Raw genomic sequence first — 273,892 nt, forward strand, 5'->3', positions numbered from 1 at the left:
TAGCAACCAGAAACAGCCCCAGACACACGCTGGCCCTGCCTCTGAGGAGGGAGCGGGCAACTTGTGTTCTTGAAACACCCACGGCCAAAAAGGACTCATCCAAAATAGCCCACTTTCACATCACCAAACATCAGCAACGCCTCACAGGGCATCTGCCACTCTGCAGCACAGCAACCAACGGGGAGTGGCAGAAAGTTACCATGACTTACCAGGAGTTTTCTTCCTCTCACTGGCGTATTAGGAAGAGGACAACTGGCTGAATGAAAAATATTTGGTGTATCAAGCACAAATTTGTTCCCCAATACTCAGGTAAAAGAAATGTCCATTTGGGCAGTTTCCCTAAATCAAGTAAAATGTGATTATAAGCTGCCCTTTGCCAAGAAAGTAGGAAATTCAACTTCAGGCATATGGGGAGGGGCGTCTTCCCCCTCAGTAGAATCACTATTATTATTATTATTATTATTATTATTATTATTATTATTATTTGAGATGGAGTCGTCCAGGCTGGAGGGCACAATCTTTGCTCACTGTAACCTCCACCTCCCAGGTTCAAGCAACTCTCCTGCCTCAGCCTCTGGAGTAGCTGGGATTACAGGCGCCCACCACCATGCTCGGCTAATTTTTATATTTTTAGTAGAGACAGGGTTTCACCATGTTGGCCAGGCTGGTCTCGAACTCCTGACTGCAAGTGATTGGCCCACCTTGGCCTCCCAAAGTGCTGGGATTACAGGCAAGAGCCACTATACCTGGCATTATATGGTGATTCCATAGTGCCCAGGGGATGGGAGAGCTTTCTCCCCCGCACCAACTCTGTTGCTCAGGCTGGAGTGCAGTGGCACTATCTCAGCTCACTGCAACCTCTGCCTCCTGGGTTCAAGTGATTCTCCTGCCTCAGCCTCCTGTGTAGCTGGGATTACAGGTGTGCACCACCACGCCCAGCTAATTTTCGTATTTTTAGTACAGATGGGGTTTCACCGTGTTGGCCAGGCTGGTCTCGAACTCCTGGCCTCAAGTGATCTGCCCACTTTGGCCTCCCAAGTGCTGGAATTACAGGCATGAGCCACGCCACTGGGGCCACAGATAGGAGAGCTTCTACTATGTTCTCTACGGGGTCTGCTGCTCAGATGCCCACCATCCGAGTCCAAGGGCTTCTATTTTTTATTTTTATTTTTGAGACAGAGTCTCACTCTGTCGCCCAGGCTGGAGTGCAGTGGCACAATCTCGGCTCACCGCAACCTCCACCTCCAAGGTTCAAGCGATTCTCCCACCTCAGCCTCCTGAGTAGCTGGGATTACAGACATGCGCCACCACTCCCGGGAGCTAATTTTATACTGTTTAGTAGAGACGAGGTTTCTCCATGTTGGTCAGGCTGGTCTTGAACTCCTGACCTCAGGTAATCCACCCGCCTCAGCCTCCCAAAGTGCTGGGAATTACAGGTGTGAGCTACCACACCCGGCTCCAAGTTCTTCTAGCTGCAGCTGAGGCCCTACTCCCCTGGGCCAAGCACAGTTTGGGGATGATGCCAAATTCTTGACTCTCAGCTCCAAACCCACTGTATTAATGTGCTAGGGCTGTCGTAACAAGATACCACAAACTAGGTGGCTTAAGCAATCAAAATGTATCATCTCAGTGCTGGAGACTGAATCAAGGTGTGGGCAGGGTCAACTCCTTCTGAGACTGTGAGAGTGAAACCCTCCCCTGCTGCTCTCCTTGCTTCCGGTGGTTTGTTGACAATATGTAGCGATCCGTGTGGCAATCCTGGTAGCTCTCTGCCTCCCTCTTTTCACCGCCTTCTCCCTGGTGTGTCTGTGTCCAAGTTTTCCCTTCTTACAAGGGCACCAGTCACGTTGGATTTAGGGCCCACCCTAATGATCTCATCTTAACTAATGATGTCTTCAACAACCCTATTTCCAAATAAGGTCACTTTCTGAGGTAGTGCAGGTCAGGACTTCAACATGTGAATTTGGGGGGAGACAGAACTCAACGCATAACACCCACCCACCCACCCAACTCAGCTTCATGGTCTGGCTGGGAGTCAGAGACACGTTTTTGTTTTCTTAATTTTATTTTTTATTATTACTTTTTGAGATGGAGTCTTGCTCCGTCGCCCAGGCTGGAGTGCAGTAGTATGATCTTGGCTCACTGCAACCTCCGCCTCCTGGGTTCCAGCGATTTTCTTGCCTCAGCCTCCCAAGTAGCTGGGATTACAGGCACGCACCACCATGCCCAGATAATTTTCGTATTTTTAGTGGAGACGGGGTTTCATCATGTTGCCCAGGCTGGCCTCGAACGCCTGACCTCAGGTGATCCACCTGCCTGGGCCTCCCAAACTGCTGTGATTACAGGCCTGAGCCAACACACCCAGAGCCACGTTTCTCCATTGCCCACTGCTCCCTGCCAGACTCTGCCAAGAGGGGGCGCTAGAGAGACCTGCAGGGCTGGAGAAGGCCCCAGCTTCCCATCTGCTCACTATTTTTGCCTGTGTTTTACCCAGGAAAGCTGCTTCATCAGGGCAGCTGCAGTTCTTTAGCAGCAGCTGAATCCAATTTCTACTTTTTCCAACCCTTGCAGAATCAGCTGCCTCGAGCTCCCTTCAGAGGCACCAGCACCAGCACCAGCTGGCCCATGCCCCCTCCTCAGAGGGCTGGGTTTTAGTGCCCTGGGGCTCCTCTTTCAATCCTCTATATTATTGTTGTTGGTTTTGGTGTTTTGTTTTGTTTTTTGAGATGAGGTCTCACTCTGTCACCCAGGCTGGAGTGCAATGGTGCAAACTCAGCTCACTGAAACCTCTGCCTCCTGGTCTGAAGAGCAATCCTCCCACCTCTGCCTCCTGAGTAGCTGGGACTACAGGTGTGCTCCACCACGCCCGGCTAATTTTTTGTATTTTTAGTAGAGATGGGGGTTTGAGAGGGAGTCTTGCTCTGTTGCCCAGGCTGGAGTGCAGTAGTGTGATCTTGGCTCACTGCAACCTCCGCCTCCTGGGTTCCAGCGATTTTCTTGCCTCAGCCTCCCGAGTAGCTGGGATTACAGGCACGCTACTATGTTGCACGCTATTATGTTGGCCAGGCTGGTCTCAAACTCCTGACTTCAAGTGTCCGCCGTGAGCCACCATGCCAGCAGCATGTTTTTTTGTTTGTTTTTTGGTTTTTGGGGTTTTTTTTTTTTTGAGTTTTGCTCTTTTTGCCCAGGCTGGAGTGTAATGGCACCATCTCTGTTCACTACAACCTCTACCTTCCAGATTCCAGCAATTCTCCTGCCTCAGCCTCCTATGTAGTTGGGATTACAGGCTTGTGCCACCATGCCCGGCTAATTTTGTAGTTTTAGTAGAGACGGGGTTTCACCATGTTGGCCAGGCTAGTCTTGAACTCCTGACTCAGGTGATCTGCCTGCCTTGGCTTCCGAAAGTGCTGGGATTACAGGTGCAAGCCACCGAGCCCAGCCCTTGCAGCAATTTTTTTTTTTTTGAGACAGAGTTTCGTTCGCTCTTGTTGCCCAGGCTGGAGTGTAATGGTGCGATCTCAGCTCACCGCAACCTCCACCTCCTGGGGTCAAGCGATTCTCCTACCTCAGCCTCCCGAGTAGCTGGAATTACAGGCATGTGCCACCACGCCTGGCTAATTTTGTCTTTTTTTTTTTTTTTTTTTTTTTTTAGTAGAGACGGGGTTTCACCATGTTTTCCAGGCTGGTCTTGAACTCCCGACCTCAGATGATGTGCCCACCTCAGCCTCCTGAAGTGCTGGGATTACAGGCGTGAGCCACCGTGCCCAGCCCCCTTGCAGCAATTTTTTAAGATGACAAAATAAAACAGAAAATTTCAGAATATATCCCACTACAAAATACAAATTAAGCAGCATGTGGTGGTGGCAGGGCCTGTACTCTCAGCTACTTGGGAGGCTGAGGCAGGACCACTGGCTTGATGCCAGGAGTTCAAGACCAGCCTGGGCAACATAACAGGACCCCATCTCTACCAAAAAAATTTTAAAACTAGCCAGGCATGGTGATGTGCCCCTGTAGTCCCAGCTACTCAGGAGGCTGAGGTAAAAAGATTGCTTGAGCTCAGGAGGTTGAAGGTACAGTGAGCCATGATTGCACCACTCCAGCCTGACTGACAGTGTAAGACAGGCTCTCGTTCTGTCACCCAGGCTATTGTCAAACTCCTGGGCTCAAGCCCTATATATTTTTATGGTGGGTCAAGGTAAGGAAAAATAGCCACCATTTGGTAAATGCTGCCAACCTTTTTTTTTTTTTTTTTTTTTTTTTAATTTTTAGAGGGAGGATCTCACTATGTTGCCCAGGCTGGTCTCAAACTCCTGGGCTGAAGCAATCCTTCTGCCTCAGTCTTCCAAAATGCTGGGATTACAGGCATGAGCCAACTCTACAGGCCTGCCAACCTCTTTTATGTCATGGCACACACAGAAAATGATTTGGTCAACGAAATGGTATTTATTTGGCTCACTGGGACAAATAGATTACTCTTATTGGGGGTCAAGAGGCGACTACGGGTGGGGTGGGGGGGTGGTGGCTCACACCTGTAATCCTAACACTTTTGGGAGTGTTAGGTGGGCGCATTACTTGAGGTCAGGAATTTGAGACCAGCCTGGCCAACATGGTGAAAACCCATCTCTACTAAAAATACAAAGCTTAGCTGGGTGTGGTGGCCTGCATCTGTAGTCCCAGCTACTTCGGAGGCTGAGGCCCGAGAATTGCTTGAACCCAGGAGGCGGAGGCTGCAGTGAGCAGAGATCGTGTCACTGTACTCCACCCCAGGAGACAGACAAGACCCTGTATCAAAAATAAATAAATAGGCCAGGAACGGTGGCTCACGCCTGTAATCCCAGCACTTTGGGAGGCCGGGGCGGGCGAATCATGAGGTCAGGAGATCGAGACCATCCTGGCTACGGTGAAACCCCGTCTCTACTAAAAATACAAAAAATTAGCCGGGCATGGTGGGAGGCACCTGTAGTCCCAGCTACTTGGGAGGCTGAGGCAAGAGAATGGCGTGAACCCGGGAAGCGGAGCTTGCAGTGAGGGGAGATCACACCACTGCTCTCTAGCTTGGGCAACAGAGCGAGACTCCGTCTCAAAATAAATAAGTAAATAAAATAAATAAATAAAATTATAAACAGAAAAACAGGTGACCAGTTCAGCGGCTCAGCTGCCCCAGACCCTGCCTGCTGGTATCTGGGGTAGACCTGCACCCTTTCTTAGCACATCACTAAGATGTGCTCCGGTGTGGAGAATACGAGCAATCATACTGCAGTGAAAAAGAGAGCTGGAGACAGGCAGACAGGGGTAAAAGACCAGAGGAGAGGTCTGAGTACTGAGACCTGGGCCTGGGGGGCCTGCAGCTGCTCACCTGGTTCCGCAATAAACGATTGTTGAATCCTTCGGTTTGAGTTTTGAGTTCTGGTACCTTCCAGCCCCAAAGTCATGGGAGCTGTCCAAGAAGTGTGTTCACATGGTCATATATTTTTATAAAACTTAGAAATTCTGGACATTGTAGCCGAAGCTGGTCAAGCTCGTTATCTCTCCACTGCAACTTCCTCTTCTTGTCATTTCCCCTGTCAGGAGGCCTCATTGTGGCCACAGTATTGTGAATGAATAATCGTGGGGTTTTTTGTTTGTTTCTGAGATAAGAGTTTTGTTCTTGTTGCCCAGGCTGGAGTGCAGTGGCTTGATCTCAGCTCACTGCAACCTCCGTCTCCGGGGTTCAAGTGATTCTCCTGCGTCAGCCTCCTGAGTAGCTGGGATTACAGGTGACCACCACCACACCCAGCTAATTTTTTGTATTTTTAGTAGAGATGGGGTTTCACCATGTTGCCCAGGCTGGTCTCAAACTCCTGACCTCAGGTGATCCACCCGCCTTGGCCTCCCAAAGTGCTGGAATTACAGGCATGTGCCACAAACTCCGACCTACTTTTGTTTTTTAAATTTATATTTTAAATGCACATAGAAAAAAAAAACTAAACAGTACCAAAAAGTACAATGCATACCGACATACTGAGCCACCAATCCACCCCAAATTCCCAGACCCACACCTCAAACCTGCCACAGACATTTTCTGGTGGATCTTTGCAAAAAATTTCTATCTAGATCCTATTTTTTAATACAAATAGAACTATATGTATACAGCATTCTATGCTTAATAACCCTTGACAATCTTTCCACATCAGCACATAGTCTTTTTTTTTTTTTTTTTTTTTTTTTTTTTTTGAGACAGAGTCTCACTCTGTCTCCCAGGCTGGAGTGCAGTGGCGCGATCCCGGATCACTGCAAGCTCCGCCTCCTGGGTTCACGTCATTCTCCTGCCTCAGCCTCCGGAGTAGCTGGGACTACAGGCGCCCGCCACCACGCCCGGCTAATTTTTTGTATTTTTTAGTAGAGACGGGGTTTCACCGTGTTAGCCAGGATGGTCTCGATCTTCTGACCTCACCATCCACCCGCCTCGGCCTCCCAAAGTGCTGGGATTACAGGCGTGAGCCACCGCGCCCGGCCGACTTAATTCTTTTTAAAGACGGCAGAGATTGCTGACGCCAAAATACATCTAACCATTGGGGCAGATTTCATTATGACCATCCTTAATCCACTGTACTTGTCCTGCAAGGTCCAACCTGGTATTGCACCGGACCTCACAGAACGCTGCTGTTTCCTGATCTTTTCTAGTGAGGCAGCTTTATTTCTTCACATAGGAGACCTCCCTGCTAAGCGAAGTCGAACAGGTGAATCTAGAGGTTGACCACCACGGTCAGGAAAGCAGCTGTCTACTGAAAAGCAAACTCTAATTCCTTAAGATTAACGAGTTAATCTTTAAGATTAATTAATCTTAACGAATTAATCCTTAAGATTAACCCCTGCACCACCAAGTGGGGAGTGCAGCGCCCTCTCTCCGCCTCACGGATTCAGCTCGGAGGTGCAGGGGTTTGGTGGAGGGCGGTTAGGGAATGACAGCTGCCCCGTGGAGGACGCCCAGGGCTGGGTCACGAGCTGGCATGAGTCAGTCTTATTTTGTAAGTCCTAGTTATCAGGCTGCCAGTCTCGCGCCGTGCCCAGTCTCACTCAGCCTTCAGTCTTCCGGCCGGGACCCCGCTGGGCGCTCCGGAGGGATCGGCGCCACCGCGAGGCCGGCGAGGAGGCTGCAAGGGGCGCCCGGCCGGCCTGCGAAAGTGGTGGGAGCCAGGCGGGGCACACAGCCTCCCCTCCCCAGGCGGGACTCTCCCCGCCCCCCGGGCTCAGGGCTTGGGGTGGTGAGATGGGTGGCGGGGTGATCTGACGCCGCCAGCCCACCGCGTCCTCAAGAGCCGGGGTCTCGGGCTCAGCTAAACGCCCCGGAGTCACACAAGCGCCCCATACACGTCTGCAGAGTGAACGAAGGCTGCCCATCCACCAGGGGACTGCTCGGCCCTCCCACGCCATGTCCAGGTCGCATTCGGCCAGCGGGACTTCCCTTAACGCTCGGCCGGGGTCCCCAGGCTCGCGCCCCTGACAGCAGCAGAACTGTTTATTTCCGTCCGGCTGAAGAGGCGGGGTGGAGATGGCACAAGCCGATTGGTTATGTAAATTGTGGAGCCAATTTCGGCCTATGAGGCAGGAGACTACAAGTTCCAGAATGCATCCTTCCTCCAGCACAGAGAGAGGCCGAGGCTGCGGGAGCGTTGCCTGCTGGGAATTGTAGTCTTCATCTTGTTTGTTACGCAGGCGGAACTGGGGGGAGGGAGTAAACTATTACCACGTGACGTTCGGGTCAGGTGGTTGGGCCAGCCTCCGCGCTCGAGCTGTGACTGGCTGACTCTAATAAGAAGACGCCACTAGGGGCGGGGCGAAGAGGGGCGCAAGCTCACTGCGTTTTGAGTCTCGGGACCCCTGTCGGAGAGACTATGGCGCTCAACAAGAATCACTCGGAGGGCGGCGGAGTGATCGTCAACAACACCGAGAGGTGAAAACACTGCGGAAGGATCCTAGAGGACCAAAGTTCGGGTGTCGAGGGAGTGGGCGGTGGGCGATGGGCGGTGGGGAATAAGCCCCTGAAGGGGGAGCATTGATGGAGTAGGGTTGGGGGGGAATGCCTGGGGGCGGGGTTGGAGGAAGGTGGGTGGGCCGTGGGGGAGGGCCCGGGAGGTTGTGATCAGCTGGGAGGTGGGAGTGGGACGTCTGCATGGGGACCTGGCATGGGGCGACCGGTGGGGCCTAGGGGTGATTCTTGAACCCCTTCCCAGAGTTTTGACTTCAGTAACTGGGAGGAGCCCCAAACAAAAATAATTGTCACTTATTGGATGTCTACGACGTTACTACGTGTCAGGCTCTGCGCCTTTTCTACCTTATTTAATAAATTCTGTGCAGTACAATTTACTACTGTCCACGTTTCACAGGTAAGGAAAGTGGGGGGCAGAAAGGTTAAGTAACTTGCTCGAGATTGCAACTCTGTAAGTAACAGAGATGGAATTCCAGGAAAGGAGTCTTGACTCCAAAGTTAATAGGATTAACCACCAGCATACAGGCTTCCGGTATGTTCCAGAACTGTTCAGGTTCCAGGTAAGAAACTGAGGTCCCAGGAGTGAAATTAAACAGATGACGTTTGTCAGATGTCTGACAGTTCCTGGCATTGTGTGGATCCGTAAAGTCATTCCCTTGCCTCTCTCTTGAATGCCTGTTTGTTTGAGTCTCCTCCGAAGGCACAGGTCTCCTAATTCAAGGTTCTTTCCACTCCACCCTCCCCACCCCTTGCTCATTGCATCCTGTCTCTCCTCCAGTCTCTGCCAAGAGAAGCCCTGAATGGCCTCTCTCTCCTTTTGTTCCTTGGGTATTGAAAATCAGAGCAGCCAGCTCTGGGTTGAACTATGCCGACCCTGAATTGCCTCTTGAAGGCAGAAGGAGCTTAGGAGGCACCTGAGTCCCCAAAGGAGACATTGTGGAGTCAGATCCCTGTATCCAGCTAAGGCCAGCATCCAGTTGCCCTGTGACTTGGGAATGTTATGATGAGTCAGAGGAAAATGCCTAGAGTGACCCAGCAGGCTCACTTTCCCTCTATCTTACCTACTCAGAGTCTGATGGGTAATTCCTTCTTTTCTCTGAGCGGTACTTCTCTTTTTTTTTTTGAGATGGAGGCTTGCTCTGTCACCCAGGCTGGAGTGCAGTGGCACGATCTCAGTTCACTCAGTTCACCGCCTCCTGGGTTCAAGCAATTATCCTGCCTCAGCCTCCCCGGTAACTGGGATTACAGGCACTTGCCACTACACCCAGCTAATTTTTTGTATTTTTACTAGAAACAGGAGTTCACCATGTTGGCCAGGCTGGTCTCGAACTCCTGACCCCGTGATCCGCCCTCCTTGGCCTCCAAAAGTATTGGGATTACAGGAATGAGTCACCGTGCCCGACCACTTCTCTTTTCTTAGACCAGTTGTCTCCCATTTACCTTTCCCCAGTCTGAGAAAGTTGTGATATATGGGGGGAGGCAGAAGACAAACAGAACCATGTGAACCTTTTTATCATGTGATCAGAGACACCTCACACTGTCTTGTTGCATCTCTGTGTGTGAGTCAGTTCCCAGGCCTGGCCAGCTTTTCATGCCATTTGGCAACATCTCTGGGGACTGTTTTTCTTTCTGTCTCTGTGGAACTTTCTGAGACAAGAATGTATCTGTCCTGCTGGGCCTTCTACCTGGCTTAGGGCTCAGTCCTGCTAAGTAAGGTGTGCCTTGTTTTAGAAAGTGCTTCAGCCTCCTGTCTGAATAAGTTGTGTCTGTAACAATTGAAGTATAAGTCCAGTGTTCAAAATTTGATAATTAGGCTCACGCCTATAATCCTAGCACTTTGGGTGGCCGAGGTAAGTGGATCACTTGAGGTCAGGAGTTTGAAACCCGCCTGACCAACATGGTGAAACCCCGTCTCTACTAAACACAAAAAATCAGCCGGGCGTGGTGACGCATGCCTGTAACCCCAGCTACGTGGGAGGCTGAGGCGGGAGAATTGCTTGAACCCAGGAGGTAGAGGTTGCAGTAAGCCGAGATCATGCCACAGCACTCCAGCCTGGGCAACAAGAGTGAAACTCCATCTCATAAAAAAGAAAAAAAACATTGATAATTAAAATAGTGAACATTACTTTTCCAGTAGTGAAGTCCTTTGAGAATGATGGAAGCTGTGGACTCTCCTCTCAGAAAAATGCACATATGACGTACATGATCATCTCAAGGGCTTCATGGACTTTCCTGCAAACCCAGCTTAAGAACCCAAGTTTAAGACGGGTGGATCACGAGGTCAGGAGATCGAGACCATCCTGGCTAACACGGTGAAACCCCGTCTCTACTAAAAAATACAAAAACCTAGCCGGGCGAGGTGGCGGGCGCCTGTAGTCCCAGCTACTCGGGAGGCTGAGGCAGGAGAATGGCGTGAACCCGGGAGGCGGAGCTTGCAGTGAGCTGAGATCCGGCCACTGCACTCCAGCCTGGGAGACAGGGTGAGACTCTGTCTCAAAAAAAAAAAAAAAAAAAAAAAAAAAGAACCCAAGTTTAAAAGAACCTTGAAGGAGGTCCTCTTGTGATCTGTACAGTCATCTCTTAGACATGTTTATATGTTAGGGTTGAAAAACCAGCAAAAACAGAACATCTGTCAAAAGGATTTAAAAGAGAATAGAAAAGTTAAGCCAGATCACCTCACCTACTTGAGGGATGGCGGCCTCTCTAGAGCCCTGTAACTCTGCTACCATGTTGATCATTTGGGGGCTGTATAAGCGGGGTTTGGGAAATTTTACAGAACCCCAACCTGCTCGTTTCTTCCATGGCTGCATTAATGGGGTTTTTTGTTGTTGTTGTTGTTGTTGGTTTTTAGTTTTTTTGTAGAGATGGGGTCTCGCCACGTAACCTAGGCTGTTCTCAAACTCCTGGGCTCAAGCGATCCACCGGCCTCAACCTCCCAAAGTGCTGGGATTACAGGTGTGGGCCACCGCTCCTAGCCCTATGAATGGCTTTATTAATTTATTTGTTTTTGAGACAGAGCTTCTCTCTCTCTTTTTTTCTTTTTTTGAGATGGAGTTTCGCTCTCGTTGCCCAGGCTGGAGTGCAATGGCGCGATCTCGGCTCACCGCAACCTCTGCCTCCCGGTTTCAAGCGATTCTCCTGCCTCATCCTCCCTAGTAGCTGGGATTACAGACGCCCACCACCACGCCCAGCTAATTTTGTACTTTTTTAGTAGAGACAGGGTTTCTCCATGTTGGTCAGGCTGGTCTCGAACTCCTGACCTCAGGTGATCCGCCCGCTTCAGCCTCTCAAAGTGCTGGGATTACAGGCATGAGCCACCGTGCCCGGCTGGAGCTTCTCTCTTGTTGCCCAGGCTGGAGTGCAATGGTGCCATCTTGGCTCACTGCAACCTCTGCCTCCTGGGTTCAAGCGATTCTCCCTCCTCAGCCTCCTGAGTAGCTGGGATTACGGGGGCCCGCCACGACTAATTTTTTGGTATTTTTAGTAGAGATGGGGTTTCACCGTGTTGGCCAGGCTGTTCTCAAACTGTTGACCTTGTGATCCACCTGCCTCGGCCTCCCAAAGTGCTAGGATACAGGTGTGAGCCACCGTGCCCGGCCCTATGAATGGTTTTAATGCAGCACTGTTGAGAGGTTATGAGAGCTAATGTGCCGGGCAGCTGCTTGGGAGAAAGGCCCAGTGTCTGGGTGACATCACATCTCCATACTGTCTCATCAAGGCTTTTCCTCTTTTCTCATCACAGCATCCTAATGTCCTATGATCATGTGGAACTCACATTCAATGACATGAAGAACGTGCCAGAAGCCTTCAAAGGGACCAAGAAAGGCACCGTCTACCTTACCCCTTACCGGGTGAGTTGCCCAGCAGGACAGTTGGTTGAGAGGCTTGTTGCTGTTGGAGGTGACGTGAGTCTTAGTGAGTCAAGTGGCCTCTGAACCCTGGTGAATGTTAGTGCCTCACTCTGCCTGTTCTCCGTCACATGCTCCTGGATTCCAGAACCACCAGGCTCTTTGTGTAACTGACCTGACCACTGGGCAGTGAACCCATGTAAATTCCAGAGCCGCTGCTGCAAAACCTCTATAGAGTTGGATGCAGCCGCTGGCATGACTTGGCCCTGGAGGCCGGAGACTATTATTATTAACATTTTGTTTTCTGTGAGAGTAGCCCATGAAGCTCTGTGCACATCCGGGGTGAGAAATCTGGTAAATAGGGCACAGTTGTGTGGCACAGCCTCTGGACTGGGCAGAGAGCCCGGTACTACCCCACAGAATGACAAATGCCAGGCTGCAGAATGGGCCTTGCCTGAGAGTTACCCACGTGGACTCTGAGAGGTTGAGAAATACAAATGGACGTTCTTGGAAAATTGCTGCTTGTAGCCACTCAAGGCTTAGACTCAAAGACAGGCTGATGCAGTGGCTTATGCCTGTAATCCCAGCACTTTGGGAGGCCAAGGCAGGAGGACCACTTGAGCTCAGGATTTCGAGACCAGCCTGCGTAATATGGCGAAACCCCATCTTTACAAAAAATATAAACATAAGCTGGGTGTGGTAGCACATGCCTGTAGTCCCAGCTATCCAAGAGGCTGAGGTGGAGAATAACTGGAGCCGGGAGAGGTTGAGGCTGCAGTGAGCTGGGATCATGCCACTGCACTCCAGCCTGGGCAACAGAGTGAGACCCTGCCTCAGAAAAACAAAAGCCGGGCACGGTGGCTCACACCTGTAATCCCAGCACTTTGAGAGGCCAAGGCGGGCAGATCACGAGGTCAGGAGATCGAGACCATCCTAGCTAACATGGTGAAACCGTGTCTCTACTAAAAGTACAAAAAATTAGCCGGGTGTAGTGGCGGGTGCCTGTAGTCCCAGCTACTTGGGAGGCTGAGGCAGGAGAATGGCGTGAACCCGAGAGGCGGAGCTTGCAGTGAGCTGAGATGAGCCACTGCACTCCAGTCTGGGCGACAGAACGAGACTCTATCTCAAAAAAAAAAAAAAAAAAAAAAAAAAAAAAGACTTAGACCCAAAGACAGCTGGAAGAAGAGGAGCACATTTTCAAGTTTTAATCTCCATGACTTAGCAAAGACAGCGGAGCCTCAAGACCCCATCTCTGGAGGCTCAAGTTGGCATTTTCAGTCACAGATTAAAGTCATGGATTTAAAACCCGGGCCTGGCCAGTCCTGGTGGCTCACGCCTGTAATCCCAGCACTTTGGGAGGCCAAGGCTGGTGGATCACCTGAGGTCAGGAATTCGAGACCAGCCTGGCCAACATGGCGAAACCCTGTCTCTACTAAAAATACAAAAATTGGCCAGGCGTGGTGGCACTTACCCGTAATCCCAGCTACTCGGGAGGCTGAGCTGAAAGAATCACTTGAACCGGGAGGCGGAGGCTGCAGTGAGCCAAGATTGGTCCACTGTACTCCAGCCTGGGTTACAGAGTCAGACTCCGTCTCAAAAAAAATAAAAAGGCTGGGTGCGGTGGCTCATGCCTGTAATCCCAGCACTTTGGGAGGCCAAGGCAGGCAGATCACGAGATCAGGAGATCGAGACCATCCTGGTTAACACAGTGAAACCCCATCTCTACTAAAAATACAAAAAATTAGCGGGGCATAGTGGCAGACGCCTGTAGTCCCAGCTGCTCGGGAGGCTGAGGCAGGAGAATGGCATGAACCCGGGAGGCAGAGCTTGCAGTGAACCAAGATCGCACCACTGCACTCCAGCCTGGGCGACAGAGCAAGACTCCGTCTCAAAAAATAAATAAATAAAATTTTAAAAAAAGGAAAAAAGAAAACCCAGGGCGTTCTCCAGGCACAGGCTCCAGGAGAGCTCTTGTTACTGTTTATAGTCCGCCTCAATGGTAACTAGCAACCACTGCACCATCATGCTCGGTTCTGGAGCTCAGGCTGGAGTCCCCCCCTTTCAGGAACCCGTCCCTGCCTTGCCTCTGCCTGTCCTTCCTCCTTTGTAGGCCCCTTCACTTAGGCACCACCACCACCACCTCCCCACCACCATGTCAGTGACAGAGCAGTCTGCCCTGCTCATAGATGCTGTCTGTGACCAGTACATTTTTCTCCCATGTACATGAGCTTGGCCTCTCCAGGCCGCAGTGAACCCTTTCCCTTTCCACAGCTCTCTCCAGGAGTGTCTGGCACAGAGAGAGCTGTGGGGCTGCTGGACCCTGGCACTGAGAGCAGACTCGTCACTCCCAGGAAGCAGGTGGGAAGCATGGCAGTGTGGGCGGTGCTTCCAGTGCTGATGGCCTCACCCTCTCTCCCTGCAGGTCATCTTTCTGTCCAAGGGCAAGGATGCCATGCAGTCCTTCATGATGCCATTTTATCTCATGAAAGACTGTGAGATCAAGCAGCCTGTATTTGGTGCAAACTACATCAAGGGAACAGTGAAGGCGGAAGCGGGAGGTAGGTGATGGGAACTCAGGGACACGGATGGGGCTTCCAGGGAGGTGCCCTGGGAGCCTCTGACTGCCGCCCTTGGGGGTGTCCCCTTCAGACCCTTATCGCCCTAGCCATGACCTCTTCCCAGCTCTGGGCTGCCAGCTGGTGGGGTCTGATTGCCAAGAGCTGGGGAAAATGCTGTCATTAAAGACGGCAGCTCAGGTCAGCTTTTCAGAGCGTGAAGTCTGCAGAAGCTTGCGGACTGAGTGAAGATGCTTAGTGTGCCTTGGCGAGTGCATACAAATTTTAGACTCAGGAAGGAGCTGCATCAGTTCTTGAGAGGGGCCTTTTCATGAGAGCCAGGAAGAGGCAACTGCCTCTGGGAAGCCAGAGTCACCCTGCTTTGGGGCTGGCTTTTTGGCAGGCCCCAGAGACCTCTGCATTGAACTTGCCTTCCCCTTGACACGCAGCCAGGCCCGCCCTTGCTATTGAGGCGCTCTTGGTCCCTCTTTGGGCAGAAGCCAGGCTAGAAGGGCTGGAGTCTGTCCTTGGACCCTCTTAGGATGAGAGGTCTGCTCTGAATTCCAGGGTCGGTTGTTGCCGAGTGGGCTTGTTCCTGTGCGGCTGCCGAGTGCTTGACTGGGGGTGGAAAGAAACCTTGATGTTAGCTCTAAAACCACACCACGGTGGCCTTGACACCTGTGTACATATTGGGCCAGTGGTGGGAGGACAGGCTTGTTCCAGGAAGGAGAGGCCCTTGTTCCAAAGCGGGAAGCGAGTATAGCAGGGCCTGGCCAGGCTGCAGTGCCGGCTCCTATGCAGGCAGCAGGCTGGAAACCATGGCACCGGGAAGTCCCCGTCATAGTGCAGGCCCAGCTTCCCGCAAGCCTCCCGGGCGTCAGATGAAGCCCTGGAGAGGAAAACAGCCATCTCTTTGGGCATCAGTTTTCTTTTTCTGTGGTGTTTATTCGGTGTCCTTCCCCTCTCAGGTGGCTGGGAAGGCTCTGCTTCCTACAAGTTGACTTTCACGGCAGGGGGCGCCATTGAGTTTGGACAGCGGATGCTCCAGGTGGCATCTCAAGGTATCCAGACTCCGAAGATTAGGGGTTGAGGACACACTGAACATGTAGGGGTTTGGTTTGAGTTTGCTTCCTTTTTGTTTTGCTTTTTTAAACACTCAAGAGGTAAGTGTCTGGGCACTAGGCTGAGCAGGCCTAGGAGTTGGGAAGGAAAGCTGTCATTGGCGTGAGCTCTGTCCCGTACCTCAGAGGCTGCGTTTCCCTGCCTGGAGCAGGTGGATCACGTTTTGACAAAGCTGTTTGGACTCAAGGACACTTTACTATGGCCTCATAAAACAAACACCAAACCAACCATTAAACTGCGGTTTTGCAGCCATTGAAAATGACCGAGGGATGGGCCCAGCAGACATCCTCCGCCAGCTCACTCGTACCCCAGCCCTGAGCCTCCCTCCCGGCCTCCGTCCACCCTCCACCCTTGTCCTTGACCTCCCTTGCCTTCCCCTGGCTCTGACCTCTCCTGTCCTCTCTCATCACCCCATCCCTGACCAAGGCAGCCCCGAGTGTGGGTGGAGAGTGGAGTGGGGTGGACAGAGCATGTCTGCTGGGCACACTCCTGGGACCCAATAGCTCCCCTCTGTAGGCAGCGGGACCGCCCTCTCCCCGCCCCAAGGCAGGCCACACTCATTTCTCTTTCCCCTTGTACTTGTAGCCTCCAGAGGTGAAGCCCCCAATGGAGCCTATGGCTACTCTTACATGCCCAGCGGGGCCTATGTCTATCCCCCGCCAGTCGCCAATGGAATGTACCCCTGCCCTCCTGGCTACCCCTATCCACCGCCCCCGCCTGGTGAGTGTCCTTTGCTGCCCACCCTCCCCTCATGAGCCCACCTATCCAGGCTCCCCCCAGGCCAGGGAGACTTCATTCCTTGAGCTGCTTCAGGACTAACAAAGGATCTGGAGAGGCCCCCCTCAGAGGGGGCCACAGCCGGGTGCTCACCGGGTCCCTGTTGCTCTCTTGCCGAGCAGAGTTCTATCCAGGACCCCCCATGATGGACGGGGCCATGGGATACGTGCAGCCCCCACCACCGCCCTACCCTGGACCCATGGAACCTCCGGTCAGCGGCCCCGATGTCCCCTCCACTCCTGCAGGTGAGGGCCCTTGGGTGCTGGCAGCCCTTCGGGACCAGCCCTCTCCTCCCCAAGGTTGCACAGAGAGCCTCAGAATGGCCAGAGACTGCTGAGGGCCGCAGATGATGGATGACCCCTGGACTACCCCAGGGGCCCAGCAGGGCCGTGGCCTGTGGTGCGGAGCTAGATTCTGGCCCCACCCCCATCCCTTAGCTACCCACATGGCCTGGGCAGGGAAGGTCACCCTGTGTGCCTCGGTCCTCTCATCTACACTCAGTTGGTCGGTCACAGTGGCACCTGGGGGGTTGGCTCAAGGATTAGATGAGGTGAGACATGCGATGGGCCTGGAAAGGACCATGCCAGCACGTGGCCCATGCTCAGGAAGCCTCACCTGCTGCTGTATTGGCGGAACTGGACCCCCAGCACCAGCTGCCCCGAGCCATGGGGGCCCAGGGTCTCTGGGCTAAGCTCAGGGGGATGAGAACTTGTCACTGACGCTGGGTGTGTTTGCTCTCACAGCCGAAGCCAAGGCCGCAGAAGCAGCTGCCAGCGCCTACTACAACCCAGGCAACCCTCACAACGTCTACATGCCCACGGTGAGAGAGCGTGGCAGTGCCAGTGCAGCCACAGATGCTGGGAGCTGCAGGGGGAAGACTGCGCCATGTTTTAAACCTTCTAACGCGAATTTTCCCTTTCTCCCTTCTTTAGAGCCAGCCGCCACCACCTCCCTACTACCCACCGGAAGATAAGAAGACCCAGTAGGCCCTCCTGCCTCCCTGCCTCCCACCCTTATCTCTGTACCCTACCCCTCCCATCGGGGCTGCACTGGGGCTAGGGGAGGGGGCGCCTTGTTCTCCCTCCAGGTCTGATCATAAACAATTACTAGGAACTAGCATTGTGGGACATTAGGGCCCCCGGCCTCAGGAGAGGTGCCGCCCAGCTTCCCATGCCAGCCCAGAGCCCACAACGCTGCCCAGTGTGCCTCACTCACTGTCTGGGGCTCTCCTGGGAGCACGGGGCATCCCCTGTTCCTGTTTCACTCTCAGCTTCTCCCCTCGAAGGGACTCTCTGGCCACCTCCTCCACCGCAGTCCAGCTCCCTCAGTCTGGCAGCCACTGCTACACTCAGCCTCATGAGCCACTTCAGACCAGCCAGGTGTCTTCCCCGGCCCTGCCAGGCCCTGCTCACATTCCCTCCGCTGGTCTATGCTGGTCTCAGAAGGCCACCGTGTCCGCATTCCACTCAGCCAGGGTCCAGCTGCAGCCCTGCCACTGTCCTTCCCTTCCTTGTCCTGGGTCATGCTGTTGCCACCCCGTGTGACTTTTGAAGCTGTAAAATGAGCTTCCAGGGCTTGGGTGGCATCGGGGCAGGGCCGCCGAGGCTGGGAGGAAGTGCTTCTGCCTTTCGCTGGTGTTTCTGGAATTTGCTTTCCCTCACCTCTCACTTCCCTTTAGAAGGAGCTTCCTGACTGGAACCAGAGAATGCATGTCTGTCCACTTTTGGGCTGCTGGGTGGGGCTGGAAACAAGGGCCGCTGACCCTTCGTGCCAGCCGGGACCTGCCACTAGCCCCCCAGCCTGCTGCTTCCCCTTAAGCTTCGTGCCCCTGGATGCGCTAACATTCGCTCTTGTTTGTTCCTGGACTGGCCATGAAGTGAGGAGATGGTTATCTAAAGAGAATTCCCTATTTATTTGACAAAAAATCCAGTTAATATATTAATGTGAAATAAACCCTGTTTGCACCTTGATTTGTTTGCTGAAAATGTGAAATAGTAAAAATGAAATAACTGGACCCTTTCTGGCTCTGCGTGTGGTGACCCAGGCGGTCTCTTCCGGAAGGAGAGCCGTCTGGCTGCCGAGGGCCCTGGAGGCTCCCGGGACGGTTCCCTCCCACGGGAGGATCCCCGTTCTCACGGCCCAGCTGTCTGGTCCCCAGGACAGCTCTGGCCTCTGGAGCCGGTTCCTATGGTCGTCGCTCAGCAGCTGTGTCCCTCCCCCACCGAGTGCCCCAGACCTGGCTGGGACAGAGGTGGATTCGGCCCATCGTCAGCCTGGATGGGAGGGGTTGGGGTCACCACCTTGTCCCCTGCTGGCTCCTCGAGGAATGGCAGCCCTGGCCCAAGTCCTGGTTGCTGGAGGGAGGAGGCTGAGTCAGCCCTGGAGCATGTCAGGACCTGTGACAGGGACACTGGGGTAGCCGAGCTGGCTCACCACCACCCACGTCACGTGCCCTGCTGTGAACTTGAAGGGACAGGAGCGTGGGAAATGGCCAAAGGCCGTGGCCAGGCCCACGTGCCCCCGAGTCCCCCAGCCCAGCACTGGGCACAGAGTTCTGGGAAAGCCCCGTGCTGAGGTGCATTTTCCCGTCCCCCGGGAGCCAAGTCTATCCTCGGGAGAGATCAGGCAACGGCCACTCTGCCTTCTCCTCCTGGCCACCCTGGCCCGGAGCTCTCTGGGACTTGGCTAAGCCCCCTTCAAGGGCGTTTGAAGAGAGCACCCTCCTGACCGCCAAGGTGGGGACAAAGGCACAGGGCCGTCCCTGCCGAGCACAGCTTGGCCCCGTCATCTCCATGGAATGTCACCTGTGGGGCCAGGCAGGCTGAGCAACTGGCTGTCCTCCAGGGAGGCGCCTCTTGGAGCCCTCACCTTGAGCCCCACCCCACGTTTGGATGCACTCGAGGAAGTGGGGCGAGAACCCCCTGGGGCGCAGGTCAGCTTCCCGCAGGGTCCTGCCCAGCCTGGGCGCAGCACATGGATGGGGCAGGATGCTGCCTGCCTGTTCTGGACCCCCGGCCCCCTGCTGAGAGCGTTGGCCCCTTCCTAGGGCCTCTGTGGGAGGGTGGGGCGGGGCCAGGCCTGCCCACAGGGTCCACCTTCTGTTCCAGCCAGAGGAGGGTCCTGTAGGGATCCAGGCTGGGGAAGGTGCAGGGGGCCTGGGAGACTGCCTCTCCGAAGTGGTGAAACCCTCACCCTTCCGTCCCCACTACCACCCTCCCTACACCCTCCCCTGACAGAGGGTGGCAGCCCCAGGCTCTTTGCATAATCCTGTGGCTTCGCTGTCTTCAGCCAGCACCAACGGACAGGGAAGGGCAGAGAAGGCCACCATGGCGACACTCCTCTCCCATCTGCAGCAGCGCCCTCCCCTCTTGCGCCAGGCCATCAAGATAAGGCGCCGCAGAGTCAGAGATCTACAGGATCCCCTGCCCCAAACGGCCCCGGAGGTAGGAGTGACCTCACTGGGGAGAGAGCTGGCCTTGGGGAGCACTGCGGTCTCGGGTGTTGGTGCCCTGCTGTCTGGCCCCACCTCTCGAAGGCTGGGACTGGGGACCAGGGACCCTCCCCTGTCTACCCCACCCTGGGGAGAGCCTCCTGGGTCAGCAGAGCAGGGGCTGCCAGGTGTACTCTGGGCCACTGTGAGCCTCAGGCCCTGCAGTCTGAGCCTCTCTGAACCCCTACCTCTGGTGGGCCTGACTTCCCATCCCCTGCTCCTCCAGCTCCAGAGGAGCCGACTCCATTAGGTAGGGGTGTCCCTGCTGTGGGGTGAGCTGTTCGGGGAGCAGCAGACCCCTAGGCCGGCGTGGCACCCCCCTCACCTCAGCTGCTGAGCCTCACTTCCGCTGCTGGGTGAGGAGCAGCCGCCACCGATAAGCAGAGCTGTTTCCTCTGGGGAAGGGAGGGAGGTGGGGTACGGGTGTGGAGGGCTCGCGTTGCTGGGCACCCATGGACCTCAGCCACGGCAGGCCAGGGGACGGACCTCCAGGAGGCCTGCTGGGGGAACAGGTGCGGGGCATCAGTGGGGCTGGAGGCCGGGGTGCTGGGGCCCCCATACCCTTGGCCTGGTTCAGGCCTTGGAGGAGCTGTTCCTGTCCATCTGAGCCTGCTCTGGGCCTCCGGGGACACTCTACCTTTCCACTTTATTCTGCAGATCCAGCCTCCGTCCCACCACTTCTCCCCCGAGCAGGTAAGAGTCAGAGTGTTGGGGTGCAGAGAGGTGGGGAGGGCGGCTGTGCATCCTCCTGCTGGCCGACGCTGATGGCAGCAAGCAACTTGCGGTGGGGAGGGGACTCCTGGGTCTCAACTCCCTCCGCTGCACAAGCCGCCCCTTGTCTTGCCCTTAGCGAGAGGTGTTGGTGCCAGGGGTGGCTGGTGGGGTCCCCAAGGTGACCCCGTGTGTCTCAGCGGGCCCTGCTCTATGAGGACGCACTCTACACTGTCCTGCACCGCCTGGGTCAGCCTGAGCCCAACCATGTGACGGACGCCTCTGAGCTGCTGCGGTACCTGCAGGAGGTGAGCCCAGCCCCCACCCCACCCCCCTTCCTGCAGCTACCCTGTCTCGTGCCCCCAGCCACCCACCCGCCTGCCTCCCCACCAGGCCTTCCACGTGGAGCCCGAGGAGCACCAGCAGGCGCTGCAGAGGGTCAGGGAGCTCGAGGTAACTTGGGGCCAGGGCTGCCCCGCGCAAGGAGGGGCCTGGGAAGCCCAGTCCCCTCAGGGACTCAGGCCGTCCCTCCTGTCCCTCCAGAAGCCAATATTTTGTCTGAAGGCAACCGTGAAACAGGCCAAGGGCATTCTGGGCAAAGATGTCAGTGGTGAGCATGGGGTGGGGTCCCCGAGGGGCTTCTTCCTGGCTCCTTCCTCTCCCATCACAGCCTGGTGCAGGACTCTTGGTGGGAGCACCCACCTCCCAGAAGCTCTGCAGTGCTGGCCCCCATGCTGCTGGTCCTCTTCCCTCTCCCCAGGAGGAGGCTCAGCCCCGGGTGAGGGTGATGAGGGCCTTTCCCAGGGACCCAGCCGACTCCCTGGCTGCTTCGTCTTCCCCACTCCTCCCCAGGGTTCAGCGACCCCTACTGCCTGCTGGGCATTGAGCAGGGGGTCGGTGTGCCGGGAGGCAGCCCTGGGTCCCGGCATCGGCAGAAGGCTGTGGTGAGGCACACCATCCCCGAGGAGCAGACCCACCGCACGCAGGTCATCACCCAGACACTCAACCCCGTCTGGGACGAGACCTTCATCCTGTACGTGGCCACACTCCAGCCCCTACTCTGTCCAGGTCTCCTCTGGGTAGCAGGGTCTCCCCCAGATAATGAGATGAGTAGGTTGTCCTGGCTCAGGGGAGGGGGTTTGGCTCTGGACAAAGACTGGAGAAAAAGTCCGTCTCTAGGCACGTTAAATGGACAGTAGATCAGATGGGACAGAACGATATCAATGCCACATGTGCTAATGGGGCAAGGAGGGTCGGGCCCTTGTGAGTGAGTCTGGGGGTGCCTGAAGCCATACCTGAAAGGAGGCAGGGACAGGTGCGGTGGCTCACGCCTGTAATCCCAGCACTTTGGGAGGCTGAAGTGGGCAGAGCACTTGAGGCCAGGAGTTCGAGACCAGCCTGGCCAACATGGCAAAATTTTGTATTTTTTTCTACTAAAAATACAAAAAGGCCGGGCGCGGTGGCTCACACCTATAATCCCAGCACTTTGGGAGGCCGAGGCAGGCAGATCACGAGGTCAGGAGATCGAGACCATCCTGGCTAACACAGTGAAACCCTGTCTTTCCTAAAATACAAAAAATTAGCCGGGCATGGTAGCAGGCACCTGTAGTAGCCCCTGCTATTTGAGAGGCTGAGGCAAGGGAATTGCTTGAACCTGGAAGGCAGAAGTTGCAGTGAGCTGAGATCCAACCTGGTGACAGAGCAAGACTCTGTCTCAAAAAAAAAAAAAATTAGTGGGGTCCGGGCGCAGTGGCTCATGCCTGTAATCCCAGCACTTTTGGGAGGCTGAGGCAGGTGGATCACCTGAGGTCAGAAGTTCGAGACCAGCCTGGCCAACATGGTGAAAACCCCCGCTCTCCTAAAAGTACAAAAATTAGCCGGGCATGGTGGTACATGCCTGTAATCCCAGCTACATAGGAGGCTGAGGCAGGAGAATCGCTTGAACCAGGGAGGTGGAGGTTGCGGTGAGCCGAGATCGTGCCACTGCACTCCAGCCTCGGTGACAGGGTGAGACTCTGTCTCAAAAAAAAAAAAAAAGGGCATGCTTGTAATCCCAGCACTTTGGGAGGCCTAGGTGGGCGGATCACAAGGTCAGAAGCTCAAGATCAGCCTGGCCAACACAGTGAAACCCTGTCTTTACTAAAATTACAAAAATTAGCTGGGCGTGGTGGTAGGCACCTGTAATCCCAGCTACTTGGAAGGCTCAGGCAGGAAAATCATTTGAACCCGGGAGGCGGAGGTTGCAGTGAGCTGAGATCCTGCCACTGCACTCCTCCAGCCTGGGGACAGAACTAGACTCCATCTCAAAAAAAAAAAAAAAAAAAAAAAAGGCCGGGCGCAGTGGCTCAAGCCTGTAATCCCAGCACTTTGGGAGGCCGAGACGGGTGGATCACAAGGTCAGGAGATCGAGACCATCCTGGCTAGCATGGTGAAACCCCGTCTCTACTAAAAAAATACAAAAAACGGCCGGGCGCGGTGGCTCAAGCCTGTAATCCCAGCACTTTGGGAGGCCGAGACGGGCGGATCACAAGGTCAGGAGATCGAGACCATCCTGGCTAACCCGGTGAAACCCCGTCTCTACTAAAAGAATACAAAAAAAAACTAGCCGGGCGAGGTGGCAGACGCCTGTAGTCCCAGCTACTCGGGAGGCTGAGGCAGGAGAATGGCGTGAACCCGGGAGGCGGAGCTTGCAGTGAGCAGAGATCCGGCCACTGCACTCCAGCCTGGGCGACAGAGCGAGACTCCGTCTCAAAAAAAAAAAAAAAAATACAAAAAACTAGCCGGGCGCCGTGGCGGGCGCCTGTGATCCCAGCTACTCAGGAGGCTGAGGCAGGAGAATGGCGTGAACCCGGGAGGCGGAGCTTGCAGTGAGCTGAGATCCGGCCACAGCACTCCAACCTGGGCGACAGAGCGAGACTCCGTCTCAAAAAAAAAAAAAAGGCAGTGATGTGGGTATGAGGAGAGGAGTTTGGCAGGGATAGGCTACAACTCCATAGCTCTGGGCTGTGGTCACTTATGGCTTTGTCTGGGGGCATCCATCCTCCAGGGCCCTCAAGCACGCCCTTTTCTCCATATAGGGAGTTTGAGGACATCACCAATGCGAGCTTTCATCTGGACATGTGGTGAGTGACCGGGCCTGCACCTAGGGATGGGAAGGGAAGGGATCTGGGGTGAGAGAGGTGGAACCTCTTCCTGGAAGAGGTCCTAGGCGCTCTCTCTGCTTCCTTCTCAAACCTCTGTCCTGCCAGGGACCTGGACACTGTGGAGTCTGTCCGACAGAAGCTTGGGGAGCTCACAGATCTGCATGGGCTTCGCAGGTGCGTGTTGCAGGGCTCACAGGGAAGGAGTGGGGGCTCCTTCTGCCCTCCATCCCCCGACATGCACACTGGATGCTGGGGTGCAGGCTCCTTTGGGGTCCAGGTGGCTGCGGCGGGGGGTAGATTCCAGCCTGATCCCTTCTGACGCTTGCTGCATCCCCCTCATGGGACCCTGCCTGACGAAGGATCTTTAAGGAGGCCCGGAAGGACAAAGGCCAGGATGACTTTCTAGGGAACGTGGTTCTGAGGCTGCAGGTGAGAAGGAGGAAAGGGGCCCAGGAGCGAGGCAGAGGGAGGGGGTTGGGAGGGGTTCTGGGGAGAGGCTCCATGTCCTCACCAAGCTGAGCCTGGAGTCCACCTCCTGTTGTCTCCACTGCGCCTGCCTCTGTGAGGTTCTGACGCTCACGGGCTGGGCATCCCCGCCTGCCAGGACCTGCACTGCAGAGAGGACCAGTGGTACCCCTTGGAACCCCGCACTGAGACCTACCCAGACCGCGGCCAGTGCCACCTCCAGTTCCAACTCATCCACAAGCGGGTAGGTTGGGTCCTGGGCCAGTGGCTGTGCCCAGCTCCTGCGGTGGTCTGCTGGGTTGGGGGCCTGGCTGCACCCGGTGTGGGGCCCTGTCTGCTCACAGAGGCCTCATTGCAGAGAGCCACCTCAGCCAGCCGCTCGCAGCCCAGCTACACGGTGCACCTCCACCTTCTGCAGCAGCTCGTGTCCCACGAGGTCACCCAGCACCAGGTACTGCCCTCCCAGGACTGGGCGCAGCCGGAGCTGCCCTTCAGGTCCTGATACTCCTCCACCTGCTCCACTCAGGCAGGCAGCACCTCCTGGGACGGGTCGTTGAGTCCCCAGGCTGCCACCGTCCTCTTTCTGCATGCCACACAGAAGGACCTGTCCGACTTCCACCAGTCCATGGCGTGAGTGCACAGCCCTGGGCAGAACCCCTGAGCCACTAGCCCCCCATGCCCCCTGCCCCCCTCCAAGCTGGTAGCCCAGAGTGTAATTCTCAGCGGAGTTCCCTTTGGCCCAAAATGTGTGTTTTAAGTTTTGAATCAGTTGCCAACTTTAAAAAGTCTAGAGATTTGGCTAATGTGGTAGCTCATTCCTGTAATCCCTGGACTTTGGGAGGCTGAGGCAAGAGGATCACCTGAGCCCAGGAGTTCAAGGCTGCAGTGAGCTACGATCATAGCAACAGTCCTGCCTGGATCACAGAGTGAGATCTCATTTCAAAAAAATATTAGAAAAAGTAATCTGGAGATTTCACATACCATCCAGATCTCCAGCTTCTCGTGAAACACAAGTGTTGGAACTTCAGGGTCATCATTTTGCTGCTTTTTTTTCTTTTGAAACAGAGTTTCACCCTTGTTGCCCAGGCTGGAGTGCAATGGCGTGATCTTGGCTCACTGCAACCTCCGCCTTCCAGGTTCAAGTGATTCTCCTGCCTCAGCCTGTTGAGTAGCTGGGATTATAGGCGTGCTCCACCACGCGCAGCTAACTTTGCATTTTTAGTAGAAACAGAGTTTCTCCATGTTGGTCAGGCTGGTCTCGAACTCCCGACCTCAGGTGATCTGCCTGCCTCGGCCTCCCAAAGTGCTGGGATTATAGGCGTGAGCCACTGCGCCCAGCCATTTTGCTGCTTTTTTGAGTGGCCAGAGCAGTGATGTGTCTGCCTCTGCCCGTCACAGCTGCCACTGGGCCCACTTCAGTTGCTTTCATCTCCTGAGTCCTTCTGGGCATTTGAATTTGGACCCCGTCCCTAACCCCAGCCCCATTTCCCAATGCCATAGCCTTCAACTCAGCAAAACTATGCGCTGATAAGGACAGATCTATGTTGAGGGCCACTCACGTGAAGTCCTAGGAATGCCGGGGAGGTCACAGGGGGTCACAGTCATTCCAGTGCATTTGAGAAGGGCAGAGATGGGACACAGCCGGCCGGGCACAGTGGCTCGCACCTGGAATCCCAGCACTTTGGAAGGCCGAGGCGGACAGATCACTTGAAGTTAGGAGTTTGAGACCAGCCTGGCCAGCATGGTGAAACCCAGTCTCTACAAAATATACAAAAATTAGTCAGACGTGGTGGCGCACGTCTGTAGTCCCAGCTACTCGGGAGGGTGAGGCACAGGAATCACTTGAACCCAGGAGGTGGAGGTTGCAGTGAACTGAGATCACATCACTGCACTCCAGCCTGGGTGACACAACGAGACTCTGTCTCAAAAAAAAAAAGAGATGGGACACAGCCAGGTGCTGGCCAGGGGAGGAACAGGAGCAGGATACTGCCTCAGGCCTGGGCTGCGACTTGGAGTCTGAGCAGGAGGCGGAGGGAGCCCAGGGGAGTGCATTTCTGGGTCGGGGTCAGCACGTACTGCTAGGACCTCAGGCAGGTGGGTGATCCGTAGACGAGGGTGGAATGGCGGTGAGGCTGGAGACTGGAGCAGGCACAAGATGGGGAGGGGCCTGGTTTGCCTGCAGGGCCCAAGCACAGTAATACAAGTGGCTGCAGTGTCCAATAGGGACCTCGGCCTGTCCCCAGGCTGCTCCTCTCCCCCATCCTCTGCCCTCCCACTGGACCTCTGTGTGTGACATCCCTCCAAACCATCTGAAAGGAGGTTCTCGCTGATGCTTGCCACATGTGCACGAAGGCTCAGGTCCTTAGATCCTATTTTTCTTTTTTTTTTTTTAGCTGGAGTTTCCCTCTTGTTGCCCAGGCTGGAGTGCCATGGCACAGTCTCAGCTCACTGCAACTTCTGCCTCCCGGGTTCAAGTGATTCTCCTGTCTCAGCCTCCCAAGTAGCTGGGACTACAGGTGCCCGCCATCACGCCCGGCTAAATTTTGTATTTTTGGTAGAGATGGGGTTTCACCATGTTGGCCAGGCTGGTCTTGAACTCCTGACCTCAGGTGATCCGCCCTCGTTGGCCTCCCAAAGTGTTGCGATTACAGGTGTGAGCCACCGCACCTAGCTGATCCAATTTTTCAAAAACAGCAAGAAATCCTGAAATTTTAAAATCACAAATATCTCAATCTGGGCAATTTGAAAAGCATCTATGGAAACAAACAAAAAAAATCCTGGCTGGGCACGGTGGCTCACGCCTGTAATCCCAGCACTTTGGGAGGCCGAGACGGGTGGATCACTTGAGGTCAGGTGTTCAAGACCAGCCTGGCCAACATGGTGAAACCCCATCTCTACTAAAAATATAAAATTTAGCTGGGCATGGTGGTACATGCCTGTAGTCCCAGCTACTTGGGAGGCTGAGGCTGGAGAATCGCTTGAACCCAGGAGGCACAGGTTGCAGTGAGCCGAGGTTGCACCACTGCACTCCAGCCTGGGTGACAGGGTGAAACTACATCTGAAAAAAAAAAAATCCTGCATGTCCTATCGAGACACTAGTTTTCAGCCTGTGCTGGTGGATGGTTCTCCACCAGGGGCCCTGGAGGAGGGAGATGATTCCCTCCACCTGAGGCCAGGTGAACAGGGGAAGGTGACTCCCTCCTCCCTGCCCAGCTGAGGGCTTCCTGTCCCCTGCAGGCAGTGGCTGGCCTACAGCCGCCTCTACCAGAGCCTGGAGTTCCCCAGCAGCTGCCTCCTGCACCCCATCACCAGCATCGAGTACCAGTGGATCCAGGGTCGGCTCAAGGCAGAACAGGTAGGCATGCAGTGGGCAAAGGGTACTGGGCACGCAGGGCTCAGGGAAGGGGCAGGGGAGCAGCAGAGGCTGTCCAGGCTTCTAAAGCATCTCCTGGCTCTGCAGCAGGAGGAGCTGGCCACCTCATTCAGCTCCCTGCTGGCCTATGGCCTCTCCCTCATTCGGAGGTTCCGCTCTGTCTTCCCCCTCTCTGTCTCGGACTCCCCAGCCCGGCTGCAGTCTCTTCTCAGGTCAGTGACTGCTCTCCCCTTCCTCGGTGAGGTCAGGGATGAGGGAGCAGCTGGGGTGCCTGCAGGAGTGGGAGAAGCCTGTTGGAGGAGTGAGTGCTGTGTGGGGCAGCAGGGACTTTGGACACAGCTCTTTCCGTCTTGCAGGGTCCTGGTACAGATGTGCAAGATGAAGGCCTTCGGAGAACTGTGCCCCAACACTGCCCCATTGCCCCAGCTGGTGACTGAGGCCCTGCAGGTATGGTACTCATGCTGGGGATGTGGGAGACCAGTGTCTGGGCCTGGCAATCCCTCCCTGCTCACTGCCTCTTTGTCGACAGACTGGCACCACTGAATGGTTCCACCTGAAGCAGCAGCACCATCAGCCCATGATGCAGGTGAGGGGCTGGGCAAGGGGGAGGGTGGGGGGGCACAGGGGATGGTGCCTGCCTCTGGCAGCCCTGCCCAGCCCACCTCTGTCTCTGCAGGGCATCCTGGAGGCAGGCAAGGCCTTGCTGGGCCTGGTACAGGATGTCATCGGCGACCTGCACCAGTGCCAGCGCACGTGGGACAAGATCTTCCACAAGTGAGCAGATAGCCAGGTCGGGAGGTAGTGGGGCATTGGCTCAGAGCCGGAACCACAGGGACCCTGGTGTATGCCACTGGGTGACACCTGCTGCCTTTCCTCCAGTACCCTCAAGATCCACCTCTTCTCCATGGCTTTCCGGGAGCTGCAGTGGCTGGTGAGTCCCTCCCCTGTCTCTAGGGCATGCTCTCTGACAGGGCTGTGGACCCCAACCCTCCACACCTTCCCTTTGCAGGTGGCCAAGCGGGTGCAGGACCACACGACAGCTGTGGGTGATGCAGTGTCCCCAGAGATGGGCGAGAGTCTGTTCCAGCTCTACATCAGCCTCAAGGAGCTCTGCCAGCTGCGTCCAAGCTCCTCAGAGAGGTGGGCAACAGGCCAATTGCAGGTGGCCACAGGGGCACAGGGGAGGGGAGGGTGGACAAGGCCCCAGGGCCCACGGTGGCCCCAGCCTTCCCGATGCTGAGCCCCGGCAATCCCCAGGGATGGAGTCCTGGCCCTGGATAATTTCCACCGCTGGTTCCAGCCGGCCATCCCCTCCTGGCTGCAGAAGACGTACAACGTGGCCCTGGCGCGGGTGCAGCGCGCTGTGCAAATGGATGAGGTGGGGGCGTGGCCAGGGTGGGGGATGGGGCCCCGGTTTGGGGGTGAGGCTTGGGTTCTGCCTGGACCTCCAAAGTGTAGTGAAAGCTGGTAACCCTCTCTGAACGTCCCTTTTGGGTGCACTTGAGGCCAGTTGTGTGCAAAACGCTGCCTCTGGATATCCTTGGGGCTGTGGCTTCACTTCGCCTGAGATCCTGCAGCCTGTACGTCTGGGCGGAGCCGTGCTTGTCTCATGTGAAGCTCCCTGCCCAGCTCTGTGCCTGGTGGTGGTAGCCGCTCTATGGATGAAGGAAGGAGGGGAGGGGGTGGATTTGGCAGTATCCTCAGTCCTCCTTTCTTCCCCCAGCTGGTACCCCTGGGTGAACTGACCAAGCACAGCACATCAGCGGTGGATCTATCCACCTGCTTTGCCCAGATCAGCCACACTGCCCGGCAGCTGGACTGGCCAGACCCAGAGGAGGCCTTCATGATTACTGTCAAGTTTGTGGAGGTGTGGTATCTTCCACGTGTTCTTCCCCCTCTTTCTAGACCACCCCCCACCATTTCTCCCGAGCTCTCACCCAGGCAGTCTCTCAAGGCCTGTGTCCTAAATCCCCCAAGTCGCTGAAATTTCCATGCCCTTCCCACCTGCCCTTCTTGGATGCCCCACCCATGGATCCGTTCCCTCTGTCCAACCCCACCCTAGGACACCTGTCGCCTGGCCCTGGTGTACTGCAGTCTTATAAAGGCCCGGGCCCGCGAGCTCTCTTCAGGTCAGAAGGACCAAGGCCAGGCAGCCAACATGGTAAGGCCAGAGCTGGGGCTGGGAGTCTGGCTGGGTGTGGGGACCAGCCCGGATGCAGTTCAGGAAGCTCTGCATCTCTGTCCCAGCTGTGTGTGGTGGTGAATGACATGGAGCAGCTGCGGCTAGTGATCGGCAAGTTGCCCACCCAGCTGGCATGGGAGGCCCTGGAGCAGCGGGTAGGGGCCGTGCTGGAGCAGGGGCAGCTGCAGAACACGCTGCATGCCCAGCTGCAGAGCGCGCTGGCCGGGCTGGGCCATGAGATCCGCACTGGCGTCCGAACCCTGGCCGAGCAGGTACCTTGTCCGACTGCACAGTTACCCCATCCGCTCCCATCCTCAGCCTGCCTGGTTCCAGCAGGACCTGAGCCCGTGTCCAGCCCTGACCCCTTCCTGCGTCTAAACTTTCCCATCCCCAACTCATGCCCTGACCTCCCTCCTTCTTCCGTTTTGTGTCTCCAGTTGGAGGTGGGCATCGCCAAGCACATCCAGAAACTGGTGGGTGTCAGGGAGTCTGTCCTGCCTGAGGATGTAAGTGGCCCTTCTGCCTGCTGGCCTTCACCACCCTGCCAGCTCTGTAGATCTAGGGTCACTGAAGGCCTTGGTGTCAAAGATAAGTCTCCCAGACCAGGCAAGGCATGTTCTCTCCCTGGGCCTCAGTTTCCTCCTGGGATGCTCACAGGAATGGGTTGGGTCACCCCACCAGCTGTCCCAGCACTGACAGTCAATGAGGGGGCTGCAGCTAGGGAGGGCTTAGGCTTTGCAGCCCAACAGGCCAGGGTGCACATCCTTCTCAGCTGCCTCCTAGCTTTGCTGTCCTGTTCACACAAGCCAGCTGGCCTGTAAGTGGGGGCATATCATGACACACACCTTTGACTGCTGGGTGGAAGGATATTCATCAACTATTTATCAGGTGCCCACTTTGTCCTATGCATTGATTTAAGCACTGGGGATAGGTCAGTGAACAATATGACAAAATACCCGCTTTCCTGGAGCTGACATTCTAGTAGTGGAGGTGAGAGAAGAGCTATCCATAACTACAGTGATCATTATAGCTATTCATTCTATGCACAGACGTGTATGCGCGTGCACACATGCAGTGTGCTAGATAATGATAAATGCTACAGAGAAAAGACAGAGAAGGGGGTGGGAAGTGTCAGAGAGTGGTATTTTTAGATGGTGACCAGGGAAGGCCGTGACAACTGAGTGAAGACCTACGGGAAGCAAGGGGAGGAGCCATGAGAAGTTCTAGGGGAAGAGCATTCCAGGCAGGCAGAACTGGCAAGGGCAGAGACCCTGAGGCAGGACCATGCCTGGAAGGTTCCAGGGCTGTAGAGGGGGCCAGTGTGGCTGGGACAGGCTAAGCAATGGAGAGGGGAAGGCAGAGAGGTGGGCAGTCTGGCCTCTTACAGACATTACAAACTGCTCTCACAGAAAGGCCCTGTTTCCTCCCTCCAGGTCAGGGGAAGGGGATGGGGGTGGGGCCAACATGAGCTGGAGCCACACCTGCTTCCCTTCTCCCTCCCCAGGCCATTCTGCCCCTGATGAAGTTCCTGGAGGTGGAGCTTTGCTACATGAACACCAACTTGGTACAGGAGAACTTCAGCAGGTCTGTAGCAGCCCCTGCCCTGGGCGTGCTCACCACCTCCCCCTCTCCTCCCACGGTCCCTCCTTCCTGGGCCCCAGCATCCGTTCTGAGGGGTGTAGCAGCCCCTGCCCTGGGCGTGCTCACCACCTCCCCCTCTCCTCCCACGGCCCCTCCTTCCTGGACCTCAGCATCCGTTCTGAGGGGTGGAGGTGAATCCCTTTGGTGACCTCCCTTACAGGGTGGTCAGGCTCTGCTAATGCTCGCTACAGGGACAGGGAGCTTGCCACTTTGCAGGCCTCCCCATTTCCTGCTGCCTAACTCTGAGTGCTTTGAGTTCTTCCTTAGGCGGCCGGGCGCGGTGGCTCACGCCTGTAATCCCAGCACTTTGGGAGGCCGAGGCGGGCGGATCACGAGGTCAGGAGATCGAGACCATCCTGGCTAACACGGTGAAACCCCGTCTCTACTAAAAATGCAAAAAATTAGCCGGGCGAGGTGGCGGGCGCCTGTAGTCCCGGCTACCCGGGAGGCTGAGGCAGGAGAATGGCGTGAACCCGGGAGGCGGAGCTTGCAGTGAGCCGAGATCGCGCCACTGCACTCCAGCCTGGGCGACTGAGCCAGACTCCGTCTCAAAAAAAAAAAAAAAAAAAAAAAGAGTTCTTCCTTAGGCTGAGCCAAAATCTGCCTGTCCTTTCTCCTTTAGTCCCAGGCCTGTCTTCAGGGCCTCCCTGACTGCTCCTCTGCCCCCATTAGGTTACAGGTGGTCCCCACCCATGGTGCAGGGAGAACTTCTAGTTAGGGGGTCTTATAGCAGGGACCCAGGATGCCAGGCAACAGGCGGTGGAGTCCAGCACGTGGGCTCTGGACCACCTGGGTTCAGACTCCAGCTTCATCACTGCTTAGCAGCCTTGGGCAAGTTCCTGGTGCAGATGAGAATAGTTCTGGCTTCTGCTGAGGATTAAATGGGTCATGTGAGGTGCTGAGCGTGGTGTCAGTACAAAGGAAGTGGTCAGTGATTATTAACTGTAGTGACGATGACGATGACAGTGCCCACCTCCCTGTGGAATCTGGGTGCTGAAGAGGCCGCCTGCCCTCCTAGAGTTCTGTTCCACCCCCACAGGTATAGTCAGGGCCCCTTGGAGCCCAGCCGTTTTTATTTCTTAAACCATGTATATATGTTTTTTATTTTTTTGAGATGGAGTCTTGCTCTGTCGCCAGGCTGGAGTGCAGTGGCGCCATCTCAGCTCACTGCAACCTCCGCCACCGGGTTCAAGTGATTCCCTGCCTCAGCCTCCCAAGTAGCTGGGACTACAGGCTTGTGCCACCACGCCCAGCTAATTTGGTATTTTTAGTAGCGACGGGGTTTCTCCTTGTTGGTCAGGCTGGTCTCGAACTCCTGACTTCATGATCCACCCACCTTGGCCTCCCAAAGTGCTGGGATTACAGGCATGAGCCACCACGCCCAGACTGTTTTTAACATTTTATTTATTTTTTTCACCTTTAAGCTCTGTTGAACTTGATCTTAGACCATATTTTTCACATAAACCAGAGTTAAATATCCACCAAGAGGGAAGTTTTGCTCAGTGCTATCTCAGGAGCCTTTAGAACACCACCAGGCATGGTGGCTCACGCCTGTAATCCCAGCACTTTGGGAAGCCAAGGTGAGCGGATCACTTGAGCCCAGGGGTTCAAGACCAGCGTGGGCAACCTGGCAAAACCCGGTCTCTACAAAATTATACCAAAAAATATATATATATATATTTATATTTATATTTATTTGTGTGTATTACACAAAAATTAGCCAGGCATGGTGGAGTCTACCTGTAGTCCCAGCTACCTGGGAGGCTGAGTTGGGAGGATCCCTTGAACGCAGAAGATGGAGAGGATCCCTTGAACACAGAAGGTGGAAGATGCAGTGAGCCGTGATGGCACTGCTGCACTCAGCCTGGGTGACAGAGTGAGACCCTATTTGAAAAAAACTTTGGAAAGAACAGTGCCTGGTACATAATGGGCACTTAAATGTGTTGCACAAATTAATTAATTAACTACTTTTTTGGCGGGGGGACGGAGTCTCTCGTTCCTGACCTCAGGTGGTCACCCCACCTTGGGCTTCCCAAAGTGCTGGGATTATAGGCGTGAGCCACTGCGCCTGGCCATGCTTTTTTTTTTTTTTTTTTTTTTTTGAGATGGAGTTTCGCTCTTGCTGCCCAGACTAGAGTGCAACGGCATGCATGATCTGGGCTCACCGCAACCTGCACCTCCCAGTTCAAGTGATTCTCCTGCCTCAGCCTCCTGAGTAGCTGGGACTACAGGCATGCGCCACCACGCCCGGCTAATTTTGTATTTTTAGTAGAGATGGGGTTTCTCCATGTTGGTCAGGCTGGTCTCCAACTCCCGACCTCAGTGATCCGCCTGCCTCAGCCTCTCAAAGTGCTTGGATTACAGGCATGAGCCACTGCGCCCAGCCGATTTTTTGTTTGTTTGTTTGTTTTGTTTTTTTGAGATGGAGTCTCACTCTGTTGCCCAGGCTGGAGTGCAGTGGCGTGATCTCAGCTCACTGCAAGCTCCACCTCCTGGGTTCACACCATTCTCCTGCCTCAGCCTCCCCAGTAGCTGGGACTACAGGCACATGCCGCCACGCCCGGCTAATTTTTGTATTTTTAGTAGAGACAGGGTTTCACCATGTTAGCCAGGATGATCTCGATCTCCTGACCTTGTGATCCGCCTGCCTCAGCCTCCCAAAGTGCTGGGATTACAGGCATGAGCCACCGCGCCCGGCCTGCTTTTTTTTTTTTGAGACAGCATCTCATTCTTGTGACTCAGGCTGGAGTGCAGTGGCATGATCTCGGCTCACTGCAGCCTCATCTTCGTGGGCTCAAGCGATCCCTCCCACCTCAGCCTGCTGAATAGCTGGTGCTACAGGTGCATGCCATTATGCCTGGCTAATTTTTTTATTTTTATTTTTTGAGCTGGAGTCTTGTTCTGTTGCCAGGCCGGAGTGCAGTGGTGCAATCTTGGCTCACTGCAACCTCCGCCTCCCGGGTTCAAGCGATTCTCCTGCCTGAGCCTCCCAAGTAGCTGGGACTACAGGCACGCGCCACCACGCCCAGCTAATTTTTGTATTTTTAGTAGAGACGGGGTTTCACTATGTTGGCCAGCATGGTCTCAATCTCTTGATCTCCTGATCTATCTGCCTCGACCTCCCAAAGTGCTGGGATTACAGGCATGAGCTACCGCGCCTGGCCTGCTCCTGTCTTAAATCAAGTTCTGTCACTGGGGGCCTGGCCTCCTCCCTGTCTCCAGCCTTGTTTGTGGGTTCCATTAGCCTGCTGTGGAGGGTTCTTCACTGAGGTTGAGAGGTGTGTTGGATAGGACTGACCCCACCTGCCCCTTGCTGGTCCTGTACCCGCCCTCTCCCCAGCCTCACCTGGGGTGGGAGGAGCTGGGGTGTGGCTGGGTCCCTGAGGCCTCCCCTTTCTCAAGAGCGTCTTTGCTTCCTCCTCCACCACTGCCCTGCTGTGCTGTGTCCACATCCCTCCGGCCCCCGCCCCAGCCTCCTGACCCTGCTCTGGACCCACATGCTCACAGTGCTGGTAGAGGCGGCCGCCTCCCAACGCAGCTCGTCCCTGGCTTCCAACAGGCTGAAGATTGCCCTGCAGGTAACAGAACCAGTCACAGCAATGATAACCCTGGTGGGAGGGTGCCTGGGGTCAACTCTGATATCTCCCTCAGAACTTGGAGATCTGCTTCCACGCTGAGGGCTGTGGCCTGCCGCCCGAGGCTCTGCACACTGCCACCTTCCAGGTAGGGGCTTTGGGTGAGCTTGCCCGCAGGAGGTCCAGGGAGCCTGCCTTTTGGCACTCACCTATGTCCAGGGCCAGCTACATAATTTATGGGGCCCAGTACAAAATGAAAAGCTGGGCCCCTTATTCAAAAGTTATTCAAATTTTAAAACGGTGACAACAGAACCTGAAACCAAGCCTGGGTCCTCCTAAGCAGGGCGGTGGGGTCAGGGAAGCACACCCGTGAAGCCAGCCCTGTCTGTGCCTCTCCTGCTGTCTGCCTGGCCTGAGGGTGGCTCCTGCCCGTGGCCCCATGACCCAATACTTTCCATTTCAAACAGGCGTCTTACCCTTGACCGCGTCCTGGGGGGTGGGCCCTGGCTGTGGTTGGGCATGCGGTCCATTTGGATTCTCAGCTGTATGTGTTCCCAGGCTCTGCAGAGGGACCTGGAGCTGCAGGCGGCCTCCAGCCGGGAGCTCATCCGGAAGTACTTCTGCAGCCGCATCCAGCAGCAGGTGAGGTCCCTCCCTCGTGCTGTGCCCTCTGCAGCCTCTGGAGCACCTCGCTCCCGCTGTGTCCCTGCTGACCCTGCCCCTGCTCCCCACCCCAGGCAGAAACCACCTCTGAGGAGCTGGGGGCTGTGACAGTCAAGGCCTGCTACCGTGCCTCTGAGCAGAAGCTGCGTGTGGAGCTGCTCAGCGCCTCCAGCCTGCTGCCCCTGGACTCCAACGGTGAGTGGAGGCTGCCCTTTGGGCACTCCCTGTGGTCCCGTCCTGGCCCTCCTGTCTCAGCGACCCTTGGGGCTCTGCTCACCCTGCAGGAGCTCTGGGTGCATTTCCTCCAGTTACCAGGAGGGGTCAGTGCTGCTGAGCAGAGCATAGCTGTGGGGGTGGGGTACCTGGGAGACCCTCAACTAATGCACACGCCTCCACCACTTGCCAGGCTCCAGCGACCCCTTTGTCCAGCTGACCTTGGAGCCCAGGCATGAGTTCCCTGAGCTGGCTGCCCGGGAGACCCAGAAGCACAAGAAGGACCTTCACCCACTGTTTGATGAGACCTTTGAATTGTGAGTGGGTCCCGTTCTTCTCCCAGTCCCCCGCCTCATTTCCCCCAGGTGGGCTCCCTCAGGCCTGCTGCTCCTGGCTGGGGCCAAGGGGCTCCCCTGAGATGGCCACATTTGGGCCCAAGGGATGGGGCACCTGGGACAAGAGTGCAGCTGGACGTGGTGGCTCACGCCTGTAATCCCAGCACTTTGGGAGGCCGAGGCAGGCAGATCACTTGAGGTCAGAAGTTCAAGACCAGCCTGGCCAACATGGTGAAACCCCGTCTCTACTAAAAATACAAAATTAGCCAGGTGTGATGGTGGGCACCTGTAATCTGAGCTACTCAGAAAGCTGAGACAGGAGAATTGCTTAACCCAGGAGGCAGAGGCTGCTGAGATGGTACCACTGCACTCCAGCCTGGGCAACAGAGTGAGACTCTATCTCCAAAAAACAAAAGAGGGCCGGGTATGGTGGCTCACGCCTGTAATCCCAGCACTTTGGGAGGTTGAGGCGGGCAGATCACAAGGTCAGGAGATCGAGACCATCCTGGCTAACACGGTGAAACCCTGTCTCTACTAAAAATACAAAAAATTAGCCGGGTGTGGTGGGATGCGCCTGCAGTCCCAGCTACTCGGGAGGCTAAGGCAGGAGAACTGCTTGAACCTGGGAGGCGGAGGTTATGGTGAGTCGAGATCACGCCACTGTACTCCAGCCTGGGTGACAGAGCAAGACTCCATCTCAAAAAAAAAAAAAAGCTTGCTTCCCCTGGGGGGAGGGGTGGACTCCCACATGTTGAACTTAGGGACTTCCAGGGAAGGGTCCTGTCTCTGAGGTTCTCAGTAACCTGCTCCCAGTTCCTCAGGACAGGTGAGCGGGGAACATAGGACCCCTGGTTTAAAGCATCAGCTCACAGTCAGAGCAGGCATTGCACACATGGCCAAGAGGTACCAGGCTGAGAGCTGGCTTTGCAATCCTAACCCTGGCTGGTTCCCAACACCAAGCGGGTGAACCCATGTGTCGGTGCTGGGGGTGGCCGTGCTGGGGCTGGCAGCAGAGCCCTGACTCTCCCCACAGCCTGGTGCCTGCCGAGCCGTGCCGCAAGGCTGGGGCATGCCTCCTGCTCACCGTGCTGGACTACGACACGCTGGGGGCCGACGACCTGGAAGGCGAGGCCTTCCTGCCGCTGTGTGAGGTGCCCGGGCTGAGTGGCTCTGAGGAGCCTGGTGAGGTGCCTCAGACCCGCCTGCCCCTCACATACCCCGCACCCAACGGTAGGCCTGAGCCCAGGGCAGGGTGGTACAGGGACGGGAGCCTGTAAAGCTGAGGCAGGGGCCCCAGAGAGGTGACACCAGGGTCAGAGAACAGCTTCCCTGGAGGTGGGAGCCAGTGGGACAACCATGGCCCATCTCTCGGTCTAATCAACAGACCAGTGAACTTTAAGCTAAGTGTAACGTGACTCTTCCTGCATGGGGGAGTCACCAAGAAGTTTAACTGGGGAGAAGGGCCTGGATCTCACTCAGCGGGGCCACATCCCTGCAGAGCATTTCTGATTCCAGCAACAGTCTGGTGCTTGTGCACTTAAGAGCAAGTGCTAAGCACTTTACGCATGCCAGCCAATGAAGCAGATATTAGCTCTCTTTTACAGATGAGTAAACCGAGGCATGAAGAGGTTAACTTGCTAGCTTTAGGTTCTCATATAAAAAGGTAATAATAGCAAGCCGGGTGTGGTGGCTCAAGCCTGTAATCCCAGCACTTTGGGAGGCCGAGACGGGCGGATCAGGAGGTCAGGAGATCGAGACCATCCTGGCTAACACGGTGAAACTCCGTCTCTACTAAAAAATACAAAAAACTAGCCGGGCGAGGTGGCGGGCGCCTGTCGTCCCAGCTACTCGGGAGGCTGAGGCAGGAGAATGGCGTGAACCTGGGAGGCGGAGCTTGCAGTGAGCTGAGATCCGGCCACTGCACTCCAGCCTGGGCGACAGAGTGAGACTCTGTCTCAAAAAAAAAAAAAAAAAAAGGTAATAGCCAAACCGTAGGTACATCTCAGCCCCTCGCTGCAGTCAGGTCAGTGTCCCAGCAGCACTCTGTCTGTTACACGACCGGATGCGTCTGTCAGACCACCTCCTGAGCTGGGCTGGCGAGGGTCTGTCACTGGTTTCCTTCCAGGTTGTTGGGGGGATGGGGCAGTGTTGTGCCCCCCCCACACTCTTCCCCGCCACCACCAGGCACTGCCTCTCCCCCAGCATCTGACGCCCAAACCCCTCTCTCCCGCAGGGGACCCAATCCTGCAGCTGCTGGAGGGCCGGAAGGGTGACCGAGAGGCCCAGGTCTTTGTGAGGCTGCGGCGGCACCGGGCCAAGCAGGCCTCCCAACATGCCTTGCGGCCTGCACCGTAGCCGTAGAGGTTTGCGGTGGGGCTGGGTCCCTGGTGGGGACCTGCAAGGGGTTTCCTGTAGGGTCTGGGGCTTCCCCGTTACAGCATGGCCTTCCAGCCTGGCCTGACACCTGGGGAGCCCCAGCATGCGGAGCGTCCAGAGTGCAGATTCCCCTGCCTTCCACGGTGATGGGGGCTCAGCAGCGATCTCTCTACTCCCACCCGCCTGCCTCCAGCCCTGGCTGCAATGTCTCCACCACACCCCAGCACCAGGGGGAGCAAACCCTGCCCCTGCCCCCCCTTTCGGAAAAGCTGCTCTGGTGGGCAGGTGATTGGGCCATCTGTCTCCTGGCCCATCTGCCTCCTAGCCTTCCTGTTCCAGCCACTGGGGTGGGGGCCAGGTTCACTGGAACCAGGGCTACAGGTGCAGGGTCTCCTGGGGAAGGGAGGGGGACCCTGCCAAAGATGAGGCTCCAGCTGCCCTGAGGGGAGGGTGGTGGCCATTACTAGAGGGAGCCTGGGTCCTCTCCCCAGGGGCTGCCAGCATCCAGGCCAGGAGGCCTGGAGCCAAGAACCTTCTGGCTCTGAGGGAGCAAGAGCTGGCAGGCGGCGGGGCTGGCACAGACAGACGGAAGCAGAAAGGACAGTTGGGCCGCTTTGTCTGCTACGCATGCCTCCTCCCCAGAAAGCACCTGCCACCTAGAAACTTTCTTAGCAAAAAAAAATAATAAAACCAATCCTTTGTCCTCTTAAAATATACCTTTGGGCTACAGTGGGGCCCGGAATGCAAGCCAGGCCAGGTAGCTTCCTCCCCAGCCCTCAGGGGACCTTGAGCTACCCCTACCTTGGAGCAGCTACAAAGCAGGGGGGTGGGTGTGGGAATAATTGAGGCAGAGGCAGGGTTAGGGTGATTTTTGGCTGTGGGCTTTGAACACATCACTTCACCAGGCATACCAGTTCCTGTGGCAACACCCAGGACAGGGACCCTCGGGAGCACAGTGAGCAGGGGCCTCCTGAGGGTGCAGATTGAGGCTGAGGGGCTGCTCTTGAGACAGTAGGCATAGTGGAGCTAGGTCCCTACCCTGCCTGGGGGGTCAGAACCTGAGGCCTGGTCATCACGTCATCCTAGCTGTGACCCTGGTTCCATGTGGGAACCTCTGAGTCTGCACAAGATAAGGACAGGAGACGAGGTTAGTTGAGATGACGTCCAAGGCCCCTGAGACCATGCAAAGAGGATCCCACCAGGGGTTTTCTCACCCCCACCGAACAGCCTAGTTGAGGAGGTGGGAGGGAGGACATGCCTCTTAAGCCTCAGCCCCTCCTCCCTCAGGGGCAGGGTGGGGTAAAGAAGGCAGAAGGCAGGACTTCTTCTGGGCCCTACCAGCAAATCATCCCAATGGGAAGGCACTGGGTTTTTTGTTTTTGTGATGGAGTCTCACTCTGTCCCCCAGGCTGGAGTGCAATGGTGCAATCTCAGCTTACTGCAACCTCTGCCTCCCGGGTTCAAAGGATCCTCCTGCCTTAGCCTCCTGAGTAGCTGGAACTACAGACATGTGCCACCACGCCTGGTTAATTTTTGTATTTTTTTGTTTTAGTAGAGATGGGGTTTCACCATGTTGGTCAGGCCTCAAGTGATCTGCCCACTTCGGCCTGTTTTTGTTTTTGAGATGGGGTCTCACTCTGTCACCCAAGCTGGAAGCAGCTGTGCAATCACGGCTCACTGCAGCCTGGACCTCGTGGGCTAAGGTGATCCTCCCACCTCAGCCTCCCTAGTAGCTGGGACCACAGGCACGCGCCACCATGCCCAGTTGGGAAGACACCGTTCCTCTGAGAAACAATTAGGGGCCCTATTGCCAGTCACCACTAACCACACAGCCCTAGAGTCCTAGGGCCTGGGAGGCCTCTGTGTCCAAGGCTAAGTGTCCCTGGGTCATCAACCCCTAGGCCTAGGTCAGAAAGCACTTGAACTGTTTTGGGGCCCAGTGGGTTCAGGAAGCTTCCAGGCCTCTCCAGCTGCCTTACCACACCTCAGGGGTGTGGGCACCAACTGTTTCCATGGCTGAGGCAGGGCTCCTGGCCCACCTCATAGTTCAGAGGCCCTCTTTTGGGACCCACTCCCCCTCACCCCCATGTAAACAAGCTACCACTGCAAGTTCATATTTTATTTCCAATAGGTTTGGAGCTTTGTTGATTTTTGCATTTTTGTAAAAAAGGAAAAAGTTTTCACTTAACTCATTGAAAGCCCTTTCGTGCTGAGCCCAAGGGGGAGCCTGGGCCAGGGCCAGACCCTCTCAGCCCTCTGGCTCCTACCCCAGACACCCGGTGCTGGGGTGCGGCTGCTCCCCTCCGCCCGCTCTGCCCTCCCGCCCCTGCTGCATCTCTCTCTGTACAGAACAATTTTTAAAATGGAAGCTAAGACACGATATACACTGGACAGGCACACACACACGCACACAGGCGTCCGCCCAGAACAGGGCGGGACACCAGCTGCACTCAGAGAGCACCAAGGAATGCATACGGAGCCCCTCCAGCTAGGAGGGCAGGGCCTGGGCCCCCTTGGTCCTCAGTCTGCACTCCTCCCCGCCAATTGCCCTGCTAGCTGCCAGAGAGGGGAGGGGGCAGGGAGAGCTGGGGGCAGCTGGTAGTGGTCGGGGGGGTGGGGAGGTCATAGAATGAGTGCCAGCCTGGTAGGTGGCCCTGGGGGCCAGGAGGCTCTTGTGGGGAGTCCAGGGGGAGAGGACTGAGGGTGGACCCTCAGGAACCTGAGGGCTGTAACTCCTGGGCCTTGCTCCTTGAGGAGCTTCAAGGGCCCAGGTGTTGGGAGTGGGGCTGGCCCTGCAGCACTGGCCTCCAGCCCTTACTGTTCTCCCCAGGACTATACATTTGGTAAACCTAGGAGCTAAGCCAGCTGAGACCCCCAGCACACCCCCTCAGGCCTCCAAGGCCCTCACAGCTGGGGGCCAGGCCTGCTCTGGGGGACCCACGTCTTCCACACTCCACCCTTGCCCTGGCAAGGAGGTAGGGGGAGCAGGGCCTGCCCTGAGGGCTTCTCCCCTCCCCTTAGTGCCTTCCAGTCCCACCCTTCCCTGCTCAGGCCCCAGGAAGAAGTTAAAAATAGTTAGTTCCTACATTAAAAAAGAGACAGAAACAGATTATCTGCCAAAAGGCCAGTGGGAGAAGAGGGGATGTCGTCTCTGCGGTAGGAAGGGCAGGGAGTGGGTAGGGGAGGACTGCAAAATAGTTTCTTCTTTTAAAAAGTGCTTGGTAAGTCTTTTAAAGTGTGTGTCTATATCTATGTACAGATATACACACAGACACTGTCCACACCACCACGCATACCTGCACACATACAGAAATGTATACATATACATAATCATATACATATACATACATACATACACATATATATATATATATTCATATATATATATATATATATATATACTTTAAAAAGTCCTAGGTGAGAAGATCTGGGCCAGGCTGGGCCAGGCCTGCAGGGTCACGACTGGAGGGCATGGGCCCGGCCAGGCTGGCAGATGGGGCACTCGCTGCCCTCAGCGCAGAGCTCACACAGCGCAGCATGTTGGCATGGCAGCACTGCCCGCTTCTGTTCCTGACACTTAAGGCATTTCACCGACTGCATGTGGAACACGGCCTGCAGGGAAAGGGGCATTGTCACCATCCATGGGTCTGGCCCCAAGTTGAGCAAGGAGTTCCCCTGATCCTCACTTCAGCCCCCTTGGGATGGGGAAACTGAGGCACCAAGCTCAACAGTGTGCTTCCAGACCCCTGTTGGCAGGTGAGAGAGCAGGCTGAGAGTCCACCTCTGCATGGCACGTGGCCAGGCTGCCACAACGCCCACCCCTCACAGAGGCTTCGCCTGGTCTCATTTGACCTTCTAATCCCCAAATGGGGAAAATGAGGCCCAGAAAGGGCTGAGACATGCCCAGGGCCACACCTGGGGGCCTGGATGCCTGAGAACAGAGGAAAGACAGCTCTTCCCACCATGCCACGTTGGCCCCTGGGACCCAGCAGCAGACCTGGGAAGGCAGGGGTAGCCCTGAGGTCCTGGGCCTCACTGGAAGGTCCACTGCTCCATGGAGGGTATACAGGAGGACGCATTTGGGGCCCAGGCATTTGAGCGCAGCTTGGTCATGGCTGCCCCCAGGGGTGCTGGGGGTGGCACCGATACCCCTCACCCCCAGCCTTTTCATGTTCCTCAGTGCACTCTCCTCACCCACTCCCAGCAGGCCAGCCTTTTGAGTGCTGGCCCAGTCCTGGACAGAGGCTCTCAGGAAGGAAGCCGTCCCCGGAGCAGCCTGGACCAGGTCAGAGTCCAAGCGCTGGCTGAGGCCACCGTGCACCCTACCCAGTGCTCCCCGACCTGGGCTGACCTTGTCCACTTGTTCCAGATGGGCCCGCAGCTGCTTCTGGAGGGAGTAGAGGGTGGAGAGTGAGAGTGTCTCCAGGTCAGAGAAGGCGGGCAGGGCCTGGGGCTCGGGCCCTGCGTGTAGCCGCTCCAGCTCTTCCTGGAGTTTCTTCACCTGCACCTCCAGTGCATCCCGCTGCTCCCGGGCCAGCTCGCACTCGGCACCCGCTGCACTGGCCCGCTCACCAGCCTCCTCCGCCTCTTTCTTCCAGGCATCACAAGCCTGTGGGCCCAGCATATAGTCTCATCACAATGGCCCTGCCCTGCCCCCTGTCCCCAGAGAGCAGGGGGCCACTCTGGCTGTGGGGCCTGCTGGGAAGCTGGGTTGGCTGTCTGGGAGGAGAGCAGGGAGGAGGCTGATGCTGTCTGCACAGAGGTTTCAGGACCTACAGGAGACTCTCCCCTCTGTGGCCAGGGAAAGGGACCTGGGCCTAGCACGGCAGGGGTCACAGGGTAGAGCTGGGATTCTGGCCAGCACCCATAGGGTAGCCGGCTGCAGCTGGACAGGGGGCCCATTTCAGAACCCAGAACCTTGGACTTGGAACCCTGGAGAGGCGAGGCTACTGGGAGGAGGCAGGTGGTCCTGGGACAGACTACAAGCAGCTTGCAGAGGGCATTCGAAGCCTGCAACAACAGTAACCACCCAGGGTCCTGACTGGCAAGGCAAGTCCTCCCAGGGGGAAGGAGAGCGAGCGAACAAAACTAGTTTCTGCTCTGTTCTTCAAGCCCCCGCTTTCCCCCACCCCTCGCCCGCTCTGTGAAGGAAGGTCTTGGGCTGGATGCCACCAGGTACTGGGGAAGGCCGATGTGGGGCCTGGTACCTGCTTGGCCTGCTTCCAGGACTCCTCCCACTGCTTGATGGTGCTGTTGGCTTCATCTAGCTCTTGCCGAAGTCGGGCCAGCTCAGCAGCCCCTGGCCCTGATAGGAAAGCAGGGGAAGTGCCCGGGGAGAAGCTTCCAGAGGCAAAGTGCTCCCAGATGCTGCTGTTCATCCCGTTCAGACCTGCCCCAGGGAGGGGAAGAACATGAGCTTCAGAGGGCTTTGGGCCCAGGCCTTGGCCACCCTGCCTCAGGGGTTCCCGGGACTGGCTGTCCACTGGATGGGTGTGCAAGGCTCCAGCTAGTGTCAGGCCAGAGAATTTTACAGGGACAGGAAGGCTGTGAAGGTGCAGGTGGTATGGGCGGAGTCAGACCTAACCTTGAGTGCTACCTGCTACTTGGTGCCACTCAACTTCTGAGGCCCAGCATTCTCATGTGGGAAACGGGACTCCCATCGCTGGCCTCACAGGGTAACTCAGGGGACTCAGGAAGTACTGCATGTGGGAGTAGTCCCAGACCCCTGATAGTGGCAATTTATAATTGTGGCTTCACTTTTAGGTTAGGGCCTTTTTGCAGCCTGATGTGAGGCCCAGGAAGAGATAAAGGGGAAGACAGGCCAGAGCCTCATCGGATGGCAGAGCTGGGGCAGGAAGAGCTCAGGGAGCCTTGGGGCCATCCCCCTTGTTTTACAGACGAGGACCCTGGATAAAATGTGTTACCAAGGATCACAAAAATTGTAGGTGGTAGGACCAGGACACAGAGAGGGAGTGTGGTTCCAAAGGCCTATGCTTTCCAGTCAACTATGCCGCATGCACAGCCAACCCAGCTGTGCTCTGCTCACTCGCTCAACAGATGTTTACTAACGTCAGGTCCCCTTGCTCTGGCCCCCAGGGCAGCCCCTAGCTTCTGAGAAAGACCCATATCCACTTCTGGCCTCACTCTGCGCATGTGTACTTTCTGGTGACTTCTTCCTTACTCCCTTTCCCACTAATCTACCCGGGATGTTCCAGAACCAGATTTAAGATTATTGCTCTGCTCTCTGAGCCACACAAGTGCACCTACAGAGGAGGGACTTGGTCCTGTGTGGGGACCTATGGCATGCACTGTCTGAGCCATCTGCCCCGTCCCAGAGGAAGACCTCAGGGTCACTCCACCCACATGAGACCAGCCCTGTGGCAAGCTCTCCTGTCCCACCCATCTCTCCTCCTCCCTCAGAGAAGCTCTCCTGACTCTGCTGTCCAGGTGGGCCACTCTACGATTCTCAGGAGGATCCCAATGGCTGGACACCTCTGCGTCCCACAATGGCCACAGCTGTTGGACAGCAGGGACTGTTGCACTCACGCCTGTATCAATACACCTGTGCTCAATAGTCAAAAGGTACAGGAAGGAGTGTGTGGCCAGTAAGTGGAGCTAAGTCAAGATGCCACCAGAAGCCGGGCATGGTCGCCGGGCGCGGTGGCTCAAGCCTGTAATCCCAGCACTTTGGGAGGCCGAGACGGGCGAATCACGAGGTCAGGAGATCGAGACCATCCTGGCTAACACAGTGAAACCCTGTCTCTACTAAAAAAAATACAAAAAAATAACCGGGCGAGGTGGCGGGCGCCTGTAGTCCCAGCTACTCGGGAGGCTGAGGCAGGAGAATGGCTTAAACCCGGGAGGCGGAGCTTGCAGTGAGTTGAGATCCGGCCACTGCACTCCAGCCCGGGCCACAGCGCGAGACTCCGTCTCAAAAAAAAAAAAAAAAAAAAAAAGCCGGGCATGGTGGTGGACGCCTGTGATCCCAGCTACTCAGGAGGCTGATGTGAAACAATTACCTGAGCTCAGGAGTTCCAGGCTGCAGTGAGCTACGATCACGCCACTGCACTGCACTGCACTCCAGCCTGGGTGACAGACTGAGACCTTATCTTGAGAAAAAAAAAAAAAATTCCACCCGAATATGGGGCAAGTCTGAAAAATGCAACACCAAGCACCTAAAGCTGACAGAATCAACATAACAGAGAACAACAGCCTCTTCAGCACTGGAAGGCACTGAGAAATCCACCTGCTGTTCTGGGATCAGGAATGAGATAAGGGAAGCCACCACACCCAATCAGAACTCTGAAGGGCTCAGTCCCTGGGCCTGAGCAAAAGCTGGCACTCCCGGGCAGGGAGCTCCTGGTCTCTGCAGCTACTGGGGGAGAGTGAGAGCTGCGGTGCCATGTGCTTCCCATGCTGCCCTCAGGAACATCCCGACACACACAAGAGGAGATGCACAGCCGACCCGCGGTGGCACAGGCCTCTGTGCCATTCTTCTAGCCACTAAACCTTGAAGTGCCCTCAGAAACCCCCAGTCCCTACCATTCTAATTCTGTGGGCAGCCTTCTGGGCCAGCCCTGGGCCTCCCTGGAGCCTCTGCCCAGCAGGAAGGGCACCCGGAGCCAGGGGTTAGCCTGTCTGGCTTCTCCCCCTTGGTCCCCTGTGAACCTGGCTGGTGTGAGCTAGCCTCTCGGAGCCTGGGGTGACTGGGCAGAACAGAACCATAGTTTTAAAGAGATCAGGCCCAGCCCTGGCGACTCTGAGACCCCTGTTCTCACCTGCACTGGCCTCATGCCTAGCACTTCAACCCCATTACTCCATTCAACGCTCGCAACAATGTTAGGAAGTGGATGCTGCCATTATACCCATTTCACAGCACAAGAAACTAAGGCAGAGAGGCCCAATCACTTGTCCAGGGTCACACACACAGGAGTCTCACTCTGCCTCCTGGCCCAAGGCCTCTGCCCTAACCCCAAGCCTGGCTGATATGCCGTAGACGGGGTGGCCAGAGGCACCTCCTAAAGGCCCAGGTTCCTGCCCCAGTTCTCAGTGAACCACTCCCCCTCTTACCCAAAGATCCATGTGATGCTGAGGTTCCCAAAAATGTGTTTTCCGACTGGCTCAGGTGGCCCTGGGGCTGCTGCAGGAAATGCGAGGAGATGCTGACAGGAGGGGATGGGGATGCTGAATGGAAGGAGGCAGAGCTGCCCAAGGAACCGGGGATGTTCACGGGCGCAGAGCTCTGCAGCAAGCTGCCGCCTGCAAGAGAGGCCCGGGGAGGGCGGGCTGGGTGAGGGCAGCGGAAGCCAGGCGGGCCACATGGACCAAGGGGCCTGGGCCAGGTGGGAACCCGAGGAGTCCTCCAGGCTGCCCTGCCCACCCACACCCAGTACCGATGGTGATGCTTCCTGGGTGGGGCACTGTGCTGTTATCGAAAGTCTTTTCCAGGGCGGCCACACCAAACTCATTCAGGTCCAAGTCATCCAAAGCAGACTCTAGGGACAGAGAAGAGTGGGATGTGACCTCCCGAGGGCCCATCTGACCCTGACCACCTCGTCTCCTGCCCACGCTGCATCTTCACGCCCATGCTACGCTGGGTCTGTATTCTCCCAAGCCCCTTGTATTCTCCCAAGTGCCCTTCCTTCAGCTGCTTCCTATGGCTATCCTGACTCTTGCCTTCCGATGCCGTCTGCCGGTCATGTCCAACCCAAATGCCTCTCCTTTCTGAATCCTTTGACACTTCCAGGAGGAATCATATCCCCATCCAGGGTCCCTGCCTCAGACAGGGATCTTGTCCCCTGATGTTACAACTCGAGGGTCTCAGCCCCGGGCTCAGTGGGGGTGGGCGGGTCTCTGGGCACTCAGTGGCTGGTGGATAGCAGGTGCTTGACACATGTCCACTGGGTGGGAAGTTTCCCTCTACAGGGGAGGAGCAGCACATTGTCACCTGTCTCCCCAGTGCCTGCCACAGGACCTGGCACAAAGCAGGCACCTAGAAATGAGGACTGAAAGAAAGGAGCACCGACTTCTGGCACCAGGAATTCTGAGACTGTTGTGCAGGGTGTTCACTACACAAGGGGCCACCAGGGAGATGAATGGGGACTGAATGACACATCTTGGGGTGAGACTGTACTCACCAAGGGGAAAAGGCGCCTCTTTCTGATTTGTGCGAAGGAGCTCTAAGGGCCAGTCTTGGCCCTACACCTTGGGGTCGTTTCCCCTTTAGCTTGAAGGACGCAGAGCTCCCACCCCCTGATTTTCCCAAGACAGATGTCTAAGGGGTCTGGTGTGCTGATTTGAGACCTGCTTCAGAGACTGGGGGGTCTCTGACCCCAGACCCAGTCCTGGGCCTGCAAACAGAAATGGCCTAGTTACCTATGACTGACTCTACCGTGTCGCTGGTGGGGTAGAAGGGCAGAGCGTTTGCATTCATGCCGGGGACGCTGCTGGTGCCCACTGGGCTAGGGGGGGTGGCTGCCAGGCTGGAGGTGATACTAGAAGAGATGCTTGAGGTCAGGGGGCTGCCTGCGGGGAGGATGCCCAGCATATCCTGCAACGAGAGAGGGAAAAGGAGAGGCAATGGGAGGCCTGCATATGGAGGCCAGGACGAGAGGCTGGAGACGGGCTGGGGACAAGGGAAACGGCCCGTGCCAGCTCTAGTCCGGGTGCCCCCATGCCCACATGGGCCCTGGCACACCCGACACCTTGCCGAGAGCATGGAGTTGGAGGTGCGGAGGTTGCCAGGCCCGCTCACCCCTACGATCCTGTAGCAGGGAAGAAAGAAGCAAGTACAGGGCCTGGCAGAGTGCAGGGCTCCAGGGCCTGACCCCCTACCCTCTCTGGATTTGTGGCTGGCACCCCACTTTAGTCCTGCCCTCAGCTTTCGGGGAAAGTGGTGCCTCCCACTCCCCAAAGCCTCCTGGGGGTCTGGGCCAGTCCTGTCCACAGCAGAGGGGAGGAAGGGGCTGAGAGCTCTATACCTGTTTGGGCTGAAGCAGAGGCTGCTCTTGACTCCTGGACTCTAATGAGTGGGGTTTTAATTTGGCCTGAGGGAGAAAATTCAGGGAGTGGGTGAATGTGGTGCTGGGGTGTCCCTGAGTCCATCTGACCCTGAGGCTGCAGGTAGCAGGGGGCAGACATGCAACCCCTCTTTACATGCATGCACACCCCCGCTTCTTCCTCCCCACCCCTACTCTCTTCCCCTACCCTAAGCAGGGAGCTTCCTTTCTCCTCCAGGTGACACTAGGCCTCATGTAAGCCCAGAAGGTTTCTCTCCAGGTCCAGTTAGGGACCCCTGTGTCCTGCTCCCCCAGACCCTGCCTTTCTATGAAGGCAGCTCAGGGCAGGGGAAGGACCGCACCCAGGCGGGATCCGGCTTCTCTAACCAGCTCTGCAGCCCGGGGGAGGCTGTGCAGGCTCCCCAGCCTTCCTGTCTTCAGCTGCAAATGGGCTGATACTGCTCCCTCTGTTCAGTCCTGAAGAGGCCGAGGACAATGGAGTCCTAGCTCCCAGTCATCCTCCCCATAGCTGGACCAGGACACTCCTCCAAGATTCTCTTGCCCCACGCAGGAGAAGGCTAACCTCACTGCTGCCTCCCTCATCCCTTACCTGGCATTTGAAATTTTTCAGGTACTCGGCTCCCACCTGGTCTTCCCTCTCAAAGCCGGGAGCCTTCTTATAGCTGCCAGGGGCCAGGCCAGACTCCCCGGGGAAGACAATGCCCTCCAGGTTTGGGGGCTTCCTGATGGAGCCCGGCGGGGAGCTGCAGAGGTTAGACGGGCTGCCTAGGCTGCTGTTTCTACAGAGGAGCTGTGGAGAAGGAGGGGAGGGAGGGAGTGGGCCCACGGGCACAGTGTAGGCTGGTGTGTGGCCCGTCCTCCACCCTCCTCAGAGGGAGTCTTCAAGGGGCTCAGTTCCACTTTAATCTGCCAACGAGCAGCAGCGACCACTCGGGGAGCCCGAAGCTCACGAGGGAAAGGGGAGTGACCTCAGGCTGTGTCCCTGCCACCTGTCCTACAGGCTCATCAGCACAGGCTCTGGAGACTGCCCTACCCCACCCCCGTGCCTGGGCTTTTGACGAAGAATGCTGAGATGGAAAAGACAGATCCCCCTGGCCTGAGGACAAATATCAGGATGACCTCCCAAGCCCAGGCTGAAAGGGCCTAGGAGGCAAGTGTTGGCTCTGTCAGGCATGGCGCCCACCCACTCCCCAGGATGGGCACGTACGGCACTGAGGTCAGGGGCATGCGGGCTGGAGGGGCTCACAGGCACCGAGTCTCCGGCAGCAGACGGCATGTACAGGACAGGACCCGGCTGGGTGGGACTGGACACAGCTGAGGAAGGCTGCAGGTCGTCACTTAGGGGTGGCTCTGCAAGAGTCAGGGGCAGGGGTCAGCAGGCCCGAGCCAGCTCTGTCCCTCCAAAAATGTTCCTGGGTCCCTTCCAAAGGAGACCACGAATCCCCCTGCACATAAAGGGAAGGTTCCTGCGACATCTCTAGTAATGCCATGTCTGTGCATTTACTGTGTACCAGGTACTGTGCCAGCACTTTGCAGTGATTGTGAATCTTCATGGTGACCAGAAGATACCAGTAACATGGTCTCTGTTTTATAGACAAGAAAACTGAGGCTCAGAGAGGTCAGGTAAACCCACCAAAGTGACAGAGCTGAAAAACAGAAGAGCTGGGATTTGAACGCTGATCCGCACAACTCCAAAGCCTGAATCACTTCCTTATGCTGTCTTAACCAGGCAGTCCCAATGCCCATGGCCGGGGACCACCTCCGCATCAAGAATATGCTTCTCCCTCCCAAGGCCCTCAATTTATTTTCCATTCTCATCTCAGAGATAGGGCCTGAGCCTGGAAAGAGGTTAAGGAGACCCAGGGCAGTATCTTGGGGTAGAAAGAGGTGTTAGCAGGTACAAACTAGAGCTCTGTCTCTGAGACTGGTGGCGGCCCACAGTGTTATGCTGAGGATCCACACCCACACTGTCCCACAAGGCAGCCGAAAGCCACATGTGGCTACTGAGTACCTGAAATAGGCTGGTCTGAATGGAAATATCCTGTGGGCATTAAAATGCACATCAGATCTCACAGACTTACTACAAAAAAAGGTAAAATGTCTTGATAATTTTGTATATTGAAATAACCTTTTATATTGGGCTAAATATAAATATGTTATTAAAATTAATTTAACAACATACTTTCCAATTTAAAAAATTTTTTTTTTTGACAGAGTCTCACTCTGTTGCCCAGGCTAGTGTGGTGGCATGATCTCGGCTCACTGCAACCTCCACCTCCTGGGTTCAAGTGATCCTCCTGCCTCAGCCTCCCGAGTAGCTGGGATTACAGGCATGTGTCACCATGCCCAGTTAATTTTCATATTTTGCTATTTTTGTTAACATGCTTAAAGATTTTAACTTTAAAATGACATGGGGTTTATATAATATGGGGGTTGCATCATATTCTAACTGGCTAGCTCTGCTCTAGAGGCCTGAGCAGCACTGAGCAGACAAGAGCTCCATGTTCCATTAGTGATATCTGTCATGGGTATGACATGGGTGGCTGGTGGGATTTGCCACGTCAGCTATGGAAGGCACAGTGCCTCAACCCTCCCTGGAACCATAAGTGCCCAACCAAGGGGACAATCCCTGCAGTCTCTATCTCATACTTTGGAAGCTCTAGGCCGTCAAGGCTACTTCCAGAAAGGTGGGGGAATGGAGCTTCCAGTGGGGACAAGGCCCACTGCTGGCAGGCCGGAACTCCTGTGCAGGGCGTACTGCCAGGGGCCATCCCCGGCCTGAGCCTGAGCGGGCCAGGGGAGGGAGGGGTGGGAGAGGGCACTGCCCTGGGGCAATGGGAACAGCATACGTTCTACGTGGGCAAAGGCGCAGAAGGGTCCTCGGGGACAGCTGCCCGACTGCTGCATGTCGTTGCACTTGGTGGACTTGTAGATCTGGAGGGCAGAGCAGAGGCGGGTCAGGCTCCCCTTCCTCCAGCATGGGTGGGCTGGCTTAGTCATCTCCTGCCCTGTGTCCCCGGCCCCTCCCCTCCCCTCCACTATGTCTCTCCCTACCAGCTTCTTACTCAAACTCCTGAGGCAGCCCACCACCACTCCCCACTGTCACCGACAGCCTCCCTTCTGGGGTCACAGGTCCCACCAGCCCTCCCAAAGGGATCCCCCAGTGACTCTCCACTCACGGGTATGGCCAGGGCTGTGCCTCTGAATGCGCCTCCTGGGCATTAAGAGAGCCACATCTCAGGCAGCCACCCCTGCCAATGTGACCCCTGCCAGGATACCCTGGGTTGCGACCTATACTAAGTAACCTTCCACTCTGTTGTCTGCAGCTACATAAGGTATTTTCTGTCCACGTGTCTACCTCAGGGTGTCGTGGCTTCCATGGAACACCAAGGGCAGGGACTGCAGGTGCCTCTCTGAACCCCAGACAAGACCTAGGCACACTGATATGGCCCAGGCTACTTCACTGGAAGGAGCTTATTTTTGCAATCCTTTTTTTTTTTTTTGAGATGGAGTCTTGCTCCATCACCCGGGTTGGAGTGCAGTGGTGCGATCTCACCTCACTGCAAGCTCCGCCTCCCAGGTTCACGCCATTCTCCTGTCTCAGCCTCCCGAGCAGCTGGGACTACAGGTGCCCGTCACCATACCCAGCTAACTTTTTTTGTACTTTTAGTAGAGATGGGGTTTCACTGTGTTAGCCAGGATGGTCTCGATCTCCTGACCTTGTGATCTGCCTGCCTTGGCCTCCGAAAGAGCTGGGATTACAGGCGTGAACCACCGCACCCGGCCCTTTTTTTTTTTTTTTTTGAGGGAGTCTCGCTCTGTCACCCAGGCTGGAGTGCAGTGGCGCGATCTTGGCTCACTGCAACTTCCGCCTCCCGGGTTCAAGCGATCCTCCCACCTCAGCCTCCCGAGTAGCTGGGGTTACAGGTGCTTGCCACCAAATCCGGCTAATTTTTGTATTTTTAGTAGAGATGGGGTTTCACCATGTTGCAGGTTAAGTCGTGAACTCCTGACCTCAAGTGATCCACCCACCTCGGCCTCCCAGAGTGCTGGAATTACAGGATGAGCCACCATGCTTGGCCCTATTTTTTCAATCCTGATTCACTGGATTACAAGCACCATGAGTGGTGGAAAGCCCAGAGTGGCCAGGTCACCCCACTCCATCTATACCTGCCCTGTCAGGAGGCCTGGGGGATACAGAACTGCAAGCAGAGGGCTGCTTGCTGAGTATGGGCTCAGAATAGAAGATGCCAAATTCAGCCTGCGAGGTTCCTCTAGGCACTGCCTGGGGAGAACCGGTGGCCACAAGTCCCTCTTCCAGGATGGCATCAGGATGGGTTCTGCCAACATCTCCACTGACCCTGCCTGTCTCTCCTTACTTCCCAAAGTCACCCCCCAACCCTGCTGTGGGGCCCACCTCGGGGTGGAACTGCTGCTCGGTGCGGGTGTGGCAGTACTGGCAGGCGTCTCCATTCTCACACTTGCCAGGGTCTCCCCACTCATCCCCGTGCTTGACGTTTGGACATGGAGATGACCTGGCCAACAAGAGGGTGGGGTCAGATGGAGAAAGGAGAGGGTGAGATCGGAGCCTAGCGGGTGCCACCTGGACCCAGCCTTATCGGCGTGGGCACAGAAATGGAAAAGACCAGCTGCAGAGTCAGGGCCTTGCTGGTGCCACAAGCCAAGCTCTTTCTCTGACCCAGCCTGGCCACATCACCACAAAGGATACTGTTTGATTCCCCTCGGCCAGGCCCTCCCACTAGCCCAAGTAGGGTCAGGCTGGAGCCACAACCACACTGTCCACACTGTGGCCTGGTCCTCACCCAACACATTCCCCTCAAGATCAGAAGCGGTGGGGCCTCAGAGACGGTCTGACCAGGGTCCTCATTCATGCAGGAGGTGAAGCTGGGCTCCTACTGTCCAGCCATCCTCACTATGCCCTCCCCTGGGCCCTGAGTTTGCGATCCTGTCATCCCCAGGACCAGCCTCCCCTCCTCCCAGAGAGCCACAGTGGGAGCAGCCTCTGTCTGACCCCTTCCCTGCCACTCCTCCCTCCCATGGCTGGCCTCCTGGGGCCAAAGGACCTGTATTTGTGCTTCCGGGGGCTCCGCCGCCGGTCCTTGCTGTTGTGGTAGTAGGGACAGGCATAGCCTTGGCGGCACAGCCGCGGGGGCTTCTTGCAAGGCTCCGTCTTATAGTTCCCCAGCACATAAGCAGTCTCTGCACAGGGGGCCAGAGGGCAGGGGTCAGGTGAGAGGAGCTGGAGCACCCCAAGACTAGTAGGACTGGAGTGGAGGGAAGGAGAAGCCACTGGGAAGGAGTCCAAGACAGGAGGCCCCTGCGAGATGTGAGTAGGGCCCCTCCTCCCAGGCCACAGCACAGCCCCAGGTGCAGCAAGGACGACAGATGCTGTCCGTCAGAGAGACACTCACAGCTCACAGGGTGAAAGGGCACTCTTGCAGAGCTGAAAACATTTGCATGTGCACTTATGTACGTGCCTGTGCACATGTGAAAGCCTGGGGGGATCTTGGGAACATGATGTGTCAGAGAAAACGCCCCTGGAGGTGCCTTTTGAATGGTGGATATAAGGCGGGATGTGGGCCAGGTCAGGGCTTCGGCTATAGCAGGCAGTAGGTGGCGGTGAGTCAAATCCCCAGGGCAGCTATGAGCAGGACAGGGAGGGCGCAGCCGAGGCGTGGATGCCTGTACCTTGCCACCGAGGCTCCTCGCTGAGGATCTTTTCTATCATGGCGTGGCTCGCAGCCCCAGCCGACTGGCCCTCTATGCTCCCTTCTACTGTGGTCTGGCCATTCTGCAAGGCCTCCATGGCCTGAAGCTCCCTGGGAGGAGAGGAAAGAACAGAGAGGGTGGAGAGGGGGCATGAGGGGGCAAGAACCAGAGTGCCAGCCCTCCACTGCAGTCTGAGGTACTCACCGTCATCAGCCGCCAGGCCCCTGCCCTGGACCCCAGCCTACTGCCATCAGCCCAGCCCAGCACCCAGCCCACCTGATGTCGTAGACAGGGGAGCGGAGGTCATGGGGCCCGTGGGCAAAAGCGCAGTGCAGGCCGTTTTTGGTGCAGTTGCCTTTTGAGTCTGTCTCGTGGATGCAGATTCCAGTTTTGTAGTAACGAAGGTGGTACCTGCGCTCAGTGTCTCCTGTGGTTCTGTGCAGGAATGGGCACCTGGAACATGGTAGTGGGGGACACTCAACTTTGCTGCCTGCAGCCTAGGCTTCCCTGTCTACCTCCTGCCCTTTCCCCAACTGTTTTTTTTTGTTGCTGTTTGTTTGTTTTCTTTTTTTTGAGACGGAGTCTCACTCGGCTGCCAGGCTGGAGTACAGTGGTGCGATCTTGGCTCACTGCAACTCCGACTCCCTGGTTCAAGCAATTCTCCTGCCTCAGCCTCCTGAGTAGCTGGTATTATAGGTACACGCCACCATGCTCAGCTAATTTTTGTATTTTTAGTAGAGACGGGGCTTCACCTTGCTGGCCAGGATGGTGTCGATCTCCTAACCTCATGATCCGCCTGCCTCAGCCTCCCAAAGTGCTGGAATTACAGGCGTAAGCCACCGTGCCCGGCCTTTCCCTAACTGTTGAACAGCTTTCATATATGGCCTGGAAGGTACACTAGGAAGAAGGCAATGGCAAGCCCTCCTGCGGGGTAAGAGAACTGCCCTGCTGCTGCCTGCAGCCTAAACAGGGCCCAACAGGGCCTGGCATTCCTGGGCAGGACAGACATCTGGGAGAACAAATGCTGCCCAGGCTTGGGGGCCATCAGAGAACCAAATATCTACTCAAAACCCAGGTACAGCCTTCATCCCCTGAGTGCTTCTTTAGGCTAGGGGTAGGGTCAGCAAGCCTCGGGCCTCCGTGAGAAAGAAGTGCTAGGCCAGACCAGTAGCTCACACCTGCAATCCCAGCAGGGAGGCAAGGCAGGAAGATCATTTGAGGCCAGGAATTTGAGACCAGCCTGAGCAACACAGTGAAGACATCCCCCGACCCATCTCTACAAATTAAAAATGTTTTAAATCATGGCCAGGCGCGGTGGCTCACGCCTGTAAATCCCAGCACTTGTGGGAGGCTGAGGTGGGTGGATCACCTGAGGTCAGGAGTTTGAGACCAACCTGGACAACATGGCAAAACCCCATCACTACTAAAATAAAAAAAATTAGCCGGGCATGGTGGCCTGTGCCTGTAATCGCAGCTACTTGGGAGGCTGAGGTAGAATTGCTTAAACCTAGGAGGTGGAGGTTGCAGTGAGCTGACATGGAAGTGCTGGTGGAAGCAGGTGCCCACTCCAGCCTGGCCAACAGAGCAAGACTCCATCTCAAAAAAAAAAAAAAACAAATAAATGAACGGAAGCTGGGCATAGTGGCTCATGCCTGTAATTTCCACACTTTGGGAGGCCGAGGAGGGCAGATCACCTGAGGTCAGGAGGTCGAGACTCGCCTGGCCAGCATGGTGAAACCCTGTCTCTACTAAAAATGCAAACTTAGCCAGATGTTGTGGTGCACGCCTGTAGTCCCAGCTACTTGGGAGGCTGAGGCAGGAAAATCACTTGAACCCAGGAGGCAGAGGTTTCAGTAAGCCAAGATCGCACCGCTGCACTTCAGCCTGGGCAACAGAGTGGAGTTTGAGGGTGCAGCGAGGATGGTGCCACTGCACTCCAGCCTGGGGGAAAGAGGGAGACCCTGTCTAAATAAATACAATTATACAAATTTTAAAAAAGAGGGCTGACGTAGGGAAGGTTCTATGAGACAAGCAGGGTCCGTGAATGTTCCATCAGTGACACTCCCAGGTGTGGCACCTTCCTATGTCTGTCAGTGCTGTGCCCTATTTCTCTACAGAGATTTGCAGTAAGATATTTAGGGTCAGCAAACCTGGGCACCAGTGAGGCACTCTCTCTAAACAGCCAGCTTTGGTGGGAACTGCACGGGATGTGGCAAGTGTACCTCCCGGATAGGGAGAGGGGCCCTGTGATCCCCAGGGGAGGATGAAAAAAGGCCAGGGAGCCTCCGGGGTTCAGATGTGGGCCCTTAGGCTTAGTGAAAGAAAGGCGTCTTACGTTTCCTAAAAGTGGGAAAGGGAAATGGCACCTCCCCGCAGCCCACGGCCAGGGATGGTGGGGTCTGAGCCCAGGATCGGGACATGGGCTGGGCTGCAACCAGTCCTCTGGATGGCTTCCCAGAATCTGCCCAGCCTACCCTGAGGGCATCTGACCCAGAAGGAGACATGGGGCTCCTCTAAGGACAGCCTGGGTCACTCACTCGTCGCCCTCCGGGCAGAGGCCTGTAGCCTCGTCGTACTTGGTGCAGTAGACGTCAGGGCTGTAATTGAAGGTGCCGTCCCGACGGCGGATGGACCGGCGGCGCCGCTGGTTCACGAAGTGCCAGTGGAAGCAGGTGTAGGGCCGATGCTGCGTGCATTTGTGTTGCACAAAGAGTGGGCACTGCTCCGTGCGGAATTCTTTCAGGTACCTGCAGAGAGAGCCCCACGTGGGGCAGGCCAGGAGCAGAGAATGAAATCTCTTGCTTCCCAGCAAGAAGTTAGCTGCCAAGTCCCCTGAGGGCCCTGCTCTGGGGTGCTAGTTCCACTGGGACACCAGGAGAGACCCAGAGCTGTAAGGCTACACCTCAGCTCTAGGATCCAAACCAACACCCCAGTCCCACACCAGCCTGAAAGGCAGGAACCAGAGACCACAGCGGCCTCGGCGGTCAGCTGTCTGCTGTGTTGACCAGCTGTGGCGTTAGTCAGCAGCTTGGTTCTCTGAGCCCTTTCCAAGGTTTCCCAAGTCAAACCACTAATCACAGGCAAAGGGCTGCAAACAAGAGCATGAGGCGCCTCTGCCAAACTCTACAGGCCTCTGCTACCCAGGTCCACCTGCCTGTTGTTGCAGGCCTCGCCTGTAGCATGAGCTGGGGCTGTGGGCTGAGAGGAGGAATCTGCAGATAAGCACTTAGGCTTTTCAGCTCTGAAGCTGAAAGCCCAGGTCACAAGGCATCCCTCGGGACTACTGACTCAGTAATTACCGTCCTGTCTGCCCGCCTCCGCCCAGAGACATTTCCTAGCACTACCTAGATCTGTGCTTGGGGAAAAAAACTCATACTGATGTTCTGAAGAGACCCACCCCCCCACCCCGCCCCTGCTGCTCCAGCCTGTTCTGTCCCTTCGTGTCACCTCACATGGAGTACCTGCAGCAGTCGGGCTATTTATGTCCTGGGGGCATGAAGCTGTCTCCTTTTGGCCGCCGCCTCCCAACCTTCACTGGTCTCTCTCCTCTGCCCTGCATGTGTAACATCCAAGACGCTCCCAAATCTCTTCTCCCACATCCCACCCAGTGGAAGGCCCCAGACCCACTTACCCCCTTACATCTGGGTTTTTGTTCGCTACATGTGTCCAGGTTGGGGGGTCTCCTAGACTGGACTCCCCCGCCCCTGGCCCCAGGAAGGACAAGCAGTTAGTGTAGTTCTCTTTAGTCTCTCGAGTCTAACAATGCAAGCAACAAATGACTTGGGATAGGTCATCTAACGCCATTCAGAAGGATGGTGCCAGAGGCTTGGAGACTGCAGAAAGAAGCATGAAGGGAACAAGTCGATCCAAAAGAGGGATCCTTGACCCAGGATGGGATGCAGGAAGGAGGAAGGGGGAAGCGGGGAGGACAGGTACCAGCGGATGAAGAATTTGAAGGTGTTTTCGGAACAGGAACAGTATAAGCTTAGAGACAGAGTGTGTCTGGTTCTAAGAGCTCCCAGTACCTTTGTGGATGTGCATGGAATAGGAAGGGAACAGAAACGAGAAAAGGAGAATAAGGTGAGGTGCAGGAGGCAAACTGCAAATTTCAAGGGCTTCATCTCTGGGCTCCAGGTACATCCTGAAGACCCCAGGCAGAAATCTGGAAGGCTCCCTACATCCTGAAGACCCCAGGCAGAAATCTGGAAGGCTCCCTACAGCCTGATGCTCTCCTGGTCCCTTTGGCATTTGAAGCAAAGGTTCTTCTCCTTTACTGCCTGGTTAGACAGAAAGCTGTGCCCTCCTGCTGCACACAGGCACCAAGCCTGGCACTGAGCTGGGATACCCATTCCTCAAACTGCTACAACCATCCCTCTCCTGGAAGGTACATCCTCTTCCTGACTTTTTGGACCCACAAAGAAACTACCTCAGGAGGTAACAGAAAATGGGAGAGAAGGAACTTTCCTGAAAGAAGGAAGCTGGGCCCAGAGACAGCAGCACAGAAGAGTGAGGCATGGTTAGAATGGGCAGATTAAGGACGGAACACCCAGTTAAACTGGAATCTCATATAAGCAATGAATAATATTTTAGCCTAATTATCCTAAAGAAATTATCTGTTTCTGGTCAGGCGCGGTGGCTCACACCTGTAATCCTAACACTTTGGGAAGCCGGGGCGGGCGGATCACCTGAAGTCTGGAGTTCAAGACCAGACTGGCCAAAATGGTGAAACCCGGTCTCTACTAAAAATATAAAAAAATGGCTGGGCACGGTGGCATGAGCCCATGGATGCCTGTAATCCCAGCACTTTGGGAGGCTAAGGCGGGCGGATCACAAGGTCAAGAGATCGAGACCATCCTGGCCAACCTGGTGAAACCGTCTCTACTAAAAAATACAAAAATTAGCTGGGCGTGGTGGCCTGTGCCTGTAGTCCCAGCTACTTGGGAGGCCAAGGCAGGAGAATCACTTCAGCCTGGGAGGCGGAGGTTGCAGTAAGCCGAGATCATGCCACTGCACTCCGGCCTGGCGACAGAGCGAGGCTCCATCTCAAAAAAAAAAAAATGTTACCCAGACATAGTGGCACATGCCTGTAGTCCCAGCTACTCAGGAGGCTGAGGTAGGAGAATTACTTGAACCCAGGAGGCAGAGGTTGCAGTGAGCCAAGATCGTGCCATTGCACTCCAGCCAGGGCAACAAAAGCAAAACTCCATCTCAAAAAAAACAAAAAAGAAAAGAAATTATCTGTTTCCAATGTAACTGGCATCCTGTTTTGTTTTTAAGAGACAGAGTCTTGTTATGTTGCCCAGACTGGAGTGCAGTGGCTGTTCACAGGCTCAATCATGGTATACCACAGCCTCAAACTCTTGGCCTCAAGTAATCCTCCTGCCCCAGTCTCCAGAGGAGCTGGGGTTACAGGTATGCGCCACTATGCCCAGCCAGCATCCTTTATTTGCTAAACCTGGTAGTTCTAAGAGTGACACGTGCCTGCCTGGTGTCAGTGCCTTATGAAAGCACAGGGAGGCAGGAGGAGAAACCTAGGATATGTTCACCCTGCCTCTGGGCACAGTCTGTCCTGGAGAAGGAAAGGTCCCCGAGGACAGGAGCTAGACCTGGTGAGCCTGCTGACTTGGGGCAGACATGTCCACGGTGCCACGTGCAGATGAGACTCCACAGAGGCTCTAGCTGGCAGGGCTCTCATAGATCAGGACAGACAGTGAGCTGCAGATTCCATGGTAAGCCTCTTCACTTCCATTCCCACTGCCCTGGATCAGGGACTTAGGACCTTTTCCTAAACTGACCTCTCTGTTACTGGCCTTTCTCTGTCCAGATGACACTGCATGGTGCTCAACCCTCTTCCTAGAGCCCGGATTTAACTTTTTTTTTTTCTTCTTTCTTTTTGAGACGGAGTCTCCCTCTGTTGTCCAGGCTGGAGTGCAGTGGTGTGATCTTGGCTCGCTGCAACCTCCGCCTCCCAGGTTCAAGCAATTCTCCTGCCTCAGCCTCCCGAGTAGCTGAGACTACAAGTGCATGCCACCACACCTGGCTAATTTTTTTGTATTTTTAGTAGAGACAGGGTTTCACCGTGTTAGCCAGGATGGTCTCGATCTCCTGATCTTGTGATCCGCCCGACTCAGCCTCCCAAAGTGCTGGGATTACAGGCATGAGCCCCTGTGCCGGCCAGCAAACTCCTCTTCTAAAGGACCAAATGGTAAATATTTCAGACTTTAGATTTCTTTTTTTGTTTTTTTTTTGAGACGGAGTCTCACTCTTTTGCCCAGGATGGAGTGAAGTGGCATGATCTCGGCTCACTGCAAACTCTGCCCCTGGGGTTCAAGCACCTCAGCCTCCCAAAGTGCTAGGATTACAGGCGTGAGCCACTGCACCCAGCGGACTTTAGATTTCTTTTTGAGGGGATAAGATTTTGCAAAGTTGGGGGATCCCTTTTAGGATTACAAATGTTCATCATTAATTGTGACTCTGTAACACATACATATATATTTTATATATATACACACCCAAACACACACATAAAAATTTTTCTTTCTTTAAGGCAAGGGCTCGCTCTGTTGCCCAGGCTGGAGTGCAGCGGCTCAAGCAGGGCTCACTGCAGCCTTGACCTCCTGAGCTCAAGTGATCCTCCCACCTCAGCCTCTGGAGTAGCTGGACTATAGGCGCGAGCCCCCATGCCCAGCTAAATTTTTTTGATTTTTAGTACAGACAGGTCTCGCTATGTTACCCAGGCTGGTCATGAACTCCTGAGTTCAAGTAATCCTCCCCGGTTTTGACCTCCTCAAGTGCTGGGATTACAGGTGTGAGCCACCACATCTGGCCTGTAATGAGATTTTTATGTATTTCATCTTTGAAAATGTCTTTTCACATATATAGGTATTGCTAAATGCTGATAACATTCCACAAGCACACGGGCTTGTTTTTTTTCCATTTGAGACAGTCTCACTCTGTCACCCAGGCTGGAGTGCAGTGGTGCAATCATAGCTCACTGTAGCCTCAACCTCCAGGGCTCAGGTGATCCTTCCACCTAAGCCTCCCAGGTAGCTGGGACTATAGGGGCCCGCCACCGCACCCGTCTAATTTTTTGTATTTTTAGTAGAGACAGGGTTTCACCATGGTCTCGATCTCCTGACTTTGTGATCTGCCCACCTCAGCCTCCCAAAGTGCTGGGATTACAGGTGTAAGCCACCACGCCCAGCCAAGCATATAATTTTTATTCAGGATATCCATCTCTTAGATGACAATTATAGAATTCCACTAATTTTTTTTTTTTTTTGAGACGGAGTCTCGCTCTGTTGCCCAGGCTGGAGTGCAGTCACACGATCTTGGCTCACCGCAACCTCTGCTTCCCAGGTTCAAGCGATTCTCCCTGCCTTAGCCTCCTGAGTAGCTGGGATTACAGGTACCCGCGACCACACCCGGCTAATTTTTGTATTTTTTGGTAGAGACGGGGTTTCCCCTTGTTGGCCAGGCTGGTCTTGAACTCCTGACCTCAGGTGATCCGCCGGCCTCGGCCTCCCAATGTGCTGGGATTACAGGTGTGAGCCACCATGCATGGCCAGAATTCTATTAATACTTATCTTTTAATCACTTCCAGTTGAAGATATGTCGTAAACTCAATTGTGCAGATTTTTTACTTTTATTTTTTAGATGGAATCTCACTCTGTCACCCAGGCAGGAGTGCAGCAGTGTGATCTCAGCTCACTGCAACCTCTGTCTCCCACATTCAAGCGATTCTCCTGCCTCAGCCTCCCGAGTAGCTGGAACTACAGGCATGCGCCACCACACCCGGCTAATTTTTGTATTTTTTGGTAGAGACGGGGTTTCCCCTTGTTGGCCAGGCTGGTCTTGAACTCCTGACCTCAAGTGACCTGCCTACCGCCTCCCAAAGTGCTGGGATTACAGGTGTGAGCCACCGTGCCCATCCGATGGATTTCAAAATAGAGAAATTTCCTTTGTGTTCACATTGAGATGCAAAATCCCTGATAGAACTATAGCCTGCATTTGGAACATGTGTGTAGGAATGGAGAGCTTGCCTTTGTTTTCACTTTTGACAGCACAGGAAGTATACAAGGCAGCTTAACATGACATAATGATTTAAACATTTGCTGTCATCAACATGACTTCCGCCGGGCGCGGTGGCTCAAGCCTGTAATCCCAGCACTTTGGGAGGCCGAGATGGGTGGATCACGAGGTCAGGAGATCGAGATCATCCTGGCTAACATGGTGAAACCCCGTCTGTACTAAGAAATACAAAAAATTAGCCGGGCGAGGTGGCGGGCGCCTGTAGTCCCAGCTACTCGGAGGCTGAGGCCGGAGAATGGCGTGAACCCGGGAGGCGGAGCTTGCAGTGAGCCGAGATCGCGCCACTGCACTCCAGCCTGGGCGACAAAGCGAGACTCCGTCTCAAAAAAAAAAAAAAAAAAAAAAAAAACATGACTTCCCTGAAGTATTGCGTTTGCATAAGCACTGTTTTACTTTGGAGTTTTAGGTTGAATTCATTAACAAACATTACCTAGTCTGCAGCAAAAGCTAATTTCCAAAGCCATTCAGCATTTAATAATGGTTGAGAGCGATTCTCCTCACTCAGAAAATTTTCAATCTCAGCCCTGAGCTCAAAAAGTTGAAAGAAAACTACCACTGCTCAGTCATCAAACTACTGCGTAGCAGGGCACATCAGAATATTCAGCTTCTATTTCGGACAAAAACTCATGGAACTGATGATGATTCACAAAACCAAGTAAAATTACTGATGCTAAGGGTTTAATAACACATGATAAACTAAAACATTTTCTGCAAAGTACCTGCTGATGAATAACACAATGAATAAACCACCTTACATTTTCACAAGTTTCGTAAATTTGTTCAATTATTTTTCTGCTGTACACATATTTTTACCACCACCAGTTGTAAAAGATACTAGCAGATTACACTTTAGGTTGTACTGAATTAGTGTTTTCTTAGCTTTTTTGAAAATACTCTCACCTGTAATTGTTCCAAACAAACTATTCATAGAGGTTAATTCCTCACTCTCTTCAAACCTGGCATCAACTCCATGAATAAGTAAAAACTAAACAGTAATAGTAACTAGCTGTGGACTCATCAACAGCCAGGAAAAACCACATGAAATCGGCCCCTTTTTTTTTTTTTTTTTTTTTTTGTGACGGTGTCTGACTGTGTCACCAGGCTGGAGTGCAGTGGTGTGATCTCAGCTCATTGCAACCTCTGCATCCCGGGTTCAAGTGATTCTCCTGTCTCAGACTCCTGAGTAGCTGGGACTACAAGCGTGGGCCACCACACCCAGCTAATTTTTGTATTTTTAGTAGAGATGAAGTTTCACCATGTTGGCCAGGGTGGTCTCAATCTCCTGACCTTGTGATCCGCCCACCTTGGCCTCTCAAAGTGCTAGGATTACAGGTGTGAGTCATGGTGCCCAGTCCAGCCTTCTGTTTTAATTGACTACTGATGTTGCTCCTAACGTCCTCAACATTTTGAGACACTGTTCCTGCTGAAAAGCTAACACTCTCAAACAAAAGTGTGTTTTCTCTGGACACACTTCTCCAGCTCCTGCAATCAAACACAATTTAATTAACTCAATATCAGTAAATGGCTTTCCTTGCCTAGCTAACAAACGAGCCACTCAGAAACCTGCTTCAGTTGTAGCCTGCAAGTGAAACTACAAAAATGTAGTTTTGATTCTTGTGAAGAAATTCTGCTGTAAGGAAATATTCCTAACTGCATGCAGTGGCTTATCCCCATAATCCCACCAACACAAGAGGCGGAGGTGGGAGGATCACTTGAGCCCAGGGGTTTGAAGGCAACATAGCAAGACTCCATCACTAAAACATTTTTAAAATATAATTTTAAGAAAACGAAGCCAGGCATGCACCTGTAGTCCCAGCTACTTGGGAGGCTGAAGTGAGAGGATCACTAAACCCAAGAGTTTGAGGCTGCAGTGAGCTACGGTTGCACCACTGCATGCCAGCCTGGGTGACAGAACGAGACCCTGTCTCAAAAAAAAAAAAAAAAAAAAAAGACATCTGTGCTGAAAAAATGCATCAGCATTATGAGACGAAGCACTTATCACAATATTCCCAACTCATAAAAAAGCAATGGTCAGAAAAAAATTTTTAGGTCAGGTGCAGTGGCTCACTCCTGTAATCCCAGCACTTTGGGAAGCCAAGGCGGGCAAATCACTTGGGGTCAGGAGTTTGACACCAGCCTGGCCAACATGGAGAATCCCGTTTCTACCAAAAATAAAAAAAAAATTACCCAGGCGTGGTGAGTCACACCTATAATCCCAACTACTTGAGTGGCTGAGGCATGAGAATCACTCGAACCAGGGAAGTTGAGGTTGAAATGAGCTGAGATCGCACCACTGTACTCCAGCCTGGGCAACAGAGCAATCTCCAAAAAAAAAAAAAAGGTGGGGGCCGGGTGCAGTGGCTCGCGCCTGTAATCCCAGCACTTTGGGAGGCCAAGACGGGCGGATCACAAGGTCAGGAGTTTAAGACCAACCTGGCCAATATGGTGAAATCCCGTCTCTACTAAAAATACAAATTAGCCAGGTGTGGTGGCAGGTGCCAGTAGTTCCAGCTACTCAGGAGGCTGAGGCAGAAGAATCACTTGAACCCGGGAGATGGAGGTTGCAGTGAGCTGAGATCACGCCACTGCACTCCAGCCTGGGCGACGGAGCGAGACTCTATCTCAAAAAAAAAAAAAAAAAATTGGCCGGGCGCGGTGGCTCACGCCTGTAATCCCAGCACTTTGGGAGGCTGAGATGGGTGGATCACGAGGTCAGGAGATCGAGACCATCCTGACTAACACGGTGAAACCCCGTCTCTACTAAAAATACAAAAATTAGCCGAGCACGGTGGCGGCCGCCTATAGTCCCAGCCACACGGGAGGCTGAGGCAGGAGAATGGTGTGAACCCGGGAGGCGGAGCTTGCAGTGAGTGGAGATCGCGCCACTGCACTCCAGCCTGGGAGACAGAGCGAGACTCCGTCTCCAAAAAAAAAAAAAAATTTTAAAGGAATATTCCTTTCTTTTTCTTTCTCTATCGCCAGGCTGGAGTGCAGTAGTGTAATCACAGCTCATTGCAACCTCAACTCCTGGGCTCAAGTTGTACTCCTGCCTCGGCCCCCCAAAGTGCTGGGATTACAAGCATAAACCACCATGCACAGTCACAGCTATCTTTATTATTAGATGCTTTGCCACCGAATGTGTTAACAAAATAATCCACATGCCACCAAGCCTTAAAAGTGTAATACTTGAAGTGCATTTTTCTCTTCCTCTCTTCTTTTGACATAAGAGGTATGCAACGGTGATGAAGAATGTATAAAATGTGGTATGCTGGCCAGGCACAGGGGCTCATGCCTGGAATCCCAGCACTTTGGGAGGTCGAGGTGGGCGGATCAGAGGTCAGGAGATCAAGACCATTCTGGCTAACACAGTGAAACCCCATCTCTACTAAAAATACAAAAAATTAGCGAGGTGTGGTGGCAGGCGCCTGTAGTCCCAGCTACTCGGGAGGCTGAAGCAGGAGAATGGTATGAATCTGGGAGGCGGAGCTTGAAATAAGCCCGATTGCGCCACTGCACTTCAGCCTGAGCGACAGAGCGAGGCTCCGTCTCAAAAAAAAAAAAAAGTGGTATGCTGATATGTGCAGCAATGTGAAGCAATGAGCATCACATATAGTCAGTCTCCTGTGGCAACTACTCGACTCTGCCGCTGAAGGGCACAAGCAGCCAGGACAACAGAGAAACGAATGAGCGCAGGTTCAAAGGAAGCTTTATTTTATTTATTTATTTTTTATTTTTTGAGACAGAATCTCACTCTGTCGCCTAGGCTGGAGTGCAGTGGTGCGATCTCTGCTCACTGCAAGCTCCGCCTCCTGGGTTCATGCCATTCTCCTGCCTCAGTCTCCCAAGTAGCTGGGATTACAGGCACCTGCCACCGCGCCCAGCTCATTTTTTGTATTTTTGGTAGAGACAGGGTTTCACTTTATTAGCCAGGATGGTCTCGATCTCCTGACCTCGTGATCCGCCCAACTCGGCCTCCCAAAGTGCTGGGATTACAGGCGTGAGCCACCGTGCCTGGCCCAAAGGAGGCTTTATTTAGGGATTCTTTGAAATTCATATAATCGTCACATCACGAAATGTCATTTTTTTCAGTCACTGAAAAAATGTGAAGGGAGGGCACAGTGGCTCATGCCTGTAATCCCAGCACTCTGGGAGGCCAAGGCGGTGGACTGCTTGAGCTCAGGAGTTAGGAAATCAGCCTGGGCAATGTGGCAAAACCCTGTCTCTACCAAAAAAGTACAAAAATTAGCCAGGTGTGGTGGTGCACACCTATAGTCACAGCTACTCAGAAGGCTGAGGCAGGAGGATTCTTTGAGCCTGGGAGGTCAAGGCTGCAGTGAGCCAAGACTGTCCTACTGTGCTCCAGCCAGAAGGATAGACTGAGACCTGTCTCAAAAGAAAGTGAAAACAATTCTTAGCTTGTGGGCCATAAAAAAGCAGGCAGCAGGCTGGATTTGGTATGCAGGCCGGTTTGCCGACCTCTGCTCTACACTTGGGTATTTTTGTCTTCTTTTCCCCTTTTTGTGGAGAAAGGGGTCTCACTATATTGCCCGAGCACGTCTCGAACTCCTGGGCTCAAGCTATCCTCTGGCCTCTGCTCCCTAAGTGCTGGGATTACAGGTGACCTCTGCTCTAAACAGTTGATATGCACCATCGCATCACACCCTTACATCTCCATACTTTTGATCATGTTGTCCCCTGGGTCTAGATCACCCTGAGGGTTCCCTGACCCTGCCTGCCCCCCCTTCCATGTTCCTACTACACTATGTGAATACTGCTGGTACAGCCACCACAGTGGATTCTGACTGTTTTATACACTGCCACATCTATCATCTTTGTACCCCTGCACAGAGCTGACCCACAGCAGGTGCCTGAGAGGTGTAGAAGTGAAAAGAAAAGCAAAAAGCATACCAAGTGGTACAAGCCTGGTATAAAGCAGCTCTGCACGAACCCAATAAAACACAGAGAAACAGCTCCAACCTCTGACTTAGATACTTCTCCTGGCAATTAACTCAGCAAGCTCTCTATTCCACATCATGTCTGCTCAGCTTTGTTCCTCACCTGAACACTAACATTGAGATCTTCCGCCTCACACACAGAGTCAGCTGCTGGCATTTGGCTCCTCTTTTGTCATTGGTGCTGGGAATGTGCAGAGACCATTACAGATCTACTTTTTGAAAAAAGAGTCTCATTCTGTCACCCAGGCTGGAGTGCAGTGGTATAATTACAGGTCACTGCAGCCTCCCAGGCTCGAGCAATCTTACCACCTCAGCCTCTCGAATAGCTGGGACTATAGGTACCTGCCACCCCACCCAGCTAATTTTTATATTTTTTTATAGAGATGACGTTGCCCAGGCTGGTCTCAAACTCCTGACCTCAAGCAACCCTCTTTAGCCTCTCAAAGTGCTGGGATTACAGGCATGAGCCACCATGCATAGCCACTACAGATTAATTCCTGTTTCTATTTCCTCCAACAACCAATGGGTATCATGATGACTACTGGCAAAAGCTGGGTACCAGTCAGACACGGTGGCTCATGCCTGTAATCCCAGTAACTTTCGGAGGCCAAAGCAGGTGGATCACCTGAGGCCAGGAGTTTGAGATCAACCTGGTCAATATGGCAAAACCCCGTCTCTACTAAAAACACAAAAACTAACCGTGGTTTGGTGTAGTGCCACATGCCCGTAATCCCAGCACTCTGGGAGGCCAAGGTGGACAGATCACCTGAGATCAGGAGTTCAAGACCAGCCTGGCCAACAGGGCAAAACTCCATCTCTATTAAAAATACAAAAATTAGGCCAGGCGTGGTGGCTCATGTCTGTAATCCCAACACTTTGGGAAGCTGAGGTGGGGGGGATCACCTGAGGTCAGTTCGAGACCAGCCCGGCCAACATGGCGAAACCCCGCCTCTACTAAAAATACAAAAATTAGCCAGGCATAGTGGTGGGTAACTGTAGTCCCAGCTACTTGGGAGGCTGAGGCAGGAGAATGGCATGAACCTGGGAGGCAGAGCTTGCAGTGAGCCAAGATTGCGCCACTGTACTCCAGCCTGGGCAACAGAGCAAGACTCCATCTAAAAAAAAAAAAAAAAAAGACAAGCCAACAGAAAGAGGTGGCACTGCAACACCAGATTTGCTCAGGACTTGGTGAATCCCAGAACAGTGAACAGCAAGATGTAAGCCCAACAAAAAGGACAAGAGATTGAGCCAGTAGAATAACTCACTCTGGATGCCACTCAGCCTCAGGACATGGGCCATGAGTTTTCAAGATGGAGTGGCCAGTGAGGAAGCACCTGTTCCTGCAGCTCCTGCTGCTCTCCTGGCCATTCCAGCCTGGGGGACAGAGCAAAACTCCGTCTCAAAAACGAAAACAAAAAACAAATATATACAAGCTTTAACTTGAATATAGGGTCTTTTTAAAATGCAAGACAAAGTCCTGATCTTAAACATTCTTTATTGAAATCTAACCACAATATGATAGGATTCTGCAACTAGCACAAAAGGAAAGGAAAAACAAAAAGCCAAAAAACCCCAGTCATTGTTGAAGATTATTTGTAGTATCCAAAGGCTCAAATAATGCTTCTCTGTAATCTCCTGTTTTCCATGTTAACACTTCCACGTACCTACTTCTTTCCTTCCCCCACATATAACTCCTAAAAAGAAATGTAGTCACTGAGGCCATAATTCATGGCTTATCCAAGGTTCTTTAAGTTTGAGAATAAAGTATGTTTTACCCTCAAAGAGAATACTGTAAGAGTATATGAGCTGTAAATTAAAATTCTAATTATTCATCCAAGTATGTATATGTTTCTTACAAGCTGCTAAAAATCTTTCCTTATTTTTGCAAATCTGAAAGGTAAACTATCAGTTCTACATTCAATATTTATAAGGATATATGTACACATTCTGACACCAAACATGACCCAGAAACCATACAACTTTCTAATAGTAACCACATTGGTGGGAGTTACTAAAAATGGCTTTTAGTTTAGGCTGGGTGTGGTGTCTCAGGCCAGCACTTTGGGGAGCAGAGGACGGAAGACTGCTTGAGGTCAGAAGTTCCAGACCAGCCTGGCAACATAGTAAGACCCTGACTTCGGCCGGGCACGGTGGCTCAAGCCTGTAATCCCAGCACTTTGGGAGGCCGAGACGGGCGGATCACGAAGTCAGGAGATCGAGAACATCCTGGCTAACCCGGTGAAACTCCGTCTCTACTAAAAAAATACAAAAAACTAGCCGGGTGAGGTGGCCCGGGAGACAGAGCGAGACTCCGTCTCAAAAAAAAAAAAAAAAAAAAAAAAAAAAAGACCCTGACTTCACGAAACAAATCTAAAAATAAAAAATCAGTCAAGTGTGGTGGTACAGGCCTGTAGTCCCAGCTACTCAGGAAGCTGAAGTGAGGATCATTTGAGCCCAGGAGTTCAAGGCTGCAGTGAGCTATGATTACGTCACTGCACTCTAGCCTGGGTGACAGAGTAAGACCGTATCGCCCAAAAAAAAAAAAAAAAAAAAAAAAAAGCTTTAAAAAATAAGGGAAAATAAAGCTATAATTGGTGGTAGGTAAATATTTGGATGGATCTGACACACTACACAGCTACAGAGATGTGGCTTCCAAATCTTCTAAAGTGATCCTGATTTAGAACATTCTCTCTGACAGAAAAAGCAAGCTCAGGGAGTATTATTCAGGCAAATAAAGTGTCTAGTGAATTTCTAAGTGTGTCTGAACCTCCTTTGATCCCACACTGGCCTTTAGTTAGAGTAAACACAATATGATCTTATGGCCACTATGAAGCCCCTAGATGCAATGAAACTCCCGACCGCACCTGTGCACACACGCATGTGCACACACACACAGCAACCCACAGTTCAGGTGCTACGCGCACTCAAGCCAGTCAGTGTTTTACAGTCGGGGAGCCAATCACTGGCAATTATTTCAGCCCACTTTTCACTGGGGCTCACTGGAACATTCTGACACCTGTGAGCTGTCCTGCCCCAAGAACTAACAAGAGCCAGGAAGGTGTGCAACTAGTCTGTGTGTCCATGGTCCCTTCTTTCTATAATTGTCCCTTTGCCCTATGGGGCCTAGAGCTGGTGAAACTGAGGAAGGTTCATGTAAGGGTCACTCACATCACTGATTTTTTTTTTTTTTTTTTTTTTTTTTTGAGACGGAGTCTCGCTCTGTCGCCCAGGCTGGAGTGCAGTGGCTGATCTCAGCTCACTGCAAGCTCCGCCTCCAGGGTTTACGCCATTCTCCTGCCTCAGCCTCCCGAGGAGCTGGGACTACAGGCACCCGCCACTCGCCCGGCTAGTTTTTTGTATTTTTTTTTTAAGTAGAGACGGGGTTTCACCAGGTTAGCCAGGATGGTCTCGATCTCCTGACCTCGTGATCCGCCCGTCTCAGCCTCCCAAAGTGCTGGGATTACAGGCTTGAGCCACCGCGCCCGGCCCACATCACTGATTTTAGAGCATATTCAAGAGTACAAAAAAGCCCCGTTCATTCTCCCCCAAACCATATAATACCTTTACTTTATTCAAAGTTTTTCTGGCAGGGCATTGTGGCTCACACCTGTAATCTCGGCACTTTGAGAGGCCAAGATGGGCAGATCGCTTGAGGCCAGGAGTGTGAGACCAGCCTGGCCAACAAGGTGAAACCTCATCTCTACTAAAAACACAAAAATTAGCTGGGTGTGGGGGCGTGTACCTGTAATCCCAGCTACTCAGGAGGCTGAGACACTACAATCGCTTGAGCCCAGGAGGCGGAGGTTGCAGTGAGCTGAGATCATGCCACTGTTCTCCAGCCCAGGCAACAGAGCAAGACCCTATCTCAAAAACCAAAAAATAAAAAATAAAAAAAAAAAACAGAACAAAAAACCCACAAAGTTTTTCTGTACATAGTTAGCCTGAAAAAGCTAGCCTGGAAAACCTCCAGTTTTATGACTTTAGTAGTATGTTTAAACTAACATGTTCTTTGTACAGTTTTCTGTACAACAAAGTATTTGGCCCTAAACTGAGTGGGTCAGTTCAGAACATACACCCATTATATAAGATACAACCAGTATGATGGAGGCGCTACAAAGACTGGAGAATGAAATAAGAATTCAAGTGGATGTGGAAGAGAGAACTGTTCTCTGAAGATGCTGCTGCCCCGTGCGTGCCCTAGGAACTGAAGAATCTATTTTAGTGTGGATGCAACTAAAGAAGGCATTCAATCAGGGCTATTGAAGCAAGGAGCAATGCAACTGAAAGCAGTGACTACAGCCCAGTTCAAATAATGGTGAACAGTACCTACACTGTGCTAAGCGTCAAGCACTGTTTTAAGCACTTTACATATATGAACTCATTTATTTCACCCTTATAACAACCCCATGAGACAGGGAATATTCCTTTTCTCAGGAAACTGATACACAAAGAGGTAAGTCACTTGCCCAAGATCTCACAGCTAGTAACTGACAGAGCTGGGCCTCAAATCCAGGTGGTGTGACCCTGGAGTCAGTACTCCTAACTACCATGCTGACTGTTAAGAAATGCTTAATTTCTTTTCTTTCTTTTTTTTTTTTTTTTTTTGAGACGGAGTTTCGCTCTTGTTGCCCAGGTTGGAGTGCAATGGTGTGATCTCAGCTCACTGCAACCTCTGCCTCCTGGGTCCTAGTGGTTCTCCTGCCTCAGTCTCCCTAGTAGCTGGGATTACAGGTGCCTGTCACCACGCCCAGCTAGTTTTTTGTATTTTTAGTAGAGACAGGGTTTCACTATGTTGGCTAGGCTGGTCTCGAACTCCTGACCTCAGGTGATCCACCCACCTCAGCCTCCCAAAATGCTGGGATTACAGGCGTGAGCCACCATGCCCGGCTAACTAAGCATTTCTTAACTGAGCTAAAGGAAAAACAAGAGTAGTAGCAAATAAGCCATGTTCTGAAAGCTGTTTAGAACATGTCGGAGAGTTTCGCATAGGCCATAACTACAATACCATAAAATAAGTTGCTGAAATAAAAACAGAAATGTTCACTTTAGCATGCTCTACTGGATATTTAACATACATTTTTTGTGTTCATTGTAAAGTACTCTTACTTCAATAGTGAAAGAGAGGTTAGTTTGTTTTTAATCAGGAAATACAAGTACTGGTCTCTAATTTATACTATATTTAGATCGTCCAATTCACACAAATCCTGAAGTGGCAGGCTGCCAGATGCCTGGCACCTCTTAACAGTAGAAGTGACATCAGAAACATATGGTAATGTTCTTTTTTTTTTTTTTTTTTTTTTTTGAGACGGAGTCTTGGTCTGTCACCCAGGCTGGAGTGCAGTGGCCGGATCTCAGCTCACTGCAAGCTCCGCCCCCCGGGTTTACGCCATTCTCCTGCCTCAGCCTCCCGAGTAGCCGGGACCACAGGCGCCCGCCACCTCGCCCGGCTAGTTTTTTGTATTTTTTAGTAGAGACGGGGTTTCACTGTGTTAGCCAGGATGGTCTCGATCTCCTGACCTCGTGATCCGCCCGTCTCGGCCTCCCAAAGTGCTGGGATTACAGGCTTGAGCCACCACGCCCGGCCAGAAACATATGGTAATGTTCTTACCAAAATTAATAAATGCTTAGATATAAGAATGACTACTTAAAACTTCTAAGTCACAAAACACCATGCTAAAGGTTTTTATCAACCTCTTCTTTACAGAACATAACTACTTCTCTTATGTGGGGGTAGATTTGTGAATAGGCCAAAATTTCACAGGAAGGTGGGACATGGACCTTCCCCCTCCTCATTAGAAGTCATTTTGTCAGGATTTATGGTGGCTATATGGTGTTTCAAATGCTAACAGGAAACAAATGAGTCAACTTATGCACATGAAAAGTAAACTGTGAATAAAGAATAAGAAAGGGGAGGAAACAGTTCAATAAGTTCAGATACAACTTGATGATACTGTCACAGGCTGTCACAGGCCTCAGTATGTTCTTTATGTCCTAAAGAAATTGAGCCACCAACAGGAAAAAAGGTCACCTCACAGAGAATGCTGTGAGATTTTTAAGTTGCTAGACTCCTTTCCATCTTCTCCTTCTCCTCAGCTCTTGATACTGCTGTCAAATTCTACACACTGGCAAAGAAAAAAGGGGTGAAAGTTGAGGGATTTTATAGAGAAATAATAAAAAGTTTGTTGTGATTACTTGAACTAATATAGTATAGCCACTGACATCATTTTAAATCCCTAAAACACATGGCCTGTCCTTAAATGCCCAGGTAAACCTTAAAACATTCACAATACCAGAAGAATGGACTCTATTACATTTTAGTAAGAGCAAACTTCTCTTCCACCTCCCACCCACCCCAGGCAGTAGACGTGATTCATTTTATGAAGGCATTGGTAAAAATCTGCTTGTTCCCTGGAACGGCTATCAAGTTGGAGACGAGGTAAAGTATAATTACCAACACCTAGGAGTCTCAAACTTGTTTGCTGAATACATATCTCTTATCTCAAAACATCTCCACAGACTTATAACATGGGGGCATTCAACTAGAATAGATACACAGGGCCTAAGCCACTGAGAAAGCTGGGAAAAGGGCACCAAGGAGCTTTGTGCAAACCACAGACTTTCCCACAATATTGCTGCTGAGCCTTGGCAATAGGCCATGCACTTGAAGCCCTCTCTATTGTAGGAGGGACTCATATACACTGATTTTTTAATTAACTTTTTAAAAATCTGATATATAATTCAGAGAGCACACAAACTCACCACTTGTAAGTGTACATTTCAGTGGTTTTTAGTGTATTCACCCGTGTTATGTAACCTTCACCATATCTAATTCCAGAACATTTCCATCACCCCCAAAATCACCCTGAACCTATTACCCCATGCGCTTTCTCCACAGATCTCTCTGTTGCCTATGCCGGTATTTTAACATGACTGGCTGGGGTGAATCTATAGAGTATCCATACGGTAAGAAAACAGAAGCTCTGCTGTCCAGAGGGATACTACACCTAAATTCTCGGCATTGTTAGCAATTAGGCTAATGTAATTTTTATAGATTGGCTAAGAATGGCAGAGAAACTTACATTCAACATCCATCTTCACATAACAATTAGTGTGACCCAAATTCATCCAAGATGTTAAAAGAAGGGAAGACAATCTACTACGATTAGCCATAACTGTCCATAGTTGCAATTTCAAAACATAGAAGATGCATACGGATAGTGGGAAAACCTCCTTTAGTATCAACCATAGCTGGATTAAAAAAAACAAAAACAAAAACAAAAAACTTAATCATTAAGCAAATATTGCCCAGTGTGGGAAAATAATCACTAGACCAGTCCACTATTTAATGTAATGCAGCTTTAAATGCAACCTTACTGTCATCACTCTTGACCTGGAGTCTCTCCTAATGAGAAAAATTACCTTTAGGCAAAGGTCTGGCAGGAAAGCCTGCAGATGTGTGCTGTGCTGCTCAGGTTGTGGCAGGGCTCTAGTTACCTAAGCGTGCTCATGGCTTCTACGACACACAGGAAAGAGACCTCACCTGCAGGCATCAGGGTGTTGAAAAGCGGGAGGACGTGTAGGTCCACGAGGGTATCTTGCTTTTGTGCACTTATCTGGGGTGCTATTTGCAGAGAAGGAGCTCCTTTATAGAGTGTGCCCAAGATGGATTTCTCTAAGTTGCTCTCAGAGTTGTCCAGCTGCCCTCACCAATAAGTCACAGTCTTTGTAGGATGATAGAAACCACCAGTCAAAGCAGATGCATATGGGTTGTGGGGAAGCCTTCTTTAGTATCTAACATAGCTGGATTAAAACAAAAAAACTTAACCATTAAGCAAATCTTGACTTTAATAATTTAGATAACAGCAAATATCAACTAGGTGTTAAGCTTAAGAATCTACCCTTAGCAAGGGCACTTAACACTTGTTAATGGGGATTTTGTGGGATTAAATGAAGGCTACAATGAGCTCCTAATTTCTGTCCTGCAAAAAATTAGTTCTACTTGATAAACAAGTAAATAAGATCCAGAAGTGTTTCTTGGTAATGTAACTCGTTCTCGCTGAGGTTGCTTAGTAACGCTTCCAATGACTTCTGTTGTGCAACAAGTAGTACTCTACTAACTCTTGTATGATTTTATTGTAATTTGCAATAATGACTTAAATATATATTCATGTCCAGGATTTTCCAAAATACAATCAGATGCAATCAAGTGAAGTTAATGACATTTATATAATACATAAACTGAAAAGAGATCTATGGAAGTATTGCTACATTATCTTTGTTTAATTCAATGCCCAGGAAACCAGTCCTAAATTGAAATGATGCCTAGATAGACGAGGCTATAAAGTATTTATTCTCTGTCTACCTATAAGAAATCACCAAGTGGCCAGAAAACTCCTGCAAACCTTCACTAAGCTAGAATTTCATTTTCCTTTAACATGAGGGCGTTAAGAAGTCTGAGAATCGACTGCAGTCACTGCAGCTGAAGGCATGAAGACATGATTGGTCTCTGAGGTATACTTCCTCTCATGGGGTGAAAACAATGAGGTCAGAAACTCGGAGAGTTTAATATTTATTTATTTATTTTTATTTTATTATTTTTTTCAAGCCAGAGTCTCACTCTGTTGCCCAGGCTGGAGTGTAGTAGCGTGATCTCGGTTCAGTGCAACCTCGGCCTCCTGGGTTCAAGCGATTCTCCTGTCTCAGCCTCCCGAATAGCTGGGATTACAGGCATGCACCACCATGCCTGGCTAATTTTTGCATTTTTAGTAGAGATACAGTCTTGCCATGATGGCCAGGTTGGTCCCGAACTCCTGACCTCAAGTGATCCATTCACCTTGGCCTCCCACAGTGTCGAGATTACAGGCGTGAGCCACCACGCCCAGCCAATTATTTATTTATTTTTCAGATAGGGTCTTGTCACCCAGGCTGGAGTGCAGTAACATAATCTTGGCTCACTGTAGCCTCAATCTCCTGGGCTCAGTGATCCTCCCACCTCGGCCTCCTGAGTATCCAGGACCACAGGCGCACACCACCACACCTGGCTCATTTTTTTAATTTTTAGTAGAGAGGAGGTCTTGCTATGTTGCCCATGCTGGTCCGGAACTCCTGGGCTCAAGTGATCCTCCCGCCTCAGTTTCCCAAGTTGAGATTATAGCTACCACGCCCAGCTGGATATTTAAGATGGTAGTTTTTCTGTGACCTTTCAAGAATACATTTTTTTTTTTTTTTTTTTTTTTTGAGATGGAGTCTGGCTCTGTTGCCCAGGCTGGAGGGCAGTGGTGCAATCTCAGCTCACTGCAACCCCCGCCTCCCGGGTTTAAGCAATTCTCCTGCCTCAGCATGCGCCACCACACCCAGCTAATTTTTGTATTTTCTTTTTATGTTTTTGTTTGAGACGGAGTCTAGTCCTGTCACCCAGGCTGGAATGCAATGGCGTGACCTCGGCTCACTGCAACCTCCGCCTCCCAGGCTCAAATGATTCTCCTGCCTCAGCCTCCTCAGTAGCTGGGATTACAGGTGCCCGCCACCACACCCAGCTATTTTTTGTATTTTTAGTAGAGACGGGGTTTTACCATGTTGGCCAGGCTGGTCTCAAACTCCTGACCTCGTGATCTGCCTGCCTCGGCCTCCCGAAGTGCTGGGATTACAGATGTGTGCTACTATGCCATGCTCAGCTATACACTTTCAATAGTATAACTGTTAATACAGCAAAAAGCCAAAAGGTAGCTAAACTTGCAGATACATTTTGAGATGTGATTGCTACAAAAGTTCTCATTCTTAAACGTTTTTATAAAACTCTTCCAATATACAAGACAGTATGTTATTATAAATAAAGCTGAGGCCGGGCGCGGTGGCTCACGCCTGTAATCCCAGCACTTTGGGAGGCCGAGGCGGGCGGATCACAAGGTCAGGAGATCGAGACCATGGTGAAACCCCGTCTCTACTAAAAATAGAAAAAATTAGCCGGGCGCAGTGGCGGGCGCCTGTAGTCCCAGCTACTCGGGAGGCTGAGGCAGGAGAATGGCGTGAACCCGGGAGGCGGAGCTTGCAGTGAGCCGAGATTGCGCCACTGCACTCCAGCGTGGGCGACAGAGCGAGACTCCGTCTCAAAAAAAAAAATAAATAAATAAATAAATAAATAAAGCTGAATTAAATTCATTCTTTGTCAAATGAAAAGACAAACTGTCGGCTGGGCGCGGTGGCTCACGCCTGTAATCCCAGCACTTTGGGAGGCCTGGGTGGGCGGATCACGAGGTCAAGAGATCGAGACCATCCTGGCTAACACTGTGAACCCCCATCTCTACTAAAAATACAAAAAATTAGCCGGGCGTGGTGGAGTGCACCTGTAGTCCCAGCTACTCGGAGGGCTGAGGCAGGAGAATGGCGTGAACCCGGGAGGCGGAGCTTGCAGTGAGCTGAGATCGCGCCACTGCACTCCAGCCTGGGCAACGGAGCGAGACTCCATCTCAGAAAAATAAATAAATAAATAAATAAAAATAAATAAATTAATTAAAAAAAAGAAAAGAAAAGACAAACTGTCTAGTAAAAGGAGGTCACAGGCCGGGCACGGTGGTTCATGCCTGTAATCCCAGCACTTTGGGAGGCCGAGGTGGGCAGATCACGAGGTAAGGAGATCAAGACCATCCTGGCTAACACAGTGAAACCCCATCTCTACTAAAAATACAAAAAATTAGCCGGGCATGGTGGCAGGTGCCTGTAGTCCCAGCTATTCAGGAGGCTGAGGCAGGAGAGAATGGCGTGAACCCAGGAGGCAGAGCTTGCAGTGAGCTGAGATCGCGCCACTGCACTCCAGACTTGGTCTCAGAAAAAAAAAAAAAAAAAGAGGTCACATGGTTTTTGTCTTGGAAGAATAATAATACATATACATTATCGTTTTACTAAGTGCTAAGCAAATACTTGGAGCTGTACAATAGAGGAACTTCTGACGTAACTGTTTTCTAAAAGGACTGGATTCCTCAAGTCCAGCACAAGTGCCTGCTACACCAATTTGCTGAAAGGATTATTCCAAAGTTTCCCTTAAAGCAAGATTATTCAAGAGTTTAGAAAAAAAAAAAAATGAACAAAATTATCCTTCAGACTATGTTATGAATAATCCTCTTGGTTTAGGAAAAGGAGGGCTCAAACTGAGAACTTCAATTTCAGCACAAGATTGAAGAGGCAAGAAAGGGAAACGAATGGGAAAGTAATTTTTTGCTTGGTGTATTCAACTTGTGTTTGCCAAGATTGCCGTTATGGTAAATGAGACTCAATTATCACACAAGTGTCTCTGGATTATTGCAAAGACTACTGCATGTTACATAATTTCAAATAACATCAGGTATAAAACTATACAAAATTAATTTACATATAAGAAAGGCCAGGTGAAGTGGCTCACACCTTCTCAGACTCAGGCCTTCCCGTGCCACTGTACACCAGCCTGGGTGACAGAGCAAGATCCTGTCTCTTGCTCTGTCCAACCAACCTGGGCGACAAAAATAAATAAAAAGTAAAAATAAAAGTGGCTGGGCGCAGGGGCTCACACCTGTAATTCCAGCACTTTGAGAGGCCGAGGCGGGCAGATCACGAGGTCAGGAGTTCAAGACCAGCCTGACCAACATGGTGAAACCCCATCTCTACTAAAAATACAAATAAATAAATAAAAGTTTAAAAAGGTAAAAAATTTGACAGGCGGACGGGCACAGTGGCTCACGCCTGTAATCCCAGCAGTTTGGGAGGCCAAGGCGGGCAGATCACAAGGTCAGGAGTTCGAGACCAGCCGAGCCAACATAATGAAACCGTCTCTACTAAAAATACAAAAATTAGCCGGCCATGGTGGCGTATGCCTGCAGTCCCAGCTACTCAGGAGGCTGAAGCAGGAGAATCGCTTGAACCCGGGAGGTGGAGATTGCAGTGAGCTGAGATCACGCCACTGCACTCCAGCTTGGGCAACAGAGTGAGACTTTGTCTCCAAAAAAACAAAACAAAAAAACCTGACAGGCAAAAACACAAATATTCAAAAGGAGTCTATCTCTGTATTCAAAATGGGATCAATTATTATCAATGATCAATTATTATTCCACTCTGTATGTCCATGTGTACCCACTGTTTACCTCCCAAGCAGCTCAAATTTTCATTTGAAATCAAAATCAAACTGCTCCCGTCCCCTAACTCCCAAGGGCAATAAATGAATTCACCTTATGGGGGCAGGGGGAAGCAGGTAAAGAGGTATGTGCCTGTAGTCCCAGCTACTCAGGAGGCTAAGGCAGGACTGCTTGAGCCCAGGAGTTCAAGTCCAGCCTAGGTAACATAGTGAGATCACATCTTTCATTTTTTTTTTTTTTTTGGACAGAGTCTTACTCTGTTGGAGTCTTACTCAGGTTGGAGTGCAGTGGCACTATCTCGGCTCACTGCAACCTCCGCCTCCTGGGTTCAAGCGATTCTCCTGTCTCAGCCTCCCGAGTAGCTGGGACTACAGGTGTGTGCCACCAGGCCCACCTAATTTTTTGTATTTTTAGTAGAGACGTGGTTTCCATGTTGGCCAGGTTGGTCTCAAACTCCTGACCTCAAGTGATCCACCCACCTCAGGTTCCCAAAGTGCTGGGATTACAAGCATGAGCAACAGCACCCTGCCCATGTCTCTTTTAAGAGGAAAAAAAAAAAAAAAAGCTGGGTGTGGTGGCCTCCCAGCACTTTGGGAGGCCAAGGCCCAACAGTAGATTGCTTGCGCCTGCTTGATCACAGGAGTCTGAGACCAGCCTGGGCAACATGGCAAAACCACGTCTCTATAAAAACTACCAAAACAACGTATCCAGGTGTGCCTGTAGTCCCAGCTACTCAGGAGGCTGAGGTGGGAGGATCACTTGAACCAGGGAGGTCGAGGCTACAGTAAGCTGAGATCGTGACACTGCACTACAGCCTGGATGACAGAGACCCTACCTTAAAAAAAAAAAAAAAAGAAAAAAGAAAAATCAGAGCCAGCAAGTGTGCTGGTTCCATCATATGTGTCCTCATGCTCCCTGCACCTCAGCCCTAGGACAACTAGGGGATGAAGTATGCCAAGTCATCACAGCTTCTGAATGCTTGTAAGTCTAGCAAGAAAGACCACTGATTTCTATCTCTGATTTTTGGAAATAAAAATATAAAAACACACATACACACAAACAGACAAGGAGATAAGAACACCTACAACCTCCCATCAAGCTTGGCTATTTTACCTACTCCTGCTGATTTCCTAAGACACCTCAAGAGCCAGGTCCCATTACTCTGTACTTACCCACAAGGAATGGAAAGGCAGGGTTTTTTTTTTTTTTTTTTTTTTGAGACGGAGTCTTGCTCTGTCGCCCGGGCTGGAGTGCAGTGGCCGGATCTCAGCTCACTGCAAGCTCCGCCTCCAGGGTTTACGCCATTCTCCTGCCTCAGCCTCCCAAGTAGCTAGGACTACAGGTGCCCGCCACCTTGCCCAGCTAGTTTTTTGTGTTTTTAGTAGAGACGGGGTTTCACCGTGTTAGCCAGGATGGTCTCGATCTCCTGACCTCGTGATCCGCCCATCTCGGCCTCCCAAAGTGCTGGGATTACAGGCTTGAGCCACCGCGCCCGGCCAAGGCAGGGTTTTTTTTGTTTTTGATTTTTGAGACGGAGTTTCACTCTTGTCACCTAGGCTGGAGTGCAGTGGTGCAATCTCGGCTCACTGCCACCTCCACCTCCCGGGTTCAAGCGATTCTCCTGCCTCAGCCTCCTGAGTAGCTGGGATTACAGGTGCCCACCAGCACACCCAGCTAATTTTTTGTATTTTTAGTAGAGATGGGGTTTCGCCATATTGGGCAGGCTGGTCTCGAACTCCTGACCTCAGGTGATCCGCCTCGGCCTCCCAAAATGCTGGGATTACAGGTGTGAGCTACCACACCTGGCCTGAAAGACAGGTTTTAAACAAATGAGCATCAAGAAGACAAAGACTCAGACACTGACATTTACTCAGCTGTTCACTAGTTTCACCTGTCAATTCCAAAACAAGAAAGTCTTTCTAATACAGATTTCATAGTATGCTCAATGACAACACAACACAGAAACACAAGTTGCTGAAACCAAGACTCTCATGACTCAAAATGTGTTTATTTTACTAAAAACAGTGATCTGAGCAACCAGAGAATATAAAGAAGTTCCAATTACGTGAAGTTTCCACATTCGAAAATCAAGACTACACCATTCAACTAATCAGTAGTCTTTGAGCTAAAAACATCTCACCAAAATCAATGGAAAGACTGCGAAAGATCTCCAGTAAGAAAGGACCAGGAAAGCAATGTCCACATCAGAAAAAGAATGGTTAACCTGAGTCAGACTGTAGTCAAGAAGCTTAAACGATTCCAGCCAACAACACAGAATCCCACAAATAAACCATACACTTCCTATAACCAATGTTCCCCAACCCCAGAACAGTTTCCCAAGGTCTTCTATATAGTAAGAGTTCCTCCTGTCTGGTTTGAGTTCTTTCTACTCCAACAGATGATTCTGTTCTTCGTTCACTGAACAACTTAAAGAGCTGTTCAACCCCCCAGGTTCCAAAACCTCTCGCAGCTGGGGATCCTTTTAAAGATGCACATCGCTCAGAAGCCCATGGGGATGAGAGGCATTCAGAGCATCAGGGAAAATGGAAAGCAACATTTTGCTTAACACGAGAAACCGCCCCTTATTCATCTTTCTCCCACATCACCTAACTAGGGAATGCTTAATGTGACTTGAAGGAAATGAAGACAGCGACCTAAAAGCACACAGATGCAGACTTCCAGGAAGAGGTTTTCCCATCTTGCTGGACCCTGTAGTGTCGGTATTTGGGGGTCCCTCTAATGCCACATTTCTGCTGAGCCTGCAGACATACTCGGAACCCATCACCTTCGGGCTCCCAAACTCAGGCTCCGCACAGCCCGCGAGGGAAACGGTCATGGGCACGCACCGACACGTTTCCATCTCTGCATGTTTATCTACGTCGACTGGGAATTCAAGCAAGGGTGGCCCTCGTGGACAACCTACGAGCCTTAGGGACACAAAAGGCTTCCTGTGCAAATTGCATGGAATCTCCTGACAGGATTTCGCGCTAATGATCATTCATAGGTGGGTTCTGGGGCTGGGCCCCACGGAACTCGTCTTGGTTGTGTCTTGGACTTCTCACTGCCCCCCAAAGGAGCCTACTACTGTGGTTTTATGGTCTGAGGAACAGTTAGGCCTCGAAGGCCTGGCCTAGGGAGAGTGCACTCTGCATCCCGAGCTCCCGCCTTCCCCACTCAGCGGCCGGGACCGAGTTTCCCGCCCCACAGCCCGACCAGAGGTTGGTGGCAGTTGGAGGCAGTTGGGACCGGCCCCAGCAGGTTGGAACCGGTCTGGGCCGGGCCGGAGGAGGAAGGGGGGGAGGAAGAGGCCGCCTCGCGCTCTCCCTGCGCGCGTGACTCACGCTGGCCGCTGACGTCAGGCGTGCGCGCGCGGCGGGGGGGGGCTCTACGTACGTGTAGTGCTGCGGTTTCTCGGGCTGTGCCTGCAGCACCTGAGCGGTAGCGGCCGGGGGCGCCGAGGAAGCTGCGGAGCCGCCGGGCCCGGGGCCCTTCGACATGGTCTTGTCTTCCTGCCTCTTCGCCGCTCCCCTTTTATTATTCAGTCTGCGCGGTCCGCGCCGAGGACCCAGTACGCTTGCGCCGCGCCACGAGAACGTGAAGACCCCCCACACGGCAGCATGGGTTGCTGGGAGTTGTGGTTCTATGTCCGACTGGAATTTTACCGTCGGCAGAGGGTTGCTGGCAAAGCGCGGGACCACAATACCCAGGGATCCGTGCTGCTAGTGTCCCGGATGGTGAGGGCCTGCGACGGCTTCTGGGAATTGCAGTCCGGTCGCGTTTATCCTTCTTACCAGCGCGTTTTCAGTTTCAAAGGGAAACCTCTCCATGAAACTGGAGCGCCTGGAGAAGGGGCCCAGAGCTAGGGAGGCCCTAGCGACTTCTGCGAAAGAGTTCCAAGTATAGTTTCACTGCCAACGGTGTCATAACTACTTTGCCTTTATACTTAGTACATCTTGGGTCGGTTCTAATGCCAGCTCAGAGCAGTGCCTCCAAGCAGGGCTTAAGAATCTGTATTGTCGGTTCTTAGTTCTGGGCCCTGTGCTGCAGGCACCTGCAATCCGACAGCAACCCCTTCATCCTTGCGGCGGGTCTAACCTGAGAGGGATTGAGAAAGCTTTGCTAAGGAGGAGAGTTCCCGCGCGTTTGCCGAGGCGCTTCATTTACCTTTACCAGTCTCGACACCTGGAACTCCACGACTTGTGTGCCTTCTCAGCCTGACACCTGGCCTGACCAACTTGTTTCCAGTACATTAAGGGCCAAGAACGAATTTAATCTCCGCCTAGAATAGTCTCTGAGGTACATTGACAAATTGCAGGCAACTTGTCAGTGTTGAGAAGCATCACAGTGTCCAGAGGAAAGGCCTGGGTTTGAGTAGGGCGTGCCCGTATTTATCCACTCTAGTTTTCTTCTCTGGACGTCAGCCTTTTTACTTGGGACATTATCTTTCCCATCTCTGCTTCCCACCAGTCAAGCAAAGTTCTTCACTTTGTAAAATAAGCCAGATGCCCGAGACCTAGGCATTTGTTTCTGTGAGTTTTAGAATGTTCTCCGTAGATATTTTAACAGTTGTCATTTAACTTTGTTTTTCATATTGAATCTATTTTAAATCCACTGGTTTTGATTTATATTTTCTTAGATGGGATTACATTAGCAAGTGATTATCTCATTAAAGAAACACATTCCAAATAACCTTAGGGGTGAGGGGTGGTGGGGCTAATGGAAAATCGTTAACGTTTGAGTGACACATATTTTATTTAGCTCCAAGTTCCCTCACATCAGAAGCCACATTACAGAGTTGAGAAACTGGTATTTCCTAAATAGGCTAAATGGTTTAGCCACTAGGGGCGTTTGAAAATGAAAAATTACAAAAGGACAAATACAAGTTGTAGTATATTGCTTTAATCCTATGATTAAACGCAACTTAATTGGTTTATGTTAGCCTTAGAATACTCAAGTGTGATCTGACTGAAGAAATAGAGGTCACAGCACCAGATTTTAAATAATGGATGTATACCATGAGCTTTAGAATAAGTGTATACTGGGAGAATTGGGAGATGATCTCATCCAAACTGCTTAATTGGCAAAAGAGGAAACCGAAACCCAGAGAAGCTAAGTAACCGCACAAAGTTACTCAGCAAGTTGGTAACAGAAGAGGAACTAGGACAGTAGCCTACAAGGCTACATCACATTCACTGTTGGGTTTTGTTTGTTTTCTTTTTTTTCTGCTATTTTTTTCATTGTATAGAGGTTTTTGGTTCTTCCTCATTTCCTGTGTTGCTTTTCCTCCCTTGTACCAATTTGGAAAAAGTGAAACATACCTGTGTGACTACCAAGTAAGAGAGACAGACTTTTTTTTTTTTTTTAAACGGAGTCTCACTCCGTTGCCCAGGCTGGAGTGCAGAGGTGCGATCTCGGCTCACTGCAACCTCTGCCTCCCAGGTGCAAGCGATTCTCCTGCCTCAGCCTCTTGAGTAGCTGGGATTACAGGTACATGCCACAACGCCCAGCTAATTTTTGTATTTTTAGTAAAGATAGGATTTCACTATGTTGGTCAGGCTGGTCTCGAACTCCTGACCTCATGATCCGCCCTCCTCAGCCTCCCAAGTGCTGGGATTACAGGCGTGAGCCACCGCACTCGGCCTCCTATTTCCACGAATCATACTTAAATGAATAAATGTAAATCCATACCTTTTTTCTCCGGGTGGCTTTAGTTTCTAATAATTAGCAAAGCTGGAAAGAAAATGACTGTCCCTCCACACGGAGGCATGGAAATGACGTGATTCTGTGTAACCTAGAAAAATCGTGAAACACAGCCAGGCATGGTGGCTGAAGCCTGTAATCCCAGCACTTTGGGAGGCCGAGGAAGGCGGATCACAAGGTCAGGAGATGGAGACCATCCCGGCTAAAACGGTGAAACCCCGTCTCTACTAAAAATACAAAAAAATTAGCTGGGCGTGGTGGCGGGTACCTGTAGTCCCAGCTGCTTGGGAGGCTGAGGCAGGAGAATGGCGTGAACCCGGGAGGTGGAGCTTGCAGTGAGCTGAGATTGCGCCACTGCACTCCAGCCTGGGCGACAGAGAGACTCTGTCTCAAAAAAAAAGAAAAAGAAAAAAAAATTAGTTGAAACCTATATATACCTGTTTCTGCTACTTTTTCTTTTCTTTCTTTTTTTTTTTTTTGAGACGGAGTCTGGCTCTGTCGCCCAGGCTGGAGTGCAGTGGCTGGATCTCAGCTCACTGCAAGCTCCGCCTCCCGGGTTTACGCCATTCTCCTGCCTCAGCCTCCGGAGTAGCTGGGACTACAGGCGCCCGCCACCTCGCCCGGCTAGTTTTTTGTATTTTTAGTAGAGACGGGGTTTCACCGTGTTCGCCAGGATGGTCTCGATCTCCTGACCTCGTGATCCGCCCGTCTCGGCCTCCCAAAGTGCTGGAATTACAGGCTTGAGCCACCGCGCCCGGCCTACTTTTTCTTTTAGTAGTTTGGAATATTTGTTGAACCAAGCATCAGAACTATAGAGTGGAGTAGAATGCCCAAGGCTGTATTTCAATTTTCTGGGCTTTGCTTGGCTAGTCTTAACCTTAAGCCTGCTGTGGTATTTTATATACTTGAGGCAACTGAAGAACTGACTATTGCAATCTACCCAAGACATTTACTTAGGCAAAGGTAGGGATTAGCATATTTACACATTTGTCATGTTTCTTCAGAAGTAATACCTGCCAGGATATGCTGTTAAACAAAAGGGCACATATTTAGTTTAGTTATCTTTCGTTTATTCTTCATGGACATGCAAATACTATAGTAGGACTATTTCCTTTCTGGCTGTAGTCATTTCATTCAGTTGAAGTACATAATTCAAGTAACATGTTGCTTAAGTTACTTCTTGTTTAATCATATGGAAATCACAAAATATTTTGTGACACCTTAAAAACATACGAAACAGTTCCTCTAATTTATTAACATGTTTATTTGTATCTGTTATTTACCCCTTCCCACCCCACCAAGGGACCTGCTTCTGGTTAAAAATGTATGTGCATGATATTTGAAATACTTGATAATATAACATGATTTACTGAATTCTAATTCTCACACTACGCACTTAACGACCAAAATATTATGAAAGGTAAATCTAGGAAACACATTTTATTTTACATCGGAAAATATTTACAAAAAATTTGTTAAAATAGCCTCTCTGCGTGCATAGCATTCGCTTGATGCCTGTAAGTTTAGACTCCTGCTCATCCTGATAGAGACCAGTGCAATTCATTTGCATTGACTTTCTATTGCAGAGCTTTGGAACCAAGGGAAGGATCCAAACATAGCTCCATTTTATCCAATCAGAAGGGCCGCTCAGTGCTAAACTCTGATTCGTCCATTCCTCTTTGCATCCATCCAATCATTAGGCGACTTTAACAGCCAATCAGCGGCCTAGATATGCACCAATCATGGAACAGTGCCGAAGCACGGCCTTTGTGTCGGGGGATGTCAGCGCGTCGGCGAAAGCGCCCACCAATAAAAAAAGTCGTTGGTGTATGCAAATAAGGGTTCTATGACGCAGAGACGCAGCGTGAAGCGTGCCTATAAAAACGGAGGCGTCGAGGGGGCTTGGAGCGCAGAGCGGTTTGGTCGTTCGTTGGGCTTGTGTCGGTTTTTAGCTCGGCGATTGCGGCTGTTCTTCGGGCAGCGGAAGCGGCGCGGCGGTCGGAGAAGTGGCCTAAAAGTTCGGCGTTGGGTAGGCATTCGTGGGGTTGCCCGCGGCTGCGGGTTCTGCCAACCGTTGCCGCCGCGGGCCGCGGCTGTTGGGAGCCGAGCGGCGGGGTCTGTTCGGGCAGCTGGTGTCGGGTCGGGTATGGGGTCGGGAGGTTCCCCCTTGGGTCTTTGTTCCGGAACCGCGTCCCCGCCTTTTCCTGGCGGTGATTCAGAGGTCCCGACGCCGGATTCCGGGCAGTCGGGCCTCCGCCCGTCAAGGAAGGGAAGTGACTCCTCCCTGTACTCCCCCTCCCGGGGGAGGCTGCCGCTCCTTGCAGCCTGAGTCATTAGGGGAGGGGGAGGAGGTTGGCGGCCCTCGGCCATCTGCCGCCGCGAGGTGGGGCACGGGGAGGCGGGAGGCCCGGCGGAGGGGCCAGGGCCTGTTCCCCCGCAGCCCCGGGGTGCGGCCCGGGTGAGCGCGGCGGCCTTATCTTCGGGGCGTCTTTCTTAGGTGAAAGAAAATGGCCCGAACCAAGCAGACTGCTCGTAAATCCACCGGTGGGAAAGCGCCCCGCAAGCAGCTGGCCACAAAAGCCGCCAGGAAAAGCGCTCCCTCTACCGGCGGGGTGAAGAAGCCTCATCGCTACAGGTAGGCCGGGCGGGGGAACAATGGCCCGCCGGTGGACGGCTTTGTGCGGCGGCGTCTGCTCACCCCTCCCCTGCTCGCTGCAGGCCCGGGACCGTGGCGCTTCGAGAGATTCGTCGTTATCAGAAGTCGACCGAGCTGCTCATTCGGAAGCTGCCCTTCCAGAGGTTGGTGAGGGAGATCGCTCAGGATTTCAAAACCGACCTGAGGTTTCAGAGCGCGGCCATTGGTGCGCTGCAGGTAAGACAAAGACCTGGAGTCGGGGGAGGGCTGGGCGGTTTCCGCTCCCCGAGGGGGGGGTTAATAGTGTGGCTCTTGTCCTCAACAGGAGGCTAGCGAAGCGTACCTGGTGGGTCTGTTCGAAGATACTAATCTGTGTGCCATCCACGCTAAGAGAGTCACCATCATGCCCAAAGACATCCAGTTGGCTCGCCGGATACGGGGAGAGAGAGCTTAAGTGAAGGCAGTTTTTATGGCGTTTTGTAGTAAATTCTGTAAAATACTTTGGTTTAATTTGTGACTTTTTTTGTAAGAAATTGTTTATAATATGTTGCATTTGTACTTAAGTCATTCCATCTTTCACTCAGGATGAATGCGAAAAGTGACTGTTCACAGACCTCAGTGATGTGAGCACTGTTGCTCAGGAGTGACAAGTTGCTAATATGCAGAAGGGATGGGTGATATTTCTTGCTTCTCATGATGCATGTTTCTGTATGTTAATGACTTGTTGGGTAGCTATTAAGGTACTAGAATTGATAAATGTGTACAGGGTCCTTTTGCAATAAAACTGGTTATGACTTGATCCAAGTGTTTAACAATTGGGGCTGTTAAGTCTGACCATACATCACTGTGATAGAATGTGGGCTTTTTCAAGGGTGAAGATACAAGTCTTAACCACAGTGTAACTTACAGTTTCCTTTAAAGAGAAAAAAAAAAAAAAAAAGTAAACCTGGCAGCTATAGAATACACTATGTGCATTTATAATAGCTATTTTATATATTGTAGTGTCAACATTTTTAAATTAAATGTTTTACATTCACAAGTGGTGGGGAGTCTTGTCATTAAGATGTGTGTAATTTAGAGTCCAGTTGGTTCTCTTCTGACTGCACTTGTTCTCATAGTAGTAAAATGCTATGCGCATTTATACCTTGCATAAGTCCTCATTCTACCACATGGTATCTAACCCTCTAGCTGATAATGCAAACACTAACTGGGGGATTTTATTTATAAGGGCTCTAGAAAAAAATACAAGTTATTCACACCAGCATCATCTATTAACTAATATTCTGAACTAGTTAGTGCAGCTTTTCATTGTGTTGTGTGGTTGGTCTCATAACTAGGTTGAGTTTTTCTCCTCTGCTAAGAGGAAACAGTACCGAAGTTCTTTTTCTTGTGGCATTTGTATTATAAAAACTTGCTGTGGGGGAGGAGCATAAAGCTCCAGCCCACTGAACCTCTGCCAATTAAGATGGTGTTGGGTTAGGTTACATCTGGTTACTGTCCTGGGAAAATCATTTTTATAGAGATGGCCTTCCAAGTGGTTTTAAAATTTATCTTATTGAAGTTTTTAGGTCAATTATGTATGTTGACTAAATTTACAAATAAACTTGTTTATCCAACTAAGTGTCCAAAACCTAAATTGAATGTGCTAAGTTTTCACATGACCCATTATCTAGGTCCTTGTATATAATGTTTTGAGCTTAGTTCATTTCAGGTGTTGCTTGGTAGACAAAGGAACCTTTTATTTACAAAGATACTGTAGAAAGCATGTGAACAGCTCTCTGCTTTATTAAGATGCCATAATAACTGCCGTATTTGCAGCGTGGGTTAAGACAAACTATCAGTAAGCCTTTCCCCCACTCCCGTTCCATAGCATAGAAGCCCGCAGGTGTAGAACTCACTCTTAAGTGTGAAGCCAGTTTTCTTGTGCAATGATGGCCACAAAAGCGTAGTATGTGGATGTCAGCGAGACAGCATGAGAGCCAGCAATCATCAAAGCATTCCTGTTTGAAGCTAGCGACTGCTTACAGTTCTGCCCCATTAAAATTGCTTTCTCGAAAGTTTGGGTTATAAGATTTTAGAGGGAAGGTAGAGTAGGTATCTTTCAGGTCGTGATTATGAGCTCCTATGAAAGAATGTAATGTGATCCGCTTTTCTAGAAGATTCATAATCAGCTCTGGAACAAGCACACTTAAATGATTCCTCAGTGTGTTTCAGAATGAGATTAAGATCAGACGTTGGAATGTGCTATGCTCTGGAGTGTCTGGAAACAAGTACAGAAACCTGGCTATGGTGATGAGTTAGCTTCTGTTTACTACCTGTGACAACCCAAGTGGGTGACACTAGTGAACCTTCTCCCGTAGTCTGCAGGCTGGCATAGAAGGTTCTCGGATTATATTGGGCAGCTTGCAGTCTGCCGAAGTAGCAACTTGCCTTTCCACACTTGGCTTGAGCACTCAACCCAGAAGGCAAAGAGAGCTTTTGGTTGTAGGCAGCTGCCTGTATGGCATATCCCTCGGTAAGGGTAAAGGAGCAGAGGCAAAGGAGAAAAGCAGAAGTTGGAGCTGATGCAGGTATCCTATGCCCTTGATGGATGAGACTAAAATAAAATTTTTGAAGTTAAGATTTTCTCATTTTGTCAATGGTTTTCATTCGAATGATAATGTCTTTTAAAAAGTTTGGGGAAATGTCCACAAAGCACTCACTTCTGATTCAGCTGGGGCTGGGATGTGCGCATTCAATAATAAGGAAGCTCCCTATTGAGGTGACCTCAGTGACAGTTTCCCCGGGACAGTGCCAATCTGTGCCTGTTTGTGTATTTATTTTGAGGAGTCTTTGTTGCCAGGCTGGAGTACAGTGGCACGATCTCGGCTCACTGCAACCCCCGCCTCCCAGGTTCAAGCGATTCTCCTGCCTGAGCATCCCGAGTAGCTGGGACTACAGGCAAACGCCACCACACTCAGCTAATTTTTGTATTTTTAGTAGAGACGGGGTTTCACCATGTTGGCCAGGCTGGTCTCGATCTCTTGACCTCGTGATCCGCTCACCTCGGCCTCCCAAAGTGCTGGGATTACAGGCATGAGCCACCGTGCCCGGCCAGTGTATTTACTTTTTAGAGACGGGGTCTCCCTATGTTGCCCAGGTTGGTCTCAAACTCAAAGGAGCTAGGATTACAGGTGTGAGCCGCTAGGCCCGGCCTGAAGTGTATTTAATAGTGCCTCTGTTTACTGTCCTCTGTCCCAATTTGGCAAATTATGCAGTCGTTCTACCTACCCATATGGCATGGTGACGTGAGGTGGGGACCCAGTGAATCTTGTGTAGGGACATGTCTCAGGAAAATAAGGTCAAATTGCTTACCCACCAATATTCTAATTATACCACCTTCAATCTGCAAATGGGACGTAATTTGTCTTGTCCCTTAAACTTCAATCATCTGGCCCACATAGCAGTCAGTTTGGGGATGAAGCAGGGCTGTTTTACCCAGCACCAGGGGTCCACAGTGTAACTACAAAATAGGGAAACGGAGGGGTGAAGAGGAAGATGGGAGAAATAAAGGGCAACAAGTGTTCCCTCACCAAGAGTGGACCCGGCTTCTGACGTGCAACTTCATCATGAACAAGTGGTCTTCCAGCCACCTTCCCGAAGACACAGGCTAAGGGCTTCAGGACAAGTGGAGTGGCTTGGTTTTCAGAATTACTGGGGGCCAGAGTCCTGTCAGGACCTTGGGTAATTTTAGCACCTGGCCCACTGGTCCTGGCCTAGGGACCATCAGCCAAAGAGAAGAAGAGGCCCTGAACGGACTGCCTGGATTGGAAATTAACAGTTTCCCACTCATCAGTTCACTGGATGATACCCCAACAGCGGTCTCTGCTGCTCAGCTCCCCCTGCCTGGCTCCTTGCACACTGCCTGGTGTCAGGTGTCAGGGTGGGGTCTTGCAGCCTTGGGAAAACAGTCCCTTTCTCCTGAATCACCTTCAGGTAGGTCAGTAGAGGGAGGAACACCACGGAACACCGGTCAGCTGTCTGCAATTCAATCAGCAGGAAACAAGGGCTTGCCCTATGGTTTCTGCAAGATGGTCCTGGCCTGTGTTCAGATTCAGAGACTGAGGCCTATGGCCAGTCTAGCCCGCCATAGAGAAGCATCAGGTGGGGAGTTTTCACCCGTTCTGCAGTTGTCTTACAGGGGGTGCTGTGGTCCACCAGGCATGAGATGCTTGAGCCCCTATCCTGGGCACACTCTCCCCATCCCTTGGGGCGGGAGCATTTTAATCATCTTGCCAAAGGAATTGCAGCCCACCTCTCTCAGCCCTACCCCAGGCACTAATCAGTCCCACTGAGGCTGAGCTGGGTGCACCTTGCCCGGGCCCTCACAGCCTCTTCCCTCACCCCTATGGTGCTCCTGCCTGCTTCTGTGGGCATTCCTCAGGGAGATGACCTGATCACAAGGATGTCACCAGCCTGGACCATTCTTACCAAGCTGGGCCTGGCTTCTGACCAGCAACAGCTGCATGAAAGCTGGCCTTCCAGCGTCGTCCTCCAAGTTAAGGCTAGAAGACGGGGAGAAGGGGTAGGCCCCTGTCGGGTTGCCAACCCAAATTCTACAGCACCCTCAGAAGACTAAGGATGCCCTCTTCTTGGGCCGGGTGGCTGGCCTTTTCCCTCCCTGATCCCTTTGTCAGCAGGTCTGGGAAATGAGGGAGGCTGCAGGCCGAGGTGGGTGCAGCTGAGACAGCTCTGTGTTTATGCACAGAGGAGTTTGTACAAGGCCTCTATTGCGAGGGGCTGTGGAGTGAGAAGGGGCTGTGGTGTGAGAAGGGGCTGTGGAGTGAGAAGGGGCTGTGGAGTGAGAAGGGGCTGTGGTGTGAGAAGGGGCAGGGTACTCCTGCTCCCTGTGGTCCTGCTGATGGCCCAGCAGCCCCTGGCTATCAGTGATTCCACCAGACACTCTCTCCAAGCAAAGAGTCACAGGATTTCTCTGGGATGCGCCCCAGCATGTCCTGGTGTCTTCATCTGAGCACTATGCCCAGTGGCCAGCAGGGGCCAGTCTTGCAGATCACGCACACCTGGGAGCAGCGCTTCTGAGCTGTCTCCCGAGCAGAGGTCTCTCCATGCGAGCCCAGCCTGCCTCCTACTTCATAACCCCTCCCCATGGAGCAAGCTAAGAGGTCCTACAGTCACCTCCTACTGGGAAAGCAAGAAGTGGGGGCTTCAGTGAGGCTGTAGCTCCTGGAGGAGCAGTAAGGCCATGTGTCATCTGGAAAAGGGTGCAGAGAGAGGGACACGGTGAGGCAGCCAGGGTTTGGGGCCTTCTCGCTGGCAGCTGCTAGCTCTTATCAGGAAGCTGCAGTTCTGGGGATACACACAGTGGGATGGAGGGTGGGCAGAAAGGGAGAGGTTCATCTCAGACATCACCAGTACCAGGGACAAGAGGGCTCCGGGGAAGGAGAGGGAGATGGGCTGCAGGCTTAGGGCAGGTGGCCTTTGCTGAGCAGTGTGTGAGGGATTGTGCCTGTCCCCATGGAGGTGGAACCTGGGCTTCGTTAAATCCCTATTCACGTACCACCTCCTACGTTGGCCACACTTTCCCTCCATAAGCTCCTCTCTGCCAGGCACTGAGCCAGGGGGCCAAGCAGAGGGGTCAGGAGGGGCTTGGGTCCACAGCCCAGGCATCACGGCCCCCACAGGGCTCTCCCTCCCCAGTTCTGCACCTGCAGCTAGTCTCAATCCACCTGCCCACTGCCAGTGGCCTGAGGCGTGGGCAGCTGCAGTGCCAGCCAGCAGCTTTCCAGCCAGTGTAAGGTGCAAGAGGAGACAGCCTCGGCCCTAAGCCATCAGCTGCACCTTGTAGGTCTGGACATGCTCCTTGGCCAGCAGCAGGGTGGTTGTCAACCTAGAGGGCGGAACTTCAGGGACAGAGTTGGGGCAGCAAACAGAGACAAGACCTGCAGCTGGGTTATCTGAGCAGGGGCATCTGAGACCGGAGGGGGACGAGAAGCTCCGGTGCTCTGAAGGCAGGGAATGAGTGTATCTGCCTCTGGAATCATGCCTGGCACATAACAGAAGTTCCTTTTTTTTTGTTTTTTTGAGACAGAGTCTCGTTCTGTCACCCAGGCTGGAGTGCAGTGGCCGGATCTCAGCTCACTGCAAGCTCCGCCTCCCGGGTTTACGCCATTCTCCTGCCTCAGCCTCCCGAGTAGCTGGGACTACAGGTGCCCACCACCATGCCCGGCTAGTTTTTTGTATTTTTTTAGTAGAGACGGGGTTTCACCGTGTTAGCCAGGATGGTCTCGATCTCCTGACCTCGTGATCCGCCCGCCTCGGCCTCCCAAAGTGCTGGGATTACAGGCTTGAGCCACTGCGCCCGGCCTACATAACAGAAGTTCCAGGAGTGACTGCTGACCAAACCAAACGGCCCCAGCAGCCCCCAAGCACAGCTGGCTGGATCTGCTTCCAGTATTGGTGGCAAAGAATCAGTCTGGTTCCCAAAAGCTTTGGTTACTGGCCTGGTTTCCAAACCGAGAGTGTTTCGTGTAGTAACTGAGTCTGAGAGAGCAGCTGCCCCTCCTGTCCATCACCAAGAGGCTGAGCTTTAACTCTTGACACTTTCGTAAGCAGAGGCCAGTAGAGCGAGGCTGCAGCAGTACAGGAAACAGGCTGAGAAAATGGGCTCAGGGGCTAGGCGAGGTGGCGCATGCCTGTAATCCCAACACTTTGGGAGGCTGAGGTGAGTGGATCACTTGAGGCTGGGAGTTCGAGACCCGGCTGGCTAGCATGGCAAAACCCCATCTCTACTAAAAACTCAAAAATTAGCCAGGTGTGGTGGTGCATGCCTGTAATCCCAGCTACTCGGGTGGCTGAGAGAGGAGAATTGCTTGAACTCGGGAGGCGGAGGTTGAAGTGAGCTGAGATCACACCACTGCACTCCAGCCTGGGCAACAGAATGAGACTCCATCTCAAAAACAAAAACAGAAACCAAAAGAAACACACACAAAAAAAACAACGGCTGGGCGCAGTGGCTCACGCCTGTAATCCCAGCACCTTGGGAGGCTGAGACGGGCGGATCACAAGGTCAGGAGATCGAGACCATCCTGGCTAACACGGTGAAACCCCGTCTCTACTAAAAATAAAAAAAAATTAGCCGGGCATGGTGGCAGGCACTGTAGTCCCAGCTACTTGGGAGGCTGAGGCAGGAGAATGGTGTGAACCCGGGAGGTGGAGCTTGTAGTGAGCCGAGATCGCACCACTGCACTCCAGCCTGGGAGACAGAGCAAGACTCCGTCTCAAAAAGAAAAAAAAGAAGCTGGTAGTAAACAAGCAGTGCTGCCCCACAGGTGCATGCTGGTGAGATAACAACCCTGCGATCTGGGCTTACCATGGGCTCAATATTATTATCAATAGTCCAGACACTGTTATGAATATTATAGAAGGGCAAAGGGAGCCCATATCAGGAAATAGGTTAACCCTCTAGAGGAAACAATAAAAAGAATCTCCCAGAAGGGGTGAGATGGTGAGCCATCTGCTGGGAGCAAGATGTCAGTCTCTGAAAACACTGGGAGCTGTGGACCTACGTCCATCAGGGAATCAGGCTGTGACTGCAATGCAGAAGCCAGGGCTGCGTCAAGTGTATAGTTCTGTGAAACATAAACAAAGGTCAAGTTGAGCAAGGAGGGCCCAAGGATTTGGATTTTGTGTGGAAGACAGACGCCGACTCTCATGGAGAAGAGGCATTTTGGAGTGCCTGTCCTCAGTGGTAGGCCAGGTCTTGCCACGGCCTGGACAAATACTGTTAGAGCTGGGTGCAGTGGCTGACCTGTGTAACCTCAGCAACTTGGGAGGCTGAGGTGGGAGGATTGCTTCAGCTCAGGAGTTGAAGGTTTCAGTGAGCTGTGAAGGTGACACTGCATGCCAGCCTGTGTGACAGAGCAAGACCCTGACAAAAATAAAAAATAAAAAAAACATGGCCGGGAGTGATGGCTCACACCTGTAATCCCAGCACTTTGGGAGGCCAAGGCAGGCGGGTCATGAGGACAGGAGTTCAAGACCAGCCTGGCCAACACAGTGAAACCCTATCTCTACTAAAACTACAAAAATTAGCTAGGTGTGGTGGCACGTGCCTGTAATCCCAGCTACTTGGGAGGCTGAGGTAGGAGAATTGCTTGAACCTGGGAGATAGAGGTTGCAGTGAGCCAAGACCGCACCATTGCACTCCAGTCTGGGCAACAGTGAGATTCCGTCTCAAAAAAAAAACAAGGGCTGGGAGTGGTGGCTCATGCCTGTAATCCCAGCACTTTGGGAGGCTGAGGCGGGCAGATCACGAAGTCAGGAGATAGTGACCATCCTGGCTAACACGGTGAAACCCCATCTCTACTTAAAAAAATACAAAAAATTAGCCAGGGGTGGTGGCAGGCGCCTGTAGTCCCAGTTACTCGGGAGGCTGAGGCACGAGAATGGAGTGAACACAGGAGGCGGAGCTTGCAGTGAGCCGAGATGGTGCCACTGCACTCCAGCCTGGTCTAGGTCAGCAGACACCTGGCTGGCATGCATGGCATTCCCACCACTGGCTAGTGTGTCCCTGTGGTGGATATAACCCAGAATTCTATCCAGACGCCTCAGCCCTACCTGATAATCAGCAAGATACAAGCAAGTTTCTCAGCCAGCAGAGCACAGGACAAACCTCAGGGTGAAGCGTTTCTGTTACAGTGCCACCTCCCCGCTAATCCTGAGACATCTGGCCAGGAAATGGGGGAAGGGTCAAAGGTCAAAGGAGACCTCACTCTGAACAAATTTTAGTAACACACTAGATGGGATTTTAAAAAAACAGTAAACACATTTCCCAAATAAAATCAATGTTTCAGAGTCCATCTTGAACAAACAGACATGCTTCCCCTTACGCCAAAGTTTTTTTTCCTTTTTTGAGACGAAATTTCACTCTGCAGCCCAGGCTGAAGTGCAGTGGTGCCATCTCGGCTCATTGCAGCCTCTGCCTCCCAGGTTCAAGTGATTGTTCCGCCTCAGCCTCCAGAGTAGCTGGGATTACAGGCGCATGCCACCACGCCTGGCTATTTTTTATATTTTTAGTAGAGAGGGGGTTTCACCATGTTGGTCAGGCTGGTCTCAAATTCCTGACCTCAGGTGATCCACCTGCCTTGGCCTCCCAAAGTGCTGGCATTACAAGTTTGAGCCACTGCGCCAAGCCTAATTTCTGTTTATTTTTTTTTAGACGGAGTCTCGCTCTGTCGCCCAGGCTGGAGTGCAGTGGCTGGATCTCAGCTCACTGCAACCTCCGCCTCCCGGGTTCACGCCCTTCTCCCGCCTCAGCCTCCTGAGTAGCTGGGACTACAGGCGCCCGCCACTACGCCCGGCTAGTTTTTTGTATTTTTTTAGTAGAGACGGGGTTTCACCATGTTAGCCAGAATGGTCTCGATCTCCTGACCTCCCGGGTTCAAGCAATTCTCCTGCCTCAGCCTCCTGAGTAGCTGGGATTACAGGCGTGTGCCACCACACCAGGCTAATTCTGTACTTTTAGTAGAGATGGGGTTTCACCATATTAACCAGGCTGGTCTCGAATTCCTGACCTCAGGTGATCCACCCGCCTCGGCCTCCCAAAGTGCTAGGATCACAGGCATGAGCCACCTCACCCAGTCTAAATCAAGGTTCTCCAAGAAAAACTAAAACAGACTGGGTGTGGTGGCTCATGCTTATAATCCCAGCACTTTGGGAGGCGGAGGTGGGTGGATCACTTGATGTCACGAGTTTGAGACCAGGCTGGCCAACAGAGCAAAACCCCATTTCTACTAAAAATACAAAAAAAATTAGCTGGGCATGGTGGCTCATACTTATAGTGCTAGCTACTCGGGAGGCTGAGGCAGGAGACTCGCTTAAAGCCCAGGAGGTGGAGGTTGCAGTGAGCTGAGATCACACCTTTGCACTCCAGCCTGGGTGTCTGAGAGAGACTCTCAAAAAAAAAAAAAAAAAAAAAAAAAAAAAAAGAGGCCGGGCGCAGTGGCTCACGCTTGTAATCCCAGCACTTTGGGAGGCCGAGACGGGCGGATCATGAGGTCAGGAGATTGAGACCATCCTGGCTAACACGGTGAAACCCCGTTTCTACTAAAAATACAAAAAATTAGCCAGGCGCAGTGGCGGGCGCCTGTGGTCCCAGCTACTCGGGAGGCTGAGGCAGGAGAATGGCATGAACCCGGGAGGCGGAGCTTGTAGTGAGCCGAGGTCGAGATAGCGCCACTGCACTCCAGCCTGGGCTACAGAGCAAGACTCTGTTTCAAAAAAAAAGAAAAGAAAGAAAGAACAACTAAAACAACACAAAGGATGAAGATAGTCAAATGGTCATGCTGGCTGAGTGAGGTGGCTCATGCCTATAATCCCAGCACTTTGGCAGGCCGAGGCAGACGGATCACCTGAGGTTGGGAGTTTGAGACTAGCCTGGCCAACATGGCGAAACCCTGTCCCTACTAAAAATTCAAAAAATTAGCTGGGCGTAGTGGCACGTGCCTGTAATCCCAGCTACTTGGGAGGCTGAGGCAGGAGAATCGCTTGAACCGGGAGGCAGAGGTTGCAGTGAGCCGAGATTGTGCCACTGCACTCCAGCCTGGCAACAGAGCAAGACTCCATCTCAAAAAAAAAAAAAAGTTATGTCAATTAAAATGAATCAACGGAAATAAAGATAAGGGTGTGGACTTCTAACTGGTCAGAATCCCTGCTCTCTCTTCTCTTATTCAGAAAGCTCTACTCAGAGCATTTATCACAGACAGAGGGGGTCAGATTTGTGACTGTCTGCCTCCCAATCAGACTGTGAGAGCCTGAGGCATTTATCTTTCTGGCCAATTGCATACAGGAGAGTACCATAATGCCTGTTGAATTAATAGACAACTGATAAGAATAGCAAACATTTATTCTGTGCGTACCAAGTGCCAGCTGTTGGGCTGGGCACTTTATGAAGATGATCTCATTCAGTTCCTTTTTTTTCTTTTTGAGACAGAGTCTCACTCTGTCTCCCGGGTTGGAGTGCAGTGGCACGATTTCGGCTCACTGCAAGCTCTGTCTCCTGGGTTCATGTCATTCTCCTGCCTCAGCCTCCCAAGTAGCTGAGACTACAGGCCCCCTCCACCACGTCCAGTTAATTTTTTGTATTTTTAGTAGAGATGGGGTTTCACCTTGTTAGCCAGGATGGTCTTGATCTCCCAACCTCGTGATCTGCCCGCCTCAGCCTCCCAAAGTGCTGGGATTACAGGCGTGGGCCACCGCTCCTGGCCCTCAGTTCCTTTTACAACAGCATATCTGGGAGCAATATCCAGCCCCATTTGACACATAACAAACTGAGGCCTGGAAAGGTCGTATCATTTACCTGAGATCATATTATAGTAAGAGTGGAGATTAGGGTTCAACACTGTTAGATGTCAGAGGTGAGGTGAGTAAAAGGCAGGGAGAAGGGGCTGCTTCGCTCACCTCTGCCCTGATAGAATGGGCCCTTGTGGGGAGGTATGGTTTGTGCATTTCATTCCATTTCAATCAGCCCAAGGGCCACTCATGGTATTTGTTTGTTGTTGGCAGTGCCAAAAAATGCTTTACTGAAGTGTGCTCAAAAGGAGCAGGTCATCCGATGAAATCTGGAATTGCTTGGGCTGGAGTGCAGTGGCGTGATCTCGGCTCACTGCACCTTGGACCTCTGGGCACAGGTGATCCTCCTGCCTCAGCCTCCCAAGTAGCTGGGACCACAGGCACACACCACCAAGCCTGACTAATTTTTGATTTTTTTTTTTTTTTTGAGATGGAGTCTCACTCTGTTGCCCAGACTGGAATGCAGTGGTGTGATCTCGGCTCACTGCAACCTCCGTCCCCTGGGTTCAAGCGATTCTCCCACCTCGGCCTTCTAAGTAGCTGGGATTACAGGCTTGTACCACCGCACTGGGCTAATTTTTCTATTTTTAGTAAAGATGAGGTTTCACCATGTTGGCCAGGCTGATCTTGAACTCCTGACCTCAAGTGATCCACCCGCCTCGGCCTCCCAAAGTACTGGGATTACAGGCATGAGCCACGGTGCCCGGATAATTTTTTATTTTTTTGTAGAGATGAGGTCTCCCTGTGTTGCCCAGGCTGGTCTTGAACTCCTGGGCTCAAATAATTTGCCCACCTCAGCCTCCCAGTGTTGGGATTACAGGCGTGAGCCACCACAGCTGGGCCCCATTGTTTTCTTAACAGCTACATATACCATATAATTCACCCATTTAAAACATAAAATTCAACAGTTTAGGATATTCACAGGCATGTGCAACCATCACCACAGTCCATTTTAGAACATTTTCCTTACCACAGAGAAACCTGCCATCCTTTGGCTCTGACCCTGCTATTCCCTCAGACCTAAGCAACCACTAATTAACTTTCCATCTGTAGAGATTTGCCAATTCTGGATATACAACAGGTGGTCTTGTGTGACTGGCTTCCTTCACTCACCATAATATTATAATATTTTCAAGGTTCATCCTTTTTTTTTTTTTTTGAGATGGAGTCTCACACTGTCATCTGAGCTGAAGTGTGATGGTGCGATCTCAGCTCACTGCAAGCTCTGCCTCCCGGGTTCAAGCGATTCTCCTGCCTCAGCCTCCCCAGTAGCTGCGACTACAGGCACCCGCTACCATGCCTGGCTAATTTTTTTCTTGAAGGCTTCATCCATGTTGTTACATGTATCAGTACTTAATTTCTTTTTATGGATTAGTATTTCTATTGTATAGATACATCACTTTTTTGTTTTTTTCCGAGACCAAGTCTTGCTCTGTCACCTAGGCTGGAATGCAGTGATGAGATCTTGATTCATTGCAAACTCCATCCCCTGGGTTCAAGTGATTCTTGTGTCTCAGCTCCTGAGTAGCTGGCATTACACATGGGCACCACCATGCCTGGCTAATTTTTGTGTTTTTAGTGAGACAGGGTTTCACCATGTTGGCCAGGCTGGTCTAGTCTTAAACTCCTGCCCTCAAGTGATCTGCCCACCTCGGTCTCCCAAAGTCTGAGATCAGAGGCGTGAACCACCACATCTGACCTGCGAGCATCTTTTCATGTGCTTATTGGCCGTTTGTATTTATATTATTTGGAAAAAATGCCTCTTGAAATCTTTTGCTTTTTTTTTGTTTGTTTGTTTGTTTTCTTTGACACACGGTCTCACCTTCTGAATAGCTGGGACCACAGGTGTATGCCACCCAACCTGGCTAATTTTTTTTTTTTTTTTTTGGTAGCAGTGAGGTCTTCCCACGTTGCCCAGGTTGGTCTCAAACTCCAAGCCCCTTAGATACATACGATTTGCAAGTATTTTCTTCCATTCTGTGAGTTGTCTTTTCACTTTCTTGATGGTGTTCTCGTTAGGCCTCAGAGCCCAAGCTAAACCATCATATCCCCTGTGACCTGAACGTATACATCCAGATGGCCTGAAGCAACTGAATATCCACAAAAGAAGTGAGAATAGCCTTAACTGATGACATTCCACCATTGTGATGTTTCTGCCCCACCCTAACTGATCAATGTACTTTGTAATCTCCCCCACCCTTAAGAAAGTTCTTTGTAATTCTCCCTACCCTTGAGAATGCACTTTGTGAGATCCACCCACTGCCCACAAAACATTGCTCCTAACTCCACTGCCTATCCCAAAACCTGTAAGAACTAATGATAATCCCACCGCCCTTTGCTGACTCTCTTTTCGGACTCAGCCCGCCTGCACCCAGGTGAAATAAATAGCCTTGTTGCTCACACAAAGCCTGTTTGGTGGTCTTTTCACAGGGACGCGTGTGAAGTTCTTTGTTGCAGAAAAGTATTTCACTTTGATGAAGTACAATTTATTTTTCTGTTGTCACTTGTGCTTTTGATGTCATATCTAAAAAACCATTGCCTGGCCAGCGCGGTGGCTCATGCCTGTATCCCAGCACTTTGGGAGGCCGAGGCAGGCAAATCACTTGAGTCAGGAGTTCGAGAGCAGCCTAGCTAACATGGTGAAACCCCAGTCTCTACTAAAAATACAAAAAATTAGCCGGGCTTGGTGGCACGTGCCTGTAATCCCAGCTGCTTGGGAGGCTGAGACAGGAGAATTGCTTGAACCTGGGAGGCAGAGGTTGCAGTAAGCTGAGATCGCGCCATTGCACTCTAGCTTGGGCAACAAGAGCGAAACTCCGTCTCAAAAACAAAAAACAAACAAACAAAAACATTGCCTAACCAATGTCACAAAGCTGTACCCCTGTTTTCTTCTAAAAGTTTTCAGAATTGCCCTGGAAATGCAGTTTCCCATTTTTTGGGCACACCCCTGAGCAGGCCCCAAGCTACATCCCAGGCCATAACTCCCCACACAACTCCCACCCGAATCCCAAGCAAGCTGCTTACATTTCAGTCTTTCAGTTTCAAGGTTCCATGTAGGGTGGGCAACTGTGGACAGGCATCAAGGCAGCAGTTGGGGTCGGCCTGCAGGTTTAGGATGCAGGCTAGCAAGAGAAGAGTGCTTGACTCTGGGAACAAGGCGACGCCTCTGAGACAAGGGCTTCTGGGTTGAAGAAGTGTCTGCTGGGGCCAAGAGCACAACCTACCTGGACAGCTGTGGCAGGTCCTTAAGGGAGGGGCTGGGCCCACTGCTGGCCACTGCCACCCTAGTCCAGTTCTCCACTGCTAGGAGCTGTTGTGTGTTACCTAGAAAAGGAGCTTGTAAAATTGACTCTCTGGTCACCACCAAACTTGTCTGTCTTTTTTTGTTGTTGTTGTCAGACGGAGTTTCGCTCTTGTTGCCCAGGCCGGTGGGCAGTGGAGTGATCTCAGCTCACCGAAACCTCTGCCTCCCAGGTTCAAGCGATTCTCCTGCCTCAGCCTCCCGAGTAGTTGGGACTACAGGCATGAGCCACCATGCCCAGCTAATTTTGTATTTTTTAGTAGAGATGGGGTTTCTCCCTGTTGGTCAGGCTGGTCTACGAACTCCCGACCTCAGGTGATCCGCTCGCCTCGGCCTCCCAAAATGCTGGGATTACAGGCGTGAGCCACTGCGCCCGGCCCAAACTTGTCTATCTTTATCTCTACTTATAGTGAGTGTCAGATCACCCTCTTGGAAACCGGTGATCAGAGGCCAATGACCTCTCACAGCTGCTGGCCCTGGGGACCTAGGAGATCCCTTTGGGAATCCCAGGTCAACCGGGTGCCAGCTCCATTGCTCTGGCTGTGTGGGTGGTTGTGGGTGGTGAGGCACATAGAAAGTCACCAACGCCAGGGAAGACCAGCTCAGAAATCCCGGTCATGCCAAGTGCCACTCAGGGCTATTCTCAGTCTAGTAAGTGCCCATTGGTTTTTCCCGAAGTCCAGAGAGAAGGACACCATCGGGGGCGCTGTATCCCACCCGGCGCCATCAGCCCCTGCCACCCACCACCCAGCAGCTGGATTCCAACGGGAGTTGCGGGTGGGGGCGGAACCGGCTGCGGTCTGGGGGCGGGGCGTCCGGGCGCGGGGCGGGGCTGGCGGGAACGTGTGCACCCCCGCGCGTGGCCCCGCCCGAGCATCCCGCGCCGACGGGGCTGTGCCGGAGCTGCTGTTCAGTGCTGCAGGCGCGCGTCATGGCTGCTTTGAGACAGCCCCAGGTCGCGGAGCTGCTGGCCGAGGCCCGGCGAGCCTTCCGGGAGGAGTTCGGGGCCGAGCCTGAGCTGGCAGTGTCCGCGCCCGGCCGCGTCAACCTCATCGGGGAACACACGGACTACAACCAGGGCCTGGTGCTGCCTATGGTGAGGGGCTGCGCGGCGAGCCCCCAGCCCGCCGCCGCCTGTCCCGGCCGCCGAGGAGGGCGGGCCTCGGGGCGCTGGGGGCGAGTTCTTCCCGCGGGAGATGTGGGGCGGGCAGCTGCGCCTGGAGCAACGGCGCACGGAAGAGTCCCCGGGACGGGCTGTTCCCCACGTTGGAAGGGAGGAAGCGAGGAAGTGGCCGGGAGAGGGTGCGCGGCCGCCTCTTCGCTCAAGCCCGCCCTCTGTGGGCTGGGGCTCCTGGCCTTCAACCTGGGAGCATGTTCCCTTTAAACTGAGGCCCTGTGTGCCACGCAGAAGGGGACACTCCACGCCTCTGGCCACCGTGGGGCCCCAACTGCAGACTTGGGCGAACGTAGCCTTCTGGCCCAGCCCGTTGAATTCACAGTGGAGGAAACTGAGGCCCAGAGAGGCCCAGTGAACTGCTGGAGGTCACAGCAGGTTCTTGGCGGGGCTGCGACTTGGGAGTGAGGACTCCCAGCTTTCAGTGTGGGGCGCTTTCCGCCCCATCTGTAGCTTGGGGAGTGCACAGGTACAGGGTGTCCAGGGCCACCCCAAAATGTAAAGGCTTTGGAGCTCCGGTGATCTGTTTTCCCTTTGGGCTAGCTCTCCCCCTTGCCCCACAGCTCAGGGCAGAGTCCAAGTCTGTGCTCCAACAGCAGCCGCCCAGCCCCTGAAGACCCAGGGGGGCAGGGCTCAAGCCCCCAAGGCCAGCTGGCCCTCAGGATCTTCCCTGCGAAGCTGAACCTGGAAGTTCAGAACCTGATGACTGCGGAGGCATCAGAACCTCGGCTGGAGGCGGTGTCATTGGAGGGGCTTACTCCATCAGCCTGCAAAAGCCTCACCCACTGCTTGTCTGTCCTGCCAGGCCCTGGAGCTCGTGACGGTGGTGGTGGGCAGCCCCCGCAAGGACGGGCTGGTGTCTCTCCTCACCACCTCTGAGGGTGCTGATGAGCCCCAGCGGCTGCAGTTTCCACTGCCCACAGCCCAGCGCTCGCTGGAGCCTGGGACCCCTCGGTGGGCCAACTATGTGAAGGGAGTGATTCAGTACTACCCAGGTATGGGGCCCAGGCCTGAGCCAAGTCCTCACCGATACTAGGAGTGCCACCCCACAGCCACAGAGCCCATTCATTTGTCTGATACACTGTGGGGAAGACTCGCAGAGTGGAGCATCCCGTTGTACAGATGAGGAAACTGATGCCCCCAGAAGGTCGGGAACTTGCCCTGGGTTTCCCATGACCTATTTGGAGGAGCCAGGATTCAAACCCTAGCCTTTTTTCCCTCCAGAGCCCTAAACCAGGAGGACAATTAGGAGTGTCCCAGCAACCTCAGAGGGTGGGAAAATGGAGGGCAGTGGGTCCCTTAGACCAGCAGGTTGGTGGCTTCTGACAACTGAGACACGCACCCTAGAAACAGCTGCTAGGCCGTTGCTGCCCTTCCCGCCAGGACACATGCCCTTCCTGTGCCATCCTCCCAGGCAGCCCTTCTTACCATCACCTGTTCTTTCCCCTGCAGCTGCCCCCCTCCCTGGCTTCAGTGCAGTGGTGGTCAGCTCAGTGCCCCTGGGGGGTGGCCTGTCCAGCTCAGCATCCTTGGAAGTGGCCATGTACACGTTCCTCCAGCAGCTCTGTCCAGGTACCAGCTAGGCCGCAGCCCTGACCCAGCCCTCCTTCCCTGAGGTCTCCAGGTGGTCCCAGCTTCTACTATGCCTTATGGAGGGGGTGGCAGGGAATCTCTGGAGTGTCATTGGAGCCACTGCTGCTCCCACCAGCTCTAGCCTCCCCACCTCACCCTGTACTGCAGACTCGGGCACAATAGCTGCCCGCGCCCAGGTGTGTCAGCAGGCTGAGCACAGCTTCGCAGGGATGCCCTGTGGCATCATGGACCAGTTCATCTCACTCATGGGACAGAAGGGCCACGCGCTGCTCATTGACTGCAGGTTGGGCTCGCTCCCCTCGTCCCCTCCCGTCCTGCACTCAGGTGCTCCTGGGTGGAGTGTGCCCACTGCCTGGCGCAGCAAGTACAATGGGCCTCGTCATCTCCCCCATTGTAACTCCACCCCAGGTCCTTGGAGACCAGCCTGGTGCCACTCTCAGACCCCAAGCTGGCCGTGCTCATCACCAACTCTAATGTCCGCCACTCCCTGGGCTCCAGCGAGTACCCTGTGCGGCGGCGCCAGTGTGAAGAAGTGGCCCAGGCGCTGGGCAAGGAAAGCCTCCGGGAGGTGCAGCTGGAAGAGCTAGAGGGTGAGAACTGCCGGGGTGCTCTGTCCTGGAGGCGGCTGTGCTCCCTGCTGGCGCCTCAGTGTGGCCTTGACCCTGCCTGGGATCCCGATCTCCAGGGCCTTCTGCCATGCTCTCCCCAGTCCCCTCAAACACTGCAAACCCAGGGTTCCGATATCAGCAGGCCTGCTTGAAATCCTAAAATGGTCTTATCTAATCAGAAAAATCATACTTCCATTGTGGAAAATGTAGAAAAGTACAAAGTAGAAAATAACAAGCTATAAGGCCACTACGCAGTGACAGCCACTGTTGACATTTTCACGTTTCCTTTCAGTATTTTTCCACATCTGTTTTCAAAGCTGAGTATATGTAATATGTCATCACTTGCCCCCAACCCTGCCCCCTTTTTTTTAAGAGGCAGGGTCTCGTTCTGTTGCCCAAGCTGGAGTGTAGTGGTGTGATCATAGCTTACTGCAAACTTGAACTCTTAGGCTCAAGGGATCCTATCCTCCCAGCTCAGCCTTCCAAGTAGCTGAGATTACAGGTGTGCCACCATGCCCAGCTCATTTTTATTTTTGTAAAGACAGGGTCTTGCAATGTTGCCCGGGCTGATCTTGAACTCTGGCCTCAGGTGGTCCTCCTGCCTTGGCCTCCCAAAGTGTTGGGATTATAGGCATGAGCCACTGGACCCAGCCCACTTGCCATGTTTTTGTTTTGTTTTGTTTTTTGTTTTGGACACAAAGTTTCAGTCTTGTTACCCAGGCTGGAGTGCAATGGTGCAGTTTCAGCTCACTGCAACCTCTGCCTCCCAGGTTCAAGCGATTCTCCTGCCTCAGCCTCTAGAGTAGCTGGGACTACAGGCACTGCCACTACACCTGGCAAATTTTTTGTATTTTTAGTAGAGACTGGGGTTTCACCATATTGGCCAGGCTGGTCTCAAATGCCTGACCTCAGGTGATCCTCCTGCCTCAGCCTCCCAAAGTGCTGGGATTACAGGTGTGAGCCACCGCACTGGCCTTTTTTTTTTTTTTTTTACTTAACGTAATCTCAGAACCCTATCTTATGCCACGAAAGGCCCGTCTCAGTGTGTCTTTTTCTTTTTTTTGTGAGAGAGAGTCTTGCTCTGTTGCCCAGGCTGGAGTGCAGTGGCACAATCTCAGCTCACTGCAACCTCCGCCTCCTGGGTTCAAATGATTCTCCTGCCTCGGCTTCCTGAGTAGCTGGGATTACTGGCACCCACCACCATGCCCAGCCAAGTTTTGTATTTTTAGTAGAGACGGGGTTTCACGTTGACCAGGCTGGTCTCGAACCCTGACCTCGTGATCTGCCTGTCTCGGCCTCCCAATGTGCTGGGATTACAGGTGTGAGCCACCGCACCTGGCCTCAGTGTGGCTCTTTAAACCTCCACAATGTTTCAGCATTCAGGTGCCCTGTCATTTACTTAACTATTTTCTGATACACCTCACACTATGATGAACTTTTAAAATTATTTATTTATTTGAGACGGAGTCTTGCTTTATCACCCAGACTGGAGTGCAGTGGCACGATCTCGCTCACTGCAACCTCTGCCTCCCAGGTTCAAGTGATTCTCCTGCCTCAGCCTCCTGAGTTGCTGATATTAGAGGCATGCGCCACCATGCCCGGCTAATTTTTGTAATTTTAGTAGAGATGAGGTTTCACCATGTTGGTCAGGCTGGTCTTTTATTTTTTAAAGAGATGGGTTCTGCTGTGCTGCCCAGGCTGGACCTGAACTCTTGGACTCATGTCATCTCACCTAGTCTCCTGGGTAGCTGCGACTAAAGGCACCCGGTTTATCTGCATTCTCTTTTTTTTATTTGAGACTGAGTCTTGCTCTGTAGCCCAGGCTGGAGCACAGTGGCATAATCTCGGTTCACGGCAACCTCTGTCTTCAGAGTTCAAGCAATTCTCCTGCCTCAGCCTCTCTGTAGCTGGGACTACAGGCGCGTGCCACTACAGCCAGCTGATTTTTTTTTTTTTTTTGTATTTTTAGTAGAGATGGGGTTTCACTATATTGGACAGGCTGGTTTTGGACTCCTGACCTCAAGTGATCCGCCTGCAGGCACAAGCGTGAGTCACCACGCATGTCCTATCTGCATTCTCTTAATAGTTTCTTAGGAATGGATTCTTAGGAGTAGGATTATAGAGTCAAGAGACAAATATTCTAGGCTGGGTGCAGTGGCTCACGTCTGTGCCTGTAATCCCAGCACTTTAGGAGGCCATGGCGGGCAGCTTGATTGAGCTCAGGAATTCGAGACCAGCCTGGGCAACATGGTGAAACCCTATCTCTAAAAAAATACAAAAATTAACCAGGCATGGTGGTGTGTGCCTGTAGTCCTAGCTACTAAGGAGGCTGGGGTGGGAGGATCGCTTGAGCCCAGGAGGTTGAGGCTGCAGTGAGCTGTGATTGCACCACTGCACTCCAACCTGGGCCACAGAGTGAGACCTTGTCTCCAAAATAACAAAGATACAAGTATCCTTAAAGCTCCTGCTACCCATGGCCAGGAAGATAGTCTATTGGATAGTTTTAAGGTTGTATCAATATTATTTAATTCCCCCCAAAACTCTGTAAAGCACATTCTGTTACCATAATTCTCATATTTTTGATGGAATCTACAGTGAGAGGCAGTGCTGGGATCTGAACCCTATCTGGACAGATTAGCTCCAGGGCCCATGCCCTTGACTGCCTGGCCATGGTGCCCACACTGAGTTGTTCCTTCCTGGCAGTGTAGGTGTGCCTATCTCAGGGACACCAGACAGCTCCGAGGGACCTCCCTGTCCTTTTCCTTTGTGAACTGTGTCACGTTCTCCAGAGCAGTGCTCAGCCCTGCCCTGCCTGCTCTGTGCAGATGACCTTGGCCAAGGTTTTCACACTGGAACAAGTTGGGCCCTCCTCCCCACCCCAGCCTCCCCTTGCCCCTCCCTCCAGGTCTCCTGCCTAGGAGCAGCTTGCCCTGTCTCCTCCAGAGTCCTGCCCTAGAAGCCCCAGTCCCTCTCCTTCCATCCCCTGCCTGGCTGCCTGGCTCCTTCCCTCAGCCTCCAAGACATGCTCAGTTTTCTTCCCGCCTAAAACACCGCCCACTGTCTCATTTCCATTCATTTCTTTCTTTTTTTTTTTCTTTTTTGAGAGGGAGCCTCACTCTGTCACCCAGGCTGGAGTGCAGTGGCATGACCTCCACTCACCGCACCCTCTGCCTCCCAGGTTCAAGCAATTCTCCTGCCTCAGCCTCCTGAGTAGCTGGGATTACAGGTGCCTGCCACGATGCCCGGCTAATTTTTGTATTTTTATTAGAGACAGGGTTTCACCATGTTGGCCAGGCTGGTCTAGAGCTCCTGACCTCAGGCAATCCACCCGCCTCGGCCTCCCAAAGTGCTGGGATTACAGGCGTGAGCCACCGCGCCTGCTCATTCATTTCTTAGTCCTTTGCATCTACTTGCCCCTCTATCCCGCCATGCCACCTATAACAAGCTTCCCCCTTAAACCTGCGGGTTTGGCTGGGCGCAGTACACTGAGTCAGTACCGGTACTGACCCAGGTACCCCTCCAGCCTCAGCTCCAGCCAGATGGGATGGCCTGCTGGTCCCTGGCTGCTCCTGCCCCCTCTTCTGGAGTCCCAGTCCTCGAGGCTCCATGTGGCTCAGCAGAATTTCTTCTCCTCCTGCTGTGGGGGCCTCTTGAAGGCAGCACTCACCTTGGGAAGCGTGGAGTGTTTCACCCTCACTGCTCCCTGAAGGACCAAGGTGTCCCATTTTACAGTTGGGGAAGGAGGCACTGTGATAAAGGGGCTCTTCAGACCCATGTCTGAGAGAGCCAGGCTGCTGCCCCCGCAGCCTCCCACCCTTCACTGTCCAGCCAGGGCCACTGCCATCACCGCCTGCCGGCCCTCACAGGCGTCGTGGTCCCAGGCAGTGAGAAGGTGGCTGCTGACTCCTTTTTCCTCCCCAGCTGCCCGGGAACTGGTGAGCAAAGAGGGCTTCCGGCGGGCCCGGCATGTGGTGGGGGAGATTCAGCGCACGGCCCAGGCAGCGGCCGCCCTGAGACGTGGTGACTACAGAGCCTTTGGCCGCCTCATGGTGGAGAGCCACCGCTCACTCAGGTGAGGCCCTCTGGGCGCCCCGCTTCTGCCAGGCGCAGGCTGGCCCCAGGCCCACCCCTTCGATATCCTCTCTGCAGAGACGACTATGAGGTGAGCTGCCTGGAGCTGGACCAGCTGGTGGAGGCTGCACTTGCTGTGCCTGGGGTTTATGGCAGCCGCATGACGGGCGGTGGCTTCGGTGGCTGCACAGTGACACTGCTGGAGGCCTCTGCCGCTCCCCACGCCATGCAGCACATCCAGGTGGGCGGGCACCAGGGCCTGGGCGGGCAGGAGCGGCGGCTTCCCGGGGCCCTGCCACTCACCCCCAGCCCGCCTCTCACAGGAGCACTATGGCGGGACTGCCACCTTCTACCTCTCTCAAGCGGCCGATGGAGCCAAGGTGTTGCACTTGTGAGGAGGCCCCAGGACAGCACACGGCGAGGGTGCAGGGCCTGCAGGCCAGTCCCATGGCTCTGTGCCTGGTGCCACCTTCCGTATCTGGGTGCTCAATAAACTTGTGCCTCCAACGTGGTACCTGCCTGCCTCTAGAGGTGGGTGTATGCTTGGGTGTCAGAGAATGGGGGATGTCAGAACCGCTCCCCTACCCTCGGCGAGCACCTCTCAGGCCCCAGAAGAATGGGCAAGGCAGGGCCTAGCAGTAGCAAAACTGTTTATTAAGTGCGGAACAAAGGCTGGGGCCTTGTGCTGCTCCCAGCTCTTTGGTTACAAATAGGTTTGGGCCCAGAGAGGGGGTCCTTGCCCCCTTCATGCCTCCCAGGAGACACCTAGCCCCTGCTCTGTGCTTGTGGGTGGGCTGGGCGGCCAGGGGTGCAAGGATGGAGTAGCGGAGGAGGCTCTGGGAGAGGAGTTGGAAGGATGCCTAGTGGGACATGGCGAGGGTGGGGCAGGGTGGGATCAGGTTTGGAAGAACTGTTGGTCCACCTGGGTGCTGAGGGTTCCGCTGGTGGTCAGCGTCCGGCTCACAAACTCCTGGGTCACATGCCGGGTGAGGGAGCCGCCTGCCTCCAGGTGCTGGGCCCCCAGGGTCAGCCCATCTGTGGAGGAGGAGGCATTAGATGACCTGGCCTGGGGTCTGCCCCTCTCCCTCTGCTAGCTCCCTGTCCTGGGAGAGCCGGGATCCCCTGGCCCTCAGTGCTCACCCACTAGGAAGGGCTCGGTGGCGCTGGTGTGGGTGGTGGTGATGCTGCTGTACTCACTTTGCAGTGGGTGCTGGAAGAGCCCGGCATGGCTGCCCAGCTGTGGGAAGGGGCCTGGAGTAGGCAGATTGGCTGGTCAGAGGGTGGTGCCAGGAGAAGGCACGGCCCGAGGAGGAGTGGGAGGTGAAGGAAAGGACAGGTGCCTACCTCCATCCTGGGACTCTATGGTGATGATGCCCTCGCGCTCTGGCCCGAAGCCCTCAGTGGTCCTGGCCTGCACCTTGAACTTGTAGGGCACGTTCTCGCTGAGGCCTGGCACGGTCAGCCGGCTCTCGGGGCTGTCGCCATCCACCCGGAATGTAGTGGCTGGCCCTGAGCAGAGAAGATGCCTTCAGCCTCTGCGGCCCCTCTCTACCCCTCCCCTGGCCACCCCTGCCCCCGGGGCGGGCAGCACCTCCTCCTTGGGCCATCTCACAGGTCACCAGGTAGCCAACGATATCCCCATTGGGCCTCCGTGGCCGCTCCCAGCTCAGCTGCAGCGAGTCTGGGCTCAGGGCAGTGAACACCAGCGGGCCTGGGGCGCTGGGAGTGCTCAAAGTGAAGGCGGAGCCTGGGGGCAGTAGAGGAAGAGCGTCAGCGTGTGGGTGGGTGGTGGGCATGATGGGGGCAGCTGTGGGGCTGGGGGAGGCAACTCACCTGGCAGGGGACAGAGTGGGCTCTGCGGGTGCACCTGGGATTCGATGGTGATGACACCCTCACGCTCTCGGCCCCAGCCTTCCTGGCTCTGGGCCCGCACGCGGAACACATAGGAGTGGTTGGGCAGGAGGTCTTCCACCACCACCGAGGTCTGGGCAGGGTTGGGGATGTTGAGCCGATGTAGCTCACCTGAGGGGTCAGGTGGGGGCAGACAGTAGTGCACTGTTACTCCCACCCCTGGCCTGATCCCCCTCTTCCCTAAGCTGCCATCGAGACCTGGTTATCACCCACCCAGGACTAGCTGTGGTTTGGGTACAGGTTGGGTACAGTATGGTATGGCTGGTTGTTCAGGTTGTGTACTATACAAGAGTGGAGCCTGTAATCCCACTCATGTTTGGGTAAAATCCTGCGTCCTGGTCATGCTGCTTTGAATGTGCCTGCCCAGGGAAGTGAAACTTCCTCGTTCCCCCCAAAGGCATCTCCGGCCAGCAGAGGCCCTAGGATCCTAGCCCAAAGAGGCCTTGTTAGGCAAAACCTAGCAGAGAATGACCAGGAGAGAGGCCCAGGGAGATGGGTGAGACCTCAGAAGAGGCGAGGCAAAGAAGTGGGGTGGGAGACCCTCTCAGGCTGGATGGGGGCTTTAGCGCTCAAGGGATTCGGGTGGGTTCTGACACAGCCGGTGCCCTATGTGTCACCCTGGGGCCAGGCCTCGCGGGGCTGCACCCCACAGCCCAGCAGCCACCATGTCTCACCGCCGTTCAGCAGCTGGTACTCCACGCTGTAGCCCTGCAGCGGCCGCTCGCACCGCGGCTCCTGCCAGCTCACTCTGAGAGATGTGGGTCCCAGGGCAGAGAACACCAGGCGGGTGGGCGTGTCGGGCACACCAGCCGTCAGGCGAGAGTCTGGGGACAGGAGGCTGCAGTCAGAGATGCTAGGGTCTCAGTGGGAGTCACAGTGCTGCCCCCTGACCTCCCTCCCTCGGCTGGCATGTCTACACTGATCGCCGGCTGGACAACTCACCCTGCAACACCCTGTCCAGGTTGCCCAGCACCTACCGCACATCCTCCAGGAGGGTGCGGGCCCTGCCTGTGCCAAGAGAGGGTGAACCCTGTGAGTCTGCCAGCCCCACCCTCTCAATTCCTCAGCTGGCCTGGCCCCTCTCCTGCCCCAGCCATAGCCCCGCCCCCTGGAAGGGCAGAGGCAGTGTTAGGCATCAGCACTGATGGTAGGGCAGGTGGTTAGCGCCTGTGGGCAGGCGGGGGTCCTGTGGATGGAATGGAGGGGAAGCAGTGGGCACAGCTGGCGGCTGCTATGGTGGCTGGATGACAGATGGAGCAGGACAGCTGTAGAGACAGGATGGCCACCCCTGTACTACCTGGGCCCCAGGAGGGCGCTGCTGGCCTCCCAGCCAGGATTATAGAGTCTCGTGGGCCCCTGGAAGGGGGGAACCCTTTCATCTGAGCCCGACTCCGGGACCCCAGAGCCCAGGACAGCGGAAGCCTGCTCCTCCCGTGTTCCCAGATGGGAGGGAGGCCTAGGGCAGGACAAAACAAGAGTGAGAGGAGCAAGGAGTATGCATGCATAAGTGCATGCGTGCGTGTGTGCATGCATGTGTGCGTGTGTGCGTGTGTACATGCATGTGTGTGTACATGCATGTGTGTGTGTTGGAGAATGGACCATCGGGACAGCAGGCAGAAGCCCGAGGCACCAGGAGCTGGAAGAGAGGAAGGGTTAGTGGGAGAGGCAGGGTTGGCTGAGGTCACTCACCATGGGAGGAGACGGAGGTGAGGGTGGAGTAGTCTCTGGGCAGTGTGGTCGAGTGTGAGTGTTCTGAGCGGGTCAGCGAGTGGTAGTCCCGTGTGAGGGTGGAGGATGTGCTTAGTCCTCGGTGGGGCACGTGTGGGCTCAGGTGGGTGCCATAGGCAGCGGCACTGGTTGTGGTCATCCTGTGCAGGGAGTTGGCGCTGCCCGGGAAGGCAAAGTCCATCCGGCCATTCACCAGGTGCTCTGCAGGGGGAGAGCAGGGTCCCTTGGTCAGGCCTGCCCCAGACCCAGGCCCCAAGGAGCAGGTTGGCCCTGCGCATTCCTGGTCACCCACCCTCTGGGTGGCTTTTGCTTAAATACAACCAGTTTCCCTCAAACCACTAGGGACAGAGGTCCTTTGTCCCTGGAGGAGCCCAGGGGCCACCCAGGCTTCCACAGCCCATGTCCTCTGGCTGGCCACTATATCGGTATGAGCACAGCCCACCCTGGCAGTGGTGGGGGATTTGCTGCCCCTGCAGTCAGTCCTGCCTTGGGGAAATCCCAAAGCCTTCCCTCCTGTCCTTTGAGGCCCCTGAGCCGTCTACTTGGGTGCCAGGGTCCGCTCCCTGAGCAGACTTCTGAATTTGCACCCCCTGGCCAGGCAAGCACCATAAGGGCCCAAGCGCCTGCCTCGGGTGTCCCCTGGCACTGGGCCCTGCCTCTGAGCAGCTGTGTCCCCAGCCGCCAAGGCCCCAGCCTGGCTGAAACTGGGGCCCCGAGGCAGGGCAGACACCCACCCCAGGCCCCCAGGCCCGCGGGCGTGAGTGAGGCTGGGTGGGCGCGGATCGGGGCGCAGCGGGTGAACCTGTCACCTCCGGGGGGCCCGGGTGTCGCACTGCGGGGCAGGCTGCCCCCCTTCCCGCCCGTGCCGCCGTCGTCCGGGGGCCCGTGGGGCGCCTCGGCGTCGGAGGAGCGCCCGCTGCTGGCCGACAGGCGCGGAATGAGCTCCGGGGGCAGCCGCCACGTGACGCGCCGCAGGTCCAGCTCCTCCCCCAGCAGGGGCTCGAACTTCCAGCCGCAGCCTTGGGAACAACGAAGGGCCGCATTGGCACCGCCTGGGAGCGCCGGGCCGAGCAGGGCCAGGCAGGGGAAGGCCGGAGGTGCTGCGAGGGGAGCCTGTCTCCAGCTCCCGGGATCTCAGGGTGTGTTTTGGGGGCTGGGGTAGTTGCGCAAGGCCGGATGGGGAAGGCCCGTGGCAGGTGAAACCCTCGCGCGGCTGGAGGCTTTCCAGATGAGCGAGTGCAGCCTTGGCACAGCTGGGGAGGAGAGACCCCCTGACCCGCCAGGAGACCTGGGGGAAGCCTGGGCTCTGTCACCACCTGTGAGGTCTCCCTTGCCTTACTTAACCTCTCTGAGCCTCAGTTTCCCATTTGTACAATGGAGAGGACTCTCGCCCCTGCCTGCCTCCCAGGGATGTTCCGCAAGCCACCGAGCGCTTCACAGGTAGTGTTAGAAGCAGCTGAGCTGGGGTTCCAGAGTCACACTAGCTGTGCTCCACCTGAACCCCTCAAAATGGCTCCTTAAGCCCAAGCTCAGCCCGTGGGGGCCAGTATGTGTTCACTGGGGGCAGCTTGAGGCATAGGCAGGGACGGAAGGAAAAACAAATGATATACGTGCCCCGGAGGCTTTTCCACTCATGGTACTGTGTGATTGGTATCCCATTATACAGAGCAGAAAACTGACGCAAGGAGAGGATAAGTGATTCATCTCATGTCCCACAGGTGGAGCCAGAGCTGACACTGAGCACTCAGGAGGCCCAGCTAAGGGCTCTGCACCACTTTGTTCTGGGAATCAAGGAGGAAGGACAGAGCCATTGGGGGTGTTCTTGTCTCCTTGGCTCCCCTACCCCTGCCAGGTGGCCACCTGGTGGCTGCCCAGGGCTTCTGGGCCAGGCCTGGCCCTGGGGGGTGGCCTGAGTGTCCTGTGTGCATGACAGAGCTGCTGAACCTTCAAGTTGTGAAGTTGTGTTTCTTCATGGTCCCGTGGGCATGAACTCTTGTGTGCTTGCACAAGGCTGTGTGCGTCTGTCCCCCAGGCACTGGTTCCTGTGCCCCGTGCACAGATGTGCACACCATTGCATCTGTCCAAGGCTGTCTTAACCTCCATGTCCTCTAGTTGCTGGCCCCTTTGCCCTCTCTCTGGACCCAGTGGACTCCCTCTGTACCCAAGACCCCCACTGTCTTCTTGTGGATCCCAGCTCTCCACTCACCAGTGTCATCGGAGACGCTGGGCCTCTGGCTGCCAGATGGAGAGCGTAGAACATCATCGCTGTACATAAGGAAGCTGTCGTAGTCCTCCCCGCTCTGGGCGTCCACGATGGGGATGTCAGGGATGATGGGGACTGCAGGGTCTCGGAGTGAGCCAGGGCCCTTGCTGCTGCCCTCTGTCCCCCTAACCCCATCTGCCCCTCACCTCCCTGCCCACCACCACTCACTGGACATGGGCCGCTTGGGTTGGGTGGCCAGGTTGATGGTGGCCTCCCGCTCAGGCCCCCAGCCGGCCCCGTTGCGCGCCTTCACCGTGTAGCGGTAGGGCTGGGACTCCCGAAGGTTCTCAATGAGCAGCATCCGGTTCTTAGGATTGTCAACCAGCACCTTCTTCATGGGCCCGATAGGTCCTGGGGCAGGGAGAGTGCTTCAGAGGGTCACCCAGGTCCCAGCCTGGTCCCAGCACCAGCCCTGACACAGTAGGACAGTCGTGCATCCCTTGGACAGCACCCAGGGGCTGGGGAGCAAGGCAAAGCCAGCCACTGCTGAATTGCTGCCTGTGCAGCCCCAAGCGTCAGCATGACTGGTGTGGACATGTGTCACCAGCCTTCCAAGGGACTCTGCTGAGTAAGTGGCAGAGCCAAGGCTGGAGTCAACTTCAAGTTGGCCTCGATGTCACCTCTACCCATATATCCACGGTGCCTCCACACGAGGCAAGGGCACGCATAGGGGGTTGCCCACCCCTGCCTCCCTTCCAGGACTGGAGAAATAACTGTTCTGCCAGGCACTCTGATCTCAGGCTGCCAGATAAAACACTATATAAAATAATCTTTTTTTTTTTTTTTTTTTTTTTGCAGCGGAGTCTAGCTCTGTCACCCAGGCTAGAGTGCGGTGACACGATCTCGGTTCACTGCAACCTGAGCCTTCTGGATTCAAGCAATTCTCCTGCCTCAGCCTCCTAACTAGCTGGGACTACAGGCATGAGCCACCATGCCTGGCTAATTTTTAGTAGAAACAGGGTTTCATCATGTTAGCCAGGCTGGTGTTGAACTCCTGACCTCAAGCAGTCCACCTGCCTCGGCCTCTCAATGTACAAAATAATCTTTTAAAGTGCTATCTGAAATTCAGAGCCTCCTGTATTTCTGTTTGCTAAATCCAGTAACTTTCTTCTTGCCCTAAGAAAACCATGCAAGTGTGAGCTCCCCGGTTACCTGCATGGGGAGGGGTACCCCTGAGCCCGTGACCCCACTCCACATAGGTAACCACCCACCCTGCAACCTTCTGGGTCTGGTCTTAGAATGCAACCCAGCCCAAAATCTGGCCAAAACCCTAACAATGCCTCAGGCTTATCCAATAACCAGGATGAAGGCCTCGAGTGCCCTGCACAGCAGGTCCAGGGAGTGACCCATAGCTCCCTCCCGCTTTGTCCCCTCCCTTCCATGGCTGTTCTCTCTGCGGGCAGGAAGGAAGACGTGGTTCTTACGGTTGTCGTCGTTGACCAGGCCATAGCAGACCTCGTAGGCTGTGATCTCACCGTTGGTCTCAGCCGGCTCGGCCCAGCTCAGCTGGGTCACCGTGGAGGAGACAACATTGAAGGCCAGACGCCCTGGCTCACTGGGCACTAGGGAGCGGGGGATACAGGAAGAGTGCTGTCAGTAGCAGAAGGGAGGGCTGGGCACACTGGCATCAGGGCAGCCAGGGGACAAATGGACAGACATGGCGAGGCCTCACCTTCCTGGTGGGTGCGGCAGGACACCAGAGAGCTGTAGGGTCCTTCGCCCTGAGCCCCGTAGGCGCACACCTTCATCTCATAGTCGCAATACGGGTACAGGTTGGTGAGCTCCACTGAGGGCACCTTGCTGTCGAGCAGGTGGGCTTCGGACTCGGAGTCACCCTGAATCCAGTACTTTACCTGCCCCCAGGGACAGGGGTCCTGGTCAGCAGGGAGCAGCAGGCACCCAAGCTGCCTGTCCCTCTGCTGACCTCTGCCCTTACTGTCCTCTTTGCACAGATGAGAGACACTAAGGCCTGAGGGAGGGGCTGAAAGATCTACCATGGGCACACATCAGGACTGGGGCAGAGCAGGTGGGGGTGTCTCCCATGCGGGGGTGGGAGGGGGCCCCATTTTAGGAAGGAGGACAAATGTCTAATAAGCTCGGGAATGGGTCTTCCCTCTTCCCCAGCACAGACCGGGTTTCCCTCTGACCACCTGTGCTAGGTTCCACTGTCTGCTCTCTCTCAGTGGGCCCTGGCCTCAGACGGCCCACTTCTTCTGTGAGGGGTGGTACCAGACCGCCCATCCACCTGCCATGGCCCTCAGCCCCCCGCCTTACCCTGTACCCCATTGGCTTGCCAGAAGGGGGCAGCCAGTTGAAATGGATCTTCCTGGACCCGGCGGCCTTAGCGTTGGGGTTCTGTGGGGTGCCCAGGTCACCGTGAGGGGGTGGCTGTGATGACACCATCTGAGTCGTGAGGCTCCGGTCCAGTTCATCTAATGGGTCAAGCCGGGGCAGGGCAACCACTCAGATCCTGCTTCGCCACCAGGGGGCGCCAGAGACCCACTTAAACACCCAGGGCGCTCTGCCCAGCGCATTCAACTCAGACCCGCCCACCCGCGTCTCCAGACACCTGGTGCCCCATTGCTGCCACATAGAGCTTGGCGGAGGACCCAGGAGAGTCTCTGGAGGAACAGAAGGAGGAGGGAGTTGGTCTGCCTCTTTCTCCCTTGGCAGCTCAGGGAACATTCCACATGAGAACATTTGCTCCCCGCCCCATCTCCACACCATACCCTGAGCATCTCCCTCCTCTCCCATCTTCCTGGCAGGCCTTCTCCCAGTGGGGAGGCTGAGGGCTGACAGGAACTAACTGGCCTACCCCTTCCAGAAGCACCTGCATGTTAGTTGGAACTGAGGCTGAAGCCAAAGGGCCAGGGTCTGATGGGAGAATTCCTATTGTGTGGTGACAACATGACCTCAGCCTGTCTGGCTGTAGGGTTGCCAGATAAAATGCAGGATGCCTAGTTACATTTGAATTTTAGATAAACAACAGCCTTTTCTTTTGTTGTTGAGGGGCAGGGTCTCATTCCATGGCCCAGGCGCTGTGCAGTGGTGTGATCACAGCTTGCTTCGGCCCAGACCCCCTGGGCTCAAGTGATCCTCCCACCTCAGTCTCCGAAGTGGCTGGGACTCTAGGTACGCACCACTACGCCAAGCTAATTTGTTTATTTTTTGTAGAGACAAGGTCTCACTATGTTGCCCAGGCTGGTCTAGAACTCCTGGGCTCCAAGTGATCCTCCCACCGCGGCCTCCCAAAGTGCTGGGATTATAGGCATGAGCCAGTACACCCAGCCCATTTTGCAAAAATAGGGTAAGTACGTTCCAAATATTGCATGGAACATACTTATCCTACCAACGTGTATGTTGTTATCTGAAATTCAGATTTACCCGGGAGTCCTGTGTTTGGATTCGCTAACTCTGGCAGACCTAGTTGAGAGACCCCCAGTCTTCTCTCTCCCCCTGCTTAAGCCAACCCCCAGGCTCTGCCTACCTGGGTCCCTGATGATGATGGTGGTGGAGTGGGGCTGGCCTAGGTGGGCCCCAAACTTAGGGTTGCTGAGCTGTACGTGGAAACGGCGGATCTGGCGGCCCCGCAGAAGGGAGTCGACCTCTTGCAGCTCCAGGAGCTTCACCTGCAGCTCTTTCCAGGCCTCTCCAGGCTGGAACAGCAGCTCTCCCTCCACAGGGATGTAGTCCTGGGAGTGGAGGGGGTCAGGGTCAGGGTCGTGGCTGGGGGCTGAGGCAAGAGTCACGGCCACATGCTCCCTCCCAACCTCATGGACACTGCAGAGATCATCCCCCCTTGCTGGGTGGGGTACTTACATCAGCTTCAGGTTTTTGTGGGTGTTTTTTTTTTTTTTGAGGTGTAATCTCACTCTTTCGCCTAGGCTGGAGTGCAGTGGCGTGATCTCGGCTCACTGCAACCTCCACCTTCCGGGTTCAAATGATTCTCACACCTCAGTTTCCCGAATAGCTGGGATTACAGGCACCTGCCACCACGCCCGGCTAATTTTTGTCTTTTTAGTAGAGATGGGGTTTCACCATGTTGGCCAGGCTGGTCTCGAACTCCTGACTTCAAGTGATCCTCCCGCCTTGGCCTCCCAAAATGCTGGGATTACAGACATGAGCCACCATGTCCAGCCATGTTTTTGTGTGTTTTTTTTTTTTTTTTTTTTTGAGATAGGGTCTCACTCTTGTCACCCAGGCTGGAGTGCAGGGGCACAATCACGGCTCACTGAAGCCTTGACCTCCTGGGCTCAGCCTATCCTTTCCCTCAGCCTCCTAAGTAGTGGGACTACAGGTGTGCACCACACCTAGCTAATTTTTTTTTTTTTTTTTTGGTAGAGGCACGGTTACCCTATGTTGCCTAGGCTGGTCTTGAACTCCCGGCCTCAAGCGATCCACCCACCTTGGCCTCCCAAAGTGCTGGGATTATAGACGTGAGCCACCCAGCTTCCTTTCAATGCAGTGGAGCTTGCCTGAGCTTTCCAGAATAAGAACTGGGAGGAAAAAAAAGAAAATCCTTCACATAGAAGACCACTAGGTGGCACTTCAGGGCAAGATTTCAATTCCAGGCGCAGCAGCCAGGGCCATGGCTGGGGAGGCAACCTCATGCCACCCAACTCAGAAAGCGAGGCCCATAGTTGTAAAACAAAAACAAAAACAAAACAAAACAACAACGAAAAACAAACCAGGGAGCTGCCTGCAAGCAACCTACATAGATATTTCAAAAATGTCAGTGTCAGTGTCATTAGCCCAGCATGGTGGCAGGTGCCTGTAATCGCAGGTACTTGGAAGGCTAAGGCAGGAGAAATGCTTGAACCCGGGAGGCGGAGGTTGCAGTAAGGCATTGCACTCCAGCCTGGGCAACAGAGCAAGACCTTGTCTTAACAAAAGTCAGCGTCACGGAAGACAAAGCCAGGAGACTTTTCTAGATAAAAGGAGTCAGGACCCGTGAAAAAATTCAATGCCAAATCCGTGATTGGTTCCTGCATTGGGAGAAAAAAAGCTATAAAGGACATTATTGGGACATCCAAACAAGGGGACATCGGAATATGGACCAATTTTATTTTATTTTATATATATTTTTTGGGATGGAGTTTGGCTCTTTTGCCCAGACTAGAATGAAATGGTGCAATCTCAGCTCCAGTGCAACTTCCACCCCCTGGGTTCAAATGATTCTCCTGCCTCAGCCTAGCTAGTAGCTGGGATTGCAGGCACCCGCCACCATGCCCTGCTAATTTTTGTATTTTTCGTAGAGACGAGGTTTCTCCACGTTGGTCAGGCTGGTGTCAAACTCCTGACCTCAGGTGATTCACCTGCCTCGGCTTCCCAAAGTACTGGGATTAAGGTGTGAGTCACTGGTGATGCCCAGCCGGAATATGGACTAATTTTAGGTACTAGTATAATCAGTGTGAAGATACAGATGTCCACATCTGTATCTCTATTTCTGTGTTGCTATTTATATAGAAAGAGAGAGAAAGCAAATATTAGCAATCGGTGAATCTATGTAAAGGGTAAATGGGTGCTAGTTTTATTGTTCCTTCCATTTTTCTGTATGTTTGAAGTTTTTCAAAATAAAAAGGTGAGAAATTAAAATGTTTTTAAAAATAAATATCAAAGCTTTTTTTTTTTTTTTTTTGGAGACAGGTGTCTTACTCTGTCACCCAGGCTGGAGTGCAGTGGCACTCTCGGCTCACTGCAACCTCCACCTACTGGGCTCCACCTCAGCCTCCCAAGTAGCTGGGACCACAGGTGCACCCCACCACACCCAGATCATTTTCTGTATTTTCGGTACAGACATGGTTTTGCCATGTTGGCCAGGCTGGTCTCGACCTCCTGATCTCAAGCGATCCGCCCACCCTGGCCTCCCAAAGTGCTGGGATTACAGGCATGAGCCACTGCACCTGGCCTCAAAGCATCTTTATACAAGTGTAACAGGATAGCCAGAAGGCAAGGCAAAAGGATCATGTTATCCCAGGAGTTCGAGAGCAGCCTGGGCAACATGGCGAAAACCTATCTCTACTAAAAACACAAAATGGCCGGGTGCGGGGGCTCACGCTGTAATCCCAGCACTTTGGGAGACCGAGGTGGGTGGATCACGAGGTCAGGAGTTCGAGAGCAGCCTGACCAACATGGTGAAACCCCATCTCTACTAAAAATACGAAAATTAGCTGGGTGTGGTGGTGCGCACCTGTAGTCCCAGTTACTTGGGAGCCTGAGGCAGGAGAATCACTTGAACCCTGGAGGTGGAGGTTGCAGTGAGCTGAGATTGTGCCAGCCTGGGCAACAGAGCGAGACTCTGTCTCAAAGAAAAAAAATAAATAATTAGCCAGTGTGGTGGTGGACATCTGTAGTCTCAGCTACTTGGGAGGCTGAGGTTGAAGGATTGCTTGAGTCCAGGAGTTCAAGATTGTAGAGAGCTAGGACTGTGCCACTGTACTCCACTCTGGGCTAGAGGGAGACCTTGTCTCTTAAAAAAAAAAAAAAATTCTTCTTTGGAATTTTTATGGGGGGACATTGGAAAAATAATGAGAACAGTTCCTATCAATAAAAAGAAGTAAATAAAAATAGGATGTGGCCAGGCAGCCCGGGCCTGCTGACTACACGCTCCCCTATGTTTGCCGAACGGGCCTCTGGGCCCAGGGAGGCGAGACTTTATCACTTTTGAAATAATTTTTTTTTTCTTTTTTTGAGATGGAGTCTCGCTCTGTCGCTCAGGCTGGAGTGCAGTGGCGTGATCTCAGTTCACTGCAGCCACCACCTCCTGGTTTCCAGCAATTCTCCTGCCTCGGCCTCCCAGGTAGCTGGGATTAGAGGCACGTGTCACCATGCCCAGCTAATTTTTGTATTTTTAGTACAGAAATGTTTTCACCATGTTGGCCAGGCTGGTCTCGAACTCCTGACCTCAGGAGATCCACCTGCCTTGGCCTCCCACAATACTAAGATTACCGGCAGACGCCACCTCGCCTGGCCTTTTTTTTTTTTTTCAGTAGAGACAGGGTCTCACTATGTTGCCCAAGCTGGCCTCCAAATCCTGGGCTCAAGGGATCCTCCCACTGTGGTCTCCCACAGCGTTGAGATTACGTGCATGAGCTACTGCACTGAACCAGGTTTTGTTTCTTTGTTTTTTTGTTTGATTTTTTTTTTAATTAATTTGTTTTTTAAAGAGGGTCTTACTCTGTTGCCCAGGCTGAAGTGCAGTGGCATGAACATGGCTCACTGCAGCCTAAACCTCCTGGCCTCAAGTGATCCTCCTGCCTCAGTCTCCCAAGTGGCTGGGTCCACAAGTATGCACTACTGTGCCCAGCTCATGTTTACATTATATGTGTAGACAGGGCCTCGAACACCTGGGTTCAAGTGATTCTCCCACCTTAGCCTCCCAAAGTTCTGGGATTACAGGTGTGAGCCACCATGCCTGGCCTTTGTTTTTAATTATGGATTTGTTGCCAACATTTAGAAACTAGAAAAGCCAGGTGCACTGGCTCACACCTGTAATCCCTGCACTTTGGGAAGCCGAGGTGGGTGGATCACTTGAGATCAGGAGTTTAAGACCAGCCTGGCCAACATGGCAAAACTCCATCTCTACTAAAGACACAAAAACTAGGCCAGGCATGGTGGCTCACTCTTGTAATCCCAGCACTTTGGGAGGCCGAGGTGGGTGGATCACTTGAGGTCAGGAGTTCAAGACCAGCCTGGGCAACATAACAAGACCTTGACTCCCCAAAAAAATAAGAAGCAAAAAAACCCCACACGAAACAAACAAAAGAAACAAAACTATGAAGCCTAAAACCCAGTCCAGCCTGTGTGCACCTGGATTTGGCTGTACCCCAGCACTGGGGCTCAGCAGTGAAGGTGATGCTGGCCCAGCCACGGCACTCCCTGCCTTGAATGGTTGCTCCGGCTGCTTGGCCCGGGGCGGGCAAATCGTTACAGCCCTTGAGGAGTCTGGCCCGGGGACACGGGGTCTTTGATCCCAGCTCAAGAAGCCCAAAGCCCCCAGGACTGGGGCATATAGCGGGAGTTTATCTCCAAGAGGTTTGGCTGCCCTGTGGATCCTGGGTTGCAGGAGGGGACAGGAATGGTCTGGGCAGGTCCCTGGCCCATGAAGGAGGAAAGAGCCCTCTTGGCCTGAGTCCCTGGCAGCAATGGAGCCTCACCCAGGGTGTCACTGGCACCCTGGGCAGGTGAGACTCCCCTACCACAGGGTGGCAGGAGCAGGTGAACATATCCTTGGGAGGCCAGCCAGGGGCATGGCCAGCATCCAGGGACTCAAGCAGCTGCCATGTACTGCTTTGTCCTGGGAACCCAATGCAGCGCCCACGCAGCCCCCCAGGCTGCACCCTCGACCCCATGGCGGAGCCTCACCCGGTTGCCCTGTGCAGTGCCATCCTGCGTGCGGAAGGAGACCTGAGACTTCCCGCCGTCCAGGACGCGCCGGATGACAGGGATGCGGGCCACCTGGTCCCCACGGCTGACCGAGTACTCAGGCTGCTCAAAGGACACCACATCTCTGGCTGCAAGGAGCCCGGGCACTGGTCAGAGCTGGGCCCAGTCCCTTCCCACCTTCTGCTCTCCTGCAGCCCGGCCCAGCCCAGCCCAGAATCCACGAGTCGACTTGGTTCCCTCCATGCACTGCCCTCTGGGAAAAGCACAGGAGCGAAACGGAAAATCCTTCCAGAAAAAGGTGAGGGACTGGGTGCAGTGGGTTGCGCCTGTAATCCCAGCACTTTAGGAGGCCGAGGCAGGTGGATAACCTGAGGTCAGGAGTTCGAGACCAGTCTGGCCAACATGGCGAAACCCCATGTCTACTAAAGATAGAAAAATTAGCCGGGCATGGTGGCCAGCGCCTGTAATCCCAGCTACTCGGGAGGCTGAGGCAGGAGAATCACTTCAACCTGGGAGGCAGCTGTTGCAGTGAGCTGAGATGGCGCCATTGCACTCCAGCCTGGGTGGCAGAGCGAGACTCCGTCTCAAGAAACAAAAAAAAGTGGGTCTGGAACAAAGTGTTCAGCAGACATCCTGGAAGGGCCAGGCAGAGGAGGGAGGCCAGGCACAGGCAGGACCAGAGACGGAGCCCTCAGCCCCAGGGCTGGAGCAGAGCAGGAACAGGCCTGAGGCCTGTGGCTTCCGGCACAGGTGGCAGGAGGGGTCAGATGTCCACGGTGCCATGCCTTGGCCAACCCCTCCCCTAGATAGAGAGGAGCAAGGGGCTGGCCCTTATGAGGATGCAACAGAAGCTTCCATTTACTGCGCGCTGACCACCAGGCACTGTGGCGAGGTGAACAGCCCCGTATTCCATAAAAGAGCCCTTACCCATTTTACAGATGGAGAAACCAAGGCTTGCAGAGGTTAAGTGACTAGCGTGGCCGGGTCGCAATTCCACTTACGCAGGAGGAACCAGTGCCCCTGAGCCCCCGTCTGCCTCCCTCACTCTCCCCACCCTGACCCACCTTGCTCCTTGATGATGGTGATGTTTACCAGGCGGCGGCCAAGGGTGGCAGTGCCCGCAGGTACATCGATGGCCTCCACCAGCAGCTGCTTCTCCTCGTCGTCCTCAGGCCGGATAAAGAGGGGCACCCGTACGTCCACCAGCTCCACGCCCTCCTGGAACTCCACCATGCCCCGGGCGTCTGGGTGGGTGGGGAGGTGGTCAGAGGTGGGTCACGGGGCCACATGGGCAGGAGATGCGAGGCAGTGGCACAGGGGACCCGCCCTCCTACCCTGGTCTGCCGTGAGGGTGTAGTAGCCGGGGGCCACCTTGAGGTCATGGAAGGCCCTCTGTTCCACCTGCTTCTCTGTAAGCTTCAGCAGGGCTGGCTTGGCCGAGCGGGGCGCCATCAGCACTGTGTCCACAATGGTGTGGTCTTGCCTGGGTTGAGGGTGGAGGGTACAGGCAGGGGAGGGGTCAGGCTGGCACCTGCTGCCCTGTCCCTCCTGCCTGTCCTCTCCTCTTCAGGGGCCAGGATATAAGACAGCAAGAAGTGCAGGGTCTTCAGAGGCAGGCAGTGCTCCAGGCCCATGCCAGCCCTATGCCCTTTACCCTGCAGCCTCAGCCCAGCCATGGCACCTCCTTGTCCTCAGCATCCTCCTCTGTGAAATGGGCTTCTCTGCCCACCTCATCAAGGGCTGGACTGCAAAGATGCTAAGGGTGTGAGTGCTCAAGCCAGGCTGCTGCAGCCCCAGCCCTGGCTCTAGTTCTCAATAGCTGGATAACCTTGGGCAAGTCACTTAACCCTTTTGAGCCTCAGCTTCCTCATCGGCAAAATGGGAACAGCAGTGATATCTACCTCACAGGCTTGATGAGAGGGTTGGATAAGATAACCACAAGATAACCACACACGGAAAGCCCTTAGGACCATGCTTGGCCGGTAGCAGGATCAGAAATGCTGGTCAGCCATTCTTTTTTTTTTTTTTTTTTTTTCCCGAGATAGTCTCGCTCTGTCGCCCAGGCTGGAGTGCAGTGGTGTAATCTCAGCTCACTGCAACCTCTGCCTCCCAGGTTCAAGCGATTCTCCTGCTTCAGCCTCCCGAGTAGCTGGGCTTACAGGCGCCCACCACCACACCCAGCTAATTTTTGTATTTTTAGTAGAGATGGTGTATTCACCATGTTGGCCTGGCTGGTCTTGAACTCCTGACCTGAGGTGATCCACCCACCTCAGCCTCCCAAAATGCTGGGATTACAGGTGTAAGCCACACACCCAGCTAATGGTTCTTACTGATGGCCGTGTGCTGCAATTCTAGCTCTGCTGTCCCTGCATTGGGACCCCCTCCTCACTCCCTGTCTCTCCCAGTGAAGGGCCAGGACTCGGAGTAGGACCTGGGGAAAAAGGTGTGTAACCTGCCTGGCCTCCAGAGGTGCACCCAGGATCCAGGTCTTGGACCCTGGAGCGGATGGAGATGGGTACCTGCTATCGCTAGTACTGGGTGGGGGGCTGGATGGTCACCTGTGTGAGGGCAGGGACTGGGTTGATTCGCTTTTGCCTGCTCTAGTCCAGGGGCCACTTCATAGCAGCACTTCACGTTAGCATTTGTTGAAGAAATGGTCAAAGGAACGAATGAAGGTCCAAACCCGATGGACACATCTGGCCCTCCCTTCCTATGGGATGGAGATGGAGCAGGGACGGACGAGGCAGATGGCTGGGCTGGGGACAGGTGGGCAGGAAGTGGGGGCTGTCTCACCCGCCAGTCTTCTACTCACTTTTTCCCGGCATTGGGCTGCTGCCTGTGGGGACAAAGAGGGTGCTGTGAGCCAGAGAGCCCTGAAGTGGAGGCCTGATCTGCCTGGAGGCTTCAGCTCCTGGAGTCGGCGGTAGGAGTGGCTCCCCCACCCAACCCGGGCACCCTGGGACTCACCGGAACTTGGTCTGCTGGAGCTTGTGTACACCGGAGATCTGCCTGTAGACTTCGTTCAGCTGCCAGGCAAGGGAGGGGTGTGAGGCTGGGCCTAGGCCACCCCATGGTAAGCCCTCAGGCTGAGGACCCAGGCAGCCTCTGTACCCAGAGGCCCGCAGGGTTGGCTGGGGCCTGAGGTTGGCTGATGCCCCGTGGGGCCGCATCGTGGGCCCAGGCTCTGGCCTCCTGCCCTCTGGAAACAGATACCAGGATGGCCCTGCCAGGCACAGATCCAGAGAGGCCCCTCTCCCCTAGTGAACGAATCTTGGTGCCACGACTGTGTTCGCTCTGCCCTGCCCACCCCACCCGCCCTCATACCCACATCTCTGGCCAGGCCTAGCTCCTGGGTCCTTACGTTCTCCTCCACCTCCTGGCGCAGCTGGGCACACTCCCGAGTGTCAGGCTTTAGCAGGTTCTCGGTGCAAAGGCGGGCCAGGCGCAAGGACAGCCCATAGGGCACTAGGGAAAGGCGGTGGGAGGGGGTGAGATGGATGTGGTCAGCTCCCTGCATGACGGGCACCACAGAGCATCCCTCCAGGAACCATGCTAGGATCCGGGGATGCCTGGCCACTAGGCCACGCACACTGAGGCATGAGGTTCATAGCACCATCAGGATACGGCAAAAGGTGACTGAGCCCTGTCCCTGCACCCCATACCCAGAGAAGAGGCGTGCTGTGATCCCAGATCTGGAACAGAGGGCCCGAAGAGCACTGCCCAGAGCTGTGGCGCCCAGCCCTGCCCTCACCCAGCTCTGTGGGGTTGATGCTGGCGGCATGCGTGGCAAAGCCAGGCCGCTGCACGTTGTTGGTGACCTTCCAGCGGACCACGTCACGGCCCTTGAGGTTCCCGCTGCGCAGCATGGGCGTGTCCAGGTGGTCTGAGGCCATCAGGTTCTGCCGCAGCATGTAGTGGTCTTCCTTAAAGCCCACCATGTGACCTGCAGGATGGGGTCCTCAGCACGGCACCCCTCCCTAGACCCGCACAGCCCAACCTCATCAGATGGGACCCCACAGCCTCCAGCCTCTGCCGTTCCAGGTTCAGCTTCCCTCCATCCCAGCTCAGAGAAAGAGAGCAGTCAGAGCCCCTGCTGCCCCTGCGATGCCAGGCCCGTACCTTGGTTGCAGCAAGGGAGAAGTGCCAGGCAGGCCTAGGAGACAAGGTGGGTGAGGGTGAGGCCTGAGACAACTGCCCTGGCCCAGGTAAGCCCTTCCAGCCACCCTGCCCCATGCCAATGGTCCAGAGGGGTGACAGTGCCTCCCCAGACACCAGAATATCCAGGTGTTGGCAGGGTGTAAGCATGGCACACAAGGGCATAGAGGGGGATGGGGGCAGAGGGCTCCCAAAGTTTGTGCTGTGGAACCCTCATCCTGCCAGGTGCCCTGTAAAGGTTCTGTGGTCAGATTCACTTGGGAAGCACTGAATTCATTCCCCATGCCCCTCCTGCACGTTCATTAGGCACAGGACTATATCAAAGCCTCTGAGAAGTCCTGCAGAGAAGAAACTTGTTTCTTTTCTTTTTTTTTTTTTTTTTTTTTTTTTGAGACAACGTCTCACTCTGTTGCCCAGGCTGGAATGCAGTGGCGCGATCTTGGCTCACTGCAACCTCTGCCTCCCAGGTTCAAGCAATTCTTCTGACTCAGCACCCCCAGTAACTGGGATTACAGGTGCCCGTCTCCATGCCCAGCTAATTTTGTAATTCTTTTTTTTTTTTTTTGAGACGGAGTCTCACTCTGTTGCCAGGCTGGAGTGCAGTGACGTGGTCTTGGCTCACTGCAACCTCCGCCTCCTGGGTTCAAGTGATTCTCCTGCTTCAGCCTCCCAAGTAGCTGGGATTACAGGCACACGCCACCATGCCTGGCTAATTTTTGTATTTTTGGTAGAGATGGGGTTTCACCATGTTGGCCAGGCTGGTCTTGAACTCCTGACCTCAAGTGATCCATGCAACTTGGCCTACCAAAGTGTTGGGATTACAGGTGTGAGCCACTGTAACTTAAATAAGTTTAAGAAACTTGTTTCTCAAACCCCATGCTACAGGTTTAAGAAACTTGTTTCTTAAATCTTTTTTTTTTTTTTTCTTTTTGAGACAGAGTCTCACTGTGTCACCCAGGCTGGAGTGCAGTGGCATAATCATAGCCTCAAACTCCCAGACTCAAGCGATCCTCCTACCTCAGCTTTCCAAGTAGCTGGGACTACAGGCATGCGCAACTGTGCCTGGCTCAAACCTATTTGATTACATAACTCCTTTCCTATGTAATGCACACTAATATCCCACAATACTGGTGGTTACTACGGAGTGTGGTCTGCTGCCTACAGTCCCCACTCAGCCATGCCATCCTCCACACTTTCCTCTCTCTTATCTGTTCTCCCCAAGGACCACCAGCTCCTGGCGGGCAGGGCCCTCCCTTCCCTGTTGTGGCTCCCAGGCTCTTCGCACGTGGCTGACCCCAGAACAGGTGCTCTCAGGGATCTGCCCACTGATGACTGATGGAGTGGGGGTCCTGGGCAGGCACTAGAGCTGGGGAAGATGTGGGCTCAGCTTGCCTCAGCCCCTTCTGAGGACTGTGCATTTATCACCTGCTTCTCAGCCCCAATTTCTCCATCTGTCATAGGGCATAGTGACCTTGCCCCACTGGCCTCATGGGGTGATGGGGGCGGAGAAATGGAGTCACATGGACATGCTGTGGCGACAGCACAAAGAAGAACGCTGAGCTAAGCAGAGAGCGGACACTGGCAAGGGCTGAGCTGGGGGCTGGGGCTCCAGGATGACTCGGGCTAGGAGCTCATAGGCGTCACCATCATTACTGTCACTTGGGAAGCTGGATGGAGTTGGTGTGGGTCTTTCCAAGGCAGGGCGGGGGCGATGGTACATGCTACAGGTCAGTCCCTTCTGAACTTCACTAATTTAAGCTTCAGCTCCATTTTCTGAGGTCAATTCTATGACCTTCATTTTATAGATGAGGGAACTGAGGCATGGAGAGGTTAAGTAATTTGCCCAAGGTCACACAGCTGGGACCAGAATCCAGATAGCTGGGCTCCACGGGCTGAAGGCTCTGGCTAGAAAGCTGCAGGAGTGGGGATGGTGGCGGGCTGTTGGGGGAACCATAGGGAGGCCGGGGACCCTGATGGGGGTTGGGGACCCTGAGAAGGACCCTGATGGAGGGTGGGGACCCTGTCAGGGAGGGGACCCTGGTGAGGTGGGGACCCAGGATGGGGTTGTGGACCCTGGTGAGGTGGGGAACCAGGATGAGTTTGGGGACCCTGGGGAAGTGGGGACCGTGGTGGAGCATGGGGGCCCTGTTGGGGTGGGGACTCTGGGGAGGTGGAGACCCAGGAGGGGGTTGGGGACCCTGGTGGAGGGTGGAGGCCCTCTTGGGGTGGGGATCCTGGGGAGATGCGGACCCAGGCAGGGGCTGGGGACCCTGGTGGAGGGTGGGGGCCCTGTTGGGGCGGGGACCCTGGGGAGATGAGGCCCTGGGAGGGACTCCGGGCTCTTACCTTGCAGCAGGCGCAGTACTTCCAGCAAAGCAGTAGCAGCAGGGCCAGGATCAGAAGGAGGGGGAGGAGCAGGAGGATGAGCCACCAGGAGCTGGGAGGGCAGTCTGGAGAGAAGAGGCAGCGGGAGGTGATGCCTGTCCTCCCCACCAAGCTCTGACAACACGCCCCCTCCCTGCAGCCAGCCCCACCAGCTCACCCTTCTTCTTGTGCACCAGGACGGTGCTGTTGGGCCCAGGGGCGCCGTCGCCTTCCATGGTGTAGCTGTAGGTGCAGTCATCATCCTCGTCCCGGAAGGAGCAGCGCACCACCACCTCCTCGGCTGTACCCACAGCCGGTCAGCAGGGCACCCCAGTCACACCCCTCCGCCCCAGAGGACCCCAGGGTCTGGTGAGGGGCCCCTACTCTGGGACCTGCCTCACCCACAGCAGGGCCTCCTGGGGAAGAGTGGAAGTCCTTGCAAAGCCGTGCTCTCACCTGGCACAGGGACGGGTGAGGCAGGTGCTCCCCTGATCAGGAGCATCAGAGTCTAGAAACCTACCTCCCCCACTTCCCTGACCTGGACATCACCCAGAAGCTCAGTGTCCAGAAAACATATCTGACCTCGAGGAGGGGAGGCTGCATGTCTCCAAAGCGTGACCACGCACCCCTGCTGTGTGCATGGCCCAGCCCAAGTCAGGTGCCTCCCACCAAGACTCTTGGTACCTTCCTGGGCCAGACTGTGTCCCATCGCCTGGGTTCTGTGCCTCCTGCTCAGGCTTTTACCCTTTTCTGGGACTCGGTGTCCTCTATCTGGGTTCTGTGGTCCCTCCCAGCTCTGGAGTTCCTGTCCGGACTGTGTGGCCTTAGCCCAGACTGCAAACCCCTGTCCAGGTGATGACATCCTTGCCCCGTTGGATGCCCCCTGCCTAGGCTCTCAGCACCTCCAACCCTCAGCCCCTGCCCCTACCTCTTTTAAGCTCGTCCACCATCTTGACCTTGAAGTTGCATTCCTCACACGTGCGCCCCTTCTTCTCCCCGGTGCCCCATGCCTGGCACTGCACGCAGGAGCGTAGGTCCTCGCAGAGGCCCGGGTGGATCTTGGCGGGGAAAGGCAGGGCAGATAGGCACTGTGCTGGGTGGGCTTCTGCCAGATCTCCACTGCTCCCCAAACCTCTTGCCCTTGGCCAGCTCCTGTGGCATCAGGCTTAGCCCCTCCTGCCCACCCTGGCCTGTGCCTTGGGTTCCCACACCCACACCCCATAGGTCCTGGCCTCACCGCCGAGTAGTTGATCTCGCAGATGGTGTCCGTGTAAAGCGACTGCTGGTGGCAGTGGCAGCGGCCACACTCACAGTGGCCACGTCCATTACAGATGCCCTGGGGTAGGAGAGGGCACCAGTGAGCCAGCTGTGCCCCATCCCTGCCTGCTCCCTCTCCTCTCTCCATAGGGTTGTCTCTGGAAAGGGTGGGTTGTCCTGACAGACACTGTCTGTCTTATGCCCAGGCCTACCCCATTGCTGTCGATGCAGGTGGCATTGCTGAGGGGACAGTCACAGCTTGGGCCTGTCCAACCAGGCTCACACACACACTGGCCCATGGAGCAGCGTCCTCGGTCTGCAGAGAGGGACAGGGAAGGGAGATGAGAGCTACATCTGCGCCTGTAGTCCAGGCTGCCCACCTGGCAGAGAGGACCTGTGGGAGCAGAACTGTGGGAGCTAGGATGCCACTACCCTGGGGTAGAAGTCATGTCTTCCTCACTTTCCTGGAATCTCCTTCCCTGGAGATTCTGCCTCCATCCTGCCTACCTTCCACTCTGCAGCCAGAGTAATCATCTCAAAACAAATCCAATCATGTGACTCCTGCTCCCCTGCCTGAGAACCTCTAATGGGTCCTGGCCAATGCAATAAGGTCAGAAAAAGAAATAAGATGTATAAGCTTTAGAAGGTGAGAAATAAGGCCAGGCAAGGCCGGGCACGGCAGCTCACACCTGTAATCCCAGCACTTTGGGAGGCCGAGGTGGGCAGATCATGAGGCCAGGAGATCGAGACCATCCTAGCTAACAGGGTGAAACCCCGCCTCCACTAAAAAATACAAAAAAATTAGCCGGGCATGGTGGCGGGTGCCTATAGTCCCAGCTACTCGGTAGGCTAAGGTAGGAGAATGGCGTGAACCTGGGAGGCGGAGCTTGCAGTGAGCCAAGATTGTGCCACTGCACTCCAGCCTGGGTGACAGAGTGAGACTCCATCTCAAAAAAAAAAAAAAAAAGAAAGGCCAGGCAAGGTGGCTCACGCTTGTAATCCCAGCACTGGGAAGCTAAGGCGGGTGGATCACGAGGTCAAGAGACTGAGACCATCCTGGGCAACATGGAGGAACCTCGTCTCCACTAAAAATACAAAAATTAGCTGGGCGTGGTGGCGCATGTCTGTAGTCCTGGCTACTCAGGAGGCTGAGGCAGGAGAATCTCTTGAACCCAGGAGGCGGAAGTTGCAGTGAGCCAAGACTGCATTCCAGCCTGGTGACAGAGCAAGATTCCGTCTCAAAAAAAAAAAAAAAAGAGAAAAAGAAATAAAACTGTCAGCTGGGCGTGGTGGCTCACACCTGTAATCCCAGCACTTTGGGAGGCCAAGGTGGGAGGATCACTTGAGCTCTGGAGTTCAAGACCAGCCTGGGCCGGGCACAGTGGCTCAAGCCTGTAATCCCAGCACTTTGGGAGGCTGAGACGGGCGGATCACGAGGTCAGGAGATCGAGACCATCCTGGCTAACACGGTGAAACCCCGTCTCTACTAAAAAATATTAAAAAACTAGCTGGGCGAGGTGGCGGGCGCCTGTAGTCCCAGCTACTCGGGAGGCTGAGGCAGGAGAATGGCATAAACCCGGGAGGCGGAGCTTGTAGTGAGCCGAGATGCGGCCACTGCCCTCCAGCCTGGGTGACAGAGCGAGACTCCGTCTCAAAAAAAAAAGACCAGCCTGGCCAACATGGTGAAACCCTGTTTCCACTAAAAATACAAAAATTAGCTGGGTGTGGTGGTGGGCCCCTATAATCCCAGCTACTTGGGAGGCAGAGGCAGAAGAATTGCTTGAACCTGGGAGGCAGAGGTTGCAGTGAGCTGAGATCATGCCACTGCACTCCAGCCTGGGTGACAGAGCAAGACTCCATCTCAAAAATAAATAAATAAATAAATAAATAAATAAATTTTAAAAATTGTCATTATTTGCAAGTATCAGGAACATGTCACAAAGTATGCAGAAAAATCTACAGATAAATTATTAGGTTTCATAAGTGTGTTTAGCAAGGTGGCTGGACACAAGGTTAATATACAAATAGAAAATGAAATTAAAACCTCCAGTGATTCCCTTTTGTCCAAAGGATGAAATCCTGCTCTGAACTAGAACTGAAGCCCTTTGTACTCTGGCCCTGCCTCCTTTCCCAGAGGCACTTTTCTCCCTTCTTCTCTCATACCTCCCTCTGTGCCACTTGTCTGCCTTTTTCCAGTGGTGCCCAGTTTTCTCTTCTGTTTCTCTGAGCACACTCAGGAACAGACAGTTGAAGAGAATAAATGGTGAACAAAAGCAAGAACAGAAGAAAGAGTAGAAAAGCAGGGGCTTGGAAAGTATACAGTGAGGGCTTCATAAATATTTGATGAGTAGATTTTCATTCATCCTCCTCCATTCAACTACCAATCCTTCCACATGCCGCCATGTCTTAGTTCTGTCACCCTGCCTAGATCTGATGTTCCCGGCCAGACTGTGTGCCTATGGCCTGGACCCATGGGAATACAGAGGAAGCTCCAGACCCTCCAGCTAGAAATTTAGCATCTTTGGACTGGGTGCGGTGGCTCACGCCTGTAATCCCAGCACTTTGGGAGGCTGATGCGGGCAGATCACCTGAGGCCAGGAGTTCGAGACCAGCCCGGCCAACATGGTGAAACCCTGTCTCTACTAAAAATACAAAATTAGCTGGGCATGGTGGTGCATGCCTATAGTCCCAGATACTAGGGAGGCTGAGGCAGGAGAATCGCCTGAACTGGGGAGGCAGAGGTTGCAATGAGCCAAGATTGTACTATTGCACTCCAGACTGGATGACAAGAGCAAAACTCTGTCCCAAAACAACAACAACAACAAAAAACATACACACACACATACACACACACACACACACAAATTTAGCATCTTTGGAGAGAGGAAAGATCATAATGCCATATATCTGCCAGTCATTGGAGGACTGAGCTGGGGGCACCCACTCTAATGATCCAGGGGTTTGAAGGGGGTTGGGCATAGAGCTGAACTGCCAGAGAGAACCTCAGGGGAGTTGGAATCTTAAAACCAGGGGAAATTCCTGCCAGCAGTGGCCTTGGGCATGGACGTTGCAGATGAGGGAAGTGAGGCCCAGGTTGGGGCGGGACTCGGGGACAGCCCTCAGGGCATCCAAAGTGGGCTGGGCCTGAACTTGGGGATTCTGATTCCAAGCCTAGCTCTCCCAACCTGGGTCATGACGGGAAGGTCATGCTCGCTGTCCACTACCTACCCTGCTGTCAGCATTGGCCGCAGCTATTGTGCTCACCATTGCAGAGGAACCCGGAAGTGCGGGGACACTGGAAGTTGTCATACTCGCAGAACTGACCCTCGTAGCGGCCTTCGCCGTAGCACACACAGTGCCCGCACTGGCACTCCCCACGGCCCGAGCATGGCTTGTCCTCACCCTCCCGCAGGCAGGGCTGAATGTCACTCAGAGAGCCGGTGGAGCAGTTGCAGGTCTGGCCACTCCTGAAGGAGGAACTGGTCACTTCCCCGAAACAGCCCAGAAGGAAAGCAGGGGCTTTTACTGTCCCATTTTATTTTATTTTATTTTATTTTATTTTATTTATTTATTTTTTATTTCGAGACAGAGTTTTGCTCTTCTCACCCAGGCTGGAGTGCAGTGGCATGATCTCAGCTCACTGCAACCTCTGCCTCCTGGGCTCAAGCAATTCTGCCTCAGCCTCCCAAGTAGCTGGGATTATAGGCATATACCACCAAACCCAGCTAATTTTTTGTATTTTTTTTTTTTTTTTTTTTTTTTTGAGACGGAGTCTTGCTCTGTAGCCCGGGCTGGACTGCAGTGGCCGGATCTCAGCTCACTGCAAGCTCCGCCTTCCGGGTTTACGCCATTCTCCTGCCTCAGCCTCCGGAGTAGCTGGGACTACAGGCGCCCGCCACCTCGCCCGGCTAGTTTTTTGTATTTTTAGTAGAGACGGGGTTTCACCGGGTTAGCCAGGATGGTCTCGATCTCCTGACCTCGTGATCCGCCCGTCTCGGCCTCCCAAAGTGCTGGGATTACAGGCTTGAGCCACCGCGCCCGGCCAATTTTTTGTATTTTTAGTATAAATGGGGTTTCACCATGTTGGCCAGGCTGGTCTTGAACTCCTGACCTCAGGTGATCCACCCACCTCGGCCTCCCAAAGTGCTGGGATTACAGGCGTGAGCCACCTTGCCTGGCCTGCTGTCCCATTTTACAGATGAGGAAGCTGAGGCAGCTCCTAGTCATGCAGACAGAAGTGGCTGAGCTGAGACCTAAACCCCAGTGCCCTGTCATGCCATCCCTTCCAGTGTCGTTTCCTCACTGCTCTGCCTCAAGTGGTGACAAGCTCGTCCAGTGTCGTGAAGCTAAAGTCCTTACTGCCATGCGTTTATGAGCTCTCTTCTGATCAGGCAATATGACACAGGACTCAGAATACCAAAGGCACGGAGCGAAAAGGAAGTCTCCCTCCTGTGCCTGTTCCCCAATATCCAGACTCCAGCCCCAGCAGCCACCCCCGTCTCAATCCTCGCATCTCTTTCTAGAGACAGCCCATATATCTATTTGAAAGTGCTTTGAGCTGGGTTTGACCAACAGCTGGGTGTGCCCCACCCTTAGCCATTTCTTTGATTGCCGCCCTACCCCCGACCAGGTGTACAAGGTGCACCCAGGGTGAGGTCCCTGCAGGAGCCCAGCCTTCCCATCGGGGCCACTGGTGTCCTCGATGCCCACCTCTCTTCCCCACTCACCAGCCCTCACTGCACACACACTGTCCACACGTGAAGTCTCCATTGAAGTTGCAGCGAGCTGACCGCACCTCTTTTTGCTGGAATGAGAAAGACCACGGTGGGGTGTGTTGGGGGAGCAGGACCGGGACCACTGGACACTTCTGCTGCCCTGTGTGCCTCAGGACATCCCACAAGGGAGATGGGGCACAGGAGTCCCACTTCATTCCTCAGGCCCCCGGGGTGCTTGGCTCAGCTCTCCCCTCCCGCCCAGCGGGGCTGCGTCATACCAGCTCGCAGGGGCACACATCACAGATGATGCCCACGTCCATCTTGAGGCCATCGGAGAAGGAAGGTTTCAGATGGATGTTGCCCTTCTGGTCCTCCTTCGGCAGCTGGCACACGTGTGTCCCATCCACGTGCTCGATGGCCCGCAGCTGCACCTGGTATATGCCCTGCAGGGGCCCCGTGGTCAGCCAAGGCAGGCCCAGCCCCAAGGACCAGAGGGCCACTGATGCCTGAAGGCCCTTGATCACCAAGATCCTAGGAGATGTCTGGATCCCTGATACGAGCTCCTGCTCACCTCCCTCGGGGCTGAAAACTCCCTCCTTCCCAGCCAGTCACAATCACAGCGACAATGACAGTGGCCGGGACCTCTGGGCTTCGTGACACTAACCCATTTACTGCCCCAGCAAGCCTCAGGGCTTGACGCTCGCATGCCAAGGAAGCCAACAAGCAGAGGAGCGTGCCAGGCTCATCTAAGCGGCCAGGCCCAGGGATCTGCACCCAGGCCTGCCCGACTCCAGGGACCACGCTCTTGACTGCTGTTTTAGATGATTCCACTCCGTGCAGGGTGCTATGCCTGTCCCCAACCCCGCTACCCCCACAGAGGCGTACCACTTCCCCCCGCTGGATCTGAAAGGACCCAGTCTTCATCTTCTGGAACATCTTGGAGGTGACCTCTGTCCGAAAGCCTCGGGGGCTGTCTAGGGCCCGGATGTCCAGGTTGGAGCGGATTCGCTAAAGGAGGAAGGAGGTTGGTCAGTGCTCTGTGGGGGGCCTGGCTGTGCTCCACCCCAACCCCCAAGTGTGACTGGCATCATGTGGGGTGCTACAGAGTCTGCAGGAGCCAGGGCCAGGCCCAGGTGGCCCCTCAGGGCTTCAGGGATAACCAGAGACCCTTCCTTACTGGCCTGTCCCAGACCCTTTTTGCAACCATGACCCAAGACACCTCTTGCCCACCCTGCCCACCTCCTGCCCTGCCCCAGAAGGGCTCAGACTCTGGAGCCCAAGCTGCCCTCACATTGAAGGCCTCCTCCAGCAGCTCCACGATGTTGGACGAATCCTCCTGCAGCACCCCCAGTGAGGAGACAGGGAAATAGGTGTGAAGCTTCTGTGGGAGGGAAGGCCAGGTCTCAGGCTAAGCATCTCCATGAATCTGAATAGCTCTAGGATTCTTCATACTTTGAGGATGGGGAAACTGAGGCCTAGAACCTGCTGTGGTGTTGCAGAGTCTGCCCTCTTAGCCCCCACCTGCCTGGGAGTTGGGGTGGAGGATGGACACATGACTTCCCCTTCCCACCAGGGCCCACTTTTGGTGGGGTCTAAAAGCTTTGGGGAAAGGAGAAAGGAAAAAAGGGAGGGAGGGAGGAGGGGAGGAAGTAAGGGAGGGAGGAAGAGATGAAGGGGGGGAGGGAGGGAGGGAGGGAGGGAGGGAGGGAGGGAGGAAGGGAGAGGTGTCTGAGAAGCTCCATGGATCCCCTGCCTTGACCACCTCCCGCCTGTGGAGCCCGGGCCCCGCACCTCGTAGTAGCTGTAGGAGTAGTTGGTGACAGCAAAGATGGGGATGATGTTGTGCTTGGCGAGCAGGCGCACCAGGGTGGGCACCGACGGGTAGTCCTGTGTCCTGTACTGGGTGTAGGTGCCCGTGGCGTCCAGGTGGCACCGTTCATCGTTGCGGCTCATGATGCCAGCCAGCACATTGGCACCGTCAGCCTCATAGTGGAAGGCCGACTCGGTGGAGAAGACCAGCAGGTGGGTGCTGTCCGGGCGCCAGCCAATGTCCCTCTGGGGAAGGCAAGGCAGGGCGTGCCCACTGAGCAGGCTGCCTGCTGACACGCGTCACAGCGTTGTGTAGGACCGGGAACGCAGGTCCCAACATGGGGCTGGGCTTAAGCCACTGGATTCACAGCAAGTACCCTCATGAAAGATGCATGTGACGGCACATGACTGAGTGACAATGCTGAGAAACAGGAGCCGAGGATGCGGCCCCCCCCAAGGAGCTGGGGCCACAGGTGTGCATCACATCCAGCTAATTTTTGTGTTCTCTACAGAGACAGGGTCTTGCCATGTTGCCCAGGCTGGTCTCAAATCCTGGACTTAAGCAATCCACCCACCTCAGCCTCCCAAAGTACTGGGATTACAGGTGTGATCCTTGCTTTTTGTTTTCTGACGTAATATGAGTATGTTATTTTAAAAATGAACAAATGGATGTACATATCAAAGGTAATGGCTTCTTTGGATGCCCAGAACAGGCAGAGACTAGGCAGCTGGTAGGTTCAGGGTACTAAAGATTCCAGAACCCTAAAGCCCAGCTGATACGAAACCAGGCTGTGACTGCTCAGGCCAGGGGACTGTGGCTCCCGGCACATCTGAACTCAGATCGTAACTGCGACCTACTCAGAGTCTGAGCTTACTTAGGGCGAAGGGGTTGCAGGCTCCCAGGCTTTCCCGCAGGGCCTGTGAGCCTGGCGCCAGAGCAGGCCAGGGGGCAGCTCAGGCCCTTGCCCAGAAGTGCTCGCCCCTGACCTGGGCTGGCAACGCCCTTCCCAGTGCCCACCGTGCACACGGCCGTCTGTAGGATGGCATCGAAGCCGCCCTCAGGAGCGTCCAGGTTGCCTGAGATCCTCTCTCCCTGCAGTTTATTCCGGAACTCATTCACATCTTCTGTCAGGCTGATGACGTTCTTGAAGGAGAAGGGGGGGTCACTGTTGGGCCAGGGCTCCTTCAGCCTGGGCAGAGGTGGGAGGGACAGAGAGTGTCACAGGGGTAAGACACTGCAGACCCCAGTGCCCCCAGCTCGTTTCAACTAGAAGGAAAATTTATTTTTTATTTTATTCTATTTTTTGAGACCAAGTCTTGCTTTATCGCCCGGGCTAGAGTGCAGTATGCACGATCTCAGCTCACTACAACCTCTGCCTCCTGGGTTCAAGCAATTCTCCTGTCTCAGCCTCCCGAGTAGCTGAGATTATAGGCGTGCCCCACCACGCCCAGTTAATTTTTTTTTTTGGAGACGGAGTCTCGCTCTGTCACCCAGGCTGGAATGCAGTGGTGTGATCCTGGCTCACTGCAAGCTCCGCCTCCTGGGTTCACGCCATTCTCCTGCCTCAGCCTCCTGAGTAGCTGGGACTACAGGTGCCCGCCACCACGCCTGGCTAATTTTTTGGTATTTTTAGTAGAGACGGGGTTTCACCGTGTTAGCTAGGATGGTCTCGATCTCCTGACCTCATGATCCGCCCACCTTGGCCTCCCAAAATGCTGCGATTACAGGTGTGAGCCACCGTGCCCAGCCGATTTTTGTTTTTTTTTAATAGAGACAGGCTTTTGCCATGTTGCCCAGGCTGGTCTTGAACTTCTGACCTCAGGTGATCTGCCCACCCTGGCCTCCCAAAGTGCTGGGATTACAGGTGTGAGCCACCATGCCAGGCCGTAGAAGAATTTTAAGTTGTGGATGAGAGAGGAGTGGGGATCACATGGCCTGGACCCTTGCCCACCCATGGGGCGGACCCAATCACTTACTTCTCAGGCCTCATGTCTGTCTGCGGGACGCTGACTTTGTCCACAAACTTGCCAAATCCAATAGTGTAGTCACTAGTGAGCTGGCTCAGGACCTGAGCTGGATGTCAACAAGACAGAGAGGGGATAGCTGAGCCCTGATGCCCGGCATAAACATGGGCCCCCCCACCAAAGGCTGGCTCAGAAGGGAGGAAGAGGGAAGTTAACACTTTGCATGCTGGACAAAGGTTCATGCTCACAACATCATCTGTTCCTATTTACGGATGAGGGAAATGGGTCTGGGGGTCTGGAGTTACACACACGGCAAGGGCAGGGTGGCTGGGAATGCAACCCAGCTCTGAGGAGCAGAAGCTTCCCCACAGCCTCGTGGCAGGGGTACCCTCCTTGTCAGGGCCAGATGGCTCCACTGCCTGCTTGCCCTGGGCCTTCTCAGAAGTCCCCAGTGGTGAATAGGGTCTGGCTTATTCCCCTGAGAATGGAAGGGAAGGTTTTTGGGGGCTCAAATGTCCTGTGTTTCCTTCTGGGTGGGTACAGTTGTCCTGGGTCCTGGCCTCCCAAGCAGACGCCCACCCTGTCCCCCTCCTGTCCTGCTGTCCTCCACTCTGGCCCTGCTGTACCCAGGTTCTGCCCCATCTTCTTGAGGTTGTCCAGATCATCGGACATGGAGTTGGAGAAGTCCATGAGGATGTACAGGTCCACGGGGCTCTCCCGGGGCTCAAACACCTCCAGCTCAAAGTGCTGCTCCTCACCGGGCCGCAGCCGGACCCGCAGGCCCTGGGGGGACATCTGGCTGCGCCGCAGGGTGGTGTCAATCTGGGTCTCCTGCAGCCAGTGGAAGGGGACAGCTGGCTGGAGGGTCACTCCAGAGGCCTGATGGGGGCCCAGCCCGGCCAAGGAGCACTATATACCCCCATAAATAGCCAGGCTGAGCATGGGGAGCCCCCACCCCAGTCCCCCCACCAGGCACCTCTGTAATCTGGAAGCTGCTCTCTATGACCACGATGCTCTCGCGCTGACAGCCCGCGGCCAGCAGCTCCGCCTGGGTGTTGCAGCGCCGGTCCCTGAACATCTGGCCAGAAGGACAGAGGGTCAGTGGGGGCAGCACCCATTCCCTGGCTGCCCCAACCCCAGATTCATTTCCACCAGCTATTCCCGACCCTTGCCCGTTCCACACCGACCCAGGCCAGGTCCTCACCTCGTCCGTGCAGTAGGCGCAGTCCTTATCCACACGGACACACTCCGTGCAGCTCTTCACTGGGGCCTTCTTGCAGCGGTTTGCTGGGGGGCAGAGGTGGGCACATGAATGGGGAGGCGCTCAGCAAAGGCAAGCACTTTCCCACCTGCACCCTCACCTGGAGAGGTGGGGATTCCCTCGCTATGTTATTTATGTATTTATGTATTTATTTATTTATTATTATTTTTTTGAGATGGAGTCTCGCTGTGTCGCCCAGGCTGGAGTGCAATGGCGCAATCTCGGCTCATTGCAAGCTCCACCTCCTGGGTTCATGCCATTCTCCCACCTCAGCCTCTGGAGTAGCTGGGACTACAGGTGCCCACCACCACACCCAGCTAATTTTTTGTATTTTTAGTAGAGATGGGGTTTCACTGTGTTAGCCAGGATGGTCTCGATCTCCAGACCTTGTGAGCTGCCCGCCTCAGCCTCCCAAAGTGCTGGGATTACAGGCGGGAGCCACCGTGCCTGGCCTTACGTATTTATTTTGGTTTGTTGTTGTTGTATTTTTATTTTATTTTACTTTTTTTTCAGACAGAGTCTTGCTATGTTGCCCAGGCTGGAGTGCAGTGGTGTGATCTCAGCTCACTGCAACCCCCACCTCCCAGGTTCAAGTGATTCTCCTGCCTCAGCCTCCCAAGTAGCTGGGATAATAGGTGGGCACCACCATGCCTGGCTAATTTTTGTATTTTTAGTAGAGATGGGGTTTCACATGTTGGCCAGGCTGGTCTCGAACTCCTGACCTCAAATGATCTGCCTGCCTCAGCCTCCCAAAGTGTTGGGATTACAGGTGTGAGCCACTGTGCCCAGTCTGCATTTCAATTTTATTTAGTTTTGAGATACGGTCTTGCTGTGTTGCCCAGGCTGGAGTGCAGTGGCATGACCATAGCTCACTGCAGTCTCGACATCCTGGGCTCAGGCAATCCTCCCACTTCAGTCTCCCAAGTAGCCCAGCTAATTTTTTATTTTTTGTAGAGACAGGGGCTCCCTGTGTTGCTCAGAATGGCCTCAAATTCCTGGGTTCAGTCAATCCTCCCACCTTGGCCTCCCAAAGTGCTGGGAATTATAGGTGTGAGCCACTGCACCCAGCCCTTCCCTGGTTTACAGAGGCTAGCGTGTGTGGTCTACCCCAAGTAGCACAGCTAAAAACAAGCTGTGGTTTCAAACCTGGGACTTCCCACTCAAGCCAGAAGGACAGAAGGTGGGGACTGAGACAGTGGCACTGGCACATTCAGTGCTGGCACACCCTGGCCAGCCCCTGGCCTGCTGCCTCCTCAGGTCCAGCAGACGTTCCTCAGCCTTCCCCATTACCTTTGATGAGCTGCATCTAGCACTGGGCCCTTTCCAAGTCCCTCCGCCATCACAGCTTGTGCTTTACAGCGAGACCACTGACACACGGCCTGTCTGTCCTCTGAGCCTCCTCTAGGGTGAAGGGAACGGTGTCTTGTTTATCATGGTAGCCCTAGCACCCAGCATACCCGGCACACAGTGGGTCCTCAGTAACGAATGAGGTAAAACTCTAGATTGCCCCATTGACTCTGCTCAGTTAAAAATCACAGTGAGGACCTACTGTGTGCACCCGGTGTACACAGTAAGAGGTCTCCTAGGTTTCAGGCAATGGTGTGCTGGTCAGTGTTTAACAATCGCTCTGGTGGCCAGTGAGGTGGCTCACACCTGTAATCCCAGCACTTTGGGAGGCCGAGGTAGGAAGATTACTGAAGCTCAGGAGTTTGAGACCAGCCTGGGTAACACAGTGAGACTGTCTCTACAAAAAAAAATTGTTTTTAATTAGCCAAGCATGGTGGTGCACGCCTGTGGTCCTAGCTACTCGGGAGGCTGAGGTGGGAGGATTGCTTGAGCCTGGGAAGTTGAGGCTGCAGTGAGCCATGATGGCATCACTACACTCTCCTGGGACGACAGAGTGAGAGCATGTTTCTACATATACATTGAGTTAAAGAAATAATAAATAAATAACAACAGCTCTGGTCTCTGGTGCTTGACCTATAGCGTTTGCCAGTTTCTGTGGTGTAAACATTTCTGTCGTGGTCTATTTCAAGCCACCAGCAGGACCCCCTCTGACAGACAAAATTCAAGTGGTAGGAGCTGGCTCCAGTGATTTGTCCACTAGTGACACTCAGAGAGCAGGTGACACGTCAGCAGTCCCTCTCTTCTCCAAATTCCTATAACCCTCTCGACTCCACCTCTGAGGCCTCAGTGCATCCTCTGGGTGCCTCAGTCCTGGGTGGGCATCTGCTGTCTCCTCTAGACACAGCCTCCTTCCCTCCTATTCTCAGGCCCTGTGGCCAGTGCTCAAGATTCTCTAGGCTGAAGAGCTTGGAGCCTCAAGTTTTCCAGCTCTGAAGGTGGGCAGTGGTCAGTTGCTGAATGGCCAAGAGTGTTTAGGTGAGACCCTGTGAGAACCCGTGCAAGGGCAATGCCTGCCCAAGGTATGCCAGGAACGGGCTGCAGGGCAACGTGGACTCACCCAAGGTCCCAGAGAGGCTGACGCTGATCAAGGCTGCCAGTAGCAGCCTGGCCCATGGGCTGGGGCGTGGCCCTGCCATCCTCTTCCTCCTGCAGAACAGCAACAATTGACACATGGGGCCTCAACAGCCATGGTCAGTGCCTTCAGCTCCCTCTCACTGCACAGCTGTGGGAACTGAGGCTCTGAGCGCCAGTGATGGGACCAAGGGCGCCCAGCTGCGAGAGGTAGGGCCCTGGGCCTCTGACTCCTGCCTCTTCCACTGCCTTGTTCCGTGCCATCCCTGCAGTGGCCGGATGCCCTGCCCAGGGAGGCCCCCTCCAGCCCTCAAGGACTTTGGTTTGCAAGTTTGTGCCAGCGCTGGGCCTGTCAGCGCTGGGCTCCCTGAGGGCAGATCCGAGTTTATTCTTTGCCTTTTAGCTCCCAGTGGGCCTGGGTCAGGCTTGGCCATGATAGGCCCCAATGAGGGCTCACCCTGGGAGGCGGCCACGGTTCTGCCTCCTGCTCCTTCTGTCCTGGCCCACTTACCCTTTGGTGAGGGTGGCACAGCTGGGAGGAGAGGGGCCCCTCCCAATATCTGGGGCCTGGGGCTGGGCCACAGCTGCACGCAGTGGCTTACTGCACCGGGTTGGGTTCTGCAGTGACTGCTTGGCCCATCAGGGTGGGGTCTGAATCCTCTGCCCTACCCTGTACCTCTGCCTGCCCCAGAGTTAAGTTTTCAGGGCCCCTGGGCTGTTCACCCTTTCACAAGTTAGCCCAGAGTGACACACACACACACACACACACACACACACACACACACAGTGGCTCGCCCCGAGGCATCCCCGGCGGCTGTGGGTTCAGTATTAAACCATCCCAAGTCCTCAGCAGACTTCAGGGCAGGCCTGGGCATCCCTGAGGCCCTCTAAGAGGTGCTCAGCCTGAAGCCTGGACAAGAAAAGAGGCTGGCAGCAGAGCCACCCAGGCCTGCAGGGCCGGGGCAACGGTGAGCACCTCGCCTCTTTCTCTAGGGCCAGGTCTCCCAGGGGCCCAAGCCTCTGCCCTGCCCACTGGCCCTCCCCATTGAATCCTTTCTCAGCCCGGCTTCTGGGGCACTGGCCGCCCCAGGGTCTGGGGGCTGCAGTCCCCGAGTTGCTGGAGAAGACCTTCTCAGGCCAATGGCAGGAGGGTGTAGCCTGCCTCTAAGGCTGGAGGAGGCCTCAGCAGCGACAACACAGGTAGGGCAGTTGTGGCACAGGGGCCGGGAGGCAGCCCTGAGCCAGCAGGGAAAGGGTGGGGACAGCAGGGTTCCTAGAGGGAAATGACTTCCTTGCGGCCTCGAGGTGTAGGCGCCACACCCACATACTACACAATACAGACTGCAGGCTCAGGCCTCCCAGGCATCATTACACAGGCAGGTACAGGCCCGGAGAGCTGGGCTCAGCTCTTCCTCCCACTGCCCCGGCCACACCCCCGCAGGCAGTGCTGATTCCCACACCGTGACCGCCACATGTGCCCAGGGCTTCACGGAGGTGACTGCTCAGCACAGGAGCCTGGTGGGGAGACGCTTACATTCTGCCCGTTTCCCAGATGAGAGACCAGGCACAGAAGGCTGTGGAGCTTCCCCATCCCACGGCCAGCACCGAGAGGGCCAGGATAGGGCCCTGCTCTGCAGGCCCTGCCTTCAACCTCCATGGCAACCTCCATGCAGAGGCTACAAAATGGCAGTTAGAGGATTGGCGAGGGACCCAAGAGTGTTTGACTTGACTTGTTTAGAAAGTTTTAAAAGTAGGAGCCAATGTTAGAAACAACGAGATTTCCCATAAAAGTCAGGAATTCGTGTTTATCATTAGATGCGTCATGATGGGCTGGGCCCAGCACTCAGGACACCCACTCTCCAGGCGGCCCGGACCCCACCAGGCTGCCCCAACTGTATGCACCAGCAGTTCCCTGGAGTGTGTGACTGCCACCCTGAATGCCATCACACTGCAGCACAGGCAGCTTCCCACACACAGGGACACACACACATACAGGCCATGTCCACCCACCCACGGGCTCAGAGCTCCCCTGGCCCCCCATCCCAACCCCTGGGGACCCCTCTGGGCACATCTGCTCCTGCCCACCATCCCCTCCCACTGTCACATCTCCTTCCCTCAGGGACCCAGGCCAGTCCCTCGCTCCCCAGAGGCAGCTGGCCAGAAGTCTGGGGACCCTAGGCCCTTGGCTGCTGTGTCATCCCCGAGAAATCAGGGTCGAGTAGACAGACATACCTCCCCTGCTGTCCCTCCTGCTGTCCTTCCCTTGATCCCTAGGATGGAGACTCCAAGCCTTCACTGCCAGCTCTGTTGGAGACAGCAACAACCATGCCACCTGTGCCTGGTCCTTGTCCTCAGGGTGTGGCAAGGCCATAGGGGTGGAGGAGGAGCCCTGTCCCTGCCCCTGGGAGTCACCAGGAGCCCCAGAGCCCCAATCCCAGCCAGAGGGCCACCCCAGAGGCCGAGCCGTGGGAAAGAGGGCCGATGCTGCAGGAGGTGGCAGTGTTGGGCACAGCCCCAGGGCTGGTGGGTGAGGCCAGTAGAGCTTCCTGAAGGAAGGCGCCTAGGGCTGACTTTGGGAGGAAGGCAGGCCTGTGCCTGGCCAAGAGAAAAGGAAAATCAGGGACTCCCCAGCCCCAGATGGACTGTGGCACCGCACAGAGCAGGCCCTGCCTGGAGCCGGGAGGACATCTGCCTCTCAGGGTGGCTTTTAAAAGTAGCAGTCAATGTTAGAAACAACGAAACTTCACATAAAAGTCAGGAATGTGGGTTTATCATTAGATGCGCCATGATGGGCTGGGCCCATCGCTCAGGGTAGCTTCTCCTCCACCTTCTTTGCAAACCCCAGAGGGACCCAGCCCCAGAGGCCTGCCAGCCACTGACCTCTGCCCACTTCTTCCGCAGGCGCACCCAAGGCGCTCCTCTGGCCTGGAGGTCTGATGGGCACCACCCTTCTCTAGCTGCCCTGCCCCTCAGCTCCCAGTTGTCCCCGGCACACTCCAGGGACGCTGGACCCCTGTCCTGGGCAGGGTGGACGAAGGGACCCGGGCCTGCCAGCCTTCAGGGAGGGGAAGGGGAAATAAAAGCCACCGGCCCTGCCCGACTAGCTCCCCTGCGCGGCTGCCCAGCTGGCGCGGACACTCACCCTCTCCCGGCCAGCCTCGGCTGCTGTCGTGCGTCCGTCCTGGACCTACCTCGGAGCGGACTCGCTCCCTCTGCGCCTGGGCTGCCGCTAGGAGATGGGGCTGCAGCGCGCGGGCGAGACGGGACGGTCTGAGGGCGGGCACGGGGGTTGGGGGGGGAGGACGGGGCGGGCAGCGCTTTATGGGGCGGGCGCGCAGGTAGGAAGGAGGCGCTGGTGAGTCAGGCGGGCCGCATTCCTTCGCGCGGCGCGCACCTGTCGGGGCAGGAGCTGGGTGCCGCCGTTGCCGGGTCAGCCCCCCGGAAAGGGCTGCGGCTCCCGCGGCGCCCGCCCAGCGCTCCGATCGGCCAGCGGCAGGGGCCGGGGGAGGAGCCACCGCTCTCCCTCTCCCTCCAGTTTGGTACCGAGCTCGGGGCCCCTTCACCCTTCCAGGCTCCGGGCTCCAGGCTCGGGTGCACGGGCTGCCCCGGGCTGGAGGCGGCCTCTTAGCCCCCCGCCCGCACGGGAACCTTCCCTGCCCCGAGTCTGGGCGGCGAGCCACCGCCGGGCTGTGCTGCCGCTGCCCCGACGGCCGTCAGCCGCGTACCCCCCTCCCTGCTCCCCGTGCCAGCGCGAGGCATGGGCCCAGGGAGTGCCCCCGGCCCGATCGCCAGGTCTGACTCCCCGTCCCAGCTCCGCTCTGCAGTTCACGGGGTCCTCTCAGCCTCCTACCCCCTAACCTCACTTTGTGTCCAGAGGGAGATCCAAGGAAGGGTCGGGTCCTCGGTGCACGCTTGAACAAGCTACATAAACCTCCTTACAATGTGAACAATGATACCCTGGAGAGGCCAGTGCCGACCTGGCATGGATTGGCACTCGATGCCTTGTTACAGTTGTTCTTGACAAGCTGGTTACGGAGCTGCCCCCTCCCTCCAGTCAGTCCTCTGAGAGCAGTCTCTCAAGTGCCACTGGTTACCACGCGTGTTCAGGTCAGAGCCTCTCAAGGAGCTCCATGATCCCAAAGGGCTCCATTTTTCTTTTTCTTTTTTCTTTTATTTTCTTCTTCCTTTTTTTTTTTTTTTTAGACGGAGTCTCACTCTGTCGCCCAGGCTGGAGTGCAGTGGTGCAATCTTGGCTCACTGCAACCTCCGCCTCCTGGGTTCAAGCGCTTCTCCTGCCTCAGTCTCCCGAGTAGCTGGGATTACAGGCGCCTGCCACCACGCCCAGCTAATTTTTGTGTTTTTAGTAGAGACGGGGTTTTGCCATGTTGGCCAGGCTGGTCTTGAACTCCTGACCTCAGGTGATCCGCCCACTTTGGCCTCCCAAAATGCTGGGATTACAAGTGTGAGCCACCGCGCCTGGCCCCTTTTCACATCTAAGGAAATTAATAATGTCTCCATTAAATGATGTGTGATTCAGTTCATATTCAAATTTTCTTAGCTGTCTCCAAAATGTCTATTAAAGGTTTCCTTTTGAATTTGAGTCCAATCCATGCCGCCTATTGCATTTGTTTTCTCTCTTTGTTATTCTAAAATAGAACCCTCACCATCCCATCCCCTGCCCCACATTCACTTTTTTTTAGACAGTCTTGCTCTGTCACCCAGACTGGAATGCAGTGGCACGATCTTGGCTCACTGAAACCTCTGCCTCCTGGGCTCAAGTGATTCTCCTGCCTCACCCCCCCGAGTAGCTGGGACCACAGGTGTGCACTACTGCACCTGGCTAATTTTTGTATTTTCTTTTTGGTAGAGACGGGGTTTTGCCATATTGGCCAGGCAGGTCTCGAACTCCTGGCCTCAAGTGATCCACCCACCTCGGCCTCCCAAAGTGTTGGGATTAAAAGCATGAGCCACTGTGCCCGGCCCCCACGTTGACCTTTTAAGGAGCTGGGCCAGCTGTCCTGCAGAACGCTCCCCTTTCTGGACTTCTGGTCCTCATGGGAGGCTTCCTTTTGCAATGCTTCCTCATGGTGTCGCTGGGCCTTTCTTTTAACCCCTTGTAAACTGAAGGATAGGGCTAAAGGTCATATTAGAATTTTTTTTTTTTTTTTTTTTTTTGAGACGGAGTCTTGCTCTGTATCCCGGGCTGGACTGCAGTGGCCGGGTCTCAGCTCACTGCAAGCTCCGCCTCCCGGGTTTACGCCATTCTCCTGCCTCAGCCTCCGGAGTAGCTGGGACTACAGGCGCCCGCCACCTTGCCCGGCTAGTTTTTTGTATTTTTAGTAGAGACGGGGTTTCACCGTGTTAGCCAGGATGGTCTTGATCTCCTGACCTCGTGATCCGCCCGTCTCGGCCTCCCAAAGTGCTGGGATTACAGGCTTGAGCCACCGCGCCCGGCCAAAGGTCAGATTAGAATTAAGTTAAATCTTCTTGGCAAGGATGGTCACAGGTGGTGCTGTGTGGTTTGTAGGTGGCAATTGACACCAGGTGCCTTGTAGTGAGGTTTAAGCCCATCACTTGGTTAAGGAAGTGACTGCCATCTCTCCCAATGTAAAAACACCAATTTTCACTTTGTGATTAAGAAGTAATCTACCAGTAATCCCAGCACTTTGGGAGACTGAGGTGGGCAGATCACGAGGTCAGGAGATCGAGACCATCCTGGCTAACACGGTGAAACCCAGTCTCTACTAAAAATACAAAAAATTAGCCAGGCATGGTGGCGGGTGCCTGTAGTCCCAGCTACTCGGGAGGCTGAGGCAGGAGAATGACATGAACCCCGGAGGTGGAGCTTGCAGTGAGCCCAGATTGCGCCACTGCACTCCAGTCTGGGCAACAGAGCAAGACTCCGTCTCAAAAAAAAAAAAAGTAAGCTACATGTAATCCCAGCACTTTGGAAAGCCGAGGCTAGAGGATCACGAGGACAGCAGTTCAAAGCTAGCCTGGGCAGCACAGGGAGACCCCGGCTCTGCAAAAAATAAAAATAAAATTGGCTGAGTGTGGTGCCATGCACCTGTGAGGTAAGGCAAGAGGATCCCTTGAGCCCAGGAGTTCGAGGTTGCAGTGAGCTATCAAGCCACGACACTCTAGCCTGGGAGACAGAGTGATATCTTGTCTCTCTAAAAGAAAAAAAAAATTAAAATTAAACAATAAGCCGGGCACAGTGGCTTACGTCTGTAATCCCAGCACTTTGGGAGGCCAAGGCAGGTGCATCACTTGAAACCAGGAGTTTGAGACCATCCTGGTCAACATGGAGAAACCTCGTCTCTACTTAAAAAAAAAAAAAAGTCTGGGCGTTGTGGCTCACGCCTGTAATCCCAGCACTTTCGGAGGCCGAGGCGGTCGGATCATAAGGTCAGGAGTTAGAGACCAGCCTGGCCAACATAGTGAAACCCCATCTCTACTAAAAATACAAAAACTAGCTGGGCATGGTGGCAGGCGCCTATAGTCCCAGCTACCCAGGAGGCTGAGGCAGGAGAACTGCTTGAACCCGGAAGGCAGAGATTGTGGTGAGTAGAGATTGCACCACTGCACTATAGCCTAGGCAACAGAGAAAGGCTCTATCTCAGAAAAAAAAAAAAAAAAGACCTGGGTGTGGTGGCATGTATCTGTAATCCCAGCTACTTGGGAAGCTGAGGCATGAGAATTGCTTGAACCCAGGAGGTGGAGGTTGCAGTGAGCTGAGATTGCACCACTGCACTCCAGCCTGGGCAACAGAGCAAGACTCTGTCTCAAAAATAATAATAATAATAATAATAAAATAATTAAATTAAACAATAAAAAGAAAAAAAAAAGGTGATCTAGAGGAGGAGGATAATCCTTTGTCTCCCTGTCCATCTCCCAACAAGCCTTCACTGAATCGTGTTAGCACTCATTGGTGACCCTGGCTTGAATCAGTTACACTGTCCCCAACCTAGATGATTTGATTTAGCATTTTTTAACTTTAAGATGGGGTTTATTGGGATGTAACCTTATCATAAGTTGAGCATTTGGACATACAATGATTTGACTTAAGATTTTTTTTTTTTACTTTACTATGGATTTATCAAGGTATTAAATGCATCTTCCACTTACATTTTTCACTTACAATGGGTTTATCTGGACATAACCCTATCATAAGTCTAAGGGCACCTGTATTATTTTGGGGGCTGAAAAATTGCAATTTTCTGTTTCTACCTTCCTTCTACATTTTTATTTATTTATTTATTTATTTATTTATTTATTTATTTGAGATGGAGTCTCGCTCTGTCACCCAGGCTGGAGTGCAGTGGCACAATCTCGGCTCACTGCAAGCTCTGCCTTCTGGGTTCACGCCATTCTCCTGCCTCAGTCTCCCGAATAGCTGGGACTACAGGTGCCCGCCGCCACGCCCAGTTAATTTTTTTATATTTCTAGTAGAGACAGGGTTTCACCGTGTTAGCCAGGATGGTCTCCATCTCCTGACCTCGTGATCCGCCCACCTTGGCCTCCAAAAGTGCTCGGATTACAGGCATGAGCCACTGTGCCCGGCCCTATTTTTTTAACTTTTAATTTTTTCTTTTTTTTTTGAGACAGTCTCGTTCTGTCGCCCAGGTTGGAGTGCAGTGGCGTGATCTTGGCTCATTGCAAACTCCACCTCATGGGTTCAAGTGATTCTCCTGCCTCAGCCCCCTGAGTACAGGTGCACGCCACCACACCTGGATAATTTTTTTTTTTTTTTTTTGAGATAGAGTCTCACTCTGTCACCTAGGCTGGAGTGTAGTGGTGTGATCTCGGCTCACTGCAAGCTCCGCCTTCTGGGTTCACACCATTCTCCTGCCTCAGTCTCCCAAATAGCTGGGACTACAGGCCCCCACCACCATACCTGGCTAATTGTATTTTTAGTAGAGATGAGGTTTCACCGTGTTAGCCAGGATGGTCTTGATCTCCTGACCTCGTGATCCACCCACCTTGGCCTCCCAAAGTACTGGGATTACAGGAGTGAGCCACTGCGCCCCGCCTTTTTTTTTTTTTTTTTTTTTTTTTTTTTAGTAGAGTTGGAGTTTTGACATTTGGCCAGGCTGGTCTTGAACTCCTGACATCAGGTGATCTTCCCACCTCAGCCTCCCAGTGCTGGGATTACAGGTGTGAGCCATTGTGCCCAGCTCCTTTCTACATTTAATAAGTGTCTTTCTGATTAAAAAAAAAAATAGAGGTTTCCTTAATCAACTGGGAATGAACTATGTTCCCCTAAAAATGCAGGGTAAATGCTTTTTTAAATAAAGTTTTGAGTTACAGAAACTTTAAAAAATCACTATTGCAAAGCAACCCAAAACATTTTTTTTTTTAAAGATAGGCTGGGCGCGGTGGCTCCCGCCTATAATCCCAGCACTTTGGGAGGCTGAGGCAGGCGGATCACGAGGTCAGAAGATCGAGACCATCCTGGCTAACATGGTGAAACCCTGTCTCTACAAAAAAATATTTAAAAAATTAGCCAGGCATGGTGGCAGGTGCCTGTAGTCCCAGTTACTCGGGAGGCTGAGGCAGGAGAATGGCGAGAACCCGGGAGGCGGAGCTTGCAGTAAGTGGAGATCACGCCACTGCACTCCAGCCTGGGTGACAGAGCAAGACTCCATCTCAAAATAAAGAAATAAAATAAATAAAAAATAAAAAGATGGTAAAAACACGTTAAAGTTCACCATTTTTACCATTTTTTAAGTGTACAGTTCAATATATTTATTGTTGTGTAACAGATCGCCAGAACTTTTCATTTTGCAAAACTAAAATCTTGTACCCATTAAGCAACTCTCCATTTCACCCTTCTGCATCCCCAGTTCCCAGCAACCACCGTTTTACTTCCTGTCTCTATGAATTTGTCTACTCTGGATGTTTCATATAAATGGAATTGTACAGTATTTCTTATTGTGACTGGTTTATTGCACTTAGCATAATGTCCCTGAGGTTCACGCATGTGTTGAATGTGACATGATTTCCTTCCTTTTTAAGGCTGAATATTTACATATGCGTGTGTGTATATTGTATGTATATATCATTATTTGTTTATCCACTCATCTGTCAATGGACATTGATACAGTCTACTACAATGGATATAGTCCCAGGTACTTTGGGGGATGAGGTAGGAGGATTGCTTGAGCCTAGAAGTAGGTTGCAGTGAGCCAAGATGGCACCACTGCACTCCAGCCTGGGCAACAGAGATGCTGTCTCAAAAAAAAAACCCCCAAAACACACAACTCATTGTAATCATTCTTCCTTCATGTTCAAATGCAACCAAATTTGGCCAGTAGGAGATCCCTTCACCCTAGCTTCTTTGACCTTTCGATCTGACTTCCGTGTCTTCCCTGCTTTCCAGAACTGCCTTGGTCCTACTTAGATTTCAGGATCCACTGTTTCTCCAAGGGGCCCCGGCGTGGTTCCTTTCAGCAGGGAATGGTATTAGAGACCACGATGTGAGTACTGTGTGCTGGATGCTACCAGGGTGTCACTGCTTTCAGGTCTTTTTTTTTTAACTCACCATACACAAAGCAGGAGGTCCTAGCTCCTTGCAATGGACAGATAGGAGCTGTTGCCCAGGCTGGAGTGCAGTGGTGAAATCTTGGCTCACAGCAGCCTCCAACTCCTGGGCTCAAAGGATCCTCCCATCTCAGCCACCTGAGTAGTTGGAACTACAGGTGCATGCCCCCACGCCTGGCAATTGTTATTATTTTGGATAGAGTCTCGCTCTGTTGCCCAGGGTGGAGTGTAGTGGCACGATCTTGGCTCACTGCAATCTCTGCCTCCCAGGTTCAAGCGATTCTCTTGCCTCAGCCTCCCAACTAGCTGGGACTACAGGTGTGCACCACCATGACTGGCTGATTTTTGTATTTTTAGTAGAGATGGGGTTTCACCATGTTGGCCAGACTGGTCTCGAACTCCTGGCCTCAAGTGATCTGCCTGCCTCCTCCCAAAGTGTTGGGATTACAGGCGTGAGCCACCACGCCCAGCCAATTATTTTTTATTTTGTATAGTATTTCCTCCCTTCTTTTTTTTTTTTTTTTGAGACAGAGTCTCGCTCTGTCGCCCAGGCTAGAGTGCAGTGGCCGGATCTCAGCTCACTGCAACCTCTGCCACCCGGGTTCAAGCAATTCTCCTGCCTCAGCCTCCTGAGTAGCTGGGATTATAAGCGTCTGCTATCACGCCCAACTAATTTTTTTATTTTTAGTAGAGATGGGGTTTCACCATGTTGGCCAGGTTGGTCTTGAATTCCTGACCTTGTGATCCGCCTGCCTTGGCCTCCCAAAGTGCTGGAATTAAAAGGCGTGAGCCACTGCGCCGGCCCTTTTTTTTTTTTTTGGGACGGAGTTTTTGCTCTTGTTGCCCAGGTTGAAGAGCAATGGCACAATCTCAGCTCACTGCAACCTCTGCCTCCCAGGTTCAAGTTGTTCTCCTGCCTCAGCCTCCCAGCTAGCTGGGATTACAGGCATGCACCACCACGCCCAGGTAGTTTTTAAAAAAATATTATTTAGTAGAGACAGGGTTTCACTATGTTGGTCAGGCTGGTCTTGAACTCCCAACCTCATGTGATCCATCCACCTCGGCCTCCCAAAGTGCTAGGATTACAGACATGAACCACCGCACCCGGCCCCTTGTTCTTTTTTGTGTGGCTTAATAGCCCTCCAACCCCCTCAGCCCGAGAGGGAGTTTCGCTCGTCGCCCAGGTTGGAGTGCAATGGTGCCATCTAGGCTCACTGCAACCTCTGCCTCAGTGACTCTCCTGCCTCAGCCTCCTGAGTAGCTGGGATTACAGGCGCCCACCACCATGCCCGGCTAATTTTTCTTTTTTTTTCTTTTTTTTTTTTTGAGACGGAGTCTCGCTCTGTCGCCCAGGCTGGAGTGCAGTGGCGAGATCTCGGCTCACTGCAAGCTCCGCCTCCCGGGTTCACACCATTCTCCTGCCTCAGCCTCCTGAGTAGCTGGGACTACAGGCGCCCACCACCATGCCTCAGCTAATTTTTTTTTGTATTTTTAGCAGAGACAGGGTTTCACCATGTTAGCCAGGATGGTCTTGATTTCCCCACCTCATGATCCGCCCGTTTCGGCCTCCCAAATGCTGTGATTACAGGCGTGAGCCACCGCACCCGGCCTAATTTTTGTATTTTTAGTAGAGATGGGGTTTCGCCATGTTGGCCAGGCTGGTCTCAAACTCCTGACCTCAGGTGATCCACCCACCTCAGCCTCCCAGTGTTGGGATTCCAGGCGTGAGCCACCACGCCAGGCTCAGCAGCCCTTAAAAAATCCTTTATTATAGAGCTTTCCAAATAGATACAAAATTAAAAACACTGAACCCTCCTGTACCTATCACCGAACCTCAGAAATTGTCAAGGCAGTGCCAAGTGACAGCAGCCGTTCAGAATCCAGCCCTAGGTGGCTTGAGTGATGCTGTGAGCACAGGGTTAGGAGCTGGAAACTTTCATTTCAGTGACCATAGGAGCAGAGACCACCCCTTCGGAAGATAAACAAACTCACCTCTCCTTTCATCCCTCCATCCCCCGAATCACCTGCGTACTTATCTCATGCCAGGCACCGGGGCACACTGTTATTTATGCCTGCTTTGTTTCTGCTTGCAAGAACTAGGAGACATGAGCTGTCTCATCCCCATTTGTGGGCAGAGGCTACAAGGCAGTGAAGTGTGATCCTAAAAGCAAGGGGGTGCTGCAAGCACTGAGAATGGAGCACCCTGCTGTCCAGCAGTCAGGAGGGGATTATAAAAAGCTGAGACACATCTTGGGGTATTGTAAGTGCAAGGTGCGGAGCTAAATGAATCCCGAGGCCCACCCAAGATCAGAGCCCTAGGGAGAGGTAGCGGGTGTGTGAGTGGGAGGACAGTAGGAGCCATGGACAGAGTTCAGTTTGGACACTGTTCTCCGGTGAGCAGACACACACTGGTCAGAAACAACCTTGGCCCCTAGTGCCTGGGCCATCCACCCACAGCAGGAACTGTTCACACACCTCTGGGCCATCCCTGATGGGACTAAGGTGGGCAAGCACCATTTTAGAGAAGAGGAAATGAAAGTCCAGAAGGATTAGAAACTTTGACCCAACTCACGAGGCTAAGTGGGACAGCAGTTTTGGCCTGCGACTGCCCAACTCTCAGCCTGTGTTCACCCTCCAGGCCCCCCACCTCTGGGGCCCCGCAAGAGACAGTCATTACTGCTTTAACTGAACAGATAAATGGCAGGGCCGGGGCTGCCCAGAGGAAAGCGGGTAGGGGGAAGACCTGCCAAACCCCATCCTCCCTGACAGAGCATGAGACGGGAGACAGGCCCGTTTGCTTCTCTCCTCGGTCTACACCAAAAAAAACTTGGATTTAGCCAACAACAAACACTGGCAGGAACTTTACAGTTTATAAAGCTTTTGCATATGTCACCTCTGGTTCCTCCCAACCAACTTACGATGCTTTATTACCGTGATTTCAGACAAGAAACAGGCTTACAGAGGTAAGGGTTTGAGACCACTCAACTGGTTTTAAACGGAATCTGGCCAGAGGTGCCGGCTCCACGTCTACTGCCCTTTCGGCAGCGCCATGGTGCCTCCCACAAAACACCCACAGCGTCCTTGGCTAATGAGGGGCCCTTGTCGGAGGCCACAGGAAGCCTTTTCAGAGCCCCTCTGGGGCATGAGTAGGGAGCGGCTCTGCTCCCCAGAGCTTCAAAGCCCCATCAAGGAAGGGCTGAGAACTGACCTGCTGAAGTGGCCAAGTGTGTGTATGGGGGGAGTGGACTCAATTTTTATTTTTGAAACCTCATGCACAGAGTTCCTTATATTCCTCAGGTCCCACAAGAGTACCAGGTGCAATTTCAGAACCACCTTTCTAAACCTCTGCCCACCGACTGAAAGCAACGCGGCCCTTCACAGCCCGGCTTCCTTCTTTTGACACACAGCTCTTCCGCTCCAGTGGAGAGTCGCCAAAGGTCACAAAGGATAAACAGTCTCCTCTGGACTCCCGGTCTGGGAAACCCGTTTCAGCCCTGGGGGGAGCCCAGTGGCCACTGGCGCTGCCCAGGGGCTGCTGTGGGGCAGAGATAACACACACAGGAAGGGTGGGGTGGCAGGAGCCCTCCCAGGAGCAGGGCTTGCCCGTAAACAATGAGCTGCCGCCTGGCCAGGGCAGGAGGTGATTCATCTCCCCCCGCTGCTCAGCTCCTGGCTGGCTGCGCTCACGGGGCACGGAGGGACTGGGGCAGCCCTGGCCAGGCGGTGACGCCTCCCTACTCCCTGCACAGGTCAGGATCTCACCCCAGCCCTTCTGGAAACTGGCTTGACTTCAAAAGCCTGGGTGTGTCCAAGAAGTGATCTGGACTGGGGAGTGCTCAAGTGCACCCAAGGGAGCACAGCTCCACCATCACCCAAAAACTGGCTGGGTTTTGGGATCAAGGCGGCACATGGAGCGAATGTGGAGCTTGGGGGGTCCCGCCTGTCCATGTCCAGAGGCGTACACGGGTAACAACGGTGACTTCTTGGGCCACCCCTCTGAACGGCGTCCCAGGCCTCCATCACCCTATCGTCAACCCTGAGGCAGTAGTCCCAACCAAGATGGGGGGACATGTGAGCTGAAGCATTTGCCTGCAAACAGAATGCAGGAGAGGCCAGTGCATCTGAGATGCCAAGAGGTAAGAAAACGGCACTTTTAATGGGCAGCAGACCCCAGGTGGTGCGTGGACAGACCCTGTCCACAGCACCTGGCTCCTGTGCTGCCTGTCCTTCTGTCTGGAATGCCACATAGAAGCTCCTCTCAGGTGGCATCAGGGGAGTAAGTCCCAATCCTGATATATACAAAGTGGCGCCTCCCACTGGGCAGTGGTCACTGGGCTGCACAGTCCTTTCGAGTTCTAGGGTGGCCCCTCAGGTCACTGCTTGGCCTTCTTCACAATGGTGCCCACAGCAGAGATGACGGTGGTCTTGGAGCCGCTGGCGCTGGTGGTGACCGTGACGACAGCTGGCAGGGTGGCTGTGGTGGTGAGGATGGTGGGCTGGGCTATCGTCGTCACTGGGATAGCCGAGTCCCACTTGCTCTTTCTCTTCTGAGCATCTGGAGATAAAGCAGAAGTCAGGATCACGATCCACTAATGAGCAGTGCTCTCTTTCCCTTCCCCTGCAGGCCAGCAGGGGCCTAGGGAGCAGAAACCGAAGGGGCCCCCCCCCAGACTCCAAAGCTGGTTCTCAAAGTCCTTGCTTAGAAAAGAGCAAGGCTGAGCCTAGGCCTAGATCCTGTGTTGTCCGTTGCCCAAACTAGCCAGGGAGGCACTGGCTCCGTGTGTGTGGCAGGAGGCAGGGAGGCAGGGCAGCTCTGCAATCTACCTGCAACAGCTGTGCTGGCGGTGGTAGTGGTGGTGGCTGTGGCGTTGGTCGTGGTGCCTTTCTTGGTGCCCGTCACAAACTCAATCTGGAGAGGGAGAGGGAAGAGAATAAGGCCGGGCAAAGCTGGGTGTCCATAGCCTTTTGCCATCCGTCAGCTCCTGGGGGACAGGAGCTTGGCACTACACAAAAGAGGCATTGGAAATGAACTCTGCTCTGACCATCTGGGGGAGGGCGAGGTGTCTAAGAAGAACCCAAAGGGGCTTTTCACTCTTAAAAGAACTTTCCAAACAGTACTGGATCCCTCCCGGCATCACCAGGTCTCTGCACATGCCCGGCACCCCCGGCCCACCGCCCCACCTCACATGCCCAGAACCGTTTGGCCAGGCCCCTCCTCCTCACACCCAGGAGGAGGCGGCGCCCGCCCGCACAGGGGAAGGACAGCTCCGGTCCCCAGGCGCTGCAGACACGTCCCTGCAACAAGCCTGGGGTTTGGAAGGGAGAGGGAAAGAGAGAGAAGGGAGATTCAATCAAGGGTTAAGAATGAGAAACCCCGATTATCCCCTTGCACCAGCTCCCACGTTCCTGGCCCAGCAGCCAGTGACTCCAGAGGGCCACCAACATGCCCAGGCCCCACAGCTCCTCTGCCTGGGGTGAGGGAAGCAGTCTGGAGGCCGCAGCTGCTTGAGGATGGTCAGGCCGAGCCAGACGTGGGAGGAGCTGGTGTCCTGATGCCTGGCTCCGAGACTGGTCACAAAGGGAACAAGGCCCAGAGATAACACTTTGGTCTCACAGCCAAACTGATGCTCCCTGAAGAACCCAGACCACACTGCTGGGTAACAAGTGGTGCTCAGGGCCCTAACATGGGACCTAATAGGTAGCACCCAGGCGGGCCACCGAGGGCAGCTCTGGAGGCCAAGAAACTCACTGAGCAGAGCAAGCTGGGCCCGGCATTCTCTTAGGGAATTACTTCCCTCCCTTCAGGCCACAGAGGGCACCCACGACCCGAAATAAGACAAAGCCCCCCAAGGTTCTGCAATTGAGGGGAGGAAGGGGGTCACAACGCAGCAAGCAAGACTCCAAGGGCAAGGCAGCAGGCGAGCACCGCAAACCCAGAGCAGGGCCTGTGCACTGACATGGGGCCAGGGTGGGGGGCAGTCTGGACAACCTCTGGGCTCAGCCAGCAGGACCCATGTACTTCACATCTGCCTTTTCCATCTAGGAGGTCTGCCATCACTTACTTTCGTTCGCTCCTTTTTGGCCTTTTCCAATTTGTCCATCTCAATCTTCTGGGCCTTGGCTATGAAGACAAGAGAAGCTGTTACAAAGGTGGCCCCTGAGCAGCTCTGGGCTGAGGGAGCCGACTCTGATCCCTGCGTTCTTTTCAGTGGGCTAAAGGTCTTCCTGGGCTCAGTGTTCTTCGTGCTAGGCAAAATGAAGCCAGCCCTTGCTTGGCGTAGGGCAGGGGCCTTCAGCTCCAGACTGGAGGGCTGCATGCCCCGCGTCTGTGTCTGGAAGGGTCAGCTACTCCTGAGTTCCTGTGGACTGCCGCACATGGAAACACAGGCCCAATGGGGACTACCTTGCTACTGACTGAGAGAAGCTGGAATCAGAGATTATTATGTAAAATGTTGGCAATGAATTCAAATTAAAAGACAGTAACATTCATGAAGGCCAAACAAAGCACCTCTACAGGCCAAGATCTGGGCCATGGGCTGCAGGCTCAAGACCTATGGTCTAGGGGTTTGGGCCCTTTGACATTCCTCCCAGTTCTCCCAAACTGGTACCTTAAGAATAAGCCACCCTCTCACTGGCCTCGGAACATTCTGCCTGCACCTGCCTGGCCCCTCTGCCTCTTCAAACCTCAGCTGGAACACAGTTTTGTCAGTGAGACCTTCCCATCCCTTTGGCCAGATTAGATGACCCTGCTTGCCAAAGCTCCCCTATACCCAGCAACTCCGTCATCACCAACACTTCATCGATGCTGGCATTACTGGCGTGATGCATTACTGGCATCTTCTTTGCTGTGGCATAAGCCTCTTAAGGCAGGGGTGGGTCTGTCTCATTCAGGCCTGTACCCAGCCCCTTGAACATGGCCTGACGTAGAGGAAACCTTGAAATATGTGTTGCCTGGATAACCAACTGACTGGATAAAGGGACAGTTGGGTGGGCGGACGAGGTATATGGGAGGAGGGATGAAAGGCTACCTAATGCCTCATAGTAGGAGTCCTCAGACCAGCCATGGGGATCAAACATATCCTGCAAAGGGAAAGGCGAAAGTTGCAGTTAGTAGGAACCATCAGATGACAAATGACTCAGAAACCCAAATTCCTTGCCTGAGTCTTTCCACAGAGCTTCCTGGTCTGGGGTCCCCTTACCTGGGGCTTGGGTGTCATCCCTGGTCTCTAGCCAAGGGGCAGCTGGCAAGTGCTGAAGAACACGGGAGCACGCAGCTCCCATCCAGTGACCCCCAAGAGCAGCAGGTCCGCACATGTCCCCACCAGTCAGGGGCCAGACACCAGGTTGGCCACTGGAATCTCTTTATTGGACTATTTCAGAACAACAGGGACTCAAACACAAGACATGGGGACTGTGCTTTCAACTAGCAGTGCCACTACATGGACCCTTCTGTGGCTGCAGGTCAAACCCCATGGAAGAAGCACAGGACCCCGGGTGTCCCCATCACCCTCCAGCTCTGTGTGCCAGACGTACCTTTGGGTAGTTGGTGCCAAGCTCGTCAATGGCACAGAACTGGATCAGCTTCTCGTAGATGCTGAAAAAACAGCACAGGCGTTGAGCAGGCACAAGTCCACGTCCCTGCATGGGACCTGAACCATCCAGCTCCTGGGGCTGACACAAAACCTTCAAAACCTTTAAATCCAGCTCAGCTGCTCTAAGCAAGCTTCCTGATGGCCCTACACCCTCCCAGGGAGATGGACCTGTTAACTAAGGGCCGGGAGGAGCATGGGATCAAAGTGATGACTGAGTTTTGTCCCACTGACCTTCAGTCTGCATGGCTGGGTTGGGCTCACCACACTCAGGCCCACACAAGGGCCATGCTCTTTCCCCCATAAGTCACTAGCTTGAGCATTAAATGGAATAAGACCAGACATAGCTCTGGTCCTAAGACCTCTCACCTATATGCAAAAATCAGCTTTTTAGAGTTGGAAGCTGAACCTATAGTAATTGTCTAGTCCAATTCCTTCCATGAGGACAGGGGCCTTGAGAGGTCATGTGCTTTAGGCTTAGAGCAGGGACGAGAACTCAGCCAGGTCTCTCTCATCCCCGTCTAGGTCTCGGTATGGATTGCTTTGTGTTTTGTCAGGATCTTAAATGGCAAGCCTCTGGCTGGGTTAGCATAGTCTGCTGTGTCCAGCAGGCGCTCAGTGTAATGACAAGTCTGGGTGATGGTTTGGGCTCAGGGCTTTTCCTCACCACCTCCTTGGGGACGTCTTCATCCTTAATCCAACATTAATAACTCAATAAACTCTGCAGGCTCAAGGGAAACTTACCTGGGGTTCCGAAATTCTTTCTTTCTTTGGATAATGTAGTTCATATCCATTCCCTCCTTTATTTTTCGTTCATAAAGCTTCTGGATCTTGTCCTATGGAAGAGGAGCAGAGGGGTGTATGACAGAAGCCCACCCCTCCACCATCCCAGCCCCCGGTCACCAGCTATGTGTGAAGCACGAACGTGAGGCTCCAGAGCCACGCAAAGCCCAACTTGACCTCATGTTAAAATTTAACCTATTCTTGGCCGGGCGCGGTGGCTCATGCCCATAATCCCAGCACTTTGAGAGGCCAAGGCAGGTGGATCACGAGGTCAGGAGATCGAGAACATCCTGGCTAACACAGTGAAACCCCATCTCTACTAAAAACACAGAAAATTAGCCGGGCATGGTGGCAGGCACCTGTAGTCCCAGATACTTGGGAGGCTGAGGCGGGAGAATGGCGTGAACCCAGGAGGCGGAGAATTTAACCTATTCTCAGCTGGGTGCGGTGGCTCACGCCTGTAATCCCAGCACTTTCGGAGGCTGAGGTGGGTGGATCACAAGGTCTAGAGATTGAGACCATCCTGGCCAACATTAAACCCCGTCTCTACTAAAAACACAAACAACATTAGCTGGGTGTGGTGGGGTGCGCCTGTGATCCCAGCTACTTGGGAGGCTGAGGCAGGAGAATCGCTTGAACCTGGGAGGTGGACGTTGCAGTGAGCTGAGATCATGCCACTGCACTCCAGCCTGGTAACAGAGTGAGACTCTCTCAAAAGCACAAAACGAAACAAAAAATTAACCTATTCTCTTTTTCCACCCTACCTTTTGCCCAGAATTGCACACAAGTAAGATAAACCAAGACCAGGCTGCTTTCACTGCTGAGGTTTCCTGATGCTCTCTGATGACAGTATAGTGAGCGGTGAAAAGATCACAGCAGAGGAGCCACGGAGAAAATAATGAACAAAGCCCCAACTGGTTAATCAGTTCCAGAATCATCCGAAGGGGTGTAGGGTACTGGTGTTGATACGCAGGGAATGAATCCTGGTTTTAAATTTTAACATGAGGTCAAGTCCTCAGCAGAACTGTGAACCACAGGAGACTTTGGAAGGGCTATGGCCTTTTGATGGGAGGCAGGAATAGTTCTTTGGATTCGGTCTTGTAAACTTTTTAGAATGTGTCTTTTACAGGGAGGCGCAAGGTGGCTGGTCTGCGCTGGCTTATCGAGGGTATCAAGGGTTAACTGTTTCTCTCTCACCCAAATTCCCCACAGGTCATGTCTGGCTCTCAGTGGGAGAGTGAAGAACCACCAGGGGGGATGCAGGCTGACCTACTGCGGCCAGTGCCACAGGCGTCCTCAGGAAGGGGGGTCCTCCCCAGCCCATGGACATGATGCCCAAAGTAGATGGCATCAGCATGGCCCAGTGCCAATGAAGAGGGCCAAGACACCAGAGCCACCTCTGGAAAGAGCAGTCTCAGCCAGGAAGGCGGGCACTGGTCCAGGGCAAGATCTACCTGCAGCCTCCCCCTGCAGTGGGGCTTAAACAGAGATTCTCCAGAAGGGAAACACCTGAGGCACTGTGCCAGCAAAGCGGGCGGGCAGGCCTGGAGGGCCCAGGTGACAGCGTTTAGGACATGTCAGGAGGGGTGATCCTTAGAGGCCAAATCTTTCTACCGAGACTGGCCAGAGCAAGAGCTGAACCGCAGAGGGAGGTCTGTGATATAATCGCCGAGACTGAAGAACTTCTGTCCTCCAAGCTATCTCCTCCAGGGTCATGGAGGGAGCCATATATAGAAGGCTCAGCAACTTGAGGAGAACCCATGTCATACAGATGACTTGGCTGCGTCTCCTGGGCTGTAAGATCAGTTCTACCACCCCAGATGAACTAAAATGTTTGCTCAAATGCCATGGTTTCCACCATCAGGAGGGTCTAAAGAGGAGGCACATTCGGCACTGCAGGCTGTGCGCCAGTCGTCTCTGCCTGGCGGGTTGCTGGAGTTGTCCTTACAGGCTGGAGCTTGCTGTCTGGTTGTCTGGCATGGAGGGTGACGTGATTCTGGAGGGCGGTGGTGGGGAGACGACTCAGCAATGGGAGGAGACTTCCAGGAAGGGAAGATAATCTGCCCTGCACCCCCAGTTCTGACTCTGGCCCTCCCCCAGCTTGCTGCATTCCTTAGCCTCAGGTCCCATTAGTCATCCATCCGTTAGGGTGGTGTCACAGGCTTGCTGTGCAGCCAGAGGCCCCCAGTGGAAGCTCCAGGATCAAAGGTGAAGCAGGTGGCCCAGGAGCCATGATTGTGCAGCCTTGGGTGCCTGTTCTATTGTTCATCACAAGGGAACCCACAGAGGGACAAGGAGAGCCACGGGCTGAACCCCAGATGTCCCCCAGGGAGTGTAACTGCACAAAAGCTTCAACTCCTTGGGATTTGAAAACCTCCTGTCAGTGCTGCACATTCTGTCAAGCAAGAAGCTACTGAATCAGCATTTTAGAAATAGATTAGCATAGAAAAATGTATATATATAAATGCTTGTGATTTTTTCATTTCTGTAATTTATTTTACATTCTGAGGGTTCCTCAGTTTCTTAGCAAAGCTCTTTCTCAGAAGCTCCCATTGGCCCAGCAGGGCTGCAGAGAAAAGGTTATGTTCTTTTCTCTGTCTCTGCTTAGGACCTCACTGAGGGCAAGCCAGGGCCGCCCTGCTGGAGCAGCACCAGGGGACATGGTGGTGGGTGTAGGAGCCACCTCCTGAGATGAGGCTAATAGGAGGTAAAGAGGACTGCAGGATCCTTCCCACCTGTCAGTTTCTTTTATAGAAACCTCAGTCCCTTTCCCTGCCATGGTCTCTTAAGGTTAAGACCAAACCAAACACATAACCCAGGCTATCTAATCTTCCGACCTCAGTAGCCAAGCCTCATGCTTACTTGTAAGTGATTTGAACATCTGCCAGGGGGTTCTGGCGGGATCTTGATTTCATCAGGCGACATGTTCCGAACTCTTTCAGAAAAGGAGGCTATTGAGAGAAGAAGGAAAAATTCTGTAGGTGGGGATCAGAACAAGGGACAGACATGGACAAAAAAAATAAGCACATAAAATGTTATCAGGTAGGGATAAACACTATGAAAACAGTACAACTGAGTGTTCAGATGTGGCCTCTGTGAGGTGTCATCTCAGCTGAGAGTGAATGACCAGAAGGGGTGGGCCATGTACCAGCTTGGGAGAAGAAAAGTTCAGACAGAGGGTATAAATGTATACAGTAATTAACTTCCCCCCCCCTTTTTTTTTTTTTTAAAGAGACGGGGTCAGCTGGGTGTGGTGGCTCGCACCTATACTCCCAACGTTTTGGGAAGCTGAGATGGGCAGATCATTTGAGGTCAGGTGTTCTAGACCAGCCTGGCCAACATGGCGAAACCCTGTCTCTACAAAAAAAAAAAATCAACTGGCAGGGTGATGCACGCCTGTAAACCCAGCTACTCGCGAGGCCGAGGAATGAGAACTGCTTGAACCCGAAGGTGGTGGCTGCAGTGAGCCAAGATTGCGCCACTATACTCCAGCCTGGGTGACAGAGTGAGACTCTGTCTCAAAAAGGAAAATAAAATACAGAAAATGAAATAGAGATGGGGCTTTTAGCCTGTAACCCAGGCTAGAGTGTAGTGGTACAATGATAGCTCACTGCAACCTCGAACTCATCTCAGCTTCCCAAGTAGCTAGGACTACAGGTGCATGACACCATGCCTGGCTAATCTTAAAAGTTTTTGTAAAGATGGGGTCTCGTTATGTTACCCAGGCTGATCTTGAACTGTTGGATCAAGCCATCTTCCCGCCTTGGCCTCCTAAAGTGCTGGGATTATGGGTATGAGCCACTATGCCTGGCCCACAATGGTTAACTTTTAAGGAAGAGTCAGCAGTGTGCTGGTAAATGTTTAATCACTAGCTGGGTGTGAGGATGGAGAAAGTGGGGATGCACCATGATCTATGGCATTTGCCATTTCTTGTGGTGTAAATTCTTCTGCCATGGCCAATTTCAAGCTACCAAGGTAAAGTCACTGAACCCAGGGCTGGGAAGAGACGTACACAATAGGCTCACCACGTGAGCCAACTGCAGCCACCACTGCATGTCTCTAAACCAGCTCCAGCCACCACTGGATATGTCTCTAAAATACTTGCAAGACTTTGGAAACTAAGAGGTGCTTGGTGCCACCCGTCTCATCTACGGCTAACCTGCCTAGGCTACAGGAGAAACAGAATTCAGGGTTCCCTAAGTTTTGGGTCGCAAAGTAAACAAAATGGCCTTGTGCATAAATGATACATACTACCGTTATCAGCTGAGGATCTTTTAAAAATAAACAAATCAACTCTCTCTTAGCCCACCTCATTCCTGAGAACAAAAGGCCCGTTCTGGTGGGAAGAACCACAACCCCCAGGGGACAATTTCCTCAGAGATCTGCCGCGGTGGGCAGGCCTTGCTCTCTCCAGCCCCTTCCCCGCAGCCTCGGGCCACCCCGCAGCCTCGGGCCACCCGGGCACTGCAGTCTTGCTTTGGCTCGCTGGGACAATGTGCTATTTGTTGTTAAGATTCTGTCTGCTCTTCAAAACACTCCCTCATGAAAAGGATCATACAATAAGCAAAGAGCAGGCAGGCAGGGTGGGGCAGGACGAAGAGAAAGAATGAACAAACCACCAAAAACACTCAGCAAGCACTTACTGGGCACCTACTGTGTGCAGGCCTGCTAACCCACTGCTGAGCTGCCCGGGCTGGCTTCGCAAGGCCAGCCCCTTCTCCTCTGCCCAGGCTGGGTTAATGTTTGCTTAGTAGATAAGGTGCTTTGATCTCTGCCTGGAGTTTCAAGTTACTGTAAAGAACACAGTGCCGAGGAGGGCTGGGGACAAGGCTCCCAGACTCTGCCAGTCCAGCTGCTGCAGCACAAGCCTGTGCACACTGCAAATACACTCTGAGCCAGGGGTCGAGCCTGGGGCCATCCTAAAAACATGACTTCATGTGCTGATTTTCACTGCTGTCAGTGGATTCTCACTGGAAGCGCCCCAAGAACAGAGCACCAATCTGCCATTTTGGATGAGGGCAAGAGGACAGAGACTGGCTGACACATTGATCAGAGGTCTTGCTGTGGATCCCAGATGCCAGTGCAGCCCAAGAGCCAGGGACGAGGTGCTTCTCTTTGCCCAGCACCTTCCTTTGGTCTCCTGACTCCTCAAGCAAAGCTGACACTCAGATATGGCTGGAATTCAACTCTCCTCCAACTTCCTCCTTCCTCCCAGCCCTGGAATACGTGAAAGTGCTAAGCCTGAGGTTGCAGAAGCTGGTGGAGAGTGGAATCAGCTGCAGGGAGCTGGTCCTATCTCACAAGCAGCAGCAATAAAAGCAAGGAGAGCCTTGGCAGGCACTGGGTACATAAATAAGCAGGGTTAACTTTTTCCCTGGGCTGGAGAGTGCATATGTGTGCATGTGACAGAGACAAAGAGTGCCCTTTGGCATTTGCCAGGAAAACCTTTTGGAAAAACAGGGTGTGACCCTGTTGCCACAGCAACCCAGCCACACTCTGGGGCTCACATGGTGTACAGTACAAGAGGAGGGGAGCCCCTCCTGAGCCTGGGGCTTGAAACAAGATAATTCCTAGGCAGTTACTGTCAAATAAAGGGACACATTCAGGAAAACTAGATACAAGTATACACAGAGCGTGGAAGCAGCCTTCAGTGACCCTCTCCTTCCTGAGTCCTGGAATGAATCTCATGTGGAAGACACCAGCCCCACATTTCTGTTTCTTTATTTTTTTTGAGACGGAGTCTCACTCTATCGCCCAGACTGGAGTGCAATGGCGTGATCTCAGCTCACTGCAACCTCCGCCTGCCGGGTTCAAGCAGTTCTCTTGCCTCAGCCTCCTGAGTAGCTGGGACAACAGGCATGTGCCACCATGCCTGGCTAATCTTTTTTTTTTTTTTTGTATTTTTAGTAGAAATGGGGTTTCACCACGCTGGCCACCTCAAGCCATGTCCCCAGCACATCCATAGAGCAATGTGTCCAGTCTCTTGGAAGCAGTGCTGGGTCTGTGGCTGCTGCCTGGGCATGATGGGGGTGTTCTCAGAGGCAGCCGCAGTTAGGACTTGAGAAGCCAGCTGTCAGCGTGAGTTGCCCTGGTGCATGCCCAAGTCAGAAAACACCCAAAGTACCCACAGCTGCCACGGAGGGATGTGTGCAAGAGTAGCTAGTTGGACGGGCTCATGGGATGGCAGGGAGTGAGTGAGCTGGGGGGCTCCATGGGACAGTGGAGTATCTCCAGCTCCTGAGTGACACAGAGAACCCACGCCCACTGCCACACCAGCACCACTGCTCCAGGCTCAGCCGTGGGCATTGACGAAGCCCTGGAGGGCACGGAGAGGGTGTGCATGCTTGGCTCTGTCAAGGGGCTGAGTGCTGCAGACACCTGTGGCTTGGCTTCTCTGCTCTCCTGCTTGTTCTCTTAAAGCTGGGGCTGTGGCCGGGCGCAGTGGCTCAACCCTGTAATCCCAGCGTTTTGGGAGGCCGAGACGGGCGGATCACGAGGTCAGGAGATCGAGACCATCCTGGCTAATTCGGTGAAACCCCGTCTCTACTAAAAAATACAAAAAACTAGCCGGGCGACGAGGCGGACGCCTGTAGTCCCAGCTACTCGGGAGGCTGAGGCAGGAGAATGGTGTAAACCCAGGAGGCGGAGCTTGCAGTGAGCTGAGATCCTGACACTGCACTCCAGCCTGGGCGGCAGAGACTCTGTCTCAAAAAAAAAAAAAAAAAAAAAAAAAAAGCTGGGGCTGTCTACATGCATGGACATGCTTCCCATACCTGGTAAGCAACCTGAGTCCTGACACCAGAGCGGACAAAAGAAGCTTAGGCAGAGAGGCTGACAGGCATCGCATCATGAATGGAAGCCACTGTCCTTCAACTAATTACGTCTTTAGTAAGAAGAACTAAACCAGCTACTCGTTAATGAGGAATGGCGAGTAATCAAAACGATGCTGCTTAAAGATCCATTTTTGTCCTCCACGGATGAATGAGTAAACAAACTGTGGTGTATCCCTGCAGTGAAATATGACTTGGCTACAAAAAGGAACTCTGGATATGCCCAACAACATGCATGAGCCTCGCAAGCACCGTGCTGAGTGAAAGAAGCCAGACAAAAACCCTACTTCCCTTTCTATCCCTGCTTCTCAACTGCGGGTGATTCTGCCCTAAGGGGACATTGATCACTGTCACATCTGGGGGAGGGAGAGTGCTTCTGGCATGCAGTGAGTAGGTAGAGACCAAGGACACTGCTAAACACCCTACAAAGCACAGGACAGCCCCACCACAAAGAATCATCCAGCCCAAAGTGTCAGTAGGGCCAGGGCTGGGAGATCCTGATTTATAGGAAATTCTAAAAAATGGTAAAGTTATAGTGAGGAGAGTGTAGATCACGGCTTGCCCGAGGCTGAGGGAGGGAATCAGCTGTAACAGGGTTGGGGCAGAAGGGAACATTTCAGAGTGATGGGCGCGTTCTGCATCACGACTATGGTGGGGCTCACACCACTATATGCATCTGTCAACATTCATCAAATGGCACCCCTAAAATTGGCAAGTCTTACTCTATGTAAATTACACCTCAATAAAGCTATTTCCAAAAAATGGCACAGGGAGGAAAAGTGACAAGTTGGCTCTGGAAGCGACTGGGGGCTGAAATGGCTGATGCCCACACACATTCCACTGCCTGCTCAGCACTGCTAGCAAGAGCGAGGGCATCTCTGCCTTGGCATGTGACAGGCTGCTCTCTGATCCCCGGCCGTGCAGTTTCTCACAGTGAAATGCACGGTTGGCTTGGGTGATGGTGGGGTAAGAGGCCAAGGCTCCTGCCCACACCCTGCTGGTGGATCGCCTCCTTAGGGCAGGCCATCAGCTTCCCAGCAGATGTGAACTCTGCTTCCTCTGCCCTCAAAGCCAAATATTGCACTCCTATGGTGCCACTTTCTAAAGAACAAACCCTAGACTTTAGGAAAGTCCTGGTTTGTATAGGATTTGAAAGACTGAAACTCCACCAGAGAAGCCAGGGATTAAGGCCCTCCTGCTGAGGGTCTGGGCTGCTCAGCGTTACTGTGTTCCCACCCAATCCTTCTTTTTCTTTTTTTTTTTTTTTGAGACGGAGTCTTGCTCTGTTGCCCAGGCTGGAGTGCAGTGGCGCGATCTCGGCTCACTGCAAACTCTGCCTCCCAGGTTCACACCATTCTCCTGCCTCAGCCTCCCGAGTAGCTGGGATTACAGGCGTCCACCACCTCGCCCGGCTAGTTTTTTGTATTTTTTTTTTAAGTAGAGACGGGGTTTCACTGTGTTAGCCAGGATGGTCTCAATCTCCTGACCTCGTGATCCGCCCGTCTCGGCCTCCCAAAGTGCTGGGATTACAGGCTTGAGCCACTGTGCCCAGCCCCAATCCTTCTTTAAAAGACAAACAGAATCAACGATTCCTAGCTCCTTTAGTTCAGGAAAAGGAGAACAGGCTCCGTAGCAGAACTCCCAACAGAAAGGTCCTCCTGGGAGAAAGCCTGGGTGGGAGGGACTGACTACTGGGGCAGTGCTTCCAGGTGGTCCCTGGGCTCGGAACCCCCAGGGCTGGAGCCAGTGAGCCACTGAGGCAAGACCGCAGGAGGGAGGAGCCTGTTCGAGAGCCGGTAATGGCCGCCACAGAGAGGGAGGGCCAACTCCACCAAGAGCTCTGAGTCAGCTGCCGGGAGCTCCCCCAGGTCGGGCTTTGGGAGCCACATGAAAGGAGCTGGGGGGCTTTCTAAAAGGATTAAAAGCCTGGGGCTAGCACAGGACTTGGATGATGTGTGCTGTTTTCCAGAAACATAGTGTCCCTGCTCCTCCCAAATCACAAAGAGCCCCAGACTCCAGGGCTGTGAGGCATGTTCCTGCCTGGGGACAGAGCAAAGTGCCAGCAGAGGCCACATGCTGACTCCCTAAGCAGCATGCATATGCCAGCAGAGAGGGGGACGAGGGGGTGCAAAGACAGAGGACAAGCCCAGGGCACTAGGGGAAGCAGAAACCAAGACACGCTCCCAGCTGAGGGGCCCTGAACTCCCTCTTGACAGCGTGGGCAACCAACCAAAGTCCAATAAAACATACCACAAATACGATTTTCAAAGAAGAACTGTTCCCTGGGCGTCTCACCCGGGCATCCTAGGAAATGCCAAAGGCACTGAGAGGGAGCCGAAGGGACATGGGGCGGAAGGCCTGGCATGGCCGAAAGCCAGGCTGCTAGTGGTAAGGCTGAGAAACGTGTCCCCAGGATCCCCCAATACTCACCCACGAGTTCCTGGGGGTCTCGCTTTTCTGCTTCTGTATTATCCTGCAAAAGAGAAACAAACACGAGGAGGTAAGACTGGGGCTCCTGAACCAGCTACTCTCCGCTGAGACCACTCACGGTTTTTAAGGAAGGAGAAAAAGTAAAAGCACTGCCAGGAACACTAAGGGTAAGCTGATGTTTCAGGGGCCTCTGGCACCCCCAAGCCGCCAAACCTTCTTCTTCCCGCATCGCAGCAGCCAGATGCTCTGGAGCCCCATGCCGGTCTCTCCTCCAAAACTCTTCAGTGACCAAACCCACCATCACTGAGGAGAGCACACGCCAGCAAGCCTGCTGCGGCCACCTGGGCAACGCATACCCTGCCTGTTGCTCTCCCCTGGGTCCGAGGAAGCTTGCCTGAATGGAGTGCAGAGTTCAAGGCCCCGGCCAGCCCAGACATCACCACCTCTACTGCTGGTACCAAGGAAGCAAGAGGTGACTGCTTTCTAATAGCAGACTCCCGAGATGAAAATGCAGACTAGCCGCTCCCAAGATACTTATTTTTAGTTCAAAAAGGGAGGCTTCATCATGAGGATAAAGGGGCAGCTCACGGAACCTCAGAGCAAACGTGTAGCGAACCTTGAATAAGTGGCAGAATGGGGATCCGAGAGAGGCCCTAGGATGAAGGCAGCCTCTCTCTGGCTCTCAGCTCCCTTTCCACTGGCTACTCCCTCCAAAGAAAAGCTTCCTCCAATCCCTAATGCAAACAGCATCCCACGACAGCCACATCCACAAGTCCTACAGAAACCTGAGAGCAAAGGCTTCTGAGACGTTTTCTCTGGATTTCACTGTTCCATAGTAAACGTTTCATCTAAACCAAAGTCAACGCTGAGAAAGCCACGGTCCAAGTCCTACGTCACAAGTCTTCCCCTGCCTCCACTGTCTCAAGTGTAAAAGGGCAAGAACACATGTCTCCCCCATTTCTGGGTTGCTGACACCCAGGCCCTCAAACCCAGTTAGATCAACAATCTCAAGGGCCATACGCGCTAACGATCAAAACAGCAGAAGCAGAGTTCACAGAAAGCTGTCAGACCCCATGTCCTTTCCCTCTGATGAGCAAGGGAGGAGATGAGACAGGAAGACTCTGCAACAAGACCTCGAGGACAGGTGCAGAGCTCCGCCGGCTCCACTTCCACAGACATGGCACACCACGCCACGGCTCCGAAAGGAAGGTGCCAGGAAGGCCACCCAGTTCCCCACACTGAGCCTAGACTCAGTCTTAGCCCCCTTCCCAAAAAGTCCCTCCTGATGCTGGGACAGGCCAAATTCCCCATTCCTCAGAACACTGCAGCTATTCATTCAACCTGGCAGGGCACCACGTCCAGGCCAGGCTGCTTAGCAACCCATCTCTTCGAGCCACTGCCCCCTGCCAATCAGGTGGGCAAAGAGGAGGGTGGGAGCGGGCAGGGAGGCGCGCCTGGAGGACTGCCACACCAACTTCAGGTTGCAGTCATAAATCAGCGGCTCTCTAGAGACTGCCAGTCTCTCAGGGGGCGAACAACAATCCCTTTGTAGCAGTGACTCTGAGGAAACCAATGTTCACGAGTGTTAGTAACAAAACATGGGACTGTAAAATGTCCTTACATTCTCCCTCTAGAGAACAGCTTTCTGGGTGCTGATGGTGGGAAAACATCAGCTCTTCCCCCACATGCCAGCTGGCTGATCATACAGGGACTGACCATTCATTAACTCTCCCTCCAGTCCCCACTCACCCTTCCCCAAGGCTCCGCACCACACCACACCCGCCCCTTCTCATGGACTCAACTGCAGAGGCCCAATCATCACGCGGGGAGTCTACCATGTCTACCCCAGAGCCACAGGAAGTTAGTCACCAAACACACAACGGCTCTTCAAAGGGAAACACACTTGCCACTTCAGAGGCTCCTTAGGTCAAGTAAGAGGCCAGGAGCCTCCCCGTGGCTTCTTGTGGCTTTTGTGACCCTGCAGATGGAAAGGTGTGTGGGGTGTGTGTGCTGCCAGGCTCAGCTGAGGTTGTTGAGTCACGTCTCTGGAAAAAAAGAGATGATGGGGCAAAATCACAGGAAGGATTTTATCCCTTTATTTCAGTCTTTCCCTTTAGCTTGGCTCTTCAGTCCCCCCTAAATTATTCCTTCTATGCCTAAGAAATAAATAAACTGGATAGTTGGGTTTCAATTTGCCAACTAGTCCGGTCTTTGCTTTTCTAACCTCTTAGTACAAAAAAAGGGCATGGCATGCCCAGAGCACCCCTTCAACTCGCAACAAGAGGACTCTCATTCAGTACTGAACCTGAGGCCCAGAAACAAGGCCCGCCCAACTTCCCAGCAGCAGAATCCAGTTCCACGGGCCCTCCCACCCTCAGTGCCTCTGAACAAAGTAATGCCCGATGGACCACAGACCCAACTCCAAGTTCAAGAAGATTCTCCTGCCTTACGAGAACCCATCAAACCAAATGCATGAAGTAGCCTAGCCAGCTCAGAAGCCATATGAGTGTGCACGCCCAGGAGGAGGCCAGAGCTGCTGCACTAGGGTCTCCTAAGAAGACTCTGGAGTCTGTGTTGGTTCAGATTCCCATTGGTGTCAGGTACCCTTGGGACCTAGAAGGCTCTGGAGAATCAAGCTGGGAATCTGCCTCCTGCTGGCTATACCTTGTCATGTTTAGAACGTGATTCTTCTGCCCTTTGAGTCCAACAAGCTGGGTCGTGAGCTTGCTGAGCCCTGGGCACCTCTGCCACTGTGCCGAGCTTCTCCTGAAGAAGAAAGACAATAACCTAAGTTCTCTGGATCCTAAAGTGCCCACCTGGCCAGGTGCAGTGGCTCACGCATGTAATCCTAGCACTTAGAGAGGCTGAGGTGGGCCGGACTGCTTGAATCCAGGAGTTTGGGACCGGCCTGTCGTCCCAGCTACTTGGGAGGCTGAGGCGAGATCACCTGAGTTTGGGAGGCTGAAGCTGCAGTGAGCTATGATTATGCCACTGCACTCCAGCCTGGGTGACACAGGGAGACCCTGCAATACCCCAGAGCTGCTTTTTAGTACCATTTACACACAACTATCCACTGAATCAAGTTTCATTCAATGAAAGTGACCTCTATTCAAACAGTAACGATATTCCTCTATAACAACCTCCACGACAGGGAGGACAGGCCTAAAGAGATACCCTCTTACCAGTCATGTCTCAGATACCAGGTATTCAGTATGAAAAACGAACCAAGCACCCATGACAGTTATCATGGAAGCCAGCCACGTGTCAGAAAAAAACCTGTGAAGAACAATTTATTTTATAATTAAAAAAATTATTTTATTTTTAGATTTCGCGGTATATGTGCAGGTCTGTTATATGGATACATTGTGCAATGGTAAGTAAGGTTTGGGCTCCCAGTGTACCCGTCACCCAGAAAGTGAACACCGTACCTGGTAGGTAATTTTTCAATCCTCACATCCCTCCCAATGAAACATTTCAAATGACAGAACTAAGGAGATGGGGCCGGGCGCGGTGGCTCAAGCCTGTAATCCCACCACTTTGGGAGGCCGAGATGGGCGGATCACGAGGTCAAGAGATCAAGACCATCCTGGCGAACACAGTGAAACCCCGTCTCTACTAAAAAATACAAAAACCTAGCCGGGCGAGGTGGCGGGCGCCTGTAGTCCCAGCTACTCGGGAGACTGAGGCAGGAGAATGGCGTAAACCCGGGAGGCGGAGCTTGCAGTGAGCTGAGATCCGGCCACTGCACTCCAGCCTGGGCGGCAGAGCGAGGCTCCGTCTCAAAAACAAACAAACAAACAAACAAAAAAGAACTAAGGAGATGGAAAAAAGGCTCAATTATTAAACTGCCAGTCGTTCAAGGCACTGGTGTTATACCACCTGCTCTAGGGGGAGAGTCTCACTATGCCCTTAAAGAGGCAGGAAGTGGGAAGAAGGGCTATGAGGATACAAGTAAAAAGCAACAAGAAAGCACTGTTCATCTCTTCCCTGCCAGCGGCGTTTTGAAATGCACAGGAAACACCTGTCTTGACTCCTACGAATCCACCCACTGGCCTCCAGGTAGAAATTCTCAGTTGGTCAAAGTAATGAACTCATCCTGCATGTCTACTCACCAGGCATCCGTCTACATTAGCCAGAGGGCATGGAACCCGCAGCCCAGAGACATGAGCAACACCACAGCCAGAACAGGCTGAGGGCTTTTCACCCCGTTCCTAAGGAAGGTGAAAACAAAGCGCCTCACCTAGGAAAGGAAGGCCGCTCCTGGGAGAAAAGACAGCCCCTCATTCAATTCCAATCAAGACACAAAGAAAAACAGACTGGGCATGCTGGGAGGCTGAGGCGGGCAGATCACTTGAGGCCAGGAGTTTGAGACCAGCCTGGACAACACGGTGAAACCTCCTCTCTACTAAAAATACAAAAATTAGTCGGGCATGGTGGTGCATGCCTGTAATCCCAGCTACTTGAGACGTGGAGGTTGCAGTGAGCCGAGATTGCGCCACTGCACTCCAGCCTGAAAGAGCAAGATTGTCTCCAAAAAAAAAAAAAAAAAAAAAGACACAAGGAAAAACAAGAAGACAAAAACAAAAGCCAAGTTAGAAAACAGAAGGGAGGAAAGAGGAAGTATGGTTTAAATGCTGAGGTGGGGGAGAACACCAATCTGAGCCGAGGTCTCCTCCTCCGCCTGCACCCCTCATCTACCCAGACCCCACCTGAGACTAAAGGCCCAACAACCAGAGCGGGAGGCGGCTGCAGCAGGCTGGGGCTGTCCCTGGAGAAGAATAGTGATTTCAACCTGCCAATTTGATTTCTTAACCAACTGTGACTGAGACTTGGAAGATGCAACAGCCATGGCTGTAGGTCCTCAGGAATTACAGAACCTGGAATATGGTTCCTCCTGCAGAGAATACAAAAGTCCAGCCACTGATGAAGCTGACTGGAGTGCAGGAAGGAAGCAACAACAATATAGACCCACGAAACTGGACAAGCTGCCATTTGAGCTGGGAGGATTTACTCAGCAGAGAAGTACCAAGTCCTGAGTAAGAGAATGGAGGTTCATTTACAGCCAACAATGCCTCCTCAATCCTTCCTGGAACCGGCCCCACAAAGCTCCAGTGTCAAACTTGAGTTCCGCAGCGGCAGCCACCAGCATCTAGATCCCGCCAAATCTAAATGTCACATTTTCCTTCCAGCTCGGGGAGCAGCCGGCACAGAGAAAGCACTCTGAACAGGGGCACAGGGCAGCCAGCCCTGAGGCCACGGGCGAGAATGCTACAGACTGGGGGTTTCCTGTTGGACAATGTAATCTTGCATCTTACAAGTATGTGGCAGCTAGGGAGGCAGATTAGTAAAATGACTCCTTTCAAACCTTTATTCTCTCAGACCTGGGACAGCCCATGGCCTGATGAGATCTCACTTCACGAGCACAGTGGCTCCTTAAAAACAGATCCTCACTGTGGCCCATGAGCCCTGAGGATCCCCTGCCAGCCATTTCAGCCTCTTCCTCCCCTTTCTGCACCCAGGATCTTTGCAATGCCTGCTCCCGGAAATTGCCTTCTCCCCACTCCTGCCTAGAAAGCCCTGTGTAGCCTCAGCCCAGCCCAGGGAAGCCTTCCTCTACCCTCACGCCCACTTGGCCAACGAAGAGAAACTACCCTACTCTGTGTACTCACAAAAATCACCTCCTGTAACAGTCTGCCTGGCCCACAAAAGGTGCTCAAGCACTGATCTCTCTCTCTCTCACACACACATACACACCCAAACACTGTCAGTGTGTCTTGTCAAGTTTAGGTTCCACACCTACCTTCAGCTGTTATGTTTTAACTTCAGACTCCCAGCCTGGTCAACTCTACAGCGAGTTTCATGTGTAGATTCACTAGAAATGTCAGATGGACAGGCAGGAGAAAAGCAGCTGTAGGCTTGCAATAAAAGTCTGCCAAGGAGCAGGACAAGGTGGGGAGAGGACACCAATGCTGAATTACAAAAAAATTTCAAACCCAATTCTTTATTCATCTTTCTGCATCATTCTTTTTTTTTTTTTTTTTTTTTTGAGACAGGGTCTCACTCTGTCACATAGGCTGGAGTACACTGGCACAATCATAGCTCACTGCAGCCTTGGCCTCCTGGGCTCAAGCAATTCTCTTGCCTCAGCCTCCCAAGTAGCTGGGATTACAGGCATGCACCACCATGGCTGGCTAATTTTTAAATTTTTTGTACAGATGGGGTCTCACTATGTTGCCCAGGCTGCTCTTAAACTTGTAGGCTCAAGCAATCCTCCTGCCACAGCCTCCCAAAGTGCTGGGATTACAGGTGTGAGTCACTACATCTGGCCCTGCATCCTATTTCTGAACACTGGGCCTAATGCTCTTAAATCCTAAGACAAGAAGAATTACTATATAGTTAATTCATTTATTTTTTCAAGATAATTTATTGAGCATCATTTATACACCAAGCAATGGGCCAAGCATTGAGGATAAAATATGAAAACTCAATCTAGGGGAATAAGTTTAGGTATTACGTTAAGCTCTTCAATTAAGAATCTCACTTAATTTTCACAACAGTCCCATGAAACTGTGCTCTTAACCATCAGGCAATACAACTGCTTCAGAACAACTGCTATGCCATCCTCCAACAACTGCTATACCCTCTTGCGGGGGCATCAAAGTAATAGTTAAAGGTTTTCTGAGATCAATGTGAGTCACTTCAGGCTGCCAAGAAAGCAACAATGCTGGATTACCTTCATAAAACACCTCCAAGTTCCAGAACAAAATGATGTTGGTTTGACAGAGACATGGTTGGGGGCTAGGAGCGAGAGCTGTCAACAGTTCAGTAAAGCCTCCAAACCCATGCTGCATGGGAACATTCCACCCTGGGGGCCAGATGCCAGCCACCCCCACTGGAGAGCCCCAGAGAAAGCCCATCGCTAGCACATTTCCTTTAGTTATATCCTGTCGGCCAGGACTAAGCCACTGCCGTGGGCACACTGCCTGCCTGGGAATGGAAACACTCCATTTATTAGAAAAATGGGCGGAAGTTGGTGGGGCCCTTTGGGACACATTGGGGTTGCCTTTGCTCTCAGACCGCTTATTGACAGGAAGGCTCTGCTCTCAACCACAGGTTTCTTTCTTTTTTTTTTTTTGAGATGGAGTCCCGCTCTGTTGCCCAGGCTGGAGTGCAGTGGTGCAATCTCAGCTCACTGCAAGCTCCGCCTCCGCGTTCATGCCATTCTCCTCAGCCTCCTGAGTAGCTGGGACTACAGGTGCCCACCACCATGCCCGGCTAATTTTTGTATTTTCAGTAGAGACGGGGTTTCACCTTGTTAGTCAGGATGGTCTCGATCTCCTGACCTCGTGATCCTCCCGCCTCGGCCTCCCAAAGTGCTGGGATTAGAGGTGTGAGCCACTGTGCCTGGCCCCAACCACGGAAGGTTTTTCTAGGAATGGGTGAAACAGGAGTTTGCCAAGTTTGCCAGCTATAGAATTGGCCTTGTAGACTGAAGACAAGGTAGGGAGGGGGAAGGGAAAGTTTCTCTATTTGAAAAATCCAGCTAAATTTACAAAGCCCACATGGCTCAGCACAGCTCCTGATGTTCTGTTACATGGAACATGTTACAATCAACTAGACTTCAATGTAAATGCATGGAGCAGTTTCCAAGAGGAGACTTTTGTTATTCGACTATTCTAAGTGCAATTGACATTTGATTCAAGACACTTTAAGATGTTTGGTTTTTTGAAAATCATAGAAGATGGTTAGAGAGAACCATTCCCTTTCTGTCTCATCCCCAGAGTGTCAGGAACGGCTGTATCTCGGTCCAGAAGTTGCCTCACACCAAGGATCTGAGTCAAATCCTTGGTGGTGAGGCTAGGACAGGCTTTTTCCCTTCAAGACTTCCACAAGAACAGTATCTCTGTGCTTTAGGTTGATATATTTGGGGGGTTAGGGGGAGCTCGGAGCCAGAAAAGGACAAAAGACACAGCTTTGTGAGGCTGAGAATGCAAGTCTGGAAGGCACACAACTCTACATGGCTACCAAATTACAAAAGCATTCCATCTGAGAGGCTGGTTGATAAGCTGAAGAGTTAGTTACATCAACATCTCCGGCAAATATACTCGCAGTCTCTGAAAGTCAGGGTGGCAGAAATGCAAACTGGTCATCATCGACACTGGTAGGAAGGGGACTGAGTCACTGAGAGGGCCAAAAAGAATGCCAGCATCTTTAAAGCACAGCCTAGAAAATATTTACCTAACTCCAAAGTTAGGAATAGAAATGAACAGAATCCTATCGAACCCAGAAATCACACAGCAGCATTTCAGGAGAAATGGATGAAAATATGGAATGAAGGTTGGAAATGCTGGATCCCTAAGGACAGGCAGTTCTCTGCATCATATAATTTCAAAAAGATGAGTCCCAGATGGGGAAGGAGGGGCCCAGCCACACCTCAGTTAGCAATCCATGGCATCTGGCCTGAAGGGAAGGAGGTCTGTTGGGGCTTGCAAGGCTGCCGGGAGGGTGGACCAGACACAGCGGTAGCTCCCTGTGGGCTGCGGAACCACAGGAGTGAGGTGGGGCTTCTTGGAGTCTCAGCTTCAGGTTACTTGGATCAACTGCCATCAAGAAGGTCCCTCTGGCAGTGCAATGGAGCCAAGGAGGGGTCAGAGGGAGAATAATGAATACTGGTCATTGTTCCGCTTTGCATGAAATCACAACTTCCAACAACTACCAGAGTTTCTACCAGCAGTGTTCAGCTTATGATGTAGTGAGGACTTCCTTGGAAGGTGGCAGGACAAAGTCATGGCAGGCTTGGATTTCTTTCCCTTGGGACAATCAAAGAGTGACTTTCATGGCCCGCCTGCCTGTCTGTCTGCTGCGCAGATCCGGTCACCACCCAGCAGGTCACTCCACGAGCTTCTGGAAATTCCATGTCTCCCAGCTGTGCAAGGCAACCCTAGTGTTGCTGAGGAAAAGTCTAAAAAAGACCATCCATCCTGTTGAGTGCAGGGAAGTGCCAAATGCTAGGCAGCCTTGAGCATTCTCAACAGTTTAAGGCCCACATTACAACTTCCAAGAGAAGGGTGGTAGATGGTTCACAAATCAGCAATGATCAAGGGCCATTTCCTTCTCTGTTCCTGGGTGAGTCATACTGTAATTCTGTTCCCTTCTAATCAGCACTCAGAAGATTACAGGGTATGGGCTGGGCGCGGTTGCTCACGCCCGTAGTCCTAGCACTTTGGGACGCCAAGGCAGGCGGATCACGAGGTCAGGAGATCGAAACCTTCCTGGCTAACATGGTGAAACCCCGTCTCTACTAAAAATACAAAAAAAGTAGCCAGGCATGGTGGCGGGCACCTGTAGTCCCAGGTACTCAGGAGGCTGAGGCAGGAGAATGGCGTGAACCCGGGAGGCGGAGCTTGCAGTGAGCTGAGATCGCGCTACTGCACTCCAGCCTGGGAGAGAGAGCAAGACTCCATTTCAAAAAAAAAAAAAAAGAGATTACAGGGTATGGGAGATAGAACACAGGGGCAGGTGGACTAATAAAACCAAGACTGAGGATGAAGCACATACTCTCCCACTCACATAGCACCCCATATGACACCCTAAACGTAGAACCCACTAACAAGCTAACCACTATTCAAGTCTCACAATAATCTTATGAGGTAGACATTATTATTTCCATTTTGCACACAAGTAAACTGAGGTAAAACACAATGAAGCAGCTGACCCAATAAATGGCAATGTTGAAATTCAAGGCCAAATCTGTTTGGCTCCAAAGCCCAGTTATCCAACTTCCCACCTTCTCCCTCTAGACTAAGAGGCTGCAAAGGGTAGCAGTCTCTAGGAAGCTGTTGGTTTAACCACTGCGTAAGCCAACAACAAAGACCAAGAAGGAATAGCACCTCTCCAGGAATGATTCTCTAGCAGGTCAGACTGAAGCAGGTATTAAAACTCTGGACTTAACGGAAGACAGCCAGAATTATTATCTTTCAGCTATGACGATCAGGGGAAACAGCTCTAGAGTCTATGGGGCCCCAGTGAGTCACATCTGAGTTAACTTGTTCGGATGGGTTGGTCCTGCAGGTTTAATCACACAAACCGTGGGTGCTACCACCCTGTCCTTAGCCTAGAGACTTCCTGGGGACTCACAGAAGAAATGCTACGAAATCCTGAACTCTACTCAGCTCTTCTCCCTTCCTGGGTGAACAACCATGTGGACTTCCAATAAGAACACGAGCTTAAAGGATGAGTTATTCCTTCTGACCCAAGTAAAGAACATGGCCCATTTCCTGTTCATCAGATAACTTCATTAGAGGGAATCTGCAGACATAGCACTCAACTATAAAAACCCATTCAGGGTCGGGCGCGGTGGCTCAAGCCTGTAATCCCAGCACTTTGGGAGGCCGAGATGGGCGGATCACGAGGTCAGGAGATCGAGACCATCCTGGCGAACATGGTGAAACCCCGTCTCTACTAAAAAAGTACAAAAAAACTACCCGGGTGAGGTGGCGGGCGCCTGTAGTCCCAGCTACTCGGGAGGCTGAGGCAGGAGAATGGCGTAAACCCGGGAGGCGGAGCTTGCAGTGAGCTGAGATTCGGCCACTGCACTCCCCCCTGGGTGACAGAGCGAGACTCTGTCTCAAAAAAAAAAAAAAAAAAAAAAAACCCATTCAGATTTTGCTAGTGTAATGTGCTTATTTCTGGATTTAACCTATATAGCTGAAGAAAATATGAGAATGAGGGAAATGATGTGAAAATCTGTGGGGCTAATGATTCGTGCGTGTCACCACTAGAACAAAAGTTGGTGGATCTCAACTTTTGAGATCCAGAGTCCAAGCTTAAGCTCTGAGAGTTCAAGTTTGCTCTTCCATTCTGCAGAGTAATTCTCAGTTCTTAGGGCTCTCCAGCAGTGCATCAACAAAGGCACACAAACAACCTGTTTGCAAGGGAGGTTTTCAAAAAAATCTCCATTTGGAATATTTTAAAAATTAAATTTTTTTTTTTTTGCCGGGCACCACGGTTCATGCTTATAATCCCAGCACTTTGGGAGGCTGAGGCAGGCAGATCACTTGAGGTCAGGAGTCCGAGACCAGCTTGGCCAACATGGTGAAATCCCAGCTCTACTAAAAAATACAAAAATTGGCCAGGCGTGGTGGTGTGCACCTGTAGTCCCAGCTACTGGGGAGGCTGAGGCGGGAGAATTGCTTGAACCCCAGGAAGGAGGTTGCAGTGAGCTGAGATCATACCACTGCACTCCAGCCTGGACGACAGAGTGAGACTCCGTCTCAAAAAAAATTTAAAAAAAAAAATTTTTTTTTTTTTCTTACAGCAGTTTTATTGAGATATAATTCATACCTTAAAACTCCTTTTTTTTTTTTTTTGAGACGGAGTCTCTCTCTGTCACCAGGCTAGAGTGCAGTGGCGTGATCTCGGCTCACCGCAACCTCCGACTCCCTGGTTCAAGTGATTCTCCTGCCTCAGTCTCCTGAGTAGCTAGGACTACAGGCACGTGCCACTATGCCTGGCTAATTTTTGTATTTTTAGTAGAGACGGGGTTTCACCATGTTGGCCAGGAGAGTCTTGATCTCCTGACCTCGTGATTCACCCGCCTCGGCCTCCCAAAGTGCTAGGATTACAGGCATGAGCCACCACGCCTGGCCTCATATACCTACACCTCTTCAGTGTTTGTTTTTATCTGTTCATTTGTGTCATATTGCTATTATAATTACACAGTACAGCAACATTGAAAATGTTTATATATAGATAGAGACAAAGCTGGATGCAAAACATATGCTATTATTGGCAAACATAAAAGAAGAATAAAAATGGTTGTACGAGGCCAGGTGTGGTGGCTCACGCCTGTAATCCCAGCACTTTGGGAGGCCGAGGCGGGTGGATCACCTGAGGTCAGGAGTTCCGCACCAGCCTGACCAACATGGAGAAACCCTGTCTCTACTAAAAAATACACAAAATTAGCCGGGTGTGGTGGTGCATGCCTGTAATTCCAGCTACTCGGGAGGCTGAGGCAGGAGAATCGCTTGAACCAGGGAGGTGGAGGTTGCAGTGAGCCGAGCTCACGCCACTGCACTCCAGCCTGGGCAACAAGATCGAAACTCCGTCTCAAAAAAAAAAAAAAAAAAAAAAAAAAGTTGTACGGTTAGCATCATGGGATTAGGTGATTTCTATCCTTTCGCAACATACTCGATCTTGCTACAATAATTTGACAAAAATAAAAATAAACACAAATTGTATTTTTATAAAAATGTAACTCTGTCCATTAAAAAAAAAGTCCAAGCTTAAGCTCTGAGAGCTCCAGTTTGCTCTTCCGTTGGACAGACTAATTCTCAGTTCTCAGGGCTCTCCAGTAGTGCATCAACAGAGGCACGCAAACAACCTGTTTGCAATGCTGCAAAAGGACTCGGGGCTCCTATCTCATACCATATCACATACCCTCCTAAACATCCTTCAATATCAGGAGGAATGCAACCCTTTGCTGCTTGTTTATGAAAAGCAACAGCATCTTCCTTTCAGATCCCAGAGTCCTGGAAGGGCAGCAAATACACCAGGAGCCCAGATGTGAAACACTTGTGCTCTGCAGCTACCCTGCAGAAGCTGCCCATGTTCTGGAGCCTGTGTTCAATACAGAGAATATAAGATTTCAACCTGCAGTGCCGCCTGCATGCAATTGCTGGCAGGCTCCTCAAAGTTCTTCCTATAATCAGCAGTCAACAACAAATTCCTGGAAGATTAGCCCCTTAGGCAGTTTTCAGATATTTGATTCTGGTACTTCAAAAGATCAGTAGTAATGCAAGGACAGTAGGAAGGAGTTGAGAGGAGAGTGGGTGAGGGAATTACCGAGTCAGCTCTGCCCAATACAAATCCTTGTCTAGACTGTGAGTCAGTAACTCCAGTCAACTGGGAGACCTGGTCTTCTTCAGGGTGGGTGTGAACAGCCACTGAGGCAGAGAACCACTCACCCGGCCGAGCCTCCAGAGAAGGCTAAGTGAGGACTTATCAAGGCCCCCAATCTGGAAATCTAAGACAATCTACTGCCACAGTTCCCAAACTGTTACCTGGGGTAACCCAGCAAACTCACAAACGTGCCACAGGATATTTAACATAACTGTTACAGGAAACATAGCCTTACTCCACATGTCCCATACCTCACACACACTTACACATATTTTTAAGCAGCTACTGAATTGTGAGGACAGTAATACCTATTGTCTGAAGCGAATGATATAAGAACAGAACCATTTGTTAGGCATTTTTTTTTCTTTTTTTTTCAGACAGGGTCTTAGTCTGCTATCCAGGCCGGAGTGCAGCGGTGCAGATCTCGGCTCACGGCAACCTCCGCCTCCCAGGACCAAATGATCCTCCCATCTCAACCTCCCAAGTAGCTGGGACTACAGACACACGCCACCATGCCTAACTAACTTTTGTAGTTTTTGTAGAGACGGGTTTCACCATGTTGCCCAGGCTGGTCTCAAACTCCTGTGCTCAAGCAATTCTCCTGCCTCGGGTATCCCCAAGTGCTGGGATTACAGGTGTGCGCTCAGCCGTCAGGCATTTCTTTTGGTTCTGGAGGTCTGTGAAAAACTATGGAGACACAAAGGGCAGTGAGCCAAGAAACTGTGGCACCTTCTGACCTACAGGATGAGGGCATATAATCAGACTTAGTTACACTGCAAAGGCCAAGCACTGCTAACAAGTGCACTGTATACTGTGAAAAGCACCTTCATGTACATTCTCTCACGCCGCAGTCATCACCACCTTGTAAAGCGGGTCTCACGGCCCTCACTGCCCAGATGGAGCCGAGTGAAGCTTAAGTTATAGGCCTGTGGTTCCACAGCCAGAGGCCAGGGCACAACCCAGGTTTTCGGACCACGAGTCCACCAGACCAGCTCTAAGTTGTGAACTCCACCTTTTAGTACTACTTTAGGGATCTAAGAATTTTTAAAATGTCTTCTTTTAACTGGGGTTATACACGCCTTTAAAAAAAATGCCAGAACAATTCCCCCCAACCCCCACCTGATGCCACCTCCTCGACCCAGAAAACGGAATTTTGTTTTTACAGATGTGCACTCCTGGGCCGGGAGGATTCTTTTCCTAGATCAGCACCTCAGGGAGTCCGGCGATCCCAGTTCCTCCCAGTTAGCTGGCAATAGGCTGCTCCATCTTTCTTGCTCCAGGCCCTCAATCCCCATGTTTGTTTTCAAAGGAAGGGTGTGTCAGGGACAGTGAGTGAGTGGAAACAGCTTCATCCACAGGAACTGTAGGAGTGGAGAAAAAAATAAACAAGGGAAACTGTCCAGGGCAACCGAGGTAAAAATGGACAAAGGAGAGTGGCGAAAGGGATGCTCGGGTGCCAAAGGTAAATGGGGAAGGAAGCACTTCAGCCATCAGGCACTCCTTTCCCGGACTGAGGTGCTGGTCCCAAGACTGTCACTTCTGCTCTTTTTCCAGAACAGCAGTGCCACCTCCTGTTAATTTGCTGCTTACCGAAGAGGCAAAACCAGAAACTTGAAGTTAGAGACAAAAAAATAATGGAACAGAAGTGCCAAAGTTTGTTTCCTATGCAACGCCCAGCCTCCTTCTCCAATCTCCTGTTCACTAGTTTGGGGCAAACTCAGCACCCGCAGAGCCCAATCCCTGTTGCCCCAACCTAAAGGACAGGACCAAAGGCTCCCTGCACAGGTGGGCCAGGGTTAGTTCTTACTTACGCTCCCAAACGTGGGACTCTGCGTTCACAGGTAACCCCAAACATCAGAGCAATACAAACTAGGGCAATTCCACAGTCTGTGCATTTTTTATTTTTTTGAGACAGAGTCTCGCTCTGTTGCCCAGGCTGGAGTGCAGTGGCGTGATCTCGGCTCACTGCAAGCTCTGCCTCCTAGGTTCACACCATTCTCCTGCCTCAGCCTCCTGAGTAGCTGGGGCTACAGGCGCCCGCCACCACGCCCAGCTAATTTTTTATGTTTTTAGTACAGACGGGGTTTCACCATGTTAGCCAGGATAGTCTCGATCTTCTGGCCTCGTAATCTGTCCATCTCAGCCTCCCAAAGTGCTGGGATTACAGGCATGAGCCACCAGACCAGCCTAGTCTGTGCATATTTTAAAGTCATCAGATTATAATAAAGTTAGAGAATACTCAACTTTGCTTATGTATAATGCCCAAGTCCTTTCCTAGGGGGTTCCCAGGGCACTCTTTGGCATTTAATCCAATCTCTACCCACGCATTTATGATGTTGATGACAAGTCATTTCTTAAAACTTGCCTGAGGCGGGTGGATCACGAGGTCAGGAGATCAGGACCATTTTGGCTGACACGGTGAAACCCCGTCTCTACTACAAATACAAAAAACTAGCCGGGCGTGGTGGCGGGCACCTGTAGTCCCAGCCACTAGGGAGGCTGAGGCAGGAGAATGGCGTGAACCCGGGAGGCGGAGCTTGCAGTGAGCTGAGATCATGGCACTGCACTCCAGCCTGGACGACAGAGTGAGACTCTGTCTCAAAACAAACAAACAAACAAAACACAAAAAACATGCCTGAAAAACCTCTAGAGACAGGGAGCTCACTACCTTATGAAACAGCTCAACCACTTTTGGCCGGAGATCACAAAAGGTCCTTCTTTATGTGAAGGTAAACTGTGGAATTCTATGCACGGCTTCAGGTCTGCCTCAGGCTGCCTTAGCCTTTCCCTCAGCAGACCTTCAAACACCAGAGCGCAACCCCAGCTCTTCCCCAGTCTTCTCTCTTCCAGCTCTACCTTTTCCCCAGGTGATGTGCTTTTGAGTCCCCTCACCTTTATGACTGCTCTTCTCTGAGTGCACTCCAGTTTAAAACATGGAATCTGCTCTTCCAAAACAGGCCGACGACATGGTGTGACCACGCTGGGAAGTGTGCACAGGAGGAACTGGAAATGACGGTCAGTTCAGCCAATGCTACTGAACAAAGACACTCCAGACATATTGAGCCGAGTGCAGCCAGCCCGCTGGATCTGTGGTTCCGAATCCATGGCCAAAACTCACCTCCAGTTGAAAGTGTGTGTGTGTAATCACGTCTGTGCTGACCATGTCAGACTTTTTTGCTTGTGTCATTATTCCCTAAACAACACAGTCTAACAACTAGTTACAAAGCATTTACATTGTATCAAGTAGTATAAGATGATTTGAAGTATACAGGATTCCCAAGGCTAAATGCAAATACTACACCATTTTATACCAGAGACTTGAGCATCTGGTGGGGGGTCCTGGAATCTCTACAGATAGTGAGGGACAACTGCGTTTTACTTTTACTTAGTTGAACCTTGTAAAATCAATGAGGCAGATTTTATGATGATTATTTTCCCGATGAGAAAACCTGAGGTTAAGGGACTTCCCCAAGAAAACCCCGGTCTCATTCCAGAGTTTGAATTCCTCCCCACTATGCCAGGGCTGAATCATCTTACTCTGAATACTAACCCATCCTCAAAATGGCTCAAGACCCCATAAGGCTAACAACAGACATTTTCAGAGCAATAAAAACAGTTCTTTTTTTTTTTTTTTTTTTTTTTTTTTGAGATGGAGTCTCGCTCTGTAGCCTAGGCTGGAGTGCAGTGGCCGGATCTCAGCTCACTGCAAGCTCCGCCTCCCGGGCTTACGCCATTCTCCAGCCTCAGCCTCCCAAGTAGCTGGGACTACAGGTGCCCGCCACCTTGCCCGGCTAGGTTTTTTTGTATTTTTTAGTAGAGACGGGGTTTCACCGTATTATCCAGGATGGTCTCGATCTCTTGACCTCGTGATCCGCCCGTCTCGGCCTCCCAAAGTGCTGGGATTACAGGCTTGAGCCACCGAGCCCGGCCAATAAAAACAGTTCTTAAACAACTATTGAATCACTGACCCATGATTTCCGTTTTAGAATAATAATAGTTTTTCTAAGGGGTCTGCAAAGTCAAAACTGTTTTAGGTCATTATTTGTCTTTTTCATCATGTTGACATTTGCACAAGCAATGGTGGGTAAACCCCTAAACTTTAGAACAAATTGAGGCGGCAGGACCAAACCGTAGCCGTAGTCGTTATATACGCTCAGTTGATTTAAAAAAAGGGCTGGGTGCAATCCCATGGGATTCCCATGCCTGTAATCCCAGCACTTTGGGAGGCTGAGGTGGGCACATCACTTGAGGCCAGGAGTTCCAGATCAGTTTCACCAACATGGTGAAACCCCAACTCTACAAAAAAACAAAAAAACAAAAATTAGCCAGGCGTGGTGGTGCACGACTGTAAACCCAGCTACTCGGGAGGCTGAGGCAGGAGAATCGCTTGAACTGGGAGGTGAGGGTTGCAGTGGGCTGAGATTGTACCACTGCACTCCAGACTGGGCAATAAAGCGAGACTTCGTTTCAAAAAAAAAAAAAAGCCAGTTTCACTTAAGAACTATCTGCCATAGGCTGGGCATGGTGGCTCACGTCTGTAATCCCAGCACTTTGGGAGGCTGAGGAGGGCGGATCACGAGGTCAGGAGTTCGAGACCAGCCTGGCCAACATGGTGAAACCCTGTCTCTACTAAAAATACAAAAATGAGCCAGCCACAGTGGCACGTGCCTGTAGTCCCAGCTACTCAGGAAGCTGAGGTAAGAGAATCGCTGGAACCTGGAAGGCAGAGGTTGCAGTGAGCCAAGACTGTGCCACTGCACTTCAGCTTGGGCAACAGAGTGTCTCAAAAAAACAAAAAACAAAAACCAAAAAAAAACGTTCTGCCAGAACAGTAAAAATGATTAGTTTTATGACGTCTTGACACTGGAATATACATCTCTTTAATATTTTGGGCACTGACATGAGAGGCATGCATAAATACTTCTGAGACATAACAAAGTCAGATAAATGTCTCAGGGAAAAGCACACATAGCAATGCCCCCTTATCCCTGGGGGATACATTCCAAGACTCCCAGTAGATGCCTGGAACCCTATACATACATATCTATGATAAAGTTTAACTTATAAACTAGTAAGAGATTAACAACAATAATTAGAAAGATATACTGTAATAAAAGCTAGGTGAATGTGAACTCTCTCTCAAAATAGCTTACTGCATGTAATATTTTCTGCAGCTGACCTCCGGTTACTGAAGCCACGGAAAAGGATGGACTACCATTTGTGATTATTTCAGTTACCAGTTGAACTGGCATTTTTCTTCAGGAATCACCATTTATATTCGAAAGAATGACAAACTAGTTATCTAGACTTGGTTATTTGGCAGACATTTTCTCAAGACCAAAGCCTGTTACTTCAAGGAAAGCTCTGATAGTACATATTGAAAATGATAAAACTCGTTTTCAAACAAAAATTATTAGAAACACATTATCTTGAAAAATGTGTGGCCAGGCGCAATGGCTCACACCTGTAATCCCAGCACTTTGGGAGGCCGAGGCGGGAGGATCACCTGAGGTCAGGAGATGGAGACCATCCTGGCTAGCACAGTGAAACTCTGTCTCTATCAAAAAAAAAAAAAAAAAAAAAAAATTAGCCAGGCACAGTGGTGGGCGCCTATAGTCCCGTCCCAGCTACTAGGGAGGCTGAGGTAGGAGAATGGCATCAACCCAGGAGGCGGAGCTTGCAGTGAGCCGAGATCATGCCACTGCACTCCAGCCTGGGCGACAGAGTGAGACTCTGTCTCAAGAAAAAAAAGAAAATAAAAAGAAAAATGTGTTGCTCCTTATTGTGGGCTTGCTAAAAGGTTTCTAAAATTTAATGATTTTCCGATGAGATCAGTTGCATCACTAATAAATGTTACTTTTTTGATACCACAGAACAAAACGTGTCAACATTAAGATCTGTATAACTCAGTAAACCATCAATTTTCAAATTACCAGTGCCTGATGATATAAAATCATGTATGGGTAAAAGATCCATTCATAGGGCAAGACAGACCAGTGGATTTTAGGGAAGCAGAATACAAAGTTCACTGGTAAGGGTTCACATTCCATGATGTAACTAATCTTTCAAGGAAAGTATCACCTGTTGAGTTCTGATAAAGTATCAAAGAAGAATACCTATAATGACCTGAATGTAAAAGCATTTATACGTACCCATTCATATTCTATTAAGCCAGACATTAAAGATTTGTAAAATGGTGACACAGTGCCACTCTTTGCATTAACATTTTTTGGGAAATACTTAGTTTTTCTAAAAATGTTATTTATGTCAATATGTAATAGGTTTGTTTGAGACAAGGTCTCAGTCTATCACCCAGGCTGGAGTGCAGTGACAAGATCACAGCTCACTGCAACCTCTACCTCCCAGGCTCAAGTGATCCTCCCACCTCAGCCTCTTGAGTAGCTGGGACCAGAGGCATGCGCCGCCATGCCCGGCTAATTTTTGCATTTTTTATAGAGATGGGGTTTTATCACATTGCCCAGGTTGGTCTCAATCTCCTGGGCTCAACCAATCTGCCCACCTTGGCCTCCCAAAGTGCTGCAATTACAGGCACGAGTCACTGTGGCCGGCCCGGGTTTGTTATTTTAAAATAAATAATTTAAAATTTTCTCAGTTTTAACTTATAAAATAGCAAACATCAATACATAAAACCAAAATGAACAAAAACTCTGAGATCTTCAATTTTTAATTGTGTAATGTTTTGAGAACTACTGAAAAAAAATTAAAAGATCTTAAAAAAACAAAGTAGAGGCCGGGTGTGTTGGCTCACGCCTGTAATTTCAGCACTTTGGGAGGCTGAGGTGGGCAGATAATGAGGTCAGGAGATCAAGACCATCCTGGCCAACATGGCGAAACCCCGTCTCTACTAAAAATACAAAAATCAGCTGGGCGACATGGCGTGTGTCTGTAATCCCAGCTACTCAGGAGGCTGAGGCAGGAGAATCGCTTGAACCTGGGAGGTGGAGGTTGTAGTGAGACAAGATTGCGCCACTGCACTCCAGCCTGGGCAACAAGAGCGAAACCCCTACTCAAAAACAAAACAAAAAAACCCAACAGAAAACCAAAGTAGAAAGGAGAATGCCATCTAGTGGAGACGACAATTATGACAGTAATCTAATAGTTAAAATAAACGACACTTCTAACGAAGATCCACACTTGTAACATATTCTATTGTTAGAATCCCAGCACTTTGGGAGGCCGAGACGGGCGGATCACGAGGTCAGGAGATCGAGGCCATCCTGGCTAACACGGTGAAACCCCGTCTCTACTAAAAATACAAAAAACTAGCTGGGCAAGGCGGCGGGTGCCTGTAGTCCCAGCTACTCGGGAGGCTGAGACAGGAGAATGGCAGGAACCCGGGAGACGGAGCTTGCAGTGAGCTGAGATCCGGCCACTGTACTCCAGCCTGGGCGACAGACCGAGACTCCGTCTCAAAAAAAAAAAAAAAAGAAACTTCGTATGTTCATGTGCACTGGGCCTGGTGGCTCACACCTGTAATCCCAGCACTTTGGGAAGCCAATGTCAACAGACTGCTTGAGCCCAGGAGTTCAAGACCAGCCGGCGCAACATGGCAAAACCCTTTCTCTACAAAAAATTTAAAAAATTGCCAGGTGTGATAGCACACACCTGTAGTCCCAGCTGTTTGGGAGGCTGAGGTGGGAGAATTAATTGAGCCTGGCAGGTTGTGGCTGCAGTAAGCTATGATGGCACCACAGCACTCTAGCCTAGGTGACAGAGTGAGACTCCATCTGAAAAAACAAACAAACAAAAAACCCAAAAAACTTCACATGCTTAAAGCAGAATGTTCAAAATTAAGAGTTTTTAATGTAAAAAATATTGTTACACATCAATTTTTAAAAATGTGGGCCGGGCACAGTGGCTCATGCCTGTAATCTCAGCACTTTGGGAGGCTGAGACAGGCCTATCACTTGAGGCCATGAGTTCAAGACCAGCCTGGCCAACATGGTGAAACCCTGACTCTATTAAAAATACAAAAAATTAGCTGGGCATGGCGGCTCACACCTGTAATCCCAGCTACTTGGGAAGCTGAGATAGAAGAATCACTTGAACCCAGGAGGCGGAAGCTGCAGTGAGCCGAGATCACACCATGCACTCTAGCCTGAGCGACAGAGCAAGACTGTCTCAAAAAAATAAATAAATAAAATAAAATTTAAAAAAATAAAATGTAAATGTGCCAGAGAGCTCTGGATTTCAGGTATACGCTGCTATGTGGAAGACAGTCTGAGGCCAGCTCAAGCAGAAAGATGACAGGGCCAGGACCAAGATAAGAGTATCACAGAAGACTCATGCTGGGGATCATTTGTAGTCCTTGGAGAAGACACGAGGACTCCTAAAGGCCTGGCAGCCACTGGGGATTGGAGAACATTGAAGGCGGCAAGCTCTATCTAAATCCTTCTCCATCACCCTCCGAAAGAACTAAATCAAGTGACTTTGAGGGTTGGATTTTGTGTTCTGATTTCTGAGTGTTCCATAAGAGGAATGGAAATTATTCCATGAAACTTTACATTCCACAGTAAGACTTGAAATGCACAGGAGTGAATGAGGAACACCAAAGCACATCAGTCAGGGAGCAGGCAGGAATGACGGCGCTGTCAGCCACGATGTGGGGCTGAGAAGGGAAGCCTAAGCACAAAAGGCATTTCCACAATCTTCCCAGCTTCACCTTTTCTGGGTCCCTCCCACCTCGTTCTTTAGTGACTGCTACCAGACAGTAGTCAAGTCTGTTTTGTTTTTCATGTAGCCCTTACCTTGACTCACAAAGCCATGTCATTTCCCCAAGGATCTGATGCCTGTATCACAGGATTTTAGAAGGGGTGACCGTTAAGTGTATGTACCCTCCTCTCCAGCCAACTTCCCCAGGAGGCCTTCCAGCCCTAAGAAAAAGATGCAACTGTACCCAGAAAGACTCTAGGACCCATGTCCTCCTTTCCCTCCACAACTGAAACCCAAACACTTAATGGTTCCCTGAGCATGTTTTCCATGCAGGCTCCAAGTCCTATATACCCTAAATACTAGGACAGATAAGACTATCACTACTGAGTGTTTTTGTTCTGAAAGCCCGAGCAGAGCTGTGACTGACTTTGAACTATGGGGCCATGGGTCTGCCCATACCATCTTGCCAGTTCTCACGCAGGGTGAGTTCTTTGGCCTGGGTTTCAGGTTTTTCACTCAGCATAGAAAGTAGGTTGCATCTACAGTTTTCAGGGGTTCTTTTTTTTCCTTCCCGCATGCTGGTGTCAAAACTTTCTTGGTAAAACACACTCTTACCTTTCTCACTCACAACCTGTCATGATTTTAGTGGCTACACACAGTTCCATCCAATAACAGAATCAGCTCCAATACGGAACAGCTCACACTATATTTTCAAGTATGTTACTGTTTTAGATTATAATTGGGCATACATCTCCTAAATTTTATTAGGTCATCTTGAAAGTTACAGCTGGTTTCCAAGTAGTTTTTTTTTTTTCTTTTTGAGACAGATTCTTATTCTGTTGCCCAGGTTGGAGGGCATTGGCAGATCTTGGCTCACTGCAACCTCTGCCTCCTGGGTTCAAGTAATTCTCCTGCTTCAGCTTCCCCAGTAGCTAGGATCACAGGTGCGCACCACCCACCAGTCTCACCAGTTAATTTTTGTATTTTAGTAGAGACGGGGTTTCGCCATACTGGCTAGGCTGGCCTTGAACTCCTGACCTCAAGTGATCCGCCCACCTCGGCCTCCCAAAGTGCTGGGATTACAGGCGTGAGCCACCGCACCTGGCCTCAAAGCAGTTTTTAACTGGAAAACGTGGTCCTTATTCCCCGGAGGTCTAGAGTGGTAGAATTAAGTCTTTTTCTTTGGGTGCATGGGGCGGGGGGGAAGTTTTTCCTCATAAAGAAATGCCTCTTCAACAAGTACACATTTCTAAAGGCCAATGCACAGCACAGCAGCTTAACCAACACAAGGGTGTCTTAACCTTCACAACAGATCATTAAGGAATGTGATAGGAAATGCTACAAATTACTCTTGGTTGCTACTAGGATGCAACTATGAGAATAGTTATGTTGTTCTGAAAAAGACCATTCCGCGCAGCTTGCCCAAAAGTGGATGGACACACCCCTGGGAAAATGAGAATTAGACCCACCATCCCCGAGAGCTGGGGCGAGGCCTCATTTTGGTCTGACCTTCTTATAGCCTGTTGTTCACTTCTAGATGACTAAAGAGAATCCAAGCACGCGAGGCGGCCCTCACACCTTCCTGAGTCTAGAAACAGACGAATCCACCTGCAGGGCAGAGACACTTAAAGCCCCATCTGGGAGGCAGAATGCAAGTGGGCTGTTGGACTCAGCCAAGCCTCTCGCCTTTCTAGTCAGGAGATATGGCACAATCTGAAAGGCTGGAAATCCAATGTCTCAGGATTTGTTCATTCCTGAGTCATCTCCAGGTTCGTTCTTTATAAAGTTTATTTTATCCCAGAAAATGTCCACACAGTTGCACAGTTTGTCAGTGGGACAGATCTTGACCAGACATACGAACTGAGCCATAATGTTCAAACACCTTGTTTGCATCCAGCCACCCACCACAGCCAACACCAAATACCTTTGGGTCATCAGCCTCAGGTTTTTCAGTCTCTGAATCGTCATCTTCCTACAAGACAAAGAATTTAGAGGATTAAGCTTAAAGGAGCAGGCCTGAGGAGTCTCACATGCATAACTAGGGGCTGCAGCAAACAGCCCATTTACCCAGCTGGGGTCATCCCACCAAGAATCCCTCCCCTACCATATAACTCAGAACCAGAGAAAAATAAGGGGAAAGAGATATTCTGGGGGAGAAAAAAAAACAAAAAAGCATCAGCAGCTCAGAAGTCAAGTTACTCTAGCGGGGAGACAGTCCACATCAATGAAGATGCCCGAGTTAAAAATCACATACATAAAAATGGAGAAAGATTGCAATATGTTTCAGGAAAGAGTAAGATCAGGCCACACAATAAAACAGGCATCGTGTTTCCACTGAAATATCAGTTATTTCAAACCAGGATTATGAGCCTTCTTTCTTTTTCTTATACATATGTACATCAGACTCAGACCTACTGTAACACTGTTCAACACCAAGTGCCAAGGCTTACACACAGCTATATCACAGCACAACCAGCATTTGCACTAACATCAACACAGGAAGGTAGGCCTCAAATGACCAGAGCAAGTGACCCGGGAAAGGCAGGACTAAAGGGCAATGCCCAACCTTCCAGGAGTCCCAGTTGAGTGGGCTCTGCCTCCACCTAAGGGCTCCCAGAACTGCCAAAGACCCATTCTACCCAGTCCTGTTCCTTATTCAAATGAGGTCAGCCTGACACAAAGGATCACACACGGTAAGACATTCTCCAAAGTGAGCCCGCCATTCCACTGAACACTAATGCTGATGCTATGAAGGTCAAAGGTCAGGAGCAGATGCTGGACCAGCTACCTTATTAGCTGGCTAAATCCATGTCACCTTCACTACCCAAAACTCCCAATGCACAGAAACCTTTAACTAAATACCCAGGAAAAAATGGTTTCATTTGAAACTGCTATTTTCAACAAAGCTACACTTCAGCCCAAACGTTACAGAGCACTCCATATATTAATATAAATACCATTCGAGATTTGAACAAACTAGACTGATGATTTGGAGACTTAACTGTCCTGTAAGGTGCCAGTGAGTCCAAGGCTTTAAATGTAATCTCCATAATCTCCTTAAAATGAAATCAGTCATGCCAAATAAACAGAGATGGAGCTCAAATACAATCACATTTCAGAATCTCTACAATAAGAGCTGATGAGAGGATTTTACTAAAATATGAAATGAAGCTTAAACATGATGAAAATTCTAAGCAAAGCAAATATGAAACACTTCAAAAACACATTATGCAAATGTACTAAAGAGTTATGAATATTAAGCCAGAATGTGTGTACTTCAGAAAAGTCAGAAAACAACTTGCAAAACTTTTCTGAATAATTTCAGTCAACTCTGAATTATCAGTATTAATGGATGGGGCTAAAGGCATGAAAATATCTCCCAAAATGCATAATGTACAAAACGCATTTCTGTTTGTTGTGGAAATAATTTTTTTTTTTTTTGAGATGGAGTCTGGCTCTGTCACCCAGGCTGGAGTGCAATGGCGTGATCTCGGCTGACTGTAACCTCCACCTCCCGGGTTCAAGCTATTCTCCTGCCTCAGCCTCCCGAGTAGCTGGGACTACAGGTGCGCGCCACCGTGCCCAGCTAATTTTTGTATTCTTAGTAGAGACAGGGTTTCACCATGTTGGCCAGGATGGTCTTGATCTCCTGACCTCATGATCTGCCCACCTCAGCCTCCCCAAGTGCTGGGATTACAGGTGTGAGCCACCCTGCTTGGCTGGAATGAATTTTAATGCTAACATTTACATACCAACATGTAACAAAAAATTCAAACAAATAATATATTTTAAGTGTTTCAATTAAAACTGTTGCTAAGTAGTCAGATTCGACATCGAGACTCAACTTTGCATGTCTCGTGCTAAGAACCAGCCTCAATTTCTTTGCGTTTTCTGCAAACTTAAATTCTGACTCATGCTGCTCAGGTGATTATGTGTCTAAAACCTTTCTTGTTAATAATAGTACAGATTCTCCTTTCTCCAGCACCTACTGAGTATCAGGCAAGATTTGTGATCAAGATCTAAAGGTATCATAATAAAAAGTGCCAAGTAAAATGTCAAGAAAGAAGAAGGCCAGGCATGGTGGCTCACACCTGTAATCCCAGCACTTTGGGAGGGTGATGCAGGGGAATCGCTTGAGGCCAGAAGTTTGAGACCAGACTGGGAAACATAGTGAAACGTCGTCTCTACAAAAAAATTTAAAAAAAATTTTTTAAATTGGCCGGGCACAGTGGCTCACGCCTGTAATCCCAGCACTTTGAAAGGATGAGGTGGGTGGATCACCTGAGGTCAGGAGTTAGAGACCAGACTGGCCAATATGGTGAAACCTTATCTCTATGAAAAATACAAAAATTAGCCGGGCGTGGTGGCAGGTGCCTGTAATCCCAGCTACTCAGGAGGCTGAGGCAGGAGAATCGCTGAAACCTGGGAGGCGGAGGGTGCAGTGAGCCGAGATCGCACCACTGCATCCTGGCATGGCCGACAGAGCAAGATTCCGACAAAATAATAATATTAATAATAAGTTAGCTAGGCATGGTGGTGCCCACCTGTAGTCCCACCTACTGGGGAGGCTGAGGTGGGAGGATCACTTGAGCCCAGGAGTTCAAGGCAGGAATGAACTATCTATGATCACACCACTACACTCCAATCTGGGCAGCAGAGTGAGACCCTACCTCAAAAAAAAAAAAAAAAAAAAAGAAGAAAAAGCAGGTGAAAACAAATTTCCCTTTCTTATCTTGTTAATAAACTGACAAAATTTAAATGAGCCCCAACCAAGATTAAAAACAACGCAGAGTTGACTGTAGATACAAATGATACACCAATTAGGATGAATGCCTGCTATAAAGGGAGTAAATAATTTAAACTGGGAAAAATCAACATAAAACACCCGTTGATATCTGGGTTAAATAAAATAATCCACTATCTTTCCCCCCAAATTTCAACTCAAAGATTAATAAAAAAAGATCCATGTGAAAATAAATTTTCAAACAGAACTGCTATCCAACCCAGTTTCTTCCACTAATACTAAAACAAAAGTGGAGAGCAAGGAATGAAGCTAGCCATGAAATGGAACACTGTTGGCACAGTTCCAAAATCTGACAAATGAAATTGCGCTCTCAGTAGCTCTGGATCTGGGAGATTTACCTACCGACTGTCTACTGTTCTCATCCTCTTCTTCTTCATAACCATCTTCATCACCCCCTAGACGAGAAAAGTCATCCTCCCCATAGGCATCAGATACCAATCCGCCTTTCTCCTCTGAAAGATTAAAAAACAAACAAAAAAAAAAGCAAGAAAAAAAAAAAAAACAAGAGTTACAATGTAAGAAAAAATGTCTAGAGATTTGAGTGGCCAAGACTATCTCTGAAGATACAAGGGGAACCTAAATCTCATGTTAAGTGACAATAGGCCCAGATTCGGCTCTCTGAGAAGGGCATTATTTAGTGAATAAAATATTTAAAAGGTCAGGGAACAAAACCAAGTACTAAATTCTGTTTCTAATGCTATAAACACTAAGCAAACACTATAGTGTTTACAGGAAACTATCAGAGAACTTTCTGACTGGAAGAGACCCCACAAAATCACAAAACATGAAAGTACCTAATCTAATCCAATCCACTTCACTTTCCAGATGAGGAAGCTAAGGTCCAGATATGTTGTTAGGTAACTTGTTCTCTATTCTCCCAAAGAAATCTATTTCCATTGTCTAACATTGTGCTTCTCAACCTGAGGAGGAGAACATCACCGATAGGCTTTAAAAACTCACAAAATAAGAAAAATCACCCGGGATCCTTAAAAAGTTCACAAATGTCCACATCCTACCCCACTTCTACCGAATTAGAACTGATTCTCTCGCTTTGGGGATCAGATACGTTTTTATTTTTAAAAGCTCCAAGATGTGTTTAGGGCACATTCTTAACTAAAAGCTATAAATTTAACAAATACAATCTTTACCATCCTCCACGTATGTTTTACTCAACGCTCTCCCTCATCAAACAACGAGCCCAGGGGGAACAGGCAGTGGCTCAGCAGCCACTCCCTCTTCGTCCATCCCTCTGTCCATCACTATAACCGGCACGGAGGCTTTCAGTAAGTTTAGGCAGATTAATCGAAACAACGGAAAGGAGATTCTTCATTCTTAGTCCAGAGTCTCTAATGCTCTATCTCATCCAGGACCCCGGGCCATTCTTCGGGGTCCGGTGCTTGGAGCACAATGACCATCTAGTTCCCTCCTGCCCAGCGAGGGGTACAGCATTCCGGGCAGACACCCGATTCCCTCTCCCAGTTTCCCACTTGGGGCTTACCAGCCGCGCTGCCCATCGCCTCGATTCCAGTCTCGCCATCAGACTCGGGCTCTGAATCTTCCGCGTAAACTGCAAGAGACGACAGAACATTCTTCTTCCCCGCCATCTTATTCCCACAGCCCTGGCGTGACTCACTCCTATGACTCAAAGACGCCGACTTCCGGGCGGAAAGGCAGGGTCTCTCGGGTCCCAAGAGACCCCGCGCCACACTGGAAACCAATCAAAACGGCAGTTTTCTGCGCCTGGCTCCGCCCTCATGCCAGCGCTTCGGTACGTCATCACTGCGCGACGGATATAAGATTGTGTGGGTTCTGGCTAATGCTTAATTCCCAGCGCTTTGGCTTCTCTGCGTTGGGTTTGTGTACAGGGGTCTTCGAGTGGTTCCGGAACCAGCCCAGCCAGCTGCAGCGGCCCAGTAAGGGCCTTTAATTCCTGGGCCGACCACGGCCGGTTCTGATATCTTAGGGTGAAGAGAGGGAGGCGTCAGCCGGCCAAGAGAGAAAATTGCGGATCTTGGGCTCAGGAAGAAGGGAGAAGGGGGTCGGGGTCCCGGGGTGGAAGAATGGTTGTCGTGGTTGCGCTTATAGAAGAAGGAGCAGGTGGTAGATCTTAGGAAAACGGTTCCTCGTTCTCCAAACTATTCTGAAGACATTTGTGTTTCTTTTCTTGATCTGATTTCTAGCTCTGTGCTATACCATGGCCTGGAATAGTTCGATGTATTTATTTTCATTGAGCGTAAAAGTGGAGATATTAATTACCCAGGAATGTATTGCTTGAGGCAGTTCACTTTCAGCTTTAATACTTAAAAATAATATATTATTTAAGTGTAACATAGCAAATTGTTACAGAAAAATAAGCTGTATTTTTAAAGCAAAACAGAGGGTTCTCGTGGCAACCTTTTACCACCTTTGCCTTAACCTTTGGCCACTGTTCTTGGCTAAGATGAGCAGCCACCATACCACCTTTCCTCTTGACCCTGAGCGGCGAGTCCGGAGTACGCTGAAGAAGGTCTTTGGGTTTGACTCTTTTAAGACGCCTTTACAGGAGAGTGCGACCATGGCAGTAGTAAAAGGTAACATTACCAAGGTACCTTCCTTTAAATTTATGCTGGCTATACCATAATGCTGCGGCAGAACACCCTCCTCCTGATCCTTCGCACTGCCTCACCTTTGGTCCATAACTGGATTTGGAAATCTTTAGAGTTGTCACCCAAAGCTTGTAGTTTCATTTATTTGTTTTAATTAGAGACACAGGGTCTTGGCATGTTGCTTAGGCTGGTCTCCAAATCCTGGGCTCAGGCAATCCTCCCACGTCGGCCTCCCAAGGTACTGGGATTACAAGCATAAGCCACCACACCTGGCCCAAAGCTTGTAGTTTTAATGGCAGAACCACCCGTCTGGTCTTTAGTTCATAGCCAGATCTACACATGGTCTTTGAAAACACTTCAGATTCCCATTATTGTTCGTTTGTACACACAAACGAACAGCAACAGTGAGGGTGGCAGTAGTAACAACTTGGTCACTGGCCTTCTAGGTAATTCCCTTGTTGAAGATTGAGTGGCCTGGGTCCCAGATAGAGAAGGAAAGAGTAATAATGTTATAAACCTGAGATATGGTGACAAATGGAAGTTGCCAAGAGGCGAGCAGCAATGTAATATTAATGATACATGTCTAAACAAAAGCTCTCTAAGTAATGTCCTGCCATGTCTACACAGATGTGCTCACTCACCTAGCAGTACTCTGCTTTCATGGCTGTTTAGGTAAATCATCCGTATCACAGCAGACTCAGACTCCTTTTTTTTTTTTTCTGAGACAGAGTCTTGCTCTGTCGCCCACGCTGGAGTGCAGTGGCACGATTTCGGCTCACTGCAACCTCCGCCTCCCAGGTTCAAGCAATTCTCCTGCCCCAGCCTCCCGAGTAGCTGTGATTACAGGCACATGCCACCATGCCCGGCTAATTTTTGCATTCTTAGTAGAGACAGGGTTTTACCATGTTGGCCAAGCTGGTCTCAAACTCTTGACCTCGTGATCTGCCTGCCTCGGCCTCCCAAAGTGCTGGGATTACAGGCGTGAGCCACCGTGCCCGCCCCAGACTTTTTAAATCTTGTTTTTAACCATTACTAGAAATGGTTTGAGCGTGTGTCCAAATTTCCCAGGATCCTTGCCTTTTTCATAGAAAGGACAGGAGGGGTATTAGCATTACATTGAGACCCTTCCATGTGCCAGACACTCTGCTAGGTACTTTTCCTACATTCTCATTTAATTTTCAACAACTTCCATGAAAAGGCAGGAAGCACTGAGATATTGTTGTCTTGTATTTTTGCAGGTAACAAGGACGTCTTTGTGTGCATGCCCACAGGGGCAGGAAAATCCCTGTGCTATCAGCTCCCTGCTCTGTTGGCCAAAGGCATCACCATTGTAGTCTCTCCTCTCATTGCTTTGATTCAGGTGAGGCTTAGGGCAATGAAGATGATAGCCCAAAAAGATTCGGGGAAGGTTTTTTGAGGCTGGAAATTTCACTTCTCTATTGGTCTTTTGACTCTTCTTTTCTTTTCTTTTTTCTTTTCTTTTATTGAGACAGAGTCTTACTGTGTCGCCTAGGCTGAAGTGTGGTGGTGCAATCTCGGCTCACTGCAGCCTCCGCCTTTCGGCTTCAAGGAATTCTTGTGCCTCAGTCCCCCAAATAGCTGGGATTACAGGTGTATGCCACCATGTCCGGCTGATTTTTGTATTTTTAGTAGAGATGAGGTTTCACCATGTTGGCCAGCTGGTCTTAAACTCCTGACCTCAAGCGATCTGCCTGCCTCGGTCTCTCAGAGTGCTGGGATTATAGGTGTGAGCCACCGCACCGGCCCCTGCCTCTTTTTTTCTATGATTTGCCTATCTCATTTGCTGCATTGGGTTTCTGTTTTTCCCCAATGTAGTGTTCTCCACTGGTGCATATCACTCTGGGGGTTTATGAATGACTCTCTGAGGTCCTTCACCCTCCCTTGTTATTTTTTTTGTCCAGAGGAGTATGAAACTGTATTTGTACACACATATACACTCAGTCTCACATGTATACACATGTGCACTCATGATGTTGGGATAGAAGTTGCAGATGGATAGATAGCTAAGTTGATATGGGGAATCCCTGGTGTCCTGCTTATTTTGGTAAGGGCACAGTATGTGAAACAGAAAAAAAGATGAGAAACTGGCTGGGACCTTATTAACATCTGCTCTACAGGTGTTCTGACTATTTAAGGCCTGCAGATGGGCTGATAGAATCAGAATTGAGGAAGTGTGGCTGTGTGGGTAAGAGTCATCCACCATGAAGAAAGGTAGAGAGACAGGGAACAACAGCAATAACTTGGTGAGTGTTCACCAGGTCCCAGCCTTTGTGCTAAGTGCTTTACATACATTAATTTCACCTCTGAGATGTAAATTTTAAGTTATACAACAATTCTGTTAGATAGACTTGTATAAATTGTTCAGAGGGTAAGAAACAGCCAGCGAGCATGTGGTGATTAAGTGAGCCAAGATGAATCTAAATCTGAAGTCTGTCTGACTTCAGAGCCTGTCCTCTAAACCACTTTACCTTCCATAAAGGTTGAGCATCCCTAATGCAAAAATCCGAAATCTGGCCAGGCGCGGTGGCTCAAGCCTGTAATCCCAGCACTTTGGGAGGCCGAGACGGGCGGATCACGAGGTCAGGAGATCGAGACCATCCTGGCTAACACGGTGAAACCCCATCTCTACTAAAAAGTACAAAAACCTAGCCGGGCGAGGTGGCGGGCGCCTGTAGTCCCAGCTACTCCGGAGGCTGAGGCAGGAGAATGGCGTAAACCCGGGAGGCGGAGCTTGCGGTGAGCAGAGATCCGGCCACTGCACTCCAGCCTGGGTGACAGAGCCACACTTCGTCTCCAAAAAAAAAAAAAAAAAAATCCGAAATCTGAAATGCTCCAAAATCCAAAGAGTTTTAGTGCTGACATGACGCCACAAGTGGAAAGTTCCACGCCTTTCTGTCTTCATGTGATGGACTGCGGTCAAAATTCAGTCAAAACTCTTTTTTCATGCACAAAATTATTAAAAATATTATATAAAATTACGCCTAGGCTATATGTATAAGGTATACATGAAAAAAATGAATTTCCTGTTCAGACTTGGGTCTCATCCTCAAGAGATCTCATTATGTATATGCAATCTGCAAATATTCCCAAATCTAGGAATATCTGAAATCTAGAACACTTTTGATCCCAAGCATTTGATAAAGGATATTCAACCTATACTACTTCTATGCAAAGAAAAGACATAGTGGAGGGTGGGAGGAGGACAGTTTATGACTGGGAAATCCTCCAGGGACTTGCAGTGACGTTTACCTGAGTCCTGAGGGCCAATTGTAGCCCCTTTCTCTTTTCTTAGGACCAAGTGGACCACTTGCTAGCCCTAAAGGTACGAGTAAGTTCCCTGAACTCGAAGCTCTCTGCACAGGAAAGGAAGGAGCTGCTTGCTGACCTGGAGCGAGAAAAGCCCCAGACCAAGATTCTGTACATCACCCCGGAGATGGCGGCTTCCTCCTCCTTCCAGCCCAGCCTGAACTCCCTGCTGTCCCGCCACCTGTTGTCTTACTTGGTGGTGGATGAGGCTCATTGTGTTTCCCAATGGGGGCATGACTTTCGTCCTGACTACTTGCGTCTGGGTGCCCTGCGCTCCCGCCTGGGACATGCCCCTTGTGTGGCTCTGACCGCCACAGCCACCCCACAGGTCCAAGAGGACGTGTTTGCTGCCCTGCACCTGAAGAAACCAGTTGCCATCTTCAAGACTCCCTGCTTCCGGGCCAACCTCTTCTATGATGTGCAATTCAAGGAACTGATTTCTGATCCCTATGGGAACCTGAAGGACTTCTGCCTTAAGGCTCTTGGACAGGAGGCTGATAAAGGGGTGAGGCACTGAGGTGGAGGCCAAGCAGCTGTTAGAGCAGTGGAGTGTGACATGCAGCATGGAGATGGAGATTGGTCTTCTAAGACCTTTGCTTTTTCTAGCTTTCTCAGCCAGGCTTCTTAAAACTCGTGCACAAAAAGAGTTGTCCGTTTGGTTTCCTGGCATTGTCCTCCTTACCAGGGTTTCCTTGTCCTGGATCCTTCTGTGGAAGGCAAGCAGCCAGCCCCTCTGTGTGAGGCCTCTGCAGACCCATGCAAAGTTCGTGAAGAGGAGGCAGAGAAGTTAAACAGGTTGAGTTTTGAGCAGCTTTTGGCCTGCCTTTTTTTTTTATTTGAGGTGGAGTTTCTCTCTTGTTGCCCAGGCTGGAGTGCAGTGGCGCGATCTTGGCTCACCGCAACCTCCGTCTCCCAGATTCAAGCGATTCTCCTGCCTCAGCCTCCCAGGGATAGCTGGGATTACAGGCATGCACCACCACGCCCAGCTAATTTTGTATTTTTAGCAGAGACGGGGTTTCTCCGTGTTGCCCAGGCTGGTCTTAACTCCTAGCCTCAAGTGATCCTCCCACCTTGGCGTCCCAAAGTGCTGGGATTGCAGGCATGAACCAGCCTGGTCCTGCTTTTTATAAAGTGACAGAGCCTTACTGGGTGTCCTGCCTCAGAGGGGACTGAAACTGACGAGGGAAGGAACACAGAGCTGCTTTTAGAGCAGGGTACACTACACTGGGCCTATTGTTCTGTTCTTGCCATGCTTATTTTCTTCCTGCATCTCCCCATTCAGTTGTCTGGCTGCGGCATTGTCTACTGCAGGACTAGAGAGGCTTGTGAACAGCTGGCCATAGAGCTCAGCTGCAGGGGTGTGAATGCCAAGGCTTACCATGCAGGTAAGGGGCGCCCAGGCCACTTGGTTCTCTTCACCCTCAGAGGCTTCTTGGTGGGTCTCTTGTTCTTTACAGATCCTGATTATCAGGTGACCCACCATCTTATTGCAGATACTCAGGCAGAGCTAAAGTGATTCACTTAAATCCCCTGAAACGAGTCTAGACATGAATGAGGTCTAAAATGAGAATTGTGACTCCTGAGTTCTTCCCGCTGTATATGCCTACCCAGCAGCAAGTGATAAGTTTTTACAAGCCAAGGTAATGCTGTTGTAGGAAGAGCACAGGCTTTGGAGGCCAGCAGGCTTGAGCTTGAATCATGGCCCAAACCTTTGCCAAATGCTCTTTGCCACACATAGGCTAGGGTCTTTGTGCCTGTCAGCTGAGGCTCAGTAAAGTTAAGCGCCTGATGTAAGGTCGGACAGCTGGGAAGTGAAATATTCAGGGTTTGTGAAGTGCCTAGCACACAGTGTCAAACCCAAAATAGACCCCGGGTAAACCCAAGGGAAATGTGAGTTCTCTTCTCCATCTTTCCCTCCTTTACAGGGCTGAAGGCCTCTGAAAGAACGCTGGTGCAGAACGACTGGATGGAGGAGAAGGTCCCTGTAATTGTTGCAACCATTAGTTTTGGGATGGGAGTGGATAAAGCCAATGTCAGGTGAGCTTTGGTTATTGCCCTGCCTTCCTGGTCTGGGCCTGGCTCAGGGTGGATTCCCTAGTGCTATGCCTAAAGGACCAGGTGCATGTACTCCTTCGAGGGCCAGAGGGGAAGGAAGCTCCAGGAGAGAATCCTTAGAATACAGCCTGAATGCTGACAGTTCCTGTATGGCCTGCTCCCAGGTGACTGCACAGCATGGTTCTGGCACCCCCAGCCAGGACGGGGCAGCATGCAGTCCGTCAGGCTTGTCCTTTAACACAGCCCTGTTCACTCACATCTCAGTAGGTGGTTCCTATGAGGAGGTGGGAATAAAGGAACTATAGTCACGCACCTCATATTAATGTTTCGGTCAATGACTGCATAGACTGAGATCCTGTAAGACTGTAATGGAGTTGAAAAATTCCTATCGCCTAGTGATTTGCGTTACAGTATTTGTGTTATGGTATTTGCGTTTCAGTTGCCTACAATATTCAGTACAGTAACACACGATACATGTTTACAGCCTAGCTGTGTAGGCTGCGGGTACCATCTAGGTTTATGTAAAGATTATCCACTGTAATGTTTGCACAATGATGAAATCGCCTAACAAGTCATTTCTCAGAATGTATCCCTATCCCTGGTCAGGCACAGTGGTCCGTACCTATAATCCCAGCACTTTGGGAAGCCAAGGCAGGTGGATCGCTTGAGTCCAGGAGTTTGAGACCAGCTTGGGCAACGTGGCCAAACCTCCATCTCTACAAAATATACATAAAAATTAGCCAGGTGTGGTGGTGCGTGTCTGTAGTCCCAGCTACTTTAGGGGCTGAGGTGGGAGGATTGCTTGAGCCCAGGAGGCAGAGGTTGTAGTGAGCTGGGATCGTGCCACTGCACTTCAGCCTGGGCAACAGACCAGGACCCTGTCTTAAAAAAAACAAAAACAGGCCGGGCGCGGTGGCTCAAGCCTGTAATCCCAGCACTTTGGGAGGCCGAGACAGGCGGATCACGAGGGCAGGAGATTGAGACCATCCTGGCTAACATGGTGAAACCCTGTCTCTACTAAAAAAATACAAAAAACGCCGGGCGCGGTGGCTCAAGCCTGTAATCCCAGCACTTTGGGAGGCCGAGACGGGCGGATCACGAGGTCAGGAGATCGAGACCATCCTGGCTAACAAGGTGAAACCCCGTCTCTACTAAAACAATACAAAAAACTAGCCGGGCGAGGTGGCGGGCGCCTGTAGTCCCAGCTACTCGGGAGGCTGAGGCAGGAGAATGGCGTAAACCCGGGAGGCGGAGCTTGCAGTGAGCTGAGATCCGGCCACCGCACTCCAGCCCGGGTGACAGAGCAAGACTCCGTCTCAAAAAAAAAAAAAAAAAAAAAAAAAAAAAAAAAAAACTAGCCAGGCGTGGTGGTGGGCGCCTGTAGTCCCAGCTACTCGGGAGGCTCAGGCAGGAGAATGGCGTAAACCTGGGAGGCGGAGCTTGCAGTGAGCTGAGATCCGGCCACTGCACTCCAGCCTGGGCGACAGAGCGAGACTCCATCTCAAGAAAACAAACAAACAAACAAAAACAAAACAAAAATACACAATATGTATCCCCATCATTAAGTAATGTGTGACTGTATTTTAAGCTACTCCCTGTGGAAGGTCAAAGGCAAGGCTCTTAGGACCATAATTCCTTGTTATTGCTTACTAATAGTCTAGAAGAGTCGGGGTGCATCCCAGCCTCCTAGCCCCACACTGGCAACTGTTAGGAAGTCTTTTTTACCTGGCCGTGATCGTCAAGAGGCATTTTGGGCTACAGCCTGAAGCCCTTTGGTCTGATTAACGCCAAGTAATAATACCTTGTATGATTTATGGAGCATGTTTGCATACATGGCCTTGGTGAACCTCACAGTAACCCTGACTTAGGGCAGAAATTTTATAGTGCACTACAGTTTTAAAGAATACCGACTTTAGAATCAGTTCAAACCCTGGGTCTGCAGCCAGGTGTAGTGGTTCACACCTATAATTCCAGCACTTTGGGAGGACCAGATGGGAGGATTGCTTGAGCCCAGGAGTTCGAGACCAGCCTGGGCAACATAGCAAAACTCCATCTCTATAAAATTAAAAATTAGCCAGGTATCTTGGCATGTGCCTGTAGTCCTGGCTAATTGGGAAGCTGAGGTGGAAGGATTGCTTGAGGCAAGGGGGCTGAGGCTGCAATGAGCTATGATTGTGCCACTGTACTCCAGCCTATGCAACAGAGCAAGACCCTGTCTTAAAAAATAAAAAAACAAGGCCGGGCATGGTGGCTTATGCCTGTAATCCCAGCACTTTGGGAGGCTGAGGCAGGTGGATCACGAGGTCAACAGATTGAGACCATCCTGGCCAACATGGTGAAACCCCGTCTCTACTAAAAACACAAAAATTAGCTGGGCATGGTGGTGCACACCTGTAGTCCCAGCAACTCAGGAGGCTGAGGCAGGAGAATCACTTGAACCCGGAAGGCAGAGGTTGCAGTGAGCTGAGATCACACCACTGCACTCCAGCCTGGCGACAGAGCAAGACTCCATCAGAATAGAATAGAATAGAATGGAATAGAATGGAATAGAATGGAATAGCATAGGAATAGCATAGAATAATCGAATCCAATCCTGGGTCTGTGGTATCTTGTTAAGAGCTAGTTTTGAAGGCAGATACCCCTAGGCCCAAATTCTAGCTCTGCTGTCCTTTTACTGTGTGGCCTTGTACAAATTTACCTTTCTGAATCTCCAGTTCATATTCTGGAGAATGGGCTACCTCACATGATGGTGACTAACAAATAAGACATATATAAACTGACTCATTGTAGGTATTTAATAAATATTATTCCTTTCCCACTTCAAAGAAGTTACAAATAACTTATTCAAATTTGCAGTGCTCATAAGTGGCAGAGCCTCATGTTGTTTCTTTAGGTCCAGTATTTTTTCCACTGGGCCCTGGCTGAGTTTTTTGGTCCCTTATATGTGCTGATTGCCCCCCTTAACTCCTGCTGTGGCCTCTTACCTGGGCTACTCCTAGAAGGGAGATGGGCTGCCAGTGTCTTAACCATTCTAACTCTGGGACTATCCCTCTCCCTCCCTATCTGCTGGCCTCCCTGCTCTCCTACTCATGATTATTCCTCCAAAGGACACTCAGTTTCTCCACCATCTCATGCTCCTTGTCCCTTTGGATCCTACAGGTTTGTCATTCATTGGAATATTGCCAAGTCTATGGCTGGATACTACCAGGAGTCTGGCCGGGCTGGCAGGGATGGGAAGCCTTCCTGGTGCCGTCTCTATTACTCAAGGAATGACCGGGACCAAGTCAGCTTCCTGATCAGGAAGGAAGTAGCAAAACTCCAGGTAAGGCCTGGGCAGTAGAAGGTCTTTCAGTCTGACCCACCACTCTCTAGTTTTGTGAAGCTGATTTCTGAACTCAGATGATGCTTGTATAAGCTAGAGAAGGCTGCTCCCAACCTGTAAGTATAGCAAGGGGAAATGGCATGTTGGGTAGGGAGGCAGCTTACACAAACTAGGCTAGACTTTTTCCTTTATAAATATTTAAATATTTAAATTATCTTAATACTGGATTTTTTTGTTTTTGTTTTTTCTTTTTGTTTGTTTGAGACAGAGTCTCACTCTGTCACTCAGGCTAGAGTGCGATGGCACGATCTTGGCTCACTGCAACCTCCGTCTCCCGGGTTCAAGCGATTCTCCTGCCTCAGCCTCCTGAGTAGCTGGGACTACAGGCATGCACCACCACGCCCAGCTAATTCTTGTATTTTTAGTAGAGACAGTTTCACCATGTTGGTCAGGATGGTCTCAATCTCTTGACCTCGTGATCCACCTACCTTGGTCTCCCAAAGTGCTGGGATTACAAGCATGAGCCATTGCACCCAGCCTTTTTTTGTTTGTTTTTTTTCTGTTTGTTTTTTTAAGAGACAAGGTCTCACTGTCACCCAGGCTAAAGTGCAGTGGCATAGTCATGGTTCACAGCAGCCTCTAACTCCTGGCCATAAATAATCTTCCCACCTTGAGTAGCTGGGACCACAGGTATGTGCCACCATGCCCAGCTAATTTTTTTTTTTCAATTTTTTGCACATATGGGGTTTCTTTTTTTTTTTTTCTTTTTTTTGAGATGGAGTCTCGCTTAGTCACCCAGGCTGGAGTGCAGTGGTGTGATCTCAGCTCACTGCAAGCTCCATCTCCCGGGTTCACACCATTCTCCTGCCTCAGCCTCCTGAGTAGCTGGGACTACAGGCGCCCACTACTACGTCCAGCTAATTTTTTTTGTATTTTTAGTAGAGACGGGGTTTCACCATGTTAGCGAGGATGGTCTTGATCTCCTGACCTCATGATCTGCCCGTCTCGGCCTCCCAAAGTGTTGGGATTACAGGCATGAGCCACCTTGTTCAGCCTCCAAGTACTTATTTCTAATCTCTACCAAAATGACAATAAAGGGACAAATATATATAAATTCACAAGGATAACGAAAGTAGGAGAGAAGACAACAGCAGGTAGAAATGATAACACATTGTGCCTAGACACACAAAGACCCTACTAGAAATCTACTCAAATTCGTAAGAAAACCTGGCAAACTGGCTGAATATACGAGAAATAGGTGAAAGATTAGTAGCTTTTCTCTAGTCAGATGAGAGCCAAGGGAAAAAAAAAAAAGTATCTTTTCTCCTCTGTACCAGAAATACCTAGAAATAGAAACAAAAAACTTAATTTACAAAAATAAAACTTATAAAATACCTAGGAATAAGTGTTACAAGCTGTTAACAAGAGTTTTTTCAAAAAGCTCCCTAGTAGGCTGGGTGTGGTGGCTCACACCTGTAATCTCAGCACTTTGGGAGGCCGAGACGGGCGGATCACCTGAGGTCAGGAGTTTGAGACCAGACTGACCAACATGGAGAAACCCTGTCTCTACCAAAAAAATGCACAATTAGCTGGGTGTGGTTGCGCATGCCTATAATCCCAACTACTCGGGAGAGGCTGAAGCAGGGGAATCACTTGAACCCACGAGGCAGAGTTTGCAGTGAGCTGAGATCGCGCCATTGCACTCCAGCATGGGCAACAAGAGCGAAACTTGGTCTCAAAAAAAAACAAAAGAAAAAGCTCCCCAGTTGCTTTGAATATGTGGCCATGGTTGACAACCACTGATTTAGATGAAGAAAACTAAAATCTCATCAAGAGAAAACAAGCTCTAGGGTCAGGAGCAGTGGCTCATGCCTGTAATCCCAGCACTTTGGGAGGCCAACACAGGCAGATCACCTGAGGTTAGGAGTTCAAGACTATCCTGCCCAACATAGTGAAGCCCCTGTCTCTACCAAAAAATACAAAAATTAGCCAAGCATGGTGGCGCACACCTGTAATCCCAGCTACTGGGGAGGCTGAGGTGGGAGAATCACTTGAACCTAGGAGGTTGAGGTTGCAGTAAGCCAAGATCGCACCGCTGCACTCCAGCCTAGGTGACAAAGTGAGACCCTGTCTCAAAAAAAAAAAAAAAAAAAAAAGGCTGGGCACGGGAGCTTATGCTTGTAATCTCAGCACTTTGGGAGGCCAAGGTGGATGGATCACTGGAGGCCAGTAATTCCAGATCAGCCTGGCCAACATGGAGAAACCCCGACTCTACTAAAAATATAAAAATTAGCCAGGTGTGGTGGTGGGCGCCTGTAATCGCAGCTACTCAGGAGGCTGAGGTAGGAGAATCGCTTGAACAAAGGATATGAAAAGCAAATAATATGAAAAGAAAGTTCCCAGAAAAATTTATGAAATGACATGTTTAAACATGCTCAAGTTTAGGCTGGGTGAGGTGGCTCATGCCTGTAATCCCAACACTTCAGGAGAATGACATGGGAGGATCTCTTGAGACCAGGAGTTTGAGTAGCTTGGGCAATGTAATAAGACTTCATCTCTACAAAATATTTAAAAATTAGCTGGGTGTGTTGGTGTGCACCTGTAGTTCTAGCTACGCGAGAGGCTGAGGTTTGAGGATCACTTGAGTCCAGGAGGTCAAGGCTGCAGTGAGCTGAGATCATACCATTGCACTCCAACCTGGGTAACAGAGTGAGACCCTGTTTCAAAAAATAATAATAATAAAAAAATAGCTGAGCATGGTGATGTGTACCTATAGTTCTAGCTACTCAGGATGCTGAGCCAGGAGGATTGCTTGAGCCTAGGAATTCAACACTGCAGTGAGTTATGATCGTGCCACTGCACTCCAGGCTGGGCAGCAAGACCCTATCTCCAATAAATAAATAAATAAATAAATAAATAATTCGAAATGCTGTATGTGGAAACTTGGGGAAAAAAAAAAGACATCTTCAGATACAAAGGTTTAGAAACTTTCCCCTGGTATGTCTCAGAAGCTATTAAAGGATGTTCTCCATTGTAGAGAGGCAGTAAACCTAGAAAGCAAAGATGGAGACTCACCCAGGAGTGAGTCTTGGCGCAGGACGATATTGGAGGTTAGTCCGGAAAGATAGCTGTGTCCTAGGCCTAGGGAAACCTGGTCCAGATTGCACTAGGGGGCAGAAGACTCCAGGAAGGTAGGTTCCAAAAACCATAGTGGAAGCTGGCATCTCTGGCTCCTATCGAAATGAATTGTTCATTATGTTAGGACAGTTAGAGGTGAATTAATGACATACTGAAATCTAAGTAAATGGAGAAAAACAAAGCTATTTCAGGGGAAACACAGTTACACAAGAAAGGAAATGTGATCACGGCAAATATAACAATGCAATCACTCGGTTTAGCTGTGAACTCTGTTGACATAATCATAATAAGGAAAATATGTACTTAATAATAAATTGTGTTGTAAACATATTGGGAAGTTGGGGGTACAGAATCTGTGTGCGTTTGTGTGTATTGGTGGGGATGAGTTACCTGCCCAAAGCATACACTCAATGGACGATGTCTCAGATATCAGTGTCTGGTTTTTGTGTTTTTTTTTTTTTTTTTGAGACAGAGCCTCTGTCATCCAGGCTGGAGTGCTGTGGCGCAATCTCGGCTCATTGCATCCTCCACCTCCCAGGTTCAAGCAATTCTCATGCCTCAGTCCCTCAAGTAGCTGGGATTACAGGCACTCGCCTCCACGCCTTGCTAATGTTTGTATTTTTGGTTTTTTTGTTTGTTTGTTTGTTTGTTTTGTTTTTGAGACGGAGTCTCGCTCTGTCGCCCAGGCTGGAGTGCGGTGGCGCAATCTCGGCTCACTGCAACCTCCACCTCCCGGGTTTATGCCATTCTCCTGCCTCAGCCTCCGAGTAGCTGGGACTACAGGCGCCCGCCACCGCGCCCGGCTAATTTTTTCTATTTTTTGTAGAGACGGGGTTTCACCGTGGTCTCGATCTCTTGACCTTGTGATCCGCCCGCCTCGGCCTCCCAAAGTGCTGGGATTACAGGCGTGAGCCACCGCGCCCGGCCTAATGTTTGTATTTTTTAGCAGAGACAGGTTTCACCATGTTGGCCAGGCTGGTCTCAAACTCCTGACCTCAAGTAATCCACCTACCTCAGCCTCCCAAAGTGCTGGGATTACAGGCATGAGCCACCACGCCTGGGCTTTTTTTTTTTTTTTTTTTTTCCTTTTCTGTATTAAATAATTCATAGTATTTTAAAAGGATATGTTGGCAAATAGATATGTACACAAAAAAGGCCAGTGATGCATAATCACATCACTCACAAATGCTCACTGTTCTGCTAGTTGATTCGGCCACAAGTCCATAGACAAGCTTGTAACAGAGTGAAGGCAGGAACAGTCTCTGAGCAGAGCTGCACCAGAGCTTCGGTCACTAACAGGGGAATTACCTCCAGGAGTGGGTAAGGAAGGAAGTTGGCTGCCATCTTTAGAGTTCCACTGCCCTGACCAAGTGTCCACATTTGAAATGTATAGTGCCCATTCCTCACCTAATAGTGGTTCCTGGCCCAAGGTGAGACTATCTTTTCAATTGGATAAGGGTGCAGAGGTCTTCCTGGTGGGAAGGCCAGGAGCTGTTGCTTAGCTGTGGGGACCACTTGCTATTGCCATACTCCCCGCTAGTGGGAGCCAAAGGGAAGGCTGGCTGATGAGTGCGGATTGAGGATGTGGCAGGGACTGGTGCCCCCACCTCCTTCCGTCCCACCACCAGAGGTGGGGCTTTGCCCGCTATGTGCCTGTCACCAGCCACCAGCAGTCATGCCTTGGGTTTCCCAGGTGGGGAGGTGGTAGGCAACATTTTAAAAAGAAAACAGGAAACTCTATTGTACTGGGGGAGGCAGGAGTGGAGATGAGAAAATGATTTGGATTTTGTGAGAGGGGCTTTGGGGGAGTTTGGTAGTGGATGGTAACTTAAGTGCTTTTTCTTTTACATTAGTTGCAGGCTTTGGCTTAGAAAGCCCCAGGGACGTGGGGTGGGGGACAGAAACCTGAGGCTCTTGTCCCTTTATCTGCCTTCACAGTACCATCTCCTTCCCCCAGCTTTATCCTGTGCCTAGGAGCCAGGCCTCAGAGCTTCCTGCTATCCACTCCCCATAAGCCACTGCTCTGATATTAGTCCATAGCCAGAGGAGCTGTGGGTCCAGGCCTGGTGGCCAGCCTGGCTCAGCCCATTCATTCAGGGTGCTCCTTACCTGCAGGCAGGAGGCAACACCCTATCTGCTACCATTAGCACCTTCCAGAGCCCACCTGCCCTGCCCAGCCATATCCTGCTCTGCCCCACCTGGGATGCTGTGCTCAGGGATGAGCTGGCAGGGCTGCACCCAGCCTCCCTGGTAAATAGAGACTCAGGAAACCTTTTCAGTCCTCCTGTTTTCTGATTGTGTGATCCAAGGGGTACACACTGGCCCCTTGGGTGCCAACAGAAGGGCTTGGGAATCTTGCTATCCTGATGTAGTTGACTGCCCACCCCCACCCCACATAGGTTTCTGAGTTGGCAGGTCAAGCATTATTTTATTTTACTTTACTTTATTATTTTATTTGAGACGGAGTCTGGCTCTGTTGCCCAGGTTGGAGTGCAGTGCCGCAATCTCAGCTCCCTGCAGCCTCCGCCTCCCAGGTTCAAGTGATTCTCCTGCCTCAGCCTCCTGAGTACCTGGGATCACAGGTGTGTGCCACCACGCCTGGCTAATTTTTGTATTTTTAGTAGAGATGGAGTTTCACCATGTTGGCCAGGCTGGTCTTGAACTCCTGACCCCAGGTGATCCGCCCACCTCAGTCTCCCAAAGTGCTGGGATTACAGGTTTTTGTTTTTTGTTCTTGTTTTTGTTGTTTTTTTTTTTGAGACAGAGTCTCCCTCTGTTGCCCAGACTGGAGTGCAGTGGCGTGATCTTGGCTCACTGCAAGCTCCGCCTCCCGGATTCACGCCATTCTCCTGCCTCAGCCTCATGATCAGCTGGGACTACAGGCCCCCACCACTGTGCCCAGCTAATTTTTTTGTATTTTTAGTAGAGACTGGGTTTCACCATGTTAGCCAGTATGGTCTCAATCTCCTGACCTCGTGATCCGCCCATCTTGGCCTCCCAAAGTGCTGGGATTACAGGCGTGAGCCACCGCGCCCAGCTGGGATTACAGATTTTAAATTGTATTTTAAATTCATGTTTTAAGGTTGTCAAAAAGAATCACTTAACATTAATATATCTCCCTCCAATATACACAGAAGTATGTATTTCATATATGTTGTTTACAACCTTTATGCATGTGTTTACTATTATTAAAATAGGTGATGTTATATAGTGCTTCCTAAATACCAGTCGGTGGGCTCTTTGCATGAGAACCTCCTGAGAAGCTTTTGGGAAACTCTCAAAAGCTCATCCCAGAAAATTCAGTTCAGTATTCTGGGGGTTATGATAAATAGTCAGGTTTGGGGACACTTTTGTAAATGGCTTTATTACTATCATTTAATATTTTTCTCCCTTGTTACTTTTTTTTTTTTTTGAGACAGAGTGCAGTGGCATGATCTCAGCTTGCTGAAACCTCCATCTCCTGGGTCAAGCGATGCTCCTGCCTCAGCCTCCCAAGTAGCTGGGACTACAGGCACCCACCGCCACACCTGGCTAATTTTTTTGTATTTTTAGTAGAGATGGGGTTTCACCTTGTTGGTCAGGCTGGTGTCGAACTCCTGGCCTCAAATGATCCTCCTGCCTCAGCCTCCCAAAGTGCTGGGATTACAGCCGTGAGCCACCGTGCTCGGCCTCCTCATTACTTTTTGTGCCTCTAAGGTAGTCCAATTCTGTAAGATTTGCTAAGGTGTCATTTTTTGTCCGCAGGAAAAGAGAGGGAACAAAGCGTCTGATAAAGCCACTATCCTGGCCTTTGATGCCCTGGTGACCTTCTGTGAAGAACTGGGGTAAGTGACTTATTTTGTGTGTGGAGCAAAGTGTCAGTGAGATCATTTACTCCCCTGGCCCCCCTAGTTAAGCAGCTGACATAAGACAGCCCTTAGGCTACCAAGGGACCCCTGCCTGCAAAGGCTGTTGTGTTGGGCAGCGTGGAAGTCAGGACCTTGCTCTTCTCTATTGGAGTCCCCAGGATCTCTGGCAGTGTGGGGATTTGCTCAGTCTTCTGAGTGGTATCCTTCCCTCCACTCCACCCTCTTCTGGAATGGCTGGCCTCGCAGGCCATTCAGTTCCAAGGGATGTGACCAGCTCTGAGCTGTCGGCTTTGTGGTCATCGTGTGCCACCGAGCTGGGACTTCTGGCATCACTTGAGTAGTCCTCACCCTTATCCAGGACCCACACAGAAGCCTGTGGCCCCGCTTACTTCGGGGAGTCATGTGCTTTGAGCCCACACATCTGTTTTAGCTGCATCCGCAGGCGATGGGGCAGGGGCCACAGGAAGAGCCCAAGGGCTGCTCAGTGTAGTCAGGTCATGTCCAGGCATGCGGAGCTATGAGTGCCTGGGTGAGAGACACCCAGGAGGAGTCTTTACATTTTGATCTAAAAAATTCTTGGATTCATCTCATCTCATGGAATGATCCTGTCGGGGGATGACGCTGACATGATTGCTTCAGACTTAGAGGTGAATAAATCGAGGTCCAGAGAGGTCACAGTCAGGCAGCTTGTGGTAGACTGAGGCCACTAAACGCGAGGCTCCTGATTTTCAGTGGCATGCTCATTTTCATACACCTAGGCCATCTTGGTTTTTGCAAGAAAAAACCAAGGAAATCAGAGAAGCTTTTCTTTGGGCTGTGTGTTTTTATTTCCACCTCCTCCTGTTCACCAGTGAGTCGGTGGCTTCTGGACTGAAGCTATTTTCTTCTCCAAACTGCCGTCTCTAATTTGGCCTCTGTGGCAAGACCACGCCCAGCAGAAGTGGTCGGCTGCAGTGCCAGGACCACCCTTGCCTGCAGCCATTGCGACCAGAGCCCTTTTCAAGCACAATTAATACGGGAGTTGCTAAATTTGGCCTTCTTAGGCTTCTTGAGTAGAGCTTCCATTTCTGGTGAGGAATGAAAGGGCCAAGTGTTCCTGTTCATTGTGAGTCCCTTTTGCTGAAAAAAACTCCGGGGCTGTCTGAGGCTCTGGAATGCTCTCTGGCGGGTTAACTCTGCCCGTCCCCAGGGTCTGCTTAGTCTGCCAGGCAAGGGAACAGGTCCTCCCAAGGGCTTCTGCCTTTGTTTCTCCTGTCACCTTCCGGGGAGCTGGGACTTCTTAGTGCATCAGTGGCCTGGTTGCCAGGGGCTGGGGTCGAGTCATCTCTGGACCCAAGGAGTCCAGGTGACAGCATCGTGCTGCCTCTTGTGCAGCCTTGTACGTGTCTCCTTTGCTACATGTGACGATTCTGAAATCCAGGCAGCAGGCTGGAATAAACACTGCTGGTATGTCTGTATTGGCTACTGTTCTTTGAAGAAGTGAATGTTTGTTTATTTCGTAACTGGTGTGTAGCACAAAGAAAAAACCCCTTCTCCACCAGATATTTGCTCCCTAAGAACAGTTCTTGTTGGAGGCTGAGGTCGAAGCAGCCTCCCACCAGCGTTCCCTTGGGGTAGGCACCTGGCAGCGAGGGACAGAGCCAGTGGGGTGGGCTCAGCAGAAGTGGGTACATTTCTGCAAAGGAAGCTGTAGGTTTCCGGTCGGTTTGTTGTGGGGTCTGAGGCGCATGGGAGTGGGACCAGCAAAAAAGATACTCAGGTCAGTTAACTAATGAGGTGGGGCTGTGGCAGCCAGCAGTTTTCCTCTCTTCTCTGTCTGTAGCTACTTTCTCTGGGCTATAACCTTGAAAAAGCAGTGTTTGGTTATTCATGACTATGAGTGTCTTTTAGTGTCATAGGGAACAGTTATTAGGTTTGAAGCAGCCTCCAGCTTGAGGCCTCGGCATTTTGAGATGAAAGAGCAGACTTGTGTTTAGACCTGGATTGAATTGGGCCCTGTTATCTCCTGGGATCTTGGGGCTGGGGGTGCCCAACAGCCCAGCATCTTCTTGTCTATCTGTGTGTTTACTCATTCATTCATTTATTCAGCCGACAAATATTGACTGATGCCAGCTCTGTGCCAGGCACATTGGACTTGGGGGATACACTGGTGGGCAGAAATAGCCCCGTCCCCTGCTTTATCGTGCTTGGTCCAGTGGGGAAGAGAGCACTGCAGATAGTCACAGCAGAGACATGTAAGTCCCAGAGCCGGCCATGGTGGCTCACACCTGTTATACCAGCACTTTGGGAGGCTGAAGCGGGAGGATCGCTTGAGCCTGGGAGTTCAAGACCAGCCTGGGCAACATGGCGAGACCCTGTCTCTACTAAAAATACAAAAAAACACACAATCAGCCAGGCATGGGTGGCACACGCCTGTAGTCCCAGCTGCTCAGGAGGCTGAGATGGGAGGATCATGTGAACTCAGAAGTCTAATGTGCAGTGAGCCGAGATTGTGCCACTGCACTCCAGCCTGGGCAACGGGAGTGAGACCCCATCTCCAAAAAAAAAAAAAAAAAAAAGGCCAGGCTCAGTGGCTACCGCCTGTAATCCCAACACTTTGGGAGGCTGAGGCGGGCGGATCACGAAGTCAGGAGATCGACACCATCCTGGCTAACACGGTGAAACCCCATCTGTACTAAAAATATGAAAAAAATTAGCCAGGCATGGGCATGGTGGTGGGCACCTGTAGTCCCAGCTACTTGGGAGGCTGAGGCAGGAGAATGGCATGAACCCGAGAGGCGGAGCTTGCAGTGAGCCAAGATCATGCCACTACACTCCACCCTGGGCGACAGAGCGAGACTCTGTCTCATAAACAAATAAACAAAAAAGACATATAAGTCCTGTAAATGGTGTTTCGAGAGTATAAAACAGGTGGCCTTACCCTAATCCTCGAGGGTTAGGGAAGATTTACCTGAGGGAGTCAGGTTCAAACTGAGATATGAAGGATGAGGAAGGACTAACTAGGCCATGGAGTCAAGTGTGGTGTGAGGGAGAGCATCCCAGTCAATGAGAATAGCATGCGCAAAAGCCTTGTGGTGGGAGAGAACACGGCATATTCAAGAACCAAAAGACACACTGAGAACCCAGGGGCAGGGCGGGGTGGGGTGGGCGAGATGGCTGGAGACAGACCAGACTGTGCAGGCCCTGGTGAGGCTTTATTCGGGAAGCTTGCTCTGGTGGCTCTATCTGGATTAAAAATGAGCTCTCACAAGTTAGCAGATTTGTAAAGGAATTTTTACTTCATTTGGTTGTGTCTTTCTCTGTCAAGGATTTGTGAAATTGCTGGCTGGGCCTGTGAGCCTGTTAGAAAACCTTGTTAGCCATCGCTCCTTCCATCTGAGGCAGTGGAGCCGTCCTCTCCATGTGCTTTTAGGGTTCTGGTCGGGGAACCCGAAAACCAATAGGATCAAGGAGCCAGAATTGGTCTCAGACCAGCCTCCCCATCTTACTAGTCTGACCAACCCTAAGCCAGATGGAATATTTTACTAGACTCTTTCCTGGTGGGAAAGGAAGACACCAGGGCCTGGCCCCTGAGCCAGAGGGGACCGCGGAGGGGCCCACCACCAGAATGGGGCAGGTCAGCTTGCCTCCCCTGCTGCCGTCTCAGTCTCCAGGAAGTCAGGTCACTCCTCTTCACCCTCTTCATGCTGAGTGTTTTCTGTGGAAGTGAGTAAACCAAACACGATGGCAAATAAGATGAGAAGCAGGATAGCGGTGATGAATAAGATAATCACTGCCAGGCCCCCCTGGTCCCAGGGGTTCTGCCAGAACGCATCATTCCAGATTGTCTCTTTGAATACCAGTTGGTCCATGAGAATCTGGAAAAGAGGGACAGAGGACCTGAGCGCAGGCAGCCCTCCCAGGCCCTGTCCCAGGCCCTATGCTCTGCCCGCTGACTCCAGCCTCTGTAGCAGCTTCTGTGAGCAGCCGGCCCGCCTGGCGGCCACGGGACATGAAAGGGCTGGAGTCTGTGCTCGATGCCTGCAGCCAGCAGCAAATGGCATTTCCCCTGCTCTAGATACAGGAGCCAGGACTGGCGCAAGGAGTGGGGCTCTGGATTTTTCCTGGGGGCTGCCCCTGGATTCTCCAGTCCTTCTTTCCTGAGTAGCAAGTGTGAGCAAGGACTCTCTCTCATCCCTGAAACCTACTTGGCTAAAATCTAAAAGGCATCACGATAGAGCCTCACTGTTTTTCCTGCACCAACTGCTAAACATTTGGGAGGCATTCAAGAGAGTGTATAGGAGCCAAGGAGTGGCCAACTCTAGCTGAGGCCTTGGTAGGCTCCTTGGAGCAGCTGAGAACAGAACTTACCAGTCTTCTAGAAGTGGAGCTCCTTATCACAGACTGCAAGCCCATAGCCAGGTGAGGGCAGCCCGGGTGAAGGAGGAGGGAGCCATTACCCGATTCTGCTGGTAGCTCTTCTGGGTCCTACAAGGGCAATTCAGGGTGGTCCTTCAGGCTCACACTTTGCGGGAGGCTGAGCTGAAGAGGCCGTCAGGTGACCAGAGCTGCACCCTGACTCAAAGAAGCAACTGTTGAGAGGAAAAGGCGTGAGTGTGGCCAAGCGGCCCTGACCAGACCTTCGTTGCTATCACCAAAGCAAACAAAGGTGGGCTAGGACTGGTTGCCTGGCAACCACAGCTCCCTTTCTGCCTTTCACGTTCCCCCTTTGGCTCCTTTCTGCCCTTGTGTGATGTCATTTTGGGGGAGCTCAGTGCACGTGTTCATGAGTCCCTCCTGAGAGAAGTCAGACTTGGGGTGGACGGGGAAGAGACTGGACCGAGGGCCTTTGCCCCAGGCCATCGGCCCACCTCACCTGTGGCTGGGCTGGGCTGTCCTCTGTCTGGATGATGTGTGGACTGCGGACTTGCCCTGAGCTCGGGAAGCCCTGGGGCTGGGACTGGTGTAGGGCTCACTTCCTGTGTTGTGGGGTGAATGATTAACTGCAGCCCTGGGTGGCGCCTGGTGCCTCCTGGAACTGTTTCTGGGGGAAGGGTTGCTCCCCGCTGAGGCTTCCCATTGGTGCCTTTGTCTGCCCCTCGGGCACAGCCTAAGCAACATTGTGTGGTTGGTTTCTGCCCACTGTCACAATAGGGAAGCTGGGAAGAGAGAATCAAGCCTGTGCCCTGGTGCTTGAAACCTAATGGCCACCATTTACTCCTTTAAAAGCTAGGATGTGAGGGCCCACTGTGGCCAGGAAACAGGCACTGTGTGTCCAGTTGTGAGATCAGAGAGGCGGGCCCTGCCCTCCAAGCGCTCACCTTCTAGCCCTCGGGTGCTTATCACAGCTGGTAAAGATCTGGGAGCTTTTAGAAATGCCCAGGCCCCACCTGGTACCACTTACATCAGTCTGTGGGGGTGCCAGGACGTCGTATTGTTTACACATCCCCAGGTGATTCTCCCCAGGTGTGGCCAGGGTTGGATGACAGATGGTGGCAGATTTAGAACAGTCGTTCTTAACTATCATTGGCGTCGCTGACCCGGGTTACCTGATGTTTTCCGTTTCCTTGTGTGAAACTTACTGACTAAGGCCCTTGGCATGCTGAATGCTCACAGCAGTGGGCCAGTCTCTAGCTCACCCGGTGTGTGCAGCTCTGTCAGTTAAGTCAGATGCTTATCAAGAGTCAGGTGTTGGTTCCCAAACCTGTTCATGGCAGTTGTACTTGTAATTACATAATTGAATTTAACATCCCAGTAACCAGTGAAGCAACAATAACAGCTGAAACCCCAATTTTACATGGGAACGGGCACAGACAGGTTAAATAACTTAGCCAAGGTCATCAGCTAGTAAGTAACTGAGTTGGAGTTTGAATCCAGCAGCACACAGTCTGAGCTCTAAAGCACCTCAGAGCGAGTGGAGAAAGAAATTGTTTCTAGAAATACCTGTTGACCACTTTGGGATGACTTTGGAATCACTCAGATAATGTTCCTGTTGAAAAAGATGCAGACACGATAACTAAACATTGGGGACATTTTGTAAAAACCCAGAAGGCTTTCACACCCAGATTCCTTTGCCTTTAAGTTCCGATGACTTTAAGTTTTTGTTCTGCTTTAAAGAAACCAAAACTAGAAAATAACAATACAGGAACTCTGGTTGGCAAGCCCACACTCAGAGAAAAGGCCAGGAAGACCGGCCAGGGAATAGGTGTGTGTATATTTCCATTTAATGTGAGATATGTAAAAAAGTAATAGATGTTTAGAGAACTTAGGTGCTCTTTAACGAAAGTTGCTTTGACCAGCTCTTTCAATTAACTGCCGGCCCCAATTGGATAATTTTTTTTTTTTTTTTGAGACGGGGTCTCACTCCGTAGCCCAGACTGGAGTGCAGTGGTGATCTCGGCTCACTGCAACCTCTGTCTCCCAGGTTCAAGCGATTCTCCTGCCTCACCCTTCCGAGTAGCTGGGATTACAGTTGTGTGCCACCATGCCCGGCTGGGAGAAAACTTACATATATCTCTGCCAAGTTTTTCTAATGAGATTCTTGTATCCGTGGCTTTATTGTCTTTTTTTTTTTTTTTTTTTTTTTGAGACAGGGTCTTGCTCTGTCACTCAGGCTAGAGTGCAGTGGCACTGTCATGGCCTAGGCAGTCCTCCTGCCTCAGCCTCCACAGGAGTAGCTGGGACCACAGGTGTGTGCTACCATGCCTGGCTAATTTTTTTTTATGTTTGTAGGGACAGGGTCTCCCCATGTTGCCCAGGCTGGTCTCAAATTCCGGAACTCAAGGATCCTACCTCATGTGGCCTTCCAAAGTGCTGGGATTACATGCATGTGATATACTGTGCTGGTCTGTTGTAGTTTTTTGTTTGTTTGTTTATTTGTGACAGAATCTCACTCTGTCACCCAGGCTGGAGTGCGGTGGCATGATCTCAGCTCACTGCAACCTCTGCCTCCTGGGTTCAAGCAATTCTCCTGCCTTAGCCTCCGGAGTAGCTGGAACTACAGGCACACACCACCACACTCAGCTAATTTTTTTGTATTTTTAGTAGAGACAGGTTTTACCATGTTGGTCAGGTTGGTCTCAAACTCCTGACCTCAAATGATCTGCCTGCCTCGGCCTCCCAAAGTGCTGGGATTACAGGCAGGAGCCACGATTGTAGCTTTTAATCAGGCATGATGTACAGACAGTACGGCACACAGGTCTTCAGAGTAGAGTGCAGCCCTTTTGAGGAGCCAAGAGCAGCCTGCCCTGTGGTGGAAGCGGAGGGCACAGCTGGGGGTGGGCATGAAGAGGCTGGCCAGATGTTTGTGGGGACCTCTTAGGATGCTGCTGCAGTGACCACAGGTAAGCATTGATGGCAGCGTGGTCCAGGATGGCACAGTGGCGGGAACAGAGAGGTGGTGGCCAAGTCAGACGTCCTCTGAACCTGAAACCAGCCTGATGGCCACCCCTTCCATGGCTCCCACCCATCTTCAGGCTGCCCAGGTCTGCAACATCTTTCTGTTTATTCTTTCCCACAGTCGGGCAACTGCTGCCACCTTTCCATGCCCATCTTCCCTAGGGAAGACTGGCACGAGAAGCTGCTTCTTGGAGTGGGCCGGGCTACTGTCGGAGAGCCGGTCTGGTTAATCTCAGTGGGTTTGAAGCCTACGAAGGAGTTGGCCTGAGAACTGGGCCCGGTGTGTGCCAGTTGGCGAAGGAGCAGAGAGGAGTGAGTCCTGTGAGGGCAGAGACCGAATCCTGTGTGGACTTAGCAGTTGTGTACCGCCTGCCCTGGAGCGGCCATTCGGCCTGTCCATGTCCGGGGCTGTCTGTGGTTCCCACCTCGAGCAGCTGGGCTGGGGAAGCAGAATATTTTCTAGCAAAGGGCCTCAGCCTCAGCTGCCCTGGAGCAGGGCTATTCTTATGCTGATGAAAACTGGCTTATGGAAAAGTTACCCAGGCTGCTTCCCTGTTGACCATCTCCCAAACAGAAGGCTTCCGGAGACCCCCCAGCCCTTGCTGCTGGGAATGAAAAATGCGGGGTTTCCTGTCCATCCACTCCCCTGTGTTTTTCTTCTGGGAGGGATACCTCATTGGGCACCACCCCAGCTCTTACCTGTTGGGTCCCACCCACTCCTGTGAAGGTTATTTTGAGACAGAGTTTGGGGTGTGGGTGTTTTGGGTATAGGGTTGGTCGATGGAGGATAATGGGATTAGAGCGTTATCTGTCCTGCATCCAGGAGGCCAAGGTCTGGGTCTTGGAGCCCTGGGTGTGGTAAGCAGAGGCTCTGGAGCCAGATAGGCTGGACTCAGGCAGGCTCTGCTGCTTTTCAGCTGGTTGAACTTAGACAAGTCACCCAGCATTGCTGAGGCCCAGTTTCCTCATCTCTAAAATGGGGGTAACAGTGGTATCTTCAACGTGGAGGTACTATGATGAGTAAATGAGTTTATCTGCACCAAAATGCTGAAGACATGCTGAGTATGTGTAACCCCTCAGTAAATTTAGCCATCTTCATCATCATCATCATCATCATCATCATCATCATCATCATCATTCTGAGTCCTGTTCTTTGGAGGGGGCTGAGAATGGGCAAATTTTTGAATTTCTTTTCTTTTGTATGAAAACATTTACTCTCCAGGTCTTTAACCTAAACCTGTCAGACAAGTCCGTGGACACTAGAAAGTGAAACCAGAGGGTGAGAGCTTCCCCTCCCTGCCTGCTATTGCCAGTGTGGCCTGGACTGCCAGCTGGAAATGGCGGGGGTGTGACAGTGGCTGGCATTCCCCTCTCCATGACATGTTTCCCAGGTAGACAGGGCTCTGCTCCCAGGTGCCAGAGCACAGCTACGCAGGCCAAGATGATGGAAGCATGTGAAAAACACAGACTTCTCGTGGCTCTGGGGAAGCCCCCGGGAGGCACCTCAGGATGCTCTGTCTGGACCCATTGGCATTTCTGGAGCCTCCCCTCACTCCTGGGTTCGTAGCTCTACCTGGAAAGTTCTCTGGAAAGTGTGGGGTGTGCAAGCCAAAGGTGCAGGCAGTGAACAGATTGAAGTGCCATTCCCGAGCCTAGCTCCTGCCTTTGGGCAAACACACTCTCTGCCACTCTGCAGAGTAGTGCCTCGGCCTGGCAGAGCTCACTAGCAGCTGATGCACGACAGGAATGTCATGGCACCATCCACGGGTCCCGTGGCGTTACCGCCTGTGTGGCATGCTTCTCTGCGTGGTTTTCCAGCTTTTGTGGGCACAGGGAAAGCAGAGGCCTGGGAAGGACAGGCACCAGCTATACCCCCTCCCGATGCACAGAGCCCAGCCCAACCTCAGGGAGTCCGGCACCGCAGAAACATAACACAAAAGCTTTTACTTGGAAACCGGCAAATACTGGACTAGAACACTGACATGCTTACGCTCTGGCAGGAGCTCGGATGCAGAAGCTATTGCACAAAGCCCCTCTGATTGCCTTGCTCCTCTTTGGCATGGATCAGCAGAGCCCCAAGGGCCAATTGCCCACAGGTGGGGGCTGTTTTCCATCAAGGTATGGGGACCCCTACTTCCTTGTTTTGTTAAAAAGTGCAGGTAGGTGAAGAAGCCCAGGCAGTTGGCCCAGTCTTTGAAACAGCTGACTCCCCAGCACCCAGTGTCCACTGGCAGATGAGAGGTTTGCACCTATACCAGCCCTGGTTTCCTTGGTAGGGCTCAAGTTGTCAGTGTCCAGGTACCTGGGCCGGGCCAGAGCTGGGGCCAGGGGAGCCTGGTCTTGAGGGGTGAGGGCTGCAGGGCCAGGCTGATGGCCTGTGTCATAGCGTTGGTCATCTCTCCAGCTTCTCCTCAGCCATCCCCTGTCCGTCATGGTGGTGTCGGCTGCACCTGGACCTTCCTGCCTCTCTGCTCAGGGCAGCAGCAGTGAGCGCAGCAGCAGCTGCAGGCTATCAGCAGCAACAGCAAAACAGTGGCTGGAGGGCCGGGTGAGAGCACGGGACTCAGGCTGGGGAGAGAAAGGATGCCCGTCCTCCTCCCAGAGAAACCCACTGCATGCCAGGGTCTTTCCCCCACAGGTCTGGTGGAGTGGTCAGAAAGACCCGAGAGGCTAGTGAGAGGTGTTGACGGTCCCCATGCCAGCCGCCAGGGCCAACCTCCTCCATGTTGTATCTTCTGTTTTGCTGCCCAAGCCTGGCTCCCATCATCCCCGTGTTTGGGATCCCAGGGTACTGCGGGGCCCAGTCCCCAGCACCACCCATCACCCAAGCAGCATATGAGAGGATGAGGGAACTCCCTTGGCTTCCCCCAAAGGACAACTGGTTTTCTTCCTTGATCCGGGAGACACCTGCCACCTCTGCCAGCCCTGTGGCTGGCACCATGGTGTGGTTGCTCCCAGATGCCAGGGAGAGCCATAGAGCTCTAAGTGCCCCAACTAACCTGTGAAAAGGACGATGACTGAGAAGGCCACGATCTCCACGGGCTCAGCCTGGGGCAGTCTCTGCAGCTTGAGCAGCAGCCTCTCACCCACAGCACGCATCTCCTGCACGAAGTCGGTGGCGGCCATGCTGCGCTGGCTTCCTGTCGGGCCTCCTGCCGGGCTGTGCTGGGGCAGAGAGGACACCTGGAGCCTCCACAGCTGGCCCCACACTCGCCGCAGCACTGAGATTCCACCCTCGTACCCATCCACAGCCCGCAGAACAAGTTTGTCAGGTCTCACACATTGCACCCCTGGTGACTTCCACCTAGTGGTGGCCCTCAGTCCCCACCCAGCTGACACAGCTCAGGGTGGAGAAAACCGGTGAGGACAGTGAGACCAAGGGCTTGCTTTGGGGGCTGCCAGCCAAGGCTGAGGCTGGTGGTGGTTTCTGTTTTCGCTGTTCCATTCCCTTGTCTTGAGGTACCACTCCTAGGTTTTGCCTGGGTGCTTGGGACTGTCATAGCTCCCTGCTGGCACCCGGGTCCCCTCGGGGTGGGGAGACTGGCATAGGATGCCAAACTGGTTATCTTGCCTTCCATCAATGTGGGGACAGAAGGAGCAGGTTCTCCCAAGAGCAGGTTCATGGGGCTTCTGGCCAGGGTCAGTCAGAGGTGAAAACTGCCCCCGCTTGTCTCCCAGGCTGCCCAGCCTCTCCCACCAGCCCAGTTTCTGCACTCATGCGTGTTCTGCCGGAGGCAGGAGGCTGCACCGTGTCCCTCCAGGTTTTGCCAGGGTTTCTGTCCTGTCTGTTGGGAGGAGGTCAGGAGGCCCAGGATGTCAAGCCAGCCCTTCCCCTGCTGGCTTCATGTGTTTCTCTGGCCTGACTAGGAAAGTCTTCTCCACTCCCACCCCTGCCCCAGAAGAGCCTCTGTCTCAGGGTGCCCAAGAAGCCCAAGGTGCAGCTCCAGGCTGAGGCTGTCGGGCTGTTGTGTCTTTGAGCCGCTTTCCCCTTCTGCCTCTCCTGTGGGCATGAGGGAGCTGGTGCCTCTTTAGAGAGGGGCCAGAGACAGCCTTGTCCCAACCCAGCCTGATCCAGTTCACCAAGGCAGTTGCTCTAATCCAGGGTGGTGGTGGGGACTGGTGGCCAGGGGCTCGTGCCCCTGTAATGATCGTTGCCTCGTCCCGGGTCTCAGCCGGTTCTCGCTGGGATGGCTGCAGTCAGTGAGGCTGGTCACTCCCAGTGCTGCTGCCTTGGCAGAGCTGGTTTAGAACCACCGTGAAGGTCATCGAACGGAGCCCTCCACCCTGCACTTGGCCTGCGGCCATCCTTGAGGCCATGTGGCGTTTGCATGAGCACCCAGGATGGTGGGGAACCCCCGCCTGCTGAGGCAGCCCACCCTACTGCAGAAGGTCGGACTCCCTGCTGGCCCCCACTTAGTCCCACTTGTGGTCACTTAGACCTTGCCACCTCTTCTGCCTCATAATCCTTCAGAAGCAAGATGGCAGCCGGCATGTACCTTCTGTATTTCCTTCTCTGCCAGGGGCCTGCTCTAGTGTTTTCTTTTTTTTTTTTTTTGAGACGGAGTCTTGCTCTGTGGCCCAGGCTGGAGTGCAGTGGCCGGATCTCAGCTCACTGCAAGCTCTGCCTCCCGGGTTCACGCCATTCTCCTACCTCAGCCTCCCGAGTAGCTGGGACTACAGGCGCCCGCCACCTCGCCCAGCTAGTTTTTTGTATTTTTTAGTAGAGACGGGGTTTCACCATGTTAACCAGGATGGTCTCAATCTCCTGACCTCGTGATCCGCCCGTCTCGGCCTCCCAAAGTGCTGGGATTACAGGCTTGAGCCACCGCGCCCGGCCTGCTCTAGTGTTTTCAACTGCCCCTCCTTGAATGCCACTTCCACTTCTTCCTTTTGTGACATGAACAGGTTGCTTCATGTCTCTGATATGGAATGAGATGCCCATGTTTTGAGGCCCCCACTGGTGCCCCACGATATCTCCCCATGGAGGCCTGTCTCCAGCTTAGACCAGCAAGATAGCCAGGAGCAGCCCCCCTGAGGGCACTGCCCTTGCAGTGGGCTCAGTATAGCAGCCAGGGCCCAGAGGCCCCTGGAAGCCAACTGGCTATGCTCGGCCAGCCCCAGCCCACGTTGTGGATCTGAAGCTGCTTTTATCAGCATATCACCACCAGGCCGGGGCCACACCAGGCCCTTTGAGACTACCTGGAGTCCTTGTCACCACAGGTACAGGTCTTGTGTGCCTAGCCAGCCTGAGCGTAGGACTGTCCCCTCTGGTCAGACCGAATGGGACATTCCCTCTGGCCAGGTGGAGCAGGCTTGCACAAGGAGAGTGGTCCCCTCTTGGTCCGGTACCTCCTAGCTTTCCAGGTTCCGTCATTCTTAGAGGGACGACAATGCTGACAGTGTCCCTTACGGGACAGTTGGTGCATGGTTCAGGAGCTCGGCTGCCTTTCTCCCCTCCCTGTCTGCACTTGGTCTGGCGTTTTCAGCTTGATTGGCACTGTGCCTACACAGCCTCGTGTAGCCCAGCAGAGACACTCCTTAAAAGAGGACGAGGGCAGGGAGAGGTAGCAGGGGGGAGCTTTTCCTTATGAGCGAGAAGTGGCATGGAGGCCTGGGGTCATGCTCACCAGAACAGGGAGGAAGAGCTTTTCCTTATGAGCGAGAAGTGGCATGGAGGCCTGGGGTCGTGCTCGCCAGAACAGGGAGGAAGATGGTTGGACTGAGGCTAAATTTACTGGTGCAGGAAAAGTGGGGTTTGTTGCTGAGGAGCTCTGGCCAGCCTCCAGGGTCTGCAAAGTGGGAGAGCTGCAGACTCATGCCGGGTGGACCCCGGCCCCCAGCTGGGAAAAGTGTCAGTTCCCAGCAGCAGCAGGCTGCGGCTGTGGATAGTGGCATAGCTTTGTGCCCAGGGCTTCCCTAGGAGGCTGACTGGAGGCTGAATTTGCCAGCCAGGCATGGCCAGCCTCACCCAGCCCTGGGGTCTGACCCAGGGGTACTCAGACGATATCCTGTCACACAGTGAGCGGAAGTGGGACCATTGGACGTGGCTCTTCTGCCCCCAGAGAGCTGGAGAGGAACCCCAGGACCCCCTTTGTTTTGCCGTTGATCTCTTGTCATTTGGATCATAAGCCCGCGACTGAACCTTCATGGAGCAGGTGGGGGAACAGGGGGTTCCTGTTCTCTAAAGAGGAGGATGCGCATTCTAGCCAGTCCCCAGCCAGTCTTCCCAGCGGGCTATTTAAAGCCAGGCCAAGGAGTGCCTGACGCTTGGTGCCCAATATAACCAGCAGCCGTCAGGTGACTGTGTGGCGTGTGCCCCAGCCGCGGCTCCTAAGGGAACCTTAGTGTTCCCAGCTGTGGCGAGGGGAACATGGGAGCGCTGGCCACCCCCAGAGGCTGGCCACCTCTCCTCCCCTTTCCCTTCCTAGGTTTGGCAGGAGGAAGGCAGGGAAGCCCAGGAGGGCTACTGATGATCCTGTATTTTTCCAGTCTTTCTATCTCAGGTTCACCCAACACCTTCAGAAACCACCCTTCCCACCTATGAACCAGGGCAACCAGTCCCTCCCAACCCCACGCTCGGTAGTGCCCACCTGTGAACCAGGGCAATTAGAATCCCTCCCAACCCCACGCTCAGTAGTGCCTTGGTTGGACGTTTCTCAGGATCCTCAGGGGTTCCTGAGTGGCTGCCAGAGCAAGTGGTGGCTTCCTCTGGCCCTAAGAGGGAGTGTAGCCCAGCTGCCACCAGGCCATCCTGCTGCCCAGGCTGCCCAGGCAGCCCTGCTTGGAGCCTTCAGAGGGTGCGCCCTGGCTGCAGTAGTGGTCAGTACAGGGGAAACACGCAGGGCAGGGAAGGCTGACAGAGCCGGAGGGATGGGAAGCATTCCTTTGTGTGGCATCTCCTGGCACACGGAGCCTTGCAACAGGCAGGTGTCCCGCAGGCCAGACAGCTGCCACTTGGTCCCGAAGCTTCCCTGTTTCCTCCTCGCAGAGCTGATACTACAACCCCAGGCGCCCCACAAGGAAGGGCTGGCAACAGGCGGCGTGTTTGAGACTGATAAGCGAGGTGTGCTGGCGGTGCGGGGCCCCAGAGGGCTGCTTGCTCTGCCCTGTTGTTTCGTCATGGTGGGTTTCAGCCACTCTTGCCCTACCGGGCATTATCTTGTTTGAGGTCCAACTAGGAGGAGGCATAACTGACACTTGTGGGAGATTTGCAGGGCCCTGTGCCTGAGCAGCCGGGGGGATGCCCCTGTTTCTGGCACTGAGCCTTTGGGTGACTCCCCTTTTTGCCCTGGCTCCAACTAGAAGTAGAAAGTGGTGCTTGAACCCCTGGCAGGCCCTGCTCCTGTAGCCATCCAGGACAGGAGGCAGCGCTTTCTGCTGCTGGTGTTAGAAACAGTAGGCGCTCCTTCTGCAGCTACAGAAACTGGCCATTCATTCCCTCTCCGTCCTGGTTCAGGGACTGTGTTGGAGAGACCCTGTCCACTCGTGTCCTGTGGATGCAGGACAGGGATCCCCACCTGCCTGCCTGGGGCGTCTTGTGAGTGACAGCCAGTGGGGTTTCCAGGCTCACCACTGTGCCCTCGCCCCCACCTGGCCTGACTCTTTCCCTGCTGTGCGCCTCCCAACACCACAGGAGCTCGTCTCCACAGGCACCAGCCCCAGCCGAAGCCCCCAACCTCTGCCGAGCTGGGAACATGTGGGCTGGTCCTTGGTTTCCACATTTCCCTGGGTCATTGTTTTCCTTTCTTACTAGATGCCAGCTTGTTTGCTTTGAGGAAAACGTATGGGAGGTGGTGGCTTTAACGCTGGCTTGAGGACAGGGAGGCAGGAGGAGTAGGCAGCCTCGGCTCACGGGCCCTGCCCAGGAGGGCTGCTCTCACTGCTCCCCAAAGAACCAAACAGTCGGGCCCTGCTTCCTTAGGGGCGGTGTCACATCAACCTGTGCGTCACAGTGGCACAGCAGAGGTCCCGGTTGCCAGCGTGGTCCCTCCCAGCCTCATTTCTGTGACCTCCCCACCTGAGCCTGGGTTGAAAGTCAGTCATCCAGGTTCCTGGTTTGGTGTTCAAGGCTCGTCACCAGAGGGAGATCTGGAAGCTCATGCAGTTCTAGGTGGGCCCAGGGAGGAGGACCCAGGCTGAGCCCTGAACTGAGAACACCAGCAGTGAGTGGGCCAAGCCCCCGAACGGACACAGATGGGTGGAGTCGTGCTGCATGCTGGGGGTGCCACACACTGGCTGGGCAGACCCCGCACTGACCTCGACAGGGCTCTGCCCTAATCCTGGGAAAAAGAGAGGCTCAGCAGGCCAGCAGCCGTTCTCTTCCAAGCTGGACAGCCAAATCCCTCTTTTAAGCCCCCTGAATAAAAGAGCTGAAATGAACTTGCAGAATAAGCAGGCCCTCGGGGCCCCTCTGCTGCACAGCAGGCGGAGCGGGAGGCGCTCTGAGCAGAGCCCCCGACCCTCCCCTAGTGCAGGGTCCCAGCAGGAGGGAGAGTGCAGGTGCGTGCAGGAGGCTGCCTGATTTCCCTGCAGGAAAGTGACCCAGCGTGTCCCCCAAGACCTCTCCATGTTTATGGTAAACTGTGGCCCTTCACCCTGGGGGCAGGAGACCCTTGCTGCTCCCTCACTATCCCCCCTTCTTCTGTGGCCGTTTCCACTCACCTGGGAGCTGAGGTGTCGGGGGCTAAGCAGCAGTGCCCCAGCGCGGAGCCTCCACGTGCTGTCCTCGTACTTCCTCCGTGGGTGCCGGGTGCCGCTGCTCCCCTGGGCGCCTCAGCCCAGCCCCTCTGCTGACAGCCAGCTGCTGTCTCTGCCTGGCTTTTTTGTTGTTGGTCGTCCTGGAGATCCAAGTGTCAAATTACCGTCGCGAGGGGGAGCCCGAGAAAGCCCTGCTTGGGAACTTGTCCTCCAACTTCATGTCCTGGTGCCTCACCTCTGCCCTGAGAGGGCTGCTCGGGGACAGGATGAGCTCCCTCTGTCCTCCTTCTTCCTCCTTCCCCCTCCTCTCCCTCTCCCCTACTCCCATGCCGTGGGCTGGGCCTGAGTTGGGAGCTGAAGAAAGAAGTCGGCTCATGCAGTTCTAAGTGGGCCCAGGGAGGGCCTCCCTGGCCAGGAGGACCCTGGGGAGGCGCCACCTGAGCCTGTGGAGGGGAGTCCTGCAGTGCTTTCAGGTCTGGGGCACCCACCCTGCCCTCGGGAAGGCCACCCCTTCTGTCCCTCTGGCCACTCCCTGGCTGGCCCCTCCCTCTGGCCTCTCAGGAACAACAGTAAACAGTGGGGAGCTGGTGCCCTCCCAAGCCGAGCAGGAGGCTTTGCAGCCAGTCCCTGGGGAGGCCCTTGTACCACTCAGCGTCTGAAGGCGTCTTGGGGGAAAACTTGGAATCCTGAGTGACCTGGGAGTGGCCTGCACGCCTGGCAAGGCACCTCATGTTCCTCGTGAGGTGAGGGCCTTCTGCTGGGGCTGTGACTGCACTCCTGGCCCAGCTGTCAGGGCAGGGCTCCAGAGTCCAGGGGCCGGGCCCTGTGACATTTGCCTGGTTGTGCCACCCAGCAGGCCAGGCTGTGTGGAGAGAAACTGACCCCAGCCCCGCTGTCAATGGAGCTCTTTGAGTCCGAGCACAAAACCCCAGTGAGTCAGGGCTTGGGGAGGGCACGGGGAGGAAGCCAGCCATGTGGTCACACCACTTGGATGACAGAGCCTCCCAGAAGGCTGGACAGGCGGCCGCTGTGCAGATGCACGGACTCTTGGGGATGGACCGTTTGTCACATTTACTCTTTGGAGCAGAGCGGGGGCAGGAGCACCCTCTGGTGGCCGCCTCGGCTGTCCCAGCCCAGGTCAGGCTTCCGAGCTGCGTTCACTCAGCTAAAGGAAAGTCAGCCAGGCCCTGCTTCCTCAAGGGGGTGTTACAATCAGCCTTGGATCTTTGAGCCTGCGCCTTGGGGTCGCAGTCCCTCAAAGGGCTTCTTGCAGCCCCAGCAGTGCTCACACTGGGAGGAGTTCTAGTTACAGCAGTTAACACCAGCTATTCTCGTCCCTGGGATGTGGCACCCCAGACAGCCCTGCCTCTGTTCCAGCATCTCCTCTTGGGCTTCCCTACCCTGTGCCGCGTTCCTGGGGGCAGGAATGGCTGTTTGTAAGGAGCCTGAGAGAGCTATGGCCCCTCTTGCAGCCTCTGCACCTGCCCCAAGGGTCGACAGCCACCCCCATGCATAGGGAACAGAGATGTGACAGGGCCTCGTGGGCCAGCCAGAGGCTGCTCCCTGCTCCCAGCGTGGGCAGAGGCCACTCACCCCAGGAGGGCTGCAGCAGGGTTGAGACAGAGGAAGACGAGAGGAGGACTCCAGGCAAGGCTGCATCTCCCTGGCTAAAGGCCCCACCTGTGACACCCTCAGAAGTTGATGATGGGACATATTACTACACAGTCATGCCTGCCTTAGCAATGCAAATAAGTTTTGAGAAATTTAACTTGTCATTGCACAGTCACAGAGTATACTTAAGGAAATCAAACGGCAATTCCAGGGAAGAGAAGGAAAAAAAAAAATATTAAGCGGCATAGCCTCCTACACACCCAGGCCATGTGGTACAGCTTGTTGCTCCTAGACCAAAAACCTGTACATCATGTTACTGTCCCAAGTACCATATGCAGTTGTAACACGGTGGTATTCACATATCTAAGCACACATAAGCATAGAAAAGGTACAGTAGAAATACAGTGTTAGAATCTTAGGAGACCACTGTTGGCTATGCAGTCATTCCATGAGGTGTGACTCTACTGTAACGCACTTCAGACATCTCAGCCATCTTCACTCAGTCCATGAGGTCGGTGCCTTGCTGCACCATCTTTTTTTTTTTTTTTTTTTTTGAGACAGAGTCTCGCTTTGTTGCCCAGGCTGGAGTGCAGTGGCCGGATCTCAGCTCACTGCAAGCTCCGCCTCCCAGGTTCACGCCATTCTCTTTTTTTTTTTTTTTTTGAGATGGAGTCTCGCTCTGTTGCCCAGGCTGGAGTGCAGTGGCTGGATCTCAGCTCACTGCAAGCTCCCCCTCCCGGGTTCACGCCATTCTCTTTTTTTTTTTTTTTTGAGACAGAGTCTCGCTTTGTTGCCCAGGCTGGAGTGCAGTGGCCGGATCTCAGCTCACTGCAAGCTCCGCCTCCCAGGTTCACGCCATTCTCTTTTTTTTTTTTTTTTTGAGGCGGAGTCTCGCTCTGTTGCCCAGGCTGGAGTGCAGTGGCTGGATCTCAGCTCACTGCAAGCTCCCCCTCCCGGGTTCACGCCATTCTCCTGCCTCAGCCTCCTGAGTAGCTGGGACTACAGGCGCCCGCCACATCGCCCGGCTAGTTTTTTGTATTTTTTAGTAGAGACGGGGTTTCCCCGTGTTAGCCAGGATGGTCTCGATCTCCTGACCTCGTGATCCACCCGTCTCGGCCTCCCAAAGTGCTGGGATTACAGGCTTGAGCCACCGCGCCCGGCCGGTTCACGCCATTCTCTTGCCTCAGCCTCCCGAGTAGCTGGGACTACAGGCGCCCGCCACCTCGCCCGGCTAGTTTTTTGTATTTTTTAGTAGAGACGGGGTTTCACCGGGTTAGCCAGGATGGTCTCGATCTCCTAACCTCGTGATCCGCCCATCTCAGCCTCCCAAAGTGCTGGGATTACAGGCTTGAGCCACCGCGCCCGGCCTGCACCATCTTACTGATGGGAATGCATAGGCTTTAGGAGGTGAAGTGTGTCACCCAAAAGACAGCCTTCATGGCAGAGCCGGCATCTGCACCCGGAGTCTAAACTCTGTGCAGTACATCCCATTGCCAGAGGACAGAGGGGAGGAGCAGAGGAGTAACTGGACAGAGTGGGGTTCATATCCTGCTTCCCGGGAGACCCCCATGTGTTGCGTGATCTCGGGAAAGTTTGTTCACCTCATTTTCCTCATCTGTGTAGTGGGCAGAGCCAAACGATGCCCAGTGCAGCTTGGATGAGATGAGGGGTGTGGGGCTCCTGGCATGATGCCAGACACGGCAGTGCTCGCTCGGCCAGCGATTAGGGCTCGGGTGAACAGATGCCAGCCGGCTGGGCTGTCCACCCCTCACCTCTGCGGTGCTGCCTGCTCCAGGTGCCGCCATGCTGCCATTGCCAAGTACTTCGGGGATGCGCCGCCTGCCTGTGCCAAAGGCTGCGACCACTGCCAGAACCCCATGGCCGTGCGGAGGCAGCTGGAGGCCTTGGAGCGCAGCAGCAGTTGGAGCAAGACCTGCATCGGGCCCTCCCAGGGGAATGGATTTGACCCCGAACTGTATGAGGGAGGCCGCAAGGGCTACGGGGGCTTCAGCAGGTAAGGCGCCAAGAAGCCAGGGACTCTAACCCACTGGAATCGTCCGGCATTCCCTTGGCGCTAAGGCCAGACCAGAGGTGCTACGATGCTGCAGTCCCCCCTTGAGCTGGTAGGGCATCAGGGACATTGCCATCCTAGCAGCAGCACACATGGGGAGGGCAGAGTCCAGGCCAGGGCCACTCATGCCTGGCCTATCCCTAGGTACGACGAAGGTTCTGGAGGCAGCGGGGATGAAGGCAGAGATGAGGCCCACAAGCGGGAGTGGAACCTCTTCTATCAGAAGCAGATGCAGCTGCGCAAGGTGAGGGGAGGCGCTCGGTGGTCTGTGCGGGGCCCCTGGTGGCCCCCTGCTCGCACCTCTCAGCCCCTTCTCTGGTGCTGGATGGGGCTGTCCTGTGGCAGGGCAGGATGCCTCATGGACCCTTCATGTTGTCCTCCAGGGCAAAGACCCCAAGATAGAAGAATTTGTACCCCCAGGTCAGTACAAAAATGTTCCTAGAGGCTTGCGGGCTCTTCCCGGGGCATGGAGGGAGGATTCTCATCTGGGGCGTGGGGGACCTCAGAGTGCAGAAGGTGGAATGAAAAGACCAAGGACCTCCCCCCACAACAGATGAGAACTGTCCCCTGAAAGAGGCTTGTAGCAGGAGGATCCCCAGGCTGACTGTGAAGGTAAGAGACGGGCAGCTCCTCAGACACCCCCCAGGGCCGTCCCCCAGCCTCGAGGCCGTGTGACCAATCTTACTCTCCTGTGCCAGGCACGGGAACACTGCCTGGGGCTTCTGGAGGAGGCGCTGAGCAGTAACCGCCAGTCCACATGTACCACTGATGAGTGAGTTCCACAGTCACTGGGCAGAGGAGCCCTCCAAGCTCTCGTTCCCTTGGAGACTGCAGGACCCTATCAACCCTGGCCTGTTTGGGCCACCTCTCCCCAGATTGTACCTCTCCTACTCCAGGGGACTGCCCCTAAACCCCACCAGGGCCAGACATAGCTGCAACTTAGGTGCTGCCAGCTGAGGGACAGTAAACCACAGGGTGCCCAGAGAGTCCTAGTCAGAATCCCTGTGCCCAAGGCCTACCCCACCAGGCCTCGAGTCCCACAGGAGCTTGGCAGGGAGAAGCCCAGGCCCACCTGATACCTTGTGCCGGTTACCTTGCACCCACAGAGCTGACCTCCGGGCCAAGGCTGTGGAGCTGGAACATGAGACATTCCGGAATGCTAAGGTGGCCAACCTGTACAAGGCCAGCGTGCTGAAGAAGGTGGGCCTGGTGCACGTGGACCAAGGGTCGTTGCAGGGGCCTCTCCATGCTCTGAGGCAGAAGCTGTCTGCCAGCTCTCCGGGCACGGGCACCCCAGAACCCACCCTCCCCAGCCCACCCCAGAGACAGTTTATGGGGGTAGAGCTCCATTCTCCATTAGCTGGAGGTGTTTTTAGCCAACCCTGTGAGGATGGGAGGCCTAAAACTTGCCCAGTAGTTAGTTGTCTGCAGCCACTGGCCACAGAAACCCACTTCTAGTGCCTAGTGGAAAAGGAGGGCTGGGTGGGGCATGTCAGGAGGAGCTGGCGGGTGCCACAGCCTCCCTGCCCATCCCTGCCCAGGTGGCTGATATCCACAGAGCCTCCAAGGATGGGCAGCCCTATGACGTGGGAGGCAGTGCCAACAGCTGCAGTGCCCAAGCTGCGCCCCCCGAGCCCAATGAGTATGACATCCCACCGGCCTCCCATGTGTACTCGGTGAGCTGTGGCCCAGTGGCCTCCAGACCTGTGACCAGGAAAGGCTCCACTTCCCCTCTGCCCTCAGGGGTGCACCTCTTGCCATGGCCCGGCTCCCCACCAGGGTCCTGCCTGCCTCTTCCCTCCCACACACCTGAGAGCCCCGGCCCAATGTGAGCGACTGGTCCAGCCAGCGGAGCCCTCGACGGGGCCTGGTGGGCTGAACCTCTTCTCCTCCTGCTCACATTTACAGCTCAAACCCAAGCGGGTGGGAGCTGGTTTCCCCAAAGGCTCCCGCCCATTCCAGACGGCCACGGAACTGATGGAGACGACTCGGATCAGGGAGCAAGCACCCCAGCCCAAGCGGGGAGGCGAGCATGAGCCCCCGAGCCGGCCCTGTGGCCTCTTGGATGAGGACAGGAGTGAGCCCCTTCCTGGGCCCAGAGGGGAGGTCCCTGGAGGCAGCGCTCACTGTGGGGGGCCCTCCCCTGAGAAGAAGGCAAAAAGTTCCTCTGGGGGCAGTTCCCTTGCCAAGGGCCGGGCTAGCAAGAAACAGCAGCTCCTAGCCGCAGCGGCCCACAAGGATTCTCAGAGCATCGCCCGCTTCTTCTGCCGAAGGGTGGAAAGCCCAGCTCTGCTGGCCTCAGCCCCAGAGGCAGAAGGTGCCTGCCCCTCCTGTGAGGGGGTTCAGGGACCGCTGATGGCCCCAGAGAAATACACAGGGGAGGAAGATGGAGCTGGGGGACGTTCGCCTGCCCCTCCCCAGACTGAAGAGTGCCTCAGGGAGAGGCCAAGGTAAGGGTAGAGGTAGTCATAGAATCTTCTGGAATCCACATGGCAGCATCCCCTTTGCTCCCTGGGCGTCTGAAGCTCAGAGCTCATCCCTAAGATGGGCTTTCCTAGGCCTCCTAGGATAAGGGAGCCACTAGGACCCAGAGCTGTGATGCCTGCTCTTCCCTCCACCAGCACCTGCCTGCCCAGAGATCAGGGCACCCCTGAAGTCCAGCCCACCCCTGCAAAGGACACATGGAAGGGCAAGCGGCCTCCATCCCAGCAGGTGCCGGCAGGGATGAGGCCGTTGGGAAGGAGAGAAGGGCTGTGGGCGAGGCCAGGAGCTGTTGTGCCCTGGTCAAGGGGTCAGGGAAAATCAGTGCTTCTTTCCACACCCGGCGGCAGATGGGCTGGGCTGGTGTGGGGGCGGCTGGTGTGGGGGCCTAGTCTTTGGAGGAGGGGAGCAGGTCAGTGGAAGGGAACTCAGGAGTGACCCTCTGCTGTGGCCCTTCTCAGGAGAACCCAGAGAGCCAGCCTCAGAAGAGACTGCGCCCCTCAGCCAAGCCCTCCGTCTTAGCCGAGGTCAAGGGCAGCATCTCGGCCAGCCATCAGGGCACCTTGAATCCCACAGCTCAAAACCCCTGTCAGCTCTCAGCTCCTGGCATCTCCTTGAAGGAGGCTGCAAATGTTGTGGTCAAGTGCCTGACCCCTTTCTACAAGGAGGGCAAGTTTGCTTCCAAGGTAGGGGGAGTGGGTGGGCTCTGCCTTCTCCCAGGCCTGGGGTATGTGGGTGTCGTGGGGGCGCGAGGCAGGGAGTGTGAGCCCCAGAACACGGTGGGCCAGAGCAGACTGGGCCGGGGCCAGTCCCGCATCCGTCCTCCCTGGGGCCTGCCTTGCCATCGGGTCGTGGCTGTGGGTTGCTCTGGGGGTCAGGGCAGGGTCCTGCTCTCTGCTTCTCTTCTCCCTCTCCTTTCCAGGAGTTGTTTAAAGGCTTTGCCCGCCACCTCTCACACTTGCTGACTCAGAAGACCTCTCCTGGAAGGAGCGGTGAGTGCTGGCATTGCCAGGGCCAGGAGGCAGTTGGGAGGGTGGTCTACAGGGAGGAGGCTGACACTCACGTCATGCCCCCACCCTGAATCTGTAGTGAAAGAAGAGGCCCAAAACCTCATCAGGCACTTCTTCCATGGCCGGGCTCGGTGTGAGAGTGAAGCTGACTGGCATGGCCTGTGTGACCCCCAGAGATGACCAACTGGTGGCTGGGCAAGGCCCGCATCCTCCACCAGATTCTAGCATGGGCCAGCCTGGGCCTCGCCTGCTTTTCTGAGTCCTTCTCCCTTCCAACCATACTTGGCTTTGGGGATGACCCCAGACACCCCCTGAATCCAGGTCAGAGGTCAGCCCACCTTTCTTTCTGCTTGCAAAGCCTATAGACCCTTCTCAGAGCCTCCCTGCCTCTCCTGGCCCTCATGGCCGGGTTTTCTAGGACACATGTCCGGGACAGAAGGTGGAGGGTGGTGGAGCTGCTGCCAGAAGCAGGTGAAGGAAGAGTGGCCCCTCCCCGAGTTGTAAGTCAGGACAAGGCCCACCTGTCCAAGGTATTGGGACCTATTCAGGGGAACCTCAGGTCCTCCACCCACTCCCCATCCATTACGATGCCAGCTTCCAGCCTTGCCCAGGTCAGAGCTGTGGCAGAGGAAAGGCAGCCAGGCCCCGTTTCTGCTCGCCTCCTGCTCAGGAACGCCAGGCCTGACGAGGTGTTTGGGAGAGGAATAAAGTCGTGTGGTGGCGCATGCACTCGTGCACACAGCCCTTTTCTCCGGGGAGTTTTATTTCCTCAGCAGCTGTTTCTCCCATGCCTGGGATTGTGCTAATGTGGGGCCTGGGCGAAGCCTGGGGCCGGTGGGCGTCTCCCTCAGACTGGGCAACCTCAGATTCCCCAGGCGAGTTCCTGCAGCCCTCTTTGGGCCCAGGCCGTCCTGGAGGGGCTCTGGCTGTTTTCTTTGCCTGTTGGTGACATGATAGCAGCCCCTGCCTCATGGCCTGCATGGGGGCCAGCTGGGCTGTGCTGTGGCAGGTTCTGGAACAGTGATCTGATAGCATCCAAGGCAGACCATCTGGGTGAGACTTGGGCCAGGGGAGGCCTCACTCTCGTCTCTCCCTGGCCTACACTCCTCTCAGTTGACGCTGGGCCACTCAGTGCAAGAGGCACTGCTGTCTATCAGGAAGACAGTGGTGTATAGCAGCTCCTGGGCCTGCCCAGAGAAAGGCCTGTTACAAGAGGGCTCCCCAACCAGCCCCTCGCCTCTGCCCTGGCACACGGCACTCCGGAGCAGTGGGCATCGGCCTGGGCCTGGGCTCCCACTGCATGCCATGCTGGGGCGAGGCCCTCACATCCACCTTCCCAAGGTGGCCAGAGGCCTGGCCACTCACCTGTGGCAGCTCAAACCAGATGGTCTGGGGGTTGTCAGCTGAGCCATAGTTGAGTTCCAGGCCAGGGGGCCCCTTCTCCTCCAGTGGACTTAGCAGGTGGAGCCGCTGCAGGCTCTTCAGGGCAATGCGACAGTACAGATTCTGGGGGCAGCAGAGAGCAGGGCTGGTCTCCTCTCCAGGGAGGGGTCACTGTGGGTGATGGAATGGCCCAAGGGTCCCTCGGCCAGAGCTGGGGCAAGAGCCCTGCCCACCTGGGAGCTGGGGTCCATGAGGATGAGATGCTGGCGGTTGAGCCCCAGGAGAGCGGGTCCCGACAGGGCCTGCAGGCTCACTCTCAGCGCTACGTAGACGGTATAGCCGAAGAGGGGCAGCTGGCTCACGGCCTCTGCGGGTGGAGAGGGCGCAGGCAGGAATTCTGACTGCTAGGGCCCTGGAACCTGCGCTGCTTGGCCCCTCAGGTCAGCTGAGAGGGACAGGGCAGGTGCAGACCCTTCCTCGCCCCTCTACCTGCATTCCTTCCCTCTTGGCCTCCAGCCCCCACCCCAGCGGTCCCAGCCCCAGACCCACCAATGAAGCTGATCTGTGCTTCCTGGGGGCTGTGTCCTCCCAGCTGTCTCAGCTCCTGACCCATCAGGTTCTTGATGGAGGCCATGTTCACCTGCCGTTGCAGCTGCTGTGGCACATAAGCTAGCAGGTCCTGCCTAGGATGCGGGGCCGGGGTCAGTGTGGCCCCTGACCACCTGGTACAGGGCTGGGCATACAGCATGTGCCAAATAACTGAACCAGTGCCTATTGTGGGCAAGACTAGGGATCCATACACATAAATGAGGTGAGGGCCCTGAACCAGAGGAGCTCACGGTGGGGTGGAGAGGACAGATGTCCACCAGGCCCTGCTGCTCTGGGCCAGTCCAGTTAGGGCCAGGAAGGGTACCAGTCAAATGGCCTTGACCTTGGAGAAGGGGAGGGGCTTAGGGGCGGGAGGTGCCCCCACTCACTCTGAGGGAGTGTTCCTGTTGGCCTTGCTGAGGTGCTGCAGGGCGGCCAGCCTGGCGAGCTGCGCGTCCGCCTTGGCGCTGACCGGCAGCTTCCCCTGGAGGTAGTCCCACAGCACCTGTGCGGGGAGCATGGTGAGGAGAGCAGAGGTGGCCCAAAGCCCCCATCAGTTGGTGGCTCTAGGGGCTCAAGCCTAGTTTTGCCACCGTCACCCCCCAGCCACCACAGACCCACACCCTTGTGGGGAGGGGGGCTTGGAAGTCGCCCAGGCAGGAAGCCGCGCCCTCAAACTGCAGCAGCGGCTCGGAGGCAGGCAGGCTGACCTGGCTGTAGTGGGTGCTGATGTAGATGGAGTTATCGAAGTGCAGTGGGGTCTCCCAGCCGAGCCGCCGGCTGTGCAGGCTCACGTCCTGGTCCACTGCCACGCTGTTGAGGTATTCAGCAGGCCGCAGGGGCCGCACCAGCTTGCCTGCATGGGGACCCTAGGTCCACCGCTGCTCAGACCATGCACACCCCACCCTGCCACCCCAGCAGAAACCAAACCACCTCACCCCCGGGCGGGGGAGGGGCCCCACAGTGAGGCTCCGTCCCCAAGCTCACCCTTCTCTTTGATGAGGAAGAGGACGAATTCCTGCACTTCCTGAGGCTCTGTGATGCCCATTTGCTGGCACAGCTCCTCCTGCACTTCTGCTGCCACCTGGGCATGTGGACAGGCTGTGATGAGGGGGAGGGACTCTGGAGGGCCCAGAACTGATGCCCAAGGCCACCTCCCTTGGTGGCCCCCAAGCTTACCGTGAAAGTATGGATATTCGTCCTATAATCCACACCTCCTGGCAGGTGAATAAGAAGCAGGCGAGTGGCTTGTCCTTTCTGCCAAGGCAGGTTGCAGGATCAGTCAGCCAGTGGTCAGTCGGCCAGTGGTCTCCTGTGGGGGACACCCCCCCCCACCCCAGGGTGTCCCACAATGCCCATCCGCCACCCCCAGTACCAGGAAAGCCTTCATTTCAGCCGGTGGGAGCATCCGCCGGCGCCCCCCATATTTGACTGTGTGCTGGAGGTGCTCCTGGCTGCTCCGGGCCAGCTCTGCAGAGGAGCCAGGCTGGGGTTATGAGGTGGCCAGGCCTCCCCAAGCCCTCCAAGTTCCCAGTCCTAGAAACCCCTGCCCCCTCCATCTCCCCCTCCCACGGGCACCTTGGCTGGGGCCTGAATCCTGCAGGAACTTGGTCAGGTAGGGCATCAGCCTGGTCGACGGAGAGAAGCAGCCTGTGAGAAGGCTGAGGAAGCTCCAGCCTCGAATGCAGTGTTCCCTGCAGGGCAGAGAGTTCGGGCTTCAGGCTGGCCAGGCCACAGTGCCCAGCTGCCCCCAGAAGCCTTTCCACCCCACCGGTCCCCACTCACGGCCGGGGGTGTCCCGTGACCTGCTTGATAACCTGGCAGTAAATCTCATCCCTCAGCTTCTCCTCCTGGCACAGCTGCGGGGATAGGAAGGGCAGGTGGGGTGAGGGATGGGAGTGGTAAGCCTGGGGTCTGAAGCTCTGGAGAAATCCTGCTAGGCCATGGGCGGGGGCTGGGTCAAGATGTCTCCCTCAGCTTAAGAGCATCACTGCACTGGCTACTCAGTCACTTTCTTCGCTGCTTCCCTGTCTCCCTCTGTCACGCAGGCTGGAATGTGATGGCGTGATCTCGGCTCACTGCAATCTGTTTCCCAGGTTCAAGCAATTCCCCTGCCTCAGCCTCCCGAGTACTATAGGCACGCCACCACACCTGGCTAATTTTTGTATTTTTAGCAGAGATGGGGTTTCACTATGTTGGCCAGGTTTAATCTCTGACTTCAGATGATCTGCCCATCTTGGCCTCCAAAGTGCTGAAGTCAGAGATTAAACCTGGCCAACATAGTGAAACCCCATCTCTGCTAAAAATACAAAAATTAGCCAGGTGTGGTGGCGTGCCTATAGTACTCGGGAGGCTGAGGCAGGGGGTTACAGGTGTGGGCCTCCGTGCCCGGTCTTTTCATATATTTATTTTATTTTTTGAGACAATCTTGTTCTGTCGCCCAGGCTGGAGTGCAGTGGTGCCATCTCGGCTCACTGCAATCTCCACCCTCCTGGGTTCAAGCGATTCTCCTGCCTCAACCTTCTGAGTACTACAGGAGTGCTCCACCACGCCCAGCTAATTTTTGTGTTTTTAGTAGAGATGGGGTTTCACCATGTTGGCCAGGTTGGTCTAGAACTACCTCAGGTGATCCACCCACCTCGGCCTCCCAGAGTGCTGGGATTACAGGCGTGAGCCACATGTCTGGCCCCTGCTTCTCTGATCTCTTAGTCATCTCTGCTGGCTTCACCTTAACTCCTTGACCTCTGAGCGGTGCCATGCCCTTGAACCTCTCTCTGTCTGCCCCTCTCCCTGTGGCCTCAACTGCTCCCATCTGATGAGGTGCCTGCCTCCAGCCTTCTCCCTTGAACCCCAGACTCCTCCACTGGGAAGTCTGGGATTTCAGACCTCACGTGTTCAAAACAGATTCCTCCACCAGCCAAGACCTGCTCCTTGAAGACAGTAGTTGTCCTCCTTCCCGTAGCCCACATGCGATTGGTCAGCACACTCTGCTGGCTCTGAATCTTCTGCTTCTCCCTTGCTGCCAGCACCATCCCTCACCTGGGACCACTGCGATAACTTCCTTTTGCTTTTAAACTTAGACCCCCAGAATCTCAAACAACAGCCGAGTGACCCTGTGAAATGTAAGCTGAGTCTCTCTCCAGAATCCTCTTAGTGGTTTCCCATCTTTCTAAAAATCAGAAGCCAATGATGGCTACAAGGCCTGTGGTGGCCTGGACCCACCGTCTGCTCCCCGTCCTCATCCTCCGTTCTCCGTGCTGCTCGCTAGGCTCAGCCACTGGTGTGTGCTGGTGTGTGATGATGCCGAGGCTTCCCACCACATCTGAACTGTTGCCTGCCCTTCTGTGTCACCCTGTGCTCACTCCTTCCCTCCCTGTAGGAAGGCTGCCACAAAGCCTTCTCCACTGCAGCAGCCCCTTCCCTGCATTCTTTTTTTTTTTTTTTTTTTTTTTTTTGAGTCTCGCTCTGTCGCCCAGGCTGGAGTGCAGTGGCCGGATCTCAGCTCACTGCAAGCTCCGCCTCCCGGGTTTACGCCATTCTCCTGCCTCAGCCTCCTGAGTAGCTGGGACTACAGGCGCCTGCCACCTCGCCCGGCTAGTTTTTTGTATTTTTAGTAGAGACAGGGTTTCACCAAGTTAGCCAGGATGGTCTCGATCTCCTGACCTCGTGATCCACCCGTCTCGGCCTCCCAAAGTGCTGGGATTACAGGCTTGAGCCACCGCGCCCGGCCTTCCCTGCATTCTTACTCTCCAGTGACCTCTCACTCCCAGACACATAAGTTACCGTAAGCACTGCAGAGACTTAGCCTGCTGGCTTCACAGCCACGCCCCCTGCATGCAATGGGTGTTCAGTAAATAGTTTGGAATGATTTGAAGGACAGTGACCAAGAGAAGGGGATCTCCTTCAAGCCCAGACAGGAGGACAGGCACAGGTGCTGGGCGTCACACAGCCCAGGCTTACCTTTAGCAGTTCATAGAGCAGATCCATCTCATCCTTGCCCCGGGGCTTGGACTGGTCACCCATAAACCGCATCAGGGCTGCAGGCAGGATAAGAAACAGGGCACACAGCTGGGGCTGTGCTGGGGCTGGCCCCGGCTCATGCTGTTGCTGTGCAGGGCCTTCACCTGCCATCTGATGCCTCACTCTCAAAATGCATGGATGCCAGCCAGGGCAGCTGGTTGCAGCTCGACTCATGGGGAGACTGAGGCTCCTGGGTACCCAAGGCTGCACACAGCACATAGCATCCTCTGGACCCATGGACTGCCTTCCAACCCCAGACTCCACACAACCCACAACCCTTGGGTGGGAGTAGTAGGCGGTGAGGGCCCTGGAGTCCAGGAGCCACCAGTGAGCTTCCCGGAGTTGGCAGACTGGGATGGAGCCAGGCAGAGCTCAAGGAGATAAAGGGACCAGACACCCAGGTCCATGGCACTGCAGACATGGGGACCCAGGATGCCCATGGCCACTCACCCAGGAAGCTGGCCACAGCCAGCTTGTTCACGTCATCACTGAGGCTGAGGAGCGACTCCTGAATGGGAGCCTGTGGCCAAAGAGAGGAGGCTGTGGGTCTGGGGGCTGCGGGGGTCAGAGGGCAGATCCATGGGCCAGATCCCTCCCTGCCTCTCCCTCACCTTGGTGTACTGCACCAGGCTGTCTGTGTCCTTCCCTGTAGCACCTCCATCTGTCTGGCCCGGCCTGTGGGGGGCAGGGGGAGACAGCCCAGCTTGTTTGGCCCTCCTGCCCTCATCCCAGCCAGCCAGGCTGGGCTAAGAGCACAGCCTAGTGGTTCAGAGCAAGGTGCGCTCTCTTGGGAAGACTGAGGATAGACAGGCACAGGGGTCGGCCCAGTGCACTCACAAGGCCTGGGACTTCCGGAAGTAACGCAGGGCGAATTCCTGCATGGTGTAGTTGTGGGAGTCGGTGGACAGAGAGGCATAGGACACAGAGGAGGGCAGGCTGGTGGCCTCCAAGTCGTCACTGTGTGCCTGGCTCCAAGGGTGGGCAGGGCGCTGGGAGCACAAGAAACCTGGTGCCACCTGAGTGTCCAGTGCCCTGTCCCAGGGGTCCTGCCCCAGCCCCATCCCTCCCCAGCCAGACACCAAAGGAGCAAGACCAGAAGCCAGGAAAGCGAAGAGCTGTTTATTAAGCATCTGCTAGGGCAGCATTGAACTAAGTGCCACACGGGACCCAAGAGCAGCGCCCAGCCTAGCCCTGCCCTGCCCTGCCTGCAAGGAGCGCACAGTCTTGCTGGAGAGACAAGGCGAGCCATCAGGAGGGGGCAGAGGGGCAGCCACAGGAGACGGACAGCAGGGTGGTCCCACTGCATGGCAGCCTCGGGGGCGGTCAAACCCCTTTCCTTCCTCAGTCTCAGGCAGGCCTTGCCTGTGGTTCTCCTTCTGCCACCTTCCTCACCTCTGAGGCCCTGTCCCACCGAGCCAGCCCTGGTTCCCCGTTGGGCAGCTGACCCTTGTGCCAGCCACTCCTCTGCTCCTTGGAGAAGGAAAAGTCGGGAGCGGCAGCCGGCTGCACTATGTCGGCAGGAAAGAGTCCGGAACGGCCTCCGGCAGAGCCAAACTGCCAGCCTGGAAGGCACCCAGGGATGTGGCTCACCCGCCGGACCCTCCGCCCCTAGGCAGCCTCTGCCAAGTGGATGCCCTCCCTGTGTGAGCCCCTGCCGGCCTCTGGCGATACCTGGCTCCAGGGTGGCCACCGGCAGCAGCTTGATGAGGTCCCCACGGTGGAAGCTGAGGAGGCTGCAGTTGTCAGTGATGTAGCTGCGCAGGGCGATGACATAGCCAGAGTCCTGTGGGCAAGCGGGTGAGGGCCTGGAGCAGGGAGCCTGCCTGCGCCTCCCTGTCCTGCCTTCCCACCTGCTCCCCTTGCTGGCCTCCCCCTCCACCTAGCACCCCAGACTTCCAGGGATTTAGCCCAAACTCCCAGCCCCTGCCCCCACAGGGAAGACGGACAGGGGGAGATGCAGCATCGGTGAGGGCTGCCCGCCCGGCCTCCCAACCCGCACCCCATACTTGCCTTCTTAAGCTCACTGAGGAACAGTTTAACCAGCGCCTCGATGGCCCTTGCCCGGGCTGTGTGCAACACCAGCTGCTCGCTCTTCAACGACAGCTGCAGGGTGGAGCTGCCCCGGCACTCCACACCCAGCACCTCCGAGAAGCTGCGCAGGGGCCGCGCATGAGCTGGGGTCACCTTGCCACCTGCCCCCACCTCTAGCCCAGGGTCGTGGGCCAGCGCACCTGTATGAGCAGAGAATCTTCAGCTGGTGGGGGCGGAGGCTGGAGGCTTGGGTCACCTTGAGCAGTCGCAGCCCGCGGTGGGACACGGCTAGCAGCTGCACGTCGCTGCCACTCTCACCCTACAGGAAGGTGGTGGGTCTCAGGCAGGCTCCTGGGTCCTGCTACTGCCCAAGATGCCCTGGAGCTGCCCAGGGCCGGTGGCTGGGCTTTGTCCTTCCCCTGGCGCCTGCCCCCCAGCTCTCCTGCTTGTGGAGGGTCCGTGCCCACGCACCCCAGGTTCCAGGCTGGGGGCCTGGCATCCCAACTCCCTACCCCAGCACCACTGACCGAGACAGGAAAGAAGCGGGAGAAGTAATTGGCCCAGTTGTCCCGAGCAGCCACCACGATGCGCTTCTTGACGCCGTCTTCAGTGGTGGTGAGAGAATCCAGGTCCACCTCCAAGTCTCCTGTGGGCAGGAAGGACCCAGGCTGTCCTCTGCTCACACAGAGAGGGCTCTAGAGTTTGCTCCCATGCTGCTTCCTCCTCCAGGGCAGGCGCAGCCCCCAGCACTCAAGCTCCCAACTCCACGGTCCCTGGACCCATACCCAGCAGGTCTTTCATTTTCCGCCGCTCATCCTGGGAAATCCGGATACAGGACTCAGAGAAGGTGTCCCGCAGGATCTGGGGGCAGAGCTAGGTAGTCACCACTGGGTCCTGAGACAGAGCCCACCCCCAGAGCAGCCATCAACATGCATGAAGGAAAAGCTGGGGAGGCCGATGGAGGGCGCCCTGGCCCCCGTGGCCTGAATGCTAAGCAGAAGGCCTAGGTGGGGCAGGGAGGGACGGAGGGCTTGGGCCACCTCCATTCACACGTCTCACATGTCCCCTCCCCTGCAACTGCCAGCCCTCCCTTTTCACCCACTGCCCAGAGACCCCATGGTAACTGCCCCTGGGTCAGCCCAGATATATGATTTTTCGGGGCAGGGGGCGGCTGCTACTGCAGAATTTGGGGGAACAGAGGCTCACTCCTGGGAGTGTTCAGAGGTGGCAAAGTCACAACCATTTATTAAGTACCTACTGCATGCTAGAGCCTGTGTTGTGCACTGTACACACTTTACTTTTAATCTTTATCTATAAAACTAGGTGAATAATGGTCCCTACTTCTTGTTGTTGTTGAGACACAGTCTCGCTCTGTCACCCAGGCTGGAGTGCAGTGGCACAATCTCGGTTCACTACAACCTCTGTCTCCCGGGTTCAAGCAATTCTCCTGCCTCAGCCTCCCAAGTAGCTGGGATTACAGGTGTGCACCACCATGCCTAATTTTTGTATTTTTTAGTAGAGATGGAGTTTCACCATGTTGGCCAGGCTGGTACCGAACTCCTGACCTCGTGATCCACCCGCCTTGGCCTCCCAAAGTGCTGGGATTATAGGCGTGAGCATCGCGCCTGGCCATGGTCCCTACTTTTTAGGGATGTTGTGAAGATTCAATGAAGGCAGGGCTGGGCACACAGAAGTGCCCCCTAGTGCTGGCTGCCAACATGCCCTACATGGTGTTAACCTGGCCCAGCCATTAGACAAAGAGCACCAGGGATGCTGTCTCTACAGATGTCTCAGGCTGGCAGGTGGGCCAGCTCTCACCTGCTCACAAAGCAGCCGCAGGTAGTAGGGATGGCTCAAGTTCTCCCGTGGGTAGAACACCTGGAGGAGGGCACAGAAGGGCAAAGATCGGTGGGTCTGGTGCCTCTGCCTAGCCAGCCTCTGCCCTCCCAGGCCTGGAAAATCAGCCTTGAGATAGTGGGCTGTGGGGAGGGGATGCTGGGGTTCCAGACTGGGACACACAAAGCCTGCTGCCTCTCTGCCAGCCCAAAGAGGCCAGGCCAAGGCCCCACCCTCATGCCCACCTCCTTGCGTAGGAACAACTTCCAGGGCTTGCCAGTGTAGGAGAAGCACACGCTGGCAGAGGGCGCGAGTAGCTGGGTGGAAACGCCCTGGTCCTCCATGGGCTGTGTCAAGCCTGGCAGGGAGGAAGGGGTGAGGAGCCTCAGCGAGGGGCTTCAGAACCAGAGTGATGGGGGCACGGGAGGGAAGACCTTTGTCCCCAAGAACCCACCAAGGGCCCAGCTCTCTCAACCTCCAGCTGCCTTACTCCTTCCACAGCACCATCTCCTGCCTCCATTTCTGGCCCTAAACTTTCTCTGGAGTCCCTGAGACTCGTGGGCCCTCTATGACCATGTCAGCCAGGACCACTAACTTCCTCACAGAGCCGTCAGGTATGTGTCAAGGACAACACCCTGTGTGTGACAGCCTCTTAATGACAGCCTCAAAGATGCCCAGGCCCTGCCCTGGGTGGGAACACGGAAGCTGGGACTCCTCAGCTACATATGGCTCCAAAGTCCAGAAGCCCGAACAGCTGGCCTCAGCCACACCAAAATGCCTTCAACCCTGGGCACCAAGAGTCTGCGCGAGCCCTGCCTCTGCCGCAGTGAAGCCCACAGCTCAGGGGAAGTGTGGTTCCTTACAACGGCGCTCGGCTGAAAGGGTCCCTGGGTCCTCGGGCAGAGGCAGTGGTGGCACTGGTGGAGGTGGGGGTGTCTGGGCAGTGGGCAGCTTCTGGCCAAACAGGTCCAGAAGGGGCCCCTGCTTTTCCTTGATGGAGCTAGAGGGCCCAAGCTGTAGTGGGGCCTTGGGTCGAGGAGCCACAGCTGGTGGGGGGCCCTTTCCTGGGCTGGAGGACAGCATCTGGGGGGATATAGAGAAAGCACATGGGCTGATTCACAGCACAAAGCCAAGTTCACCCCAGAGAGCCTTGGGCTCCCCAGTGCAGCAGCGCACACTCTCGGGGGGACAGGTTGGGGTGCTCACCGGCGGGGACGAGTGGGCATCGTTGATACCCAGCTTGGCCAGAGCCTCGTCCTTGGGGTCGATTTTCTTCAGGAAAGTTTTGGGAGGCCTCGTGGGAGAAGCGAGAGGTCACTAAGTTCATAGGGTGATTCCCCGAGGAGCAGGACAGCCCTGGCCACCTCCCCCTGGGGGCCCACCTGGATGGCTGCACAGGCACAGGCACGGGGCCCGGGCGGCTCTGGTACATGCGGATGATGTTGCCAATTTCCCTGCTGGGTTGTGGCCGCTTGGGCCTGGGGTCTGAGCTGCGCACCATGATCCCCCTGCCTTGGGCTGGCCCTTGGCCACCGCCCTTGGCCACTGTCTCCTTGACTGGCTCAGCCTCAGCCTCTTTTGCAGCTTTGGCCCCACCTTGCTTCAACGGCTTCTTCATGATGGGGGGAGGAGGAGGGGACGGCACTGACCAGGAAAACACGAAAGACCGTCAAATGCTGTGCAGAGCCACAGGAGCCCCAGGCCCTGCCCAGCTCCCCACAACCTGCTCTTGTTTCCACTTCTTGCTCCTCCTGCTCCTCCTGCTCCTCCTCCTCCTCCTCCTGTGCCTCCCCCTGGGGGATCTGGACCTTGGCGGGAGGCTTCACCGTCCTCACTGTCATCTGCGGCTGTCCTGCAAGTGTCCAGATGGCCTTCAAAGTTACCACACTAGCCCAGCTGGGCTCCTGGATGGGCCGCACCAACTCCGGGGAGCAGAGTACACCTCACCCTCCCTGGCCCAGGCTAGGGGCACTGGCCGTGTTTCTACAGGGGCCTGCTGCCCCAAGTGCCCTCACCCATCTTCTGGAAATAGTTCCGTTTCTGCTGGAAGCTCTTGGGCCGACAGGGCCTGTCTTCAGCCTCCTCGGAGGTCTCCTGGCAGGAGCAGAAGTGAGTGGCAGCTCAGCCAGCCTGGGTGCCACACTCGCCACACCCCTCGGGTCCCCAGTCCTGGGCCAGCAGCCTCTTCCCTGCACTTGCCTACTCACCCTGCCCATGTCCCCTGCCCCTGCAGCCCCCACCCCACACCCCTTCCTGAGGACACGGTCACCTCCTCACCCTCAGGCAGCCACCCTCTGATTCCAGGTCATGCTGTGGCTTCTCCAGGGCTGTGGGGGGCTTCCTGGGCTTGGAGGTGATGGCTGAGGGTGAGGCCTGGGACGCAGCCTCGGAGGCCCGAGCCTGACGCTGCCGCTGCTGCGTCTGCTGCTCCAGGGACAGGGTCATGGCCTGAGCTGTCATCTGCTGGGCCTGAAGCAGGAGGAGCAGCCGGTTCAGACCCTCATCCTCAAGCCATAGACCTCCCTCCACCAGGTAGCCCCAGGGCCCTGCCAGCACTCACCAGGATTAGTGCCTGCTGGTTGATGAAGTTCTGCTGCTGGATGGCCAGCTGCCCTGCGTCCAGGCTGGGAAGCGGTGGCTGCGGCGGCACCACCATGGCTGTGAGGGCGGCAGGCGGCCAGAGCGGTGGGCACCGTGGCCAAAAGCTCTCCGCCCACTGTGCACTCGGGACTCCTAGCAGGACCCTCCCTCCTCCAGTGACTGCTCTCCTGAGAAGGGACTCTGGTGCCCCCAGCCCAGCCTTACCTGGCATGGCAGGGACTGTGCCCATTGCTGGCATCATGGGCATGGGTGCAGGGACCATGCCTGGCTGGTATCCAGGCATCTGAATCATTCCTGGGTACACTGAGGGAACACGCCCACCCCGTCAGTCCTTGCCTGGACCCACATGCCACCTCCCTCCAGCCCCAGGCACAGAGAAGAGCATCAGGCACCAGGGAGCTGGCCAGGGCACCGATCGCCATTGCCAGAGAGGTCCCAGGCCATGCCTGCCATGCTGCCGGGCCCGGAGGCCCTGGGTGAGGAATCAGCCCTCACTCACCCATGGGGTACCCCTGCTGCGTGGGCCCAACGGCGCCCCCTCCCTTCATGCGGCTGCTCAGAGCCCAGCTTTGTTCCAGATCCTGAAGGGACAATGGTCACAGGTCAGAGCGAGAGCCCTGAGAAAAATGGAAGGGGCAGCAGAGACCCTGGGGGTTGGGGCAGGGGTATGCAGGGGCTGTGCTGGACTCACACTGAGGCCAGAGGACATCACTGGCTGGAAGATCTGGTCCAGGAAGCCGTCTAGGCTCCCTGATCTCTGGACCTCCCCTGTGGGGCAGGGAGAGGGTTGGTGCCACGGCCCGGGGCATGGGGCTTCCCATGCTCTGCCAACCTCCATGTGCCCACTCTAGCCTTACCTGTGTGGTCCCTGCTGGGCAGCGTTGGGGCTGGACCTGGAGGGGGTCCTGGGGGCAGTGAGGGGGCCTGGATGCCAGGGGCAAGGGGAATGGCCTCGGTTCTGCAGGAAACAGGATCTAGTTAAGGGGGTGGCCAAAGCTGAGCATCACCCAGGCTGGGGCATGAGGCAGAAGCTGCTGTGGGGGTCGCCCCATGGTTGGGAGGAGGCTGGGTGGGAGGGCTGGGCCTGTGGCAGCTCCTATAAACCCCTGGCTGTGGCACGGTGGCTGTGGGGTTCCCCAGCAGGAGCAGGCCAGGGAGAGGGGTGCTGGGTGGCACTTACGAGCCAAGAGGAGTGATGGGGTAGCTGTGGGGAGCAGCTGGGTCCCCCAGGTCCTCAGTCTGGCTGATTAGGTCCAGCACAAAGTCGCAGCCAGCCAAGTCCTGCCATGTGTCCCTGGAATGCAGTGACACGGACCAGCCCCGGGGAGGCACCTCCAGGCCTCTGGGTGGGAGGGGAGCAGTCAGTGAGGCAGGCGGCCATCCAGAAGGGGCAAGGACCACAAGGCGGAGGACTGGGGAAGGGAGGGTGGCCCTGGAACCACCTGGTCCGGGACCCAGGTTGTCTCGGCAGCGGGGACTACTCCTCACCTCACGGCCCTCCATTTCCACAAGGGCTCCAGCGTGGGCATTTATTTTCTGATCTACTGAGTTAGAATCTGGGCCATGGGAGCTCCCATGCCCCTCATTTCTAATCTGCTCCTGGCTCCCCATCGCCAGCCATCTGCAGTCTGGCCCCTGCCCACCCCAGGGCACCTCCCCTCCCTGCCCCTGAGACTGGGGGCACAATGATCACTTTGGCCACACTGTCCCCCATCTCCGGTCGCCATACCTGCTCTGCAGGATCCACCCAGCCAGCTGCTCCCCGGTGGTCCAGGACTCCACCTCGGCTGAGTAGCACTCCTCTATAGGGGCGCGGGGGTCGGGGGCAAGAGTGAGGGACAGCAGGGTCCACCCTGACAGGAAGGGGCTGCTGTCCCCATGAGGGTTTCAAAAGCAGGACAGAGGGGAGAGAGAACAGGGTCACTGAGGACAGGGCAGCAGGAAGGCTGGGGCAGGAAGGGGTTCCGGGGAGGGCAAAGGGGTAGGGCTGGCCCCACTTCAGGTCTGGGAGGCGTCAGCCGAGGCAGCCCTCACCGCTGAAGGTGAACATGTCCAGCACCATGCGGCCCCGCCGCCATCCGGCCATCCACTCCAGCTGGGTTGGAGGGTGGGCCCGAGTGGCCCCTGGGGCCAACTGCGACTGCTCCAAGGCCCCCAGCAGCTTGTGCTGGCACAGCGCTTCCATGCCCCTGGGGGCCTGGTCAGATACAAACCTGCAGGGCAGGCACAGGCTGCAGTGGAGGCAGGGTGATCCAGCGACCCCACCTGCCAGGTCCCCACCTTCCAGGCCCCTTACTTGAGCAGCGGCTTCTGCAGGACAGGCAGTGGGGGAAAGGCGCTGAGCAGAACAGCCATGAGGGCCCAGCCCCGCTGGCTCTGCTGTTCGTCTGGGTTCTGCCATAGCTGGGCCACCAGCTGGCTGAAGAGCTCATTCCGCAGCCCTGGCCGGCACTGCCCCTGCCGCACCAGGTATGTGCCCATGGTCTGCCTCTGCCAGGACTCTAGGGATCCATCCCCTAGGAGCCGCAGCATCTGCCGACATAGCTGGGTAAGGACAAGACGTGCAGGGCTCCCAGGCGCCCATCCTGTCCCTTCTCCAATGTGTCACTCACCACTTTGTTGATGTCCAGGGCATGCTGAGGGTTCTCTCCGTCCAGCTGGGTTAGGGGCTTCACCAGTGGCTGCCCTGGCCTGGGCAGGGATGGCTCCTGCAAGGAAGGAGGGCTAGTCCACGCTCACCAGCTGTCAGACAGACCCAGGGGAGCCCCACCGGAGCAGGCACTTCGGGAGAGGCAGAGGGCTGGACAGAAATGCATCTTAATGCTGTTTTTTTTTTTTTTTTTTTTCTTTTGAGGCAAGAGTCTTGCTCTGTCACCCAGGCTGGAGTGCAGTGGCACAATCTCAGCTCACTGCAGCCTCCACCTCCCAGGTTCAAGTGATTCTCCTGTCTCAGCCTCCTGAGTAACTGGGATTACAGGCACCTGCCATCATGCCCAGCTAATTTTTGTACTTTTAGTAGAGACTGGGTTTCACCATGTTGGCCAGGCTGGTCTCAAACTCCTGACCTCAGGTGATCCACCCACCTCGGCCTCCCAAAGTGCTGGGATTACAAGCATGAGCCACCATGCCCGGACTGTATGTGCAGTTTTGAATCCTGCATTTGTATTTACTGCTGAAGTCTGGACAGTTTCCCTTGTCAATAAACATTGTTAAGGTCATGACTTCAAAAGCAGGGCACTACTGCAGGTACAACAAAGGTGTGGCATCGTGGATCTAAATAACTTCTCCCATCCAATAACACTGATAACGCTCTATGGTGAGACATTTACATTCAACGGTTATTTTCAGAGCAATTCAGCGCTATTCACAGCCCTAAAGGCTGGGGAGGGAGGAGGGAAATAGCTGAAAGCAGGGGAAAAAATGCAGCTTCTGCCAGGCAGGTGCTAACTCAGAATGGTGAGGCTAGTGGGAAGAGCTTAGGCCTGGGCACCTACCTGAAAGCCGATGGAGACGAAGCTGGAGAAAGGGAACCGGTCAATGTCTGGTGGGAGAGTCAGGCTGGGCCGGGCAGGAACCTCAGGGGGCAGGCACTCTGTGATGCTCCCAGCCAGGGCATCCTGATGGCCTGGGAACAAGCACCGGGAGGCAGCCCAGGAACACCCAGGTGTGGTACCTGGCCCTGGGACCACCTCCACCCCTCCCCACGAGCCATCAGCCCCTGTCCACAGGGACCCAAGCAGTGAGCTTAGCAGAGCCTGGAGCATCAGAGGGAGGAACCACAAGGGACAGACACATCCCATGGTAAAGGGACTGGAGAGGGGGTCCTAACAAGAGGACACCAACAAGACTTACCTTCCGCCGTCTTCAGCATGACGGCCAACTCAGCCGGAATCTCCAAGCGCCCCAGCTCCTGGCAGAGGGGGCCCATTTACCCAGGATCCACAGGAGGGACCTAGGGACCAGTGTCCATCCCTACACCCTTACCCCCAAGATTATAAACATCCCCTCCAGAGACCAAGTTTTTTTTTTTTTTTAATTTGAGACAGGGTCTCTGTCACCCAGGCTAGAGTGCAGTGGTGCGATCACGGCTCACTGCAGCCTTGACTTCCGAGGCTCAAGCTCAAGCGACCCTCCTGCCTCAGCCTCTTGAGTAGCTGAGACTACAGGCGTGTACTACTGTGTCCAGCTGACTTTTACTGTTTTTGTAGAGATGTTACTCAGGCTGGTCTCAAATTCCTGGGCTCAAGCAATCCTCTCACCTCAGCCTCAAAGTGCTGGGATTACGGGTATGAGTCACCACGCCCAGGCAAAGACCAAGGATTCTAACCCTGGACACTCAAACAAACAGAGCTCCAAGGACCCTCTGAGGGAAACCAAGAGCCAAGGGCACCCAGGTCCTCTTCTCAGGAGGTGCAATGTCTGGCCCTGAGGGACAGGACCCGTAGTAGCACCCTGGCAGCCCTCTAAGCCATCCCAGTCTCAGCAGGTTCACAGTCCCACGTAGAACCCCCCACCTTCCAGGCCACCTACCATGCTTGGCACTCTCTCCAAGGCCCTTTCGCTGCTGTGCCAGCGCTGCCAGTGCCCAAGCTGTTGGAGGAGATGTGGAAAGAGCTGATGCCTCCCATGTGAGTCACCTGGGGGAACCTCCCCAGCTCTGAAGTTCAGCTGTCCCCTCTTGCCCCTGGGAGGTTCTCAGCAAAGGAGCGAGAACAGATCAGGAGGGGTCAGCTACCCCTGGCCCTCCAGGGCCCTCACCAGCCTTAGCGCTGTGGGCGTCCGTGCCCATCTACCAGGGCACCGGGAAGAGGGCAGGAAGAAGGGAAGAAATGGTCCCAGGGGACAAAGTCCAGGCAGGGAGGGGTCAGAGAGGGGTTAGCACGTGGGCATTGACCTTTGAGCTGCTTTATAGACCTTAGATGAGAGTTATCAGGCAAAAGAGGGGAGCGGAAGGGGCCCAGGGGAAGCCTGGAGGGGATGGGAACCCTAGGCAAGAGGGAAGAGCCAGGCCCTGGGGAGAGTGGGCAGGAATGGAAGAAGACAGCACCTTCCAAAGGCCCCAGCCTGCCCCGGCCGGAGGGAAAAGGGATGAGTTCAAGGAGCACTGTGTCCAAAGCCACAGTCCTTGAGATGCTGGGCTGAGAGGGTCGATGCTGCTGGGATTTGGCCAGTTCGGCCAGCTCAGGCAGCCTGGCTTCTACCCTGAGCTGCCCCCCGCCAAGCCCCTGTACCTGCAGTCTCTGCCGCCTCCGGAGCAGGGGCTGGGCCACCAGCAGGATGGTGTTCAGCTGTCCCAGAGCTGCCCGCCGCCGGAGGCACCGCTTCCTGGAGGCCGGGAGAGGGCGGGGGCAAAATGAAGAGTCCAAACTTATGCTTCCTGCCTGGCATTGGAATCCCCTAAGCCTGGACATTCATGTAAAAACTGACTTTGGACTAGAGAAGCCCTGGATGCTTCACAGAAACAACAGGAAAAGAATAGGATACTTCAAAAGAAGAGCAAGGGTTGGGTGCAGTGGCTCATGCCTGTAATCGCAGCACTTTGGGAGGCCAAGGCGAGTGGATCACTTGAGGTCAGGAGTTCAAGACCAGCCTGGCCAACATGGCAAAACCCTGTCTCTACTAAAAATACAAAAATTACAGCACACCTGTAATCCCAGCTCCTCAGGAGGCTGAGGCATGAGAATTGCTTGAACCTGGGAGGCAGAGATTCAAGTGAGCCTAGATTGCGCCATTGTGCTCCAGGCTGGGTGACAGAGCAAGACTCAGTCAGGAAGGAATGAAGGAAGGGAGGAAGGGAGGGAGAAAGAAAGAGAGAAAAGGAAGAAAGAAAGAGAAAGAAAGAAAGAAAGAGAAAGAAAGAAAGAAAGAAAGAAAGAAAGAAAGAAAGAGAAAGAAAAGAGAAAAAGAAAGAAAGAGAAGAAAGAGAGAAAGAAAGAAAAAAGGAAGGAAGGAAGGAAAGAGAGAGAGAGGAGGAGGGAGGAGAGAGGGAGGGAGGGAGGAGAACAAGTAAATTGAGAGGCTGTTTAGCCTGAGGGATTAAGATCTGACTCTGACTCTGGGCCTAGACTACCTGGGTTCAGATCAGTTCCCCGTACGCACACTGACCAAAAAAAAAAAAAAAAAAAAAAAATCATTTGCCTTAGCTTGGCACAGTAGCTGATGCCTGTAATCTCAGCACTGTAGGAGGCTAAGGAAGGAGAATTGCTTGAGACTAGGAGTTCAAGACCAGCCTGGGCAACATAGCAAGACCTCATCTCTACAAAAAAGATTTTTAAAATTAGCCAGGCATGATGGTGTGTCCTTGTAGTTCTAGCTACTTGGGAGGCTGAGGTAGGAGCTATGATTGGGTCACTGCTCTTTAGCCTGGGTGACAGAGCCAGACCCTGTCTTGTAAAAAAAAAAAAAAAGAAGCAGAACTTATTAAAAAGTAACATCGGCCGGGCGCGGTGGCTCACGCCTGTAATGCCAGCACTTTGGGAGGCCGAGGCGGGCGGATCACAAGGTCAGGAGATCGAGACCACGGTGAAACCCCATCTCTACTAAAAATACAAAAAATTAGCCGGGCGCAGTGGTGGGTGCCTGTAGTCCCAGCTACTTTGGAGGCTGAGGCAGGAGAATGGCAGGAACCCGGGAGGCAGAGCTTGCAGTGAGCCGAGATCGTGCCACTGTACTCCAGCCAGGGGGACAGAGCGAGACTCTGTCTCAAAAAAAAAAAAAAGTAACATCATTGGCCGGATGCAGTGACTCATACCTGTATCACAACTGTAATCCCTGTACCTTGGGAGGCTGAAGTGGGAGGATCACTTGAGACCAGGAGCTAGAGACCAGCCTGGCCAACATGGTGAAACCCCGTCTCTACAAAAACACAAAAAAGGCCAGGCATGGTGGCTCACGCCTATAATCCCAGCACTTTGGGAGACTGAGGTAGGCAGATCACCAGGTCAGGAGTTCGAGCAGCCTGGCCAACATAGTGAAACTCTGTCTCTACTGAAAAATCTCAGCTACTTGAGAGGCTTGAACCCGGGAGGCAGAGGTTGCAGTGAGCTGAGATTGTGCCATTGCACTCCAGCCTGGGCGACAAGAGCAAAACTCCGTCTCAAAAAAAGAAAAAGAAAAGAAAAGAAAAAAAGATTGTTCCCACAGTGTGGAAAACAGACTAGAAAAGAGAATGATAAAGGAGTCAGGACCATAGGTTCAGGTGGCCTCAGCAGGTAGTGAGTTTCTCGTGACTGGGGTATTCAAGCAGAGGCCGCGTGGGTAAGGGGGAATGCCGTCAAGGACAGTCACATGCCGATGGGATGGCACTGGGGCAGGATGACTTGCCCTGAGGCACTATGTTTCCCCAACCCTGCCCCACCACCTGGAGGATGAGCCCACAGCCTCACCCCACCCACTTCAGCCGTGGCTCCAATGCTTGCACACCTGGCCTGGAACCCACGCATGCGAGCCTGCATCCGGGGCAGGACGCGCTGGCGGGAGATGCAGGTGCGGAAGCCACGGTGCAAGTTGACCAGGGCCTGGGAGCGCTGCTGGTTCCGGAGCTCCTCCAGCCGCTGCCAGCCCTGCTCCTGCAGCAGGACCTGTGGGCAGAGGTGCAGGCTGTAGGCAGGAGCCAGGAGCCAGCCCCGCCTGCTCTCCTTCTCTGGTCTCAGCCTCTTTCCCTTCCAGCCAAACCATTTGTTCTTCTGGGGTGCTGAGGCCAGCCTGGCGCCCAGTCCTTCTGTCTCCCACCACTTGGATGGATCCCCAAATCCTGGGTTTTTCCCTTTGGGCCCAGACTGCATCTCTCCTTTCCCATTCATGCTGCCCTCTGCACACAAGGATACACACACCCACCTTGGTGGCTCCGAGGTGACAGAGAGGTGATTCGGCCCCCAGCGCCTGGCTCAGGATGGTACCACACTTCTCCCGGTCAGAGAGGTCTTCCTGCCCTTCCGACCCCAGGGCCTGGAACCTGCTCCAAGGATGAAGCTGAGGTCAGAATAGCCAGAGCCTCCTTTTACACCTTTTTTTTTTTTTTTTTTTTTGAGACAGTTTCGCTCTTGTTGCCCAGGCTGGAGTGCAATGGTGCAATTTTGGCTCACCACAACCTCCACCTCCCAGGTTCAAGTGATTCTCCTGCCTCAGCTTCCGGAGTAGCTGGGATTACTGGCATGCGCCACCATGCCCGGCTAATTTTGTATTTTTGGTAGAGATGGGATTTCTCCATATTGGTCAGGCTGGCCTTGATCTCCCGACCTCAGGTGATCCGCCTGCCTCGGCCTCCCAAAGTTCCGGGATTACAGGCGTGAGCCAGCGCACCCAGTCCTTTCACACTTGCTGTGCGACACCCTGAGCCCCTTGGTATTTATTCCATTTCTAGATCATTAAAAAATTTGGAAGGTGCCTGCTCTATGCCAGGTGCTCAGCTGGGCGCCGAGACACTGCAGTGAACTTGGGCAGGGAGGGCCTCTGTGCTGGAACTCAGGGGGAAAACAGGTGAACACGGTGTGCCCAGGGGGCATGGGGGCTGGTTCCGGGCCACGGGAGCAACAGGAATGTGGTTCCCAAGGCCTTAGTCTCCTTGCCACCTAACACAGTGGGTCTCAAGACAAGTTTGTGAGAGGGAGGGAGGGATGTGGAAGGGAGGGAGGGGTGTGGAAGGGAGGGAGGGGCATGACAGGAAGGGGTGGGTGGGGGAGTGTTGAAGGACACTTCACAGGTCCAGATCGTGGTACCAGTTTGGCTCAATGGACACTCAGTAGTTAGTCCGTACCAAGCAAGCACTCTGTAGATTCTGGGGACACGTGGGTGACAGTCTGTGGTCACGGGATGCCACAGTGCATCAGGGAATGGCACAGATCAGCAGACCTGGTCTGTGCTGGGTGGAGAGTTGTACCTTGAGGTTCCTCTCACCCAGCTTCCGGGCTCAGGGCTTCTTGTTGGAGGTGACAATTGCCGTAGCTGGTAGGTTTCCAGATGGCAGAGACTGAACATGCTCCGCCCTGGAGCTTCTCAGGATCTGACTCAAGGCTGGGCACACCCATCCCTACTGCCTGCCTTTGCCTCAGTCCCCCAACCAGGCCATCCCCATTGCCAAGGCCATCACAGGCTAAGGAGGTCTGCAGAGCCCTGGGGTGAAGCTGCTGCTCCTAGCAACCGCCCCCTCCCTACTGGGCAGCCGCTAGCCCAGCACTGCTGGACATCAACGAGAAGTGACTCCACCTGCCCACTCTGTCCCTGTCCTTGGGGGAAACTCCAGCCCTTCAGAGGATTCCCAAGAGGTCATCCAGTCAATAGCCAAAGGCCAGATAGGCAAACAACAAAACAGACAATGTCACCAGCTTTTCTCGAGGTTTCTGAACTCTGGGAACAAAGCCGCCTCCGGGGTTCCTGGCAGCTCTGTGTGCCACCCCGCCCCTCCTGCCCTTCTGAAAGGCTCTTTTCTCACTCCGTCCCCCCTCCCATCTCACTGCTTCAGCCTGCACTTCCTGGACAGCTGCTGTGGGTACTAGACTGTGAGCCCCGCCCAGAGCAGGTACTGCTCCCACCTCATCTCTCGTGCCCGGGGAATCAGCACAGGAAACGTTTGCAGACAGGAGGAGAAATGATGAAGGCATGGAGGGATGGTGAATGGTCAAAGAGAGTGAGATGGAGAGAGAGAGAGAGAAAAAGAGGAGGAGAGGACGAGGAGACAGAGGGAGGGTTGGGGGCTAGGCCCAGTCCTGGGCAGAGTGAGTCCATCTCCAATCGGAAGGACCCCCAGGGCTGCCGGTCACTCCCGGGGCCTCCTTGTCAGTCCTGCCCTGAGGTGCTGGGCCCCACCTGGCCAGGAAGGCTCCAAAGGGTACACGCACAGGGAAGTTGGCACTGCGGGTGCCCACGGCCTCCAGTATGGCTGCCTGGTGCAGTTGCTTTGTCACATGTCCCACGTCAAAGAGGCCTGGAAGCTGTGGCCACAAGACAGAGCCAAAGACAGCTGGAGTCAAGGGGCCTGGAGCTGTGCGGAGGGAGGTGCAGGGCGGGGGAGGGTCCCGAGGCCAGTTGCTGGGGAGCTCACCTTTCCAGGGTTAGGGTTGAGGCATTGGATGAAATAGACATGGCTCCTGATGAGGGAAAGGGGGGTCACTTGGGCACAGACCAGTGCCCCATATAACTCCCTGGGGTCTGGTGTGGCTGCCGCTGTTCTCACCTGCCCAGCCGGGCTATGAGGTCCCCCAGGGCCTGCTGGAAGCGAGAGGCCAGCGTGGGTCTGCCTCGCCCTCCCCTGGACTGGGGCTCTGCCTCCTGGAACAGGCTGCTCACCAGCTGTGGGGGTGAAGAGCTGAGCCAGCTGGCTGCTGGGGCCTGCCCATCCACCCTGCAGCCCAGGAGAGCCAGAATGGGCCAGCCCTCAGCATCCAGACCCTGGCAAGCTCAGCCCATGGCCCAAGGTGCCACAGACTTGAGGGCCAACCCTTGGGCAAGAGCACCCAGGGGGAAAAAGACAGAATTAGGGGAAAAAGTATGGAGCAGGTGGGGGCCTGGAAGGGCAGATGGGCACCTGGAGCTGGCTCTGGCCAAGCATCTCCACCACGGCAGGGTCCAGCTGATCCCGGTTTCTGTTTAAAAACTTGTGAACCTACAAGAGACCATGCAGGCGGGGAGGGAAGCGGAGAAAGAGGGGAGCAGGAACCAAGGAGGGGAGGCTGGGTATGGAGGAGAAGAATCTACCCTCTCCCCGAGTGACCTGAAAGACTGCCTTGGTGATTTTCCAGTCCTTTAGCTAGCCATGGAATGTCACTGGACTTTCCATTCCACTCCATGGAAAGGTCCAGTCCCCAGCAATACCCCACTCTCCCCACTGGGGCTTTAACTTGTGCTAGTCAATAGCTTGACTAGACAAGAATGTTGCCTGTCTCTCCACGTTAAAACTTTTTTGATTTACATTTTTCTAGCTTTCTTGAACTCCTTGTATTTCTTTTTTGGGGGGCAACTCCTGGGTAGTTTGTAGTTTTTCTTCTCCAAGCAAAGTGTGCCATCTCCTTCAGGGAGAACTGATTCTCCCTACTGTCCTTCCCTTTATTCCAGCCCCCACTTCCCCATCCCCAGTGCCTCTCCTCCTGGGGTAGGCATGCGTGCAGCTTCTTGGTAGGCATAGAACTCAGAAGGGGGAAGGGAAGTTCATTCAGTGAGCACCTACCCTGTGCCAGGCACCTGCCAGGCCATCTCCACATTAGTACATCTAACCCTCACAGCAATGCCAGAGCTTAGGTCTCCAAGCCCATTTCACAGGTGAAGAAATGGAGGCTCAGAAGGTGAAGTAAACTGCCAAGGTCATTAGGTCCCAGGCTTGTGCTCTGCCCACTTGTCTGGAGGGCCCCAAGGCTTCCACTCCCTCACCCCATAACTGTCACCTAGAACTCAGTAAACCATGCTCAGAACTGGGCAGGGCCCATGGCTCAGGTAGGGGCAGGTGTCCAAGCCTTGCAAGGGGCCTCCCCACACCCACTCCTCTCCGCTGTTGGGTGACTCAGCTTGGGAGGGGACACTGCCCTTGCTGATTCACCCTGGTCTGTCCCTGAGGCCAGGTACCTGGTAGGTGACAGTCCCTGCATAATGTTGCACGGTGAACACGGGCAGGGGCAGCCGGGGCTTGGCATAGCTGGGGTGGTCACCATGGTGATAGTGGCTCTTCTGGAGGAAGGTGTGGTCCGTGGCCTAGGAGAGGAGCCACGCGCTCCCTTCACGCCTCTGCACAAGCTGTCCTTGCCTGGATGGTGCCCTCTCCCGGTGAGCACGAGTACTGCCTACACTGACTATAAGGGTAGGTTTGGCTACCCTTATAGTAGCTTCGGAGGCTGAAGTGGTCGGATCGTTTGAAGTTAGGGGTGTGAGATCAGCCTGGGCAACATAGTGAGATCCCGTCTCTACAAAAAATTTTAAAATTGGGCCGGGCGCGGTAGCTCACGCATGTAATCCCAGCACTTTGGGAGGCCGAGGCAGGCAGATCACAAGGTCAGGAGTTTGAGACCAGCCTGGTCAACATAGTGAAACTCCATCTCTACTAAAAATAAAAAAAAATTAGCTGGGCATGATGGCAGGCGCCTGTAATCCCAGCCACTCAGGTGGCTAAGGTAGGAGAAGCACTTGAACCCGGGAGGTGGAGGTTGCAGTGAGCCAAGATGGTGCCATTGCACTCCAGCCCAGGGGACAGTGTAAGACTCCATCTCAAAAAAAAAAAAAAAAAAAAATTAAGAATTAGCTGGGTGGGGCCAGGCGCGGTGGCTCATGCCTGTAATCCCAACACTTTGGGAGGTTGAGGCAGGTGGATCACCTGAGGTCAGGAGTTCAAGACCAGCCTGGCCAACGTAGTGAAACCCTGTCTCTAATAAAAATACAAAAAAAATTAGCTGGGCATGGTAGCTTATACCTGTAATCCCAGCTACTCAGGAGTCTGAGGCAGGAGAATTGTTTGAACCTGGGAGGTGGAGGTTGCAGTGAACCGAGACCACACCATTGCACTCCAGCCTCGGCAACAAGAACCAAACTCCGTCTCAAAAAAAGAAAAGAAAAGAAAAAAGTAAAATTAGCTGGGAGGAAGGAATGATTGAGACCGGGAGCTTGAGGCTGCAGTGAGCTATGGTGGTGTCACTGCACTCCAGCCTGGGTGAGAGTAAGACCCCATTTCTAAAATAAATAAATAAATAAGTACAAAAAAAAGAAAAGAAAAGAGGCCGGGCGCGTTGGCTCATGCCTGTAATCCCAGCACTTTGGGAGGCCGAGGCGGGCGGATCACAAGGTCAGGAGATCGAGACCATCCTGGCTAACACGGTGAAACCCCGTCTCTACTAAAAAATACAAAAAGTTAGTCGAGCATGGTGGTGGGCGCCTGTGGTCCCAGCTACTCGGGAGGCTGAGGCAGGAGAATGGCACGAACCCGGGAGGCGAACTGGAGCCTGCAGTGAGCCGAGATCGCGCCGCTGCACTCCAGCCTGGGCGACAGAGCTAGGCTCCGCATCAAAAAAAAGAAAGAAAGAAAGAAATGGGGATGGGGGGCTTTAGTACAGTTTTAGCAATCATTCCTTGGAGAATAGTCCCAGAATCACACGTGTTTGTATTTATTTATTTCATTATTTTTTTAAGACGGAGTCTTGCTCTGTCGCCCAGGCTGGAGTGCAGTGGCTGATCTTGGCTCACTGCAAGCTCCGCCTCCCGGGTTCACGCCATTCTCCTGCCTCAGCCTCCGGAGTAGCTGGGACTACAGGCGCCCGCCACCGCGCCTGACGAATTTTTTGTATTTTTAGTAGAGACGGGGTTTCACCGTGGTCTCTTTATCTCCTGACCTTGTGATCCGTCCGCCTCGGCCTCCCACAGTGTTGGGATTACAGGCGTGAGCCACCGCGCCCGGCCTACATGTGCTTTTAAACAACTCTTTGAAAGATCGGGCCGGGCGCGGTGGCTCAAGCCTGTAATCCCAGCACTTTGGGAGGCCGAGACGGGCGGATCACGAGGTCAGGAGATCGAGACCATCCTGGCTAACACGGTGAAACCCCGTCTCTACTAAAAATACAAAAAACTAGCCGGGCGAGGTGGCGGGCGCCTGTAGTCCCAGCTACTCCGGAGGCTGAGGCAGGAGAATGGCGTGAACCCGGGAGGCGGAGCTTGCAGTGAGCTGAGATCCGGCCACTGCAGTCCAGCCCGGGCTACAGAGCAAGACTCCGTCTCAAAAAAAAAAAAAAAAAAAAAAAAAAAGAAAGATCACTTTCAGGCAGGGCGCGGTGGCTCACGCCTGTAATCCCAGCACTTTGGGAGGCTGAGGCGGGCGGATCACGAGATCAGGAAATCGAGACCATCCTGGCTAACATGGTGAAACTCCGTCTCTACTAAAAATACAAAAAAAAAAAAAAAAAAAACCACACACACACACACACACACACACAAAATTAGCCGAGCATGGTGGCGGGTGCCTGTAGTCCCAGCTACTCGGGAGGCTGAGGCAAGAGAATGGCGTGAACCCGGTAGGCGGAGCTTGCAGTGAGCTGAAATCGCACCACTGCACTCCAACCTGGGCAACAGCGAGACTCCGTCTCAAAAAAAAAAAAAAAAAATTCACCTTCAAAAAGTAACTCAGTTGGGAATGATAGTAAGTCAGTTAAAACACACATACACAAACACACACAGTAACTCAAGGACAGGTGCAGTAGCTCAGGCCTGTAATCCCAGCACTTTGAGTGGCAAAGGTGGGAGGATTGCTTGAGCCCAGAAGGTTGGAAACAGCCTGGGCAACATAGCGAGACTCCACCTCTATGTTTTAAAATATAAAAATAAAACTAAAAAGTGACTTGGTTGGACGTTATTTTACTGAGCTAGTGAACATAAAATAGCAAGTGCATGGGGGAACTTGCCTAATGTTATGTAAATGAGAACTTGGGTTTAGGGTAACAATTCCAGGCTCAGCACCCACCTCGGACTCAGAAAATGGTACATGTCACATAAGATAGACCTAAGTGATATTGCTGAGCCTTGGAAAACCATGCTGGGGGATTCCAAAAGTGATCTTGGGACCTCAAAGACACTCATGACAAGTTTTAACAAAATGTTATGAAATGTGAACTGGGAGAAACAATCATTTATAAATTAACATGCTCTTAATTATTTAGTACAAGATTTTACATATGTATAAGTATTAAGAAATAAACATTATATATTATATATTAATGTGACCTGTTATTATATATTATACATGAAGACATGTATTACATTAATATGACACTGATCAATGAACTATTACAATAACATATTTCACAATTTTACCATTATTTTTCACCTTTCATTTTCTTTTTTTTTTTTTGAGACCCGGAGTCTCGCTCTGTCGCCCAGGCTCATGCCATTCTCCTGCCTCAGCCTCCCCAGTAGCTAGGACTACAGGCGCCCACCACCATGCCCGGCTAATTTTTGTTTTTTTTATTTTTTTGTTTTTTTGTTTTTTTTGAGACAGAGTCTCACTCTGTTGCCCAGGCTGGAGTGCAGTGGCGCGACCTCGGCTCATTGCAACCTCCACCTCCCCGGTTCACGCCATTCTCCTGTCTCAGCCTCCCAAGAAGCTGGGACCACAGGCGCCCGCCACCACGCCTGGCTAATTTTTTGTATTTTTTAGTAGAGATGGGCACCATGTTAGCCAGGACGGTCTCGATCTCCTGACCTCGTGATCTGCCCGCCTCAGCCTCCCAAAGTGCTGGGATTACAGGCGTGACTGCAACCTCAGCCTCCCGGGTTCACGTGATTCTCCTGCCTCAGCCTCCCGCGCCTGGCTCACCTTTCGTTTTCAACCACTAATTGGGAAAATGTGGGAGGGTCGCCCTGTGTTCAGGATCTGCAGAAGTTATATTGAGCTTCCACAGAAACTCCCGCACCACATTCCAGCCTCAGCTCCTAGAGGCTCATGACCCCCCAGCTCTCCCTGTCCCACAAACTCACCCACGGAACTGTGCAGGGGTGATTTTGTATTTGGCTCTGCGTGCCTTTTTTTTTTTTTTTTTTTTATAATTAATTTTTTTTTTGAAACAAGGTCTCACTCTGTCACCCAGGCTGGAGTGCAGTGGCATGATCATGGCTCACTGCATCCTTGACTTCCTGGGCTCAAGCCATCCATCCACCTCAGCCTCCCAAGTAGCTCTAACTATAGGCTCGCACCACCACACCAGGCTGATTTTTGTATTTTCTGTAGAGACGGGGTTTTGTCATGTTGGTCTTGAGCTCGTGGGCTCAGGGGATTCACTCACCTTGGCCTCCCAAAGTTCTGGGATTACACGCGTGAGCCACCGAGCTTGGCCAAGGCCTGTTTTTTTAAATTAACATTTATCTCCTCCTGCACTGCAGGTTGTAAGAGGGGAGAGACTGGGTCTAATTTTGTTCACCTTTTATCCTTAGCACAGTTCCTGGCACAGTTATTCATTCATTCATTATTTCCTTAACACGTGCTGCAAATAGAGCTCAAACCCTTCAGAGAGGCACCCGCCCTTGTGGAGCCCAGTCTAGTGTGGGAAGGAGTCAGTGAATGAATGGACGCTGTGACTGCATGTGGATGCGTGCTGAAACGTGAAACAGGGACGAGCCTGCTATTCAAGTCTCAGCAGGCAGGAGGCAGTCAGGAAGCTTTTGTGGAATGAGGGGCATGATGCCCTGGGGCTTGTCCCAGACTGGTCAGGAGCCTCAGTAGCCACCTGGCCACAATTGTGAGGGACCTGCAGAAGCCCTTCATGAGCCCTGTGCCGTCCCCACCACCTTGCCCATCGGGCACTATTGTCCCCCTTCTGTGGCAAGTACATGAGGAACCTCAGAGGACAGATGTCATGGTCAAGATCACCCGAGACAAGATGTGAATCCAGCTCTGCGGGAGCCCAGGGTTCTTCCCCTTCACTGCTGTTGTCCCAGGCTGTGCTGAGGAACTGTGGGCAGGGTTTCTGGATCCCATAACCATGTCCCCTCTGGGAGGCTCTGTCAGCTATAGCCTGGACACCCAGGGCCACCACCCCTTCTTCCTGACACTGGATGGGGGGGCACCACCCTGGGCCTCACCTGGGACAGCCATGTCTGGGCATCCAGGATACTCAGGAGGCTGTGGGGCTGGTCTACCAGGAGGTCCAGGCAGGATTCCCTCGGAGGCTGACGGACAGGCACCCAGGACAGCAACTCCCGCCGACACTCCTCCTGGGAATAGCCAGCATTTGGCCATTTCACAGGAGCAGGGATAACTCTCCTATCTTATGGAATAGTACATTGAGGCTCAGAAGACTGAGACGCCTCATGGAAAGGGGTCTTCCAGGCACAGCTCTCAGTTCCCAAATTTCCTTCACCAAGGATGGCTTCTGCCTGGGCAATGCCTAAGCGGCACCTGCCACGTTCACGCCCAATCCCCTTACCTCTTCCTGCGCCAGCAGCATCTGGCTGGAGAAGAGCTGCAGGCGCTCACTGGCAAGGTTGTTGCACAGTTGCTCCAGGCCATTCACCCGCAGGGCCTAGGGGCATGCGGCAGTGAGGTGGGCACATGGGGCTGGCAGGGGCCAGCACACAGGCCTGTGCCCTTCCCACCACCCCAGAGGCTTCCTTCGTTCTGGCCAGGGCGCAGGGATGAATAATGCCCAGGGCTGGTGCTGTGTAGCCAACAGGGTCAAGTCCAAAGGCTCCAGCACAGCACATGGGCTACCTCAGCCCCGCCCAGCCCAGCTACAGGCCCCTCTAGTTGCCCACACCCCTGCCCTCTGCTGCAACACTCCTGCGAGCCTTCAGACCTCCTGTCACAGCCATCCTGTGGCTTGGAAGGCGCCTTTCCCTACTAACTAGCAGGCTGGCTATCAGAGTCCCGCATCCTCATGAGCAGGACTCCAGGCTGCTGCCTCCAGGAAGCCTTCTAGGCTTCCTCCTATAGGGATTACAGGCACCTTCCTCTGTGCTCCCTCAGCACTCTCCTAGGAAGCTTCATGCAGCTTTATGCACCCTTGAAACACACACACAGGAGCTCGGTTGCATACACAGGCCACCGTCACTGCCAGCCTCAGGGAGGGCACGGTCACAAGGACACACTGGAGTGTGTGACAGAACAGGGGGCCATGAATAGTGCCCGTCCAGAGACTGAGGGCAGGGGCCACCTCCTCTCCCTCCAGCCCCATCCTGGCTGTCCTGAGGCAGCAGGATCCTCTGTAAAGGGATGTAGAGTCTCTGCCAACTCAGACTGATGGGGGACTCTCCCTCTTCCCTTTCCTCCTAGCGTGCGGGAAGTGCGGTTGCGGGTGGGTCCACCCTGGGGCCTCTGTCTTCCACTGCCTTTGAGGCTCCTGTGTCTCTGCAAGGCCAGGGAGGACAGGCCATGCTGAAGGCAGGACCGGCCAGAGTGGGACAGAACGGCTGCCCCAGAGCACACAGCTCTCTCATGGACCATCTTCATTAAGCCTCTGAAACTCACAAGGTAGGTCCTGCTGGGATTTCTAGTTTATAGATGGGAATGCTGGACCTCAGAAAGGTTCATTCACTTGTCCAAGGCCACACAGCTAGTGAGTGGCAGGACCACTTCGAATCTCTGCTCTGTCTGCTGCACTAAGCAACTCTTCCCAGCAGGAGGACAGCACGGGCCAGGCTGGGGCTTGTGGTGGGCTCCAGTCATCCCAGAGAAGCCAAGAGCGCTCCCAGCCCAGGCTGCCCAGCCCAACACCAGAGAAGGGAGCAGAGGCCATGCTTGGATGAACATGGGTGTGGGGCGGGGGCATTGTCCTCCGGAGGTGAGTGGAAGCAAGAACTCCAAGGTGCGCAGCCAGTCTGAGTCCTCAAGAGATTCTAAATCTCCAGAGGCAGCCCTGCTCCTTTTCCTCTCCATCCCTGCACCCCACCCCAGCAGGCTCAGCCCAGCAGATGTAGAAGGAGCCCTGAAGGCGCCCTGCCAGACAGGCAAGCACCTCACGAGCACCCCCAGGGAGAGCTGGAGCTGTGGGGGTCCCAGAAATCCATCAGAATTATATGGGTGCCCCCTTTTCTGGGCCCCACCCCAAGGGGTGACCTCAAAGCCATAGGCATCCACGACAGTGATGGTGCCAGTGCTGCCTTCCTCCCCTGCTGGTGCCAGCCGTGCATTGGTCCGCCTCAGAAGCTGGTGGAAGAGGCGTGAATACAGGGCCTTGGCCAGGGCGTCCCTGTAGGCATGGTGGGAGGGTGAGCCACGTAGAGCCGTGCCCCGGGCCCTGCTCTGACTCTCACCCATCTCTAGGGTCACCTGGCATCAATGGCGCCTTCCATGGGCAGGGATCGTGAGACCTGGCCATAGGGCGTCTCCTGGAGGGCAGAGGAGGCACAGCTGGTGTGTCAGGCCCACAGCCCTCAAGGTGCTTACTCAGCCTGCAGGTCAGCCAGGCCAGGCCCCTCTCCCCAGGACCCTCGGGCTCACCGTGACCCTCCTGGTGACAGCCCCCTCCAGGCACTCTGGTGGTACCCGCAGCAGCCGGGCTGCTGTGTGGATCTCGGCCCAGCTAGACACAGCAGCCACCTCCTGGGACTCCCGCTACATAGAGAGGGAGGGACAGGGAGAGCTCTGCTTCAGGAATGGACACACTCCCCAGGCAGGGCAGGCCAGGCTTTGCCTGGCAAGTGGCCCTGTCACCCAAAGGGGAGATAGTCACATGAGGAGATCTGGGCCGTTAGGAGCCAGGCTGTGGTTCTCAGGGCCCTGAGTTCGAGTCCTACTTTCCCTCTTCGCTGGCAGACAGCTCTGGCCAGGCTCCTTCCTTCCTGCACCCCCATGGCCTCACTGCTAAAGGGGAAGCAGTAACCCTTGCTAGGGGGTTGTCTCACAAACTAAATTAGAAAACAAATGCAAAGTGATCTACACAGTGCTGGGTACATAATAGCTGCTTGTTCACTTCTTTTATTTTTTTTGAGACAAGGTCTCACTCTGTCACCCAGGCTTGAGTGCAGTGGCACGATCACGGCTCACCACAGCCTCCACATCCCGGGTTCAGGTAATTCTTCCATCTCAGCCTCCCCAGTAGCTGGGATTACAGGCGCATGCCACCATGCCCAGCTAATCTTTTTTTTTTCCTTCCAAGACCGAGTCTCGCTCTTGTTGCTCAGGCTGGAGTACAATGGCGCGATCTCGGCTCACTGCAACCTCCGCCTCCCACGTTCAAGCAATTCTCCTGCCTCAGCCTCCCAAGTAGCTGGGATTATAGGCATGTGCCAACACGGCCGATTAATTTTGTATTTTTAGCAGAGACAGGGTTTCACCATATTGGTCAGGCTGGTCTCAAACTCCTGACCTCAAGTGATCTGCCCATCTCGGCCTCCCAATGTGCTGGGATTACAGGCATGAGCTACCACGCCCGGTCTGATTTTTTTTTTTTTTTTTTTTTGAGATGGAGTCTCGCTCTGTCACCCAGGCTGGAGTACAGTGGCACTATCTTGGGTCACTGCCATCTCTGCCTTCCTGGTTCAAGCAATTCTCCTGCCTCAGCTTCTCTAAGTAGCTGGGACTACAGCTACAGGCACGTGCCACCACACCCAGCTAATTTTTGTATTTTTAGTAGAGACAGGGTTTCAGCATATTGGCCAGGTTGGTCTCGAACTCCTGACTTCAAGTGATCTGCCCGCCTTGGCCTCCCAAAGTGCTGGGATTATAGGTATGAGCCACTGTGCCTGGCCTAATCTTTTGATATTTTTTGTAGAGACAAGGTTTTGCCACGTTGCCCACGCTGCTCTAGAATTCCTGAGCTCAAGTGATCCACCCACCTCGGCCTCCCGAAGTGCTAGGATTACAGGCGTGAGCCACCACGGCCAGCCTTTTTTTTTTTTTTAAATAGAGATGGGGTCTCTCTACGTTGCCTAGGCTGGTCTCAAACTCCTGGCTTCACACGATCCTCCTGCCTTGGCCTCCCAAAGTGCTGGGATCACAGGAGTGACCCACCATGCCTGACCATAGCTGTTCATCTAATGCCATCTTAGGGGTGGCAGCTTAGAGGCACAGACACTGGGAGAGTGGAGAAGCTCTAGGTCTCAGCTTTCTCATCTACACAGTGGGGATCTACCTGCTTTTCAGGGCAGCCCAGCGCTCTGTAGTCTCCTACACACAAGCATTTGGCGTCATTACCACTGCCCTGATACTGCAGACCCAGCACCCCGGATGGCCCCTGCCCACAGGGAGCCCACCTCTGAGGAGGAGAAGCAGATGTTGCCCAGCTGCAGGACGGCGGCCAGCACAGCCCAGACGGCATTCAACTCCTCCGTGCACAAGCCCAGCCCCTGCAGTGCCTTCACCAGCCCCTCAAAGTCCTGGGCATCCTCCTTGCCTTGGAGCCTGCAAGCCTGGCCCTGCAGGGCACAGCAGGGGTGAGGGGGTGGGGCCTGCCACCCCATAGCCTCCTGCTACTTCTCAGACCTCTGGGCCAAGATCCTCCTCTGGGGAGGCCTTCTCCCCGCTGTACCACAAGGGCTCCCCATACCTGGTTGAGGTAGTAGTAAGTCTCGGGTCCCTGCAGGGAGAGCCGCTCCCGCTCTATGGAGTCCAGCCCTGCCAGCAGCTCGTAAAAAACATGGAAGCTCCGCTCAGCCTGGGCCTTGGGGGCAGGACTGGCTTAGGGGCTTAGTGCCCTAGGGGCTCAAAGGCCACACCCTGACAGTGGCACCCTCTGCCCTTCCTACTCTGGGAACTGGGGAGGGGTGGATAGAAGGGCCGCCCTTACCTGAAACACCACCCTGGAGGTCTCAAGTAGATAATGAGACACAGAGGCTCCCACGATGACCCCTCTGGGGGCACAGAAGATGGGTGTGAGTGCCCAGGATGCAGACCACCCAGGGGCCCCGTGCATAAGAAGCCCTACCAGAGTCTGGACCCCAGGGAAGAAGCCCAAGGACCCAGCAAGGGTAAGTGATTGTAGGTGCCCCCTGTAACTCTGCCACTCACTGTTGTAGGTAGAGGCAGAAGACCTGGCCGAAGCGGCTGGCATTGGCATTGAGGATGGTCTTGGCATGGCCAAAGCTGCTGAGTATGGGCAGCACATCCTCCACCTGTACAAAGAGGAGTCTTCAAGCATCCCTGGGCAGCAGTAGCCCCCACCAGCAGGCATCCCAGCTAGGGGCAGGTCCAGGGAGGCGTCAATCCCATCAGAAAGGGCAGTGCCTTCAGCTGACCCCAGGAGACGCCAGAGGCCTGGAGACCACCCCTCTCCTGGCTGAAAGAAGAAAGATAATCCCTCGGACATGGTCAGCTGTCTCCTGCAGGGAGACAGATGGCCAGCTCGGCCCATGAGGTGCCTCCAGCCTGGCCCTCACCTGACACCCTCGGTTCCCCGTCTGATCCTGCTCCAGGCTGCTTAGGAACTGCACGATCTTTTTGGAGGCTTCTGTCTTCCCTGAGCCGCTGTGCCCACTGCAGCGGGAGGAGCTAAGGATGTGTTGGTTGGTAGGGTCTCCAGGGAGGGGCACATAGGACCACCCCACTGAATCCAGGAAGTGGGATGTGCCACCCAGAAGTGACAGCTAGCCTGGAGAGACCCCCAGAAATGTGGAAAGACAGTCCCAGAGCATGGAGAGACCCAACAGAAAGAAAAGTCCCCAAGATGCCACATTCCAGGGGCTCATGCGATGATTTCAGCTGGGAGCTCGGCCCTGTGGAGTCCAGAACTATAGCCTGGCAATGGAGCAGACCAGTGGCTTCCAGGGAAGACCTCAGGCCCTGCCCCATCAACCCTCAGTGTGGCCCGTGGGTTCAGCCACGCAGGACGGCCACCACTCACCGCAGGAGGATGCATGGGTCCTGCCCAGTATGCTGAGCCAGGTCATAGGCTGATGCCACGATGGCAAA

At 53.3% G+C, this 273,892-nt stretch overlaps 11 protein-coding genes and 1 pseudogene across 31 annotated transcripts in view; 6 read left to right on the top strand and 6 right to left on the bottom strand.

The window, feature by feature from the left end:
- The first annotated feature begins 7,789 nt into the window (after positions 1–7,789).
- Positions 7,790–18,285, top strand: WBP2 (WW domain binding protein 2). 4 transcript variants are annotated; one of them, XM_008011722.3, is made up of 8 exons: positions 7,790–7,933; positions 11,712–11,820; positions 14,240–14,375; positions 15,341–15,433; positions 16,080–16,214; positions 16,394–16,516; positions 17,015–17,091; positions 17,204–18,285. In XM_008011722.3, the coding sequence occupies exons 1-8, from the start codon at positions 7,875–7,877 to the stop codon at positions 17,255–17,257; spliced, it is 786 nt and encodes a 261-aa protein (XP_008009913.2). In that variant the 5' UTR covers positions 7,790–7,874; the 3' UTR covers positions 17,258–18,285. The 4 variants fall into 4 exon arrangements, with proteins under 4 accessions (XP_008009913.2, XP_072861125.1, XP_072861124.1 ...); XM_073005024.1 differs by lacking the exon at positions 7,790–7,933 and adding an exon at positions 8,158–8,366; XM_073005023.1 differs by lacking the exon at positions 7,790–7,933 and adding an exon at positions 8,404–8,529.
- A 1,044-nt stretch (positions 18,286–19,329) lies between these two features.
- On the top strand, positions 19,330–39,150 carry UNC13D (unc-13 homolog D). Of its 2 annotated transcripts, XM_008011721.3 has the most exons (33): positions 19,330–19,714; positions 20,419–20,454; positions 20,673–20,780; positions 20,866–20,925; positions 21,016–21,082; positions 21,325–21,505; positions 23,550–23,594; positions 23,721–23,789; positions 23,975–24,044; positions 24,220–24,324; positions 24,439–24,531; positions 24,607–24,710; positions 27,318–27,435; positions 27,541–27,665; positions 27,810–27,900; positions 27,983–28,039; positions 28,130–28,227; positions 28,333–28,384; positions 28,463–28,593; positions 28,711–28,831; positions 29,177–29,320; positions 29,516–29,614; positions 29,701–29,907; positions 30,073–30,141; positions 31,140–31,219; positions 34,749–34,854; positions 34,928–34,999; positions 35,410–35,493; positions 35,589–35,709; positions 35,921–36,044; positions 37,096–37,292; positions 38,296–38,425; positions 38,930–39,150. In XM_008011721.3, the coding sequence occupies exons 1-32, from the start codon at positions 19,598–19,600 to the stop codon at positions 38,415–38,417; spliced, it is 3,273 nt and encodes a 1,090-aa protein (XP_008009912.2). In that variant the 5' UTR covers positions 19,330–19,597; the 3' UTR covers positions 38,418–38,425; positions 38,930–39,150. The 2 variants fall into 2 exon arrangements, with proteins under 2 accessions (XP_008009912.2, XP_037849388.1); XM_037993460.2 differs by having other exon boundaries at positions 19,331–19,714; positions 38,296–39,150.
- A 1,389-nt stretch (positions 39,151–40,539) lies between these two features.
- Positions 40,540–82,904, bottom strand: UNK (unk zinc finger). Of its 3 annotated transcripts, none has more exons than XM_037993462.2 (16): positions 82,728–82,904; positions 56,764–56,934; positions 54,464–54,640; positions 54,167–54,297; positions 53,542–53,677; positions 52,875–52,992; positions 51,307–51,391; positions 49,665–49,807; positions 49,047–49,247; positions 48,419–48,484; positions 47,814–47,988; positions 46,832–46,933; positions 46,509–46,697; positions 43,646–43,827; positions 42,790–43,047; positions 40,540–42,050 (listed from the first exon to the last, which is right to left on the bottom strand). In XM_037993462.2, the coding sequence occupies exons 1-16, from the start codon at positions 82,829–82,831 to the stop codon at positions 41,895–41,897; spliced, it is 2,394 nt and encodes a 797-aa protein (XP_037849390.1). In that variant the 5' UTR covers positions 82,832–82,904; the 3' UTR covers positions 40,540–41,894. The 3 variants fall into 3 exon arrangements, with proteins under 3 accessions (XP_037849390.1, XP_008009915.1, XP_008009917.1); XM_008011724.3 differs by having other exon boundaries at positions 49,083–49,247; positions 56,725–56,934; XM_008011726.3 differs by having other exon boundaries at positions 56,725–56,934; positions 82,728–82,903.
- LOC103243031 (uncharacterized) lies at positions 44,429–45,047 on the top strand (annotated as a pseudogene).
- Positions 82,905–86,778: 3,874 nt separating the features above from the next.
- H3-3B (H3.3 histone B) lies at positions 86,779–89,285 on the top strand. The gene is made up of 4 exons (XM_008011728.3): positions 86,779–87,063; positions 87,532–87,669; positions 87,753–87,906; positions 87,995–89,285. The coding sequence occupies exons 2-4, from the start codon at positions 87,542–87,544 to the stop codon at positions 88,121–88,123; spliced, it is 411 nt and encodes a 136-aa protein (XP_008009919.1). The 5' UTR covers positions 86,779–87,063; positions 87,532–87,541; the 3' UTR covers positions 88,124–89,285.
- Positions 89,286–103,168: 13,883 nt separating this feature from the next.
- Positions 103,169–110,277, top strand: GALK1 (galactokinase 1). Its single transcript, XM_008011729.3, has 8 exons — positions 103,169–103,415; positions 104,299–104,488; positions 104,946–105,065; positions 105,234–105,369; positions 105,495–105,676; positions 109,616–109,766; positions 109,844–110,006; positions 110,089–110,277. The coding sequence occupies exons 1-8, from the start codon at positions 103,251–103,253 to the stop codon at positions 110,158–110,160; spliced, it is 1,179 nt and encodes a 392-aa protein (XP_008009920.1). The 5' UTR covers positions 103,169–103,250; the 3' UTR covers positions 110,161–110,277.
- Positions 110,278–110,398: 121 nt separating this feature from the next.
- ITGB4 (integrin subunit beta 4) lies at positions 110,399–147,628 on the bottom strand. 4 transcript variants are annotated; one of them, XM_008011732.3, is made up of 41 exons: positions 147,199–147,308; positions 146,289–146,360; positions 144,043–144,131; positions 141,522–141,604; positions 141,294–141,395; positions 140,944–141,148; positions 140,330–140,426; positions 139,371–139,542; positions 138,335–138,598; positions 137,835–137,924; positions 137,429–137,551; positions 136,822–136,986; positions 136,556–136,632; positions 135,093–135,295; positions 132,041–132,144; positions 131,809–131,907; positions 131,500–131,629; positions 130,750–130,872; positions 130,554–130,657; positions 128,172–128,205; positions 127,804–127,995; positions 127,414–127,517; positions 127,020–127,078; positions 126,865–126,888; positions 125,387–125,535; positions 125,117–125,296; positions 124,032–124,180; positions 119,155–119,359; positions 117,942–118,099; positions 117,340–117,520; positions 117,092–117,229; positions 115,836–116,018; positions 115,611–115,742; positions 113,366–113,605; positions 112,974–113,132; positions 112,351–112,500; positions 111,599–111,787; positions 111,357–111,512; positions 111,110–111,274; positions 110,906–111,016; positions 110,399–110,800 (listed from the first exon to the last, which is right to left on the bottom strand). In XM_008011732.3, the coding sequence occupies exons 3-41, from the start codon at positions 144,119–144,121 to the stop codon at positions 110,661–110,663; spliced, it is 5,418 nt and encodes a 1,805-aa protein (XP_008009923.1). In that variant the 5' UTR covers positions 144,122–144,131; positions 146,289–146,360; positions 147,199–147,308; the 3' UTR covers positions 110,399–110,660. The 4 variants fall into 4 exon arrangements, with proteins under 4 accessions (XP_008009923.1, XP_008009922.1, XP_037849393.1 ...); XM_008011731.3 differs by lacking the exon at positions 112,974–113,132 and adding an exon at positions 114,214–114,423; XM_037993465.2 differs by lacking the exon at positions 112,974–113,132.
- An 8,870-nt stretch (positions 147,629–156,498) lies between these two features.
- On the bottom strand, positions 156,499–199,276 carry SAP30BP (SAP30 binding protein). Of its 4 annotated transcripts, none has more exons than XR_005238757.2 (12): positions 199,107–199,262; positions 197,951–198,060; positions 194,729–194,776; positions 171,232–171,274; positions 164,834–164,922; positions 161,933–162,024; positions 161,133–161,193; positions 160,628–160,679; positions 159,662–159,720; positions 158,823–158,905; positions 158,424–158,508; positions 156,499–158,154 (listed from the first exon to the last, which is right to left on the bottom strand). XR_005238757.2 is itself a non-coding variant. In XM_037993469.2 (12 exons), the coding sequence occupies exons 1-12, from the start codon at positions 199,210–199,212 to the stop codon at positions 157,973–157,975; spliced, it is 1,029 nt and encodes a 342-aa protein (XP_037849397.1). In that variant the 5' UTR covers positions 199,213–199,262; the 3' UTR covers positions 156,499–157,972. The 4 variants fall into 4 exon arrangements, 3 of the variants coding, with proteins under 3 accessions (XP_037849397.1, XP_008009936.1, XP_072861122.1); XM_037993469.2 differs by lacking the exon at positions 158,823–158,905 and adding an exon at positions 173,896–173,997; XM_008011745.3 differs by lacking the exon at positions 158,823–158,905 and having other exon boundaries at positions 199,107–199,276.
- A 120-nt stretch (positions 199,277–199,396) lies between these two features.
- RECQL5 (RecQ like helicase 5) lies at positions 199,397–239,871 on the top strand. Its single transcript, XM_008011744.3, has 20 exons — positions 199,397–199,562; positions 200,035–200,178; positions 201,432–201,553; positions 203,507–204,025; positions 204,803–204,905; positions 205,446–205,557; positions 208,735–208,897; positions 215,780–215,859; positions 235,364–235,582; positions 235,784–235,883; positions 236,023–236,059; positions 236,193–236,251; positions 236,338–236,411; positions 236,746–236,839; positions 237,181–237,315; positions 237,548–238,089; positions 238,261–238,351; positions 238,582–238,806; positions 239,043–239,112; positions 239,210–239,871. The coding sequence occupies exons 2-20, from the start codon at positions 200,049–200,051 to the stop codon at positions 239,308–239,310; spliced, it is 2,976 nt and encodes a 991-aa protein (XP_008009935.2). The 5' UTR covers positions 199,397–199,562; positions 200,035–200,048; the 3' UTR covers positions 239,311–239,871.
- Positions 219,138–226,338, bottom strand: ERLN (endoregulin). 3 transcript variants are annotated; one of them, XM_073005033.1, is made up of 3 exons: positions 226,260–226,338; positions 220,234–220,454; positions 219,138–219,740 (listed from the first exon to the last, which is right to left on the bottom strand). In XM_073005033.1, the coding sequence occupies exons 2-3, from the start codon at positions 220,276–220,278 to the stop codon at positions 219,546–219,548; spliced, it is 240 nt and encodes a 79-aa protein (XP_072861134.1). In that variant the 5' UTR covers positions 220,279–220,454; positions 226,260–226,338; the 3' UTR covers positions 219,138–219,545. The 3 variants fall into 3 exon arrangements, with proteins under 3 accessions (XP_072861134.1, XP_008009934.1, XP_037849401.1); XM_008011743.3 differs by lacking the exon at positions 226,260–226,338 and adding an exon at positions 220,739–220,859 and having other exon boundaries at positions 220,234–220,350; XM_037993473.2 differs by lacking the exon at positions 226,260–226,338 and adding an exon at positions 220,739–220,859.
- Positions 225,590–226,386, bottom strand: SMIM5 (small integral membrane protein 5). The gene is made up of 2 exons (XM_037993472.2): positions 226,260–226,386; positions 225,590–225,796 (listed from the first exon to the last, which is right to left on the bottom strand). Exons 1-2 carry the CDS (start codon positions 226,384–226,386, stop codon positions 225,690–225,692), a joined length of 234 nt encoding a protein of 77 aa, XP_037849400.1. The 3' UTR covers positions 225,590–225,689.
- A 328-nt stretch (positions 239,872–240,199) lies between the features above and the next one.
- Positions 240,200–273,892, bottom strand: part of MYO15B (myosin XVB) — a 37,555-nt gene continuing 3,862 nt past the window's right edge. For 2 of the 7 annotated variants that reach the window (XM_073005028.1, XM_073005031.1), the window contains 61 exons: positions 273,825–273,892; positions 273,361–273,457; positions 272,993–273,096; positions 272,772–272,835; positions 272,532–272,645; positions 272,239–272,400; positions 270,485–270,598; positions 270,314–270,372; positions 270,101–270,233; positions 268,473–268,568; positions 268,129–268,260; positions 263,143–263,268; positions 262,112–262,189; positions 261,761–261,876; positions 261,629–261,674; positions 261,394–261,518; positions 259,426–259,543; positions 259,012–259,169; positions 256,821–256,914; positions 256,120–256,179; positions 255,442–255,499; positions 255,084–255,214; positions 254,202–254,297; positions 253,886–254,121; positions 253,624–253,802; positions 253,319–253,391; positions 252,770–252,931; positions 252,447–252,547; positions 252,281–252,357; positions 252,089–252,170; positions 251,794–251,892; positions 251,549–251,646; positions 251,266–251,457; positions 251,004–251,082; positions 250,712–250,840; positions 250,371–250,632; positions 250,195–250,282; positions 249,852–250,071; positions 249,234–249,346; positions 248,971–249,030; positions 247,938–248,013; positions 247,680–247,798; positions 247,353–247,471; positions 247,132–247,273; positions 246,793–246,904; positions 246,514–246,683; positions 245,959–246,110; positions 245,733–245,796; positions 245,572–245,641; positions 245,062–245,138; positions 242,887–242,960; positions 242,680–242,795; positions 242,477–242,571; positions 242,281–242,358; positions 242,089–242,185; positions 241,812–241,957; positions 241,491–241,606; positions 241,063–241,196; positions 240,747–240,880; positions 240,496–240,636; positions 240,200–240,317 (listed from right to left, as the gene is read on the bottom strand). The exon at positions 273,825–273,892 is cut by the window's right edge. In XM_073005028.1, coding sequence (XP_072861129.1) covers positions 240,240–240,317; positions 240,496–240,636; positions 240,747–240,880; positions 241,063–241,196; positions 241,491–241,606; positions 241,812–241,957; positions 242,089–242,185; positions 242,281–242,358; positions 242,477–242,571; positions 242,680–242,795; positions 242,887–242,960; positions 245,062–245,138; positions 245,572–245,641; positions 245,733–245,796; positions 245,959–246,110; positions 246,514–246,683; positions 246,793–246,904; positions 247,132–247,273; positions 247,353–247,471; positions 247,680–247,798; positions 247,938–248,013; positions 248,971–249,030; positions 249,234–249,346; positions 249,852–250,071; positions 250,195–250,282; positions 250,371–250,632; positions 250,712–250,840; positions 251,004–251,082; positions 251,266–251,457; positions 251,549–251,646; positions 251,794–251,892; positions 252,089–252,170; positions 252,281–252,357; positions 252,447–252,547; positions 252,770–252,931; positions 253,319–253,391; positions 253,624–253,802; positions 253,886–254,121; positions 254,202–254,297; positions 255,084–255,214; positions 255,442–255,499; positions 256,120–256,179; positions 256,821–256,914; positions 259,012–259,169; positions 259,426–259,543; positions 261,394–261,518; positions 261,629–261,674; positions 261,761–261,876; positions 262,112–262,189; positions 263,143–263,268; positions 268,129–268,260; positions 268,473–268,568; positions 270,101–270,233; positions 270,314–270,336 — 6,150 coding nt within the window. In that variant the 5' untranslated portion in view covers positions 270,337–270,372; positions 270,485–270,598; positions 272,239–272,400; ... (3 more) ...; positions 273,361–273,457; positions 273,825–273,892 and the 3' untranslated portion in view covers positions 240,200–240,239. Of the gene's footprint in view, positions 240,318–240,495; positions 240,637–240,746; positions 240,881–241,062; positions 241,197–241,490; positions 241,607–241,811; positions 241,958–242,088; positions 242,186–242,280; positions 242,359–242,476; positions 242,572–242,679; positions 242,796–242,886; positions 242,961–245,061; positions 245,139–245,571; positions 245,642–245,732; positions 245,797–245,958; positions 246,111–246,513; positions 246,684–246,792; positions 246,905–247,131; positions 247,274–247,352; positions 247,472–247,679; positions 247,799–247,937; positions 248,014–248,970; positions 249,031–249,233; positions 249,347–249,851; positions 250,072–250,194; positions 250,283–250,370; positions 250,633–250,711; positions 250,841–251,003; positions 251,083–251,265; positions 251,458–251,548; positions 251,647–251,793; positions 251,893–252,088; positions 252,171–252,280; positions 252,358–252,446; positions 252,548–252,769; positions 252,932–253,318; positions 253,392–253,623; positions 253,803–253,885; positions 254,122–254,201; positions 254,298–255,083; positions 255,215–255,441; positions 255,500–256,119; positions 256,180–256,820; positions 256,915–259,011; positions 259,170–259,425; positions 259,544–261,393; positions 261,519–261,628; positions 261,675–261,760; positions 261,877–262,111; positions 262,190–263,142; positions 263,269–268,128; positions 268,261–268,472; positions 268,569–270,100; positions 270,234–270,313; positions 270,373–270,484; positions 270,599–272,238; positions 272,401–272,531; positions 272,646–272,771; positions 272,836–272,992; positions 273,097–273,360; positions 273,473–273,824 lie in introns of all 7 variants that reach the window. The other 5 variants (XM_073005027.1, XM_073005029.1, XM_037993468.2 and 2 more) reach the window with 5 other exon arrangements.

Source organism: Chlorocebus sabaeus, chromosome 16 (assembly GCF_047675955.1).
Source record: "Chlorocebus sabaeus isolate Y175 chromosome 16, mChlSab1.0.hap1, whole genome shotgun sequence".
Classification (NCBI taxonomy): domain Eukaryota; kingdom Metazoa; phylum Chordata; class Mammalia; order Primates; family Cercopithecidae; genus Chlorocebus; species Chlorocebus sabaeus.

Coding starts and splice junctions, on each gene's coding strand:
- ITGB4 (XM_008011731.3), bottom strand. CDS start 144,121: ATGGCAGGGCCACGCCCCAGCCCATGGGCCAGGCTGCTACTGGCAGCC. Junction 136,987..137,428: donor AGATCCAGCGGGGGGAAGTG/GTACGCCTCTGT, acceptor GGGCCCCTGCAG/GGCATATACCAGGTGCAGCT. Junction 127,079..127,413: donor GCCAGGAGGTGGAGGAGAAC/GTAAGGACCCAG, acceptor CTTGCCTGGCAG/CTGAACGAAGTCTACAGGCA.
- RECQL5 (XM_008011744.3), top strand. CDS start 200,049: ATGAGCAGCCACCATACCACCTTTCCTCTTGACCCTGAGCGGCGAGTC. Junction 215,860..235,363: donor ACCTTCTGTGAAGAACTGGG/GTAAGTGACTTA, acceptor TGCCTGCTCCAG/GTGCCGCCATGCTGCCATTG. Junction 236,060..236,192: donor AGAAGAATTTGTACCCCCAG/GTCAGTACAAAA, acceptor CCCCCACAACAG/ATGAGAACTGTCCCCTGAAA.
- UNC13D (XM_008011721.3), top strand. CDS start 19,598: ATGGCGACACTCCTCTCCCATCTGCAGCAGCGCCCTCCCCTCTTGCGC. Junction 21,083..21,324: donor TCTGGGCAAAGATGTCAGTG/GTGAGCATGGGG, acceptor ACTCCTCCCCAG/GGTTCAGCGACCCCTACTGC. Junction 24,711..27,317: donor GACTTCCACCAGTCCATGGC/GTGAGTGCACAG, acceptor TGTCCCCTGCAG/GCAGTGGCTGGCCTACAGCC.
- H3-3B (XM_008011728.3), top strand. CDS start 87,542: ATGGCCCGAACCAAGCAGACTGCTCGTAAATCCACCGGTGGGAAAGCG. Junction 87,670..87,752: donor AAGAAGCCTCATCGCTACAG/GTAGGCCGGGCG, acceptor TGCTCGCTGCAG/GCCCGGGACCGTGGCGCTTC. Junction 87,907..87,994: donor CGGCCATTGGTGCGCTGCAG/GTAAGACAAAGA, acceptor TGTCCTCAACAG/GAGGCTAGCGAAGCGTACCT.
- GALK1 (XM_008011729.3), top strand. CDS start 103,251: ATGGCTGCTTTGAGACAGCCCCAGGTCGCGGAGCTGCTGGCCGAGGCC. Junction 103,416..104,298: donor AGGGCCTGGTGCTGCCTATG/GTGAGGGGCTGC, acceptor CTGTCCTGCCAG/GCCCTGGAGCTCGTGACGGT. Junction 110,007..110,088: donor ACGCCATGCAGCACATCCAG/GTGGGCGGGCAC, acceptor CGCCTCTCACAG/GAGCACTATGGCGGGACTGC.
- SMIM5 (XM_037993472.2), bottom strand. CDS start 226,386: ATGGCCGCCACCGACTTCGTGCAGGAGATGCGTGCTGTGGGTGAGAGG. Junction 225,797..226,259: donor AGTCATCGTCCTTTTCACAG/GTTAGTTGGGGC, acceptor CCGGCCCTCCAG/CCACTGTTTTGCTGTTGCTG.
- UNK (XM_008011726.3), bottom strand. CDS start 82,831: ATGTCGAAGGGCCCCGGGCCCGGCGGCTCCGCAGCTTCCTCGGCGCCC. Junction 56,935..82,727: donor GAGAAACCGCAGCACTACAC/GTACGTAGAGCC, acceptor CTCTCTCTGCAG/GTACCTGAAAGAATTCCGCA. Junction 48,485..49,046: donor TGAAAAATTTCAAATGCCAG/GTAAGGGATGAG, acceptor TTTCTCCCTCAG/GCCAAATTAAAACCCCACTC.
- ERLN (XM_073005033.1), bottom strand. CDS start 220,278: ATGGGCTTGCAGTCTGTGATAAGGAGCTCCACTTCTAGAAGACTG. Junction 219,741..220,233: donor GCTCCACTTCTAGAAGACTG/GTAAGTTCTGTT, acceptor CCTCTTTTCCAG/ATTCTCATGGACCAACTGGT.
- WBP2 (XM_073005022.1), top strand. CDS start 11,605: ATGAGAGCTAATGTGCCGGGCAGCTGCTTGGGAGAAAGGCCCAGTGTC. Junction 15,434..16,079: donor GCTCCAGGTGGCATCTCAAG/GTATCCAGACTC, acceptor TTGTACTTGTAG/CCTCCAGAGGTGAAGCCCCC. Junction 17,092..17,203: donor ACAACGTCTACATGCCCACG/GTGAGAGAGCGT, acceptor TCCCTTCTTTAG/AGCCAGCCGCCACCACCTCC.
- SAP30BP (XM_037993469.2), bottom strand. CDS start 199,212: ATGGCGGGGAAGAAGAATGTTCTGTCGTCTCTTGCAGTTTACGCGGAA. Junction 171,275..173,895: donor CACGTTCTAAACATGACAAG/GTATAGCCAGCA, acceptor TCTCTTTTGCAG/GATAATACAGAAGCAGAAAA. Junction 164,923..171,231: donor AGACCCCCAGGAACTCGTGG/GTGAGTATTGGG, acceptor TTCTCTCAATAG/CCTCCTTTTCTGAAAGAGTT.